Genomic DNA, 288,358 nt, shown 5'->3' with positions numbered 1-288,358 from the left:
GGTGATAACTGAAATGGAAAAAGTGTTTTTTTAATTCACCATTCAAAAACACATTTGACATTTTGTTGTAAACTATGTTTCTAGCAGCTGTTAGGGTGATTGTTTTGCCAGTGTTTAATTGCAGATGTTGGCAGCTGGAAATTAGGAGCAAGTAGTAGTTTCTTCAGGGGATAGAATGAAGTGTGTGAAAACATGAGATTACCTCATGCTTTTTCAACCTTCTGTGAAGAGCAGAGTTTTAAAATCTCTACTAATTATTATAAAGGTCTAATAACATAACCATTAGATAGCTTTAAGCCTCTACTACTTATAAAAAGCCTGTCATTTTTCATAAGTAAATTAGATGACAAAGAGGTCTCCATGGTCAGAGCAAAGAAAGAAAAATAAGAGTTTATTTGAATAATTAAATAAAGGAGGAGTTTATTGAATTATTCAGATAATTGCCTCAATTCTGCCACTTAGCCTTGCCTGTGAAGACCTGAAAAATGCCCTTTCTCCTACATTTAGTCTCCAGAGCAACCTAACAGGATGCTGACAAACATTAGTTTTGAATTAGAAAATAGTCTCAGGTAGTGACAGCAATTTCAAGATGAATGTGTTCCCTCCTGAGAACAGATTGCAGGAATGAAGAAGGCGTGCTTAGAACTTTTCCTTTAAGTCTTATAGAATGCTGGTCATTGTCTTGCAAAAGTGTTTTCCAGTCCGCTCTTCTAGCCACAGATTACTTCCTTCTGCAATTAGGAATAAAGAGTGTCCACTCCTGGGGCTACTGTTTATATTGTGTGGTGCACTCTGCTAGTCGCTTACACCGAGTCCCTGGGGTAACGGATGAAAGCAATAAAGAGGGGAATTTAAAACTTATCCAAACTTTTGCTCTGTGAAAGGCGTTGTTTTGAGAATGAGAAGACAAGCTACATGCTGGAAAAACATTTGCAAATTACCTATCTGCCAAAGAGCTTGTACCCAGAATATAAAGGACCCCACAAATTAAACAAAATAGAAAATAAATAACCCAACTCAAAAAATGGGCAAAAACTTGAACAGATGCTTCACCAAAGATATGAGTGGCAAATAAGAGCATGAAAAGATGTTCAACATCATTAGCCTTGAGGGAAATGCAATTTGAAAACATAATGAGATACCACTGTGCACCCTTGAGAACGGCTAAATTTTAAAATACCTGACAATGTACTGGCAAAAACGCAAAGCTGTTGTAAATCTCATACATTGCTAGCGGGTATGCAAAAAGGGGCCGCCACTCTGGGAAACAGGCAGCATTTTATATGTAAGTGTACGCTTAGCCATATGACTCAGCGATCTCACTCCTATGTATTTACCTAGAAAAATTTTAAAATGGCTTGTTCATGCAAAGCCCATATATGAGTGTTTTTATGGCAGCTCTGTTTATAATTTCCTAAAACGGAAGCAGCCATATGTCTTTCAGCAGGTGAGTGGATAAAAAGATTTTACTTCATTCATATAATGATTCCATACTCCTCCGCAATATAAAAGAATGAGCGATTGATACACACAAAACATGGATGAATCTCAAAAGCTTTATACTGAGTTTTAAAAGCCAGTTTCCCAAGGAAATATCCTGACTGAGTTTATTTATATGACATTCTAGAAAAAGGAAAAACCACAGGAATGGGAATAGATCAGTCTACTGGAGCAAGGAGGGGGGGGGTTGACAGCTCTGTGTCCTGATTGTGGTGGTGGCCACATCAATCTATGTGTTAAAATTAACATAGTCGTACACCAAAAATATTCATTTTAATGCATGTTAAATATTTTAAAAAATTTTAAATATTTGCTTTGAAAAGTACTCAAATTATGATATAATAATCTGCCTTTTTAAGTTTTACCTGTTCTTTCACTTTTTGCTGCAAATTATTCATTGATATTTTTAAATGAGTAACTATTCATTCTACAGAGAGCTTTAGGGGGGGATATTGATGTTTCTTATAATCAATCAAGGCTCCTTGTTCTTTACATATAAGTATTTGATATAATGCACCTTTTATAGAATCTCACCTCAGGATACTACCAGACCCTCGTCTGAGGAAAATCAGGAGGCAGGCTCTGAGACGTTACCAGTTCTGGGAAATGGAAACGGGTGAAAATCCTGGGGTCTACCATGCTATAGTTAGTAGGTGAAATTTGAGAGTGTGGGGCTTCTGCCTCCTAAGTTTTTCCATGATAAGTCCAGAGTAACTTCCACCTTAGAAACGGGAAAGGCCTGTCAATCAGGGCCCCATCTCTGAGAGGCACTGAGTAGTGATCCTGGACATTGAACAAAGCTCTAACTCCCTCTGTGGTGGCCACAGTGTCACCAGGAGGGACGATCCATCCTCCCACCAAGCCTGGGCTCTGTCCCACATTTACACAGTAATAACTGAAGGCTTGGGCATCCTTTGCTTTGATTTTCTGTGTATTGTCCAAAGCTACACTGCATACATTCTGCTGCTCCTATGCCATCCCTTTTATCTTCCTTCCCAATTGAAGTTCCAAGTTTCTGATGACTCTCAAAAGGGACAGGCATGAGTCTGAAACTGGGCGTCAGATTTGACCAGAAACCCCATTTATAGAATTCTAGTCCCTCTAGTTCAGTCCCCAGACCTCAGGTGTGGTGTGAGGGTAAAAAGTCACCATTAGCCACAACAAAGGCCACGGCTTCTTCCTTGGGGAGCAGCATCAAATTTGAAGGGGGACTCATCTCGTTAGTGTCCAGCAGCTGTCTGCAGGCTTGACCACTAATGAGAGTAGAAGTGAACAGCTCTTTATTTGGAAATGCAAGAGTATTCTGGAATGATTTCCCCAAGAGAACTGGTGCTCACTGCATAATGAGCTCTTAATATTTTTCACTTTTTGTATTTTCAACGTGTCTAGTTGTAAGAAGTTGAAAAGATTAATAAGAGGTTGTTTTTGAACACTCTCCAGAGGAAAGGTGAGATATTGGTAAATAGATAGACCACTTATAAATTACCCACCAAGATTTCTGCCTGAGAGATTATGAGATCAAACAGAAAGGAAGAGATGAGCAAGTTTAAACAAAATTATTCCAAGACCCAGGTGAGAGGTTAACACTGCACTTCTCTGCGTGGAGAGGCTACCTGTGTCCTGAAGCAGGTATGACTGAATGCTCAGCCTCTTACCCAGTGTCTCCCCTTGACTCTGGTCCTCAAAGTGCAGCCATGGGGCCACATATCATGCTAAGTGATTTCCTCTAGTTTATCCATAAGCTGGTCCTTTATATATTGTATATTTTACAATGTACCAGTGTCTATAGTTTTGGCATAAAATAACTTACTAGTTATGATATTTAATTTTAAATTGATAAAATAATGCCTTCTTTCAAAACCAAAACCAATTTTCTGATTAAATTTATGGGGAACTTGTCGATGAGTGACAGTTTAGATAGAGTGTTCCGTGGGTTATTTTGCTGCAACAAAAAAAAAAGTATAATTTAAAGAAAAAAATGCAAGCACCTTCACATACTCAAAAGCTTTCTCTTAAATTCTTCTTAAAATAGTCACTGATTGACATCAGAGTGAATGAGATTTCTTAATACACAGTCCTTTTATTCTATGTCCCTGTTTTCAAATGAGAAGGAAAAGGCCTATTTTTTTTTTTTTTAATTACATCCAGGGAGCTGCTCTAGAACCACTTGCTCGGAGACACAATATCACAACACTGGCTTTTTCAGACACCAAAGCCATGCCCTTCTGACAATCCATCTACTATTTCTTCTGTTCCATTGATTTTTGTTCTCACAAATTTAACGAACTGTTTGAATCACTGTAACTCTATAATGTGCTTTCAAACTAGTAATCAAAACTCACTTTATATTTTAAAAATAACTTCAGCTATTCTCACTATTCTTCCTGTTTTAATAGAATCGTTATATCTATACCTCCTTTCATCCCACCAACAAAACTATGAATTTACTTAGAACTATATTCGTCTATAATAAAGTTACACACTCTGCCTTCCCTGTGGACAGGGACCATAACTTGCCCTTGTACCTCTCACACTTAACACAAGGCTGAGAACAGAGTCAACAGCAGAACTTACTTGCTATGCATCTAGTAACGTTTGCTACCTGTTTGCTGAGTGAATATATAACTTATCACACTTCTCCTATATGCAAGAGAAAAAATGTAGTTTTAATCAGTCTTATGACTGTATCTGATGTCTACCTGTGGGTCTGGAAAGTTTCTTGTTCTCTGCTGCCTTTCGCACCTTACCAAGAGCTCTCCTCCAATGCTGGCCTCTGCTGGGAACTTTGTATCTAACCTCTTTCCTCTAGAGCAGCAATTTTCAACTGGGATGCCACAAAAAATTTTTAAATATGCAGTACCTGACTATTTTTCCCTTAGATTGTCAAATTTAAAAAAATGATAACAGCCAACACAACAATAGCTGTCCGGTGTAAATGAATCAAGATGATACCTGTTTTTTTGGTCAGATCGTCAAAAAACAATTTTTTTTGGTGTGCTGCAGAATTTTAGCAATTAGTTTATGTGTGCCATGAGATGGAAAAGGTTGAAAATCGTTGCTCTAGAGTGTTCCAGTTCAAGACGAGGCAACTTCTGAACTGCTTCCAGAACAATTTACTGGTTCATAAAACTTCACCTTCTCCACCTGCACCACACCATCAATCAGCCAGACACTTCTGTTTTATTTTTTTAAATTAATTCAAGTTTATATCAACTAATGGAAGCAATGCTTCCCTTAAAATGTAAAAAAAGAAATAAAATTAAGTTCAACGCGAAGATAGAACAATTGCCAAATAAAATAATTATGAAATGGAAAACACCTCTGGATTATTCAGTAAAAAATAACCATCCTTTACTGAGAACTTACTATGTGCCAGATTCTGTGCTAACCACTCTACTTAGAATATTTGGTTTAATCACCACAGCACTATGAGGTAGATGTCATTTTGATTCCTAAGTTCCAGATGAGGGCACTAAAGCTTGAAGAAATTAAATGAATCTGCAAAGAACAGCATCATAAACTGGCATATTTACCCAGGTGATTTTTGACTCCAAGAACAGAGCCCTTAAGCGTGATGCTATAACCTCCCTCCCCCCAAAATTTACGTGCACAAGTCAACATCTTACACCAAGACTGGGGATATCTTTAAAGTAGAGCCACAGTCACAGCTACAGTTCAGGGTACTTCATTCATACAATTTGCTCCTGGTATCTACAACGGAAACAATGGCTGATAGAAGCAAACTCAGGCTCCAGATGGAGTTAGCCCTAGATATTCTAGTGGTGATATTTAAGGATAATTTGACTAAATGCAGTTGGCAAAAGGTGAGAAAAATTGAGAATGTAAAATGAAAAAAATGCAGATATATCTCTAAGGCAACTAGCTTTATATAGAGTACATAATAAGGACTTGGGGGCATTAAGGAAAAAAATTGCCAGTTGTCACAAACCCAAACTAGCTGGCAAGCAGGGCGACCTCTGTGCGGGTGGGAGTGTAGCATGTCTTAGCTGCTGTATTTGCAAATGTGTCTTCATCCACCCCAGTGCATCCACAGGAGTTTCCCCTACTGCCCATTTATACTTAAATACCTAAAGTGCATTTTAAGGTCTTGTATCAGATTTGTCCTCTTGAAAAGCTATTAAGCCAGTTACCCTGCAGCCCAGAGGGCCCTTCTTCAAGTAAAACTGATTGTACCACACCATTGTCATTAGAACAGCCCTGCACGCTGCCTGCATAATTCCTGTGAAAGGTCACCCATACTTCAACTACAAAGGCCTTTTTTATTTTATTAGAAAAAGGAGGAAAATGGTAAATCAGCTATTTTCAATTTTTCCAGAACAAAAACTGACAAAAGCCCAGACACGTTTTTTCCCTTCTCTCCAATACTTGTAATAACTGCATTTGATTGCAACCTTGGAGTAAATGTTGTTTTGATATGTTATGACCTAAGCAGAAATCCATTTTAATTTCCATCCCTGTATCTAGATAGTGATGCCATTCTTCAGCTATCCCACCTGTAAGTGTGGAATTTTCTAGTCTTTAATGGCATAAAGCAGAATAGGGGTGCTATGTGAGGGCCAATTATTTTATGATAAGCCCATCCATGCTGCAGTGGAGTAGGAAGTAAACTCCCTTCAAGGTGTCACCGGGGAACCAGAGTGAGAAATATTTGATCTGTGCGGCGTAGCTCAAAGCAAGTGTCCTACAGCCAACCTTGAGGCTGCTGGTGATGGATTCACACAAGGCAGGATGTAACAGATCGCAAGCCGTATCAGAGGAGTACATTAACAGGTGACCAGATTATCAATTTTGTCTTCATAAAAACCTAGGTTCTCCCAACCCAGCTACCTGTAAGTATTCATCTTTTAAAATCACTCCCCACTCTCCCCTTGAGCTTACCCTCAATAAACAGTATATTCAGAGGACGAGCAAAGGCTCCTTTAAGAGGAAAAAAGTAAGAATTAAATGAAGTTTCCGTAAAACTGCCTTTTTTGTAAAAAAAAAAAAAAAAAAAGATTCTTCAAATAGTTCATGGATGAAATGCGATTTGATAAATACTATTTCTTCTGATTCCTTTTAAAAGACAACTTTTTCTAAGAGTTTCCTCAATTTTTCTATTGTTTCTGCATTAAAAACAGTTTTTTCAAAGAGGAGACGAAGGACTAGAAAGCTCCAGAATTGTGAGGAAAAAGACTTTGAAGGACACGATTCTTACTAATGCCTCTTTTAATTCAAAATAAATAAGAGCATAAAAATGTGTATTTCAGTATTTAAGCATCTTGTCCATTGTGGTTAAGATGAAACTGTTCTGTAAATAACTCAGGGGTAAAGTTACTGGAATCACAGATAATTTTACCCTCTTGAGGGGGGAATGGGTCAGCGAGCCGCAGGGCAACCTGGCCATTTGGTGGCTGAGAGTGGGGTGAAGGGGATGGGGGGTGAAAGAATCACACTAATCAGCCCTGAAAACTTAATTTAGTAGCTAAATATTGTTGGAATTTTACATCTGGATTCTTGAATTTAATTGGCCCTGCGATAAAGACCATTATAAAGATGCCAAAATCTGGGCACAAAAATATTCAATGACTTACCTAAGACCTAGTTCAAATCCCCACAGATCTTTCACCTCACTCACGGGGCCACTGTCCCACTATTCTCCTCTCATGTTCGTGTTTCTGAAAAAATCTGAAGTTTTCACACTTGGGTCACCTGAACCTTAGTGTACTCCTAGGTATTGCTCAGTATTTAAAAAGTAAGTTTTTCCATTCCTTCCATCATCACTTAAAAGGAGTTAGGCATTGTGCTAGACAAGAGAGGAAAAAGGGCAGCTTGCGGTGCCACCTGAGGGGGCAGGAGGCATGACCTGCAGAGCTGAAGCCTCAAGCACCTGATGGAGTATTGAGGGGGGAAGGGACATCGTCATCCACGAGACAGGGGTGACATCAAGCAGGGCATGTGTTCTTTAAAGACTGAATTACAGTTTTTTCCCCCCTAAACTATGATACTCTGCAAATGCTCATAAATATCAATACAATGGAGAAGCTTAAAATATTAGCTAGAATATGAAAATAAAAATAATGAATTCAGGCCCTGGCTGGTTTTGCTCAGTGGTTAGAGCACCAGTCCATGGACCAAAGGGCCCGGCCTGGGTTCAGTTCTGGCCAAGGGCACATTCCTCGGTTGCAGGCTTGGCCCCGGTGGGGACACAAACGGGAGGCAAGCACTCGATGTGTCTCTCTCACATTGATGTTTCTTTCTGCCTCTCTCTCCTTTCCACTCTCTCTGGAAAAGCAATGGAAAATATATATACACATATATCTCCTCAGGTGAGGATTAATAATAATAATAATAATGAATTCAGTAGGCATTCAATAAATATTAGAAGAATGAATGGATAAATAAGTGGTGTTTGGGAGAGGTTGAAATAGAAATAACATTTAAATAATAAAAGATAAATAATATCTAAATCTAAATATTCAACTGTTCTCTTACAAAAAAAAAAACAAAAAACGAGGTTGGCAATGGCCTGAACTTGCTCCTTCGTCCTCGTGGCCTTCCTGAGCCAGCCCATCTTGCTTCCTCAGCAGGTCAAGTGAACACTAAGGCTTGAAGGGAGCAACCCCAGCGCTTGCTTCGGGGACAGCCAGGAGTGCCCGGTGTGTTTTATTCAGGAGGTCAGCTACCAGCCACTCCTCTCGCACTGGCCCGGGGTGGGGCTCTGTGCCATGCCCCTTCTAACTTCCACCCCATCAATATCCTCAAGGGGGGATCCAAATTTTGTGATCCATCGAGCTTAGGTAATTTGCAGGGAAGTGATTTTTAACAAATTCAAAATTACAAATACAGCCTTAGCCACAGAGCCTTGGGAAGAGCCCGTGCCAGTGAAGAGCCAGGCATGCTTGAGGGACAGTCACTTTGTGGATGACCCCGTGTGTACTCTGCTTTTTGTGACTGGAGCCCTCTCTTCACCCTTCTGAAGCAGCCAACTCCTTCCCTGTCTTCACAGGCTACTGAAATGTTCAGATCTTGACACCTGCCACCCGACAAGCGGCACAGTCACTCCAGGGCTGATGCAGGTTTTGTAACTGAGGCCGTTTCTTTAGTTGCCCTGTAATGATTCGCGTATGTCTTTGAGGCCTCGCTAGGCTGTGGGCTCCGCCAAGGGAGAGCTCGGCCTTATTAGTCTTCATGTCCGCATCACAGGGCTCCCGATAAAAAGTTGATTGCATAATTGGATAAATTATGATTTGTTACACTAATTGCCCATGCTTAAATGACAAAGTACTGTTATATTTATATAAACTTACAATTTTTTTTACCTGATTGTTGCCATTGATTAAAGAGCAGAGCCTGAACAGCAGATTAATTTTCTCACATTTCTTTCATATTCCAAAAAGAGAGTTGATTTTAAGAAAGTCTGGAAAGTCTCAAAAACTGAGATATACCAGCAGGCAAAAATGCTGCATACCTCTCCCAGGAGCCCAGCAGAGGCACTTCTTTCAGGGTCCTGATTGTCATTTTCAAACGGAAAATTCTGGTTTGGAGTTTTGCAAGCAAAAGAATTACAGGTTAGATTTGGAAATATAACCAATAAAATCTTCAATTAACAAAATATATTGTGCAAGTAACAATGGAATGTTAAATATACCACTTAGTGAATGCACCATAATGAAGTTCATAAAAAAAAAAAAAAAAAAAAATCATTTTGATTTATTTGCTGTATTGTGACTTGGATTGACACTGAAGGAGAATAAAAAGAAATTGGAATAAACCTGAAGTTTTGTTTCTCTGATTTTTTTTTTGGTTTATTTGTTTGTTTTTGTAGCAAAGTCTCTAAGGGCAACTCAATGGAAAAAAAAAAAGCAAACACACTAGCTATTTGTTATTTTATAAATTCACAATAAAAAAACATAAACACAGACCTACATTAAAGCAATAAAATATATGAAAAGCCAGTTTTTTTAAAAAAAACATAATATTTTGTGTACCTTTTTTCCCCCATATCCTCCCCAAGAGATATTTTCTGTTTCTGAGATTCATGCCTTTATTTCAGTCATACATAGCTTATAAGGGTCATGTAAGATTTGTTTTTTACAATATCTAAATATTATGAGCTGTAGCTATTATAACAATAAGACAGATAAATAATACAGATTACTAAATTATAAACTAATTAAGAACTAAAGCATTATATTTAATAGATCTATGTAGATAGTGACTATTAAAATAATACAGATAATAAAACATGGTTTTTGTTTCTGACTTGGTTTCAATCAGAGCTTCATGTTAAAGGTCAAGTCTACCTTTTTCATGAATTCATCAGCAAATATTTGCACATGGACAAGTTATAGGACTGGTGACCTTGTCATGTTCCTTTTTTCTTTCCTCTTCTATGTACAATTCTCATATGACAAAGGGCAGAGAAGTCAAATAACTACCAACAGCAGGTAGGTTTATGACTATTATCTCATACACAGGACCTTTCCTAGGTTAAGAAGAACTTAAACTATTGAAATTCTGTATGAGCTGAAGTCACTTATCTCATGAACTTGTTTTCAAAGTGATATGGATTTCCAAAAATTAGTTTTCTTCAACTTTTGCTTCCCTATCCACTTCTATTTCCCTATCAGCAAACAAGATAAAAAGAAAGGGTACAGAGAATAGAAAAAGTTGATCCTTTCATTTGCATAAAATATATCCTCACACTGGGCTTGTTTGACAGAAAGAATGCTATTTTAAATTATAAAATAATTGCACAATGAAAAGGAAATAACTGTTGGCATTATTCTGGTTTCATTAAATAAGAGAATTAGGCAGTCATCAATGGAATGATCAGTTTCTCACAATATAATCACCATACCTGGAGGAAAAGCAAAATTCTAAAAACTATCATGTAATTACATTACATTTCACAAATGTTTTCTGTATTTATACTTTGAAAATTTTGTTTAAAATATATTCTTACTCCCCTGTCTGCATACGAAGATCTGCTGTCCTACATGCTTTGAACTGTAGAAGCTACAATGTTAACTATAAGTTCTAGCACCTTTGTTTATCCCTGTAGCCAAATTATAGTTAAAAAAGACAGCTCAAAATTTCATAGGTATGCTTATTTTGTTGACCTTTACTATATTTCAAGAAATTTGGATAATTTATCTTTATTTGCAAGCTAAATTCACTCTAAGGCTTTCATGGGGAAAAGATGAAATTAAAAATACAAAATTCCAAATTATCAAATAGGGATGTAGTGTGCTTTAGCCATGTAAATATTTTCTTTTGAGAAAAAAATTAAAGGAAGAGTAAGGGAAGGAAAAAGGAAGGGGGGAGAAAGGAAAAGGGGAGTGAGGAAATGGAGGGAAAAGGAAGGAGAAAGACGGCACTTTGTCAAGCCACTTTTAAGCTGGCTCACCTGGTTTGCTTCTTTTACACAAAAGAATTCTATATATTTTTAATTTGAAAATAAACTTTAATATGCAATAATTATCAAGATTGTATCGTGGAACTTTAGGAAGATAGTAGAACTTGTAAAGAAAAAAGAAATTGAGCTCCAATGGTTTCTTCATTCAATACTCAAATGAGCAAAAACTAAGTGCTGCTCGGCTGGGTGGATTTTCCACTCCCCATTAGTTTGCATCAACAGTAATGTCCTTAGAGTTCCAAATCTTGTTTCCATTTGTTTGTGCCTCCCAGGTGTGATGTTAATACACCCAGTAAACTTGGCACGTGCAAATCATAAGAAAAGCCACAGCTCACAGCCTCCTGAAGTCTCTATTACTGGGGTTTCAAGTGGCCAAGCAATAGAAAATAAATGAACCCCAGAGCCTAGGAGAGATTATTTAAATGATGAAGGAACTGCAAATGGTTGTCAGCTCTGATGATGAAAGAACGGATGTGGGCACAATTTCTAGATGTGTAAGAAAGGGGGGTGTGAACTAGAGTTGAGAATTATACTACTCAGTAGGAGGTCGATGCAATTACACTCAATGAGGAAACACAATGTCTATGTAGAAAATCATGATGAGCCAAAATGTGCACTGAACTCTGCAGGACAAGCTAAGCATATTAGTTCATTGTCATTCATTTCCTCATTTCTAGAGAAGGCATTGACTGTTCAGTGAAATAAAGATGGGGTGGGGAAGTAAGATAAAAAATAAAGACCAAGAAGGGATGGTGGGAAGGAGGAAGGGAAGAAAGGAAGAAACTCTGAGGTCAGTTTCTTAACTCAGTTGAATAAAGACTGAAAGCTCTTATTAGGATTTGTTAGGCAAAAAAATTACATTTTAAATAAAGAGTTTCTATATGAATTGCTGATATAATGAAATAAATTTGTATTTTGCATCAATGAAAAATTGTGTATTCATGTCACAACTTTATTTAAAAATCTATATACTTATAAGCATGTGTTGAATGAGTGTGCCCAAAGAACATACTGTAAGTCCTTGAATATATGCACTCCCTTTTTGTAAACTGAAAATTCTTTGTTTACAGGATAAGTACTTTGTGCAGAAGTAATGCTAAATAAAGTTTTAGTTTCAGTGAATAATTTTAATCTGATCATTTAAAAGTTTGGCTAAAGTCTTTAACTAGAGTACAAGATGAAAACTGACTCTAATTTATGGGATATGATGGATGCAACATTTCTTGAGCACAGAATTGTTATAACAGAACAGGGGATTATTTCTACTAAAATATTACTTGAATTCGTGCTAGAGTTGAATTTGGTTTTATGCCTAAAATGTACAGCTCCAACTATAAACTCAAATCAAATATCAGTTAAATACACAACAAAACTACAATTTATTCATTCAACATTTATTGATTGACTATACCGATGCTCTAAGCCCCTGAACCCCTGCCCTCATGGAATTCAAATGTATTCCAGTGAGAGGAGACAGATGACAAACGATCATTGTAATAAGTAAGGAAACTACCCAGGATGCTGGAGGTAAGAAGTACCATGGAAAAGTAATAGAGCAGGACAACCAAAATTGTAATTGTTAGGAATGAGGTAAGGGGGGAGAGATATTTAATTTACATTTTAAAAACAATAGTGGTAAGAAGTGGTCCAAGTACTGAACTATTTTGAAGGCCAAGCAAATAGGGTTTCCTGATAAATCGGGTGCCCATCTTCTAAAAGAGAGCCCTAAGTCAAGGATGGCCCCAAGGTCTCTGACTGAGCAACTGACAGGTAGAGTTGTTGTCAACTGGAGCAAGGAAGATGGCTAGTAACTCTCTAGGCACCAAATTTAATGAGTTTTTCCTAGTTGTGATCTGTTAAGTACCACAATTTTTCTTAAAATCTCCTCCACCTCCAGTTGTGGTGACACTAGTTTCCTGAGGCTCTTGCTTCTGTCCCTGGCTGCTCCATCTGTCTCCATCACAGACACTTCTTCCTCTACTGGTTCTTACAGATCCATGTACCTGCAAGTCTTTCTTCTGCCTGTTCTCCTATTCTACACTCTTTCCAGGAAAATCACATCAACCACCATCCTTCTACCATCAATCTTTGATATATGTCTCAGTCGTTTGTTCTATAAACACTTCTCTGACAAGGGCATCTCCGAATTGTTTCACAATCCCACCCAAAATATCTAATTGTAGTTCTAGCAACTTAGTGACTTAAATGATCAGACCCTCTCTTTCCCTTCTTTCTCAGTCTTTGGCATCAAAAATGTAGAAAGTATAAAGCACATCAAAATACTGTGATGAGTGAAATGAATAACAGAAGTCTCTATAAATGAAGGGGGAAGTAATTGTTGTCCCTGTGATAGTGGGCAAGTCAACCAAATCATATTAGTCAGCTACATGTCCTGTTAAACTAAATAAAAATCAATGAAGCTGGAAACTCTCCCATAACTTTCCAAGACCAATTAAAAGTTGGCACAAAGTGAATAATGCTGACAATTTGTATTTAGAGATAAATACTATTTAGGTTTATTTCCTGGCGTTAAAAAAATCCAGTGCAGGCCATACGGTTTTGCCCATCTTTGACCTTGCAATTCACTATTTACAAACTCCCTTAAGATATAAGAATGGCTTTTCATATGCCCTTGCCTACTGAACAAATCTTTTTCTCTCTAGGTAGAATTTATCACTTTCTTATCTGGACTGCAAAATGCACTTTAAATTGCCTGGGCCACAGAATGCATCATTGTATTAAAATCATTGGCCAGCCTGTTCTTTTCTGCTGGGGACCATGAGCTTCTCAGAAAGCAGAAAACGCTTGTGCTCCAGTGCTTCTAAAACATCAGACAGATTCTATGGACAAACATTTTAGGGCTAAACAAGTAAACTATTTTGAATCCTTCTACCTCTTCATGTATAGCATATCGTAATGCTTAAACACATAGGACAGTAAGTAGTCTATAAAATCAAAACAAAGATTTGGTTACCCTCTATTAGCCCAAAATATACGTGGAAAAACCAAAAGTAATTCATATGCACAGACTGGGCAAGTTCAGGAAATAGACACATCTAGGAAAATCTAGGGATGAAAATTAAAATGGGTAGCATATCTAAAATTATGCACTCATGTTTACATGAGTCAACCAAGATAATCTATGAACTGGTAAATCCATTGTATTGATCAAGTGTTCAGTACTATAAAGAATATTACTAAATCTCACAAACTCTCAGTGTGTATGTACATGTGTGTAATAATTAAGTGTGACAATAAAACTTTTAATTTTACTTTAAATTATACACTTTGTTAAAGAGGAATTATTGACATTTTTAATCTCTATTCTAGAAAATGCCTGAAAAATAAATTTCACTCAGTTATCCCAAGTAATAATGAGCATTCAATGAGTGAATCGACTGAATGAATATGCTTATGTAAAACATGATTTTATAGAGTGCTGGGTTTAATTTATTTTTATCAATTAGTAACTTGTGAAATTTGCCAAAACAGAGCTCTAAAATGCATTTTCATCAGGTAGGTTTATCTAAATATATCTTCCCTTAAAGATTTATCAGTACAAAAATTAAACCATATTGTTTATAATAGGATTACATAGGTGATGGAGTCGAAGGAAAAGTTAACAAACGATTATCCCTGGGGGAAAGGAGTGGGCTATGGGTAAGGAAGAGGTATAGAGAGCCTTTTGGATTGCAGCAATATCTCATTTACTGATAGTGGTCAGATGGATATTAATTTTATAATTATTTGTTGAATTGTACATACATTCCATGCATGATACATGTGTCTTATTTTATAATTTTTTTAAAAGGAAAAATAGCTGTTTGCAGTATCTATATTTATTCCCTAGGGCCGCTGTAACAAACTGCCACAAACTGGATGGCTTAAAACAATAGGAATTCATCTCTCACAACTCTGGAGGCTAGAAGTCTAAAATAAAGGTGTCAGTGAGGCCATGCTTCCTCTGAGGCCTCTAGGGAAAATCTGTTCCATGCCTTCCCTCAGTTTCTGTTGTTGACCACAGTACAAGACATTAATTACTTTCATAAATGCATCACCCCAATTTCTGCCTCATGGCATTCTCCCTGTACGACTTTTTGTGAGGTTCTTCTCTTCTTATAAGTACACCAGTCATATTGTATTAGAGCTCACCGCAATCCAGTGGCCTCATCTTAGTTTGATAACATCTGCAAAGACTCTGTTTCCCAATAAGGTCACATGCACAAGTCCCAGGCGCTAGGACACCAACATACCTTACATGGGGAGGCACGGACACAATTCAACCCATAGCATCTATCTCAGAAACTTAGTTAGTGACCATAAGAAAGAAGAGTTAGAATGATTATTATTATTTGACTTACATGCAGGCTATTTTTTATATATTCGTGTATTTATTCTTTCAGTAACTTGGACAGTGTGAATGGTAAAGAATGGATAGCATGCATGGGAATGTGTGTGAAAGAGAAAGACAGAGACAAAAATTAAACTATCAGAAATTAAGTCTATCATAAGTCAGACCTGAGATAAATTCGGCCACATCCATCTATGGCAGTAAAATGTGCCATAAATGAGTCACATAATGAACCGAGACAACGAGGGTTGTGGCAGAAGCCGGCCTCCTTGTTGTTTCAGCAGCTGCTTTTCCACTCTCTGGATTCTTAGCATGCTTGTCTTGCTTTTTGTTGCTTCCGCAATCATTGGTTCTCAAACTTCCAATTAAAAGTTAAGTATAAGTTTCTGTTTATTTTGCAGCATTATTCTTAAATATTTATGAAGAATCTTAAGTCTGACTCGCTTTGAGGAAATATAGAGAAATTAATAATTGATGTGGCTGCTTTGCAGAAAATTAAAGGTTGAAAGCACATGTTAAAAATTAAATCATCTATGGCTAAGACAGCAGATGTTATTTATTTAAAGTCTTGCAAAAAATGTACAATTAGGCCCTCTCTCCCATCCAAGTCAACTAAAAAACTAATGATTAATTTCAACTTCTCAGGTTCTAAGACCTGAGGCTCGTCAAAAACTAGACAATAAAGGAGAAAGAGAAATTTCAATTCCTATCCCATAATTTTTAAGAATGGTACTTATTTACACAGAAATGTAAAAATGTAGGAAGGTAAATTCTGTATGTTCTGTATGGCCCCGAGGCAAGACCCATTTATAGTTTTAGTATTCATTGATAATTATCAAAATCATATTGGTTATTAGCCATTTGGGCACAATATAACTTTAAAAAGTAATGGTATCTCTTAACATGGACATTCGTTTATGTATTTAAAGTAAATAATAATGAAAGACAAAGATGCAGAAAATGTTGGGTTAAAAATTCTTGTCCTCATTTGGGCACAGGCAATTCCAGCAGCTGGTAAAGGAGCAGCTCGCACTTGGGCACAAAATTTATAGAACTTGTAATCTTGGCTGGAAGTATTATTTAGAGGGCAACCTTTCTATAAAAGTTCAGCAATTTTATTTCTGCCTAGAGAATGAAAGTCTTACCCGAACACTCAGAGGTTTCTAGGGGCAGACGGGTGGAAAGCATAACCTCTACAGGTCCTTAGCAAAGCCTTACTTTCTTATCTCACACTGGAAAAAATAAATCACAGAGCAAGTTCAATGAGCAGAAAACTATACTACTGTTTTACCTTTAAGTTATGACTTTCTGTCTAGTCTTTTGGAAGGTATCATTTTTAAAGAACATTTATTCATCTAACCAGATTTAGAGTCTCTTTTATCTCTTTGCAATAAAATTCCCCATAACTTGATGGATTATTTTTTATAATTCTGGTTTTCCCATCTCTGCTACTGGAAGCCCCCCTTAAAGCACCTGCCCTTCTGAGGAATGGTTGGTGTCATCCATTTGCAATGCAGAGGGCAAAAATTTAGATATTAATTGAAAGTATAAATCAGGAAAAACTTTCCTGAGTTCCCTCAAAAGTGAAAATTCTAATATTTCTCATGTGGGCAGACTTTAAAGGTCATGTGTATCCCTAGTATATCTAAGGTGTTCTGAAATCTGAACTATTTTCCCCAATTTATTAGAATTAACTATTTTCCATTAAATTCAAGCTCTTATATATCCAGGCCCTATCAAAGTAGTCATGTAAAAAGAAAGCTATGTCTCCATCGCAGAATTAACTGGAAATCCTCGTTAGTGATTCCAACTGTGGTTCCAGGAAATGTTCTGGGTTGAAGTATTAACTTCCCAATAGTCTAATGATGGGAGGTGTCAATGACACACCCTTGCTTCATCTGGCTCCTAGGAAGTGTCCCTTGGCCACCTGACGGAGGGCACTGGACTGGTGCAGTCCCATGGATAACTGATGTACCTCTTACATTACCAAGTGATTTTCCTTATGCAATCCAAGTAAAATAAATTATTGTACTCTTCTCTAAACGCCTAGTACCTATCTCTTGAAATTAAATGTATAGCCTGGGATCCTACTTTATACTCCAAAATGTGCTTACACATGTTTTTGTGCACAGTCTGCTATAAAATTTAAAAATGTTGTGCTAGGGGAATAGCTGGCCTCCTCCAGGTCATTAAGTTATAACAGTGTCTTCCAAGCATTGTTATGTATTGTGTCCTACTGGCATAATCTCTGCAACAATGTTATACAAAATCAATAATTTTTTTCTACATTTTACCAATGTATTTACGGCAATACCAGAGAAATGCTTTCAAAGCTTAGAAAAGAATGGACTGGGGTTGTTCATCTGGCTTTCAGTTGTATTAGTGAACTCATTCTGCGTCATGATGGAAATATGTAGTCTGTATATTAAAAAGTAGCTGCTCAGTACTCCCATATTTAAACGTATAAACTATTTTAATAGGAGTAAATTAGGTTAGAACTTAAAATAATCGTCCTCATTTGAAAGCTGTAGTGGATGTTGTGATGAGCAGCTATCCCTCTTTAGGTCTTCAGGACTTACTGCCCCAGCTGCTGGGAGAGCTGTCCACGGCTGTCGGTCTTCTCCAGAAACTGCCCTTTAGAAAGCGCCCTGGACAAAGAGCTGGCAACCGCAAGCCTTCTTCCCGGGACAGCGGTATCGGGTGACTGGTGTAAATTATAAAGCACAATATATAGATGGCATAAAATAGATATAACTATATTTTATTACATATCATTATATTATATATATTAGTTTAGTGTATATTATATATAATGTATTATATATAGTAGTATAGCATATGGTATACATTAGTATAGTTTACACTATACTAATATATAATATGCAATATATATCAATATAATACATGGAATAAAACTGAGTACACAGTATATAGGATTAGTATGGGATATAGAATAGTATATAGGACATTAGTATAGTATATAGAATAGAAAGTATTATAGAGTACAATGTCTGGAATATGCAATATAGCATGTAGTTTATAGTATAAACTATTAGTAAAATACACAGAATAGCGTCAAGACCCAACACCTCGCTGAAGTATAAGATAACTCTTCTTGAGAAAGCATCGCAGCTCCAGCTTCTCTCTCTGCCCAAACCTGCTACCTTGGCCCCTCCCCCTTTTCTTCACCCTCACTCCCAACCCATTCTCTCTCCTTCCCACACCTTCCTCCTTCTCCGTTTCCTTTTCTTATTTCCCTCCCACGGCTGTCTGTCCGGAGAGCAATCCCCAAGGAAGTCCTGCGTGTAATCTCAGCCTGAGTCAGCTCCCAGGGGACACAACTGCGACCCATGTTTAAGAAAGATGAGAATTTAACCCAGATGATTTTGTGAGATTCCTTCTCTGGACAAATTTTTAAAAGAATAAAATAAGGCATAATCTTTCTGGAATCATTTAGATCTGAACCAACCTAAAATTTTATAGAGTACACGATGCTGATAATTTAATTGTGGAACATATTGAAATGCTAGTTTTAAAAAAAAATCAATTAGTGTACACATAAGACTCAACAGCAGAGAGTAAGTACAAATCCTACCAAAAATAAAAAGTGATGTCACCTATGATCCATATCTGTATATTTTCAACATTACTGTATTTTTCCCTTAACAGTTATTTGTCCTTGTTAATTTTTCTCACCTTGTAATGATACTTTCTCATCAAAAGAAATCAAATATTCTATCAGTCTATCTACTCTACAAATATTTGTATTATACTCAATTTTGAGAAATAAACTACAGTGATTTTAATAAAGGTCTAGGCTCGCATCATTTATATGCACCATTGTCAAAAGAACCGTGTATAATATCAAAAAGCATCAACAACCCAAAAACGTGAGTGCTCACATTAACGAGGGGCCCAGGTATTACAGTCGGCAAAGAAGCCAAGCACTGAGTCCCTCTGCATTACCTACAGCCTCTTATCGTCGTTTAAAATAGCAAAGCGTACCTCAGGAGACTCTGGGGTATTTTTTAAAAAGTTTTCAGACTTGTTTAATTTTCACATTATTCTAACTCACAAGCAACTGGCTTGCATGAAACAATTTGGCCGTCCCTTCAGAATGGCCCCCTTGTCTAAGATGACGGCATGTATCTGAGCTGAAAAGGCGGGCTCTCCTTTCCATTCTCGGATTCCTGTCTCATTGCCCAGTTAACGTACTGTTTCCTCATCTAATGTAACATAATATAGCAAGTAAGATTTGAGGAAAGAAATCATTTTTTATCCTAGATAGCTACTTTCTGTTTGAAAAGCTGGTATCTATCTTCACTTCCCTGAACACACCAAATAGCACCAGAGCTTAAGCCAACATCTGCTAGCAGGCACTGGTTCAGGAGTTGATGGCTGGCTTTTTAAAAAATGTATCTTGGCACATCCCATCCCACCCCCAAAATGCTGACATATGATGTTTTGTAGCTTCCAGTTTGCTTGAAAAGGCTGTGTTCTTCCTGTGGATCATCTTTCCCTGTCTTGTTTACATATTTTACCACCTACGTGGACTCACCCAAAAATATCGAGTTTCTTTTCATTTCCTTAATTAAGACAAACTACATAATTCCATAAATGCCAGTGAAGAAAAATATATTGCGAAGCTCTGTTCCTTCTAAGATAAAAGCACAGAAAAAGCTGGGCCAAGGCTGCCTTTGCTTCCCATATGCTCCAGCCCTGAAGAAAATGCACGTGCTGGCCCCGGATGAATGAACATGTGCGAACATATTCTCCCTCCACGGACACGTCCCTCAATCTCCAGATAAGGTTTTCAAGCAGTTTTACAACATTGAATGTTAAATATCTCTTATGAAACTTCTGGAATGACATCAACTACTACTATAACATTAAAGGGAAATTAAAGAAATCTCGTAGCACAGGATCCAGGTGTAAAGTATCAATATTGAATCCAGTCCTTGGATCATTCTTTCCGCCCCTTATTAGTGCTGTTTACATGGTCTCTGTGTTTATCTTCTGATTGGTAACTTACTGACTCTGAGCTAAAACAACAGAAATTTTCCTATGGGGAAAATTTCTCCAATTTTAGGCTGGGCATCCTTAAGATAGGACCTTAAATGGAAACTAGCAGTGGTGTTGTGGGAGGGAAAGTGACATTTAAATGTTTTAAAAGTCTGTCCTAACTTATTTAATTTTTATAAAACATTGATGGTATATCTGATTTAGGATAGAATTTTGAAATTCCAATTCCTTAATGAAAGATTAATCCAGCCTACCACCTGTTCTTGTACAGCCCGCAAGCTAAAAGTGCTTTTGTACATTTTTAATGGCTGCCTTTCAAATGGTCATATAAGGACCTACATAATAGCCTTGATTTTGCCTCTTGACCCGTGAAGCCTAAAATATTTACTATGTGTTCCTTTAAGAAAATATTTGCCAGCCCCTGACCTAGAGGAAAGGATCACTGTGCCTTTCGTATCAGCTTGTTGTTTTCTGTGAGGACTGTGGTCACTGGGGTCAGGAACTTCTACTCAGAAAACGTTTGTAAGCAGTGCAGGAAGGGCATTTTGGGGAAATGCTTAGGTTTTGTTTTTTTAATCTTTTAGTTGTTAATCCAGCACTCTCTTTTTCTCCATTTCTTCATTATGCTTTTTTTTTCTTCCAGACAGAAATATCATTTCTTGTAGCTATAAATACAACATGGATTCACCTATTTGAGGACAAGCGGGGACTGTGATGTTATCAGCCACCCACCTCATAAATGCTCACAATGTTGTTACTGACATTGAAATAATTGAATAATGAATATACATAAACTAAACTTAAAATAAATCAATAATATAAAAACAAAATAAATTTTTTTAAAAGTGAATTTTCCCTCTCACTAAGCATTGGATAGGGCCACAGGTAGAAACTTCATAGAAGCTGAAAATAGGCTAAGAGATTTCATGAAATATCAACTTAGACAATGTGCTCACCTGCTAGATACCAGTTTTGTTAGAGATTTTATGCTTTAGTCTTCGAGTATTTTAACATGAATATTTTACTTGACAATGTCAAAAAATTTGGTGGAGGGTCCTTAAATTGCAAGGTATAATCTTTATAAAAGAACAATTATTTTGTCTTTAAAAATGACCTTTTCCATGTTTCATTTGTATAATTCTAATCTAAATAAGCAATATTTTAGTACCTAGATAAGTAAATGCTTTGCTGGAGTATCAGGCATGATGCATTCTGTCTTTCTAAATTATTGCATAGCAATGAGTTTATATTATTTCAGGAGACTTGAACATCAAACAGATATTTCCTTTAAGATCCAGAACAAGTAACACATTCCATGTCAGTCAGATCTGGCTGTTCAGGGCCCTCAAAATGAAAATATATATCCTAAATTGTGATTCTTTGGGGAAGCAAACAAGAGGAATGACTTAAGAAAAATAACCTAACCCTTTCATTTTAGAGAAAAAAGAAACTGAGATTCAGGGGATAAAGGGAGTTCTGTGGGTCCTTCAAACACTTAGCTTCAGTGATTTTTATTTCTAAATGAGTATACATGAGCTTCTAAACTTTTTCACACTTGGAGAATAAAACAGTATCTAATGCAACTCAAAACAGCTTTAGTAAGTCTTCCAGCTAATATAATGTTTCTTTTTTTGGTACATGTTTCTTCCAAACTCAGTGTTCATTTAGCACCTAAAAAGGCTACATTGCAGCACTCAGAAAAGAAATAAAGGTTTATTTTTAAAGACTGTTAATTCTACAAGTGACTAAAGAACCTTTGATACCAAAAATACCCTAGGTAAAGGGGGAGGTCTTGCAGTTTAGACAGTGTGCAGTCATGAATGTGGCAGACTTTCGATTAGCCCAGACACGGGAAGAACAGTTGGAGAAGCTTCGGCTTTGCTGAGGAGCCCAGCAAGTTTCACGAGGAAAATGGATCCAGGACTCTCTTTCTTGCATTTGTACACACACCTGTACACTCAGTGTGCACACACACTTAGACATTCTCACACTCACAAATGTCACATACATACACATACTCAGAAACACATGCCCAAACCTATTTTCAGACCACACGCATACACACACACAAACCTTCTCATGCATACATACATAGACTCAGAAACACAAACCTATTCACATAGACATACATACATGTATATACACACACCCTTACACAAATTAACTATAAAAATGATAGCTGTAACTTGGAGTAAATTCCTGAAATCCATTATTCATTCCCTTTAACCTAATGAAATTACCTCTTATTACAAAAAGTCTTGCCCACCATATTGAAAAATAGCATCTTACACACATGACAGAAGCTTGGTGAACTCAAGAATGTGCCAACAGAATGACAATAACAAAAGGAATATATGAAAACCTAGACATGGTTCTTGGTCTGTTTCTGGGAAAATCTGTGACTCACCTCTGGCGGATCTCCCTGGTTCCTCATTTGGGAACTGGGGGTGGGGGTGAACTAGTGTTCCCCAAGGTTCCTTATAGCTGTCATACTCTAGGAACCTCTACTTAGACTATTTGCATATGAACTAGAGTGATGAACTCTTATTTTCTAACCCCAGATGGTCTGTCTAAGCACCTGATTAAAACATTTACTGCACAGCTGAATATTCAGCAGTAGAGAAATTATAAGGTTTTCCATGCAAAAAATTTAATTTGTTCCTAAAATAATTAGGGAAATGGTCAGTAGATTGACACATCTACCATTGACCTTGACCACCTTAGTGTTGAGAGAAACATATTCCCGTGGAGTTATCAACAGTAAACCATCTATGTCACCATAAAATAAATCACTTACTAGAGGCGTGACTGCCTTGGGTGCTGAATAGAAACTGTGCAAGCTGAGCAGACTTCAGATAATGCTGGTGAAAGCGATAAACTGTGTATTACAAGCAAACTTCCTTGTTTGAGCCTCTTCAGGAGTTATACCTGCTGCTAAATTCCACTCATTCGATATAGTTTTAATATTGGATATTCTTTTAAAGATTTTCAGATTTGGGAAAAACGAATGTATGACTTTAAGTAATATTGTATGCTCATCTCATCTCCCATCTAGAAATCAATGAACTACCAGGTTTATTATAAGCTATCAACTATTGAGTTCCTAATATGATCAGATGATTTGATAGTTACTTAACACTCCCTACAACAGGCCACAGTGGTTCAAATTACTATTTCCATCTAGTGATATAGTACTAAAGCTCAGAGATAAGGTAACCTGCCCAAGGCCACACAGCCAGTAAGTAGCAGGTCTAAGCTTGGGACCCAGTTCTGATAAAGTCTTGACGACTGCACAGCTCTGGCCTGGAGACATGCAGAAGTCTGTGTGAACTGAGACACTATCCTGGAGTCACTAAGAAGGTAGTAGTTCCATGGGACCCGATGCAAATCACAGAAAATGCAGAGGCTCATCTTCTAGCGGGTAGCTCCTGATCCAGATGGCATATTAGAATCATGAGGAAGTTTTCAAGGAAGTGACTGGGCCTCATTTTAAACTAAGTATCAGGAGATGGGGGTCTAGGCCTTTGGATTTTTAAAAAACTACTCAGAGATTTGGATGCATCTCCAGAGCTGAGAAGTACTGTTTTGACCAGTATCCTCAAAATATAGCCCCCAGGTCAGCATTAGCAACATCACCTGGGTGCTTGCAAATGTTCTGCCCTCACCCCAGGCTCTCACCTCTGAGGCTGAAGCCCAACAACCTGTGCTCTAACTCCCCTCCCCATGATTCTGATGCACATTAAAGTCTTAGGACCGCTGCTCTAAGTCAAGGATTTTAGAGATAAGCTTTTCAAACTTTAAACATGCATAAAATTTAAATAAAGATCATAATTCAGAAGGTCTGGGTAGAGACTGAAATTTTGTATTTCTAATAAACGTCTTCCAGGTGATGCTGACGCTGTCCACAGAGTTCACTCTGAGTAGAGACTGTCTCCAGTCTATTTTTCTTAATTTGCATCACCAATGCCCATTTCTAGCCAAGGCAATATCCTGGTGTTAAAAAAAAATGCCTTAGAAATATTTCTCCCAGTAGCAGTAGATCAGAGAATGTGAACTTGCCCCTTTAGCACATAAAATGCAACAAATAAAAGAGAACAACAGGAGAGTTCCAAATTCTAGATCTGCAGAACCCTGAACAAGTCCCACAACTTCTTTGTGTCCACTTTCCTTCCTTTTTAAAATAAAGATCTTAGATTACTTTAGTATTTTCAAGCTCAAAATTTTTTTGTGTCTGTAATTAACTTTGTATGACTCTCTCCTGAGCATTCACTGTATTTCCGTATTCTGCTTGGAACAAGCTGTTGAGTGCAGGGACTGTAACTTTTAAATCTTTAAGCCCCTACAGCACTGGGATGGTGCTCAGCACACAGTAGGTTCTTTCAACTGCCTGATGAAAGCACTAAAAGTAAAATTATAAACTATTTTTCTCAGAAGACTTTAATTTTTAATATCACAACTACACTTTCATTCTTTTCTTTGTAGAGATATTTCTTTGCACTAATGAGAAAGATGCATCCACTTTTAAATCTTGTTTTAAGTAACCACAAAAAAGGCTTGCACAGAGCATCTGACCTATCGTATCACTAATGGAGCAACCTCCTTACGCTTATGCATCCAGACACAGTGCGCACAAAATGCCAAAGGATTTTAAAGTACTGAAAAGGACTTTTCTCTTGGAATAATACCATTTTAATTTTAAGCTGCAATTTACTGATATTGAAGATTGTCCAATAGAAACAGACTCATAGACACAGAGAGCAGGCTGACGGCTGCCAGAGGGGAGGGGCTTGGGGGACCGGGTGAAAAGGTGAAGGAGTTAAGAAGTACAAGCTGGTGGTGACAAAATAGCCACAGGGGTGTAAGGTGCAGCACAGGGAATACAGTCAGTAAAGAAAAAAGAAAAAGATTGTCATTTTGTACCTTTTTCTTTTGTTGTGGTTGAAAAACAAAGTAGGCAAAATTTTTGGAAAGGCCACAGCAAAAGACCAAAGAAAATGCAATGTATGAACTCATGAGGCTCCGTATTTTTAGTGAAATTTCTTCAAACTCTGCCCTTTATTCCTAAAACGGTGGGGGTAGATAAAAACTTCTGTTATGGGCTGAAAACCAAAGACAAAGAGTGTCCATGAGACCTGGAGGGAGGTCAGCGGACTCGGGGAAATAGTGAAACCTGAGAGTCAGGGTTTAGCAAGAAGCTGTAATCATCAGAATTAGGCCAGAGGGTGAGACGAAATTGGTTGGGTTGACAATGAACAAAATACTCAGTAAGTTTTAACAGATGGAGTTGAGATCCTTAGAGAACATGGAGACCTGTCTTAAGAAGCAGATGGTTGATGACAAAGTACAGCCTTGAAAACCAGACGCAAAATGAACACAACCAGGGAACAAAGGCTACTGTAGCCTACTCATGAGTGTTGCGCTGGAAATCTGATCTGGGTGCAGACAGTGAAGCCCAAATGATAAAAATATTAATAAGCTCTTGTCCGTATAAAGAAAGTATCTCTCACTCATCAGGACCATCCATGGGTGTACACAAGTGCAGAAAGGCAGAGAGGGATGAAGGATGCTAAAGTTACAGCAGCAGAAAACCAGCGTCACCAGTGAAGACAGTCACTGGACTTGCGCATAAACAAGCAGAACTCGGAATCACCCCTGCAGCCAGCGAAGAGCTGTCCCTGTGCGGAGGGCTGGAGAGACGGCATTTAGCAAAAACAGACACAGTGCCTGCTCAGATAGAGCAGGATGATAATAATTTATGGACAAATTAAATTATTAGCCAAAGCAAATGTAAATATAAAACCTTCCTGGAAAAGGTAAGTGCAAGGGAGCTCTAGGAGTTTGGAAGAGGAGGATTCGACCTGAAAAAGATGGTGCAAGATGCCATCCTTGAGGAAGTCATGAGTTTGCTGAGACCTGAACGAAGAGCAGAGTGACCAGGACGCTGTGTGTGTGGCGAGGAGGGACGAGCGCGAAAAGCCCAAGGAAGGGCCCTGCGACAGAGGACCCTAGGGAGGGAGGTACGGGGGAGGCCGGGCAGAGCCGAGAGGCCGTGTTCAATATTTTGGTCTTTACTCTAAGATTAATGAGAAACCATTTAGTTGTTTAAACAGGAGTTTGCATGGGAAGTTACATTTTATTAAAAAAACACACAGCATCATTCCAGCAGTGACTTACTGCACAGTGTGGTGCAGCCCAGATTTTCAAGCAATAAAGTGAAAGGTTTTTGGAGGCTTTTACGGTTCTCCAGGTGAGAATGATGACAGCTTGAACTAGGGCGGTGGCAATGAAAACAGGCAGAAGTGGTTGGTTTGAGAGAGATTTAGAAAGTAAAATCAGCAGGACCGGGGATGGGTTGATTGGCCGTGGCACGTGAAAAAAAGCAAGCCTTCGACGATGACAGGTTTCCAGGCGGCCTGCCTTAGAAACAGCAAAGCTCGAAAGCGGTCTGGTTTTGTTTTGTTTGCAGAGAGAAGGTGATAGGTAACAAGTTCGGTTTGGGATGGGCAGAATTTAAAATGACTTCAAGATGCCCACATGGAGATGCCAAATAGGCAACTGAACACACCCCTCTGGAGCTTAGAGGGGAGCTCTGGGCCGAGATGGAAATAAAGGAGGCATGTAATGCATGGAGATGGTAATTGAAGCCATGGGCCTGGGTGAGCTCGCCTGGAAAGACCGAATGGAGTGAGAAACAAAATGCTAGGTGGGTTTGAATCAGTCTAACGGAGAGGGGTAAATCTGCCAGGCCTCCCCGCTCTGGCCGAGCATTACCCTAATCTAAAAGGATGCTATCAGCAAAAGAGAAAACAAGTAACAGACAGAGCAGAATACGCTAACGTCACAATTTCAAAGGTCAGGGAAACATATCCAGACCAAGGAAGCTTACAATGGTTTCTGGTTGAAGTAAATGATTTGTTTATTTAAATAGTTGGTTTTTATTTACCAACCAAAGTATGTGTCTCATGTCTATTGAAAACGTATTTCTCTTTAAGCATTTAAAATGAGATTTGCTTTGGCATTTCGGGGACCAAGTGCATTGTCCATACCCTCGTCTGGGGTTAACAGTGGTGCCGGATCTGAAGCTGCATCCACATAGCGCAGACATGAGGTTCAGACATCCAGCACACCCTGGGGAGAGGGGCAGCTCCAGGCTTTAGCAAGGTGTTTGGTTTTCAGGCAGGGGAGAGAATTCACAGTGAAATAGAGCAAGAGAATATTTCCTCTCTGAGCACAACATACAGTATATTCATGTACATATCCCATAACAAGCTCCTTCCTCCCTGACAATCAGGAAATATTGATTCTGAGGGAAAAGTCAGGATGCTGTTTGTGAATCACTAACCAAGAAGTTCAGGTTAACCTGGAAGTGCAAAGGTGAACTTAGTGAGGTATTTCTAGAGAGAGAGTAATGCATTTCCATCTTCCTTTCTGTATTTTATTTTTAATGGCTGATTCCGTTTTTACATAGCAAAAAAGGGGGGCACCTGTACGAGAAGTGCATAATCATGTTAAAAAATGAGTATCTGTAAACTCATTTTTCACATCTGAGTTTATACAAGCGTTAACATTTTTTCCACTTTTGAAACAATAGCTGTTAAGGGCGCCAAAGCGGTGACAATGTGGCAGATGAACATGCTGAAGAATTAGTGGAATATTCCTAGCTGGTAACTTCACCATGAGAAAGAAATATCCTCTCAAGCCTCTCGATGAGATTTTTAAATCTCGTGTGATTTTTAAAATATCTACCGTTTTAAATAGTCTTGGGAGATGCTCTCGTACTCTGGAGAAAATTAATGAAAACAGAACTGACAATACATGAGCCACCTTTTTCAATATCTTTGTAATCTTTTTAAAATTCTCTTTTTTTAAAAAATTTTTTTCTTCTGGCATTGTCATTCTATTATGAATTTTAATTTTCTTATTCTAGCTCTGTCTAACTTTACAGATTTAAATACTTCAACAAACTTAAAGTATAAAAATGGAAAAAAAACCCCACCCTGATGGGATGTCAATGTGCCAACTGAATGGTATTTATACTTGGTAGTCACAAATGTTACAGTGAAATTGTCTCTGCTGTGATCTCACATTATGGAGAGTTCCGAGGGTCTGACAACTCCTGACACTATGATATACTCCTGTTACATGGTTAAATCCGACAGTCAGAGCGGAGTTCTCAGCGGAGCATAAGGAAAGATTTATAGACATGGCAAAAGAACACTTTGCCTGTTCCCTTCTTTAAATAATTATGACTTTCCATGAATCTCTTTCTAAATCAACTGCAGAATGACAAATATCTGGGAGAAGAAAAGGCCACAAAAATATCACTTACAGTAAGCACTACTGAGGTTTTAGAAGCACGGTATTGAATTCTCTGCCATGCGTTCTGCATATGATTCATTATGTGGGATGCTCCCCATCTCTCCACACACCATATATTTCTCCCATTATCATTCAAAAAGGGCTTTTGAAACTCCTTCTTTCTGTCAAGTTCTTTCTTTTCTCAATACAAGAAGTCAAGAAGAAAAGATTTCAGTGTATTTTGAATTAAACAAATTGAGGGAATAGGCTAAAAATATTTGCCTACTTGATTACATGGCATGAGTACTCTGGAAGAACCTTCCAGGGTTTTGAGAAACATTTTTACAACTATACTTGGAATGTCCTTTTTATTTAATCATATAGGTTTATCTAAAGTAAAATTCTGAAAACACTGAATATTTTTAAATGTCCAGTCTACTCAGAAAGGGAAAGAAAAGTAATATTTATGGAGTGTCTGTTCTATAAGGGCTGTCCTGTATTATATCTGTCAATTTCTACAACAGCTCAGGGAGGAAAAGAATATCAGCCCCATTTACAGATAAGCACATTGAGTTTCAGAGGTTATGCACCCAAATCCACACAACTATTAACAGACCCAGAATTCAAAGTTTTCTCTGGCTCCCAGTGTTCTTTCTCAAGACCCAACTATCACCTACTGCTCAAAGGCACTGTATTCAAAAACAAATAAACCACCAAAATGAAAATAAAAATGTTCTAGTTCTTTTGCTTTGCTATTATAATCTAAATGTATAAGGGGGAGAAAGAGATGAGTGATGCCTGATTTCGTATTTTATGTAATTCCACATATTTGAATAGTTTAACAATAAAATGCTTGAGGGATATAACATTTATAAGTTTGCACATTTGCCACGCTCTGAGCTAAGCATATTTTTTGCATTATATCATGTAGAAAATGGTTTAATAAATAATTAAAATAATAGTTAAAATAAATTCTCACAATAACACAAGGTAAATACCATTACTATCTACACTTTAATGATGAAAAAACTAAGGGTAGAGGTTAAAAAGCTTATCTAGGATCATACAGCTTGTAAGTGACAGACCTGGACTTAAACCTGTGATTATATTATGCTAAAGAGTTGCTGCCCACTATGTTAAATTGCCTCCATTAATTATATAATTACTACAAAACTGAACTATAACAGGCCACTGATTACTTTTATATTTCTATATATTTTAAAGCAATATATTGCATGATATGAAAACTTTATGATTCTTATATTTATTTACCCACATTATATATATATAGTAAAAAATTCTGTGTAAAATCAATAAAGAGGTCAACTTTGAAAAATAACATATGTATCTAACCTGTTACAGTCCCATTAACCCTACTTCTTTCATAAAAATAACTACTGTGCTGTTAACAAATGTATGTCCTTCCAAAGGTTGTCAGTGTTTCTTATGCACGTGTGTATTATACAAATATAATTTTGTCATAGTATACCCTATTTTCTTAACATGTCTTGGGGCTCTTTCTATATTGGAACATTTGCCTGTAATGCTCACATCCTTTACACCTGAATAGTTTACCATGGTACAGATGTGCCACATTATAATTTTTCATTCCATAATTGATGGGCATCATGGTATTTTATGGGTTAACTTTTCTCTAAAGTGTCTATCATGTACTCTACCTATCCGATGTCACTGTTTGGCTATCCAGCAGGGTTTCAACTTCCCCATGTCCAAGTGAAATTTATCAGCATCTCCCACATGGCTAATCCCTGTATGTTCTCTAGCTTGGTGCTACTGAGAGCATGAGCTGTGAACCAGTGATAGTCTGGGATTATCTTAACTGGTCCATGAAGTAAGCACAGAAACTAAGAGTAAGCAGTTGAATACCTTCATAGCAATTTGACAATGCTGCAACATGTAATTGTACGAGCATGCTTCCAGTAAGTGCTTTTATTGTAGTTCACAAACCTATACAACAAATGAGAATTTTTTTGAAAGCTGATCCTTTGCCACAGATAGTCTGAGAAACATTATCTATTACAATTCAGTGAAAGGCACTTCTACTCAACCAGCCACTTAAAGCAGCAATGTGAGCATCACCCACCTTATCTCTTTGACCAGGAACACAGGGGCAGACAAGCAATGGGAAAACCAGGAGGAAGCTCCTAGAGCAAAGGAATTGCTATCAAACTTTTGTCTTTACTGACCCTTTTCCCATTAAAACCTGCTGATTTTCTCTAATCTCATACCCTCTCTCAATTCCACACGACCCTGCAACTATTCCCCTGTGTCTTTCTTCCCCTTCACAGTAATACTTTGGTTGAAACAGTTTTGGGGAACACCATGATCCCTTTCACGACCCCCATCTGTTTTGATAACCCACTTCAGTGTGATTTCCCCCATCTCCTCTGTTGAAGATCTTAACAGATTAACCAGTGATGGCTTTAATTTCTAAATCCACCGCTGAGATTTCATCTTCTTAGCCTCTGTGCAACACTGAACAACACTGACCAGCTTCTCCTTTCTGACGCTCAGGCTGGCCAATGGTTTCTATTTTAAATCTTGGAAAGTATATGTGACATCATCTGTCAGTAGGGATAGAAGATCCAAAATGGCTCTTACAGAGATGGAGAGAGGGCAGAGTTCATAACAAACAGAAAGACAGCCCGGCAGGGTTAGGGGCCTGGCCAGCCTGGAGGCCATCAGTGGGGAGCAGCAGCAACTGCCGCTTTCTCTTTTTCTCTCCAGTGGACACAACCCTGGTGTAGGCACAGAAAGTGGGTGGTTGAATTAGCCCACATCTGTCATTTTAAAGTTTTGGGAGGTGGCTGAGTATCACTAAAGTGGATAAGATGCTCTAAAGAAAACATATTGAAGGGGAAGCAAGGAGGACCACGGGTAAAAACCCAGACAATGTGAATGTCTAAGGAGTTGGCAGAAAAGGTGTTTCCCGGTGATGCTGAGGAAAAGTCGTAGCCAGATAAATGGATAAACATGAAAAAGTAGGGCCTGAGAACTAGAAAGAATTTTAAAAGGTGGATATCATCAAAAGTAGCAACTGTAAACCAATTTTTCAGGATGAGGCAAGAAAACACATGATTGGATGTGAAAATTAATGTCAAGGCTGATTTTATCAGGGGTAGTTTCAGAAGCACCCTGGGAAGTCCAAGCAGCTACCGCTTTGCTGAGTCAGACACCAAGCACTGCTCCCTCCGTGCAGCACCGGGACTCATTCTAGTGGCCATGGAATTCCCAAAGCCATAAAATACATGACCACAATTAGTGGGCAGAAGCAAATCTCCCTGGAAAAACCCTTCTACGCACATTGCCATCCCAAAGGCCTTGACCTAAGTGTGCTTATCTGTCATCATCTACTCCACTGTATAAACCAGCCAGGCCCCTCTGCGGGAGCCATTCAATCAAGACAGAGCTCCCCTTACTCTGATCAAGAGGAAAAGCAGCCCAAAGGATGACGATGACTCCTACTTAGTGCCATTCCCAAGCCCTGTCTGAATTGACCTCTCTGCTCTTGTGTTTGATTTTCCATAATGATTTCCTTCTCTTTCTCTTTTCCAAGGCCTCATTCTTGCTGCCTAACAAAAATAGAATGACACATGATACTAAAATCTCCTAAATCAACATGAAAGTTATTGTTAGTAAAATTAATCTTCTTTAGCTCTTTCTCTCGTTTTCCATTTATATTTCTCATCCCAAAGGATAACCTAAGAGCTCTTTGTGCTTCAACACACGTGTCATGTAAGTCCCAGTCAGTTCTTCCCACTAACAAAGCACTCAACGGAAGGGGCACAGATTTCTCACCATTAAACTTGAGGGGTAAGAGTTTGGGAATTTGGAACTTCCAGATGTGTTAGAAGTCCAAGAGAAGTGTATGAACCACCCCTCAATGTCAAGTGTCATTTGGTTAACGGGAAAATACTGTTTTTGCAGAAAGCACTGAGTGACAAACATGTTCTAAATGCCGTGATGTTCAAGATGGGACAGGAAGAGCTATTCCACCAGGGGCACTCCCTGCTCTGTTCTGATTTAGCACAATGGCAGAGACAATGCTGTGTCCCACAATGTCCATTTTATAGCTGTCTTTCAAGGAAGTAATAAAGACTACATATTTACCTAGCTACCTTTCAATTGGGTAAGACCATGATTCATGTTTTGGTCAATGAAATGTGATCAGAGCAATACGGCTTGAGATGGGCCCCTGACATGGTGAAGGTGGGGTTCCAGCTTGGTTTGCTGAGACACCACAGGCATCATTAGCTATCTCCCAACTTGCAATCAGGAGTTTCGTATGTGACACACAAACTTTTGTTATTTAAGCCACAAGATTTGGGGTTTAACCTGTTATCCCACAATATCATCATTCCTGTCTTCATTAATACAAATATACAATTATAGAACTATAAGGGATAATTTTCCCAATTTTTCTTTTTATCAATAAAACTGAATCCCAGTGAGTGTGAGATGTCCAGAATCATGAAATTTGGGTAGTACAGAGAAGCCTAGAATGTGGGTCTCCTGACATTTGTTCCACTGCTCTCCCATTTATAACAAAGATCATAATCTAAGATAGTGAAAAAATAATGACAAATATATTGTTTGCTTTGATTGCTATTTTAGAAAAATAGGCACATTTATATACATGTGCTCAATAAATAAATATTATGAAACATATGTGGGTAAATGCAGAAGTATACAAGTGACCAATACGGATATGAGGAGGCCAGCTCCTGCATGACTCTGTAGTGTCCTTACCTGGCATGTAGAAATTTGGTGCCACTCTTGATAAAGACATATGGAATCATATTGTTTTAACCAGCGTATGTCTTAAATATTATATATTATTTACCTTTCCCATTATTATTGATAAGTAAGGAAACTGAAGCCCAAAAAGTAAACAATATTCCAAGCTTGTGCTCAGTTGTTGACAGAGGCAGAGCAGGAATTGTTCCGCTCCGCATCCCACCAGATTCTCTGTGTTGTGTTTAAAATTCTCACCCTGCTTCTCAAGTTGAGGGAGTCTTTGGAAGCTGAAGTGATATGGTTAAGTATGAGGAGAAAAAGAACAAGTTTCTTCCATGACAGTGATAGGTCAAGGGAGTGTTTAGAGTTGAACAGGTGGAATAATAGGGGATAAAATAGGGAGATTAGCCTAATGAGAAATGAGTAGATAACTAGGTTGGTTAAGATCAATCAAATAAAATAGCCCTTTAGTATTCATGGGAGGGTCACTTTTGAGAGGAGAATAAGTTGGTCTCCTTTAGTAAGTCTTAATTACTAATATCTGCTAGGGTCTAGGAACAAAGCAAAATAATGGGAACAGAATTGCTGTCCGTTACATAAGACTTGGGTAGTTAGTCTCTTGAATTACTCTGGGGAAAAGTGTGATGAAAACAATGTCCTAACCCACATTTTCCCTTGTGGTTAAGTAAGTCACTGTGATGAATAATCTCCCACTTTTTCTGCCCATATGATGTCTCTGAACAAGGCTTTCCTTTCTGTAGTGTTTTAATCTCTTTCTTGTTACAAACTAATATCCTAGATTCAAATAACCCTCTGTTCTGAATTTCTACTTGAGTCCGTGAGGGCCTGAGGTCTTTGATAGAGATCTATTTGATTTGTAATGGTCAAAAAGCAATAAAATTCCTTCCGAAGCTCGGCTTGAGAATTATCATTGCAAATAACCTTATGTTTATAAAGTATAAAATTACTATTGCAAATAATTATGTTTATAAAGTATTCTTCATTAGAAAATTGAACATATATGTTTACATATATGTAAGTTCAACAACTGTCTTCCATGGTAGGGGCTGAACATAAAAGATGAAATATCTATTACCCACCCTTAATCACCCAACCCACAGAGCCCCCAATTTCTCTCTGTTAATTTGGTTTAACCTTACCTTCATGGGTCAACCAGTAGAGGCTTTTTAAAAAGTGTTATGTCCAGCTGAAAGCAAATGGGGATCTCAGGGACCATATAATCACTCAAACAGCAACTATTTACGGCCATCTGAGGAATTCCCTATTTGTCTAAGTGGAGAAAATGACCTTGGCATTAAAGTCTCACAAAAAGGTTAAAAAGAAGGCAACACTGGTAATCCCTCTCCTGAAAAAACTATTCATATATCATTGCCTTCTGCCAGTTAGCAATAATCATGTTCTCCTCTATGTCTTCATAGAACTTTGGACATATGTTCATTATACACTATTTGCCTTGATTTATTAGGATTCATTTGTATAAGTTCACCCTATGAAGCTATAAGGTGATTTAAAGTAAGGGATTGCTTTGTATGTATCTATATCCCAGCACTGACACTGACGTTAAAGTTTAAATTTTGTTTCTTTCAATAAATAAATAAATGAATTGCTATGGAAGCAATGATTTGACAGTAGAGGAACAGATGCCACAAATGCAAATGGTGATTCTGATTTTGCTAACCATGAGTTCTACATCTATCCATCTTTCAAGGGGATCAGATCAAGCAGCCTTCCCCCTCCCAGGAGAAATGCTTCTCTAGATGCATGGAAATACTCATTTTTTTTTCTTTTTTTCTTTTTTAAATATCTTTATTGATTTCAGAGAGAGAGGAAAGGAGAGGGAGAGAGAGAGAGAAACATCAATGATGAGAGAGTCATTGATGGAGCCCGCAACCCGGGCATGTGCCCTGACCGGGAATCAAACCCCGGTCGCCTGGATCCTAGGTCAACACTCCACCGCTGAGCCACGCCCGGCCAGGCTGGAAATGCCCATTCTTGACTTGGGGAATTAGAAGTAAACACTAGGCCCTGTGTAGAAATCATAAACCAGAGCGGGACCCAGAAGGTGGTCGCTGATAAACCCTGGCCTCTGGCGATGAAGGAGAAATGCCCTCTCTGACTAGCCCAGGCAGCCTTGGCTCACTGTGTTTGCAGTAGGTGGAAACATACCAAAGAGAGAGAGCAAGGAAAGGATCACTCTGTGTATAAGATTTACTTAAATCCTCAGCAGAGAGGAAACAGGAAGGCATTGGAAGCAAAAATCAGGAAGCCTGAAAGACCCTGACAACAGCATCCATCAGGACTCCCAATAGCCTGATTGCCGGTTAAGAAACCTTGGAGTCGCCGTATCCCCCAGGGACTGTGTGCACGGCTTTCGGGTCCAGCAAGGTTGCTCTGCCCTCCACACCCTCATCCTCAAGCTGAGTACCATCAGTGCACGCACTTACTCACAAGGACAGTTAACAGGGAATTTGTCATATGGTTAAAAACCCTCAAACGAAAGCAACTTCTAACCTCCTCATGCTCTCTGTAACTTGCAGGGTTCCTTAAAGCTCCATGCTCTGGGTTGACATTGTTTAGCTTTATTATGTTTTAGATAATCCCATTTATTAATAATTTACTCATTTCTCATTTACATTGCATTATGTTTGTTTTCTTAAGGAAGTAAGAGTATTGATTTTAATTCCTATATCATGAAGCAAATTATTTCTGACCTCTGTATGTACAGAGGATATGCACTTAAGCTGCAACTTTAGCCATAAAATGCCCTGCAGAATCATGAATATTAAAGCAAATAACTTTCCATCTTGGGGCCAAGAGTATATGCTTGCATGGAAAAAACTGAAGTCATTTAATTTTAAGTAAAAAAATAATAAAAGTTGAATCATCTAGGAGTTGAGGGAAAGTTTCAAGGGGAATATAAGAGATTAATATAAAGAAACCTAAATTTTACTGCCATAATTATAATGCTACATGAGAAAAGATATTCAGAGTTATATCATTCTATTCCAATTAAAAGAACTACATTTTCCTCAGAAAGTGAGTGGCTTCTTTAGGGATCACTACTTATGACCTCACTTTTCCAGAATATTAATTTTCCCTTTGTCTAGCTGTCCTATTGAGATATGTGAGAACATGGCCTTGGAATGACTCTTCACAGACACACACACATGCACACACACTAACAAATATCTCTGATATAATCAACATTTCTTAAAACAAGTTTCATTTCCAGCTTGCTATATAATTATTCTTTAAGACCATATATATATATGTAATATATATTACATGTGTATATATATATAATATATAATATTATATATATATATATATACACACATATATATACTCTTTACTTCCCAAATCAAAATTTTTCTGAATTTTGTGAAATGGATCCCCTCTAAAATGTTTCAGCTGATGTGCTAAGTGTGGAAGGAGGTATGGCTGCAGTGACTTTGGGAAGCAGGGAAAGAAGATATAGTCAGGGAGGTTTCTCTCTCCTAGGACTTCGGTGAAAGTAAAAGTTAAAGAAGGTATAGCGGGTGATAAATGGTGATGGAAAAAAAGAAAAGTTTTATTTTTCAAAAAAGAGGAATTAATAACAGGTTTGATTTGAAATAGAGTCCAAACTCTGCACTTCTTTGACTCTCTGTTCCTATTCTGATGACACAAGCCAAAGGATATTAAAAGTTGCAGCATTCAGACATTTGCTGATTCCGTAGGAAGAGTCTCCTCTTTAGAACTGTAGTCATAACCACCGTCACCACTGCTTCCTTGGATGTCACAGCACACATTGCCCTCTACTTTCTATGTTCACCTGTCCTTATAGTCTATTCCAGTTAATGTTCCAGGTTGCTTACATAGGATCATATTTCTAATTGTTTTCTTGTCTCCCTAATATCACTGTAAATTCCATGAGGAAGACTATGGTGTCTTCTTTTCATACACCAAAATATCCAGCACTGGGTGCCTCTTTATATTCTCAGTTTCTCCACAGTGCCAGGCACATAGCAAGTGTTGGATAAGTTTATACTTATATTAGCTATATTTATGTACTTAATATAAATATTAACTGTGAGTGTCCCAAAAATGTATACACACACTTTGAGTAATTATAAAGGCAATGTTTATTAAAATGCATTTCATTTTCAAAATTGAGCTATCAGCTGTTAAAGTGTGTATGCATTTTTTTGGGATACCCTGTATAAATAGTTAATCCAAAGTACACCTGAAGAGTGATTTATATTACTTGTCTGGACCCTAAAGATGGTATTTTCATTTCAATAAGTAGATAGTAAGAATACAGTTTTGCTCTTGATCTTCTTTAATGTTATTGCATTAGAGCTATAGTAGAAAAGCTAATATACTTCATGCAGTTTTACACTAAAGAAAAAAAACACAAGAGATCATCTACACCCCTGAGACAGGTGTGAATTTATGTGGCTTCCCTCCTGCTCCAATTAAAAAAAAGCACTACTCAGCAACTGTAAAGTGCAAATGAACATCAGAATATCAGGATTTGTGATTTCTTGGCATAATTCTCTAATGTACAGTTTTACACATTCATGCAGTTGGTTTTTAAGGTGATTTTTGTGGTAGCTAATTGTTCTTTATCATTATTTAGGTCTGAGTTAGTTGTGCCATATGGTCATTAAATTCTTGTATCCTAAAAACAATTGAGATAGAGCATCAGTGAATGTGCTTCTATATGTTATCACAGCTATTCTTATAAAAGAATCATTTCATAGGTACAGAAGAAAAATCAATATGTAGCTAAAATAAGGCATGCCATTAATACTTAGACGCAACAAATTGCATTTTCTCAATATCAAAACACTTGACAAAATAGCTCATTTTATATTATAAATATTATTTTTTTTATTTCCTAAAGATAAACTATACAGAGAATTATCAATCAAGTGAGATAACGAAAATATATTGCGTGTGGTCTATGAAGAAAAACTTGTATGTGCTTGTGATCCACCTCCATTTAGATTTATTGATATATAATAGATATCAAGGTACTCTAAATGGTTGTCTAGTGATAATAATTACCTTTTGGGGCCACACTTTATCAAGTTGATTCTATACATAAGAATTTTACTACCCAAACGACAATGTGTAATGGGCTCTTCTCTTTTAACTAATGACAGTCTATTAAATAACATGATCAAAGCCTCAGCACATCTTGAAATTAGGTTAAAGACATCTTAAAAATTCACATTTTACATGGAGTTAGAATTTCAGTGATATGGTTAGTTCTTGAGATAGAAAAAAATCAAGGAATAATTTTTAGTGGTGTTTTTGCTTTCAGTCCATCAAGTTTTCTAGATAAATATAACACTGACCTGAAGAAGTAAATTTCCCTGTGATTTCTGTTATCTCTAATATCTCATATCATATGTGCATTTATATAAGTTCTATCTCCCAGGCAGGGTCGGAGTTGATGTCCAGCAGCCCTTCTCCTGTTCTCTGCAGTAAATTCATAGCACATGCCCCCACCAGCTTTTATGCAATTAAATTTGCTATTCTTCACACTCAAGCAGAAACCATTGAAAATGTAATGGTAACTGTTGTGTGGATGAGAAAGGCCTATTTGTCACCATTCATTATGCCAATTCAGCCATGATAAATTAGCAGAAATGGAGTATTTTCCACATATGTAGTGTGAGTTCCCTAAGCCTCCTGGTCTGAATGCTGAGAGGGGTGCTCTGTAAGGAAAAGGCATGCATAATGCAGGACTCCTAACAGCACTTGGCAGTCTGGAGCCCGAATGGCCCGATCTGACTCATCTACATGTCGAACTTGTTTGACATTTGGCTAATGTGTAATTTTGTTTTGACATGAATCATTGAAACTTAAACATGTTAAACTAAATATTTGAACTCTACATAAAACCTTTATTAAAAATCTAAAGGGATATGTGAAGCCTTTGAAAAAGCACTGTAGCTAAACATAAAATAATTATACGTAATAGTTTCAAAATTCCCGACTTTTCTCTTTAGAAGGAGCAAACTAACCTGGGGATATTGATATTTTGCTTTCAATGAAAAGAAAATTATTTCAGTATGAACTTGTCTCCTCATGGTAAGGTGATGTGAAAGCTCAGCACTTATTGGGTAAGCTAGAAATTCGGTTCATCAGTGATAGAGGATTTGGGGTCTATACACACCAGAGTACAAATCTCTGCATTATCTGGGTAAATACTGCATTTCTTTTTAAGTTATTTAAAATGACACCGAGAAATAGAAAATTTAAAAAATACTATATATATATAGTATTTTCAGCATCTGAAACCGGTGACCAGGAGAAATTAGTTACTATATTAAACTCTAGATTCAATGATATAGCTGTCACTGGACAGTAGAGGACAGAAACCAACTCAAGAGTGGAGACTTTCTGGGTCTAGCAAAGAGACAGTCTTCCAATCTAGTCCAATAAATCCATCACCCAGAACAGCCATTTTAAAATTACCGAACATGATAAAAGACCACACCTTACTTCCTGCATTCCAGAAAAGCATATTGTGGATACCGTCGGAGCCTCACAGGACTGAGGTCAAAACTGTATTCCTTATAACCTGACCCCAACTTGCCTCTCCTTCTAATGGGTCTCCTGGAAGTCTCTTGACTCACACTTGGGAACAGCAAAAAGACATTTTTTTCATGACAAACTATGACAAAGTGTTGAAGAAAGCTCACCTTACCAAATAAAGTTAACTGAAATATAAAAGGTAATATTAGAATATTTATAAAGACAATAGAGCACAGTCCTAAATTACTACTTTAAGTTGTAACAAAATAAAATGCTCTGAGTCTTTAGTTGGGTAATGCATCAATATAGGAAACATAGAAATATTTGAATTTCTACTTTTGCACTGACAACAAAAGGAGATAAGAGTGGCCTGAATAATGTTACCAAGTGCAGTCAAGGCCCTCCTAGCTACGGTTAAAGCAAAGGGCTCAGCAAGCGGATGGTGTGAAAGGGGGAACCCCTTCTCCCCTGGCGGCTGCTCAGTTCCCTCCAACAGAGCTGATTTTTTTTAATGCCCTTTTGCACTAAATTGACCTTTTCCATGAACAGGTCAGCCAGGTGCAAGCTAGCAGATGTGACTTTCCATGGTTTCTAAGCCTCAGGAGGCCATTTATCTCCTCTATCACTAGGACTCAATGCTAACAAGAAGTATGGTGAAGCAGCATTTTTATTACGGTATGTGGATTTGACAAAACTGAATGTTTTCCAATAGGAAAAGCACACCAAATGTGTTCTTTTCATTATGTTATGATTACATCATAAAACAGACTGTTTTGGTAGTAGTATGGAGATGCTTATAAAGCCATTTCTGATAGTCTTATCTTATACCCCCATAAAATGCCCTTTTCACCCACTGCACTTTGAATATATTTTTAATGGTTTAAGAACATGTTGGATTTTACTGGAGGACCTCAAACCACTGAAAGAACTCCTCTCAGCACTTCCCTTGGTTGCCCTCCACACCCAAGCTCAGCCCCATCTCATGTTTTGTGGCTATTTTCTTAATAAAGAGCACATTCTGTCCCTCCTCCTCCAACAAGGGCTTGAGGGTGTCCAATCCCCATCTTTCCATGTCTCAGCCCCTGAGTCTCACTGGATCACTAACCTTGTCAGATAAACTAATCTCAGCTAACATTTTAAAGGCCTTGTTGGAGGAAACACGTATTTAACATTTCTTAACCTGACTTTTCTTATCTAACTCGGTAGTACCTAAATCTGGAGAGCTCCTTAAAAATGAAGATTCTTGTGCTTTAATCTAGATTTTTATTCGAGTCTACAGGGACTCAGGAATCCCCAAATAATTATATAGGGTAGCCAAATTTGGGAACCCTTTGGTCAATTCACTAATGCCTATTGTGGGAATTGTGAGACCACAGTAACTAACAGGACATTATTTCCTGCCAAGGAAAAATCCATGGGTTCACATCTCTAGTCCATCACTGATCAGTTGTGTGGCCTCTTTGAGCCCCAGTTTTCCACCGTAGAAAGCAAGGAGATAATCACATTTGCCCAGGTTGTTGTGTGAGTGAATGAAATAATTTTGCTGAAGATGTCAAAATGAAACAAGAAAAATAAAATTGAGAGAAGGGAAATAAAATGCATGTTAGTATTGAAATAATGGTTACATAATGCAGTCCTGAGAGAAATAGTCAATTATGCTGCTTTCCTGATAAGGAAGTCAAGTCATTACATCTTCTGGGCTGTGAATGGAATTATCCTGGGTGGATGTCGAAGTGGTCCTGGCCCAGACACAAGGAGAATCTTCCCTTGGGCAACCTGAGAATCCTCCATATACTCATTCAACATATATTTGTTGAGTGCTCACTGTCCGTGAAACACAAAGGATAGCACATGGAGATGTAAGAGAGACAGAGACAGGTTGGCCCTGCTCTATTGTAATTTATATTCTAGTGGGAGCAAGGCTGATAATTACAAATAGACAAATGAGCAGTAAATGAATAAATTTTAGAAATCAGATTGTGATAAACTCCATCCAGGACATGAAAAATGTTATGGGACTGACTGGGCAGATGCTTTGGATTGGATGGGAAAGGAGGGCATCTTCCAGAATGTGATGTTTAAGCTTAATTCCAAAAGTCAAGAAGGAGGCAACCATGGGAAGATTGGGGGGTAAGGGTATAGCTAGCAGAGGTCACAGTTAGTACAAAGGCCTTAAGCAAAAAGATAAGAGAGTTGTCAGAGTATAGAAAGCTTTGTATTCCAGGGTCAAGAGTTTAGATTGTATTCTAATGGCAATGAGAAGCCCCTGGAACGTTTAAAATAAGGGTAGTGTCATGATTAAATATATGTTTTACCAGAATCAATCTGGGATCTCAAGGGAGAATGGGTTTTAAGTAAGAATGATATGTTTAGAAGTGTGTCTCACCAGGAGTGAAAGCAAGCACACCATTCAGGAAGCTACTGCAATCGTCCAGGCAAGAGGACAGGTGGAGGTAGTTTGGAAGAGAAGGATGATCATGAAGAGAGACAGAAATGGATGGAGTCAAAGCATGTTTTAGAAGCAGTGTCTACAGCTCTTGTGATGCAGTGGATAAACCAAGGCTTTGGGGCTGGAACAGGTGGGTGATGGCTGGCAAGGAGCAGGTTGGTAGAAGGCAAATTCAAGAGCTCTCTTGGTGATATTTCACTGCCATAAAACTTAAACAACAAAAAAGAAATTAGCAGTCTAAATAAGTCCATGAAAGTCATCCAATGCTTACTTAAGTACCAGAAAAGCCACTTCTGAACTAAGATACTAACAATACAATAAGGAACTTTTAAAAAGCATTTTAACAATGCATTTATACAAAGGACAACTTTTTAAAAACCACCTCCCACATGGGATATTTTAATAATTTTACAATACACAAAACTATGAAATGATATGGCAAAGTATAAATACAGTTAAATTAATAATCTAACTTAGGACATGACTAACTTGCTGCCATGAGATTAAAGGCGGGTAAACTTTCTTTAGCACCAGGTCAGCTACAGTAATAATGGAACTGACTGAGAGTTCACTATGTATCAGGCTCTGTTTTAAATGTTATCTTTCTGAAGCTCTGTGAGATAAATTCTGTAATCAGCCTCATTTCACAAAGGATGGACCAGAAGGGACTTCCCAGCTGTGACAGAGCCTTCAAGGGGAAAACAGGCTTTGAACTTAGGGTGTCTGACTCCAGAGCCCCAGCTCTTAAATCATGCAAGGAAAAGGAAACCAGGACCTCCTGGGCAAAATATCACTGTGACCTGCTTCACTGGAAAGAGTTAACAACTTCATGCTCCTGGCATTCCCTTGGCAGAATTCTGTCCATATACAACTAAAAACAAACAAGACCAAAGCCCTAGGTGCTTGAAAGCTATGATATAAGAAAAGATAATTGGATTGTTTGCTGTATGGGTATATTGTTTTAACTTGCCTTATGCAATAAAACCCCATTAATTCACACTTCACTAATCTCATGTAGTTAACCAACTAAACTATATGTAATTAATATTAAGAAATACTACTTCTTCAAAGAATTCTTAGAGTCCTTCTTATTTGTAAGCTAGGAAAAATCCAGTTTATTTTTAAGAGTCTTTTATTTCTGATTCTAGTAAGTATCTATTATGTTCCCAAAGTATTTTATACTTACTATGTAGTATAAAGCAATCAGGGCTTTTGCGAAGTATAGTTTTTTTTATAAACTTAGCTTTATTACTTGTTAATATCCATTATATCTTAGCTTAAAATATTAACTTTCTTTGAGATTACTAAAATTCAATTTTTCTCAAATATTTTTTCAGGCAGATTTTTCACTTTTTTTTTCCCCTTTATTCCTAATGAATGAAGTTTAAACAGTGTTCACACTTATGGGATTACATACAAAAAATAATAGTGAACAACAACTTTCAAAACTATGTTCCTTTTAATTCTGTGGAGACTGTTTAGAGAAATAAAAAGTGCAAATGACACAGATTTGCATCTGTGATTCACGGAGCAACCCTTCCCAAGTTGATGGAAGGAGCCAGGAAATGCCCATAGCCACCTAAGACTTTTGATACAGGCATTTCAAACACCGCCAGCCATTTGTCACCATTTTTAGGAGGGAAATCTCTGTGTTGGACAATAGGAAATGATAAATAGCTGATTTTGATTGAGGCCTAGTTTTAATTTTTTAAAAAATGATAATTTAGGTCAGAGACCTCGCTAAAACTTGGCACAGGACAAATAGTGCTAATTTTTAAGGGGAAGAAAGATAGCTTGTCGTAAAAGCTAATGTTTATAGAGAAGTTACTATAAGCAGTCCTCATATTAAGTATTTTACACGAATTATTGCCTCTAACATTCACAATAACCTGTGATATGTGCCCTATAATTTTGTCCCAGCACAGAAGAAACTGGTACAGGAGGTCACACAGTAGGGAATGACACTGATATTGGAATCTAGCTCACTTTCTTGGTCACTGTGCTCTGTAGGTGAGCTGTTGCCTGAGAAGTATCTAGAGAACATGATCATCATCATTGGAACTTTCTCCACATCTCGACAGCAGCAGCAGGCCTGGGCGATATTTACAGTGAGTTGGTGGGGGGGGGGGGGGTGTTTAGCCAGTCAATGCTCAGATAACTCAAATACAGGCCCAAGATCACACAGCTACCAGCAGAAGACCTGTAACTTGCACCGGGACCTGTCATATGCCAAAGTCCATCATCTTCCTGCCGCATCACATTCACTTACTCTGACATTGAATGGGCTACCTACTTTTTGGTTTGAGATAAAGTTCATAGGCATTAACAATTTGTCTACCCAACAATCAGAGTCACCTGTTGTCACCTCTTTGGCTACCTGCCCTGGTACCTTGCTGTTCTGGTCTGCAAATCGGCTTAAAAAATACTAACCATGTTTGTTAGACTTGTTTAAAAATAAGAATAAAACAATCTCGGGAACAATGCAAGGAAAGGACAACAAATGATATTCAAGCTGCATGTTGACCCCAATGGACCAGCAGTAGCTGCCTGGAGTGGCTGGTTGAGGCAATATCCAGGCTCTGCAGGAATGAGGACCCGCAGGAAGCAGTGATGTCTGGCATAGTCAAGGGAAGGGAAAGTGGTGCCACACTTCTGGGGCCTGAGGAGTATTCAATGAGCAAATTACATAAAGGTTACTGTGTGGTTCTGGCATCATCTCTCTAGCCTTTCAGATATGTTTTTGTTTACTCCTTTGTTCTTAGCTAGAGTATACAGAGTTAAGAAGGCTAGATAAAATGACTTCTCAATAGCTAAAATGTTCATAAAGGTCTTTTTCTTTTTTCTTCCCCTTTAACTTTTTTTTTCTTGGCCTGTGTTCTATGATTTAAGTCTTAATTTTGGCAGCATCACCCACAGTACCCACCAGATTTATCTAAGTCATTGAGAGCAAACAAGGCTAAAAGAGTGCAAACTTCTGCTACAGGTTAGACAACCACAAGTGAAGAAGTAAGTTAACAAAGAAACAAACAACTTAGAGTCTGCATAAGATTTTTACAGAAACAGAGGGTGGGGCAAAACTAGGTTTACAGTTGTCCATATGGAAAAAAAATACAATAATTAATGAATAATAATATAAGAATAAACTCTGTTTCACACACTAACAACTGTACATCTACTTTTGTCCCACCCTGTACTATGTGTGAAGATTTAAGTACACATGACACCCCGGCACCCATTGGACTACTGATATCAACTCTGCATTTGACCCCTGCATCATTCGTTCCACTGTCCGCAGGAGCTGATGACATTTCTTGGCCTCCTTTGCTGCTACTTCTGTCTTTGTTGCCACCACTTCAGCTCCATGGACAATCTCCTTTGCCTGATTTCCCCTTCTCTCTGCCTTATTTCTTATCTCGTTGGACTCCTGTCTTGTCTTCTGAGCCTCTTGGCTTCTAGATCAAAAGACTGACCTTTTATTTATGTCACCATGAAGCCAGAAGATTCTCTCTTGTTGGAGAACTAATCAATCATAGCTCATTTGCTGTGGCAACTGATGGCAAAACAGTGGGTTTTGGTCCTGATATTAACATCTCCTGATAGGTAGGAGCTCAATTTGCTAGAGAAGTATCCTAAAAATATGATTGTTTCTGATTTATCATCACCCAGAGACCCAATATGTCAACTGGTATCCTGAAGGACATCATCCTGTCTTTATTCAAAGACCAGAGTTAACTGTTATTGAAAATTCAATTAAATAGAGTTATGAAGGAAAGAAAGTGAATAGAGAAATAGTTTCTGGGAAGTAAAAATGAGACAGGGTTTTATTGTTGTTATTTTATTGTTGCTGTTGTTGTGCAAGATACCGTTTCATCTATCTATGTTTACCTACTGAAGAGAAGCAAGAGTAGAGGGAGAGAGAACAAAAAATACATGGGTGAGTGGAGGTTATTCATAGAATAAAATTGTGGCTATTGAGTACTTGAAATGTGTTTATAAGTACAAAATGCACATGGAATTTTGAAGATTTTTTTCATAAAACAAAAATATATAAACTATCATATTAATATTTTTTCATATTGGTTATATATCAAAAAGATAACATTTTGGATACAGTGATCTAAATAATATATATTACTAAAGTTAACTTCATCTGTTTCTTTTTACTTTCTAAAAAGACTAATAGAAAATTTTAAATTGCATATATGACTTGCATTATAGCGTTTTTAGGCAGCATTGGTATAAGGTCTTATCTACTGGGATTAGGTTCAACCTCAAGAAAGCTCCAAAACAAACACAGGATTACTCAAGATGCCTGTGTATTGATTCCTCACACAATAGACCAAAAGTAGACAGGCTGATAAGGTTGACTCCAGAGTCATCAGAGACTCAGGCTCCTGTTATCTTTATGTTCTATCATGCTAAACATGCCGCCTCATGTTCCAAGATGACTGTTAAAGCTCTAACCAGATTGACCACATTCCAGCCAGCAGGAAGGAGAAAGGAACCTATTAAAGATACATTCCATGTGCAGCTTTCCAAAAATGATTTTCCACCGTCTTCCATGATAAGCAAGAATCTACATTGGTCAAGATACGGGCGCCCTTGTAAAATTTTGGGGGGAGAAAACTGGCCACTCTAATCTGGTACTATTTCAATCATAATGTCACCCATAAGTACAAGAGAGTCTGGACAATGCAGCCTTTATTCCAAATAGTCAAGTATACAGCTAAAAATCAGGAGTTATTTTTAGGTTGACCATTTGTCCCAGTTTGCTGGAAAGTCTATTTTCTCTGTGTTGTCCTGGCATAATTATTAATAGCTCCCCCTTTCTCTCTCCTGAGTGTCCTAGTTTGGATGATAAATTATATGGTCATCCTTGCTATTTTACCAAGAAAAAAGAGAGAAATAGATAATGGGGTAGACAATTCAGTATCTGCCAGAAATCCTTGAGGAATCACTTGAGAAATCCTTGGCAGGTGGGTGTTTCTTCAATCCACTTCACCATTATTCTGAAACTATGCTTTTGGAGACTACTTGAGACCTTCGCATTCACAAGTTAAAGGACTTTTCTCACTACTATTTGTTCACTTAACAAATATTTGTGTTGTGACTTCATGCACCAAGCACTGTGCATTTGGGGGATGTTGGGGTAAAATAGAGTCCAATGCTATTAAACCCATAATATTAAACCCATTTCTTATTACAGTAGAGTAATAAGAGTCTGAATTGTCTGAACAATCTGGGTTCTGGGATTGTTGTTTCTCCCCCTGGATATTTCTTTTGTCTTTTTCTGGTTCCAGAAAATTCTAGCCCATTGTTTCCCAAAATGTCCTCAATGCATCACTAGAACTTCAAGAAAGTTCCATAATCAAAAAACATTTGGAAGTGCAGCATAATTAGAGCTCCATAATGCAAATTAGCATATTAAAAGTTCTGAGAAGTCCTACAATAGAAATTCCTATTTAACTCTTTTAATCTAAACTGGTTTAGAGATTAGTACCTCCCTTTTGCACTGTTCCTTCAGCCCCAGAAATATGAGGATATTGTAAGATTCTCTGTCCATAGTTCCTCCTTCTACGTTCCACCTCCTGGTGCTCACATTCATTCCCTATTTTTACCTCTAAGGAGATGACACCTAAGCAACCTTCTCTAGCCTTTACCTCATCCTCCAAACTAACTAAATGGATGTCTCTGCTTGAGGTAAACATCATAATCTCAAACTTAATGATCTAAAATTTGAATTTGCTTTTTTGTCCAAAATCAAGTCTTTGATGTATGTCAATTGGGGAGTAACACTACCTGTGATAGACATTTTGTTTATTTTTTGTGTATGTGCATGTTTGGGGTTTTTTTGCGGGTGGTGGGGTTGATTTGGTTTTGGCAAGGGTGAGGGGAGAATTTGGGGCAGGCTGAGTGGCCTTGCAGCTTCATTCCTACTTTTGGAAAAAGTTCCTCTTTAGTGTGCAGTGTTTGGCGAGATGTTGTGCATTGCCAATGCTCCTGATAGCCTAGGCTTGAGTGTGTGGTCTGGGCTCAGCTAGTTAGCTTCCCATTGGAGACCTTGAATCTTGAGTTGTCAGAACAGAGAGGTAGAAATGGTTACAATTCCTCCATAGTGCGGCAGGTGTAATATTAGCCATGTTCCATAACTGTGGCCTTGTCCTAGTCACCCCAGGTGTTTCTGATGTGTTCTAAAGTTTGACAACCCCTGTATCAGGTCTTTCTTATATATCAGCTTTTCCAGTGATAGTGGAGAAAATAAAAAGGAATAAGCATTGCTAAGAGAGTTCCTGAAAATGGAGTCAGGAGGCCACTGAGGAAGTCAGGCCTATGCATGTCTTATGTCTCAACTCATGGAACTATTATTCAGTTGCTGACCTATTGCTAAACTCAGGTCAAGGTCAAACAGCAAACATCCTGGATCCATGATTGCTACATAAACATATATGGATTTTACTTCCCCCTCATCATTGAGACCAGACCATGTGCATTCCATGTGGTTCCTGAAAGGAGCCAAACCATTTCAAAAGCCAACATCTTCTATTTACATCATAGGCTGAACCAATCCCTACTGACCTAGCCAATGTCCTTCATTTACATGAAGAACAAAAATGAGAACAGCTCCTACTGTTTTGCCCTGTATAAACCCTGCCTTTTATCCCCACCGCACCCCCAATTCTTTGGAGCACAATTTAAGTTGCTCACTGAATCTGTGCCTGGATTGAAATCCCTCCTTTGCACAAATAAACACTTTTTATTCTTTATTATGGTCTAAACCTTTTTAAATCAACACCAGAAAGATTTAATTATTACCCCACCCAGGTAATAATTTTTGTGGACTCCTGTAACCCTTAATAGCTATACCAGTCATGCTGAACCTATTCTATGTTGGCTTGCTGTTATTTAAGTAGGTACCTTAGTTCTACAACAAGTTTCTAAGCTTTTAAAAGGCAGAATATGTTACTGCATCTTACATAAAGTAGTAAGTCACTTAATGAATAAATGAATATTCACTATTGACAAATTAATTGAACCTGATATATAAATTTCTCCATTTTCTATAAAATAAACTGTAAATTAGTTCACCTCTACTCCAGTTTCAAATGTGCAATATTTTAAAATTACCTAGAGGGCTATAACAAACACTCAGGTCACAACTTCAGAGATTCTTATTTAATTGATTTGGAGTGCAGGAGGCTGATCATTGCAAGTTTTATAAGTTTCTAAATGGTTCTATGTTACAGGCAAGGTGGTAAATCATTCTGATATTCAAAGTGAGCCCCAAGGACCATCAGCAACAGCTCACCTGGGAGTTTTTGAATGTGCATTTTAACAAGATTCCTAGTTGATTCATATATGCAGTAAAGTATGAGAAGCACTTGGTCTAGAGCAGTAATGGCCAATAGAACTATAATATAAGCCTGTGATATTGTGATTTATAAGAAATATATATTTGGTCATTCAGAAAACCGCAATATATTTCACATTTATATTTGGTCTTCGTACACAGTTCCTGGCTTACAGCACCCAGAACTCTTGGAATTTTCTGAGTGATAAGAGCAATGAGAGCTTCTTTTGCCATAGTGTTTGGTCTTTAGTCTTCAGGCCCTGAACTATCTTCAGAGTCATAAAGGTGAAATGGATGTCTTGTTATCTATAACCAGCTCCTTTCCACCACAACTGGGTTTATGTTAATGAGCAGCATTTGTACATCACCTGGGGATGGGGTTGGTTGCCGTGGGAACCAACCCTGAATAGAGCTTTGGAACTTTCAGTCCCACCTCCCAGGTTTCAGGGAAAGGAGAGGGCCTGGAGCTTAAATTAATCACCAATGGCCAATGATTTAATCAACAATGTCTATGTAATGAATCCTCCATAAAAACCCAAAGGGAAGGGTCTGGAAAGCATTCAGGTTGATGAACCAGAACCCTTCCATGTGCCACCGTGCTAGACTTCAAATTCCACAGAAAGAGAAGCTCCTTTGTTTGGGACCTCATCCGACGTATCTCTTCATCTGGCTATTGATTCTTATAGGCATATGAAAAGGTTATCAACATCACTAATCATCAATTATACAAATTAAAAGCACAATGAGAAATGACCTCACACCTATCAGGATGGCTCTCATCAATAAATCAAGAAACAAGTGTTGCCAGGGATGTTTAAAAAAGAGAACCTTTGTGCACTGTTGGTGGGATTGCAAATTGGTGCAGCCACAATGGAAAAAAGCATAGAGTTCCCTCAAAAAATTAAAACTAGAACTTCCCTATGACCCAACAATTCCACTTCTGGATATCTGTCCAAAGAAATCCCAAAACACTAATCCAAAAAGATATACACATCTCTATGTTCATTGCAGCATTATTTATAAGAGCCAAGAAATGGAATCAACCTAAATGCCCATCAGTAGATGATTGGATAAAGAAGATGTGGCACATACATACAAGGGAATATTACTCCGCCATAAAAAGAATGAAATCTTACCATTTATGACAACATGGATGGATCTAGAGGGTATTATGTTAAGTAAAGTAAGTCAGACAGAGAAAGACAAATACCATCAAATACATATGATTTCACTTATATGTGGATCCTTAAAAATCAATAAATAAACAAAACAGAAACAGGTATGATACAGAGAACAACTAATGGTTTCCAGATGGTAGTATAGTTGGGGGACTGAGTGAAAAGGTGAAGAGATTAAGAAGTACAAATTGGCAGTTACGAAATAGTCACAGGATGTAAAGTACAGCATTGGAAATATAGTCAATAATATTGAAATAACTATGTATGGTATCAGGTGTGTACTAGACTTATCAAGGAGATCACTTTGTGGGTTATGTAAATGTCTAACCACTATGTTGTACACCTGAAATTAATATAATATTAAATGTCAATTGTAATTGAAAAATTAAAAAATATATATGCTACTGTTAGGAATGACAAGAAAAAATATATCCTTCGCAATGAATAATCTAATGAATAAAATGAGTTTCTGTGAAACATAATTAATCAAATTAATTAATCAAACACAAGAAGGGGGTTGTGAAAACCTCTGATTTATATCTAGATGGTCAGAAGCACAGGTAACAATCTGGCCTTGAGATTGGCATCAGAAGAGGGGCACAGTCTGGTGAAACTGATACTGTGGAATCTAGTGCTATCTTTGGATAGAAAGTGTCAAAACTGAGCTGAATTGTAGGACACCTAGCTGATGTCTGAGGAATTGCTTATTGGTGTTGGGAAATCCCCCCTCCACACATGCACACACATACTATAAATTGGATTCAGAATCCTTTTAAAGCCATATATATTGATTTAAAATCTCCTAGTAGCCATGTTAAAAATGGTTTGAACAGGTAAAAATAATTTTAATAATATACTTCATATAACCCAATATATCTAAAATATTACCATTTCAACAATTAATATAAAAAATTTAATGAAATATTTTACAGAGGGCTTTTTTTGCACTAAGTCTTTGAAATCCAGTATGTATTTTATACTTACAGCACATCTCCAGTCAGACTAGCAACATTTCAAACAATTCATAGTGACATGTGGCTAGTGGCCACCATATTGAACAGTATCGATGTAGAGCTCATTAACTTTTCCATCTCTAACATCAACTATAGCTTGCCTTAGAAAAGTCTTTTGCTATAATCAAAAGAACTTTTTATCATCTCATAAAACCACCATTCACTTTGCTGTCTTTACACTGTCATGTTCCTTGCAGTTGGAAAGTCCTCTCTCTTCTCCCTAATGTCTAGGTTCCATTTTTCTTTAAATCCAGTCCAGGGCTACAACTGTTTGGTGAATTCTTATTAAAATGGTCCCAGATTACAGTGGTTGGCTCCTGCTCTAGATTTCATTCTTACATTCTTAATGCCAGAGCTTACATTCCTTCCTATTAGAGAAGATAGTAAAAGATGATTTTAGAAAACTAAACATGAAATGCAATTAAAATTGTAAAACATGCTGTCCCTCTTAGTAAAAATGAAATGTAGACCTCAGAAGGTTAATACTGAAAACCAATTTTCTGAATTAAAGAGAAAACCACATGCAAAAAATGGCATCACTTGTGCTGAAGCCCATGATACCAAACCTATATTTTAACACATGACCTAATTGTTGTTTCAACCTCTCCTAGAAATAAAATCTTAATCAGTTAGTCTGGAATTTTCTGGTCAACACCAATAAGGTCATTTGGGCCCTCTCTATCAACCCTACCCTCTAGAAGAAGCAATATGTATGATAAAAACGCTTGCATTCCCTTCCCCCCAAAAGATGTGCCCTGGTCTAAAAGTGATTCTTTTCTTTTGTTGATAGCTCCCTTGCCCCAGCCTTCTTTTTTATAAAAATCTTACATTTTGAACAACCCCTCGAAGTACCCTTCTAGTTGCTATATAGGATATTGTCCAACTCCTAAATCGCCTAATAAAGCCAATTAGATCTTCAAATTTACTCAGTTGAATTTGTAATTTAACACTGATAGGGAGGACCAGCCTTTCTATGAATGCTAAATCAATCCACAAATTCTTCTCCTGGAGACCTTTCATCATTACCTTTGCCTACTGTCCCCCACCCTATAATATGGGAACTAAATGACTGATGCTAAATTCAAGTGGAAGCAATAACTCTTCTCTTGGTTGCTCCAAAGCTTAACTGAGACAAAGATGAAATATTAAAAAAAAAACATTATTAATGCTCTCAATATGATAAAATCAAAGTTATCAGAGTCCATTGAACTTTGACAATCTGACTTGTAGGATTTAGACTGTTTTCTGTAAGGGGAAGACCATCCCATTCACATGGGGCAAGGATGGGGAATCAGGAGCCATCTCGCCAAGTTCCTCCCTTCTTCCATTCTCTTCTCTCTCCACACAGTGACATTATATTTAGCCTCAAACCTAGACTTCCTGGACATCTTGACTCCTCCTGGCCTAGACTTACACTGTCTAATACAGTACCCCATTCACCACGTGTGGCTGTGAATGCTTAAAATGTGGTCAGTCCAAATAGAGATGGGCTGTAAGAGTAAAATACACACCAGGTTTCACGATTTGGCACACGTATGAGTTTTCCATTGCTGCTGTAAAAAAATTACTATAAATTTAGTGTTTTAAAACACTCATTTATTATCTCAGTGTTCTGTAGTCCAGAAGTGTGGTTCACTGAGCCATTCACTTGGGGTCTCATAAGGCCCAAATCAAGGTGTCAGTAGGGCTGTGTTCTTCCCTGGAGGCCCTGGAGCAGTCAGGTTGTTATCTGAATTCAGTTCCAGTGGTTGTAGGGCAGCTCCTGTTCCCTTCCTGGATGTCAGGCATGAGCTTCTCTCAGCTCCTGAAGGCCACCTGCATTCCTTGTCATACTCGCCCCTCCATCTTTAAACCAGCCACACAGCATATAATCTTTCTCATGCCTCAGGTTTCTCTGATTTCTCTTTCTGCTTACAGGCTGAGTAAATATTCTGTTTTAAAGAACTCATGTGATTAGACTGGGGCCACTCAGACAAGCCAGGATCATCTCTCTATTTTTAACCTCAATTACATCTGCATAGTCCCTTTGGCCGTGTGATGTAACATATTCACAGGTTTCAGGGAGTACAGCATGAGAGTCATTCTGCCCATCAAAATACAAAAACAAAACAAAAGAAAAAGGAAAATATTTTATTAATACTTTTTCTATTTCTCATATGTTGAAATTATAATATTTTGGATATATTAGGTTAAGTAAAATATACTATTAAATTTAATTTCACCTCTTTATTTTTTTATGAACTGCAGCATTTTTAAAAATTGCATATGTGGCTTACATTTGTACCTTACATTACACTTCCATTGGCCAGCACTGATCTAGACCTAGAGAGGGGTTAAATTCTCTTTACTATGCTCTAGTTTGTGACATCTGATCAGTGTACCACCTCCTCTATAAGAAATGCTTCCCTTACAATAAGGTATGACCTTATACTTTTAAGGCTCCTTCACACAAGTGATATTTAAATACAGTGATGGAGCATGGAGAGGTGGGTACATACGCTCATTTCCATATAAGGGAAGGACCCCAGGTCAACCAGATAACCTGATAACCCTGCTGATTACAGAGCTTGCCCTATGAGGGCAGACGCTTCTTCAGTTCATCTTTTGGTTTCTGGTGGTTGGCACATAGATGGGTCCTTTCAATGAATATTTGCCAACCCAAGTGAATCTAGGTGTCAGTGATTGGTTGGTTAAAAGCAAAAGAGAAAAGATTTTGGAAAATAAGTCAGCTACCTCCATTATATCCTAAAAATGACAAACACTTCCATATTTAAGTGAGAGGACAGCCTCCATTTGAAACTGCAAGCTGAACAATATTTAATGGTTACACATCTTTATGAGACAAGAGAGTGTAATGATGCTCTGGGAAAAATTTTTTTTTGTCAAATGAACACTCTAATTAACCAAACATTTTCATCACTGTGCACTTTATTCGGCTTCGGTGACTAAACCAAACCAATGACTCTGTGATTGTTTTCAAAAGTGCATTTTGAAAAGACTTTTTGGATGTCACTTTGATGTTTACTTCCATGTATTTAATTTCGCACAACGTGAAAATGATTCTACTAAAGATCCTAGACCTCATCCACTCACCTTTGCACTTCACCTAACAGAAGACCAGGCCATCTGTGGGTTCAGAAGAACAGTACCCAAAAAAGTGCATATATCCTGATCTAATCTGCCACCCACAGGCAAGGTAGAAACCCTTCAGAGCTTTGCTTCAGTTTGGTCTGTACCTACTCTCAGCTCCAGGAGTGATCTTCACAAGCGAGGCAAAATCACTGTGACAATCTCCTCAGTCCATTGGCTACAGAGCTAACGATCCTCTGAGGAGAAGTTAGGATTGCTGAGAAATCTCAGGCTGCTGAATGTCCCTCTCCTGCCACACACAAATCTAAAGCAAGACAGAATTATGAGAAACCAGATTCATCTCACTCCATTGTCCTTAGTAATCTTCCTGACCCAAAGGAAGAAAAGAAAACCAATACGAAGATAATATAACTATTTTAAATACAGTTTACTAATTAAAAGGACTGATAGAGGGAATGAGGCATTCTTCAAAATCTATTAGTCATGCCTTTGTGGACTTTATTGCTTATCAGCATTTTTCCCCTAAAAAAAAAAAAAGAAACAAAACAGCAACATTTGTTCAGAAAAAGAGCAAATTGTGTTTTTTTCCTTTCTTATTACTTTGATTGTTTGAGGTTTCTTTTAGACTATAATGCAGCATTGTGATTTTGAGATGGGAAAGAAACAATTCCTTGTCTTTCAAACCTAAGAATGTGATTGTATGCTATTGTTGCCAACAATGAGCTAAAGAGGTTAATGGATCACATATCTGGCAAACAGCCATCTCTCCTCCAATTCAATATATTAAACAATATACATTTTGTTGCTGCTGCTGAGCTTATGATTTTGTCTGAGTAGTTGGTAAATAAGTTTACTTACATTTAAGTTATCTCTTTTTAGAACTCAACAGCTCTGTCCTTCAGGCTGTATTCTGAAATTTTAAAAGTGCAGTATGAAATCTGAGTCATGACCTTTGTCTGTAATGGTGAGAGCGGGCCTGGGGAAGGGGTGGGCTGGCTGGCTGTTGAATGAGAATCTAGAAATATTGTGTCTTGCCAATTGCCTCCGACCTTTCATTTTCAGATTGCCTAAATTAACAGAGTGAAATTACCATAATAAAAAGGAATGGATACCGGAGAAAGCACCACAATTCTTTCTAGGGTTCTTTCCAGGGATCATTCTAACAGACCTCTAATTAAATAGATCATCCCCTCCACCAGCCTTGGGGTGGGATGGGGTGGGGTTGACTCAACTTTTCATTCAAAGACTGTCATTTGAAAACAGACAAGCAGTCATAAGCAGTAACTGTGATTCCCTGCCTAAAGGACTTTCCTGTGTACTGCATTTTACTGTGAAATTAGCAAGAGGCCTAATACCTCACAGCAACAAAAAAAGCGGGGGGGAGAGGGGGGGATTTTTAGGAAACTCCACAGGGAAAAACTTTATCAATGAGAAAGATAATAGTTTTCCAGGAATCCTTGGTTGGGTGGGGATACACTCTGAAGGAGGGGACAGAGCTGGGAGAGAAGCAGCAACACCTCAGTCTCAGATCAGGCGGGATCCTTTCAACCAGGCAAAAAGTACAGCCACTAACTAGCTCCTCGAGTCCCCTGGCCCATCGTTTTTGCTGGGAGCAAGTGTCAGGAGGGGCATCGCCTGGACCGGGAAGGCGAGTTTGGGATCTGGACCTGGAAAAACACCCGGAGCGCCGGTCTCCGCCTGCCGGCCGGGCGGTGATCGCCCCTGCGACGCGGCGCACACGGCAGCCCGAAGCCGCCGCCCGGCTCTCCCGGCTCTCCCGGCGGGCTGGAGCCGCGGGCCCCCGACACCTGTGCGCCCCGGGCTCCGCGCCCAGGCCCCTCCCGCCCCAGGGACCAGTCTCAGCGACGCAGAGACCGAGTCCCTTCGCCTCCTCCTCAGCCGTGTTCTGCCACTCGGGTCACTGCGGCGGATTCCCCGGGCAGCCCCTCCATCCTCCGGGGGGGGGGGCAGCGCACCCAGCCCCCTCCCTCCGCGCAGCTGGCCCGCGGCCTGGCGCCTGGGTGGGACCCGCGCCGCTCCGCCCGAGGAACCTCCGCCTCCCCAAAGCTTCCCCTCCCCTTTCCCCGCCCCAGACCCGGCCCACCCCGCAGCCCCCGCTCGGTGGGCGCGCCGCGCGCCCCGCGGAGACACCTGCGCCGCCGGCCCCACCCTTCTCCGCCTCCGCGCTGCGGGCTCTCCTCCGCCTCCGGGAGCTGGGGAGCGGCGGCTGGAGGAGGAGCCCCGAAAGGAGGGAGAGGGCGAGGAGGGGGGGGCCGGAGGGTGTGGACTGGCAGCCACTCTGCAGCTGGTCGCGGGAGACCCGGTCCCTCCCGCGCGCCCGAGTGATGGAGAGGAAGAGATTCGCTTAGACACACACTCGCGCACAGCTGGGCACGTCTCTGCGAGGCAGCTGCCGGCTGGGGCGCGCCAGGGGCCGGGCGGGGCCGCGAGGAGCCGCGGGCCGCACGGCTCGGCACCGGTGGCTCCGACCCGGGAAGGGAAGAACCCGGCCGCGCCGACCGCTGATTTTCTGGGGCGGATCGGGAGGGAGCAGGCTGCCCAAGGAACTGTCACCGAGGACGCCAGAGGCTCGGCGCTCAGCTGTCAGGCGCGCCGGCGCCCGCGCGGGGCCGGAGGATGCGCCCCTCCTCCCGCAGGGCGGCTGCGGGCCCCCGCGCGGCGCCGACTCGCGCTCCGGCGGCCGCCCGCGTCGTGCCCGAGCCGCGGGAGCGCGCCCTGCCGCACCTGGCGCCGGCCTCCGCGGGAAGTGCAGGAGGCGCTCCCTAAACTCCGCCGGCACTTCTCGCCGCCGCCTCCCCGGCTCCCGCCCGGGACCTCGCCGCCGGCGCCCGCCCGCCCGCCCGCCTCGCACTCCCCGCGCTCCCGGGAGCCCCGCTCTCGGGTCCCCATTCCCGCCGCGCCGAAGCCCGGGCACCCGAAACTCCTGGACCCCCGCCGCCGGGACCGCAGGAGCCGCCGAGGCCCGAGCCCCGCGCTCCGCCGCGCGCCGCCGGACCGGGGTAAGCGTGCGGCCCGCCCGCCTCGCGCCGGGGGGCTCGGACACGGCGGCTGAGACCTCGCGGGCTTGGGGGGCAGTGGGGAGGGGGTGGCCGGCGCGGGGAGGCAGCCGTGCGATGCCAGCGGAGCGCTTCGCGGAGGCGCGGCACTGCCGCTCCCGCCGGGGAGGACTTTCAAGGCGTTCGCTGGGGTTGAACTAGTGCGAGGTGGGCGACGGCGGGCCTCCCGCGGCGAGTGTAGAGTCGTCCGCGCCGGCGGCCCGGCCTCGGCGCTCCGGGCTCCCCCGGGAGAGGCGGCGCGCGTCTGACGGCGCGGGAGAGTTCGGGGCTCCGCTGGGCCACCTCCCGGGCGGCGGCGGGGCTGTCCGGCCGCGGCCGCCGTGGGCGAGCGGCTCTGCGGGGCCCGAGCGGGGCGGCAGGCGGGGGCCGGGCCGCGGCTCAGCGAACTTGCGGGCGCGGTGCACGCCCTCCCCAGCCGGCCCCCACCCCTCGCAGCCCCGCCCGTTAGCCCCAGTGCCCGCAGCCTGTGCCCCCCCGACGCGCGCACGCACTCAGGAGCGGGTGCCGGGAGGGGTGGTCCTAGCGTTACCGCCGAGAGGTGCGCGGGGTCGCTGCGGCTGGGACCGGAGCGCCGAGGGTGCTGCGCCTGGGACCGGGGCGACAGCCCGGGCTGAGGGAGCGGGGCAGGCCCGGCCCCCTGCCGGTGCCCCTACCTGGGGCTCCAGGTGCGCGGCGAGCCAGCCCGGCCGGGACTCCAGAGACGTCCCCTCGGTGGCCTCCGCGCCCGGCTCCCTCCCCGGAGCGCGCGGGGCGCCCGCCCGGGGGAGCGGCTGCTGAGACCCCGGCTTCCCCAGCCCGCGCGGTAGGTCGGTTTCCCTCCCAACTTCCCCGCTCCCAGCACCAGCTTCCTCACGGAAAACATTGATCCCTTCAGGGGAAGTTTAATATTTGCAGAGTGCTTTATATCGTATTACTTCGTGGATACATTTAATTGCGCCGTAGCTCGCCCCTGATTTATGTGAACTGAGTCTGATAAATAGCGTGCGGGTCGGGGAGTGGGCGCGAGGGTGGGCGTCCTTTCTGCGACGGTGCTCCCTGAGCTGACCTGCTGGACGGCACAGAAAGCTGGTGCTTCTGAAAGCTTTCGCTCCGTGCTTGACATACTCCAGGGCTTTAGACAAATGTTTCCACAGGACGATTTATTTCAAATCTATTCAACTTCTATTCCAAGAAAAAAAGTTGAAGAGAAGATAAAGGGGTTACACATTTGGATACCAAAACTGTTTTTTTTTTTAATGTTTTTATTGGTATCGGTTATGTTGTACTTAGCAGATTATTTTTTTAAGTTACCTCAGTGGTTTTTCCTAGTGAAGCTCTTAAAAGGAGAAATGAAAACAATGCTACTTACCTTCCTCTCTGCATTTGTGTACAAATGGCTCCTGCTTGAAAGTGACTGAATGAGCGGCAGGGTAGGCTCCTTACTTTAGGAGTGTGAAGCCGCTCGCTCACCAGCGAATTGATGGGGACGCGCAAAGATGTTACAGGAAACAGTGCTGGGCAGGAAACTGTTGCTTACATTTAACTGCCTCTGGTGCTTGGGATTTTAACAGTGAAGAAATGAAAACTGCCCCGGCCCCTTCCAGATTAACTCTCTGCTGTTATTAAATAGCCTTTTCTCAATTAATAAACATATAGCTACATCATTAATAATGTAAAAGAACATATTCAAATAGATGCCTAAAGCAGGTTACCTGGGAAGCTCTAAGCATAGTACGCAGCGGAGTCCCACAGAGGTGGTAGGATCATGGTTTCTCGGTTGAGGCAGACCTCGCGTTTAGGTTGCAATATTGGAAGTTGCTTCCTCTGACATCTTTGTGAGAAGGTGCTGCCTACAGTGTGCTGATTATGCTCGATCATTGTCTACCGTTTTGCAGGCATACACAGATGTTTTTGAATGAATAACCTTCTTACTCACTGAATTTTCACTCATTCAAAAAGTATTTGTTGAACACATGAGCACACACAATATGCAAAGCTGAGCTGGGTGTTATTTTAACCAGAAAGGGTTTTCAGCAGCAGCAGGATGCTTACTCCTACACTGTGTGAAAAGGACTGCAGAGCAGGGGCTTACTTAAGGAAGCAGCATCTTGCCCAAAGTAGGTGGTCAACAAAGAGTCCTTGATTCAGAAAATCACACAAGATGTTAATCGGCCAACTTTGCTTTCCCCATAAATCCCATCATTATTCTTAACCCGCCACATCAATTAGATATGACTCAACTTCCGAGAATTGACACTGACTTTAATCTTCTTGTTCTTTGTCTGAATACTTTGGAGGAATGTAACTATCTGTGCATTGCTCTGGCTTTCTGTGTATGATTTCTATGGGAACAGTGCCAGATCTGCCTATGTCAGTAGTATTGAGTAAATGCAGATATTCCTGTTGCATTAAAAAGGCAAACTCGGATTAATAGAAAACAACAAATATTCGCTCCTTTCTTTTCTTATCTCTTTAAAATCTTGAAAACAATAACATCTCTGGAAAGAAATGAGATCCCTTGCAAGTTAACAAAAAATGGTTATTTAGGATTTTCTAGAAAAAGGCAACCATCTTACAGAAATTTTAGTTGAGAATTTTTCCTTGACTCTTGATATGTCTGGCAAGATGGTCTTTCATTTTAGAAACTTTTATTCATGAATGAAATAAGTCTTAAGGTAACTTCCTCGTTAAGGGAGCTGGCAGCAGAGGGAATGCCTGCTAAAAAATGATGCTGAAAACTCTGGGAATAGAGTATGAGCAGTAATACTAGGTTTGTGCAATTGAAATTATGTGGATACTTATATATTTTATTGGTCTTTATATGCATATGTTTTTGGATTTTTGTAAAAAACTTTTTCAAATATTTTCATATTCCAACATTATTACAATTACATGAGTAGTTATTGTTTGGTAATAGAATTATAGTTTGTCTTGCTTTAAGACAAGTCCTGTCTTTTTTTCCTCAAGGGGAAGAGAGACCTCAAAACAAAAATAACTAAACTTTCATTATGACTTAAATTATCACCATTTAGAAAAGGCCTACATTATAATTTTTCTTTGAATTTAATATGAATTTTTTTAAACCAGAAAAAGTGTAATTTTTTTTCCTGGAATTGAATTACTGAAAAATTTGATTCACTCTAGAATCATTGTTTGTTTCTAAGTCATGATGTTTTCCTTACCTTTACAGAAGTACAATTAAAGCAAGATATTAATAATTATATATAAAAATCACTGATCTAAGTGAAAAACATTTCAGAGCAGCTAACACTTATTGAAAGTAGAAGCAAAAGATACCTGATGATCCACAAAATATTTATGCAGGATAAATGAATATCTCTAAATCTCATATGCAAGTTCCATTATCACGTCTTAATGAACATTTGGTACAACAGAGTATTTTCCATCTTCTTGAAAATTTTTGTGAAAGAAACCTGTGTTAGTATTAAGAAATAGCTGACTAGTTGATTTGACTTTAGACTACTTTACCTGGATTGTACATATACAAATATGCTTGTGTACACCTATATACAGATACACATATGTATACATTTTGGAGATATATTTATGTATTTATTTATGTTTATATATATACATGTTTGCCTGATAACTTTGAACAATAGGAGGAGAATCTGCTTTGTAGCATATGTGGTTTGTGAAGTCGGCATCATCTTGAGAATAGTACTTATAAATGCTCAACTAGTTTGATATTAAAAACTGAGACTATACAAACTTTTGAACAACTTACTTAAGAAACACTTATGATAACCTTTAGTGTATGCCTGATACAGTCTAAAGAATTCTGTTAATATTAACTAATTTAATTCTGGTAGCCACCCTGCTTGCCCCCATTTCACGAGAGAAAATGAGTACATATTATTATGATCCCCATTTAGATGAGGAGAAGTGAGGCTCAGTGAGCCTAAATAAATGGCTCATGTGCCACAGCTAATAAACGACAGAGCTGGCATTTGAGCCCAGGCAGCCCACTATGCCATGCCACTGCTCTTGAACAGATATTTTTTCAGTTTATTTAAATAAGGGTCCAAGTGAGGAGTGAGTTAAGTTGTAAAGCAAATATATTCTAGCAACTGAGATTTGTGACAGTTTTTAACTCAGAGTGAATTCTTAGGGAATTCATTAGGAAGGCGATTGTCATGAAGCCCTGACATCACCCGAACTAGAGCGTTACTAGCACAGTGCTATAACTTAATGTAGTTAATGGACTCAATAATCTTCTGAGGTTCAGCTACTTTTAAATTACGTAACTTAAGAACCGATGCCATATTTAAGTAGTTTTAATAGCTCAGAGGATCTGATATGAATGTTTTATGCTTCCCATAATATCCTTATAATATGAACTTCTTGCACAGAGGTCAATGTTACATGTCCCTCTATGGTTCTTGCCAAAGGAGTCAGCAGAGTTTTATATGAAGGTGATAAATGAGGCAGATTCAGCTCTGACCCATGTGGCATACAGCAGGCATCCCATTAATGTCTACTGCATGCGCTGAAGGGAGGAGGTATTCTAGAAGTTGCTAGTCCAGAGGTAAAGAAACTTTAAATATCTTTACAACTGCATAGTTTTAAGATTGTGACTTAATAGTGAATAGATTTTTTTCTTTTTCATGAGGATCTTAGGACATTACTATCTATGAAACCCTGTGGAATACTAGTAATCTTTATGAGACTGAGGGGCCTGGCATAGAAAGGGGATAGCGTAAAGAGGGTGAAATAATCAACTGATTAAAATGTTTAAGTTTACAAGTTGGCAAAAGCAAAACTGCCTGAGATTGTACCTTTTATTGTAAAATGGCATATAAGACATAATTAACATTCGATAACAGAATCTTTACACTGCTAATGAGGTAGCACAACTGTGCTGTCATAAATATTAACAATCTACTATTTGAGTAGAGTTCGGGGAACTATTTTGGAACATATGAAAATGTCACTGTGATGCGCTTTGCCTTAGCTAACTAACTCAAGTCAATGAAAAACATCACAGGAATTCTTAACGGGCCTCAACATAAATAAGATCTATCTGTCTTTCTATCTATGAGCATTGGTTGTACTCCATTATAAAGCATATGTTCTGTGGGTTCTCTTACTATTAAGGGAAAGATATGAAGAGGAGAAATACGTGTTTCAGATTTAAGCTTGATTAGTGTTGCTGGATTTAAAGGCCTGTGTCAAGCACAGAAATTGAGAGGAGACTTTTGAGACAGCCACTTGACAGTTCTCTTGCAGGGCCCAGCTGAACCCGTTCACACACTCCTTTGGAAGATGTACCCTCTTCTACAGATGTAATGAATGGGGAAGAACAAAAAGTTTGCTAAGAGCGTTGACACCTTTATCTTTATGTCCAGTATGAGCTGAAGTTTTAGGATACGTAGAAATTTCTTTCTCTTTTATATTTTTTTACCATAGAGAGTTCATGGTTTAAAGTAAAAATCTATTTCCTAACTCTGGTCATTAAATTTTAGTAGCTTGATGTAAAAGGTTAAATTCAATTTTATTCTTAGGGTTTGTTTTTTTTTGGTAACATTTAATTCTGGTAGGCCACCCAGCTATCCCTACTTTACAGATTTAGAAACTAATGTTCCTGTGTTGTTTTGTCCTAGTGGATACACCTATTCTCTATCTTTGTCAAAATAATAAATGATAATAGCTAACATTTAATTAGTATTTACTACGTACCAACCATTGTACAGGTCTCAACATACTTTGTTTCCACAAAACATTCAATGGACATATATCATTCATTTTTCCATTTCACAAAGGAGAAAACTGAGGCCCAGAGAAGTCCTGTAGCTACAGGGGAGGAGCCAGGATCCAAACGCATGCCATCGAGCCCAGAGCCCACACTTCCCTACACCAATGGACTTCTGAGTGGCAATTAACCCCTGAGCACCATCCCTGATTTCAGGACCTTGAAACTCATGCCTCCCTATTTCCCTGTGACTTCCTTGCAGCAAAAGAAGGGTTTATTTTCAATAAAGGTTAATTTCTTGGCTTTGTTATCTCATACTATTTCCTGTGTACATGCATATGTCCAGACTCCCAAGAAAAGTGAGAAACCAAGAATACGTAGTTACAAGGATCATGGTAGGGACACAGGTACCTTGGGATCATCTTGTATCTCTCCTTCTCCTCTAGTTTGTCACCAAGACATGAAAATCCTGCCTCCTGAACACCTACTTTCCCACCAACCCCAACGTTACTGCTTTAGTTCAGGCCGTCAGAACTCACCCAAATTACACTAGCTTCCTTATTAGCTTCAGGCCTCCAATTTCTTCAATGCTTCTGAAATTTTTTCCGAATGCAAAGCTAATCGTGTAATCCCCCTGCTTAATAAATAACCTGCAGCATCCTTTGCCTTCAAGGTAAAGTTCAAACTAGCTCAACCTTCAAAGCCCTTACTGTCCAGCCTGGGACTCCTCTCCTGTCACTCCAACACAAAGTCCATGCGTTTAGGTGATGCCACGCGAGGACCAGAGCCTCCTATTTCACACTTCCATGCCTTTGCACCTGCCGGCCACTCGCCTAGAGTGTTCCCTGCTTGTCTAACATCTTATCTTCCTCTCCCACTTCTCTTTGTTTTCTTACCCTTCTCCTTTGCAGCCCACCCACCCTGATCCAAACAACTATCAGTATCCCCAATGCCTAGCATAGTGTCCGGAATATAGGAAATACTAAACACATTTCTATTAGAGAAATAATCATCTTTTAAAAAATGGTTATTGCTTTGAGATGGAGAGAGAAAGAGAGAGGGGGTGAGAGAGAGAGATTGATTTGTTATTCCACTTAATTCATTGGTTGATCCTTGTATGTGCCCTGACTGGGGATCGAACCCGCAGCGTTGGTGCATTGGGACGACACTAACCAACTGAGCTACCCGGCCAGGGCTAAATATCACCTTATTCTCCCTTTGCCTTACCAAGTTTTTTTGCCTTTCTCTTTCTCATTGACTTTTATTTCAGTAAACATTTATTGAGCAACTACTGAGTACCAGGAAGTGTTTCAGGCGCTGAGGATATAAATGGCTTTCTCCTTGCTCTCAAGAAGCTTGCAAGCCCAAGAGCAAACCCAACTGATAAAGAAACAGGTAGTGTCCGGTGTGCTGGATAATGGAGAGGACACAGGGTAAGGAACAGCACGAGGGAGGAGGTCCAGAACTGCCAGAGATCAGGGAGAACTTGCTCTCCAACGTTCATTCCCCATTTCCCCTCTTCTCCAGTTTTCTAAGTATCCATAAGTAAGCATTCATCTACAGACTATTAATTTTGAGATTCAAGCCTCCGTTTCTCTAATAATAGTCTATAGAGAACTAGGTAGTTTTTATTTTTAAGATAAGTCCATGAACTCATTTTGAGTTTCTCTTCTATTTAAATTCTTTTAAATATATCTTATAATCATATTACTTATTTAAGTTGATTTCTCCCCTATGAAGCAAGAGACATGTTTAACCAATTATGTGTACCTGCTTACAGTGATATAAAAATCAGTTTTCTCTTTTAAGATTTGAAATAAGAATGAATTTACGTTCTTTCACCATCACCACATTGGAAAATCCCACACAAAAAAATAGCTAACGACATGATAATCACATTAAGAACCTTATTATACAAAAGAAATATAAATGGCCTGTTGATTGATATATTTAATAACCAACTTTTTAAATATGGGTCGCCATTCTCTGAATTCACCATCCAAGGATAACTTTGAAGTGAAAGGGGATGTATTAAACCATACACACAAAAAAATTACCTTCAAAAATAAAAAATATATAATATTATCTTAAAAACATAATATATTAAATATAATACGCTATTCCTAAAATCATGGATACATGTAATGCAGTAGTTAACTATTTTAGCCAACTTCTTTTATTATAGTATTATTTCTGAAAAGGAAAACTTTTTTTTTTTTTTAGAGAGGAAAGGAGAGAGAGAGAAACATCAATGATGCGAGAGAAATGGAAAACTGTTAAACATCATATTTTCTTTACTTCCACTCCAAAGTACGTAAAAGCATTAACTAATATTCCCTGGTTGTACAGACGTTATATTCCCATTTTATTCCTTAAAGCTGAGAGGAAACCATGAGCAAAATAAAAGTAGAACCAAGCTAATCCTGTCTGCTTTCAGTTATAAATCTATTTTGAAATTCTCATATGGTATGAGAACTTAAATATATTCTTTTTAAAAAGACCATTATTTATATTATCCCTAGTTTGTTTATATGTTACATCATGTATAATTATGTAAATGTTAAATATTGTATACACATGAAAATTTTCTCTGCCGTTAGTAGCTTCACGGATACCAAACAATTCTGTTGCCTTAAGAAAGGGTATAGCTTTACTCTCTTACTGTCTTGTAGCATGAAGTTCTCTGTGACCTAATTCCATCGCAGTAACATTCAGCAGTTCTTCATCCACATACAGGAGGTTCCCACATACAGGAAATAGTCCAAAAGATGTTTGAAGGTAAACTGTCGGAAAGCTGAACAAAATTCTCATGTGTGTTAGAAGTGGGTGACCACAGAATTCACCATCCAAGGATACCTTTGAAGTGAAAGGGGATGTATTAAACATTATGCTGAGAGAAATAAATATTGTAATTCCTTACGCGTGGTTAATGCGGTGACCCTGCTGCGGGGAGACCGGTGCGAGGAGCCCAGGGCTGGGGCAGACATTCTAACTAGGCCCGAGGGTTACTTTTCCTGTTGCCCCAGAAGGGAGCCCAGGGGGCCTTAGTTCCCCGGGCTGGCAAAGGCAGCCTTCTGTAGGAAGGGTGCCGTGCAGAGATGGGAACTGGAGATCTTTGTGAGTGTGTAGCCCTGTGGATCCTGTGGATGCTCGTGTGAGGGAACACAGTCCATATTCTCCCCACCCTGACGATCACCGTCCCTTTGGCCCTGCTGTTAAACTCTTGCCACCAAATAACACTCGCCAGCTTTCACCAGCTGGAGTGGGCAGCGAGACACCCTATCGTGACAGTGGTTCAAAGTCATCACTCATGCATTCAGCAGTTACTCACTGAGCACCTACTGTCCTCCAGGAAAGTGACCAGCTGATTGAAAAGACTAGTTCTGCATATAACAGGCGATTGAGGGATGCACTGACATTGTGGTTGCAGGAACCCATAAAAGTTAAAAACTTCCACAACTCTCCATGTGTATATTATTGTTTTTTCCCTTTGAATAAACCCTATGTTTAAGGAGCTCAATGCCTACTCAATGTATTTTTCTTTGATTGAGATGTTCACCACTTACAATGTTTAACATTTTGGTTTTCTTTAGAAGTATCTGGAATAACCCCCATTTTCTGAGTAAAGGAGGTAAGAATTTATGTCATAGAAAAGGGAGAATTTATACCATTCCCACTGGATTATGCATCCCTTCCCCAAAGGAGGCTTACGGGGAAAAAGAATATGTTAGCATGTTTTGCTGACTATATTTGAAAAATACATTTAGGTAGGTGTTTTTTAATTATTTTCCATCTGGAAAGCTTTTTTTTTCCCTTCACCTGGGATGAACAACCAAATTATTAATTCTATTTAAATGTGCTGTATTCAGAAGAGTAGCTGCCAAATTTGTTGGGACCTATAACAAGATAATTAATTATCTAGTATCACAAGGACTATTGGAGTGTTGGATATAAACCAGATGGTGGGTGAAGAAAGATGAGGCAGTCAGGATGCTGTGAGCAGTGTGATAAGTCTTTTGGCCTGTGTGGGGTAAAGCCACTTGTGTGCCAAACCTCCCTCGGCCTCCCTGCTGTGCTTATTTTTTCTCCCATTGATCCTTCCACCACCCCATCACTTTACCCCTCGAGGCTCCAGTTTCAAACCCCCCTCCCCACTGGCACCACATTCATTTTAAAGGTCAGGGGAAGTAAGGGGAGGTGAGGGCAAAGGTCTGCTCCCCTTAGACCCTGGACTCTGCCGGCATCTGTGGCACCCCGGCACCTGTCCCATGGAGCGGGCCAGGCTGCCATCCTTACCCTTGTCCTGACATTGCTTTTAGTCACGCAGCTGTAGAGCTATTAAAGAGTTTGAGGTTCATTTCAGAGTCAGTTACGATAAATTAATATTACAAGCAAACATTGTGATTTTTTTTTTTTTTAATTTACGAATTTCAGAGACCTAAACTGAATGCTAAACATTTTCTCAGAAAAAACCTGGTGGAATATCAGTGAAAAATGGATACAAGAAACAGTTACTTAACCCCTCTCCCCATTTGTCAAAGTGATGTTCCGTGTCTAATCCAGTTTGTGAGCAATTAGAAGGTGCATTCATACTGAACTCGGTATCTGATGGTAGAGATGATAGCGACTTCACCATGATGCTTTTCCTACGGATCACCATCATGACGCACTACCTCTGTGAGAGTCACAGTCCTTGTTGGTATCACAAAGGCGGTGACATTTAGATTACAGATATTTTTAAAAAACTATTTAATTGCCAACTTTATCACTCAGGCATTAAAGAAATACAGAATAACCCAGGTAAGACATCTTCAAAATGAAGTTAGTCATTCATCATTAAAAAAAAATAAAGTGAGTTTCTGATCTGGGGAAGTAAGCGGTCACCTTGCCTGTCCCACCCTCTCAATATCTGGCCCATCTTTTATCATTTAAAGTAGAGCTCCCTAAAATAGATTACACTGACAAGTAGTAATTACTGACAGCTGCATTTAATTAGCACACAGATTCCTGCTCATGACAATAAAGTATTATTACATGTTTAGCATTAGCACTGACAGGGAAGGAGGTGACTTTGCTAAACAGAACTAGAAGACCTTTTTTCTTTATTTAAAAATACATACAGTTTGGCTGGAACTGAGCTGGTGCTTCGTGGGAGTGTCTATGGTTACAAAAAGAAAGAAAACAGTAACTATAAAAGTGTTTTTTAAAAAAGAAACAGGCATATTGTACAAGAAAAAAGAAGTAGTCCAGTGCCAACCATTGGCTCTCAGTCTTGAATTGTGTGTTCTTGTTTTTGTATCTGATTCTATGTGTGTATTTGGGGTGGGGGTGGGGTGGAGGTGTTTGGATACCAGAGATAGAAACACAATTAATCCATGTAAATTAGTGATTTATCATTATATTGAGAGACTATTGCCTCCCTCCCTCCCTCCCTCCCTCCCTCCCTCCCTCCCTCCCTCCCTCCCTCCCTTCCTTCCTTCCTTCCTTCCTTCCTTCCTTCCTTCCTTTACCCTACAAACAATTCTGAGTTATAAAGTCCTTAAAAAGTATATGTAATCAAATTTAGGATTTTATACACACTCTGAATTTTAAAGTTGATTCTAATTTCCATCCATTCTTTCTTACAATGGGCTTATCCTATCTCCTCCTGCCCATATTGTTCCATTTCCACTGTCCAGTCTTGTTCTCATGTGGCAAATCTTACTGAGCAGGAACTTAACAATGGTGGGATGACAAACATCACAATAGGTGGTCAATATTTTGAGCAAAACCATCTCTACAGCATCATCAACCCGTAGTGCATAGATAGCTGCTGTTAACTTTAAGAGGACTGTGAAGATAGCTAAAACTAGCAGTCCTTGACATAAATGACATCTGCTGCTTTCATTACTTAAATTTATCACTTGAGATATGTAAACAGATCCACTTATTGTGGCATTATCAGTAGAACCAGTCCTAGGACTTAATATGTTTTTTCACACTCATGGAATGCAATTCTAAAATATTTACTGGAGGTCTAAAATCTGAAGAAAAACATACGATGTTGCATGTCTGGAAGATGTTTTTACTGGGATACCCTAGTGTATTTTCACAATGCAGCTTTAAGTTATCTGGCTGGCATTTGTTTTTCAAGTTGTAAAAATAGACTCAGTATAATATATTGCCATCTTGTAACTTACCATTATAAATGCTGTATTTATAAAAATCAACTTATGTATCCATGGCAATGAGCAAGATGAACATGAATAAAGAAATCCTAAATTGATCCTCAAACTAATTTCCATCATGAACTGTTCAGCAGACTTGCTAAACTTCTTTTCTTTTCTTTTCTTTTCTTTTCTTTTCTTTTCTTTTCTTTTCTTTTCTTTTCTTTTCTTTTCTTTTCTTTTCTTCTTTTTTCTTTTCTTTTTTCTTCCTTTTCTTTTCTTTTCCTTTTTTCTTTTCTTTTCTTTTTTCTTTTCTTTTCTTTTCTTTTTTCTTTTCTTTCTCCCCTCCCCTCCCCTCCCCTCCCCTCCCCTCCCCTCCCCTCCCCTCCCCTCCCCTCCCCTCCCCTCCCCTCCCCTCCCCTCCTCTCTCCTCTTTTTTTAACCTCTCTCCCACCCACCCTCTAGGGGACATAAGCTAGAGCCCTAGGGGGATGCCCAAGACAGCCTGCCCGAGGCACACAGTGGGGAGTCCCCGAGGATGTGGCCACCCCGCCGCAGTCCTGGGCGTGCTGAGAAGCGCTCAGGAGGCGGCGCCGTCGTGGAACATGAGCATCGCAGCGCACACCTGCACAGACCTGGAGGGTGTCGCGACGCGCACCCCGGGGATGTGGTTGGTGTGGCTCCTGGGCTACAGGCCCGTGCGGCGGGTCGCTGTGCAGAGCAACACAAGAGCAAATCAAGCGCGAAGGAAAAGGGTGCCGTCAAGAGACATGGTACCTGCAAGACGTATGAGGCTGCCGGCATGCTGGCTTCCAGCAGACTCTAAGTAGGAAGAATACACTCCAAAACAATGACGGTTAGAGTGTAGCAAACGCAGACAGCAGCAGCATGGTCAGTGACCATCACCGTCCAGGTCCTGGACTGTGCGCAGTCAGGCGACAGGCAGCACAGGAGGTCTGCTTACCCAGCGTCTCCACAGACGGTGCTGGGCTGTGCTGTGAGGTCATGACGGCTGTGACATCACTGTAGGAAGTTTTTAGCTCCATTATAATCTTCCACAACCGTGTGTATGCTGTCTGTCATTGACAAACAGTGTTATGAGTCGCATGACTAGTTTGATATTTATTATCTACTAGGATATTATGACCACAGACACTGCGTTCAACAGCAGACCGGGCACTGTACCATCTCTGCTCTCAAACACTGATCGTTCTAGCAAGGATCTTTAGAGGAAAAAGTTTCAGGAGCATAACTGCATTCAAGGAGATTTTTACAAAAAGTAAGTTTTAAGAAACTGCATTTGCGTGGATACTAAATATAAATATCTAAATGAGCATTCAGGTAAGACCATTTAAGAATTATTTTTAATATTAAACCACAAATCTTCATTCACACTCTAAATCTAAAGCCCTATTGAGTCTCATAATTTATTGGTATTTAAATCCTATTGAGAATAGATAGGTTTATTTTTATTTTGTGCTTTAGAAACCAACCAAGAATAGAAGATTATTCATTGAAAACAGTTTATAGGATTCAAGGACATTGACTAAAAAGAAGTAATGTGATCATTGAAATTGGGTATGTTTGACAACTCAGTGTTTCAACTATAAAACTTTCCAAAATTAGGCCTATAAAATTGGAAACTCTACTATGCAGCTGCTCTAATTACTGTGCTGGTTCATAAATTAGTACTGAATGATAAACCCTCAAATATTCTCTTCTAAGAATGCCTTTGACTCTTAATATTGTCATTACTCAGAATTCCATATTCAGTCAGTAGGCAAATACTGCCATCACCCAGAATTTCACATTCTGTTACTGAAGGCCTACTGTGTGCTGTGGAGATGAACAAAACACAGTCCCCTAGCTTCTAGGAGTCAGGAGAAGAAAAAGTACACCATCCCCCAAAACTAACCCACCTTAACAAAGAAACACCACTTTTACCATGTTTCTATACCACTATATTATTGAACCAGTTACCTAACTTTTTATCAAAATTGGTCTAGAATACCTGTTTTTAAACTGGAGCAGCCTTTGCCATAAGGCCTAGGCTACTTTGTGATTTAAATAGGCTCTTACTTTAATCCTTGATCAATTGTGTCTAGATAACTAATCCCATCAAGTTGACTTGTAGACACCTCTTGGGTCTCTGCCCCAAGTCAAATTTCCTACTGCAGAGGATGCATAAATCACGGGCAGATGCCAGACTCAGCAATGCATCCATGCAGAAAGTGGAAAGTTAGGCTGATGCGTTCAAAGGTTTCTTAAATCTTTGTTTAAATATTCCTCTCTCCAGAACCAAGTGTAGACATCCCCTGCATGTATAACTATCATTTCCTAGTCTGACAGTACTTCATTGAGTAATTAATGACTAAATTTGCCTTATGCTATAACTTCCCTTAAGTTGGATGAGACATGTTAGCAGAAATTGGAATCACTAGAAAGCATAAGAATGGTGACGCCATAAACTGGTATGTGAAAGGAGGCTAAACAGGGGTTTGCTCAGGTCTACAGACCCATTCCTGGTCCATCTGGATACACCTCCGTATTTTGGCTGAAACACTTTCTTAAGGTCACTGTATAGAAAAGCTACTGATAGACTTAGTGCATACATTTGTCTCAAAAATTGGAATAGGCTTTGGAAGAGGCCAAGGACATAAAAACTCCGTAACTGACAAGTGACACCCAAAGTGCACATAGTTGTAGTTTCCCGTGAAATACCCTGTGTCTTTTTTAAAGGAAGTTTACTTTGATGAGCAGATATCTGCAAGAAACTCAGGAGAATAAATCCTAGCCTACATAATGATTATATAATTTGGGGGGAAGGGTGCTCATTTTTTAAAACTTGGAGTCAGAGCCATCAAACTAATGTTGCATCAAAATGTTTTAGGCCCAAGGATTTTTCTCTTTTGTACCGTGATTGGATGTCAAAAGCCATGTATAAATGATGAATAAAAGTGATGGGCTGAAACCAGAAACCTGCCCACGTCAGAAAACTACTTGCCCCTCCAGCGCAAGTTAGAAATGAGAGTTTTCAGAAAAAATACTCAAAGAAACACAGGTGTGATTCTCTTCACATGGTCCAGAATCTTAGATACTTCCCAGCTTTTCTCACCCAGGCATCATATTGGGTGCCAGGGAGACCTGGCAGCCCAAAAAGGGAACCAGATGGGTAAATATTTTTAGGTGTTTCCATTTTATGTGCAGTGATGACGAGAGCAGTGCACAGTAACTCCTCTGTTAGGTCGTGTTGATTCTGTACAAACTCCTTTCCTTCCTTCCCTCAAATGTCACACTCTCGGTGTTCCCAGTGCTCCTGCTGGAGTCTTCTCAGGATGTATTTGTTAACCCTCACCTCCTGACTCAGTGTCCCTCCCAAACTGCTTTCTAGATCTTTTTGGCCCAAACATTAAAACTTTTTTTTAAAGAAACTTTAAAAACATCTGTGTCCCAAATTAAGATCCAAAGCCTGAAACCAGCATTCCTTAACCCACCCTAGGCCACCACAGCTGTATTTGCTGGAAAACTTAGTATATTTTAACTTTCTGTTCGTCTATCTTTCTGACTCCATAAATTCATGACCTCTGCCACTAGTCATATTGCCCACGGAAGGCTACATCGAGAAATGCTTTGATTTCTGAGGACAAAACTTAAATATGCCGTACTGTTAGTGCTCATTCATAGATTAACAATTTTACCAGTATCCCCCTACACACACTTAATAGTCATCCAAACATTCGTCCTTAACGGCTAAATAATTTTACATGTCATGAAGTACATGAGAAGCAGCTTACATACATTATCTTTCTCTAACCCCAGTAACAGGAACAATCCTGCTACATGTTTTTCTTTCCCTCCTACCTTCTAGGTAAAAGAGTTCCCCTTTATTACGGTGTATGACTTCTTATCACATGTATTAGTCAGAAATAGACTAGGTTGTGCTGAGGTAACAAATGACCCAATCTCAAAGGTTCATTTCTCCCTCCCGCCCAAGGGGTCTGCAGCCTGGGACACAGCCTGTCGGAGCAGCATGCATCAAGAACATAGCCTAACTTGTGGCACAGGGAAAAGAGATCACTGAGGAAGACACGCTGGCGTTAAAAGCTTCCCCCTGGAAGTGATACAAGTCACTTGTATTTATTTTACTCGCCAAATCAATTCCTATGGCCAAGTCTGACATCAATGAGGCAAGGAAATATAGTTCTCCCCCAGGGAAGTACAGCAAATATTTGGGAAGTTTAATACAGTCTACGACATTAGATATGAATGGTTGCCGTGTCTCAAAACTATGGTCTAGCTAGTCTTTTTCTTGGGTAAGTCAGAGAAACTGGCAAGTGGCTGGGAGTTACAGATGGCAAGAGGAAGGGAACTCAGCTGCAAGGCAGGCTCTCAAGGGCTGCCTCAGCGGCTTCTACAGAAATGACCTCTGGGATCCTTGCCCTTTCACAAGCAGGTTTCTTCACATTCACTCCTCTTGCTAAAGTGGATTTTAGTTATTATCAACAGGGAGTTTGTATGCTGCACTGTTGCCATTTTTGTAGAATATATATTTAGATTTTGGAATCACTTTCTTTGATGTCAGTTCTGTAGCTTATTTTTTTTAAATGTGTTATGCGAGCAAATGTAGATTTTTAACTCTAAACACAGTGCAAGGGAAAGCAGGCCCATCTGTCTCTTTCAAACTTGATTAGTATGGTCTTAAAATTAAGGTTAAGGTGCTTTGATACCAGTTGACTACCATAGACTTATTCATTTTGAGGGTTGGGATAAAACAAATATATACACATTCAAACAAAGAAAATACATACACATTCCCAAGGACACATCACATTCTGTTGCTACTTTAAAACCACATTTATGTTTCAGTTGCACAAGAAATGCATTTGTAGGCATAGAGGGCTTTCCTCCTCTGAGTTTGGTGACAGAAATTGCAAAATTGCTAATAATTCTATTATCTTGTAGTTAATACTACTAACAAGAGTTGAACACGCTACCAGGGAAAAGTATATATACTATCAAGCACTGCATAAGTGATAAAAAGTTATATTACATTAATCTAAATGGCATAGAGAAAGTAAATTCAATAGCAACTAAGAAAAAAGTGGCTTCTTCATTTGTTCTAAGTCTGATTTTAATAATTAATCTGAAAGACTGTTCTATCAAGTCACCAAGTTATTAAATTATTAAGTAACCAAAAAAGTACCAGACTAGCCTTATTTTTCTCCAGTTCTCATTACCCTGGGAAATAGACAAATGCCAAGCAATCAGATAAATAGATGCCAGCTTGATTGAGAAGACTGTGGGAAAAGCCGTTAGTGGCTCTGATGAAGAAAAAAATTAAAGGGAAAGAAGACAGAAAATCCCAGATAGAGGTAGATTTATAAAACAGCAAGTAGTTTTTGATGTAGAGAGAGCAATAAAGCCAAAGGTTTGAATGTTTCAGGCACAGTACTAGGAACTCTACATGTTTAATATCCACAGTGCTACTAAGTACAAGGGGCTCATAGCACTTTGGTAACTTGCCCAAAGTTTCTGTTAGTACATCGATGGAGCCAAAATTAATTAAACCTATTCCTCTATTAATTCCTTCAAAAATACTTACTGAGTACTTTCTAGACACTATTCTAGGTGCTGAGGATACTTCAGTAAACAAGAGAGAGCTGGTATTTCCAAAATGTTAGTGGTTTGTTATTTTGTTTTTAGTTGTGGAAATGCTGTGAGTTTTTTCCCAAATAAAATATTATATGTCTCCCTCCCCTGTACATAAAGCAGATAAAAATAAAGCTGCTCTGTTCAAGGTGAGGGTAAAAGGCTGGGAGCTCTATCTGATCAGCACCTACCTCACCCTCCTTTCTTACTTCACATATTTCTACTTAGTCCCTACACTCTAAGATTGCTACCAAAACAGTGGAGATATCAATGAGGGACAAGAACAGTGGGTCCAGATGTTAAGGAAGCATGAATAGTTGTTTGAGAGAATAATCTTATGATGTAATTGAATTTGCATTGAGTGAGGTTATTGGAGAATGGTGAGCAGAAGAAATGTGCGGGAAACCATGGAAGGCAGGCTATGCAGTAGTTCACTTGAACCAGTGCAATAGTAGTGGGCACTGAGTAGATTCAGAGGGATTCGGAAGATGTAATAGCATATAAAGACTTACATCATGCATTAGAAAGATATTATGTATTTGAGGGTAGAGTATGGGTTTAGGAATTAGAGAATTCAGGTACATAAACTGGCCTTAGTACTTACTTTGTAAGTATAGTCAAATTCCTACCTTGACCCAAGACTCAGTCTCTTCATCCAAAAAAATGGGCCTAATTGTGAGAATTAAAGATAGCACATGTATAGTCCCAAGAACAATGCAGTTGCCTCCAGAAACACCCCCATCATCACCAATTTTTATAAGACTTTTTTAGGGAATATGTGTACTTGAGACAAGTTCTATTATTATTATTATTATCAACACCATATTTCTTCTTATCTAGTTAAAGATTGGAATCAAGAAAGAACTGATTCAACCTGGTGTGCTATCTACTATTATGAAGAAGGGTGAGAGAGATAAGAAAATTCTAAACCATTGGGATAATGGTGGAGCCATTAACAAAACATAAGAATCAGCTACTTGCAAACATAATTACACATGTGTGTAAAGGAACTACGTTACCTTTATTGCAATACTGTTTGTAGTTGCAAAAGACTGGGGAAAACCTGAATGTACATCAATAAGAACTGAAAATAAATTAAGGTATATTCATACAATGGAATACTATTCGACCAAATGAAAGAATGAGATAGAATTTTAAATAAAATATGAAATGATTTCCAACTTAATGTTTAAGCATCAAAGCAAGATATGGCATAGCGCTTTCCCACGTGATATTTATATTCAAAATAGAATGAAAAAATGAGAAAATGGTATTTTTTTTCAACTAAGCCTTCTGAAGTGGCTTTTACATAACATCTACATGGTCATAACCATGGATAGACTTTGAAAATAGCAGTGACAGCTGGTAACTAGAGTCTATATTACATATGAATCAAATTTACAAAAAAACTTGAAGGTACAGATCATTCTCTTAAGCTATATTTTGCCTGTGGAATCACTCTCAACAGTAACATCTTTGAATTCAAAGGACTAGTATTGATCTAAATCACAAGTGTTGCATAATGGTGCCTGCAAATTGAATTATCCAAAAGAAATGTATTAAGTTTAAGAAAAGTAAACAGACTGAGTTTTCACTTGCTCTGTGAGCTTGGAATATATAGCATTTCAGAGACATACAGGTATACGTGTATCACATTTAATAGAAGCCACATAAACATACAATTAGAGGCATATTTAAAATATATACTGTGGATGGTCACCGATTTAGGGTTTCTTTTTACAAACAAATATAATAAATCAAAACAAAAGACTGCCAAGATAATGGGAAAAACCTAAGCCTTGTTTCTGCTTGGGCTGATAGGAGCTGATAAAAGTGATGTTTTAGTCATTATTGGAAAAAGATTATGGAGCTATCAGAGCTAATAGGTATTGAGCACTTGCTGGGTCCAAACAGGATACTGAGTGATTTACATATTAGTTAATTCCTCATAACAACTTGATGAGGTAAGTGCTTCTGTTTTCCCAAATGGTTCATTTACTTGCCCAAGGTCCCTAGGTAATAAGAGGTCAAGCGGGCATTTGAACCCCAGTCTGCTGACACCGGAGCTCTTATCTGTAACCAAGACGCTGGATGCCGTAAATAAGCATCGGGTGCAACCTCCAAGAGGGAGAAGGGGTGGGATTCAGTTAATTATACAGAGCTAGCGGGGAAGCAGTTCAAAACGATGCATTTGGATATAGACACAGGATGTACGGATGTGCAGAGCCTGTTGTGTGCTATGTTTTGTTAGGTACTGGGTACTAAGTCACGTACTGTGCTTTCGGCTCGTGTGGACCTTGCAGCTTTTCCTAGCTGGTCGCCTTACCCATGGGCTGGCCGTGAAGCAGGCAGGGTGCAGCGTTCTGCCCAGGGTGGGGAGCCCTGAAGAGCGAAGTGTTAAATGGTGGAGATTAATGAGCCTTGGCGGGGAGGGCGGCGGAGCTGGGGTGGCATCTGCTCGCACTGCAGTGGCCTTAACTCTTGCCAGTTGTATGTGTAAGAGCTGAGAGTTAAGAATTTGAAGTGGAGAAAAAGTCGCCTCACCCAATAAAGTGTTCTAATTTGAGCATTTGCATTAGCAGTGATGTTAGTGAGGACATCTCATTTTTTGAAAATATCTTATTAGTGTGCGTGTTTTAATATGTTTTGATGATGTGGAAGTCAGATTACTAACCACTCCATCTAAAGTGAGCCACTTTTCCCCACCCTCCAGCCCACCCAGTGCCACCATCGTTACTCCACGGTTCCTTCCTAGCCCTTACGACAATTTGTGAATATTTTGGTTTACCTGTGTTGGTGTCACTCCCCAGTTAAAACAAGCTCTACAAGGTTAGGCACCATGTCACTTTTGTTCCCAGCTAGGTAGATGCCTAGTCTAGCACTGTAGGAACTCAGTATTTTTTAAATGAACAGTTGGATGCATGGCATGTCTTTCCCATTAAACTTGAAAAAAATCAAAACACCATAATATACTATTCAAGTACCATATTCATAGATATTGCCCAAAACCTAAAGAAAGAATATTTTTCCTATTGTAATTTTAAGACTATTAAAAAATTTCTTTGCATTTCAGTTAGCACTTTCCTTCTTAAGGGAGCTCAGTAACGAACTACGTACTTGGGTTTGCTCCAGGTGTGTTTAAGATTGCCCCTGTGAGTCAGAGGGAGAAGAGATTACTTGGGGAGGAAGTGGGCACTTCTGCAGAGAACATGACAAAGCCTAAGGGCATTTCCTCCAAGACTGACCTATATATTTTACCAAAATGAAATAAAATTATTTAGATTCTTACAATGCCTTAGCTTTTATAAAGGTATTGGACATAGATTCTCCCATTTGACATTTTTACATTTTAAAGAAACTGAGAATCAGGGAAATTAAATCAATTGCACAAAGTCACCTCACTAATAATTAGATAAGCAAAAATGTTAAATCAGATCTTTGAATTGAATGTCAGTGAGTTTCCCATTAAAACACATGGGATAACTTGGTAACTTCCTTTTACTAGGAAAATCTTATTTCCCCAACTAACTGTGTAACTGCTATGCAACAATTTTATTGCCCTAGAACTTTTTTAAAAAGCAACTTAATGAGCCACAGTAGCATCTCTTTCATATAAGAAAATCTAAAAAACATTAGCATATAAGATAATCTAAAACATTTTTATAGTATGTAAATATAGAAAAAAATATTGCCTTTAAAATCTTAGAAATAATTTGTGCTAATGATTCAATGAACTTGTTCATCTAGGAGAACTTTAATTTTTTTTTCTGGCAACATTAACTATAGAACACATAAGTAAATTTATAGTGAATTTCTGTTAGCCCAATAATATAAATATTTGGCATGTTTAATGTGGATTATTCGTCCTCTGAGATCATCTGCTTTCATCAATTTATTTTTGCTTTGTGAATCAAGTTGTCACTTGAATACTTTTGGATATATCTGGAATCATTTCTCTCCCCTGCTCTCCATTTCTTGTCCCCTTGGAATTAAAAAATCATCAACTCAATTTCAGTGCTCATCTGATATGTGACAGAATAAACAATACTGGAAGTGTTCCAGGTCTACATTATATTTAATGCCATCCCTCTTCCAACAGATGGCCAATGTGGTGTTCATTTTATGAGTGTCCTTAGATCAGGGCTGCTTCCTGCATCATTGGTTTATTGCAACTGGTAGTGATATGGTTGGAAGAGTTACTCCCAAAACCAGATGACATTATGGTATCATTTATACAAATAATTATCTGTACACAGGAAAACTACTAAAGTACAAGAAATACTTTCTATTTCCTTGAAGAAAGGTGGACTTATAGAAGATTCTTGTTCACTGATGACCTAATTTTCTTTATATAACAATATATTCAATAATTGTTAATAGAAAAAAAGTCGCATGCCTGCTTCCATTTCTCTTAATGGCACTGCAGGTTTAGATTGCAGCATGAATGAAAAGATGGTATGTTTTCAAAGCCTTGGCAGCCTGCAGTGACCTTCAGGAGAAATGAAATGCTCTGCTGACTAGAGAAACAATTGAGCTGAAACCAGTGAGGCGCAGAAAACTCAGAGATAGACTTCCCAAATTAAAAGCTGTTAGCAACAGCTCAGACAAGAAGAGGGAGAAAAGAATATCATTCTGTAAGGTGATTTTATGCAAAGATTAAAACATGTGGAGAAAACAAAGTTCAGATAAAAGCAAATTTGAGCTTAGTGTCCAAATGTTATCCAAACCATGAACATATATAAGTCTATGACCTGTTGAAAAACATGCAGAAAAAGAAATCAGCCCTTTTTATAAAACAGAGCATGAATGACTTAGGAGTGATCATAATATTTTACAATCGTATTGTTTTCTATTCACCTCTGAGTCACAAAACAGTCAGTGAACCACGGATATGTTATGAAATATGAATACTAAAGTGTTTACTGAATCTGTTGATGGTTAAGCTCTATGATTATTTGCATTTTTTTCTCTTTTATGAAAATAATTGAATGTAGCAAGATTTCTGGTAACTTGCTGAGACACTAATGTGACCACCTAAATGTGTGTGTCTAGGATACGAAGCAGAAGACTGAAAATATATTTCTTTTATGTTTGTAAAGAATAAAGAGAGTTGTAGTGGACAATGAGTGGAGCGATGCGCCGCTTTCTAATATTATGTGTGGCATTCCCAGTAAAATGCTTATAAATTACACTAAAATAGGTAGAAATAATTGTAACCATGATTGCATATTCTACACATGAAAATTTACATGCACAAATAAAAATGTTCTTTTAGCTACAAATGCTGTATTGTTCATTTTTGCCCAAGCCACATATCATAGTTATTAATTTTATATTAATATTTGTCGTTTTAATTACATTGGAACCAGAAATAGTAGGGAGAGGTTGAGGTATATAACATAAAATTAAGGATATCTTAATTTTAATCTTACTTGAAAAAAGTTACACTTCTAGAATGTCTTGCAACTCTCAGAAGACTCCTTTTCTCATTACTTTCAGCCGTGGACCCTGTCCATTCCCCCTCAGCTAGAGGCCTGCTGATATCTGCGCCAGGTCTTCCATCTAAAACTTCTGAATGCGCAGTGTAAATAACAGAAAGTAAAGCGCAGGCTTTCATTTCACCTACTGTTTATCTTTGACGAAAAAGCATGTACATGAAAATGAAAAACGGAAAGGGTACCACAGAGTTACGTAAGTGCCTCTTACTGATTTTAATCATGTTCACTTGAAATTTTGATGTAAAACTGGCCCTCTCTAGGGAAAAAAAAGAACACGCATACAGTCTATTTGTATTGAATTTCAGAGGATTCGCCAGCTCCCTCTATGAATTTCCAGGGACTGTATTAAAGCCAATAAAAGGCTCACTTTTATTTTTTCAGAAAATGACTCAAAACACTAAATTTCATTCCCATTAAATTAAGAGGCATGTGTATGAACTGTGGAATTGCTCTGTTTACTGACTGCAGCGAGGCTCTTGCTAAAATTGACCTATTCAGTGTCTCAGTTTAGGAATCATTTCTACCTCTAGGGTGGTATGTGGGCCTGCTATTTCAGTGTCACCTGAGAACTAGTTCGAAATGCAACTTCTTGGAGCACCACTCCTGACCTGCTGAATTGGAAACGTGGGGCAGGATCCAGCAATTTTTTTAAGAAGCCTTCCAGGTGGTTCTGGTGCAAGCTAACATCTTGGGAACCACTAGTCTAAGGAATTCCTTTATTTCTAATCTCCATAGCCAAGCATCTCTTTTAAATTACTTGATTGATACATAATTTACATACAATAAAATGCCCACGTCTTAAATGTACATTTGATGAATTTTGGTAAATCTGTGCACTCATTTAACCTCCACAAGAAGAAGTAAACATTTTTTCCATCTCCCCAGAAAGTTCCCCCATGTATTTTTGCAGGCAATCCCTGTCACCTTCTCCCTAGTAAACTGTGGATCTGGCTTTTATCACTATTGATTAGTGTTACCTATTCTAGAATTTAATATAAATAAAACTATACAACCTGTACTTGTTCTACATGATTTTTTAAAAATTCATCCAAGTTTTTGTGTGTATCATTCTTTCATTTTTCTTGTTGCTGAGTGGCATGTTATTGTGTGGATGTACCACACTTGTTTAGATAACACTCATCTGTTGTTGGATATTTGGATTGTTTCCAGTTTAGGGTTATTATGAATATTGTCATGAACATTCTTGTATGTCTTTTTGTGGACATGTTTTTATTTATCATGGGTAAATACCTAGGACTGGAATTGCTAGATCCCATGGGCAGTATATATTTAAATTTAAAAGATCGCCAATCTGTTTTCCAGCACCATTGCATTCCTACCAGAAACATGAGAATTTCAGTTGTCCCATCCACATTCTCACCAACAGAACTGCCAGCTTTTTGTTTTGTTTTGTTTTGTTTTTTAAATGTTTGCCCTGCTAATAACGGTAAAGTGGTCTCTCACTGTGGTTTAAAATTTCATTTCCCTGATGACTAATGTTGAACATCTTTTCATATGTGTATTGGCAATGAGTAAGTATGTCTTCTTTATTAAAGTAGATTTTTGACCATTTTCAAGTGGGTTGATTTCCTTCTTATTATTCAGCTTTAAGAACTTTTTTTTTTTTTTGCTTCTGGATACAGGTCATTTGTCATTGTAATTTTTTCCAGTCTGTGGCTTGCCTTTTTATTTTCATAATGATATCTTTTGAAAACCCAGAGTTCCAATTTTGATGAAGTGCAATTTGTCAATTTTATTTTTTTAAATTTTATATGTATTCTATCTACTCTAAGAGATCTTTGTCTCCTTCAAGTCTTTTCCTGTGTTTCACTATAGAAGTTTCATAATTTTAGCTTTTATATTTATAAATATAAATATTTTACATTTTTATTTTAAACCAAAATTCTAAATATATTTTGTGTATGGTGTGAGGTACAGATCAAGGTTAATTTTTTTTTGGCTATTTGTTTCAGCACATTCATTGAAACTTCAGATAAGCATGTTTTTTAACTTTAAAATGGTTTTTTAGGTTTTTTTTTAAGTTTATAACTCTTCATTATTTGAAATAATATTAGTTTGCAAACATTAACAAGAAATCCAACTATTCCTGAGGCATTTAGTATCAGTCTAACTATTGTTTAGGCCCAAGTTTAGCCAGAGGAAGGAAAAGACAAGATGCTCTGTGTAGAACTCGACCTCATTGGAAAGGTGAGTATAAAAGTAGCAGATCATGTGTTAATAGAGAACATTACTCATGTTGCAAAGTTAAAATACTACAGACTTTCAAAGCAGAATACTGAATTGAAAGTGAAATGACTTAAATAATGAAATACCTAATAAATTATTTATTCATTTAGTTGTGACCATAGAAAAATATTTGCTTGAGGTTTTCTTTCAAGTGGTAGCAATTTTTAAAATAGCTTTGCTTTTTAATATTATAATAGAAACATAAGCTTATTTATTAAAAATGAAATAGAAAACTTTATGAAGAGTAATTTAAGTAGTCATAATTTTTCTGCTCAGAAGTAACCACTCTTAACATATTGGTGTATGTTTTTCCAAATACACAATCACAGATCAAAATGGAAATATAGTCTAGATATTGTTTCCCTAAGATACTCTAGATCTCTTTGTGTCTTAGAAAATGAAGATTAGAGTTGTATGGGATTTTATTATTTGAAAGTTATACATCTTAGTTAACCTCTTCCTTAGTAATAAACATAAATGTTTTTGTTTTTAATTTTTGTTATTATAAACAGTGCTGTGATTAACAGCCTGGTTTGTATAATTTTGCATTTTTGTCTGATTGTTTTAAATGACAGTGTTTATTTTCAATGAATAAAATTGATAGTTCTGTTTCTTTGTTTATTTAACGCATTTATTCTTGAACCTGAACATTTAATCTTGATGACTTTGGCTATATCAGCATATTCAGCCTTCCAAAACATTCACAATCTGGAAGTAAACCAGAGTGTTATCTAACTGTATTTATTTTTCCAGGGGACTTTGAGGTCTTAGCTGAGTTTATATATGTGGAAGTAGATGGAAAAATTCATAAAACATTCTTATCATTGAAAATTGTGGGGAATATAATATCATTAAGTAAACATAGATTCAACAAATATTTCATGTGTACAAGGCCCTATCTAGTTGCAAGTGGGCTGAAAAATAAAAATATAAAAGATTTCCTGGGTGCCTCGGAGGAGAAAAAAAGAAGTTTGGTGAGTAAATAAATTACTCTTTCTCACAAAAAGCATTTTTTAAGTTTCTGCTTTTTATGATACAGTTGAATCTAAAAGCTTAAAATGCCATTTTAGGTGGTTTCCTTATTCCAGAAAATTATATAATTTCTTATCTTTCAGAAAAAAAATCTATAGTCATAAACTTTTACTTATATGGGGGCCTCCCCCGACCATTGGTATAAAGTAAAGGCAGACTCTTTACTCACTTATTGAGTAGCTATTATGTAATAGATCTTATACAGAGCACCCTTGAGGAGATTGCCACCTCCCTGGGAATTTAAAACTTGAAAGATATTGTAGTATAAGAATATTACTTTAGATTTAAATCTAAGTCTTCTATAGAGATTGTGACTGAATTTTCCCCCTCCATTCCATCATGGATTCACTGTTTCCTTGTCTGGTGTATTATATGAGATGGAACAAGTTCATTGCTGTCTTCCATTGACTTACAAGGTCTTGTTCTCTGCACATTACCCTTTAGACTTTGAAGAAAGGCATGCTCAAAAGTATACATAAATATAGAGAACTTTTTTCAGACATACTTTATATATGTGAAATAGAAATTGGAAAAGAGCCCTGGCAGGCAATATTTAGTGCGAACTTAATTCTCTGCTCAAAATGTGAAACGGTCTTGGCCCAAAGACAAATGTAGTCCCATATTTTTCAGTGTTTTAGTCCTTGTATATAGAAGAGAAAATGTTTAACATAAAAGGCTATTGTAATATTTTTGACCTGAGGTTACTATTTAATTTATTACACTGGATGGTATTTTAGAGGTAGATCAATGTGTTTTATTGACAATTCACTCAAATAGTAAGAGGTTTTCACTTATTACTATTTAAATCTATGTCCTGGACAACTCTATTTGTACTTTAAGATATTATAAGTTTCAGTTGTTTTAAGCATAGCATCCTTTTAGGTATTTCATGTTCCTGGTGGTTGTTTATACTCTGCGAAAGGGTTTCTTATAGTGTGGCAAAGAAACCATCTTAACAGCTTCCCCTGGGTTATTTGTAAAAAGCCAGCCACCTTGGCCATACCTTTTCTAAATCTGAGCCTTTAGAGGTGAGGCTCTGCATTCTGAAATACTAAGGACATCCTAGGCGAGTGTGATATTCACTGCAGTTTAAGACCATTGCTTTGTAGGGTCAGTTCTCATTTTCGCCTCCTACTTGCCTGTTAACATGAGTTCTGTGTCTGAAGAGATCATCCCTTTCTTGTTTCACTCCTGCCTAACTCTGAGGACAACTGGTTATCAAGGATAGGTGTGTGTCAGCTACTGGAAAGCAGGGATATCTCTATGTACAGTTCAAGGTTTTGTCAGTACCCAGGGAGATGTCAGGAAAATCACCTCACAATCCCTTTTTCACTCCTTACCTGAGCCTTGCCTCTTCCTAGGACTGTGTGCTGGGGCAGTTCAGAAGCTCTGAGGCATTGCGCAGAGCTACAGCTCAAGTCAACAGTGAAAGGACTATAATTTCCTGTACTTTTAAAGGTCATTGAGCCATCTAGTTAGTGTTAAACTGAACTATTTTCTGCTATGCAAGTGAATCAAACAGGGACAAGAATATTAAGTTTAGGAAACTCTTGCTCTAAAGAGAATTTTTTAAAAATTCAATGTGCTTTTAAGATATTTTTATGTTTATTGCTTTATAAATTTTCAACTTAAAAATTTTACTATGATCATTTTTCTGCATTAGTCTTAAAATAAACAGCATTGTTGACTTCATGAATCCTTTATTGCCCATAATCAATTGCCTACATGTATACAAAAATCTTTTCAAAGAAATAAACATACTACCAACAAGCAAGCATCTAAAAAAAAATTAAAACAGCATTCTGTTAATCACTTATTTCCTCACTATGAGCAATGTCTACATATAAAATGTTTTTTTCAAATTAAAAATTTTATCTACTTTCTAAAGCCATCATTTTTGAGCATTCATTATATGACTCATCTTATTAATTTTTTTACTACATCACTCTTAATATTAAACATTGAGTAATAGTTTATAAATTAGAGTCATATATACTGACATGGTCAAAACCCCATTTTAATCAAAACCAATTTGAAACTGGTAAGTAAGAATATCTTTGAAAATTAATTTGAATTCATCTCACATTGGTATTAAAATCATAGTATTCCAAAATTTCTTGCATATGTTGCCATCAATATTTGATTATCTATAAAAAGAAAGCAAATCACTTCTCACTAGTAAATGCCAATTCATCAACTTTTTAAATTTAAATGCAAATTATTTCCACCCCTTTCCTTTACATAGAGTTGAGTCAAAGTAGAAATTGCATATGCTATGCATTACTTTATACAGGTTTCAATACCAAACACTTTTATCACTATTCTTCAAAAACTTTTTAGACCAAACTCAGTGAATCCAATTTTTATCCTAGTTTCTATATTAGATTTTAATACACTAAAATTTTTAGACATGTATCAAAACAGAGTTTTATCACAGTTCTTAGAAATCTCTATATACTTTTCAACAAATTATGTGAAAAAAAAGTAAGGGGACTTGTGGTATACATACTTCAAACGTGGCATCTTATGTTAGTATCACAAGGGAAAGAGAAGCAGTTTTTAATATTCAACCACAAAGTCTCAAAACTGCAGTTTGACATAAGCCAACATAAGGCTTTGGCCCTTCTGTATGAGCAATAAAGGAAGACCAGTACACATTTTCTGCTCGTGACTTAGGAGTCCCTGTTTGACAGGAATACAGGAGGCGTTCATGCTGCTCTTCCACTGCAGCAATGCGGGCGTTGCTGTACCACCCACATCATGGAGGTCAGAACAGTTTCAAGAGCAAGAGTAGATGTTGAAATGCACCCAAAGAGGCGATCTTAGGTCCTAATGTGTGTCCCTTAAGTAGAGTATAGATATTTAGCATTCGGAGCTTCTCTTGGTGATCTCGACTTTTAACTAAATCAGGTAGGGTTTAGTAGATGTCTCACTCAGCTTACTAAACTGGATGGATTCCTGGATTATAAAACATTTAATACCTTTTCATTTAATTTGGGTACTCAAATAGCATCTCTCTAATAAAACTACTTTTATAGTGACTACAGCTGTGTCTAACATGTCTCCTTTTTTCCCTAACCTGTGAAATGTTGAGAATGTTTTCAGTCTATAATCAAATTGATGGATAGCAATTTGCACCTAGAATATAGAAACACAACAAACACTTTGCTGAAAAATTATTATAAACATAGTTTCAGGCACTAAAGCACCAATGCGTTTCAATAACGTTGTAATACAAAATTGGCCCTAAGATATATTCTAGGTCAAAATGATGCACTATTTATAATCACATGATAAAACCCTTTGCTTCTGGATACTCTATATAATGTTCATGAAAAGCTTTTCCTTAACCAGTCCCTGAATAAACCAAAAGAAAAAAGGCTAAAGTAAAATTTGGACCCTTAAAGAGCAAGGAGGGGTCTGTCGAACATCTTTTAATAGTCATAATTGTTTAAGAAACATATTCAGACTCAGAACCTCAAAATTTAAAGTACATTCTTTTAGGCAGAATGCAGTGGAAATTGCACAGGAATGGTGTGGACTTGAATCAGTCACTTAGAGTTTCTAAGCTTAAGTGTTTATATCTGTTAACTCAAGAAGCCAACCAGCTGACCTTTAGTCCCAATTTTATAGTCCAATCTATCATTAAATCCTGATTCTTAAAGTGTGATCTGTGGACTCCTGAGATCCTTGAGTCACTGGCAGGGAGCCTGAGGGCAAAACTATTTCCATAATAATATTAAGGCATTCTGTGTTCTTTTCATTGTGTTGATATTTGCATTGATGGTGCAGTAAAATTTCTGAAGTCTTATCACTTATCAAAGCAGTACCACCAAACCGATTGTATTCTTCATTGCCATACACTCACATTAGGAGGAGGCGGCAGATGGACTTAAGCGTGTCCTTGATGAAGTAGAAAAAAGTATGAATTATATAAAATTGTAACCCTTGAGTATGGTCTTTTTAATATTCTATGTGATGAAATGGAAGGCATGCATAAAGCACTTCTGTTACATATCAAAAGCATAAAGGTTGCCTTGAGGAAAAGCTCATGTGGATTGAGTTGCCAGCTAAATTAGCCACTGTTTTCGTGGGACATCCTGTTTACTTGAAAGAATGATTGGCAAGCTGTACTTGTTCATACTTGGGTATTTTGCAGACATTTCTCAAAAATAAACAAGGTGAGCCTGTCACTTCAAGGGGAACAACTGACAATATTTGTTACCAATAATAAAACACAAGCTTTCAAATAACAGTACTGGAAAACTTATATATGACACTACCAGCATCACAGTGTACCAATATGTAAAGACTTTTTCTTGATATATGGGTAATGATTTTTTGATAATGAGATGTGTCAATGTTTGGGAGATCTGCCGAACTCAGTGCAGTATTTTCCAAATGACTAATGCATGATGTTAAAATTTATTGCTAGTTGAGTGTAAGTCAGTCAGAAATACTTCTGACATCTTACATTTTTCCTAGAGACATTCATATCAGTTACAGGAAAATGACTGTGCATATGGAAGCAATGACTAAGTTATAAGTGATTTATTTTTTCTCTTCTCTGAGGTTCACATTGAATTGTACCATTACTAGAGCCAATCATTTCTGTGGTTTTATGAACTCTCCCTGAATGACATCCATTTTTTTATAATAAAATTTATTATCTTGGTCTTTCTGAAGCCTTGATATGGAGAACCACATCCCAGTTTTTAAAAGGTTGCAGGCTCAATAGTTAAAGCTGCTAGATTATTTTTTGTGGATAATTTAGAAGTAATTGGATGCATCATTATTTGTATTTCTTAAGTAACCTTAAGCAATCAGTGTTGCAGTAAAAGTAAAGCTAAGTACATCCAAATTTGCAACACCTATGTTATTTCAAATTCTTTAGGATGTTTGTCCCCCTGGCAAAATGAAATGTGCCCTGGTAAGGACAAAGAAGAGAAGTCCCCTGCAAGAAAAAAAAATATTTTTATGTTCTCTCAGACCAGTGGTTCTTAGCATAATGAAGTAAAAAAAGACAGGAAGGAAGAAAAAGAAAGGAAACTTTTAAAATCCAATGAAAGCCATGGTCCCTCTGCCCAGGAAAATATACAAGTACAATATGCTAATTTTTGCAAGCCCAGATTATTGTTACTTTGATTTTACTGTTTGAGGGTCATACTGATTGAAATGAGTGTCTGTTCCGTCTCTCTTATGACCTAGTTGAGCTGAATCTAAACCTTACTTTCCTCCGGGAATGGAGCTTCTCAAATTATATATGCCTTGCTCAGCATTGCAGGTGAGCTTAGACTACAGGTTTTTCAGAGTAAATTCATGCCTGAGAAAATAAGGACATCTTTTACCCAGGACAACACTTTAACTTCCCAGGGGATGTTAGTGTAGTTGTGTATGACCTTTAGAAATAAGTTAACTTTTCATGGAAAAATAACAAAGATCTCAAGATGGGTTATAATCACATAAATCTTGCTAAAAAATGAATTTGCCAACATAGAAAATTTTTTACAGAATCAACTTTTGAGGAAACCAGCTTATTATTTTTTAAAAAGCTTTTCTGAGATATAATTCCCATACCATAAAATTTGCCCATTTAAAATGTACAGCTCAGTGGGTTTTAGTATGTTCACAGAGCTCTGCAGCTGTTACCACAATCTAATAGAACATTTTCATTACTCCCCCACAAAAACTCTACCCATTAGAGTCACTCGCTGTCCTGCTCCTCAACCTCCTGGCCCTAGGCAACTACTAATCTCTTTTCTGCCTCTATAGATTTGTCTATTCTGGACATTTATACAAATAGAAGTATATAGTACGTAATCATTTGTGAGTGGCTTATTTATCTATTCATCAGTTTAAGGATATTAGGATTGTTTCTACTTCCTGGCTATTATGAATAATGCAGCTCTAAACATTCACATACAAGTTTGTGCAGGACATATGTTTTCATTTCTCTTGGATATATACCTAGGAGTAGAATTGCTAGGTCATATGGTAATTCTGTGTTTAATACATTGAAGAGTTGCCAGAATGCTTTCAAAGTATATATTCTGGTTGCAGGTCCCTTTCCAGATGTATGGTTTTCAAATATTTTTCCCTATTCTGTGAGTTGTCTTTTCACTTTCTTGATCATGTTCCTTGACACACAATAGTGCTTAATTCTGATGAAGTTCATTTTATACATATATACTTTTCTTTTTTCACTTGTGCTTTTGGTGCCATATCTAAGAAACCACTTCTAACGTTACTGGTAACATTTGTATATTAAGTCATTTTACATTTTAGACTTGCATTATTTTTCCTGTTGCATGGTTAGGCTATCTTTACCAGCAGGCAAGAACACCCCCTCCCCTTTTTTGGTGTGAGGCCATGGGAGAGGAAACAGTATTCAGGAAGTGTGCATTTTTTAGTGGTCAGTTACCTCCTAACAGTCACTAGTACTGAACTTGGGAAGGAGCAGGTAAAAGTACAAAACTTGCAATTTCTTTTCATCTTACTTAGAAATTTCAGTTATGTAGAATAGATTTCTTGTAATGCTTGATAGATTTTAACTAATACCTAATACCTTCAGTGCTCACAAAGGGCATTATTACCGAGAAGTCAGTCTTACTCCCTCCAAATACAGTTATTGGATACTGTTATTTAATAGAGAACTAGAGAGTGTGCTCTGGGGTCACACTCCTGGGTTGAATTCTGACTCTCACTTATTAGCTGTGTGCATTTGGGCAAATTATGTTATGTTTTTGTGTTGAATTCTATAAAATAGGAAAAAAATAGCATCTACCTTGTAGAGCTGTGGGGAATAAATGAGATATTTTAGGTAAACTAAGAGAACAGTGAGACACAATAATAGATGACGATAATGTTAAGAATTGGGGTATTTGTGCAAAATTGACCAAAACAAATTCTGATGAGTCTTCTTTATTGCTGTTTAATTATTTTAGACAAAAATGAGGTGTATCCTAAAATATGAACAGCACTATATAAGCATATCTGAAACAGGAAACATCTTCTGGGGGTTTTTGAAAGATTTTTTTCCTTTACAAGAATAAATTATATCTTCTAATAGTGAAGAAATTGCCTCTGTCGATCTTAGTTTAATTTGTTTGAATTCCAAGCATTAAAATAACACATTAATTAATAAAAATTTTCTCAGTTACATTCAAATGCTGAAAATATTTTATATATGGCAATCAAAGATCTTGCAACTACTTTTAGTGACTGCAAATATGCTAATACTTAATATATGACATCACAGCAGGGAGACAAGTATGATGACACTACCATCATATAGAAGAAAGCCTTTTAAAAACACTATGTTAACTTCTTTGTAGGAAAGATAACTCATAGAAAAGTTAACGCTGAGTTTCTTAAAAGCGCGTTCCAGTTACTGTTCACAAAATAATGTGTCAGATCCAATTGCATTCATTATCTGTATTACTCATCCTGGCAGTTTCAGTTATGCTATCACTATTTCATGAGACCAGCATACTATTTTCTAGTATAAACACTGGGTAGATGCTTCATTCTCCATTAGACTGTCACTCCTTGAAGGAAGGCACTAGCCAGGCTTGTTCTGTGTTCCCCACATGTAACATGGTGCTTTGCCCATAGATAGTACTCTGTAGATTCCTACAGGACCATGCAATTTTAAAGCTACCAGAGAAAGAACTTCATTAGAAATGGATAAACTCATAGAGTCTTAATATAATGTGTGAAAAAGAATGTGCTAACTCTATCCTGAAAGAACTGATAAAACTCTTGCAGGCCACTTTTCCCCATGAGCTCTGCTTCTTGCTCTTACTCTGCAGTTTCAATCTGGTGCCTTCTCCTCTCACAGATGCTATTCACAGACAGATGCCTGAGGACACCTCTGGGTTGGGTGCTCTTCCAGTGTGTCCCCACAGTGGGTTCAACTTCCTCATTCTAGCACATATTTTCTTAGTTTTGAAAGTGCTCGTTTAATTGTCTGTCTCCCCCTCTAAACTATAGCCCTAGTAGACCAGAAACCATTTTTGCCTTGATCATTGCATTGTGTTGATCACTGCATTCTTTTCATCTAATGTAGTGGTGCGTGGTGCAGAGTAATTCCTCATATATTTGTTGGATGATTGAAGTCATGTCTAGCTCTGCCACTAGCTAGTTATGTGGTCTTGGGGAAGTCAGTCACCACTTGAGGCCTCTGTCCATCTCCCTATAAAACGATGTTGTTGGACTTGATCAGGGTTTGAAATCAGATGATCCACTTGCTGATTCTGATCCAGAACAGTGTTTTGTTTGTTTGTTTCAGAGAAGCATGCACTCCCATTTGGCTACAGACCCCATCACTGCATTTGAACTTTCACCCTTGTGTCATGTTATCTGGCCAGCCCCTGGGACATTTGAAGTCGCCACTCCTGGCCTAGGGAGGATCTATATAACCCTTTTCAATTCTAAAATTTTGATTCTCTGGTGTTTAAAAAAATACACAATGTCATGCTTCAGCCTGCATATACTTATACCACGGAGTTTTTATTTACATTGGCTTGTTCTCCTGAGTGTCTTTCATTTTGGCTCTTTCTACCTGGTAATGCTTATGGATTCCAAAGCTTACAAATTCTTGCTGTTGGCTCTGCTCTTTACCTCCACAAGGAGTGGTTACATGTATTTGTATCTTCTCTCTAGATGTTTTTACTAGCACCATGCAAGGGGACTATTATTATGATAAAGCTAAAATGTTATGGTGAAAAAAAATTATCGTTAAGAATACATAAATGAATTTTCAAATTTCCCTGCTAGTCACTGTACATGTATTTATTTATTTCTCTTTCTATCTCTTATACTCATATTTCTGTGTTGGTTGTAGAGATGTATAAATACATTTTGATTCTGAACTTAACAGAAAATATGTATAAATGTATGTACATATGAACATATAGACATATTAATAACTTTATGTAATTAGTTATATACCAGGGCGTTTTTTATTGTGGGCAAAATCAACTATAAAAACTTTACATAATCCTCAAAAACACTTTATATTATCCTCAATGAATCTGTTTCAAGATGTTTGGCTACCTCCATAACGTGTCATTCTATAAACATCACTGCTTAGTAGAAAGAAGTCTCTTTGGTAGGATCCCATATTTACTAAAAGTTGAATGAAGCATAACAGGCCTCTGCTTAGTAAAAATGTTAATGTAGCAAAGTAGTTTATAAACAGTGAGTTGAATAACTTTTAGTTTTGTACTCAAAAAGCATAAGAAATCTAAATTTTGTATTTTTGCTGTACTGAGCAGAGCGGCAGCCATTACATTGAGAAATGTGTGACCGTTTGGAGCACAGTTGCTGCCTATTTTAGAACATTCTGCATGGTTAGCTACTTGGAGCATAAATTCACAATAGAAGCAACTTTCAAATCTAATAGAAACCCATGGGACATACACATGGAATTGTTCAAATAATTGAACTCTCTTCCACTTACGACTATCTTATTTGCCACTTGGTACAGGCCTGAAGCGTGTTCAAGCTGCGAAGAAGCCACTTGGATATGGTCTGGTGGTCCCTAAGCAATCATTTTAGCTTCTGTCACAGTAGACCTAGTTTATAGAGAACTAAGGGACACTGTCCTTAAGAATATTAAGGAAGTAATTGCTCATACATGAGTTCTGACGCTGTAACAATTTGATGTTGGAAGCAGCAGTAGCTGGATATGCCAGCTTCCTGTATGTGGCCTTGAATAAGCTTTTCTACTATGGAGGGAGCCCTAACTGCCGATGTGTTTGCAAACACAGCAAAGTTAAATATTAACAGTCAATGTAGTTATTATCCACATTTGGCCAAATTCCCCTTGTCCTAAATCAAGCACTTAATGTCTTATTAGAGAAGTTTTTAAGGATTTATTCTGTGCCTCTGTGCCTGCCATAGATGCCTACTCACTTAAGAACCATTTATTATTACTTTACAGATAAAATTTTATTGGTTAATAAAAATGTTATTATCAGATTTGAATAAGGGGCGTTAGCAAAGATAGTTGTGATTCAAACCCATTTTCCATTCCTGTACTTCCATTGCTTTTACCTTATCTTATTAAGAGTCTGTGTGTGTGTACGTGTGTGTGTTGCATGTGTGTAGGCAAGAAAGAGAATGAAAAATGAGTGAGTACACACTCAGAATAAAATCTTGTTCTTGGGTTAATTTAGTTCTGATGCCAGGCACTTGAGTTTGAATAAAAGGGTTTCTAACACTTATTAATTAGTATGTAAATAATTATCTGTGAGATTAAGCTTCTCCATCCCAAAAAGAGAACTGTAATCCTCAAATATACAGACATGCTCACCTTCAGGTATTAGTTCGATATTGAGAAAAGAATATAGATATATAGAAGAATTAGACATTTGACCTTTGTAAGAATTTCCAAAAGACTTTTTCACCTATTTCAGCCAACATTAGTGAAACATAATCAGTGACTTAATATTGCATAATATTAAAATTATTTCAGAGTCAGAAAGAAAGCTCTTTTCATATCAGAAACATATCTCTTTAAATAGGTTAGATATGGTGGAAAAGTTTATAATTTCAAACTTTGCAAGATTAATTTTGGGAGTTCAAAGGGACACGTCTCAAATCCAACTTTTTACTGACAGCTACAGTGCCTCCCGTGCCTCCTGGACAAACATGTAGCGAGGTTCTGCCAGAACACTTCAAAACCAAGTCCACATGCTGGTACAGAGTCAGCGTTGTGTTGTTGGCTAGCACTAATTCTGCAGCTTTTTCTACGTTGAACTAGGTTCACTTTTGTGTATCAGCTATCATTTCCCCAGCGCTGTCTCCTGGAGACATTTGTCTCAATCTCTCAAAACCTGAAACACTCCAAATGTCCTGCAGCTGCCTCTCCTTCAACTGTTTCTCCATGAAATACATGAGACTAACGCCAGCCTGGTCCCCTGCCTGGATGAAGATTCCCATCCAGCTCTTGCCGTCGTTGAAAAATCTCTTGACAAAATGATTTTTTGTCAAGCTTCTGATAAAAAATATGTCTTTCCTCACTGGTCGTGTTTCTCCACTTTTAATTCACTCCAGAAAGCACCACAGTTTGATTTCTCCTTCGGCCTAAATTCTACTGAAAAGTGCCTGCGTGGGGTTATTGATGATCTCCTGAGGACCAAATCCTGAATATATCAGTTAGTCCCCCTGCAACTTCTGATCCTGTTGATTCCTTTAGGCTCTTTCCCATTTTGAGGTCCTAAAATTTCCTTCTCCTTGTTTCTGGTTATACGGCTTCACCTCAGGCTCCTTCGTGAGTCCCCCGCTTAAAGGCCGGCCGCAGCTGTTTGCCAAGGTAGCACCCATCATCTTTGGGTACATTACACGTGCTTACTGCCCGGTGTTTATATGTCTTTTTGTCACTGCCCGTAACTGGGTGATTCACAGAAGGGTGTTCCCAGCCCAGATCTCTCCCCTGACTCACGATTCAGTGGCCCCGTGAACTGCCTTTGCTGAGGACTCCATCATTCCCTGTCTGTTTTACCACAGCAGCCTCCTGACTGGTCGTTATGTGCAATCCATGTCTTCACTGTGGCTAGGGTAAGATTTCTGAAACAAAAATCAATCATGATCTTGAGGAAAAGACTTCAGGGGCTCTCCTTTGTCTAGAGAATATTTTGCAAACTCCTTAGCTGCTTAGTGTATGAGGCTCTTCATGACTTATTGCTTCTCCAACCTCACCTAAAACCACTTTCCATTTTAAATTCTCAGCTATAGCTGCAGAGAATTCACTTCTCTTTCCCAAACACCTGGAGCTCTTTCTCACCTCTGAAACCTGTGCAGCTGCTGCTGCCTGAAACCTTTCTTCCCTCTCTGCCCTCTTCATCTGACTACCTCCTGCAGCTCAGAGGTTCCGCTCCGTCTACCCTGCGGCTCCTTGTTCCCCAGAACTCAGTTCAGTGCTTCTCGGGGTGCTCCTGGAGTCCCCGTACGCCTCACCTCTCTATCTTAGCATTGACCACATGGCGATTGTTCTTGTGCCTATCTCTGCCCAGCAGACCATGAGCCACTTAAAGAAGGACTATGTCTTCTCATGTGTGTAACCCAAGTAGTTTATAGAAATGACTTTTGCTATGGGTATATATCTGAAGGAAATTAAATCACTATGTCAAAGAAGTAGCTGCACCCCAGTATTTATTGCAGCATTATTTACAATAGACAAGACATGGAAGCAACCTAAGTATTCATTGACAGATGAATAAAGAAAATCTGGTATACACACACACAGTGGAATACTATTCAGCCTTAAAAAAGAAGGAAACCTTGTCATTGGCAACAAGATAGATGGGCCTGGAGGGCATTATGCTAAGTAAAATAAGTCAGACAGAGAAATACAAATACTCTATGAGCTCACTTATATGTGGAACCTAAAAGGCAAAAAATGCACAGAAAAAGAGATCATATTTATGGTTACCAGAGGTGATGGATGCGGGAATTGGAGGAAGGTGGTCAAAAGACACAAACTTCCAGTTAAAAGACAAATAAGTACTAGAGATGTGATATACAGCATGATGACCATAGTTAGCACTGTTATATGGTATATTTCAAAGTTGCTAAGGGAATAAACCCTAAAAGTTCTCATCATAAGGAAAACACTTTTTTCTTTTTTATGTACCTATATGAGATTAGGGATGTTAATTAAACACACTGCAGTAGTCATTTCACAATATATGTTAATCAAGTAATTATGATGCATACTTTAAACTTACACAGTGCTATATGTCTGTTATATCTCAATATAACTGAAAGAAAGAAATGACTTTTGCACCTTAATGTAGGTCTTAACATTCATTCATTCAGTGACTATTTTTTGAAACCTATTGTTTACCCAGCTTTATAATAGATGCTGGGAGTAGACTAATAAGCAAGATAGAAGTGGACCAGCCCTCACGAAACTTACAAACAACTAAACAACCTTGTTATTTCCTTTAAATGTTGTTTGTTCATCTCTTATCCTAAAATGCCAGGATCATTTAAAATATTGGTCTTGCTATAAACCCACATCAGTTAGCCTTCCTGTCTATATCCTGTGCAGGTTTGTTCCTTAGAATATTTCTTGGAGTTCTAGGCATGCGCTTAGTGCTAACATTTATATCTCCTTTCATTCTTGGAGTAATTCTATAACGTCAGTACTGTTATTCTCTTTTGACATGTGAGAAAACAGAAGCTTGCAGAATTTAAATCTTGGGCTTGGAAGTGTCAAAGCAGTTTCAAACCCAGAGCCCAAGAGCTTTACACTAAGCTGATCAAGAGACTCTTTGTGTCTTCATTTAAGGCATCGATAAGAAATGCTGAATAAAAAAGAGCTGAACACTGAGCCCCCAGGGCTGACATTACAGATCTCCTTCCAGGTGACACCAAACATTTATCAGCCATCCCTATCAATCTCCCTGGTGGGCAGCCTACCTTTCTTAGTCTGTCCACAAGAACATTACAAAGGGCTCACTAAATGCCTTGCAGAAATTAGTATCCACCTCATCCATGGCACTCTGTCTACAAATCCAGCACCCCCACGGCATGGGGAAACAGGCTGCGCAGCAGGCCTCATAAATATCTGTCAGATAAATGATTGACTTGACTTTCTCCCCTGTTCTTTCCACTACATCCGCTAATAACTTGCAGCTGCATAAGTGCTTGGTGCAATTACCCTTTCAAACCTTAGGTGTGCTACCTCAGGGACAGTGTGAACACAAAACAAAGGCTCTTCGGAGACGGGATGGCTCCCTTGCATGAAATGTAGAGAGTTATGCATGTTTTAACCAGCCTACTGCTTGCTCCAAAGAAAAGATCTTTGAAATTGTGTGTTCTTTTACCAGGACTTGTACTGAGGTGCTAAGTGGCAGGGCAGGTGGCACTGAACCGGCTGTGTTGAGACTTATTTCATCTCCAGAGAAAAGGGGTGTCAGTCGGCCCTGCCTTGGACAGTGGTCTGAGGAAGAGAACCCATTTGATAGGAATAGCTGCACCTAGAAGAGGCTGAGCGAGGCTGGCTCCCCAGAGTTGGGACTGCTGGGTTCCCAGCCCCAGTTTTTCACTTGCTGCTTGATGATGCAATCAGGACCAATGGGAAGAATTTATAAAATAATACATTACTTAAAACATATTCTTAACAGTTTTCCCCATGTAGGTTAGTGGCTTCTTGTTTTAAAAAATGAGTCACAAAACACTTGTACATAAAACTGTCTTTTTAAAAACTTTCTTAGGCGAATGTGACAGTACCAATACAAATGTCACCCAGTAATTGTTAAGTTGAATTTTAGAAATAAAAAATGTTTTCCCAATAAGCTTGTGTTTCAAATGAAAAATTTAGCACTTACTCTGATATACCATTTGGTATTCAAATCACTTTGCAAAATAAAAATGTTCATAGCAGTGTGAATTCTCTTAGGACAAGGCTAGTGAGGAACAGGAGACTGAACTGAATAACCTTGAAGAAAATAAAAACATTTTGGGATTGCCTCTTACTGTGTGATCTCCTCTGTTAGCAGTCCAATTTTAGTCTGATCTTGATCAGAAGGGCATAATTTATAGGAGAAATTTTAGAATAGGACTTCATTAATTAATATTTTTACCATGCTATCTTTAAAGAAAATCTGAATTCTCCCTTTAAACCTAACTGACTGCTGATTATCCTGAAACTTCAAAAGAGAACCATGGTTTGACTGACCCCTTTGTCTTTTTCAGCCTGTACTACTGAGAACTATGGCCATTGGGTTTGGTACATAGCACTTCTAAAAACTGATTCAGATTGTGTGTAGTGTGTCTTTCAAAAGACTGCTTTGGCATGTTAATTAGATTTTAAAATAGAATTACAATTGAAATTTTTTAAAAATGCAGCCTTGTATGTAGTTAAATCTCTATATTTATTTGATCATATTGAAATAGTGCACACTTACAAAACTTAAGAATAATGCCACCTATAATTGCACTGCTGACCAGTGACTATCGAGGACAGAGAATTCTTATATAAGTTGACGTAGACTTTTTGGCTCCCAGAGCTTATATAATCATTACTATAAAAGAAACATCACTTTTGTTTTGCCTTTGAGGTATAGTACTTACCACTGTATTACCCATTGGGCATTTTAATTAAGAACTGTGGTCAAGAGAGGTACTTGGATATAAAATGCTTAACTTTGATTTCAGAGTTCATAAAAAGCTTGGAAAATTCACAGCCTATCTTGTTGAACCTTTCTGATTTCACTTCTGTCCACCACTGAGTTAATGACAAAGTATAACATTTGTACTTGTAGAACATGTTTCTGTAGTTTGGGGAGCAGGTCCTGGAAAGCATTGCACTTCACAGTCTTCGTGAACAGGAGGAGATAACGTAACCAGTGCGAATGTCCTCAGCTGACAAACATAAAAGCTACAATGTTGTATCATGATACCTCCTACGAAATAGATTTTAAAATATGTATGTTTCAGACTGAGGTGTGTATATAACATTAAATAGAGAAACTCAATCAGTGGTTAAATATATTCATTCATTCATTCATTCATCCATTCAAATACTGCACCAACCAGCATTTACTGAGGGCCTACTGTGTGTCAGAAACTGTTCCAATAAGGATGTTTGGAACATCTCCTCTTTCCCAGGGACCACACCAGGCATTTGGAATACAAAGTTCATAAAGTGCAGTTTGCGTTCTTACGGAGTTAAGGATGTGTGCAGCTGTGGAGGGGGGTGATTAACTGGTAGCTGACGGGGTCAGGGCAAAGCCCTAGAGTTATGGAGCAGTGGTCCCCATCGCCGCTGGACTGGGTTACTTTTATTCACATCCTTGGGCACAGACTGCTTCTAACATCCTTCGTGTTTGGGGGATGGCAGCAAGACAGCGGGTGAGAGATTCGGGAAGAGGGTGGGGATGGAGTCAGCAGGAGTGCTATTAAAGCCTTGGTTCGGGTCATGGGCTTAGCACAAGTGTCTCCATTTGGGGCCTGTTTTGTTTGTTTGTTTGTTTGTTTTAACAGTTCAAACTCACAAAGCTCTTGGGTCTTGTGTTATATGTCTATGTATCTATATCTATACATTTTTATGTCTATCTGTTTCTCTGTCTCTGAATGGCAGCTCAGGACTCCAAGAGCAAATGTTCCAAGAGATAGGAAGTAGAAGATACCAGTCTCTCATGTCCTTTTTCATTCTGGAAATGTAATATTTCAGAGAATAATTTTTTTAAGCCCTCTTTAAAATGTTTCTGTCTGCCTGACTACCATGCCAATATACTTAGTGTAATTTTTTAAACCACAAGAAATCCCAAATATAGCATAGTTATCAGTGGTTCACAGGACTTTCAGTGTATACAAAACAAAATAAAACATACCATTGCATTGGTTTTCTGATTTGAACTGTGGAGAAACACACCCAATTAATTTTGCCATTCAGTAATTGCCCTTTGGTTACCTTTCCTAAAGAGTGTAGTTTACAATTCACTGTTAGTAGAGGAAAGGATTATTTTATCGAATGCTATTTAGCTGTTGCTTTCACTGATGCTGTATATTACCTAACATTTTTTTACAATTGTAATGGATTAATTATGCATGTGTAGTCTATGTATTATGTATTTAAAGAAGTAGCTATAATAACTCATGACTTTCTAAGCTACCCAGAAATAACTCTCATTTCTTCACATTTGTAGTGCATATGTGAGTGTATGTGTATTTTAAAATAGCATCTTCGCACATTACTAGTTCAGTAGGATAAAATTTCAAGGACTATTCCCTCTAAAGCTTTTAGGTGGGAGAAGATGAGAAACTGGGCAGAGGAGAAATTTCCATCTTACTACCGTGTATCACACAATTAGGTACTTTATGGGGGATTTTATGTTTTCTATTAAAATAGCCAGCATTGGACATTTTCAGAAATAGGATATTGGACTGTTCAGATCATTGATCAGTTCTGCTATGGTAATTTCTGTTTGCCTAAAGTGGATGATGTTTTCTTGATTTGAATACATGTCAGATAATAGAGAGCATTCTTTGTTTAGGCTTCTTGAATCACGCTAGGAACAGCCAGACTACAAGATGTCTTACTGGTCAAACCCCTTCTCCTTCAAGTGCTCTGATGGGGAATTACTTAATGATGTGAGAAGAGGTTCATAGTATGTTATATTGATAAAAAAACAGATTATAAAACGGTATGTACGTTAGTCTCCTTTTGTCTCAAACACACAGAGGAAAGCCTTGTGTTGTACAGTTGTGGTTACAATCACAGTCTCTGGCATAGTTCAGAGGCCCAATTTCAGATCAGCTTCTCCACATATAAATGTGTGACCTTTTACCCAGAGCAAGTTACTAAACATCTCTGTGCCTTAACTTCCTCATTTGCAAAATGGAGATTATGAGGGTTTGTACATCAGTGATTTTAAATATATATATATATAGAAAGTGCTTAATATTATTAAAATTATATTTTTATTATTATTAACACATAATATTAATAGTGCTTATCGCTGGATATTGGACTTAAAAGTTGTTTTTGTTTCCTTCCTTTTAACTGTTTGTGTTTTCTGAATTGTCTAAAATGCATGTGAATGAAGGTTAAATATGTTATTTAAATGAAAGAAAACAAGGCTAATACTCTAATTTGCATTGGAAATCCAGCACAACCCCAGGCATCTTTAACATCTTCTAAACAGAAACTACTCTGTATTACTTTAGTTTTCATTTCATTTTTATCTTTTTTCTTAATGCATTAAAATTGGAACGTTACTAAGTTACTAAGATCTTAACAGCTCCCCGAAAGTAAGCTTGGCAGACAGAAAAGTAAGTAGTTTTTCTTCTTAAAATGTTATTCATAATAATAAATATTAAGACAGACTCTTTATCATTTCTTGCAACCTTTTAAGGTTCTTTCTAAAGTTACTTTTTTTCTAATTGAAAGTGAATCACAAGAAAAATGAAAAAAGCAAAATTGTATGCTTGAGGGAAAAAGAGTTTTTAGCAAGTCACTGTCTGTTAATTCAAGGTTAGTTTTTAACAAGTAAGAATGAAAATTGACAAGTATTGTATGCATTTAATTGGGAAGAAAAACAAGCCTCTTCCCGGTAGAACATAAACATGCCTATTTTCTTTTTATTTTATTACACAAATTGATTGATACATAATATGATATACTTGGCTAATAACCATTCAAATTTTTGCTAGCTAATCTATCTTACTTAATAAAACTGGCATATGTATGAAAATTGTGTGCAAATTGAATATTCTAGCACTTTCGAGAATGAGTCATATAACAGTGTACTTGAGCTGCAGACCAATTCAGGTTTTAGTCTTATGGATATTTTCTCTGTTTTTTCTAATTTACTTTTACTAAACATAGTGATTTTCCCCCTCCAATTTACTGTTCTACTCTGAATATACATGTGTATGTATACTACATACACACACAAATATACATATTTACATGTATATGAACATATACATATACATGCACTTATATGTATGTGTGTCTGTGTATCTCAGAAAAACAAACTGAGGATTTCCTTTTTACCTCCACAAACTAAGTTTATTCTGGCTGTAAAGTCTTAGTTTGTAATTTTACTTTGCACAGTTTATTATGGAAAATGTTATAAAGACTTGTAACACTGGTATTAAAGGAGCTTTTAGCTCTTTTCCCTGGATCCTGTGGCGGTCGTATATTCAGGCTTTGGGGAGCTGGAAGATCCAGCGCCCCGTGGGGCTGGCTGAAGACATGCGCAGTGGAAAGTGATCAGAGTTTCTGTGCTACTTACGACTGAGACGAACCCCCTTGGCTCAGGCTAGCCTCTCAATTCACAGCACAATTCTTTGGGAACGAATGACTTTATAACTGGTTTCTCACCATAAAAAAGGACGCACTTAAAGGAAAAAAACAACTTTAAAAATATATGACTTGTAACAACTCTGCAGTTAGCACTGAAAATACTGCCTTTGTAAAATAATGGCTCTCCACAGTGCAAAGCCTCCAGGTCTGTGCGTTGCGAATGGGCTTGTCAATGGAGACTGCATTGTTAGTATGAAAAATGAAGCCAAGATAGATTTGGTATTAAACTTTAAAATCCTCTAATGAGTTTTAAGTTCTTTCGAGACAGTGGGCTGAGCATTTCCTAGTTAATGGTGTATGAGCACAGAATCATTTTGTTATCCTTTAAAGGGGGGCTTAAAGTTCCCTTTTGTTTTGTTTGTCTTGACATCGAATGTTAAAGACCAGATTCCTGGTCAATCACAAGACAGATATAGAATTAACATCCAACACTTAGACCTGCTCAGAGATGGAACTGGTAGGATTAGTCAAGCCCTTCATCAGCTTTTCCAGTTCCAGAGACACAAGCAGTGTTGTTTTAGTAAGTTCTTTTTATCTCTATTTTCTGCTTTAATAACCCTCCTGCTGCTGAAAAAAGATTTGGGATTCTTTTTGGAGGTATATCATGTTTTTCGATATCCTGAAACAGTTTTTAAGAGCGTTTCTCAGTGTAGGAAATAACTTTCGCAAATTCACTGGTTTACTAACTAGAGGACTTGTACTGTATTTAAACAATTTTCAGGGAATATGTTTTTCTTCCCTGTCTTTTCCTTTTCTCCTAAAACAACAGATTCAATGTGTAGGAGAGGAAGGGAATTCCACTATCTGTGTTATAAACTTAGTAGCTTCTCCTGTAAGCAAACAGACAGGAAAAACACTTCCAAAATATTATCTAACTGAATGAATTTGAGTAGAAACCAAAGATGGTGTTTCTTTTATGACATAAAAAATAATAGCAAAGACATCTTAATTTATGCATTACTTTATAATTTAGAGAAAAGTTTCCTGGATATAATTCTACCTGACGGTTGCAGGTTCCCAATAGTGTTTGTAGTCGTACGCCCATTGTATAGATGAGAAAACTAAGTTCCAAAGAGACCTTGCAGGTGGTGAATGACAAACCATGCCTATAAATCATGGTAACCCTTAATCCAAGGACACCACATACTGTCTTAATGCCGGCTTTAGTTATAAAGAAGTCACAATGACAACTCAAAACTAGAATAAAAATTAGAATAAATGAACATTAGAGTTGGTATTTTAAGCAAGGCCTAAAAAATGAATAAAATACTGAAATCTAGATTTAGGTATTAAAATAGCATTCATATATATTAACTCTTTGTAGCCTCAGCAAGAAAGATCAAGAATTCTCCTGTTGATTCCATTTTAGAAGTAAAACCAAATTAAACAGCTTGGATTTGGGAGAAATATATTTAAAAGTCTTTGAATTATGGTTACAGAGTATATAAATTATATTAGTTTTTGTAAAAAAAAAAAAAAAAGGTTTAGGGAATAAAGCTATAGTCAAGAAACTTTTAGTTAAGAGATTATTTTTTCTGTGACTTCACATGAATTATCTATAAGAGATGAACTATACCAAATTCTACGAGTCTCTTGGTACTAAATGTTCCTTGGTTCTTGCCTTTAATAATGGGAACAAAGGGGGAAAGAAAGGCTAGGGAAAGGTGGCAGGGGAAAGCAGAGAGAGAGGGAAAGAAAGAAATCAAATCTGAAAAGACAGCAGTTCCAGGCGCACCTTGGTGGGTCAAACAGAGCATTCAGCGCAGTGTGTTAGCACGGCCTTGAATAATTCAGACTCTCAGCCCACAGGAAGAGGCTTTCCAGTGGGAGGAGAAGTCACCGTAATTAAACCCTCCCTGGCACATGGCGGCAGCTGTACCCTGCGACAGACCAAGAAGACTGGACATGGCCTGATAGCCTGAGAGAGCAGGGATGCCGCGGAGCAGCATTGTTGGAGCGTTGGGCTCCTTTTGGTGTTCCCCAATTATCAAGTCAATTCTCTGGATACCAGCTCCTTTTACATATTAATGGCCTAACCCTTGGCATATGGTAAGAATTCAGTATTCAACTCTAAGACTTCTTGACAAAAGGAAAAGTGAGTTCAAAGGTGCCGGCAGCTGCATATTACGTTTTTGAAAGGTAACTTTCAAAATAAACAAGAAAATGAGATTTTTTTACATCAATATGCAATTCATTTTAGAAAGGATATTTCTTCACTTAATATCTCCACATAAGATGCTTAGGAGTTTCAAAATATTATATATGTACACACACACACACACACACAGTTTCTGAATATGTTGAATTTTAAAAATAGAGATTATTCCTGTATATACACATCCCTTTTCCGTAACAAACCTAAACACCTTCCTCAACTCACTCCTTTATAGTGTTCAAAATCCCACTTGATTTTAATTTATCCAAATGCCAAGATCCATCAGCACCTTTTTTTTTAGAAGGTCCTTATTTTTTCCCTTTGGTGCACTTCCTATTTGTAATTTCCTGCCATCTCCCAAGTGTCTTTCCCAACGAGGCTCATTGTCATGCTTGTGTTCTGGGTGTTGAATGTAGCAAAGGGCCTCTATGAAATGAACAATTCAGTGTATTCCTGGAGGCCTTGCCAGACTGAGAAAAGCTAAAACATATTGTGGTGTTCCCTTTGGGACTTCACACCATGCCTAGGCTAAAGAAGGCGGAAAAAAGAGGGAAGCATATCTTCTCGTTCCTCTTTCGCTTGCTGACAGCAGAGTGAAAGCGCCCCTCTCTCTTCACGTTTGATTTCCCACTCCCCCACTGTCCAGAACATCAGTGTGATGGTGAGCTGTTTTCCAGGTGGCCACAGGGGATTGGAAAGTAGAAACGGAAAGCAAGGAATCTGAAGTCTACTGCCTTGCTCCAGGGAGAAAAGACGTTTATTTTTATCAGGTTATTTAAAAGCTGGCCAGAAAGCTTCTGTGGCCTTTCAAAGGAACTCTTCATTACTTTCAGGACAACCTTTAAATCTTCCATGATAAAACTGCATTATACAGGACTATCATTCCAAGAATTAGATCCAACACTGTAGGATTACAGTGGTGTATTTTGTAAAATATAACTCATTTTAAATCTGGTTTTTTAATTAAGGGACATGTTACTCCCATTAGCACCCATATAACTTTCACTACTGACTAAAGGATGCAGTAAAATAAAGCAAGTGAAAACTATCTTAGAATACATTTCTTATTCTGAATTCCCTAATTAAATTATATCTGAACTCTCAGTTTCTAAGGCTATTGTCTTTAAGGGGCAGAAATGAGTGGCATCAATGGGTAACCGCAAACCCATTGACCTGAAACTCTCACATTTACAGAGTGCATTGCTACTCTGATGATGATTAGACATCTTACAATTTTATTACTTACTGGTTTTCATGATTCCTACAGGCTCAGTCTACAGCCCAAGGCGCTCTATTTTGGCTTTAATGCTGAATTGTGAATAAGCGGGTCCTATTATCTTCAAAGGCATGCAAATTGAAATCGGGTCTCTGAAGGCTCATCCAAAATGGAAGAGGTGGAGTGCAATATCTGCTGCCTTCGAAAATATACTCTTGAACTTTTTGAAAATAATTGTAATGAAATAAACTTTAAATACATCATTTACCATGTGGAAGACAAAAATGTAGTTGGAAATAATTGAGTAATTCAACATTCAGAAGACTCGGTAACCATCAACTCTGGGACTGGCACGAGTCTGATTCTGAGTCCATTTTACTAACTGCGTTTGGATAACATCCCCCGGCCATGACTTCCCCTCCCAGAATATGTCCTGGGCCCGCCTCCCTCTGTGTGGTGGGAGGGAGCCTACCTGCCAGATCTCATCTATAGCCAGAACTCTCATCTTAAGTGTTGCAAGGCTCTGTGATGCTGACCCAGAGGCTCCTTTCAGACTCAGCTCCCCATGTTAAATCTTTCTTAACTCCCCTAGCTGCCAAATGTTGACCCAGATCATCACTTACCTCCCTAACCTCGCTGAAAAGGCCCCTCCTAAGCTGGCTTCTGCTTGGGCTGCCTCAACTTTCCACGCCCCCTCCATGCTCCAGTCACTTGCAATGACTTCCCCCTTCCCACATTCTTCATGTTTGCTTTCGCTCTGCATGGGATCCCATGTTCCTCCATTCTCTTCTTCCTCTCGTTCACACACACACACACACACCCCTTTAGCCTGGAAAACTCCCACTCCCTTCAGGGCTCACGTAGACATCACTTCTCTAAGAAGCCTTCCTAGACTAGTTTGGCTGGCCTCCTAGTACCAGGGCCATGTTCTTCTGTTCGAGGCTTGTTTATCACTCGAATTCTAAGCCTGTCCTTTCCTGTTCTGTGTGGGAGGGAGACAGAACTCTCTCTCACTGCTCCCTAAGCTGTCGGAGGCAAGAGACCAGGGACTTACTCACCCAGGCATTCCTAACACCTGCCCTAAAGTCTGCTACATAGCAACTTCTCAGTAAATATTTGTTGAAGCAAACTGTTTAAAGCCGGCCTGTGCAAACCCTCTCCCCACTTCTGAAAGGTAGCCGTAGCCCTCCCACCGGGTCATGGCCCCACTGCAGGGGACATGCCTTATTTCTGTCTGGGTCACCTCCCCTGCCCCATCCCTTCCCTACTGGGCCCTGTCCTGACCACAGTAAGGAGGCTCTCATAACAAGATAAAATGAGGACAGTCTTCAGTGGCTAACAGAAATGTGGAGGCTGCCCGGAATGGAGAACACCCCTTTTCTGTGTTGTCATCATTTAAATCTCACTTCAACTGAACCAAAATCTGGGACAGCTTTGTTACACTCCATCACCACGTAGTCTACATTTAGAACCTTGTATAACACACGCAGCACAGATTCCACCTATTTCTCCCTAAATAGAAAGGACAGGTTATAGCGAAAGTTGAAATTACGCTTCCGTTGCAGAACCCACCGTGCAGTTTGCCGCTCCTTGGTCCGCTGGTACCATGTGAAGCGAGAATGACTTGCAGGGCATTTCCCGCAGCAGCCGCTTTGCATTTCAGCCCGTTCCGTGAACCCTCCTGCGTCGCACTCAGCGCCGGTAAACACGCCAGCACACGCATCTCACTGTGGGCTTAGGTGTTAATTTTCCTTCTGAGGAAATACGAACTTGGAATAATTCTGAAGTTTTAATGTACCCAAGGAGCTGTAGATTCCTTTGTCTAATTATTAACTAAAGAATAGATTCCTTCTTGTCATTAAAATTGGGTATGGATTAGCAATCCTATAGTGCACTGCATATTTATGTAAGTGGAATTGATGCCATAAAGTAGAAAGAATGAAAAAAGGTTATTCTTGTAGCATTTAATTCTTTGCTAAGCTTTGGAGATTTTCCTGAGTGGTGAATTATGGATAAACCGATCTCATTAACGATATCCTGTCATTTGGTGTGGAGAACACATTTCGATCCGGTTTTCGTGCATATGCGCATGATTTTTTTTTTTGCAAAGGAAAAAGTATGTTTTCCTAACCTTTGTCTTTTTTAATGTAAATTCACTCAGAGGTTCTTAGCTCTCCCTGTCCTGTCACCTCTTCCTAAGCCATGTGCTCTCTCAGCCCTCAGCTTTCTCGTGGAAATAGGTATTCAGAAATCTGGATACAGCTGATGAACAATTAAAATCTTGAAGATGTCTTACAGAGTTTATGGTCTCACACCTTGTTGAATTTTCAAAGAATACTGAAGTATCAGTATTTTTTAAATGAATATAAAAAGGCTTCACATCCCCTCCAAATTGCTAAATTAACCTCAATTTTCCTTTTACTTTGTTTTATTTTACTGAGTATTAGAGAGAAATTTTTCTGTTCATTTTGACTCAAATCTTGTAAGGCTGTGGAATTGGCAAGCAAAATAATACAGAAAATGCAACCCCCTAAGGCAGAGAAATTAGCAATAGTGACAAGAAAAAGAATGCTTTAGATTGCCTACATTCAAATTCAAGAAGTAGAAGAATTGAACAGCAAGGATCCCTATTGATTTTGACATATTTTGTATTACCACACAGTGTTCATTTATGGAGCTATATAAATCTCATAAGAATAACTGAGGAATACATGTAAACCTGTTCCCTTCTCCCTTTGGGTCTCCCCCCTCCCGATTTACCCCGAATGTCAGGAAGCAGCTGTCAGTCATGGGTGGCTGTGTTTAAGCATCTATTGTTTCTCACACTAACCTGCCCCCCTGGAAGCCTATTCCAGGTGCCCTTTACCAAAAGTAAGACATGAGAGCCACAATACATTCTCATCAGTAAAAATTAGGCTGACCTTTTCATGTTTGGGGAATTTTAAAATATATTTTAAAACATCAGAGTAAAAAAAAAAAGTCATCTTTTTTCTTTTGTAATTAAAACTGTTACCTAGAGAAGGCAACCTGTAATGAGAGCATTTTTGCTCAAGAAGGGATATAAGAATAAACCTCTGGAACTAATCCATTCAAAATATGCTTGAATCATACCTGCTTGTGGCTTTCCCCTAAGTCACTGAAATTTCCACGTGTGTACTCAAGCATGGAGCACTGTAGAATGAATTCCCTTACCAGGAACTGTTCCCTGTTTTCCTTCACCTATGAAACATTTTGTGCAACAAACATCATAACCCAGTTCATTTCACTAGATAGGAATGATAAAATCATAACACCAAATGGGAAAGGGAAAATGACTAAGATTTGCATTTATACAAACAGGGTTATATTATTGTTAAAATTACTATTACTGTTTATATAACTGCTGTTCTAAGCAGCCAGGTATTTCCTATTGTAAAAAAAAAAAAAAAGCAAAGGTAACATAATTCATTTTTCTTCTTTTTCCTAGTCCTGCTTATTACTTATTGGCAGTCAGTACCCGTTTGATACTGTAACCAAGGAGAGCCACCCTGGGTTATAAAATTTTAAAATAATTAAATCAAGATTTTTTAAAAAAAGCTTTAATAAGGTTATATCTTTATTGGGGATGGAAGGGATTCTGCAAATATTTGAAATTTCAACTTGACAAACTGTGACTCTTATCTTTCTGCTTGGTCTTAAAAGAAAACAAACAAAACACCAAAAAATTCAAACTGCAGACTTTCCCTCGATGTAAAGGGAAGTCAAGCTGGGAAAAGGTAAAACTAAAATAGGTTGCACTGATGTTTGTTCTTTCCCTTCATATGCTTTAACTGGAGATTTGTCCTAATGCAGTTAGAGATCATAATGTCTTTCAACAATATCTAAATGGACCCCATACTCAACACCATTCCATTTCATTATTTTCTTATATAAATAGAGGGCTATAGAAAGAGCAAGTATTTCTTCAAAGGTGAGCTAGGTAGATCGAGTAGGAAAGAGGGAACAAATGCATGTGCTTGGAAGACAGGCCTTTTGTGTCCATTAGACCCCAATCTTAGCTATAGGAATTGTCCTATAGTTTATGAAATTTAGGCTATAAAGAAGAAACTTTATATGCAGTACTGAGGTCATTTAATGTATTTCACTTGGAAATTTTCACCAATTTCTGAGTGATTTTTTCCCCCCTTCTCTCACAGCTTCTGGAGATTTAGCTATGGCACATCACGGGATAATTTACCTAAATGGAATTAGTACTAGTACAAAAAAGTGCTTTTTTCTTTTTTCTAGCTGGTTAGTAAAGTACCTTCATCTTGCATAAAAGCATGAGTTACCCATTAATTAAAATGGTACTAAATACTTATTCTCATCATGCCAATATTTAAAGGTTGGTTAATTCATTTAACTAATAAATACACACAGAGCATTCTGTGTGCCTGGCGTATGAAGTATTATAAGCACATTCAGAGCAAGGCATTAATTATAAGCATAACTTGCATAATATTACACCTACGGTGGATGGCCAAGGGACTAAGGACCCAGTAGGTCCACAGTTCTAATCCAAACTGTCAGTTTTCAGATGTGTCATCTTCAAAAAGTCACTTAATTTCTCTCATTTTTGGTTTTATAAAAGAACTAAAATAAGGCTGAGAGAGGGTCTCCAGGTTCCCAACCACGCCATCTGTAGTTGCCACTTCTTTCTTTTTGGTGATCTACCTCCCCAAACTTGTGAATTTTGACTAGCCAATAAACATTTCTCAGAAAATACTTGAGGAAAGCCATGACTCCAGAGCAAGGGGCATGAAAACAGGAACAATGGCCAACCTCAGTTTTCTTTAAAATGGAAAACTGATACTTAACCCTAAACTACAAGGACTGTTCTCTCTCCCAGAAGTCAGCAAACAATGGCCTTTGGGACAAAGACCTGCCACCTTTGTTCAACCCAGGACCACTTACTCTTTTAAATGGTTGAAAAAAATCAAAAGAATGGTATATCATTACATGTGAAAACTATATGAAGTTCAGATTTCAGTGTCCATAAATAAAGTTCTATTGGAACATAGCCACACTTGTTCGTTTACGTATTATCTGTGGCTACAAAGGCAGAGTTGACTAGTTGCTACAGAGGCCATATGTTAAAGTTAAGCCTCCTCAAGACCTGGATTCATTATATTTATAATTTATATGATCTGTTAATACAGGGCAGGGAGGTTATATTAAGAGGTATTTGATTTTCTATATAGCTCTGTACCAGTTTATCTGCTAATTTCTTCTCTATGTAAATAATCTCACTTATTTTTTTTCAAGAGCTCAAAAAATTATAGGAGACAGGGACCATGAAATGTCAGGCACTATGAGAAGAGGGAGAAGACTTCAGGGAGAAGGCATGGTGAGATGGCCACCATGGTCAATTGAGAATCAATACTCTACAAGCCAGAACTGAGTAGGGTAATTAAGTCAAAGCAACTAGAAGCCAGACTTTGGTGACCATAAAGAAGGACTTTCTAACAATTAGACCTGTCCAAGTCAACTTTCTTATACTATAACTTAAAAGAAATATTTAAGCAAAAGATAGACACCATGCCTTTGTGATGTCTTAGAGGAAATTTCTATCATGAATTATATTGAGTGGCAGCATCTAAGATCCCCTTCTGATTATAAGATTCTGTAATAAACTGTTATAATAAAGCTATTTGGAACTTTTTTTAAATGCAGAATCTCAACCAAAATATATTGATTTAATATTTCAATCCCCATTTTATTGTGAATTCTTAACAACCTATTCTTGGTAATCTAGCTTAAATGTCATTTATATGGCTTTTTTCCCCCTATAATGAGCATAAGTTTCTTGACTTCATATAAGGCATAAAAATGTTACGATAGACTTAAAATTTTAGAGCTGGAGAAAGCCTTACAAATAACACAGACTTCAACATTTTTCAGGAAAGAAAAATAAAGTGTAGAGGAGCCAAATGAGTTGCCCAAACTCACAGTGCATAGAACTTCCTTGGGCCCCATTCCAGAGCTGTCTCTACTGTACATGCAATCTCCTCCTGCCTATCAAAGTTAATTTAAATAAATCTTTCTGCAGTGTTTTCATTTCAAATATTTAATTTATTTCAGTACTGTAGGATCATACTGGATGACCAGAAACATGCATCAAATTGAACCAAAATGAAATTTTATAATACAGTCCAAAAATGCAATTTATTTTAGCAGTTTTTCCTAACACCAAGTATAAAGATTCTAAAATGGATATTTAAAAGTTTCTTCTTATATTTTCACTGAGATGGAAATCAATAAAATCATAATGCTTTCATAGAACGGTGCAGATAGAATATTTTCATTTGCAATAGACTAATTAAATTACTGATTTTATTATTATAATTTGGCTTATACTAGCAAAATTGGCCAAGTCTTCCTCATTAAGTTGCACTTGAGAAGTATGTTCTTCCTTTATCTGGTTTGCTAATTCGAATATAGGAATCCTCAGCCTCATATCAACTTTTCCTGACATTGTTCACAGACCACACTGGTGCCAGACTGCTATGGTGCCATCACAGAGAATTTGATTAGAACTCAAAAGCTAAATAGTATCCGGTTATGCTAGATCAATATTAGAACTGGAAGGGGCAATTTGAGCATGTGTCCAATGTTCAGATTGCCCTTGACTGACCATGGAGGCACAGATGATGGCCAAAAGTGACTGATCGCTGGGTAAATATTAAGCCCATTATCAAGGCGGTGAAAGGTTATATGAAAATGTGTGAGTCACTCTAGCCCTCTGGGCCTTGGTTTTGTCATCTGTAAACTGAGGGGTTTGGACTCTGTGATCCCCAAGAACATCTCATCTAAAATTATATTAATGAATCTATGATAGCCCCTGGGGTGTACTGATAACCAGAAATTATACGGGCAGCTGCCAAACAGCACATAAAGCTAAATGGACTCTCGTATATTTCATTATTATTTAATATTCTTCTTTCTAAGGTTTCCAGCCTTGTTCCAGTCACTGGAGAGAATGGAGTATGTTGGGAATAAGCTCAGGATGCCATATGGTAGAACTGAAAGGGACTATGGCTGTTAACTTTCTGAATACACTGAGTGCAGCGGTTCTTCTAATTTTATGGCTTAACGCTTTGAGAATTTGGTGAAAATTGTAAACTGTCCCTTCCAAGAAATTACACAACTGCCGAATTTTGCCTGAATTCTGAGAGCCATCTTTGTTGAAACATCCCTGTTTTGATGAATTGTATATATATGGTGGGCTTTCCATAGCATTATCATGATGTGATAGAAAGAGCATGAGCTTTGGAACTAGGCTTCCCAGCTTTGTTTCTTAGATTGTCAGATACTAGGTAAGATGATTAATCACTGTGAGTCTATTTTCACCTATAAAATAGGAATACAATGCCTTCTTCACAGGATTTGGATTATATGAAATAACAACACTGCCTAACATCATGCTTGATACATAGGCATTCAAAAAGAAATCTATTTTCTAGTTCCTTTCAAAAATGTGGCCAGTTTATAGTTTAAGGGAAAGTTTTGGATAGCGACTAATGAAAGTTTAGAATCATAAAGTGTTAAGTGCTGGAAGGTAGAGATCTAATAGCCCATAAAATTCTTAACCCTTAGGCCATATATATAGGTCTGCAACTTGAGATGCTGGGGAACCTGAATGAGGCGTGAGGGACATCTTCAGAGCCCCCCCCCCCTTTGGCATATTCAGTGACCTTCTATGGTCTGGTCTGTCTCCAATGTGGGGCTTCATCCAGACCAGTAACTGCCTCGAGCACCAACATCCTCTCTCTTACTCATCAAAGCCCATGTATTCTGCATTTACACCCTTAATGCCTTGCTCCATCCTCAACTAATTTGAGTGAAAGGGCTAACAGTGGATAATAAAATACTCCTTCCTGGCCGGGCGTGGCTCAGCGGTTGAGCGGCGACCTAGGATCCAGGCGATCAGGGCTCCATTCCCAGTCAGGGCACATGCCCGGTTGCGGGCTCGATCAATGACCCTCTCATCACTGATGTTTCTATCCCTCTCTCTCCCTCTCCTTTCCTCTCTCTGAAATCAATAAAGATATATTTAAAAAAAGTAAATAAATAAATAAATAAATAAATAAATAAATAAATAAATAAATAAAATACTCCTTATTATACCTCCAAATTTTAACTGCTGTCCTCAGTACTTACTACCCAAATAAATGACTACTTGCATGAAACGGCTCAGCCTCTCATTTCTGAATTGTTGCTTGACAAGCATCTACCTGTGGACATCCCTTAGTTTATACTTTGGGAAAGGAAAATGAGGATTGGTCAGAGCAGGGCTCATACTGTATCAGACATGCCAACAGTTTTAAAGTGCTGCTTATAGAAATATTAAGTGCTTAGGGATGTTAAGTTGCTTCCATCCTTGCTATTTATTTTCTGACCCTCCAAGTCATGATGAAAAGCAGCAATGGCAAAGAGAAACTGGGGCAGATCTGAGCAGGCTTCCCTCTTATTCTTTTCTCTATTAGTATTTCTCACTACAAGAACAAGAATACATTCTATATGAACCCCCCAGAATGCTGAGTGAGCCCACACACCTGACCCATTCAGTCCGGGTTGTGGAGGAATGGAAAGCTGCACATACGGTGGCACTGAAGGCTGCCCGAGAACTTGGAGTATGGTGTGGGAGCCTGAGTCACAGACAGCACACGAGGTCAAAGGTCAGAGGGCAGTTCCCTGCCCCAAACACAGTGGCTATGGTTGAGGAAAGCGGCTGTTCATGATTGATTATGTGGTGGAAAGCTCAGGACCTATAAGTGGTATAAAAACTTAATGCTATATACCTGTACATAGAGAGAGATGATAAAGTTTTATAGGTAGATATTTTCCCTATTTGTAAAATGTGGCTATAGAGACTTGTATTGAGAACTAGAAGAGGGAGTACTAACACAAGTTTTTCCAAGAAAGATGTCCAACATGTCCAAGAAAGCCACATTTTCTGGGACTTGTGAAAGAATACACTGACATGGATATTGTTCCTAAAAATTTCCTTATTTTTGCCAGGCTTCTTGTTCCCCTGGCCATGTCTTCCAGGCTCTCAGGGATTCTAGGGTCTAATGGTGTCTTGGTGTGATTGGCTGTTTGTTTGGTTCTGCGTGTTCCTTGGATTCATCGGGTTGTTCCTTGATCATACCCCTGCCTTATAAAAATAAATAAGTAAATACTTTGTTTCTCTGGACTTGCATGTGGTTCACCATTAGACCACATGTCCTGACTTGCAATTCTTTGTTGTTTCCAAATAAACCCGCTGGAAAAATATCTGGCCGTGTATTTGTTAAAGGTCAATACCTGCATAATGGTGGGAAAGGGTAAGTGGTAGATACATCTTATTTCTACCTGTACATTAGCCTTGGTTCTATGGTGCTTTTTTGTCATGGAGAGATATAAACAACCCCACCTAAATTCTTAACCTTCCTAACAAAGCTCCCAGCTCAATTGTAAATTGATCCCCTTTAAAAATAGTCAGTGTCAGTGCCCTTTCTTACTGAGATAAATAGCTGGCTTATTATTGCAAAAAATAAGTTCATCCTACTCATTTTTATCACATTCATTCTTATAATTATTAAGTTATCCATCAATAAATCTTTAGTTATTTGATTACTTTTACATGCTTCTTGATAGACCAATTCATTCTGTGTCACATTTTCCATTTCTGAGAACTGAGTATGGGCAGTGAGCTTAGTTTGGCCAATTACTTCAATAATTTCAAATACAGATGTTTTGTGTATCCTTATGATATCTTTTGAACATCAAAAATTGGAGCAAACATTTTCTTTGAGAAAAAAAAAAGCTGGTGTTGTCACCTGTCAAAAAGATCTTGGTGACATGTCGATGACACAGAGAAATACTGACGTGAACACTGGCAAATTATTGTTCTCAAACCTGCATGAGTATTAATGTTGTTTTCTATTCCTCATAATTTGATGCAATTTGAGAATATTTGGAAAAGAAACCCACACATTGGATTTTAAAATGAAAAATGACAATCAGTAATTGTTTTCCTTGCTCCTCTCATGAGCAGACTTGACTTATATATAGTTAGCTAATGCTTCTTCATTTAACTTAAGAAGTTAAAAATGAGAAAAGCAAAATATGAAATCATTTATTTTCAAAAACTAACTTTTAAACTTTTATAAGTGCAAACTCTTGCTAAATGCTCCTTAATTTTTAAACCTTATCTCTGGATTTAAGCATTTTTTCCTTTAGACAAATTTAGGGCGTCGACAAGTATAAGAGAAGGGATATTTCAGGCAAGTAAACTCAATGATGCCTGAGAAATTAAACTATTTGCTTTTCCAACATAGTGCTGATGCCACCTCTGATCTGGCTTTCTCCCTTTGAGACTGGCATCTTCAGCAATAAAGCAAAGCCCAAAGATGAGGTATAATTGTTCTCGTGTGTAACCCATCCTCAGGGTAAATATCAGGAAGTTTCCAATGAACCTTAGAAACTACAAGATGAGAATATTCATTTCTAATTTTCTCATTAATGTCAGGATAATATTATAAGTAGTCTTCCTACTCATTGGTCCCAGCTCATCAACATTGTCAGCCCTGTTATGTTTTCCCACACAGGTCTCTTTTCAGTTATCCATGACAATATTAAACCTCCACTCCTTTCCAGTCATCACATCCAACTCTATCTGAATAAAAAACCTTGCTTCTTTCTTCAGGAAGAAAATCAAATGTTCTTTCTCTTCAACCCTTTCCTCTATATTGATTCTTCAAATCAGTAATTAAATATGGTTAAGTCTTGCATATGAGTGGGGAGGGAGAGGAAGGAGTAGGGTATGACCAAGGTATCTAGATATGGTAGCTAGTAGTTGACAATGTTCTTGAGAAAACAGAAGCTAGAAAGCAAATCTTAAAGTAAAATGAGAGTGATGAGTTCACATTGGTATTCTTGAGTTTAGGTACCCATGGAACATGTAGGTGAAAGTAACTATCAAGCAACTGGATATTCAATCTATTTGCTGAGATTGGAACTAGATTGCAATGTAGGTGCCATTGACATATACATGATAGTTTATCCTTAAGACTAAAAGAGATAACCTAGGGAGTGCATCTAGAATAAGAAGAAAAATGAACCAGAGGTGGAATCCTTAAATGTATTTTGAATGGATATACAGGGAAGAGGTACCCCCAAAAGAGGTTAAAAGATACCCTTAAGAAGGACAGAAGAGAACAGGAGAGAAAGGTGTCATGAAAGACAGGAAGTGGAGGGAATAAGTGATCAGTTGTGTTAAATTTGTCTAGTATGATGAGAATTGAAAGCTGATCATTCAGATTTTAGTCTGAAGGATATTGGTTACCTTGGCCAAAGAGAATCAGAAAAGTCAATTCTTTTGCTAGAACGCACTGCATCTTGCTTTCTTGAAAAATTATCTCCTAAGGTTTTCCCATCATTCTCCTGCAATTTAGCTTCTCTCTTCTGGATTATTTCCATCAAATTGAGCTGATATCTCCAAATTTGACCCATACTCTCCCTCCGCAACTACCCCATCTCTCTGCCCCACTCTCACAGCTACCCTTGAAAGAAGCATTTATGCATGCTACCTCCGCCAGCTGGAAGCCACTGCGCTCTACCACACTCCAGGCTGGCTCGCACCGTTACCGCTCCCTCCTCCCCAGCATTTTACTAGAACTATTTTGATATTAAGGTTACCAGTGACCTTCCGGCAGCCAAACCCCACAGACTTTTTTTGTTTAAACCTCCCCCGAGGATATGTTTTCTTAATTGATTTTAGAGAGAGAGAGAAAGAGAGAGAGACTAGGTGAGAGAGAAACATCGATTGGTTGCCTCCTGCAGGCACCCCGACCAGGGATTGAACCCTCACCTGGGCATGTGCCCTGACCAGGAATTGAACCCTAGACCCGACCCTTCAGTGCAGAGGACGACGCTCCAACCAACTGAGCCACAAGGGCCAGGGCCCCACAGACATTTTTTGAGGCCTCCGCGGAATTACATACCATCGCCATGTTCTCCATTTTGATACATTCTCTTGTCTTGTTAGGACACCATAATCTTGCGGCATTCTTTCTACCTTATTAACAGCTCTTGCCTTCTTTCCTTTGCTGATTTCTCTTCCTCTGCCCAACTTTTCAATGTTACATTTTCCCCAGATTTTGTCCTGGACCCATTCCTCCTTGCCTTCTAAACTCTCCTCATAGGTGACCATATCTGTTACTGGACTTCAGTGGTACCCACAGGCTGCAACTCTCAGATTTCCATCACCACCCCACGGTTTTCACTGAACATCTGGAACAGGCATACCCACCAAGTGGGATAAACATGAAAACCTCTTACAGATCTGTAGTGAAACGAAGAAGAAAGAAATACCACCTTGGGAAACTGAGAGGACAGGAAATGGTGAAAATGGCCAATAAACACATGAAAATATGTTCGACCTCACTAGTAATAAAAATCAAATTAAAACAAAACTAAATCAAGTTAAAACTAAATTCCACAGGGCAAGATGAAGATGAATTATAGCACACATTATCATGAATAATGTTGAAGAAATGTACATTTTCATATTAACACTGGCAGGGAAATAATATGGAACATCCAGAGGTGCAGTTTGTAAATCTATATCCAAAGGCAGATTATACATGCCCTTCAATACACATCACTACTTCCAGAAATGCACACTGAAATAAGTCCATCAATGCATGATATGAGACAATGGTTTTCATCATAGAGTTTATAAGAGCAAAGGTCTGGAAGCAACTGAAATGTGAGAATCAATAAAGAATGAGTTGAATAAATCATGTTTTATCTATGCATGAGGTTACCATGTACATAATAGTGTGGCTCTATTTTTACTTTTAGAACAAGAACAATGATACGTTATGCCAAAAAAGCATTTTTTAAAATAGTATTCATATTTTGATCCTTTTAAGAAGTATTTGTTTAGACATGCATACAAAAGTCTGGAAGGAGACCCAATACAAGTTTGACAGTGAGTTTCTTGAGTTGTGTTATTATGAGAACTCTTTTTATTCTTCTTTAACTTTATGTATTTTATATTTTTTCACTATAACCATGTTATTAGCTTTTATCTTCTAATTATAAAAATCTATCTTCCTGCAAATTAATATAGGTGTTACTTTTTCATTCTTAATTACTTTTTAAAAATTTCAGCTTTATTGAGGTATAATTAACATATAAGATATTTAAAGTATATATTGGGGTGATTTGATATACATATTCACTGTGAAAGGATTCCCCCCATTTATTTAATTAACACATCCATCACCTCACATATTTCTTTTTTGTGTGTGTGGGAACATTTACATTATACTCTCTTAGCAAATTTTAATTACACAATACAGTGTTATTAGCTATAGTTACCATGTTTCACATTAGATCCTCAGACCTTATTTATTTCATAGAGGAAAGTTTGTACCCTGTCACCAACCTCTCCCTATTTCCCTCACCACCACCACCCCAAAACCTCAGCAGCCACTCTTTGTTTCTGAGTTTGACTTTTTATTTTTTTAGATTCTACATGTAAATGATACCATGCAGTATTTGTCTTTCTCTGCCTGGCTTGTTTCACTAAGTTAATTACTGTTGACAGTTGACAACTATGGTACTATGGGATGGGGAAAGAATCTCCCTCCATAATCCATTTTCTCATGACCAATTTTGAAAGGAGCTCATTTGCTGTGCCCCACACTCATTTAGTCTTTCCCTAGAGTGGTGAGGTTGCTGCTATATTGTGGCCATTACCACTCCTATGGAACTCCTAAACTCTACTTCATTTTCAGACTGATTATCAGCAAGCTTTTTGCTTTTCTTTTGCTGTTATAAACCAGTGATAAAAACTTTAAAAGAAATGAGGTTCCATCTAACACAAGGTTGACAGAAAGCTACCTGAAAACAACAGATTTCAAAGCTTTGAAGATTAGGAGATATGTTAGAAGTTCAAATAGCTTTTTTCTTATCAGGAAAATTGAATAATTTATTGTTTAACAAGCTAGGAAGAATTTTTTTTAATTTACTAGATTTAATGAGGAAAGATAATATATAAAGTAACACTTCAAAGCATAGTGAAAATGGGATTTTTATCTGGTTTTGAATATTAAGGTGGAGGTTATAATTGTCTGAATGAAAGTGGTTAATAAAGATCTTGAAGTATTTTACTAAAAAGTATGTCTAATATGTCCAGAATCCTAAAAGAAAAACATAATTCAAATAATTATTAAATGCTTATCTACTAGAAAAAAATCATTGTTTGAATATTTTGTAAAAATCTCAGTCACCCAGAGTCCAACAGAAATATCCATTCCTCCACCCCTTCTTTCAAGACCTACACTGATGATAATGTTTAAAAAGCAGCTTACATAGGAAATTTATTGGAAACAGTAGCAACCTGATACCACTATATGTTCATTTTTATCTCCTACACTGTCTTACATTTTCAAGAATATTGCTAAAAATATTCTGGCTATATTCATAGGCATAGAAAAATTCATTTATATTTAGTATATTTCCAAGGGAGAACAGTGTGCTTCATAGCATTTCTCCAACAAAAACTTATTCAACAAAAAGAGGTTCCTAAATCACAAATTGAAAATTCAACGGTACACAATCTCCTGTGCATTCCAAGTAACTGAGTTTTTTATTTTCACTTTCATCTTTATTGTTATGTAACATTGCTGTTTTGCTCTTTCAGTCATTTTTAAGGTATATATACAGGGTGGGGTAAAAATATATACAGGTTTACAGTTCATATGGAAAATAAGTAATTAATAAATAATACAAGAATAAACTCTGTTTCGTGTACTCACACTGTAAATCTACCTTTGCCCCACCCTGTATAATATTATTTAAAAATTAAATATATGTGAAATATTTTAAAACCTTCCTATTTCATTTTAAAAGTGAAAGGAAGTATGTTGGTACAAGTTAATCAAAAGTATGTTATGAAATATTTTTTTTAAATGTAACAATTGTCTTATTCAGATACAAGAGAGAATTATTGAGTCTTAGAAAAGAGTTTTACAGTCTGATTTGTAGATCACATTGAAAGATTCTTTGGGTGACCTGTGGCCTATTAATAGAAGTAGTCTGTAAAATACAGTGGTGCAAAATAGAGAAATTTTACTGCTTTGGCTTCTTATAGGAATCTGTAATGCATGTTACCTAGTGCATATAAAATACGGAATTTTACTTAAGGCAATACCATTTTCTGTTAATAGCAGAGAAATTGTGTAAAGAAAGGGCCTACTAAGAAGAGAATATCTAGTAACCAGGAAGATCCAAGAGGACAGAAATTTTCTCATTTCAGCGTCATGCCTATAACAAGGTCCTCTCCAAAGCTTCATCTCAGATGAATAAATATGGAGGCAGAAACACGCTCCTGCAGGGTTTTGACAAGGATAGGCACATGGCAGGGAGGCTTTGTCCTGCCGAGTGTTCCAGAAAGCAAAAATATTGGAGGACATTTCTAATGTAAGCACTTTAATCAATCCTAAGAATTTGCATTCATGATATAGCAATAGACTATACTGTAAATATATTTGGAAAAAATGTTCCTTGTTGGTAAGACACACATATACTTCCTCCATGCTCTGTTTATAGTGTAAAAATTATCAAACCCTACTTTTCTATTCTCTCTTTCTCTACAAATTATTATAAAGGTCAACTCAGTCCTGTTGATATTGACTGATTATTGCCACTCTCTTTAATACTCAGAGAAAATTAGAAACTCAACCAGCTTCCCTCTCAGCCATCTAAACTTACCTTTCTGCCTGCCCCTTCAGCAAGAGACGCTCACTCCTGCCCGTGGTTAATCCCTCTACTTGTGCAGTTGCCCTGGTCCTTCAGCTCCCTATGACAGCGTCCCATTAGTTAATCTTTCTTTGTCCGTGGTTGTCCCTTCTCAACAATAGTTGTTCTTTTTCAACAATCTCCTTTCTCCTACCCGGTAACTGAGCTTTACCCATCCTAAAAAATAATCTTCCCTCAGTCTTATTTTCAACTAACTACTATCCTATCTCCTTCATTCCATTGACTGCCCAAATTCTTGAATAAGTGTCTACACTGTTGCACACTTCTCTTTCCAGGCATATTCAAGCTGTTGAATTCTAGCTTCTGCCCCCACCACTCAACTGAGCTGCTCAGATAGCTAATATCGCTGTTGCTATGATTATCTTAACAGTGGCTACGCAGCCTCTGCCGCGCTCCTCAAACCCAGCTCACACAGGGCTTCCAGAGTGAGCATCTAAAACACTAATGCGATCGTGTCCCATGCCCTCAGAATAAATCCAGACCCCTCAACTCGCTTCAGGCTCAGGCTCGTCTTTCTTTTCTGTCTTCATCTTTTGCCATTCCCCATCCCAGCCAAAATGAACCACTTTTGGTTTCTTGAACAAATCATGCCCCCTCACCTCTGTCCCTTTGCATGTGCAGGATCTATTGCTCAGAGTATTCTTTTTTACTTTTAAAATTAAAATAATCTAGAGTATTGTCACTTAGATTACTCCAAACTCTGCAAATGACAGTGATGGCTATTGCTGCTGGGATCCTGTGATCTTTTCTCCATACTTGCCCCCAAAACCTACTAATTATAGTTATAATATCCTAAATTTTCTATTAAAAACCTGTTAGTAACTTTTTATATCTCATTATATATGTAGTGTCTGTAAGCCAATATCTTACTATTAAAATAACAACTTGAATTTTAAGAAAGAGCCTTAAAATTATAATTATTTTAGGCATATTTCTTATAAGTAAACACAACAGAAGAATTTTAGTGATTTCATAATTTACACAGTAATTCTCATAATGTTTATCTCTGGGGAAAATATGTGTTAGAAATTACTTTCAAAATATCTAAAACATTCCTAAAGTTTTTATTACTTTTGCTATCTTAATTGAAATTGCATAGCTTGATATGTTAAAATAGGAGATAAAGGTTTGTGGCCAAATAATACTCAACTTTGTAATTCCCTTTATTTCTTTAATGAAAAAAACATGTAATATCAAAGTTATGAAGGTTCCTAGTAAAAAAATACAATTCAACAAACACTAGTTATCTTTGTTACATGAACTGTCATAATTTTCTTATATGTGGCATTTTGTATTATTAATTAGGCAGTATTCTTAAATGTGTAATAAACAACTCAATTATTGATCTCAGTTTTGTATTTTTATCATGAAATATCACTAGCATAAGTAAAATCTAAATGAATTCCACTTTGAAAAAATAAAAACTATTAATAGAATTTTATTGCCATTGGTTGTTTTTTGTTAATTATGAATTTTAGCTTGCTTTTTGAGATGTTTCGAAAAGCCTGTGCATTGCAGAATGATGCTTTAAGTCATTCTTCAGAAATATATGTATGTCTGTTATCTCTATCTGTTCTGTATCTATATCCATATCTACATCAGTGTACTTAGAGATTCCAACAAAAAGTCTAAAAATCTTAGTTCCAATAAATAAAGATGATTACATTGAGACATCACATTGATTTTTTTACCTTGAGTGTTTAACAGCTTAACCACTGAAGTGTTATCTCTGTAGAAGAACCACTTAGTTTCAAAAGAGGACCCATTTCATGGTGTATGGTACACATGTCCTCTTCCTTAAGTCAGTCAACAGATTTTAATTGAATTCCTACCATGTACAAAACAGAATGATCTCTGGAGGCACAAAACTCTGAGAGAAACAGTCCTGTCTTGTGTAGTTACTGTTTGGTGTGTGTGTGTGGGGGGGGGGGTACACGATGCATATTCATAAAAAACCATTACCATGATGCTACATAAGTATTAAAATAGTATGTAAATAATAAGTTTAGTGTAGAGAGGTAGAGATTGATGGAAAGGCAATGATGTCATAAATTAAAACTCCTTCCCAAAAATCCTATGTACAATGATTATGTGCCCATGTTCTTACTGCCTATAAGAAATGATTTCCATGTTACCTAGAACTGATTGCTTATTGGTCAATAATATGTAATAGTTGATCTATGAAGGGTAATGAGGAGGATCTGGGAAAACTGAGGCTAATCTGAAGGCTCAGTTCAATAATAACAACAGCAGTAATATTAATGGCTAACATTAACCTAACTACTTGCCTACGCATGAATCATACAATAAGAAGAGCTTTTACTATCTCCAGATGAGAATCTGAGCCATAAAGGAGCCAAGTTCTTTGCCCAAATCCTCACTATAAGTATTTGTTTCCCACATCATCTCCACTTCCGCCCTCCTATCTTTATTAGCTTTATTGTCTTAATGATTTCTAATAACCAGGACCTAGCTATTCGGTTGGAGTGAAAAAGCCTTATCAAATACAAATCAACACGGATAGAATGGATCAGAGCTGGGAAGATCAAAACTAAGGACTCCAGGCAGTTAGAGGAGCGTAGCAAGAGGTCAGGACAGCCAACAGTTCTTAAATTGGGGGCAAATTGCCTGCCAGCAAGGATCTGGAGCCAGGGCATGAAGACTGAGTAAAAAGGGCTTTAATTGCTGCAGGCCTGGGAGTGCTGGGGAGGAGCGCCTGCAGCAGGCGCTTTGGTGCCCCAGCCTGAGGACTAGACCCCGCAGCCCAGCCCCCACATGGCCACCAAGCCTTCCTTGTGTCTTCCTTTCTTGCCCTGGACCTCCTTTGCCCCGAGGTGTGGAACTGCATTGGGCTTCCCAGCTGGTATTTATCACCTTGCTCTTGCTGGTATGTGGAGCTGGCAGTTTAAATGGAATCTTTTTCTTTTTTTAAAATCTAAATTCAAATTTCTATGAGAACTGGTTTGGATGCAGGATCCCAGCAAGGAATCCAGAGTCTCTAAGATCTGGGTCAGCAGAGGAAGCTTCATGCACTCCCCACAGGGTGACACCTCACAAAAGGAGGGCACAGGGGCCCTGGCCCGCTGGTCGGATGGTCGAACGTCACCAAAAAGGTTGCAGGTTTGGATTCCTGGTCGGGGCACATACCTAGGTTGTGGGTTTGATCCCTGGTCAGGGTGTGTACAGGAGGCAACCAATCGATGTGTCTCTTGCACAACAATGTTTCTCCCTCCGGCTCTGTCTCTCCCTCTCTTAAAAAAATAAAAATCAATAAACATGTCCTCAGGTGAGGATTAGAAAAAAAATAAAAGAAAGAAAGGAGGGCACAGTAGATGAAAGCATCACCCCAGACACCGTCTTTCATTGTAAGGAAATAAGAAAAGGTGGTCGGGGGCCTCAGCATTTCGTGGCTGCCTGGTCTCATCCATCTCCCTGCAGGACACAGTCATTTTCCTCCCGGGGTGTCGCCTCCTCTCCAGGCAGCCTTTCAAAGGGCCACGTTTTCCGTGAGGCGGAGCTCAGGGCCTCTGTTTTCACTCTGGATTGTTCTTTCCTCCCCTCCTTCTCTCACCTCTCTCCTCCTGGCCCCGAGGACTACCCTTCTAGCTTTGCACTTCCAGCCCAAACATTTTCCCTACACCGACACCCTCCTCAGGGCCTGCCTCACCAACTCTCTAGGTTGTCCTAAGGCAATTTTGGATCAGAAAAGCCAGAAAAACCTTTCTATTTTTCACCTGGCCATACTCCTTCCCCAAGGCAATGAGCTGAGAGTCTGCTGTCTGCTTAAATAGAGGAAGGTAAAAAGAATTACAGGGAGAAAAAATAGGTTAACATCTGAAATATTGTCTCACCACACGTTCAGTACACAGAAGCCAAGTCCAGCGGCTGCAAGACCTGAAACACTGATGGAATCACATCATTTCTTTTAAAGATTTCCAGTGGTTTCTAACTGTGTTGAATGTCACATCTACACTTCAGACCTGGTGTACAAGTTTGGACAGGTTAGCACAAGCCTCAGCCTTCGCCATGCTCCTTTCCCCTGCTTCCTCCCTCTTCGCCAATATTGGGCCACATTAAACCTCTATCCCTTGTGAGAAGAAATATGCTGGCCCCTGAGATTTAAATTACAGTGTTGGAAAGTATTTTCACTCAAGATTCCTCCACCCCACACAAAATGAAACAAAACAATACAAAAACCCAGGATGAAGCAACTATTCTCTAGATCTTTGTTGATCAATCCAGAGTACATGTCACTATTGAGCACTTGAAGTATAACTAGTGTGAGTTGAAATGTGCTATAATTTCAAATTTCCAAGGCTTAGTATCAAAAACATATAAAAATCTCATTAATAACATTTTTATATTGAGCACATGTTGAAATAATATTTTGGATATATCGGGTTAAATAAAATAGATGAGTAAAATATTTCTCACCTGTTTCATTTTACTTTTATTTTTTAATATATCTTTACTGATTTCCGAGAGTAAGGGAGAGGGTGAGAGAGAGACAGAAACATCAGTGATGAGAGAGTCATTGATCAGCTGCCTCCTGCACGCCCCCAACTGGGGATCGAGCCTGCAACCCGGGCATGTGCCCTGACCTGGAATCAGACTGCGATCTCCTGGGTCCTAGGTCAATGCTCAACCGCTGAGCCACACCCGGTCAGGATCATTTTATTTTTTCAAGTTGTATACTGGAAAATTTTTAATTTCATAAATGGCTTGCTTGCATTCTGTTTCTATTGAATCTGCTCTAGATTGTGACACTGATGAAGAACAACCTAAAACATGAAAGCTCAGAAGGAAATTATTGGGATTCTGCACCGATCCTATCCTTTGAAGACCCAAAGATGATGGTGCTTTCATGTATGCCTCCACAGGGTCAGCCTTAAGTTGGAGTAACTTTATAGGAAGATTATATGTTTTCCAAAAGAAAGCATTCCTTACCATTTCTAAACACATTCTGCTCACAGGCCCACAGCATTCTGAAATTTTGATTAAGAATTCTAGGTATCCCTGCAATTATCCTTCAGCAATACAATTTTCTCTTGCAGTCATCTAGAACTTCCACTCATCCCCCTCAGCAGATGTTCAAGAAACTCTTAATCAATTAGTGAGAACCCTGCTTTTGCTGCCATGAATTCTGCATTCCCAGTCCCCCAGTGTACAGCTTATCTTCTGTGGGTCACCATAATTTCACACTCAAGCAGTCCGCTGAGAAAGGAACAGGGCCACCTTAACCCATGGTTAATGAGAAATCCTCAGTGGGCTAAATTTGTACAGAACTGCATCGGTGCATTAACTCTCAAACCTCTGCACGTTGACTAAGAAGCAGACACTTGAGCAATAATCTGCACAGAGGCAGAGAGGGTCTCACAGTGTTAAAGCAGGAATGGGTTTTTGAGAACAGTCTAAGTAAGCAGCTCTCATTTTACAAATGACAGAAGTAAGATCTAGAGTAGTTAAGCGAATTATTAGACAGAAGTTAGAACCCATGACTCCTGACTCATTCAGTCAGCAAATGTTCGCAGAGCCACTCACATATGATAGGTACTCCTCAATTACGTGCTTGTCTGTTAGAGCAGGAAAAAAAATAAAAAAAATGAAAAGCTGGTTAAAGGACATTGATTGCTGCTAACTGAAATCTGTCTGGCTTCAGGCAACTATTGGCCAGTACTCATGAGTTCACTGGGATGACCCTCTCCAGTTCTCAGTACTACTTCAGTGTTGTCTTGGTTCTCACCAGCCTCCTCCATTATAATCACAATATAACAGTTCAGCAGCTCCTGGGGTTATGTGCTTTCAGGTGCAAATCTAGCACCAAAGAGAGTCCACTTTGCACTTAAGATAAAAACAATGAAAACACAAAGACACTTGGAATTAATTCTTGCAGCTGATTACCCAAGTTGAGTCAGGAATTCAACCCTGAATCAGGGTGGCCTACAGATAAGATAGATATGCTGAGGGTCTCAAGCCAATCAGGGCCACTTCTACAGTCAAGTTTATCCAAAATACATGCTGAGAATTTTAAAGTACTGTTAGGATGGGGAAATGGGAAAATAAATTCTGGGAAGCAACAAAATTGAAGCAATCTTTTCTTCAAGTTGAGCTTTCCAATGACGTAATTGTTTACACTCTGCTACATGGAGTCCTAGGAGTTCCCTAGCTGTACTTCAGGGTTTGAGGGTGTCTGCAACACTAGAGCTCTCAGCCCCTTACTTCTGATTTCAAACAGAGATAGTCCTCTTTTGTCTGTTTTACATATTGGGGTTCTGTGTTAAGATTTCATTCAAAGAAAGCGTTTCATTGCTGAGATGTGGTTATACAACCACTGTCCCATGCTAATGTTACTGCGGTGGTAAAGTTGTCTGTATCTTATGCTTTTTATACATCACTTATTCTTTGATTCAAGAATTTGTCCCTTTTGCCATAGTGCCTCTTCCTGGACTAATTGAATGGAATCAGAATGTCATAAAGTGTTTCTTGGAACTTAGGCCTTAGTGCTGAAAATTGCATTTCACAGGCTCTTTTCTCATACTTCTGATATTTTGCTGATAGTAGTCATTTCGTAGACATTCTTCCCATTCCCTGCTCCATTTACTCACTCAAAACACTTTGAAAAAGATTTCTACCTCTCTAACACTTCTAAACACTCAACTTTCAGGTCATGAGTATACAAGTGAAATTCCTAACAGATGAGTGAATCTGCTGATGAGTTCCACTAGGCAGGTAGACTATGATTCCTTCCAATCACCCACCTGCTTACCTGGAAGGAAGTTAGACCTTACAGTTTGAAAATTAACACTTAAAGTAACAAAAGGCCAAATTTTAACCCAAGAGAAGACAAAATGTTCCTTACTTCATGCCATAGTTGTCAATATTTTTGTTATGGTCATGTACTTGGTGAATTCTTCTCTTTCTCTGCTAAATTTTTATCTCCTTCATATTCTAGCCCATGAAATGTAAAATTTGAAAATATATCACATTCACTGTTAGCTCTGAAAGGATTTGACTCTTTTTTTTTTCTTTAGTTTTCACCTGAGGATATGTTTTATTGATTTTTAGAAAGAGAGGAGGGGATACAGAAAGAGAGAGAAAGAGAGAAGGGGAAACATCAATTGGTTGCCTCCCATACACACCCCAACTGGAGATCGAACCTGCAACCTAAGTATGTTCCCTGATGGGGAATCAAACCCACAGCCCTTTGGTGTACAAGACGACGCTCAAACCAGCTGTGCCACTGGTCCAGGGCAGGATTCAAATCTTTTTTTAAAAATATGTTTTTATTGCTTTTTAGAGAGAGAGGAAGGGAGAGGGATAGAGAGATAGAAACATCAATGAGAAAGAAACATCATTGATCGGCTGCCTCCTGCAGGCCCCCTACTGGGGATCGAGCCCGAAACCCGGGACTGTGCCCTGACCAGGAATCAAACTGGTGACCTCTAGGTTCCTGGGTCAACAGTCAACTGCTGAGCCACATCGGCCAGGCCAGGATTCAAATCTTAACAGTGCATTTATTTGTATTCAGCTTACTTCTGTCTCAGTTCATCATAATGATGTATTTGGCCCATTAAATTTTTTTATTCTGAAAAATATATTTTCTGAGAAGCATTTAGGGGATTCAAAATATTTCCTAAAATTCAGTCTTAAGCAGTGAGTAATGTTCATATATGTTTTTGTGGAAGGTGCTTTTATATAAATAATATTATTTCCTCACTTAAACATTGAATAAGAATCATGAAAATAGACAAGGGTATACAACTATTTTAGATTCATATTGTTTGATTTTTACATTATTTATCTTTGTTTTTGATTTGGTGCAATACCTTTCTTTGAGTTCTTTGGAAATATACTCCATGGGAAATCTTGTGCATGGAATTTGGAGAAGTGTTTAGAAACAATAACTATAAAGAAATGAGGGAGCAGGATTGGACAGAGGGGGAGGTTCATCCATGAGCTGTTACAACAGAGACCCCAGGTTATCATGGGAGCTCTTAACCTAGCTAAGTCTTCAGAGTTGTCTAAAACTGAGAAGGGCCCCGGCCTTTGTATGTCACATCGACCAATCACTGGACCCAGACTACCCCCGGGGAACATTCCTTGGGTGAGGCAGTTCCCTTCAGTCAAGGGCAGTGCCAGAAGAGGCGCAGGGCTGTGAGTTATTTGCAGCCAACACTCTTAGGGTGCTTCAGCCTGAAGGGGGGCATCCACTACACTACAATCCCTCCCCCTCCCCCTCACCACCAGCAAGGGGTAGAACAACAGGTATTTACTTGAGAAGTGCCAAGGATTTTTATTCTGTTTCATACCTTGTCTGTCACTCAAATTATTTCTTGAAACTTTGAGTGCATGAGTGAATAAAGTAAAAGACTTGTGTTGATACAATGAAAGTACAAGTAATAGATGGTTGATGAATAAGAAAAACATGTCAGAGGTTCCCCTGGGCCTAAAAGGTTAATTATTTATTACAAAGAATGTGCTAAAAGAAAATTACTTTTTAAAAAGCATAGACACAGGCAACGCATTTCTAGAAGTTGACTTATTTTGGTGTGTAATACATTTTTTAAACAGGGAGAAAGAAAGGGAATCACAAGGAAATTATTTCATGGATTAAATGAGCTGGTCTTGACAAGACTGAAAAGATGGGTAGCACTCTTGTTTCCAGCAGGGACCAACAAAAATATCCTCACACAGCGTATGCTGTATACAAGGAAAACATTAAAAAACAAATCCCGGTAGACACATGATGTAATCAACACCACCTCCAGTCTAAAGATTCTGCTTGATACACAGTTTTCACCACTAAAGAACAAGTAGAAACTAGTCTTATGTATCGGGGGCCACTGAGCAAACGCTCTCATCACCTGAGTGGCTGGTACCACCCATTCAAATGGACACCACTGCAAACTTAAGAGCACTCTCCCCGTGGTCCCCTGTGCTAAATTCGTAAAAGCCGAGGACTACTGTGCGCAACGAGGCTGATAACAGCAGAAGGTGGGCTAACCACAGAAAGGGACTTGCAAACATCAGAAGCAACAACCCAAAGTTGAGTGAATTACCAATTTCACGATGAAGGCAAAGGAAACAAAATTAAGAAAGATATATGAAAGTGCTCTCTTTTAGTTAGGAACACTTGTTAAAAAGAAAAGAAAATTTAAAAAGAAGAGTAGATTAAACAAACACCTGCTTATTCTCACTGATTTAATTCCCATTTCCACAGTGCATGAAACCAGTTCATGGTAGAAGAGAAAGGCTTACTTCTTAATTCAGAGTTGTTAGTGGCTTTTTTCATTTTTCTTTGGTTTGGGTTTTGTGTCTGTATGAGTAAAACAACAGTTTCTCTTTGAAGGTGCTCCTGTTACTCGAGTAGATCAGCACACAACCTACGATCTTTTCAGTGACTATGAATTGGGCAATAACGCCCAGCCCTACATTCAGGCGTGGTGTAAAGTCTAAAGAAACCAGCTGGGGTAAAACTTGTAACTGAGTGGGAAGATGGCTTTCCCAGGACCCTTAAGACAAGAGGAGGAAAGTGTATTCCTTTTCTCGTAATAGGAGCACCGCTGTATAAATGCTGTTCAAGCTCTCATGAAAGCCACTGTTAATGTCCCACCTTACGTGACTGCAGACTATTGTACTGTGTGCGAAAGCTGGCTGGCGTAGCAGAGCAGACTGGAGCGGGTCTGCCGTGAACAATGCTGTGGAAGCAGGCCTCTTGGTTATATGTCAGTGTTTGAACATGTGCACAGAGTGCTCGATGGATTACAAGTCACGGCTATGTCTATTCTCACCTGACATCCTCACAAAAAACACTGTGACTTAAGCGGAGATGAGATCCAACAAACTGCAGAACTTCTGTGGCTCAGGCCACACCCGCAAGTGCTCAGTAATTCCCCCTGGCAATTTAGTTCCCTTTACCAGGAACTGTGGAAATAATTCAGTGCTGGACAAGCACGCTTCCTACAAAGTTATATCAAGACATTTTATTAACAGAGACTGGAATGCAGCGCACATACCGAGCGTCACGTACACAGACCGCTGGACGCTGGTTATGGCCACTGAGGGTTCCCAGGCTGGGTCGCTGTGAAACTCTGCCTTCTGTTTGCCTCCATTCAAAGCCTGAAGGTGAAGGTGCTACATGACAGGGGCAGGCAAAAGTAGGTTTATAGTTGTTCATATGGATGACAAGACAATAATTAATAATAATACAAGAATAAACCCTGTGTTCCACGTGCCGACAACTATAAACCTACTCTTGCCCACCCCTGTATTTAAGCTGCAGCTTCTAGGGCCTTTTGAGAGTTGACAGAAATGTCTTTCCTGGGCCCTTTCCACAAAACTTCCACATTTATATCAGTACAAAGCACACAGTATTTTCCAGGTAGATCCGCCTCTAGCACACTTAACCTGGATTGCACATCACATATATGCGGTTTTCCTTTCCCATCCGTAGGTACTTAATGATTGTCCTGTTTGCGTGTGGCTCCCGCTGCTACGGGCAGAGCCTAGGATTCTGTGGGTCTGCTCTTCTTACTAGGTTTGCTTCTATTTTGCCTCGGAAACGAGGCCACTCTCCCTGATTGCTACCTGTCAGGGCAATCTATCAGGTGCTCTCGCTTCCCAGCAGCCCACTGCTCTCCGTGCTGTACCTTGAAACTGTGCTTCAGTGTCCTTGCAGGACCAAACCTGTTCTCGCAGCCTGTGGCTGTCCCCACACCAGCTCTCCAAACTGCATCTGCCCAGCTCTCCTATTATCTATTCTCCTCACCTGTGGAGCTCCGGAGTGGCGATCTGTGCCTGCCTGCAGGCTGGCTGCATACCAAGACGTTATTGTTGATGATGGTCCTGACTTGCCATTTAATGTGCATCATTATTCACAAGTACATGAGAAGAAGCAGGTGGATTTTTTAATCCACGGCTATTTCAAAGCTATGGGTTAGGTCACACCTTACTTCCTGTTCTTTCTAAACTCTCCTTTTACAAAGTCAGAAGCATGATGCTATCTTGGTGTTTTCTAATTTTTAGAAAAGCGTATTTATCTTCTTAATCTAATTTTATTCTTATATTCATTCCTTGCAACCTTGGGCAAGACGCTGCCGACATAGCATCAGCTATCAATTTTGTATTGTAATTTCAAACCATAGAGTCTCAGTGCCTTTTCTGTACAGCTTTCTACGGCTCTTTGAACACTGTCCAAAACCCACGTGCCACCTTGTGACTCACTGGTCCTATCGCTAGTGACAACTAGAATTCTGTCGGGCCATGGTCAGTTCCCATGCAGTGCCACCAGGTGTTTTCATATTTCACAACTGAAAATAATATGTGAGGTTATTTTGATCATGGTTATACCGCTGCTGTCTTCTCCTCAAAGTAACTTAGGAGAGTAATGGGACAGCATAGAAGGTGACCTTTCAAAGATTTAATTAAAAAGTCCCCATAAGTGGTTACTCCATTTGTTGAGTTTCTAGCATTGGACTGAGCTCCACCTTGATTCCAGCTTGTAAGAAGCACGGTTTCTTTGGCTTTCCACTAAAGTAACTAATTGCAAAGAAAACAAAGAGCTGTGTTTGTCAATTAGCAGCTGCTTAAGCAGTCAGCAGCTGCTACAGACTGGAGCACAGCTTGGGGGTGCAGGTCAACTTTTACAGGGACCATAGGCCAAACAGAATTTTCATGAAGAAAACACAGTGCTCCAACATTTCAGCTAACATTTATATCTAAACAATGTGCCAGACATTTTAATATTTATTGCCTTTTTAATCCTGAGAACAACCTCTGAATATATATTATTTTCTCCATGGTATAAATCAAATAAGTAAGTCTTGGGATGGTTTAGTAACTGTCTAATTATGCAGCTAGTAAGTGACATGGGGTGTGAATATCACTGTAGATCCTACGTGTTCTTCCACTCTATGACTCCATTCCATATTGAACATTTTGTGCAAGATCGTCACTGACAGAAGCTATGACCCACAGAAGCCAGTCTCAGAGAGGTTGTATTATTTTTTAAAAATTCATTTATTAACTCAGGTTCTCTACCTACATTTTTCAAATCATGTAAAGGGAACTTAAACAACAAAACCTGCAGGACTGTTTGTTAAGAACTTCTTTCCTTTTCTATTCATGGTTCCTTACAACCTCACTTTCTCTGAGCCCTCTTATTTAAAACAACACAGAAGGCTCCCCCATCTCGGACCTTGTACAGCTTTCCTGTCTTTTAAAAAGGACACTGTCCTCCTAATCTTACCCATAATTCCAGTTCTCTCTCATTCTCAACATTTTATTCAGCATCTAAAAAGCCCAAAGAACCCATAAAACAGTAGGAGGATCCTTCCAGGAGCATGTTGAGTGCAGAGTACGGGGTGACTTGAGTAGACAAAACCAGTACCATTTTCAGCAAGCAGTGGGATAAGACAAAGCTGGAAGTACTCATATATTAACAGCTTTTCACCACCAACAAAAAAACCCAGGAACATCCAATAGGAAGGACCTCTTTTGTAACAAATCCACCAGTTGCTTGGAAAAATAAGAATCATGCTGTGCTACTCAAATTCCATTTAACTTTCAGCATCCCTGCTGATGCTTGCCTTAAAACTCCTCACCATAATTAATGCTTTATACTTCCAGGATGAATTTGTCCAGCTCCTGATAGAATATCTTCTCTAGTTCGCATACTTGTCTTATGGCCAAATGTTTTTAACAAAGGTTAGAGAGGTGGGGGTTTTAAGTGTGGCTATGAGGACTCCAATGTGAATTGTCACATTAGAAAGTGAAAGCTCACTTCTGAAGATGATACTTCTATATCAGGTAGGAATTTCAGGAAAAGGCTGGATAACAAACAACCATAAAATCTCAGCAGCATACGATAATAATCGTAAATCCAGCTCCTGGGTCTGTGGGTCTTTGGGGTTGGCTGATCTAGGCTGCGGCGGGCTGGGCAGCTGTGATGATCTCAGGGTGTGCTCCTGTGGCTGGGGATCAGCTGGGGGTTAAGCTTGGCCGCACTGGGGCAGTTCGTTTCTGTCCTACACGTCCATCCCCCACCCTCTTCCCGTCCAGGTAAATTCCCATGACAAGGGCAGAAGCGGTGGAGAGCAAACTCAATGGCGCTATCATCGCTCAAGCCTTAGGTCACATTCTGCTCTCTGCTGTTTCATTGACCAAAACAAGTCACATGATGAAACCCAAAGAAACAAGTAGGGAAAGACGGCCCACCTCCTTATGAGGGCAAATTACAAAGGCACTTAAGGGTGGGCATGGAAGCTGGAAGAGGTAGAGCCACGGAGACACTGATAAAGTCTATTACTGTCTTTGTAGTATCATCTCATGAAAAATTAGAAATTGTTCATTCTGGTAGTGTCGCCTCCAGATGCAGGTACCTTTCATTCATGCATTCACTCATTTTTAACACAATCTAAAGAAAAAAGAAGAATTAATTTAAATAGTGTGCTCATTATATATCTTCCTAAGATATTCACATTTTAACTGCTTTTGGGGGAAGACTGTTGTGTTGACACAGTGGATCGCGGATCCTGTCACGACACTCCCTGTGCAGCAGCTCCTTTCCTGGTTCTAGGAGGCCTCTGTTGCACATCCCATGCAACCTCTCCAGCCCGGCTTAGTCGGCAGCATTTCAACATGCCTTTTCAAAATCTCTTACGGAGAGCTATCACTGAGCTCCGAGGTCTGGCAACAAAGATGTGGCTTTTGCAAAATCAATATAGTAAAGGAATATTACCTGCGATTGTATTACCAGGTGGAGAAAGGGTGTGTGTGTGGGGGAAACACTGACAGTGTTTATCTATTCTTGACCTGATTAAGGTTATAACTGCCTAAAAGAAAGTTTGGACTTTTACACACTAAACTGTCTAAATAAGGTTTATCAAAGAGGGTAATTTTTAGAAAATAATTATTATTTTCTTTGTAATCTAAAAAAAAAAATCTGATGTTTCTTTAAATATATAGGCATAGCTTAAAGAACTGAACGTGGTTTCTTTTAAATCACATGAATCACTCTGTGAGTCCTTTCTCTTTTTTAATACTGTTCTGGATATTGCATGCCTTTTCAGTGGTGATTCGGGGCTTTGATTGTGTGATCCATTGATATGAAACTACTTTGGACAAATGCCCTCGGGTTTCCTTGTTCCTCTGGTGACATGGCAGGTCCCAGTGGTGGCACTTGGAATAACACATTCAGGGAACCCAGAGCACCTCTGACTTTCATTGCTGGTGTAATCAATACTCTCCTCCAAGCAGCAGAGTTTATGTAGTTTGGGGTGATATCATACAGAAAACAGCATTCTCAGCTCTGAGATGCTGTTTTCACATATTACTGAAAACTAGAGTTATGCTCTGTGTTTTCATACTAGACACTTTAGGAAATGACTATAATTACATAGAGAAGAGAGTCCAGATTACATGGTGGGCTTTTTTACACTTTAAATTACAAAAGTATATTTGTGCTTCTACTCCAGTTTTTCACGAAGGATTTAAATCAGAACAGCAATATCAGTCTTGTGTTTAGTGACAAAGGATCATTTCAGTCATTCCAAATAATACTTTTCAGCACCAGTGGGCATCACCAGGTATCTTCTCTCCCCGCCCCCACATCTGACATTCTTGCTTTTAACAGTGAAATATTTTGGGTCATTTCCTTTCATTGAGATATTTTCAAATGGGGATTCAAAATAAATTGAAGGGAGTTAGTAAACTAGTGGCAAATTAAAAGGCAACTATAATAGGATGGACATCATGAGGTCAAAAACCTCCCCTCCCCAGGTCAGGCAGTGTGCAGGGCTTTCACCAAAGTGAAAGAACAGGAAGGTTGGCACCAGAAACACCATCATTAACTCAAGCACAGAAACACCATCATTAACTCAAGCACAGAAACACCATCATTAACTCAAGCACAGAGCATGGTCCTGTGAAAAAGAACAGGTTCCACTGAACAACTCATAAAATCATTTGGTAAAAAATTAAAAGTTGCTAGTGGAATGGAGAATAGTGTGTGTATGTGTGTGTGTGTGTGTGTGTGTGTGTGTGTGTGTGTGTAAAAGCTTAAGAATTGACTTAAAACAGTTTAAGATGAAGTCAATGAATAAGTTGCATGGTTGCAAATTATCTAAGAATCTCTATATGCCCATGGCCTAAAACAAAAAGGCACACCATAAATATTTATTGCATGAACAATGAATGAATGTCATCTAATTAAACACATTTTAGTGACTGTGGGTTTACCTTTTCCTGGATAGTAAGCCCCTTCAAACTAAAAAAGGATCTAGGAATTAGGCAGGCTTTCAGAAACAACCATTAGTACTCTCCCTACGGCCGTGTCTCAAAGATCAGAAGTCCCACCAACTGCAGAAACAGAGGCCAGAGCTAAATATAGACGGCAAAATAAGCCCACAGTTCTCATCTCCTAGTTTCAAACCCTAACTTCAACCTCTTACCTGTGGCCTGAACAGAGAAGTACCAAAGAGAGGAGATGGAGGTCTAATCTCAATATGCTTCTTACTTATGCTGTACATCCCTCCCTCCCAAAGAAACCCTATTCCAGTTTCAAGATTAGTGTCAGAGACACTCAGGACCTTCCTTTACCAAAGCAAAAGCCATTATCATTTTCCTAGGGAAGACCTTTCCCAACCATCAGAGAAACACAAGGTCTGCATTTAGGACGTGAGAGAATTTCACTCATTCAATAAATAATCATCAAATGTCTTTTTCACGGAAATAGACTAGTTTCCTTTGTAATTAGACCAGCCCTCAACATTTCTGTAGCAGTGAACTTTATTTCCACTGTCATGAATATAATTTTGCAGTTGCTAAAATATGTTGAAAATAGGGGAATTGTAAAAAAAAACAAAACTTAAAATTCTCAAATTCTATATGTAAATAAGCACCTAGTAACATTTTTATTAAATGTTGATGAGCAGATACAACATTGCCCTTTGAAAGCTTATATTCTGACAGTGCTTATATTCCACTTCTCTGCCTCTCTTCCCTCTTCCTATCCTCCCTGTGAATTAACAATTTACCTGATTTGCATGCAGGATGTCACTGTAATCATTTTAGTTGAAAATATGGACCTCACTAATGTAGAAAACTACCTTAAGACTAGAAATAAGAGTCCATATTAATAAACAAACATTGGTGTGTGTGTGTGAGAGAGAGAGAGAAAGAGAGAGAGAGAGAAAGAGAGAGGAAGAGACTGAGAGACAGAGACAAAGAGAGAAGGAGACACAGAGAGACAGAGAGAGACGGAGGAGGGAATAAAGGGGACTTTCCCTAGAAGTTCCAGAATCATAGACTCAGGCACAAAAGGTGCTTAGAGGGCATATAATCAGTGATTGTCAACTCAGGTTGCATATTACTATACCTGGGTAACTTCTGGGGCTCCGTTTTTCCACCCACACTAACCGAACCAGCATCTTTGACCGTGGGGCCTGGATATGGGCAGTTTTTTAAGCCCAGGTATACTCCAAAGTGCAGCCAAGGTTTAAAGACCCTTGATTTGTTCCAACCTCTCTTCATATGGATAGGCAAACTAAAAACCATTTGGGGGGAAATTACGTGTCTTAGGCCACTGAAAAGCCTGGATTAGAAGGCACTTTACCGAGCCCCGGTTCAGAGTGATTTCCGAGCAATTTCCATAACGGTCCAGTACAAATATATTTTGTTTCGTTTGGACTCCTTTGAACTTTTCCTTGGTAACATCAACAGAAGGAATCATGCTTCATAAATTTTTCTGTCATATAGACTTGAGAGAAGATAAACATGATGCTGTGCCATAGAATAAATTAACGCATGAGTTTCCTGTATTTCTCGGGATAGTTGACCTTGCCTTTCACAAAAAATAAGTTACTCTTTGATTGTTGTGAAGAGTGTCTGCAATATATTTGTAATTTGTCATTTTGTATGAGTCAAGAAGATATCTCAAATCATTTTGGCATAGCTAGACCCATTATTAAAGTCATCATATAAAGTATGTCTAACTCATTTCCTGAGAAAGCAGCGCTGATAACATAGGCCCACTGTTAACAGTGTGGAAGAAAGAGATGGTTAAACATTTTCCTCTTCTTTGACATCTATCTTTTCTGTATGTGTATGTCTGTTGAACCCATCAAAGTCTAAAATATTTCAATCCAGCATAAAATTGCAGTACCAATTGTTATATGGCATATATTTTATCTTGTGGAGAGATGGAAAAGCATATCTAAATGCATTGTGCCCGTGCTCAGAAGTAATGCAAATCTTCTGTCTCGCCAGTGCCAGAAATAAATGAAAACGATAGTAGATAAAGGCTAGAAACATTTTTCTCTTTCGCACTCACACAGAATTTTGTAGGTAGTGATCAGCATCATGCATTAAGCATCTGCTGCAAGCCAAGCATTCCACCTGGGCAGAGGAAGGCTGAAGGGGTAGTTCCCACTTCAACTCTTATTAATCAGAAGACAAGTAAATGCAGTTTAAAGTAGCTGGGAATAAATAATAAACATTTAACTAAGAAAAAACTCATAAGTACAAAGACATTCTATGAATTATAAATAGAACTATATTCATTTACACAATTTTCAACCTATGACAAGTCTCCAATAAGGACTTAGTTACCTAATTAGGTAGTTGAATTGGTGTCTATGTCTATTAGTGAGTGTTATCTTATGTAAATTGTGTATGATTTGTACTAATTATCACCACAGTGCAAAGAATAGAGAAATTAATGTTTTAATGATCAGTTTTTGTAAAGACCTGAAAACGCATGCCCATAGCCGAACCACAGATCAGAAGATCGGTGTGTTGGAAGGACCAGGCCAGATGGCCGTCCACAGTGAGCGCCATGGTGCCCCTTGGGGTTGACGCTGCTCAGGGCATGGATTGTCGCATCCTGTCTGAGTTTGCGTCTAGGAGGGGTCTCATTCTGGTCTGACTCACAGGGACTAAGCACCCCAACTACGCTGCCAGTTCATGAACGGGGACCACTCCACCCGCGTCTAAAATGTTGGCTCCTTTGTGACCTCTACCTGAGTGCTTCTTTCTGGCAGTCCCTGGGGCGCCGAACAGTGAGCATGGCTGGTGGTGAGGGACAGGGTGCTGCCAGACCAAAGGCAAGGCTGGGGGCTCTCCTGAATTCGTGACTCCTCCAGTTACCAGGAGGACATCAGAGCCTGGTCAACAGTGACAGCTTTTGGTTTCTTTCTTCTTCATTCTCAAAGCAAGTGGTGGTCAAACCATGTTCCACAGAACTCCAGGGCTCTGTGTGAGGATTATTTTGTGGGAAATGTGTCCTCTTAAAAATAAAAAACAAAATTTGAATTACTGCTCTCCCCTTGTTCCCCCACCCCCCACCCCTGTTATAATACAACTTTAGCTTCTCCAATCTCATTCCAGGCCTATCTCCTTTTAATGACTTCATTTCCAGGTTTTCTTAATGGAATACATATTGGAAGCCTCCAAACTCTTCAGCCACTCTTTATTTTATCTTTTTAATCTTTATTGCTGAAAATATTACAGATGTCCCCTTTTTACTCCCAATGATCCTCTCCACACTGCATCCACCCCACCCCCAGGCCTTCCCCAGACCAGTGTCTGTGTCCATGGGTTTTGCTTATAAACATATAAGTTCTTTGATTAATCTCTCCCCACCCACTCCTCCATCTTCACCTTCCCTCTGAGATCCCTCAGTCTGTTCCATGCTTCTATGTCCTGGATCTATTTTGTTCATCAGTTTATTACATTCCACATATAAGTGAGATCATGTGGTACTTGTCTTTCTCTGATGGGCTTATTTCACTTAGCATAATACTCTCCAGGTCCCTCCATGCTGTCCCAAACGATAAGAGATCCCTTTTCTCTACAGCTGCATAGTATCCCATGGTGTAAATGTGCCTCAGCTTTTTTATCCACTCATCTACTGATGGGCACTTGGGCTGTTTCCAGATCTTAGCTATTGTAAACTGTGCTGCTATGAACATAGGGGGGCATAAGTTCTTTCTGATTGGTGTTTCGGGTTTCTTAGGATATAATCCTAGAAGTGGGATCACTGGGTCAAATGGCAGGTCAATTTTTAATTTTTTGAGGATACTCCATATTGCGTTCAGTCATTCTTTTATTGAAAAAATCACGAAGGCTTATCATGTAGGGATAATCATGGATGTTTTATGTATAGCCTTTCCTTGTTTCATTCTCATCATATAATATTATTTCTCTTGTTTCTTTGTTTGAAAAATTATAAGGGAGAATTTTACTTTTTATTAATAGGTTCTATTGCAGGGTATTCTAAATCTTTGAGCTACAGGTAGATAAATAATACGTTTTACATTTTTATGCAATATTGAGAGGAAAGCCTACATAAAGTATACATAAATTGGAACTCTCACAGTCTTTTAACACTAATAACATCTTTATTCCATGGTGTTTTTTGTTTGTTTTTAATCTTCCCTGCTAGTATTCTAGAATGCCTATGACATCCATTAAAAATCAAATTTTAAATAAATACAAAAGTTCTGAACTATAATTACAGAACATGAATCAGTTTTCATCAAAAGGACAAACACAATCTTGTCAATAGACTCAAATATTAACAAATGAAATGAAAAAATTAGCAAGTAAAATATACACCTGAAAAACCATTTTCCCCCTTCTATAGAAAAGAAGAACCTGTCCATCATGCAGTTAAACTTATTTTTTTACTTGTATAAAGAGGAACGAAGTAAACAGTTCTACTTCAGCCTATCCTTTGGAGTTTAAGTAACAGGGGAAAAAAAGAAATAATGATTATCCCTGGTGGGATTTCTTATTTTGCTTGAAAAGCAGTTGAATATTAAATCACGAATCACTAGTTGCCTAAAATATCTTTTAAAACCCTAGTTATAAAATAGCCTACTCTCTGATTTTTAAGACAATTATTTAGAGTCATTCTTGAAAAGCATTTCTTGTAGTAGGGTTCCTTCTTTCCCATTTCTTTCCTTTCCTTTTCTTTACCTTTTTAAATTTTACAAACTTCCTAAAAAATTAAATACCCTGAGAAAACTAGGAGATATTTATAATGAAACAACAGGCCTATAGAAACCCAAATTCAATTACTTCTTGTATAAATATGCCTTAGGCAAACTTCAACTAGTTTTGAAGTAAAAGGTCAGGCCTGCTCAAGAATTTTGTTAGGCACAGGATTTGCATTGTCTGCTCTCACATTTCTTGGCCTCTCTTCCTTCTAGATTCTCTCAGTCATAATCCTCTCATTCTCCAACTTGGGAGACATCTGGCCACAGTAACAGTCAGAAGCTGCCGTGAAACGTACGCCTGCGTTTTCCTGTTTAGCGCAGTTACTCACAGCCCCGCTGTTGCATTGCTTTTAGGCACCCAGTGCATGCTATTATTTTAGGCTATTCTAAGAAATATTTCTTTTATTTTGGGTAATGTCAGTATATAGCATAGGCTAAAATTTCCTGCCTACCGTGGACTTTCTGAAGTTCTTTTTGCCCTTTTGAGGTAAACATCCAATAACTAGGAATTAGTTTGTACTTGGGGTAACTATTTTTCAAAATAATCAGTCTCAAAAAAACTTTAGCTGTTAATGACTTAAAATATTAAATTTTTGTTTATATGTTTTGAAGATAGATTTCTAAAGAGAAATATAAAATATTTGAAACTATGACAGTGAAATAGCAAACGTCATGTTTGTCCACATAACTCAAGGCTTATCTGAAGACTCTCCATGTCATGCAGAACAGCTCCTTTATAATTAAGTGCAAATTCTGTAGAATTGTGATCATAAATAAGGTTCCTATCTTTAACTCCCACTTTTTGACAGAATAATAATATATTCCTCTTATTTATTTAATCTTATGGGCAAGTGATAACTTACTATATTGTGAAAGAGAATGAACTTCCTCCTTTAAAAAGAAATCAAAGTAGAAATGTCAATATCAATACAATTGCGTACTTTCTGAACCCCTATTACATATATAGCATCCTGCTACAGGGTACAAAGAAATATGACATTTCTTTGCCTTCAAGGTACTTATAAGTAATTCAGAAAATAAAATATACAGGAAAAATAAAAATACAAAATGGTTTGTGTTCAAGAGTTATTGCAAGGGAATTACTTATTCAACAAATATGAGTGCCTACTATGTACTAAGCACTCTGATGAATTCTGGGTGTTTAAAAATGAGGGTATTTAAAAAGAGAAATGGTCACTTTAATCTAGGGAGATGAGGCTGGAAAGTTAGGTAGGGAGGAGGGCTGGATCATGAAAAAAAAAGTAGACAATAGATAAACAAGGAGCATTAGAAATGAATGCAATGGCAGGTACACGATAAAAATATAAATAAATTGCAAAGATTTTTTTTGGTTTCAAGTAACAGAGATACCAACCCAAACAGGACTACTCATGTGACTCCATTCTGGCCCATACACTATAAGAAGTAAGGAACCTTGGAGAGTGAACATTTGATTTCCTTTTCCTGATTAGTGAGACATATCAAAAAATAAGAAAGTTAAGATGTTTGGGGGGCAGCCAAGCAGCAGGGTCCTCCCTAAAAACCTCTTGTTCCACAGTGTACTGTGTGCTTGCATGTCTATAACATTTGCTGTTCTGTGCCTGACTTTGTATTTATCTGTATATGTTGCTTCCTCTACCATTCAGGAGAATATTTGTGTGATTGATTACCAATTTTAAAAACAGATGTTTTATTCTGTTTTCCATTAGCCACTGATAACGTCTATTTAACTTCTTCAGCAAAGGTGCTAGAATTTTGGTTCTTTGAGTAGGCAACACATATTGACTAGAAAGGATAGTATTTTCATTTATGTCTAATTACCTTGGCAAGCATTACCCATGTGAAAGAAAATATAGCAAAAGCAGCAGGTGATTCCGTGGGGATTTAGCAAAAGTATCTTGTTTTATCTTTTACGGGGTATGATGGAGTCTCCTGTAAGGATATATCTCCAAGAGACCTCATCCACCTTGATTCAGAAAGCAAATCAGCACCAAAATGTGGCACCTGCATAGCAAAAATAAAGTTAGTAATTATACCCCTTGATGCAATGTTTGGAAAAAATAGTCAATTAAAGCAATATGAATTCAACCCGAATCCTCTGCAGGCGCAGCATCATGCAACTCTGACTCCACAATGACATGAAATTTTAAATGACAACTGCTAAGTCAGGAAGCAGCAAACCCAGGCCAAGTTTAAATTTAGTAACACTACTCGTTTACTGAAAATAACCTTCTCTATAACAGATACTCAGAATTTCAGGTAACCGACTACTTGTTTTTCTATTCTCTTCAGAGATAATCAGTTACCCAGAGGCCTGGAATTGTCTTCTCTTCTTAATGGCGTTTCTGGTGGCCACCTAAGGAGTCCCCTTGTCCAGCCTTGAAACACTTGGAAATTAAACAGAGAATACACTTCATATATTCTTCTTGAAAATTTCCATCGTATATGTTCAGAATTTCTGAATAAGCATAAAGACTTGAAGGTAAGTGAAGTTTGGAAGTAACTCACATTCTTGTGTAACTCTGAATAACATCAAAAGGGAATAATATATTGTAATAAAATATACAAAAGTAAAAGCAGTTATCGACTATGAGAAAATAGCTGGCTATGTACAGTTCCACAATAAAAGAGGGAAATAAAAGACAAAGTTTAAAAGTTGTCATGTAAATGTATATATAAGCAAAGCACACTGGTGATCTTGATATCTGATCATTGGTTTTACAAAAAATAGTGTGACATACTATTTTTGTCCTCAAATGTAAATGTGCGTAAGAGTCACATGGAGGTAGGGAGAGGCCCTTAAAATGCTGGTTCCTGAGTGTGCTTCACAGAGAGATTCACCAGGTCTGGAATGTGGCCAGCAATCTGCATTTTAGTCACTCACCCCCAGGTGATCTGATAAAAGTGTGTCTTGAGCTTTTGAGAAGCAATGAATTACATTAAATGGGGTTTTATGTTGTTTCCTTCAGTAAATTAGAAAGGGGTGATTTTAGCACAGAGGCACTAAATTCGTGCTTTCTTTTTGACCCCCTCAAATTGAATTCTTAATTTTCTTTAATATTCCTTTTAAAGGTTCAATATGATGAGCTCATTCCCAGGTGTCCTTATTTCTCTCTCAGAGTGACAGTCCTGTCACTGCTCTCTTTAGCTGTTTCTGTTCTATGTAATGTAATTTATGCAGATGTTTATGGTTATTGATCTAATTCCAATAAATAACAAAACAATGAAAATAATGAGTTCTTACTAGGGTTGACTAAGCATTTCTACATTTTTGAGGGGGTTTTTTCTCTTCATTTTGAAAACTTGGCTTTAGGTTTCAAAAGAACACATTTAATTAATACATAGTTAGCTACTCTTTCCTTTGCAGATAAAAACGTATAAATCGTGATATATTTATAACAGGTTACAAGAACATTGAGTATCACTTTTTTGTATTTCTGTTTTCTGTATTTCATTTAACAACTTCATTTTATTATTTGCAATTTTAAGCTTATAAAATGTTTGCTTTTTTAACTCCAGTGAAAGAAGTGATTAGTAGTGACATATTAGGATCTTAAATTGTGATAATTCCTTATAAGTACAGTATGATATTATTTTTACAGTAAAAAGTGAAGTTTTTAATTAAACTCCTTTGAATGAATTTCTGACTTATAGACATTTTCTTCTCTCCCTGTCAGTCTCTGTGTGCACTTATTCATATTGTATAGAATTTTTTGTCCATAAAATATCAAAGGTAAAAATAAACCCTTAATCAGAAAGAAGCATATTCTTATAGTGCCAATTAACTACACGTATGAGCTATTAGTACTACACAAAGTAATGAATGTAGTCATATGCATAAAATAAGACAGCACTTTTTCAAGTAATCAAAATTAGAGATTCACATAATTGGATTAACTATAATAATAAATTTTCGCGTGCATTTGTTGTCAGAATTGTTCTTGATAGTAAGATTGCCATACATGATGATAAACCCTAAAATATGCAGTACCCAAGATCATAAAATCCTCAAGTATGTAGCACACAAGTTTATGAGTCCATAAAGTCTTCAAATTAGATTTAAATTAGTACAAATCTCTATTATTTCAATTTCAGAAAAACGTAACATAGAAACTACTGTTCTCTTTCTTTTTTGCTTTTCCTTTTTTTAGTCATCAGTAGACCATCTTCCATGTCACTAATTAAGAAATGAAAAAACAGAAAACTTAAGTGTATTTCAGGCTAGGTCAGCTTTATCTGGAAATCTGATATTGAGGGGGAAATAGAGCTAAAAGTAAGATACAGCTTTAGAACAGTAGACACATCTGGGACCATTCAGTAGGGAGAAGGGAGATTTAAATATGTAAGAACCTCTGGGGAGTATTAGTGTTATTATGAAAAGTACAATAATGATATTTGTGAGATATCCTAAAAGATTAAAATATGTTTATTATTCTCAATTTAAGAAGTTGGGAAGTCATTAAAATGTATGTAGTAAAAGTATAATTACTGACATGGGGAAATGCTCATAATATACCGTAAGTGAAAACAAGTTAGAAAACCATATTATGATGTGGCCCCATGTTTATTTAAAAAGCAACAGAAGCATAGGAAGAAAAACTGAAATAACATACACCAAAATATTATTAATGATTATGCTCAATTGATGAAATTATGGTTGATTATAATTACTGTGCAGGGTTTGTAAAACTTTTTGTAAAATATGTATTATTAATGTAATTTTAACATATTTGTAAGGGCTTGGAAAATATTTAGTTATCTGGTTTAATTCACTTTTATAGAACTATTAGGTAGTTCTGCTAACAGTTATTTAAAATAGCCTTCAAGCAAGGCCTTTTCATCTTATAGTATTAAACTGATTTGGATATGAGATGGTACTTCCTATTAGAAGAAAATGATTTTTAGATGTAATTCTTCTTTGTGGAATATTGCAACAGAATAAATTTCTCAAGTTTTGCTCTTTATTAAGCACTAATAATTTCAAATTATGATGACTAATTCCCTAGAAATAGGCTTCATGTCTTGCATCAGATAATACCAATGTGCTTTCAAGACTTTTCTAACTATAACAGTTTGCTCCATTTGGAGGCTAATTTTGTATGTTTGGTTACATTAGTGTTAATATGTCTTTGTTCTTTAAATCTCCAGTGCACATACGGTTAGTCTCACCATTATTACTACCAGCTGCGGCTGGCCTATGATTTTGTTCATTCTGTCTGAATCCAAAGTAATTAGCTCTTTAGTTTAATGACAATATTTGTTAATGGGTTTTTAGGGCCAAATTCTGCTGTTAGAGAGTGGGTGGTGTATTTGAAGATAGAATCTGGCCCTTATGTTTTAAGTATAAGCTGTGTAATTTGATTTCAAAATGGTTTAGGGAGTTTGGGGTAGGAAAACTAACTGTGTTTATCGAAGTTTCCCAGTTTCAAGAAATAGAAAATGAAAGTGACAATTTATGTAAATGAACAACAAATCCACTGAAAGTTCTCTGATACAGCTATCCTGCATGTGTCACTCCCTATAGTTGCAATAAGAAATGAAATGATAATTATCAAGCGGACATTTGGTGAATTCTCTATGTGACAGGGCATACATCGAATTCTTTCAGAGCAATGAAACATTTTTCATCATTGCATTTTTTCCAGCTTTAGTGATATATAATGGACATATAACTTTGTGTGCGTCTAATGTATACAATGTGATGATTTGATATATATATATATTACAAAATGATTACCTCGATAAGGTTAGTTAATACATTCATCACCTCACATAATTAAGAGAGTAGACCTTAAATGTTCTCACCACACATGCACACACACACACACCAATGGTCATTATATTTTTGCAGGATTCAGTGAAGTTAAAAGGATTCTTGCCTGGGGATCATTGGGGTTCAAGGTCAGACTCAGCTTTGTGTTTGTCAGTGGCATGACCTCGGCGAGATCCCTGCACCTCTCCCTGGGCCTCAGTATCGTCATCCTAAAGTGAGTCCTTTGCACCAGATGATCACAGTGGGCCCTTCCAGCTCTGATATAACTCTACCTGCCTTAAAAGAGTCTATGAGGAAGACAAAAGGAGGGCAAGGAACATGTAGTGACATGAGCTCACTGAAAAAACAAATCATTAAGTCTACTAAAAGTACTTTGCAGGTATTTTGACCTTAAGAGCTTTCCTTCAATGATTTGTTTCTTTTATCCTGGAGAAAAATATTTAGAGATTTATATAGAAGAGACTACAGGATCCTCCATTAGGAGACCAATTTTGGCAACACTTAAAAAAAAAAAAAAAAAGCCGCCTAGTAAAAGTTGAGATATTCAATGATGAATCAGGAGATTATGATTCATCATCATTACTGGAAAGAAAGTGGGTACCAAGGGTTTTATGACCAGCCAAACTTCCTTTCAAGGTATAAAAGCTCGAGGCAAATATTCTGAACATAGAGGAACTCAGGAAATGATGTTATCATGAACCCTTCTTGAGGCAACTATTCGGGGACAAACTCCATCAAACCAAGGGCTGACTGTAGAAACCACTGCAAAAGAACTAATTGTGAGCACTGAATTACAATTATTTAACTCTAAACTAAATCTAAAATAAAATGCAGATCAGGGTGACAGAATAGTGCATAAAAGCATAATATCCTGTAGCACTAAAGCAGCTACCAAAAAGGAGGCGGACACAAGAAAGAAGTTGGTGCATATACTAAATTAGCTGATTGCTTTATTCTCAATATCTAGGAGTCAGTGGGTATCACTCATAACTGCTAGATCAAGTCATAAAAGTATAAGTATATTTAAGAGTAGAAAACAAAGATACTAAGAAAGGTCACATTATTGCTTAACATTAGGTGGCAAAGAAGAGGGGAAGAAAGAAAATATCACTTATACCAAGGAAACAGTGTATACTCTAAAGATGTAAAAGTTCAAGGTTATTATATGAAGTTACAAACTTCATGTATAGGTTTTAATATAAACTTACAATTTATAAATTAGAAGAAAATGTGCACCCTGTTAAATATTCTTTAAAAGCTACATACAAATATTGAGCAAGGCAAACAGCCATATAATGACAGACTTTTCAAAACCTTTAACAGAAAACTTAAAATATTATGACAAAATGTCTCTCATGTTTTTCATAGCAATAAACATAAATAAATCCATTTCTTTCTTTAAGAAAATATTTTCAGGTTGGATCATAGTGCACAACCAAATTCTAAGCTGTATGCAAGGATGCAACCAAAACAAAGTTATTTGAAAACTTGAAAATAAAAGGTAGGCAAAGGTGTATTAAGCAAATTCAACCTAAAGAAATTAGGACTTAAGTAGTCGCCCCTCATCTGCAGGTGATATGTTGCAAAACACCCAATAGATGCCTGAAACCATGGGTAGTACTGAACCCCACATATAAAATGTTTTTTCCTATATATACTTACTTATGATTAAGTTTCATTTATAAATGAGGCAGAGTAAGATATTAACAGCAATAATTAATAAAATAGAAAAATAGTAATGCACTGTAATAAAAATTATGTGAATGTGGCCTCTGTCTTCCCCCCCCCCCCCCCCGATAACTGACCAAGGTTGACTGCAGGTAACTGAAACTGAAGAAAGCGAAATGTGGATAAAGGGGGGCTACTGTAGAACCTTAATATCATAAAAGATGGAAATTAGCACCAAAAATATTAACTAAGACAAAATAAACTTTAGAGTGAATGCTTGATGAGTATAATACATAACGAATGTGTACAATCATGAATAAATAATATTTTTAAGAGCTATCATAGGTGTTTGTTGACCAAGTAAACTTAATTTCTAAAAATATCTCAAGAAATACCAATAGTTCATATTTTAGGTGCTGAACTAAGTCTTTTTAAAAAGTCACCTTTGGGGTTATAAAACAAAATACTTACACTGAAATTTATTTTCAAAAGAAAAGTATGTCTATTTTAATGGTAATTAAAACTACCTATAACCAAATATTAAGTACTCGATTAATGACAATTTTTTTTAATCAACAAAAGAAAGGGTGATAAGTTCTTTCTCTTTTTGAAAAGGAAGCAGCTGCATTAGGACTGTAAACTTATGCATTAAACTTATTTGATTTGAAGTACAGTGGGATGTTCGGATTCCCCCAACCCCAGCAGGTATTCTACCCATAATCTGTATTAGAGAGTAGGATCTGAATACTTTCTTTTACATTTCCCATATCCACAAATTTAATGCAGAGTATGCACTGAGTAAAACACACTCTTAAAGACTATAAGCATGCCCGGCCAACATAGCTTAGGGGTTGAGCATCTACTTATGATCCAGGCGATCGGGGTTCTATTCCCGGGCAGGACACGTGCCCGGGTTGCGGGCTCGGTCCCCAGTCGGGGGCGTGCAGGAGGCAGCCGATCAATGACTCTCTCATCATTGATGTTTCTCTCTCTCTCTCCCCCTCTCCCTTCCTCTCTCTGAAATCAGTAAAGACAAAAACCCTATAAGCATCATCATTTTTTAACGTCCCCACAGATAACATTGTTCCTCTAAGCCAATGAAACACTAAAACTCAGCAACATCTGTGTATGTGTATATATATGTGTGTATATAAACTATCTTATTTAATTTTAGAATTAAAAGTTTCCAAACATCTTAAAGATCGCACATGTCATATGAGCCCATTTATATAAAACTGTATGCATATACCTCTGTGCCTATGACCTCAGAAAGCTATTTGGAAAGACGTTCAGATGACTTTTACCGTTTTTCTCTGAACTTTTATATATTGTATTAATTAGTGAGTATGTAATTTTTAAAAAAATAATGCTATTTAAGTTATTTCAGGAAATAACTCTTCTGAATCCTCAACAGTAATAGGATTGATTAATCATAATCCCTCCCACCTCACTCGAAAACGTACTGCATCACATCTCAACAGGTATTCTTAACAGCAGGATATAATTTCAGAGTTTTTGCACTCAAGAGGTTTCTGCTGAGCAAAAATTCTCGTTCAATTTAGAAACGCAGATTATAATCATTTTCCTATCCTCCTCGCAGCATGTTTCCTGCCTTCGTTTTGCAGAGTCCTAAGTTCAGTATGAAATAACCAGGTAACTTCAGTTCCAGGTTAGCACACCCTTCAAGCATATATAGTCCCATTAACTCGTGCAAAGCTGCTTAGCTTCCCTAGTGAAATGGAATAGACTGGAATTGCTTTTCTAATGTAACACCCATTTATAATACATGCAAAGTGGTTTATGATGGCAGACTTTGTAGAGCATGAAAAATTATGAGGGGTGGGGGGCCAATTTTTGCTGACCTAAAATTGTGAAGACGTGTCACTCTTATTAAAATAAAGGGATAAAAATATTCAGAAAAAATTTGATACATTGGCCTTTATGATATATTATTTTGGCAAAAACATTTAAATGAAGCTATTACACTTTATAGTAGCAATTTTTTCTAGATAGCACAGTTCTCCTGATTTACATAACTTTTCTCCATTTTGATTTCTTTCTCTGTACTAGGCCTCAACCATATGAGCCAAAATTTCCTGACTTTGTTTGAAAAAGTAAAGATTGCTCAAATATCACTTTTTGTCTGCTGATATTAGACTAATCATATCTATATAAATGCAAGTTAAATGATGTAAACCACACATTATTATAATGATCCTATCCTTTGAATAAGAAAATTCTAAATGGTAGTTTCATCAATTTGGTTAAATTTTAATAGCTAAGATCAGAGCCAATGCTTTACGACCACAAACTGTTCTGTCTTCACGCTCATACTCGGGTAATTCACTTCGCTCTTCCATTAGTTGCTCCTGTGTCATGAGTAAGGTACCAAGCACCACACCATGATGACCGTGTTTTCATTGTGCCAAACTGAATGATTGATTTTTATAATAGAGGAAGTAAATGTCCTGACAAGCCCAACAAGAACTTTATTAGCTATACTGGCTTGATGTTTGTTTTTTATGCAGATAATTGTGATTTCAGCTGAGAATAAGACCTACACCCAGAAAAATTATAACCCAATGCAAACATCATTTCTTTCTTTATTCAACAAGCATTTGCTTAGTAACTGCTAAGTGTGAGGCTGTTCAAGGACTTGGGATGAATCAGTGAACAAAACGTGGCATTCTTTTGGGACATGCAGACAATAAATTACAATCACAAGTGAATTATGTAGTATCATAGACTATGATAAAATATGAGAAAAAGAAAACATAGATTAAAGGTAAGACAAGGAGGGAATGATAGGATAGGATGCAGAGGGTAGGATCAGATCCGGTACTGCTTATATGAGCTCTTCTGGCAGATGTTTTGTTTTGTTTTTTTATGTTCAGCCTGGTTGTCTGAAAATCAGAATATGTGGATCAAACTTGGAGAGTAAGTCACTATTAAATGACTGTTGCACAGATTTTGTTTTTACTGATAAGCTTCCATACACTGACATTCATACGTGAGATACTGACCTTAGATTTTCCCCCAACTAAAGCATCCACTGCATATGCTTACTAACTTTTACCTTTAGAGTTCTTTGCCTGGCTTTATTACATATGGTCTAATTAACAACTGCTCTCCAAGTGATGTTTGGAATTTCCAAAGAGGTCAAACATTGAAGAATAAAAATTATATTAAATATAAAATTCTTGTCTGGGTGGCTTGGCTCAGTGGTTGAACATCGACCTGTAAACCAAGAGGTCATGGTTTGATTCTCCATCGGGGCACATGCCAGGGTTTCAGGCTCAATCCCAGTGAGGGCCCTGCAGGAGGCAGCCAGTCAATGACTCTCTCTCATCATTGATGTTTCTGTCTCTCTCTCCCTCTCCCTTCCTCTCTCTGAAATCCATAAAAATATCTATCTATCTATCATCTAGCTAGCTAGCTAGCTATCATCTATTTATATAAAGTTCTTTATGTTTTTCCTGATGGTTTACTCCTGGTGGAGTAATTTTAAATTATTATAGTATCACTATCACTATATTCTTGACAGTGATATTAAGCAATGTCAAATTAGTTCAAAAAGACCCGAACATCCAATAAGAATATATTAACTTTAGAATGAACCCGGATTTTTGAAAATACCTGGTTATGGACACTTTAGATAATATTCTTACATCATTCTCAGAAAAATGAGGACTGAACTCTAAATTTGAATATATATTCTTAAAAATAACCTATAGTCATTTCTAACTTAGTTCATTTTGTGATACCATTGTGAGTATAATTTTCATGGTAATAACCATGTATATCCCTAACCACCAACGATACAGAATCACAGCCTGTTTGAGCTGGAAGTGATCCCAGAAATTCTAATCCACCTGCCTTTATTTTACAGGTGTAAAAACTGAGTCCCAAAGAGGGTAATTTGTGCAGGTTAGATGATATGTGCAGGTCCAGGAAGCCAGTTAGTAGTCAAACTAGGACACAAACCCATTCTTTAAACTCCCAGTTCATGTTTTTTGGTACATCAAAAGATTTTCCCTTGCTCATAATTAAAATAATGTTTTGGTCTTTTTAATTAAGGAGAGCTGAACATACTTTTGTATTACACAAAGCAATCTGATTAATGAGTGTGCCTAAGCTCCCAGAATGGATCCCTTAACTTATAACTTCTTCAGCACTACCAGAAATGACTTAAAAAAAAAAATTAGAATGATCTTTTGAGATTTTTTTCTTTGAAAAATAAATGAAATTATTTATGAAGCCATGAAATACCTATTACTCAGTATATAGCAAAAATGAAATACACTTTGTTGTTTTTCAATGAACTGTGGAAGGAAAAAATTATAAATAGTAAAGTGCTGAGTTTAGAAAACAGCTTAAGGAACATCTGGCCCCTGGGTTCTTCAGCATCCTTAGGAAATGGTAGAGTCATGTGAGAGCTCTTCGAACCCTCACAAGGCAAAATTATGCAACTCACTGGAAAATAATTTCAGTAGATTTAATAGGGCAGAGAGGCAATATATTCCAAACACAAAGAAAAGTATAAAAGACTATCTGCCAAGCCTAGGGAGTTTTATATGCAAAAAAATTAAACAAAGCAATATCAATTAATTTTCTAAGATAGTTTTTAGTTTAAGCATTATAATCCATCTTAGAATATTGTACATTTGGTTCCTGTAAATGGATTCTAACTTTGCCTGAAATGAAAGATAGATCCATAGTTTTATATAATGATAAAATAGGGGTTTCTCGTTGCACAGAATAGAATTTTGATGTGTATTTTCAGGCATATCATTTATTAAACCAATATGATTTAAATTTTAAGTAAATTAAAAAGTATGTGTAACATTAGGTACATGGCTCTAAATGATTGATGAGGATTATTATGGAAAACACCTGTAAATACCCAGGGTCCAGAAGACTTAATGAGTACTTTGTGAACTTATCAAGGTTTTAATGATTTTGTCTGATAGTGAATGAAGTAAGAACATGAATAATTCAGGCAGTTTTTACTTCTGTTATTGTAAACGAGTAAATCCTGTAAGACTAAAAAGCTGAAAACTGTACCTTCTATCTGTTTCAATATTCATAACACAATTCAATTAAAATCTTCTATAATTAGTAAAGCTAATTGAAAATTATATTTTAGAACTATGTCTGGTTCTTATTAATATGATGGCTAATTATTACTATCCTAGCATTATGCACTTTGGGTTAATGTTTTGTTGTTTTTAACAATAACCAAAAAAGTCAGATGATTTAAAAAGTATATAGCTAATATTTTCAGATTACCAATGGGGAGAATGCTGAAAATAACTCATTTATGCTTCTTTTTGATTGATTGAATTCATTTTCTCTAAGCCCTTAGTGATATCCTTGGAAATTTCTAGCCCCTTTCTTTTCCTCTTCCCCCTACCATGAATATTTATGTGATTTATAAGGCAGCAACATATTTTTGCATATTCCTTTCCCAAAGGATATTTTTCCCCCATTTTTAATCGCTTCATAGATGAACTGTTCTCTGATAACCAAGGGAATTAATGGGCCCAACTTCCCTTCTCTGTAGACCTATGTGGAACAAGAGTGTTAGCTTGCCTCTTGGGCTGAGTAAAATGAACTGACCATTACCTTTCATTGTCTTTTCATACATTATGTAAATTGGTAAGAATGAAAGTAATGTGATTGGAAGTATGGTTTGACAGACAGTATCGTGTAATATAATACCCAAATACTTATAAGCTAGAAATAGTGCCTTGGGGCACCACATTTATTGTGACTGAGTATTTGCATTTACACATTGTTGTCTAGAGTTTAGAATTACATAATAAATCACTCAGTGTGAAAAGGAGAATTGTTTGGGAAACATTCTACTGACCCCTCTAAGGATAACAAAGAAATACTAAATGCAGTTTCCTTGGCAAAGGGCTTTCCGTCTCTTTGGGGAAGTGTAAAGCGCTGACCCCTAAGAAGTAAGATAACAGAAGAGTTCATAATGATAGAAGTCTCTATACGGATGAGCACAGCCATTATAAAATCTCTTTCTACATCACATATGTAACTAAGTTCAGTGCATGCTTATCAGTTCAGAAGCTCAAACAAAAAAAGTTGTATTCATGTTTTGACAGCAGAGTATGTTTCCTAGTGATTTGGACTCAATATAGGGAAGTTAGGTGCTTGAATCTTAATGGGGATCTAATAACAATACACGCCCACTCGAGGCCTAATCAAGGCACTGCTTTCCCCGTTTCTTCATAGCGAGCTGTCTAAATCCCAGCTTATCCTAGCTCATCAGGAAATGGCATCTTTCCTTCAAAACTTTATACCTATTGAGAGGCTTACTAGCCTTTCGACCAAGTCTTCCTCCTTTCCAAGAGAAACAGAATTTTCAGCACTGAGATTTTGGGTATTGTTTAGTTTCTGAAGAAAATTATTCCTACCAGTACATGCTTGGGTAAATGTTCAGGACATTTGTCACTGAAACTCAAACTGCTTAGTTCTTCAGGTAACAACATGGCAATATTCTTTTTTATTTTGTTTCGTACCTTGACATTGAGAGCCATCACTACAGGAAGCAAAATATTTTAAAATGTATGAAGCTTACCATGTATTAGAATTATACAGGAAGGTAACTTGGATGTCTAGACTAATCCTAAACGCATTTTAATGTGGGAGAAAAGGGAGTCTTATTTTTCCTGTGTTGGTGGCAGAGTCATCCATGCCTGGATTTCCTGATCACATACAAGGCAGCACAGAATAGCAACTGAGAAGGTGCGCTCTGGAATTAGATTGCTTAAATCCAAATCTCCGTTTCTGCTACTTCTCACCGGTGTGACCTTGGGCACCTTCAACTCACTGTCTTAATTTTTTTATATTTAAAATGCAAATTATAATATCACCAACATCCTAGGGCTATTGGAATTAAAGTAGATGATTCATGTAAAGTACACAGTACAGCTTAATAGATAGAGACTACTAGTGCTTCTCCTTTCCATGTGGCCTCTCTTGTTTTCTCAAAACTGAAACCTCGCCATGCATCACTTTGAACCCTAGTTGTTCCTTCATTTTCATTGTCTCCATAACATAAAAATGAAGAAACTATAAAAACGTAACTTAATATAATTATATAACTACATATAATACATACGTGAGCATGTAGGAATTGTGAAAATATTCAAGTAAGATTCTTTAACAGAATACATTCATCCTCGGAATAATGGTTGCTTTAAATCTGCAGCTTTGGAATAGAATTTAAATGGCAACCTAATGGCTTTGTCATCACAACCACATAAAAGGCCTGGCAAGATGTGTAAATTTGGGCATATGGGCACAGTTGGCAAGGCCTTGGAGTTGAAATGTAATCCACCCAACAAGTTGTTGCATCTGAACAGTGCCTGGAAATGTTTGCGTTTTATCGCACGCTGGTCGGCTCTCCAGCTAAACCCACTCCTGAGCAGCGGGCAGGGGCTGCGAGGGAGCGAGGGGCAGGAGGCGCCGGCCCCCCAGATTGCTCAGCAGCTGCAGGGAGCCAGGCTTAACTGACACTTGACAGCTGTCCATCAGCTTCATCACGAAAAGAGCTTCGCTGAAGCAGCAGCTGCCTTCAGCACAAACCAAACAGCCACCACTGCCTGGGTACCAAGCCTCTCCCCCCCTGCGCTGCTCTCAGCAGCCAGGAAATCCTGCTCCGGCTAAAGCCACGCAACCTTCTAAGGCCAGGAGAGGTTTCTTTAGGAACACCGCACTTTCATCTGTTTTAAATGGGAGGATGATCCTGTCCTCTGTTTCTGCACACTCCTGAAAGGTTTCTGGGTCAGTCTAAAAAGTTCATTAATAACCATGTGGGCTGAATAGACTACCTTGCCTGAAAACATCTGCTCACTCTCTGGTTCCCTTTTGTCAACTATCTGTGAGACAAAGGATATGAAATGAGGAGATATAACCGTGCCTATGTCGTGTGGACATGTTGATGAGTGGAATCTTCCTCCTAGAAGAGATTAAATGTATCATTGGAATGTCTTCTGATCAGTATCAATGAAGGTTTATTTACTATTGTGGCCCACAGAGTGTGAAAAAAAGTTGACAGTCTGTATCACAACTGAAGGCGTGTGCATTTATAATATGCTGGTTTTATTTGTGCACTGTTGCATTGGGCTTTGCCAGGCGTTTTGAAGAGACTGCTGCAAGTTAACAAATCGTTTGGCTGCATGCGTGATTTGATTCACTCCAGGGTCTAGCTGGTGCATTCAGCTTTATTTGTTATCCTAGCAGAACATTATTTATTAATGTGTTCTTCATGCTTTATTAAGCCTAATGTCAAAACACCTCTGTGGGACCTACTAGGCATGTTTTCTTCTTGTGGTGAGGCCTCCGAAAGAAAATGAAAAATTACTCAGCAGTGTTCCAGTTAAAACCCAAAAGACATCAGTTCAATTTCTCTTGAACCTGTGTCTTTGTGAAAAATACGCATGTGATACAGTGTGAAACTGAAATCAAAGAATGCCCTCCTTCAGCTGTCAGCAATGAGAGTCCCTTCAAAACAAAGCAAAGTTTTTGTGGCCCCAAAAGATGAGTGGACTCTTGAGCAGGCCAAGCTAATGGTTCAGCAAGAGGGGGAAAGCTCAGATTCAGTTTCTACAACAGTAGTGAGGAATTATAGACTTACGCAGATACCATAGTACTTTGAGGTTAGTAACAAAGTGAAATAGCAAGGAGAGTGGATGCAGTGGAGTTAGCAGTAGGGGCTGGTGGGAAAGGAGACTAAGGAAGACAACCAGTGAGTATAACAGTAAACTAAAGGCATGGACCTGTCAGCTGGGGATTCTCCTGGCTTCATGGAAAAGGAGTGGGACTCAGTAGGGCCAGACAGGTCATGGTAACAGGGAAATACAGGCAACTGGGGGTATCAGGGTAAGTGAGTGTTGGCATCATGGTTGGAGGCATCAGACACACTCATCAGTCACTTGTAAGGAGAAACAGAAGGGGACCAGCCAGGGTTCAGGATCCCAGGCAAGAAGACTGGAGCTCTCTGTGCTGAGTTTCTTATCAGAAAGTTACAGGATAGAAACCAAGGTATGAGAGCAGTAGGGAGAAATTATTATAGCTCAGCGGTCTATGCAAGTGTCTGGGACCCACCCCTGCCACAGGCCTGATGAGGTCTTTGGTAAGAAGATCCAACAAGTTGTGCTGGATGCTGCGTCTGCCCTTTCTGCTGGCCACCAGGTGCCATGGTGACCTCACAGGTTGGGAGATTCAGTCATTCCTGCTCTGGGGGCCTAGAGGAAATGGGCTCACATACAGCATCTGCAAAGTTTTCCATCTTATAATTTTGCAGACTTGGTGTCTAAGTTTTGTAACAACCTAAAGTCACTGTGGCACATAGCTCAGTGTTTAATTATATAGGTAATTGTTTCTGACTCATAGTTAAATAGTAATTATTGAGCTCCCATCATGTGCAAGACACAATTGGGAATAAAAACACCTGTGTAACAAATCTTTCAGGAAACTTACAGCAGGGTGAGTAAATATACATGTACAACTGTAAAGATATTGTAAGGCAAAAAAGTTTTCAAGGGCCTGAAAGATAGGAGAAACTGAGGAGGAGTCAGTTTGGAGGAGACAGAGGAGGCGTGGCGACTCTATGCAATGAGCTCCTGTATGGCACCACGGACTAGGAAAAGCACATTCCTGAAGAAACTGCTGAAATCCAAATAAACTCTCCAGTTTGGTTATAAGTATTATACCAATGCTAATTCCTTGATAATTATACTACGGTTATGTGAGATCAACACTGGGAGAACCTGATTAAAGGGTATAATGGGAACCCTCTGCAACTTTGCTGTACTCTTAAATTCATTTCAAACTAAAAGTTAAAACGGTCAGTCCTATAGGGAAGGTGCAGATGAATATATTCAAATGTCCTGAAAAAGAAAGACTTCGAGTTGATGAGATAAGGTAAAGCTTCAGAAAGGGGCAGCTGGACATCCAAGGATAAGATAAGGGACATTTCCAGGGAGAGAAAACGAGGTGAGTGAAAGCATTAAAATGGAAAACAGGAGGATACTTCTGAGAAGAAAAACAGTATAAGTAAACTGAAGAGCATGATAGCCTATGTGGAAGGACGTGGGATTTACTTTACAGACAAAAAAAGTGGCAGGAAATTGTACAGCACATGGAGAAAGATTAGCAAGTCATGTGATTTGCTTGAGCTCACCGTTTGTGAACTGAAGCTGTGAGCAGGCGACAAAGATGGGTTGAGAGGTCCTAGAGATAAAATTGTGAAAGATGTAGAATTCAAGGCAAGGACCCTTCCTATGCAGCAAGATAGCCTGGTGCATGGTTCAGTTTCTTCCCCAGGAGACTACAAGTGCTTTAAAACTGTAATTGTATCTTATATTGAGATATCAGGGGACAGGAATACAGGGAAAATATCCCACATTGGGACATTATGAAGAAAAGGGAGGGAGCTGCAGAAAAGCTTGAAATCTGCAGGTTAGAGAACAAATGCCTCCCAGAAAGGCTAAAGGACAGACCTATCAACTAGCACAAAGGCTCAACTGACCTACTGCCATGGGCAACTAGTTAAGAGTGTTCAATACACAAGGAAATATGTTTCGAGTTAGCTGCTGTTTAAATGTTTGGCTAAAGATAAAATCACGAGAGATTTCTTTGACAGAATTGAAAAATTAATGTCTAAGTTAATTAAAAGACTATCACATATGAAATAATATTGGAAATTCTCTGTGTGTAAAAGCTGTCACTGCCATTTTGCTTTTCCCATCAGGATTTATAGAACATGAATGTCAATGTCATGATTTTAGGGTTCAAAAGAAAGAATGATAAATTATGGGGGTGCTCATTACTCTAGAGCAGGAAGAGAGAAAAGAGCAGTAAAATATCAGCATCACATGTATCTCTGTATATACTAACACCATGGCAGGAGCTCCCTATAAGGAAAACATACCAGGAGTTTGCAATGTCCACATGACCATGACCATGGATTTGCAGAAGTCCAAGCCTACCCTCAGTGGAAGAAGCTCTTGTCTCCTGGAGGGGAGACTCCTACTAACTTCAAATCTAACTCTAACTCCCAATCTGATTCCTACTAACTCCTACTACTACCAGTTGATACCCACCAAGAAGCCTGGTTATAAGCGAACAGATCACCTGTTAGCAAGCAGGAACTCCATTAACACAAACCCCTCTGATCTGGGATTAGTAAGAGCAGTTACAAACCACAGCCATGCCTGAAATATCACATTCTGGTTGCCAGTTCTCACAAAATCACTCCAAAGTGTGACAATATGTCTTTCTATCATATTTCCCATAAGGCTGCACAGCGATGTGGAACACATAACATGTGCACATGTCACTCAAAGGTGTTTTTTTCCCCCATTCATTATGTTTTAGCCATGAGCAATCACCTTAAATGATCTTTCAACAATTCCAAAGCCTGTGAACATTCAGAGTCTATTTTGGGTTCTATTTGATTTTTCTAGCTTAGTCTATTATGCCAAGTGTTTTCTGTACCACTATAGTCTCATAAATGGAAACAATTTTCAGTCCTTTTGTGTAATCCAGGAATGAAAACTGGTTATTAACACATTTTCTACTGATATATATAAAGCTAAATACTTGCCTTAGTAAAAGACATCTTTATTTTAATGGAATATGGCATAATATTAGGAAATATATTCATGAGACTCATAAAAAATTCCTAGAGTTAATAGAAAGGAATATTTGTATAGGCATCATATAAAATGCTTTCATAATTTTATCTTCAATTTTATTATTGTCAAAGGGCTTCTAGAATGAGTCTTAAGAACCAATGGCATCCTTGAAATCATATTTGCAAATAGCATGAATAACTAGTACAATGGAAGCTAAATACTAGACCCAGGAAGACCTCTACCGGCTACAACACTGGGCCAAATCTGGGGAAATAAAATGAAATGGGAATAAATATCAAATCCTATCCTCTCACCCCCCCCCCCCCAAAAAAAAGGTGTATTGGGAGGAATTTGAAAGAAATACACATAAAAGATTCTAGGCATTCATTTAATTACTAGTTCAATATGAGTTAGAGGTTAGATGTAATTGTCCAAAAAAGCTGATAAGACCTTAGACTCGATTTGTAATAACAACATGTCCAGAGCAAAGAGAATGATGGCTTTTCTCACTCTGGGTTGAACACACCCACAACCAGGCCTACAATGTCACATTGTTTTGAGAGCTGCACTCTAGCTGGAACACAGGCAATGTGTGTTCAGAGTAGAGCACCTAGGACTATAAATGGGCTAAGGAGCACCCTAAAGAACATGAGAATATTTAGCCAGAAGGAGGTAAGATGTAGTGGAGCACTGAAAACTGTCTTCAGTGTTCGAAGGCTGCCGCGGAGAGATGGAGTGCAGGCCGAGGGCAGAGCAAGGAGAAAGGTGGAAGACACAGTATGTACATCTTGTCTCAATTTAAGTATGAATTTTATAATAACAATGGCTGAGCTGCCCAGCAGGCAGCAAGTTGTCCCTGAATTGGCAAAGGCTTGTGACGGCTATTGCAAGTACTTGGGGCGTCTACCTGAATGTAGCTGGTCTGAGTGATTATGGTGCCTGGTCTCCCGAAAGGCCACATTCTTGGTACCTCCTAAACCTAGACCGGAATCCATAGAAGCTGCCCAGACCTTGACAGAGTATAGTACATGTCCTTAAAAACACATCAGAGGTCCATTTGCTTTCTGGAAATGTAATGAAATATCAGTTTAACTTTTACAATAAACAATTAAAGCACTCCTAATAAGCCAGTTCTTGCCATATTAGTTTGTGTTCACATTGCCACCACTTACGCTGAAAAAGTGCTAATAGTTTTCTTGTCCATCATTTTCTCAGAAGCCAGAGCAGCTGCTACAACGGCTAAAATAAGCTACAATCCCTTAAGACATGAATTGTGATCACAGATTTTTAAGTGCACTTTTTGTGGTTGTTCATTTAATTGGGGCCCAAGACTACAACAGGCTTTTGCTTTCAAATTACACAGTGAAAATGTGTAATATACCTAGAGGGCCACACAGATGAATGGAGCTACAAAATCACTTCTGCTCCTATGAAACTTTTATTTCCTAATTTCGGTTTGTAATTACTACTAGTAATGAATATTTTATCTAAGCATTTGAGCAGCCTTTCCGTTTTATTCCATCTGGTCCATCCACAACACAATATTTACATTTTTATATCAATTTTTCCACCTTGGTCTTCAACAGAGAAATTAGAGGCCATGAACAATCTGGGCATGATGTCAAAATTGTATTCGAGTAATAGGTTGCATGGATTTTAAAGATATATTGCAAGTTCCCTTTATGTTATTGCCTGAGAATTACCCTGAAAGGATTTCTCTCCATTCTTCCCTTCTCTTCCTCCCCTTCCCTTTCTCCCTTCTCATTTCCAATCAACACATATTTGAACTTATATTCTTCTATGGGTATTTCTAATTTGCATGCCAATTTCTACTATAAAGGATTTCAAAATAAAAATTGGAACAGGAACAAGTAATTTTCTTCTGCTGCTTAACATCATTCTTTTTATTAAAATGAGTATCCAGAATCTGAATACCAAATTGTTTATTCCAGGCCTACTTAGCGAGTTGGTGAAAAGAAAGACAGTACTCAATAGGAAAGCTGAGAGAATACAGGAAAGAAAAATATGGGAAAAGGGAGCTTAAAAAAGTCAAAAATTGGGTCAGAGAAAAAAATCTTGGAAATTATGCATAGGGAAAGTGTTTTGCAAAAGAATGTTATAGGAGAGTTGATAGACTTTTAGCAATAAAAAAGCAAACTAGGAATACATGTTTTAAAAGATTTAACGCATATAATTAATCATTCACTAATCATTCACAAAACAAAAACAGTGCCAAAATTTAGCATATGTTTAATAAAACTTTGCTTAATTGAATTGAATTGTCTGCAGGGAGTATATTGTCTCATCAGAAATACAGAATGTACTAAGAACATTATACACAGTTCAGTTTGGCAATAATGAAGTGATTCTGAACATCTGTACAGTCCATATGACTCCTCTACCCACAATTCCAACTTACTATAACTGGATAAAGTCTGCCATTTATATTCTAATAACTGTTGCACTTGCTTGTGGATTTTAGCCCTGTTTGCCTTTAGCTAGATCCACTGCATTCATTGCCCTGCAAAACTCATTGAGCTTCTAGTGTAGCTCTGTAACCACCATATTTGAGAAGTGAACATTTAATCCAAGGCAATTTCTGATCTTTAAAACTAATAAAATTAATAGTATCTTTTTTCATCAAAATTTATAATTTATAAAAAAGCACTTTATATAAAATCATATAAAGCAGTTCAAACAGGTATTATTACCCCCTTTGCAAAACTGAAAACACTAAAGCTCAGAGAAGTTAAAAAAAAGATCTGGTGTCAAATAGGCACACGAAAAGATGCTCAACATCACTAATCATTAGGGAAATTAAAATCAACATCTCAGCTCACACCTGTCAGAATGACTATTATCAAAAAGACAGAAAATAAGTGCTGGCAAGAGTGTGGAGAAAAGCGAACCCTCATACACCACTGGTGGGGATGTGAAATGGTACAGCCACTATGGAAAATAGTACGAGGTTTCCTCAAAAAATTAAAATTAGAACCACCAAGTGATCCAGCAATTCTGCTTCTGGTATTTATCCAAAGAAAATGAAAACACTAATTTGAAGAGATATCTGTACTCCCATGTTCATTGCAACATTATTTACAATAGTCAAGATACAGAAACAACCTAAGTGTCCATCTATAGATGAATGGATAAGACAGTGTACATATATACCATGGAATATTAGCCATAAAAAAGAACGAACCATGCCATTTGCAATGGCATGGATGGACCTAGAGAGTATTATGCTAAGTGAAATAAGTTAGGCGAGAAATACCTCTTACATGTGGAATCTAAAAAACAAAACAAATACTCAAACAAAACAAGACAGAAATAGACTCACAGACATAGGAAACAAACTGGTGGTTACCAGAGAGGAGAGGGGGTGTGGGGACAGGTGAAATAGGTAAAGGACATTAAAAGGTACACACTTTCAGTTATAAAATAAATAAGTCACGGGGATGTAATGTACAGCAGAGTATATATAGTCAATAACATTGTAATAATATTGTATGGTGACAGATAGTAACTAGACTTATCTTGGGGATCTTTTCTAATGAATCACTGTGACATACACTGAAACTCATAGGATATTGTATGTCAATTATATATCAATTGTAAAAAACTCATCTGGGGTCCCTGAATAAGTAAAGGAGGCCATACTGTTTATTTCCTACAATGTAAATCTAAGAAACATATCCGTAGCTTGTCTTGGAGCACAGACTGGTCAGATTTAGAGTCACTGAAGTGATAGGAGAGGATGGGTTCTGGTAGGATGCAGACGGGTGTCTGTCCTGATCCCTCCTCAAGTCCTTGCAAGCAGTATAATTCTCAGCACCATCCTCCTCCCACTAGGAAGCTTTCACTTGGTCTTTTTGATGGTCTTAAAGATTGAATTATGCCACTGGCATTTAGTGCTGAGGAAGAAGGGATGGTAATTGTCTAGGAGTGTGACCAGCGCCCGCAATGAAGAGACCTCATATGGGCAATGCCCCTGTTATAAATCACTTTGGGGGGATACTTACTAATAGTCAGTTATTAATATGTTTAAAACTTATCACTCACAACCTAAAATTCATGATGGTCATAATTTATCAAGGAGTTGGCCAAGAACCTGACCGTTTGCAGCTCTCATAAGCCTCCTGCAAACACGCGTAGAACACTGGAGTTCCTCAGTTTTCAGAAAGAACAAATTATCGGTGCCTCAGTTGTGTAGTTTTGAGTTGGTCAGGGTTTTCAGTTGCTGTATTCCTTGTTATACATTACTATTAGTTTTAATTTATCATCATCTATTTCATTTATTATGGGCTATTTAGTTAACCCTGAAGTGGTTGGTGATCCCTACTTTTATTAACAGTATTTTTGGCTAGATATAGTGGTTTAAAAAATGGGTTATTCATGCAACTATTGCCACAGGAGATATATGCACAAACTCCCTTTCAGAAATTACCTAGTAGAGTATCGTACAGCATAGCGAAGTACAGCACAGCGTATATAGTATAGCTTAACATGTAGTATAATTTCCTATGCTAAGGTATACTGACAGTAGAGTAGCACTATAGAATAGTACATATGGTATAGTAATAATAGCATATAACACGGGATGGTCTAATATTGTTACCATCATATTTAGTCCATTGGAAAGTGAAACAGATGATACAGATAAATTGTGGTCATTTTTACTACAAAAGGGCTGCCTATCAAAGGCAGTAAAAAACAAAAGACAGAGACAGGGAGAGACAGAGAGAGAGAGAGAGAGAGAGAGAGACTGGTTACAGCGCAGCAGCCTGGCCTGAACGGATCTCCGGGGTTGGTCTTCCTACTCGGAATGCTTGGCATAGAGCAGGGGCAGGAGGCATCTTCACCATCCCCGCCCTTGGGGAGCCCACTAGGCTGCTCTAAAGCGGCTCTTTGTGCTGGTGCTTTGAGACCCTGTAGCAGAGATCCTATTATTTTTGTTTTAATATCAACTTTTGCCTTTTGTCTGCAAGGAAGAACGTTTCATCCATAGTATTTATCACCTTGTCTCTGGTTTTGTCTTGGAAAACTACCTGACTACTCTATTTTTTTTAAATGCTTTAATTGCCCTGGCCGGGGTGGCTCAGTTGGCTGGGCATCATAGCCTGCTCCCAAAGGTTGCCAGTTCGACTCCCGGTCAGGGCACAGGCCCAGGTTGCATGTTCGATCCCTGGTGCGGGAGGCAGCCAGGCAAGGTTTCTCTCTCACACCGATGTTTCTCTCTCTCTCCCTCTCCCTTCCTCTCTAAAATCAATAAAAACATACAACACACACTTTTTATTAATAAAATATTAGGAAGGAAACAATAACACTAAGTTGCAAAATTGTAAAAGGAAAGCTTGTACAGCTAAACTTTAATACACGCTGAGGGACAAAGAAATAAAGCCACCAGGGCTGGGTAAGAAACGCGTGTGGCAGTGGAGGCCGCAAGGCGATTTACCCGGCTGGCTACCATAGAGGAGGGAAAATTCTATAATCTTGCCAAAGCCTGAGGGAAATGCAGATTAAATAGCAATAAATAACCTTATTGGGAAGAGCTGAATGCGATATACTGTATCCTCCAGCCCCTATACAGAAAAATTTCCCATTGATTACAGCATCAGACCCAGAGCGGCCTGAAGACGAGGTAATTTTTCACACACTCAGGGTCCCTTCTGCTCCTCTGCGCGGCCTCTTAAACTACGAGGGGGAAGGTCAGGGTGAGCTTTGTGTGCAGCTGCGACTTCTTCAGCCTCCTTCAGGCTTAAATACACGCCACAGCTAGTCTTCTCTATGCATTTTCATTAACATTCCTTTGCTGCTCAGAAGTCACTGGTATATGTTTATTAATACTGAATGTTTAATAACATCTTAATTACTCTTATTTGACTAATTTTTTAAAATATGTCTTTATTGATCTCAGAGAGAGGAAGGGAGAGGGAGAGAGAGAGATGGAAGCATCAATGATGAGAGAGTCATTGATCGGCTGCCTCCTGCACGCCCCCTGCTGGGGATCGTGCCCTGATCAGGAATCGAACCTCAACCTCCTGGATCAGGGCAGATGCTCAATCCCTGAGCCATGCTGGCCGGGCTTCACTAATGATTTAAAGTTACAAGTACTTTAGTACATTATCTATTTAACCCTCACGAAATCACTTTGTAATGAGAAGGGGTATTATTTTTCCTCTGTGTTGCAGTTGAGAACGTTCGGACCTACAGCAGTTATGTGACTTGCCCAATCATATAGTAAGTAGGTGCCAATCTGGGGCTAAAATCAGGGTTTCTACATCTTAATATTTAGTTAATGAGAATTTTATCATATGAATTATTACCATTAACTATGATAGTTTCATTTCTGCTGAAATGTCTAGTTCTGTCATATTTTAATATTTGAGCAATATTATAGACTACTAAAATGGAATTTGCTTGTTTCATTCAGGCAATTACCCCTTTATTAAAAATGTCTGAGTATCTGATTTGTACACCAGGAGGAAAAAAGAAAAACAGACATAAGAAACTGCCCTCAAAGAGTACCTGGTCCAGAAGGGAAAGCAGTAAACACATATGCTCACTACAATACCATAATCATTTGTGATATAATAAAAAATGTTTGGCCTGTGTCTTTCCCTCCCCCTCATTCTAGCACAAAGCTCTTAAAACTGGGAATTTCCTAAGTGATAGGAGTGTCGCAACGTCTGCTAATGAGATGACTCACAGAGGATGGGGAGGTGGGGGAGCTAGAAAAACCAATCACGTGATTAAGGGGTTAGAATTTTCAGTCCCATGGTCCAATGTCCCAACAGGGGAAAGGGGCTGAGATTACGATGGGCAATGATTTAATCAATTATTGCTCTGTATAAAATTAAAAACTCTGAAACAATGAGATTAACAACGGGTTGGGAAACTCAGTGATATCCTAGGTGGCACGAATGGAGAGGGGTGGAAGCTCTGCACAGCCACCCCACCCCTCTTACCTTGCCCTATGCATCTCTTCTATGTGGTTGTTCCTAAGTTATGTCCTTTATAATAAACCAGTATTTCTTATAAATCATAAATACAGTGTTTTCCTCAGTTCTGTTAGTCATTTTAGCAAATATTGAACGTGTGCAGACCCAAGTCAGACAATGTGGGTAGCCTGGCAACCGAGGACTTGAAACTAGCATCTGAAGTGAGAACAGACTTGTGGGACTCAGCCCTTAACTTGGGGGGTCTGTGTTAACTCTGGGTAGATAGTGTTAAAATTGAATTGAATTGTAGGACTCCTAGTCGGTGTCAGAGAATTGGAGAATTGGTTATTATTTGCAAAAACCAAACACCAGTGCTCACCATGTCCTCCACAAAACTCCCTAAATGTGCCTCCAGGCTTTCAGAGTGTATAGGGTCAGTGTGTTGTGTATTTACCAATAACTGGTAGTGTTTGTCCCCAAAGTTTGTGCTAATACTATTCTATGTAGTTTTATATTTTTTCTTAAAAAATTATTTTTACTAAATTGATGTATTTCAATGTTGTTAACATGATAGCCCAATACTATATCAAAGTAGCAAAAGTGAAGATTTACTTTTTATTTGGGTATAGTTGGTATACAATCTTATATTGGTTATATTAATTTTAGGTATAAAATACAGTGATTTGACATTTTTATACCTTACATTGTGATCGCCCCGCTAATTCTAATAATCATCTGTCAACATGTAAATGTATCATAATATTATCAACTGTATTTACCTTCCTCTTTTCACCCATCTCACTACACTCTCTCTTCAGTAACCATCCTTTTGATTTCTGCTTCTATGAGCCTGTTTTTGTTTTGTTTTGAGATTCCACATATAAGTGAAACCATAAAGTTTTTCTTTCTCTACCTAACTTATTTACTTAGCATAATACCCTCTAGATCCATTCATGTTGTCACAAATGGGAATATTTTATTCTTTTTCACTGCTGTGTAATATTCCTGTGTATGTATGTGTGTGTGTGTGTGTATACATATGTGTGTGTATACATATGTGTGTGTGTATGTACCACATCTTCTTTATCCATTCATCTATCAATGGACACCTAGTTTGCTTCCATACCATGTAGTAATGTATTTTAATTAAATATTTAATAATCTTAGGAATATAAATATAAAATTCAAGAGTAGTTTGTATTAAAACTTAATTTAATTCATTGGAAAGATTGATGAAGTTAAATAATTTTTAAAAAGTCTATCAAAGTGGGCATGAACAAGACAACTCTAAAAGTCTGAAGAAAAAAAATTAAACCTTGAACGACTAAAACTAAAATATATCCATCCCTAGGGTATAAAAGTACCCTAGAAATTACTTCAGAATATATTTATAGAATCATTTTTAAAAACCAGTTGTGTAAATATGAGTTATAGGACAAAAAATTTTAATCTAAAAAATAAGTCAGAAGAAAGGAAACTGTAATTTGTAGATGATGAAATATGGGTTATGACTTAGCAAGAAAGAACATAAGGAACAGCAATCACCGGACAGATCCACACTCAGAAAACACCCCAGTTCTCCTTCAAAATGTGATTTTTATGTTTTGAGTGAAAATGAAACATATAAAGTGTTTTTAATTGTCAAATTCCCGCGTTAGCCAACTTTTCCAATTCACCAACCACCCATCAGTTCTAATTAAAAAATGAGAAAAAGGACCATACCTCAACTCTTTTTTCTGTTTTTGGTTAAGAAATTTAACTTATCACCTGTGAGCCTAGAAGGTAATATCAAAATTTAAATTATTTACAACACCATTTTGTTAGTAGGGATTTATTATATACAACAACTAATCCTCAAGTAAGAGGAGCTAATGGCACCATTTGGGACGCATAGTTTATCCTGACTACACCTGGTAACTGGGGTGACCATCTGGGTTAGTTTACTGGCTTTATTCACAGGAAAAACATACCTCATATCCTTATGACAGGAAGTAACGTGGCGAATTGGAGCAAGACACCCAAGGAAGTTAGGTTCCACCCACCCACAAAAGTGGGAGATAAGGGTGCTGTCTGCCTTGAAATTTGCTTTCAAAAAGACAGCTCCCAGGTCCAGGGTCAGAAAGCTGATTAAAGGCCTGTGTAATATTCAAAAGGATTTACATACATTTTAAAGAGAGGAGAAAGTATTTACAATTACAAGTTTTCCAAAGTAAATTCTCTAAGAAAAAGGAGAGGGGAGAAGTCTCTGCTCTAATTTTCAACAGGAAGAATTAAGACTCCCGTTTTTAATTTTTAATTGTCCTTATAATGGTGAGCTCTCGGTATCAAATACAGATAAGCATTTCTTTACTATGGAACTTCTCAGGGCTTTTAATTTGCTTGTGTGCATTATAAAATTCCAAGGGAGAAATATGTTTTGCAACATTTCTCAGATATATTAACCACAGACCTTTTTCTTCAATGGACTTTCTTGTAGGACCAACATTCTGCACGTTCATTCACACACTGGAAAATGCTATGCTGACGTATCAGAGACCTGACCCATTCCAGAAAGAGTGGTGCATTTATTTGGTTCTAATACCTTATCCTGTGCCTGCCTGCATCCTTTAGGGTGATAGTCACCAAAACTTGTCATTTTTGCATTTGAATTTTCAGTTTGTTGTGTTTGCCCCTACTTATTTTTGTATATGGTATGTTACTCTTTTCCCGTAAATTTTGGTGCTTGACATGCTATTTTTATGTTTTTACTTAATGCGTTCGGCTAAAATATAAACATTCTATATCCCTATTTCGTGCATGAATATTTTATGATTTTAATATTTTTGCCCCTACTGTTACTCCCTCTGTTCTGCTTCTGGACAGCTGTCCAATGTTTTGGAAGCACATAGGTATCTATTTTAAATCACATGATGTTCTAAGTCTGTAAAAATGTTTGTTGTTCTGAAAGCAATCGTTTATGGGCACTAAGTCTCTGGCTTCCTGCCCCAGGGACTGGAGGCATTGGTGTGTATGTCACAAACAGGTGTGAGGCTCTCCTCAGGCACAGGCCACCACAGAATGAAGACTACAACCCCTCATTATCTCAATAATGCATTGACTTTCTTTAAAACAAAAACTTGTCCTCAGTAGCAGATATTTTTATTACTCTCTAATTGCTACTCAGTTTCTAAATTCACATGACTTACAAAGCAGAGCCAAGTCCACAAGAAATAATCATCCACGTAGGCTCAGTAATTTCTTTAATTTACTTAGTTATGCACACAAGATGATGTACTTAGAGATCTGCCGCAAGATTTCTTCACACAACCTGACCAATCACTCCCTCTGTCAGGCCTGCTGGTGAGTAGGAAGAAAAGTGTTAAGTGCCCCTTACACACACCCCCTACCTGCCTCCATTAATTTTGATTGTTCTGCAGAATAGAGGTCACCTCTCACTTCAACCAAAAATGGCTGGTTCTTGGCCAGCTGGTTGGAGCCCTGGGGTTTCATGCTGTATCCATCCTGCTGCTAAAATTATCTTGTCTTTTTAAGGCAACAACCACAAAAAAAAGAACCTTATACCTTTACTTTTTTGCCCTTCAAAAGAACTTTTTCCTCATTTAGCTCTCTCTCCACCTCTTGTTTAATGATTGCGTGTTGTTTTTTTTTCATTTACAAATTTGTCACAAATTTAGTATCTCCTTCCTAATGATACCAAATCTCCTCCTTTAAAAAAAAAAAAAAAAAAAAGGCTTCCAAAACACAATTAAACAAATCAGTAACTTCAAAAACTATACATACAGCAGCTTATCACACATACAAAAAACCATATCCATTGACGGTCACTTTGTAGACTGCTACTCATCTCCATGACAACTGGGGTCTGTTTCTGTGGAGCCCCAGCCTGGCTAATAGGTGACTGGAAAGATGTGAGTAGTAGAGTTTTAGACCAGGAAGGGAGGAGATACTCACAAGGACCAATATCTGATTCTTTCTCTTTGTCGTTGGAATTTGGGCAATAAATTTTCTAGTGCCATTTTAAAGCAAAGAGTAAATTGAAAGAAATAAACTAAGTTATTTAAAAAATGTCTCATTCTCTCACAAAAGTCTCACTCATTGGAAGGACAGATTGGAAAAGATCTTTATACGCTTTGCTCACCCTACCTCTATCCCAATTCACAGGCAAAACATAGTAGATCCTAAGAACAAATTGGCCAAACTGGCGAATGTAGGCCCTAATACTCATTCCCCTCATTTAATATGGCTCTCACCAGGGAGACTTTACCTTCATCCTGCCTGAGGACATACAACTGAGATCCCTATCCCTTCACTTCTAACCAATTGCATGTTTATTTTAAAATGATACAACCAGTTCTACCCCACAGTGTGGTTTGTCCCTCTCAGCAGAGGCCAGAGGCCACCAACCCACAGGCTCATAAAACAGACAGAATCCTGGCCCTAGACACAGATGTCTTTTGTTTGACCTAAACAATGTTTTAAAGTTTTTAAGAACGTGCATGCCTTGATTGAGGCAGGCACTCTCCAAGCTGGACCCCACTACTCCCTGTTGGCTTACAGCAGCTGACTTGACACATTTTCCCTGCTTTGTGACAAGGTCATGGGGTCTAGGCTATCGGTAGCTCCTCAGTTTGACTCCTACTTCTATCCCATTTTACTCAGTAGTCAGGATTTCTTTGACTTTGGCTGCTACTTTCTTCCATCAAAATGATTCTTTCCGCCTTTCTCACATGGTCTGTTCTAGGAGACTAGAAAAGATTGCCTGACTGTGGAACTTGGTCTGCTCTTCTGATTTCTAGCTCTGGAGAAAGAGTTTTATCTAAACCTGTTAATGCCCTTCAAACAGCCATTCCTTAGAAGCTGTTTGGACTTAATAATGACTTAAACTCTCATATGGAAAGTGGTGGAATATGGAATCTTAATGTAAAGGTTGTGTGTCCTGCTAACTTACCTTGTATCCTTCAATGGTGTCTATTGAAGTAACCATAATTATTTAATACTATTCAGACAGTAGGAGCCAGCCTTTCGAAAATTAATGTCTTCAGGTCTCTCTGCCAATAAAATGCCCAAATTTAGGCAATGTAAGGGTAAGATGTGTAAGTCAAATTTAATTAAATTAGAGGGTGGATTCTGAATTATCTGGCTTAAATGATAACTTGTTCTCAATATAATTCACCTCCCCCCCAAAAGATAAACCTTATATGTCTTGAATAATACATTTGTCCTTCTAAAGTGTGTACATAAGGTATCTAGTGACAATATGAGTTTCTTGTGCTTACTTTTTTGTGCCCATTCATCAACTGGCTTCATAATTGAGGAAATCTGAATGCTTAGATGGGCTGCAAAACAGTTATTCAAACACCGCTCAGAATGTTTGAGTTGTGAAGATGTCTTCCAGGGACAGCTTTCTGACTTATAGAGGAGAGGACCTGTCCAAAGGGCTCTATAAGCATCATCTAATATTGCTACTGTTAGTGTGAAGACCATGGGGAGGGAATTTTGCCCTTCAAGTGGTATTAATTACTTAAGAATTAGTTGTCTCTTCGGGGTAATAATGATGATAGCTAACATTCATTGAGTGCTTATTATGTGCCAGGCACTATACTAAGGATTTTACAATACTATATCATTTAATCTTTAATAATCTTACTGTTTAGATACCATTATTTTCCCTATGATATAAATAAGGAAATTATGGCACTGAGAAGTTAATAAACTTGAGTTCAAGGTCAGCTCCAGGGTTCAAATCTGGCATAATGATGCCAGAGTTCATATTCTTAACCAGCATGGAACACTATCTCACACACATGCTAATATTACAGCCCTTGTATCCCCTCAGCACAACCAAGCTCTGCGTTCTGAGAGGTTTTCCCTTTACGAATAATATCTCTTTGCTTACCAGCTTTATCTTGTGATTTGCTATTTATCTTCAAAATATGATTCAGATATCACATCATTTATGAGGACTTTCCTAACTTTTCCAAGGAGAATTATAGTCTCCTTCTTTTAAGTTCCCACTACACACACACACACACACACACACACATATACCTTTACTATATTAATCCATCATCATCTTTATAGGTCTGTTCCTCCACCAAAGCTGATTAAATCAGTAAGCAGGTAGCTTTGGTCTCCAGTGTCCCACACATCAGTGATTAATTGGAGCTTGCTGATTTAATGTGTTCCATGAATGGGCAAACAGGGCATTAACTACTTATTCCTGGTTCCACAAAGACTCCCGTGATGTTAGCATGACAAAATGTTAAAAAAAGAAAAGAGAAGAAATAAAAACAGACACTTTTGTTGTGCTTTCAAGCTACATTTTTTAAAAAAGAGGAAGAAAAACCACCTACAGTATAATAACCTTTTATGAAAACTATGGAGAAAAGTAATAAAACCATATTATGTGGCCTAGAAGCTTTTGATAAAACTTCTTCAAGAGAGAATTGATAACATATATGTTTGTTGACATCGGAATGATTTATTTATCTTTATAATTCTGGTGTAAAAGCTATGACCTTAGGACCAATAGCCCCCAAATTATATAACTCTGAGGTCTCTAGCTGACAAATCTGTGGCCCTTCCTCTGGGAGTACAAGTAGTCTCCTAAGTTTTCAAAACTGAAATGTCACCCTTGATCCTGGGTGTTGCTCTTCCAATTGACACTTTAGAATTACAAGACAATGGGCTCTTGTCTTGGAGTTTAGTTTTAAATTTATCATTATTCAACTTCTTCAAAAAATTCTAGCTGAAAAAAGTGGTATAAAAACAAGTGGAATGTGCCTTAGATAGACAGGTTCTGGCTTTGCGTTCTTGCCATTTAGTGTGATGTTGGGCAAGATATTAACCTCTCTGTGAGATAGTTCCCTCACCTGTAAAGGGGATAATGGTAGATTTCTATCTCTTAAGTAATGAAGAGGCTTAAATGAGTTTATGTATGTAAACTGCTTAGAACAGTGCCTGGCACATAAGTACCTCAGGAGTATTTACGGTTATCATCATTTAGTTATTTAGAAATCTGTGTGCACACATCAGATCTCAACAAAAGTGCCTTCAAAATCGTTATAATACTTACAGAAGATAATACAAAAAGAACCTGTGAAAAACATTTCTCTATATTTTAAAACCCTTGCCCAAAATAATGCCTGTTATGTTATTTAAAATCCATGTTATTTTTTATATAAGGACTCTATGACAAATTCAATTGTGAATTTAGTACCAGAAAAATATTTTCTGTCTTGAAGAACAGATGACTGTTTCTATAAAGATACTGAAAATCATATACCACTTTTTGCTTTGGGGAAGAATTTGCCAACAGAGTTCAAGGTTACAGCCGTTTAAAGAACCTGAAATTTAAGTGCCTGTGTTGTCAAGATACAGATGCTTTTATAATCAACCAAACGAAACCAGAGTTAAATTTTGCTCACAGAAATTAAGGAAGCATGCCTCAGAAATGGTCACTAGAGCCTAAAGTGGAGTTGGGTCAGGGGGACCACAATGGGCACAGCCAAGATTTTGCTCATAAAATAGTCCCTTCCACACACACCTCAGAATAACTGTGAAGCCCCAGTTTTTGATGCTACAAGGTACGGAGTGGGTGGTCGTTTGATGGTGCTGGGATGTATGCTGAGGATTCTCCTCTCTTAACCTAGTGCTGCCATAAAAATGGAGACGAAGGCTCTTCCTTTAAGCCAGCATCTATCATTTTATTTTCAAAGCCTAGAAATTACCACCTTAAGACTGATTCTCATGAATTTGATTTTCATGTCATCTTTCTCTGCCCAGAAAACATTTATTTCAACATAAATAAATGCAGTTTAAAAGCTACCTGTTTAAATATCTCTCTAATAAAACCAGGGGCCTATTTTCATGTGTATAGCATTGTGTGTTAATAACCAAAAAGGTAGGATTGAGTGACAACAATGATAAATTTTAAGTATATTCTTATTTTATAATAATCATTAATTTGTGGTTGAAAATAACATTGGGAGAGGGAGCAGAAAACACACAAGTACATGAAATATACATTTCGAAAGACTTCATTTAAGAGGAAAAGAATGTCCAGATACAGTGGGATTCTTCTGTGAGTCCATGTTTTCCTTTGTCCCATATTTTCTATATTTAATGTTATTAGACCACCATTAAGTCTGGACCAGCAGCATTTGTCACAGTTGAAGTCATTTTCTCTTTGGCCACAGCTGCAGTTTGAGGTTATTCATGATGACCCCATACTCAAAGGGCAGCCATCAAGTGACCTTCACCATCCAAGAATCTATTCAAACAACTAATATACATGTTAAGTGGAAACCAGGACAGATGGCAATATCGCCACAGAGAAGTTCTTTGTCATTTTTGGAGACTGGTATTCAGCTCTAGTCTAGATGGGGCAATAGCTCCAACAATATCTTCACAATAGTGATGGTTTCAGAGACCAAAGCTCCACACATGGTTTTATGTTACGATGGAAAAGAATATTTAACAGCTTATAATATTTGGGGACATTTGCAATCTAGTGAATTTGTTCAGTTGGTAGATGAAAAGAGTTACACATGGTGATGATTCCTTCACTCTGATGGGGATGCCTTGATAAGCAGGGTAGTCATGTTGTATTAATGAACCTTTTGAACCCTTAATGATATAACAGAAAAAGGTCCTTTTAAAGGCACATACTTATGAGGAAAAGCATACATAAGAGACAACATCAGCAAATCATCTAAGCTGGAAACTGATTTGACAAACCCCAAATGCTGAATCCTAAAATCAGCAGTGGACAAAGACCAGAAGCAATGCAGTTTTCACCAAAGCACTTCCTTAGGGCTCAGGCAATGACCTCACCGGGGATCTCTGGAACTGGGGGGTAAACACGAGCTTAATAACAGGAAGATTAAGAGCAACTAGGAACCCTGCAGATCCTCTCACTCATCCATCAGCTACGAGACTGAAGTTCTTTCCCATGATTAGGGCAAAAGAGAGTCCGGTGGACTTGGGAACATCGAGGGAAGAGGAACACGAGTATCACACTGAAAATAATGGATGTAAGGTCAGTGTTTACATATGGAGTGTAGAGATCCACGGCCTTCTTCCTCGCTGGACTCAGAGAATCCAGGCAATCAGATTTCACCAGGAAGGCTATTTGACGAGACTTCGGGGAATTTGATCAGTTCAGAAATGAAAAACCGAAAGATACAAAAATCAGGGATTCCTTAAGGAAACAGCCTAGCCAGATCACCCTAGAGTCACAGGCACAAGTGACCCATTTCTTGCATGCTCACAAGCTCTTTACTCATCAATGTAAGTAGACAACAATGGATTAACACATGTTTAAGGAAAGCATATAATTTGACATACAGACTAAAAACAGTAATAGCTTTCAGGAAAACAGAAACTATATATGAAGAGGTAAGACAAGATTTTGCCTTAGTGGAATGAAAATACTGTGCTATAGAAGAGGTATATTCAGAGAACAAAAGAAGTCTAGAAATTCATATTATAATAGCAGAAATAAACTAAATAGAAGAGTTAGAAGGTAAAGTTGAGGAATTCTCCCAACAAATATAGCAAAAAGATAAAAAGATAGAAAATAGGACAGAGGATTTTTTTTTAATTAGAGTAAGGATCCTACTTCTGAATAATGAGAATTCTCCGGTATGAGAAATATTATTTTAAATGGGGGGGATGTCATTAAAGGAATATTCTCAAAATTAAAGAACATAAGTTTCCCAATCGAGGGGACCATGATGTACCCAACACAGTGTGTGTGTGTTGGGGGTTGGGGGGTAGACCACATTGATTAAGAAATTTTACAACACTGGGAACAACAACAACAAAAAATCCTAAGAAATTCTAAAGCAAAACTGTAGATCTCATAGATTGGATAGATCATCAAAATAGTATCAGGCTTCTCAACAGCAATACTGGATAACTATAATATAAATGCCTTCACATTTCAGAAGGAAAATTATTTCTAATCTAAAATCTATACTAGTTGCTCTATTATTTATGACGTTAGACATACCTCCAATATTATATTTTTAGATATACAAGAGTCAGAAAATTCTACCTTACATGTACCCTTTCTCAAGAAGCCTTTGGAGAAAGTACATCACCAAAGAAGAGGGAAACAAAGAAAGTAGATTACATAGGATTTATGAAATCAGGAAACAGAATACAATCCAAGAGAAAGCATTGGGAATCTCAGGATGGCATCTGTGCAGCAACTACTTTGGAATGGAACCAGGCAGAAGGCTCCAAGAAACTTCTCAAAAAGAGGAAAATTTACAGAATACCTAATGAATTCAAACAAATCAAGAGATCTGCACAGTAAGAAAAGGGGAAGGACTGAAAGAGCGATAAACTATTGAAAAACTAAACAAGTATTAACTTTTGCAGGTTCCTTGCTAAAAGGAACACAATTATATTATACGTGACTCAGCTGAGAATGGTGCTATGTAGTAACAATGTATTAATGATTGTTACACTCTCTGCTGATGTAACTGTACTGGGGGAGTGAGATGACAGGCAGTGTTGGTGTGTCGTGTTTGTGTGTCGAGGATAGTGGGGGAGTGGGAGAGACAAAAGCCGACTCTTTCAAGAGCGAAATCAAATTCAATGTCTGAAACTGAAAATTCAAGGAAAAGTGATATAATATTTACAAAGGTAGTCAAAAGTGGCAAAATATTCCACTAGAGGAATTAAAAGTTGCTGCATCTGGAGAGCTGCAAATGGTGGAGTGGCCGGGGTGCTGCTGTTTTCTCTATAAGCCCATGGCACTGTCTCTTTACGATGTGTTCATTTCTTTCCCTGAAAAAACAGAGCCCAAATTAAAAATTAAAAAACTAGCCAAGTATTAATTGTCTTAAAGACAGAGACGGACATGATACATAGGTATGTAACTGATGCATACATAGGTGTGTAACCAGCCACCGGTTGTGCTAAATGCTGTGGCAGGTGTTTGCTGTTGAAACCAGGTGAGAAGAGATGTGGCTTGGTGGAGCAGAGGGATCACGCAGATCGTTCCTGAGAGAGACACGCTGGCACCTTATGGGGTGGGTGTCCACCCCAGGAGCTGCCGAAAGACTGTTATGAGTAATGAACCTCAGAAAAGAGTAAGGAACCATCACATGTGGTTTCTGGTGGGCTGGAGTAACTAACTGTGGGCTGCCAGGAGCGTTCTGTTTAATAATGACAAGGTTGGCCACCGAGACCATGCGCAGGATAATATTCTCTGTTCCCCGAGAGTAATTCTGTTGCCTCTAGTAATGGGAATAACCACCGGGCATCACAGAGTGGGAGAACCTGTAAGGACGTCAGGGCTCATCCTCTCTTATCTTAGCCTCTTTTCTGCAGTCAGGAAAGCTCGGGAGGTTTCCTAGTCTGCCCAGTCTCGTGCTGTTTGTATCTCATGCCAGAGCTACAGCAAGAACTCAGATCTCCAGCTTTTTATCTAAAACTCTTCTCTACAAATATAGAGAGATATTGTTTGTTTTTAGAGAAACTGAAATTAAATTGATTATCACAGTGTTGCCCAGTGACGGAAAACTTTACTTTCTTTATTCAATGAAAGAAAATGTTGCAAAAAAAAATTTCCTACTTGAATTTTGCATTGTTGCCTAAATTTAGTACCTAATAGCAGCTTAAGGATGATCAATCTCTTTTTTATAAAATAAATGATTTATATTTTACACTCACAAGTAATTATGTGAAAATCCACTAGTGATAACTTGTTAAAATATTTCCAAGAAATGCATATAATACTGTGATGTATATGACTTACACACATTCTCATTCCGTTTTAAATAATAGCTTTGCTTTTGCTGAGGGGATATATATATGTGTGTGTGTGTGTATAGTTATTGATTTTAGAGAGGAAGGGAGAGGGAGAGAAACATCAGTGACGAGAGAGTCATTGATCGGCTGCCTCCATACACGCCCTACATGTGCCCTGACTGGGAACGGAACCGCGATCTCCTGGCTCATAGGTCGATGCTCAACCACTGAGCCACACTAGCCAGGCAGGGGGCGCTTATATTTAAATAATTTTAATCATATGTTGAAAAAACTCACTATCATATCTTAAAATGTAATTATGCTAAAGAAACATATGAAGAAATCTCTCTCTTCCAGAGGAGCATCCGTTACAACTTAAGGCAGCATGTGCCCGTCACACACATGCGCGCACATGCAGTCAGACTCCCTGGAGAAAGACCGTTCGTGGAGGTCTATTTTTGCCAAAACAGGAACGCTCTCTTTAAAATGTTCACACTGTTGTGCTGGGACCCTTTGACATTTTAGTCACGTCCACGGTGGTCAGATCTACAGCAGCACTTCGAACTGTTGGTGTGGGTCATGATGCCGTGCACTTGTGCCCGTCTGCCAGACCCACTGCCACCCCAATAGAAGCTTCGCACACGTTTAGGGAATAAGGCTACTGTTACGACTACAAAAGAGACGTGTAGGCTTCTTTTTTCCCCCTGTAGTAAGGAAGCTTTGTAATAACTAGGTCACAGCATGATTTCCGATTGTAAGATCCAATTGGAAAGTTCCAAGAACTCTTTCAGATATACCAACGAGTAATTTAAAGTTGTTCTGCCTCTGTGCTCACTGCCCATCAGAACGCGGATTCTGTCACATAGAGGAAAGTAGCACAAAGATGTGATGTCCGTTGGAAACCACATGATACTTATGATATGTCCCTTTGGAAATCAGGAGGCATCTATGATTTGGTAGATTTAATTTCAAAGTATGTATTTTGTGAATTTCACCATGTCCTTTAGGTCACACAGGTAGAAAGAAGATTAGCAGTCGGGTAGGTATATGACCGAGTCTGTGTTTTCCCTGGGGTTCTAGTCCAGTAGGATTGGTGGCCTTATAAGAAGAGAAGGAGAGAGAGATCGGACTCCGGGCTCACCCCCAGGAAAGGCCACGCGAGCACACAGCGAGAAGGCGGGCGCCTGCGAGCCAGGAAGGGAAGTCTCATCAGAAGCTGACTGTGCTGACACCGTGACCTTGGACTTCCAGCACCCAGAGCTGCGAGAAAATAAATTCCTGTTGTTTAAGCCAACAATCTACAGCTCTCTGTTATGGCAGCCCAAGCTGCCTAAGACAGTGCCACAGAGATGCTCTGGGCACATGAGTATTGAAGTGAAGCTTGCGTCAGGCAGAGGACAGGATCCCAAGACCAGAGTTAGAACAGTTTGGGTCGGACCAGGGTTCTGCCGAAAGACAGGGACGGGACTGCAGATGGGACAGGACCACACCAGGATGGAGATAGTAAAGTAAGAGCTGAAGCTGCGGACTTAAACCAGGTTAACTTTTTCTCTACTTTCTACAAGTAAGTTACTTCACCACCTCATTCTAATTCTCGTACTTCACTACTATTTCTAAAATGGAGGTAATACTTTTATCACATAGCCATTGCAAGGATTAAATGATTAGATGTTAAATGACCAGTGTTTGGCACAATGTCTGGCACATGCTAACATCTCAGTGAATTAGTAGCTACGTATAACAGCCCAAGTCAGCAAGGTTGGAGTCTGAACTGGTCTACACTCATTGGTTCATACCCCAATTATTTATTGCAAATTTACTCTCTGCCAGGCAAGATTATAGGTGTTAGAGATAGAGCAATGAGCAAAACAGAAAAAAAAAATTAATCTTCCTTCACTGAGCTTACATTCTAGAGACAGCTAATGGGTTTAACAACAAGAACCTAAAGTTGACAGGAGCGTGAGTCCCCAGCCATGTCCCATATCCAGAAAGTCTTGTTCTGGGCAACTCACACAGTACCTGGGAATGCCTAAACATACGCAAACAAACAAACAAAAACCACAAAGAAAATGTATGCTGTCAAATAGCTTGTCACATATATGGTAAATATCGCTCATTTCTTTCCAAGCGAAGGACTCTGGTTTGATGTGGCATTTTGTAAAGAGCTACTTATCACTCCCGTTCCCTAAAAGCCTCTCTCCCTCCTCTCTCCCCTCTGGAAAGACAGGCCTCATGTGAAGACAGCTTTCTTAGCCAGAACACACACCTCAGTCTATCCATTGTCCTGTAACGTTTAATTTGCTTTCCTGAACCTTGTCTCCGAAAATTTCCAGCCTGACAAAAAGGAAACCAGATTTTACAACAAGTTGGGAAATTAAAGCTTCACAGTGACAGGTTTCTGAAGGCCCCTTCCTGTTGCCGGCTCCCTCTCCTGACGTTTGTGGAAGTCTGGCGGGACAGTTGTGGGACCGTCCTAGCGCCGGGGACTTGCGTGTGCCTGTCCTTTCTTTTCGAGTCACCTGTTATCGTCCCCTCTTGACCCGGCAGGCCAGCTAAACTGTGTGGGCTCTTGCTGCATAAATAATGGCAAGGTAGCTGGATCTGGTTATAATTGATAACCCATTTCCACGTCTCAAACTATTCTCCAAGACAGCTCCGCAGCGATAGCGTAGTAAAACGGGTTGTTCTGCCGTTGCTTTGGAAATTTGCCTTATTTTCCTTAATTACTTTGAGGCAAACTGAGTTCATGCGTATACAATTCAAAATCCAGACAGCTAAGGGAAACTGTTTGGAATCAGCTGCCTATCACTGTATGTTTAAATATAAGACAGGAAAAAAGTAAGAGTAAGTGTTTTTGCAAAAGTTCAATGAATACACAATTGGCATAAAGAAATAACCACTAGAAACAATGCTGAAAGCAAATTCAACTTATTCCAAAATTTTTTTCATGTTTAAAAAAGTTCGATTTTCCCTTCGTCTTTCTATATAAATGCATAAATTCACTAGTTTTTCCCCTGTGTAATTTGAAATAAGAATACAAGAGAGTATTCTTATTTCAGTAAATAAGAGTATAAGAATACTCTCTTGTATTCTTATTTCAGTAAAACTTTCTTCTTTTTAATTTATAATATGGATCACGGAAAAGTCTGTTTTTACAGTTTGTTGCTTTTAATGCGCAATTATAAATTAAGAGTGCCAAGTAAATATAGGGTGGGGCAAAAGTAGGTTTACAGTTGTTCACATGGAAAATAATACAGTAATCAATAAATAATAACACTAGAATAAACTCTGTTTTGCATACTCACAACTGTAAACCTACTTTTGCATCTAAATAGCAAGCAAACTCTTACAAAGAGAACTTCTTCCTCTGGAACTAGAACACCTCTCACAGGACTAAGTCTTTTGTTAGTAAGATAAATCCTGGAAATAGATTTCAGAGTAAGGACCTCAGTGTTTGTTTTTATTCTTGTGAAACCAATAAAGTGCTGACAAAGAGCGCAATAATGCGCCACCGTGGTTTAGAAGGGAGGAACATTCCGAGCGTTGCATTGTCTTTGGAGGGCTGGACGTTGCTGCCCTTCGCCACGCAGCGCTACAAAACAGCGGTGGGAGCCCCACCTGAGTGTTACATACACTCTTTTAAAATGTCAAACCTTTAGGAATAGTGCTTATAATATCGGGTCATTACGTTCCCACAGGTTTAAGTCTGAAATACATGAAATTTAAAAGAATAGAAGGATATGTTTTTTCCACTGTCCTTCATACCTTATTTCCTATAAAATTGCAACCCCATGTCAAAAACTATTTCTGGTGTTATTCTTTGAGATAATAAACGCAAGCATTATTTTGATACATACTTGCTTCCTTGAATCTGGATGTTAAAATGTCTAATATTTTCCATGCAAATACAGTAGAATTGCATTACAGTTCTGAGGACAGAAGGGGGGATAGGATAGGAAAACACAACCTTCAGGTCCTGGTGAAAGGCTACTTGGTTGTGAGGGAAATGCAGATGTGCAGAGATGACAGAAGCGACAAATAGGAAGGGAGCTTGTCACTAAATCGCAGAGCAGAAGGCTTTAGAGCAGGATTCTCAGCTCGGGCTGCACAATAGAATTGTCTTGGAGCATTCCAATTTCGGAGAGTGACTAGCATGTAAGTTAAGACCACAGAAAAGAATTGCTATGTAGGACATAAAAACAGATTTGTAGCCGAGAACCTTCCTCTGTGCTTTTTAAAAAACCTGTGCGTGTTCAGCAGTCACACCTTTCTGTTTCGTGGGGAGGGGCGGCCTGGGGTGAGGGTGCAGATTATCATCATTTTCCCTGAGCTGGGTGTTCAGTAAACGCCTGGCTGCTAATCCCACTCCGTTTCCAGCCGCAGCCCCGCCGAGTTCGGCTGAATGGTGTCTATACCTGGGAGTGGGCGTGCATGTATATGTAATACTCTGTGTGAATGAAGAGCAAGACTCGTTCTTTCAGAAATGTTCTCTCCACTATGATTAAAGGTAAAAATAAAAACTGTAAATTTCCGCAAATGCTGCAAGTGACTTTTTCTTACAGCGTACCCTTTTACATTTTCAATAGCACTTGTCTTTTTTGAAAAAAGTCCTCCATTCAAGGACCGCATTGCAACCACAGATCATTTGTGTACAATCTGTAGATGACAGACATTTGAAATTACGGTGACAGGTGTTCTCACATTGTTTCTGCTGATCTGATAAAAAGCATATTGCCACAAGAGTGTGGGGAACCTTAATTCCCCAGAATAAATTTGAAGCACCCTTTTGAGGTGAGAATTGCTGCAAAGAAGCATTTTGGAAAGAGGTGGGGTAGGTTGAACAGTTTTCAAGTTGAACACGCAGTTCAGTGAAGCAAATGTGTTTCTTCAGTGGGGACGGTGTATACTGTACTTTAACTTATTAATCATTAGTACGGTCTTTGGAATTGTTTCCTGCCACCATCCACACGGTGGCCCCAGGAAGCCCAGAAGCGAGCCAGCGAAAACAACTACATGGGTGCTCCTGGTGACTTCTCCAATATAATTCAAAATTAGAAATAAGAGTTTATTAAAGAGACCAAAAAGAGGCTGAAGACTAAAAATACAGAGAATCTCTTTCCTAGATGATGGTCCACCTGTGCCAGGATTAATATGTAAAACCAGTCAGTGGCAGCTGTGTTAAGTAATTTATGTGGGAATAAAAATTGGTTTTATATTACTTTTGCTGTGGAAGATAACATTCCAGAAGCTCATCGTATTTTTAATCTTGACTTAAGAAAAGTACTGCTGTGGCAGTTTTTTAAATAAGAGTTACCCTTATCTCTTTGCAAGGAACTCCGTCTCTTCCTCCGGTGCCCTTCCTTCACATCCGCCCTCCCCTCCCCAGCTCCAGCCACCCTTGCCCTTAGCCAAAGGCATTGTGAAATATGGAAGCAGTTATGTCATGCTGTTATTTGGGGTATGCTTAATAAATGCCTCCCATATTTCAGAGGTGGTCTGAGGAGGTCAGCTAATGCAATTTCACTTTGATTACTTATTTGAATTTTGGATGCAAAGAACCCTGAACCAATTGCCTGAATTTGTCATAATCCTAATTGAGTTATCCACAGCTGCGTTATTAGATTTAAGGTACTTTCAAGAGTATATTGATTATTACAGCTCTTGATTATCTAATAACAGTATTCATAAGGTGCCCTCCTCTCCAGCTCCATTTCCCTGACTCACTGGATGGGACTGGTTTTTAATTTCCTCCCTTTCCAGGTGCAGCGTCCCTCTAAAAGTTCGCAGGTTACGATGACACAGCGATACAAAGCAAGGCGTAAGCTTCTTCAGCTGTTATGCATTTATCTCCACCCAGTCTCCCTGCTCCCTTTCAGTTCACCCTTGCTGTTCCCATGAGAAGTCTACGTTATAAACTCAAATACAAACATGACATTCCAGAGCCGAACGTCCATCAGTGGCTCCCACTGCACATTTTTACAGGGACAGGTACTAGGAGAAAGCTCTTGAACCCAAATGTGACACTTGTTCCAGCTAAATGAAATAATCAAATGGGAACGTGAACATTAACACATGCCAAGCCCACCCAATAAGTTAATATATTTTTTTAAATGGTTATATTTAACAGTTTGTATTGTCACCAAAAGGAAAAAAACGGGTCAAATATGAACTTCTCCCTCAAATGACTTATTAATCTCTTTAACAAAGTGTTTGAGAGCAGCCAGGATGTTTCAAGAGCCAGTCTAAGCAGTAGAGATTTAACAGTAAAAGCGAGAGACGTGGCCTTCGCCTCCGTGAAGGTCACGGTCCTCTGAGGATGCAGGCGAGTAGAGAGACAAGGACATCACTGTGACAGGGTCTTGGGTTGGAGAGAACAGGGCTCTGGAGAATCTAGAGAAAGGGCACCTAGAGAAAGGGTGATCAGCCAAATCCAAGCTGAGACCAAGAGCAAGAGCGGAAATTAGCCAGGCTGGTTGGGGTAGTGATCTAGGCAAGAGGAGCAAGAACCCGGCATACTCAAGGAGCGGGAGGAAAGCCCTGAGTGAACGCATGAGCAAGGGAGGGTGGAGTGGGGACACAGGAGGCTGGAAGGAATCCGGACCCTAGTCATGCGGGGTCACAGTCAGAGACGCAGGTGAGGGGCAGTTTGTTGACCTGAGGTGCCTGTGGTTGTCCAAGTGAGATTTCCAGTAGGCAGCAGGCTATGATCTAGAAAGGTAACATGTGAGTATAATTAAGAGGTAGCTGAATTTCTTGAGATTTCTGTTAGTTTCTAGAAACATTTTTGACTTTATCTCCTGTTACTTATTTATAATTCACTGAATGATATATCTGGAGCTATTTTCCTCAACACATTTCAGAATTATATGCTCAGAACATTATCGATGAAGTTTTCCTATTCTAATTACTTATCTTTCATTTCTCTGTACTTTTTTCCAACCAGAAATTTGATGTAATTAAAAATGTTGTGGCCTGCCATAAAGAAATACAGAATGGAAAATATAAGCCTATAGCATTATATCACAAGTCAGTTCTGTGGAAGTTTAATTCCCCATGCTTGTCAGAAGTTGTTAAAACATTGCTTGCCTTTTTTGAATATAAAATGCGGGCAGACATGTAGTAATATATCAAAAAATGACACTTTGTCAAAGACGGCTTTCATGGGAGAATGTTCTGAATAAAATGTTTTCTTTTAAAAGAACCCGACCTGTTTAACATTCCAAAGCAAACACAAAAGAACACAAAATGCCTGAACTGACTGCCAGTCACAACAGTCAGCTTCATTTACCCTTTAAGACACTTTTTTTATATTCCAAAAATTGTTCCCCCAAAAGAGTTATCAGTTGTATTCCATGATAACCCTGGTTTGAAGTAAAATAAAAGTAGCTCTGACCCTCCTCAGAATGGATTCTTTTCAGCCTTCCTAGCACTTCTAACAGTATGAAGATGATATGGATGGTATGTCTACCGGTACAGTCAGTGTAATTATATGTGAAGCAACAATCCCTTATCTATGAGGAACACTTGCTGTGGTTAACTGCATGCCAGTGTCTGGCAGATGAAATAAAGAATTAAAAGCTCAAACTAGTTTCTCAGAGTATTTTCCCCCCTAGTCATTTTTAAGTCTTTTAGCCTAGGGGAAACGGTAGCCAGAAAAGAGCAGAAAACAGATGGTATTTAAAGGCCTTAGCGAGATTAGCAAAGCAGATGCGCCTGTGTGCTCCCCGCCCTGGTTCCTCAGAGCACCTCTCCATTAGGATCTCTGCGCTGTTCCAATCCTCGGACCTTGTGAGGCCGTCCAGAGTTAAGACGACTGATACTTGAAACGTTAAACTTAAAATCAATAGATAATTGTGGCTTTGATCACAATCGAATGTCTAAATAGGAGGGATATCTGTATTTGTTACCTACATTCTTTGCAGAGAACATGCCTAAGTCTAGCCCTCGAGTGGGAGTATCTATCAATCATTGTTTAGGGAACCAGGGAGCAGGACTGAGAGAAACCGAAACAGATGGCAGTTGAAGGTAATTGAGATACTGGATAGCTCAAAGGCATCCTGGTATGCCACGTAGCAGCACTGGTGTGAAAAGAAGAGAAATAGTCACACAACTTCACTGGGTGTGTAAGCCGAGACTGACTTGATAGCCTCCTCAGAATTAAAATTTCTAAGGGGCGGGCTGGGGTACAGACGGTTGGAGCTAATGTCAGAGAATAGGGGCAACAGATTCGCCCCAACTATAAGGGCTCATCGTGGAGTAGAACGCCCAGGTTTTAATAAAATATTTGAAAATTCTGCATATATTGGTATGAGAGGACATTAATATTGGGGGCAACAGATTTTAGGTACTGATAGTTAAGCCACCTTTTAATAATAACCTCACACTATTATGAAAGGGAGGAATTTTTTTGTGTGTGGTAGTGGTGGTGGTTGTAAGCATCTCACAACTGAGAGTGCCTTAGGCCTCTGAGAGGGAGAGCTAGGGACAGTCAGGAGCAGATCTGCGGAGGGAGGCTTCACATCCTGCCTCCATCACTTGCTAATTATGTGACCCTGGCCAAGTGCCTTAGCCTGCCCCAGCCTCACTTTGTTCATCTGTAAAATGGGCCTAATAATACCCCCTCACTGGGCATTTAGTTCAGTGCCTAATACATATTCAGTACCTAACAAACGGTAGCAATATCATTAATAAACAAATGTGCGCAGCTGAGCAGTTTACACACCAAGCACATGGAGGGTTGTAGGACATTCATAGATGTAGCTTCTCACTGCACCAGGAACCCAACTCGGGATGCTTATGGTGTGTGTTTTACAAGATTCTCCTGTTCTATAGACCGGGAAAAACAGTGCTACATTACTAGCTAGTCTCTCTTGGTTCCTGTGTATATAGACCATGTTGTTTGATTAAATAGAAGTTAAATTCAGAACGTTTCCTTGAAAACACTTTCTGATTACATCATATCGGACTGATTCAAAGAAAGTGAGGTACAGATGCTTGTTACACATGTACGAATTATCTGCTAAAAACAGTGGTTCCTCTTGGATATATTAAGGGCAAAATTTACTTGTAAAATTTAGATTCCTTTAAAGCTTAAACAGTCATATCCTTGATTATAGACTATCATTGCCTAGTAGGTTAAAGGATCTCTCGTACGTATGGAGGAAACATCCATGACATGTATTTGATTCTACTACGTACAGCCACACCAGAGACCCTATCTCCTACAAACGGCTCACTGTGGGCTCACAACTGAAGCCAGAAAAGAACCAAACTGACTCTGATTTATTTTAATATTAAAATTTCACAGTACTTTTGAGCCATTTTATAAATTAATTTCAAAATGGATGAGGCAGTAACATCGAGGTTTAGCTAATTATGTTTAAATTAAATATAAGCATTTAAAATAACCATTTTAATTAAATACAAGACTCCAGCAACTAATCATTAAAAGTAGAATTGGTAACTTGAGATTTATCATTGTGAAATCACTTGTATCACTTTTCTAATGAGTTCTTTCCTCTGTAAATGAAAGACTAAATGTATCCCTCTGAACTAGTACGTAGTAAAAGGTCAGGGTTGTCAACTTGATATTGAATCAGTGCAAAAATATCTGCTTTACTACAGTCTCCTAGATACAAAACTGCAGTCACTATTTGCTAAATCATGTTCAATGTGACTTACATTTTAGTTCCTTAAACATCTTGGAATCGTTCTAATAATAACGGAGTATTTATTACTGCAAAGAAAATGGACATATTTTGTAAAACAAAAAAATACATACTTTTTATACAGGAGTCTCTGAGGAAGAAAACTTAAATAACTTTGTGATTTAATTTTTAAATTAAAATAATTTATTACAATTTTGAGAATAATGAGGAATAAATTTTGAATAGCTTCATTTTATAAATTGTAGATATTATACTTCAAACTTTATATTTGTAAGAATATACAAATATATTGATATACTCATTTTGTATGTTTAAAAACTGACCAGTTCTTATACTGTAATGTTACCATTTAACATAAACCCTGACACATGGCAGTTGCTTAATAAATGTTTGTAAATTAAATAAACAAACATATTAACAAACATTATGAAATATCTTTTAAAAGACTGTCTACTAAAACCATTATTGCTGTATCTTACCTTCTGCTTGAACCCACTGACTTTCTGTGCTCTGGAACTAGTACAAATGTTAAGAATCTAAAGTGAGCAGTGCCTTTCTGGGTGAAAGAGGATGATTTAAAGGCAAGTTTGCTTGTTTTGTTCCTTGTGTTAAACACCTGCAATTACGTTTTTCTTCTGTTGTGAAACTGAACTAATTGAAGGTACTGTCCTTAGGGGATGAATTCTACAGTATAATAAATGTTGAGTGCCCTCTCGAGTTTAGCATTTTAATTATTCGTAATTATAATGATTTCTGTTTATTTGAGAACTTTGGGAATAATTCTAGTTTATGAAACAAATTCAGAAGCAGAGTAGATGAGGCTTTGTTTTATTTTTATGTTGAGGTCAGCAGGGCTATGAATGTGCCAGAAATTCTCACAAGCAATGGAGCCTGTTTTCTGGCTAACAGGTGGGCACTACTGATGTGCGCCATGTCCTGAAATAACTGGATGCTCTTTTTTCTATTCATTCTCTGATTTCTCTAGAAGTATTTGGGCAATGCAATGTTGGGATTGTGAGGGGAAGGGCTGACAAGGATTCAAGTGGAAGAACTGGAAATAATGGAATACAGTGTGACTCAGAGAAGAGACACAATAGATTTGATAGCTGGCTGTCAACCAAGTGTATACATTTTTAAGGTCTTTTCTTGAAAGAGGTTTGTGTGTGTGTGTGTGTGTGTGTGTGTATTTGCTCTGCACCCTAAACATATTTGCATACAATGCACCCACGTAAAATATGGATGTTCAAAATGGATAGTCTGGCTATTTTAGTACTAGAATAATTTTTATGTCTACTATATTCAAATATATACTAGTGACAATGATATATTTGGACTGGGCTCCTACACTCTATTTAGATGTCATATACATTCTTAATAATAGCCTGAAACAATGAAATCCTACTTTAAAAAAAAAAGCTTGGCATTACAACTTTGTTTCATTGCGATCTGTTTTACTTTTCCCACCTCTTTCTCTTTTTTTCTATCCCTCTAATCCAACACTTTAGTTTTAGAGCCAGATTCTCTGCAGCTAGAGAATTACTCAGGTCTCCTGGTAATCTATTCAATTTAGGAAGCAGCAGCAACTTTTTAATACATTCAAGTAGCAGCAAAGGTAAGAATGATTGGTATGGATGATAGCATATGGCAATTTGAGCATTTTTGAGGACAGCACATTTAACCACTCTCACCTAAAAACCTCTGCAGAACCAAGGTTCTGCTGCAAGAACATTATCTGAAAGTAGATAGGAGTAGCCCCCAATTTAAAGTCCATCTCTGATGACAGGGAATTAACAACTACATAATCCAGGGTTAGGCTCAAATGCGAGCTCTGCTCTTCATCAGCAAGTTGTTTCATAAAGAGACTGGAAGTACCATTTAAAAAAAAGAAATGTTCTGATTGCCCACAATCTGTTTCTCCTTCCCAAAACAAATGTTTAACCACAGCTACTAAGGAGAAGAAGGGGGGAGGGGAAGGCTAATTGGAAAAATCACCTTGTCTCTGCCTCTACCCCCAGGTGCGGACAAGCAGGAAACAAGCCCAAAAGGCAGGCTGTGGGCGAGGAGAGGCCATGGCATATCCACCAACCAGATAATCGTCGCTGGAATACTGGGGAGGTGTCTGAATGTAGGTATGTGCATTGAAGACTTCTGTGTGCGTTTGCATATAACACACCTGCCACCCCATCAGTCCCTTGAAAGCACTACTTGGCGTCCCTGACACACGTGCGCACGTGCACCGGGCCACTCAGAGCCGGTGGCCCTCCAGCAGGAAGTCCTCCTTATTCTCTTGGGCTTTTAAAACATCCTCCAAAGTGACTCGAAACTGCCTCCTGCTCTCTAGTCGCAGTGTTCCCGAATGGAAACCTTCCTCCCTCCGCTCACCCAGCACAGAAAGCCTTTGTGCTCCCCGGCCCTCTGAAATAACTCCCAATTCCTCTCTGCTGGGTTTAGTTCTGGTTTCCCGCCAAGACCTAAGCCAAGTTCCACCTACACTTGCTGCTGTCTACATCCCCAATATTTGCTTTTTCCCAAACTTCTGCAGAACATGTAGTTACGCCCTTTCTCTGGCATTGGACCACCTGATCCATGTATTGCTTTTTCTCTCTTTATGCGTATGTCCTGTGTCCTCAGTGTAACTGTTTATTTCTGGAAAGGCAGGACCTGCCACATGTTTGTATACCAGATTCCGGGGCAGGGAGATGGGCGTGTAATGAGCTGCGGTGGTGAAGGCAGGTGACAAAGGACAGAGGTAAAGAACACAGGCCCTGGAGCCCCGCTACCTGAGTTTGAGTGCCCGCTCAGCCAATACTAGCTGGGTGCTCCTGGCAAGTTTTTTTGTCGTTTTTTAAAAGAAACTTTCTGTGCCTTAATTTTCACATCTCTAAAATAGGAATAGTAACTCTATCCATCCCCTTGAGTTGTAAAGTTTAAATGAGCCAATAAACTTTAAAAGGCTTAGAATAGTCTAATACATATAAAACACTCAAAAGTCATAACCCAGTTACTGCTGTATCCGAAGTAATATTCCATCTCAATTTTCTCAATAATGCTATCAAATACCATTATCACCATTCTAAAAACAGGAACCCTGTGGCCCTGAGAGGTGATGAATATTACTGGCAAGAGAATAAAACGTATTCAATTAACAGAAAAGAGTAAACTACAAAATTTATAATTTTTTTAAAAATCATTTTATTCTCCTTGAAATTATTTTGGAGAAGTTACCAAAAAGCTCTGTTAAACTTGGCAGGCTAGCCTTCTTGGAATCTCTTCATCTTCTAGGAAACCATCAAGCCTTGTTCTTGTCGCTGCCAAAATCCCTTGGCTGCCGCCACTTCATTGGTGCATCTGTAGCACTTAGCGCTGTGCTGGGATGTAGTAGATGATTGATAAATCCTTGGTTAAATTAAATGTTGTCACCCTGCTGATACAGTAAGTGTACTTTTCCCGCCTGGCCCACCACTGAATGACAGGGTAGCTTTAGAAATCCTATGTAGACTCAAGAAACTACTTCTAGGTAAAGTACTGCCAGGAGAGGGGCTTGGGAGAACTAACATTTTTGAATGCTTATCTTATTCTAGGTTTGGGGTGTGTTTTTGTGTGTGTTTTTTACTTTGCAAACATTATTTCATTTAATCTGCAAAACACCCTACGAAGTAGGTATTTTTACCCCCATTTACCAACAAAAAAAGCTAAAATTCAAATAGTTTGACCAACATATTTTTTAAAAATCACACAACTAGTGGGAAAGAATTTCCAATGTAAGTCTAATCCAAGGACCAAGAAATGATGAAGCAGTAACGGGGTAAAGTGAGGCTCACGTTCAGAGCCATGAGGCAGGTCCCCTTGACACTAGCTTCAGGTGACTCATGCACACGGTATAACCTCCTCGTCTCACATGATGTTATTATGAGTATGGAAATATTTCATTTGTAAATGGCTTTGAAATTATCACTGATGCTATAGACATAAACTGTAATTATGGGTCTGGTAAATATGGACACTGAAACAGTTACAGAGTCCCCCACAGGTTTGAATTCCCTAGCAGGTGATGGGAGGAAGGTGGAAGTGATGAAAGGAAGTGAAAACCAAAGACAAAGAGACACCATGCCTGTGGAGGAATTCTAGAAAAGTGCTGATCCAAGGCTGTTCAGTTATCAGTTACCCTTATAATATATTACATTATGTTTTAACATGTAGCTATAATGGTCACAATCACTAAATCAAGGACTGGATATATAGGGCAATACAGTAGAAATCAGGACTGTTGCATATGGAGCTATATATCTTGCATAAGGGATGGTTGTGTGGCAAGCTACTCATTTGAAGGATTAAGAGTAATATTATCGTAAAATATTTGGTTCTAAAACTACATGTGTACCTCCCAGAGTACCTGAAACCCCTACACGCCTCAGTGGGATCCAGGCTGCTGCTGCTTGAAACAAGCTCTTCAAAAGTTTTTCAGAGGAATTAATGGCACTTTAGTTGTTGCTGGTGTCTTGTTTTGACCTTGTAAATGTTGATGGGAAGTAGACGTATTTGATGAGTTAATAAACTATGGCACACATTTAGTTAAAAACTAACTAAGCACGTGTTTCACTTACTATGATAGTAAAACGGCTCAGTGTTATAGAACTGTAAGGTGTTTTCCATTTCTCAGCATTTAGTTGCATTTCTACTGAGTTTAGATAATAATTAATCTCAGCATATGACCTTATGCATGTATTTAGGTTTATGAAAGTTATTTAATCTAAGAATATACCTATATTCTTTTCTTTTCCTTTGTATACTTGGTAAGTTTTAGAAACTAATTTTTCTAGATTTTTTAAAATTGTATTTTAGCTTGACTGAGAACAGACTTCCGTATTCAAGAAGTCAAAGGGAAATTAAGGAACTGCTTTCATAAGTGTCTTTTGTCAAAGCTTGCCTAGGGAGGCCTCTACTTCCAAAGTCTACTGCTGAGATGGAGAATCTATGATCGATTGCTCAATTGCACCTGACCAATTTTAACTGTCACGTATTTTGAAAGGTATAGACTATGACAATAACACATTTAACCTATTCTAATAGCCTCTTTAATATTTGAAGCTCATCATTATTGTTAATTATTAAGTACCTCGATGGTAGAATGGGTTATAAGGATAATGATTGGTGTGATACAGCAACAAATGGCTAATTTAAGAAATACTTTTAAAGTGTATTCCTAAGCTATTAGGGTATCTTATAAACTTTTTTTTTTTTAAATATATCTTTATTGATTTCAGAGAGAGGAAAGGAGAGGGAGAGAGAGAGACAGAAACATCAATGATGAGAGAGTCATTGATCAGCCGCCTCCTGCTGGCCCCCAAATGGGGATGGAGCCCGCAACCCGGGCATGTGCCCTGACCGGGAATCGAACCCTGATCGCCTGGATCCTAGGTCGATGCTCAACCGCTGAGCCACGCCCGGCCGGGCAAAACTTTAAGTCACTATGCAAATATTTATAAGACTAATTTTATAATAACAAATTATGTTTTTCTGCAAAGTAGTGAAATATAACAGAAAAATTTTACTAATTCTATTACTTAAAAAGTATTTGTGAACATGGGTTCTTCAATATGTAGCAGGATGATACCTGTCTGGGAGAAGACTCATAAGAATTAGAATGTCTGCTATTCATAGAGTTCCTGCTCTATGCTAGACCCTTTAAAATAGATCATTGTTATTCCTCAGAGTGTCCCTGCACAGAGATTTTGGTTTCCTCATATGTCCTTCTGTACAATTAGGGCTCAGATAGGTTAAAAAATATTTCAGTAAACCAGTAAAATGGTAGTGGCACAATTCAAGCCCACATCTTGGAGACTCCTAGGCTCTGTTTTTGACCATCAGGGAAGCCAGTTGCCTCCATAAAGGATGGGTGGTAAAAAGTGAAATAAATAAAAAATTTAAATCCCCAAACAAAAACAATAATAATAGCTACAATTTATTAATGTGCCATGTACTGGGCTAGTTATCCTAAGGACTTTAAATTCTTTATCCTAATATACAGCTCAGAAGAGGTTTCTTCACCTCAGGTTTTTCAAATGGATTGAATATTAATATTCCCGTTTGCCCTGTGAGAAAGCTAAGGTTCAAAGGCATTGAATTGCTGACATAGATGGCACAGCTGATAAGTAGCAGAACTGAGTTTCTACCTCAGGTCTTGTCAAGTTCCAAAGTCCATGTCCTTTCTAAGAATATTAAAATCTAAAATATATGTCTGATTTATAAAATAAAGACTCTGGACTGCTGCATACTTATCTTTTCTCTGAATTTACTCTTAAAATGATTTCAGTTTTCTGTAGAAATTATCGAACTTTCTGTTAGTAAGGAACTTTCAGAAAATTAGAACTAATTCAATGAATGTGCACCAGTTTGTGCTTAATCTAATAGTGCTCGAGTTTACCACGAAGTCAGATTTTAACATTATAACTCTCATGCGCTCAGCTTATACTTTATGATCTAGAATTTTACTAAGAACTTAAAAGTTGAAACAGATTTATAAAACCCCGGAAAACCGCCTCACATACATAAATTGTTGTTCTGAATACCGCAAGTTACAAACACAACTGAATAGCTTTCATCCTAATCTCACAAGGAGCCTGGAGCGGCGTTTTGCATTCATTCATTAAACAAGCGTCCCTGATTGCCAGCTATTTTCATAACTGAGCTAGGGAGATTGGCAGAGAGTAAGAAAGCAACCCCGACCTCAAACAGCTTTGTAAATTAATTAGGGGGGAAAGACATGCAAACCATTAAGCAACAAAAAGTGAAGTAACATTGCGACAGTGAAATAAATCGTGTTTAATGAAAATTTTTTTAAAAGTCTGCTTACAATTTCGTGGCTGAAGGTGCTGACTGTGGGTTAAAGTAGTGAAAAAAGCCTCACAGTAAAAGGCCACTGACTGGGCGGAGAGGACGGGCTGCCCCGGGTGGAGGTGGCGGGCAGCAGGCGCATTTGTTACCGGGAGGGCTTGTGCGGGGAGCTGGGAAAGACAAGCCTGGGAAAGGAGGTGAGGCCGGGGGCCGAAGGCTCTGATTCCAGCTGAAGACTGGCCTTTGGCCTCCAGGTGATGGGGAGGCATTGAAAAATTTTGAGCAGGGGAATGACATAATTAAAACAGTGCTTTAAAAAAGATAAATTTGACAGGACTGGGCAAAATGAATTTGTGGAAAGAGTGCAGGAGCAAAGAAACTACTGCAGTAATTCAGTTCTAAGGTGATAAGGTTCTGGACAGAAGTGACAGTGGGACCAGAAGGAAGAAAATAAATGCAAGGGGTAGTGCAAAGGAAGAAAGAAGGAAGGTTATGACTAGATATGGGAGAGAAAGACACAAAATAAATTAACTTTAAATTCTGTTTGGGAACTTTTATAGTTTATTAATTTTGTAGAGTTCATTGGACATCATATATAATATCCCTGCTCTGAGATGCCACTGGATTCAAGGAAGATCTTGCTTTTATTCAATGTGGCATTTCTTTTAGCTAAATTTACAGTGAAGTCCTGCTTTCCAAGAGATAATAAATACTTTTACAAAAATGCCTGACAAAATATCTATAGCTTTATGTTGTAATAATAATAACTGCAGTTATAGGATGGCAGAATACTCAGATGAGTAATGAAAATTCAGCTAAACAATGATGTCTAATTTGTTTCCAAAATTCCAATTTATTGGTTTAATTGTTTTCATATTTTCTACCAAACTGACTTTTAAAATTGTTCATTGATTGTCTACAGTAGATCATTTTCACAAATATGTTGATATGATTCTCTAGTAGTTTGGGGTTTCTTTGGTGCTTCCTCCCAGGATAAATTCCATTGTCTTCAAAATGTCCTTGTATAATTATTTTACTTTACAGGTGGAAAAACTGAGCCATAAAGAAAGTGAATTAATGATTTATTCAAGGTAGTGTGAAGAATCTATCTTTCCTTTAGGTCCAGCGGACTTCACTGATAAAATAAGACTAGAAAGAAAGAAAGATTATTTTTGATTGTTTAGGTTTAGTGAAAATACCCAGTGCCAGGCAAATGCAACCTTGTTCTCTAGCGCGCACACCCACACACACACACACTCCACTGCATTACTGTGATATATGTATCAGTTACTTCAAAAAGCAAGTGTCATTTTAATATTATTTAGACACTGTTTTTAATGCATCAAGTAAAACATATTGTGGCTTCTAATATTAATTCCTTCTCTACTTAGCATTGTTAAAAATATTTATGATCTGGTATAGAGCAAAAATATCGTTATCCATTTCCCCCCACTTTGATGAAAAGCATTCTTCAGCTGTTTTCTAGGGACAAAAGTTGTCAAAGTTTGATGGTAATTTATGTTGTCAGTCCATTAAGTTGATTTTATGGCAGCCAACACAACTATTGTCTATTTATGAGAAACTGAGGATCACTCTAGGTCCCCACGAAGGCCGTTTGATATCTGCCCTCTCATTTGGCTGACCTTGAGGGGAGTTGAGTTTGGTAATTTATGGCAAACACCATCTACAAGACCTATTTGCAAGATTCTCTGTCATTTAGCGCTAAATGATCATTGCTGAGTCCAGAGACAATCTGAGCTTCTGACAGAGCAATCCCATAAAAAATATTGCCTACCCACCCAGGTGTCCTTTCCAATTATCTGAAGTAGGAATTAATACTTTTAAAAGCTGCTAGTTTTTGAAAGGTTATTACAATTTATTCCAGCGGTTTCTTTTGCACATTATGATGAATTAGTTTATTACGCCATTATTTTCCATGTCAGCTTTTTAGAAGATTGAACCATAATGTTGAAACATTAGTGTGAATGGCAAACACACTATTTTACAGCTGAGTAATATATTTCTTTGAGAAAAATGTGCTCAGTTTTTAATAACAGGTAATTTTATGTTTATGTTCCTTAATGCTGTTGTCAGGTATTATTTATTTCTGTTTGGTAAGAACTGGAGAATTTCCTTTTAAAATGTTAATGGTGGTCTAGACAGATTTTAGAGTCATAGTAAGAATATATTACTTAAAAGTAGAAAATATAAATTGTAAATGTTTTTCCTGAAAGCTAATATTTTGTAAGGTTTCCTTGACACCAATTTAATACATGATTACTTCCAAGGAGAGTTACGCTCTTGTCTCAATTTCTTCTCTAAATGTAGTGGCCCAGGTGGGGTAGGGTTGTTCATTTTTCTAAGGTTTTAATGACTTTCAAGTTTTTACTTAATAAATCTTCTTGATCTTAAATGATTTGTTGCTTCATAAATCATTTAGTGATATTCTATCATTTATAGATATTTCATAACTAATATTAATTAGCACTTTGATGGAGATTTATTTTTTCAGTCATTGTTCTTTACTATATGTCTATCCAAATAGTAAAGGAGTATAGGTAACTTCAGATTTACCAAGTATTAAAAAATACCTCCATGTGAAAAACATTAATTAGAAGTACTTACTCTAAAGAGTATTCAGTGTATTATATTTTTATTCAGATAGAAAATATTTTTGAATGCGTAACACATGCCAGGTACTATAAAACTGTGCGCAGTTGGAACATAGCCATAGCAACAGTTTAGAAATCCAATCTTTTTATTTCTGTTACAATTATTTGTGTCAATACAGTTTTTAAAAAATATCATTCCACAAAATCCTGAATCTTGAGTAAGTGAAGCATGTAAGCGAACACTCTGAAGGTTTTACATTTGCTACCTCCAATCCAACAAATGCTTGCCAAAGGAAATACTGTTTTTGTTTTCTCATCAAACACACTTGTTTCTTTAGTAAACGTTTTCAATACTGAACTTTTTATTTTTGTTGATGTGACTGAAACAAATGTTAGTTTTAGCAGAATTAAGATTTGCAGCATTCCATGCATTTTTCCATTGTGTCAGAGAATTTTTTGATAATGTATGAGGCTGATAATGAGAATGCTGAAGTTTCTTCTTTCGGGGGGAAGCACAACAGACATACAGAAAAATGCACACACAGTAAGTATACAGCTCAACGGACTGTCACAGAGTAACCAGCACTCAAATCAAGAGACAGAAATCACCAACATTCCAACGAACCCCCCTCCCCCTTCCAGTTAATCACGCCCCACCTTCTGCCCTTAGTAACCCTTCTTCTGATTTATGACATCATAGGTTATGTTAGGCTGTTTCCCAAGACTTATAAGATCATGATACAATTATTACTTCTTTTGCTCAGCATAATGTCTTTGAGATTCGTCCACATGGTTGGATTCTGCTGTACTTTGTTGTCATCGATGTGGTATATTCCATTGTTTAATGTACCATATTTTATTTGCCCAGTCTATTGATGATCACTGGATTGATTTCAGTTTGGGCTATAGCAAAAAAAAAATTTTTTATGAGCATTATATATATAGAGGGTAGGGCAAAAGTGGGTTTACAGTTGTGAGTACGCGAAACAGTTTATTCTTTTATTATTTATTAATTAGTATATTATTTTCCATATGAACAGCTGTAAACCTACTTTTTCCCACCCTGTGTATCATAAATATATATACACAGTATTGTACTATATATATATACACAATAAAAGCATATCTGTTGGAATATTCCCGGGCGTGGAATAGCTGGGTCTCAGGACAGGTGCGGTGTAGCTTTTGCAGATACTGCCAAAGCGTTTTCCTCAGTCCTGGTACGTTCGTATACTTATTAGTTATTTTCCTTTGGACCTCAAGCTAAAAAATAATTAGGGAGAACGGGAGTAAATAATTTCCAGGCTTATTTCCGGCCCAGAATTCTGTAATTCGGTACTTGTTTACAATGGAAAGCACTGGCACCGGTTTCGACAAAAGGCAGGTAATGAGAATCTGCGGCTTGCTTCCCACTCTGCTTCTCTGTTTGCGTTTGCATGTGGATGTGGCCGTTAATGAACCTGCACATTTGCAGGATTTGCTAGATAATGAAATGGCAGTATCTGATGTAGAAGAGCTGGAAAGTTCCCTGGTTTCCCCTATCATGTTCCATGAAATACAGAACGTCTTTTCCAGGCTGGTGGTAATAACTAGACAGACGCAAAACAGGCCCTCTCTTCAGCGTCGCTGGTTATTGTCACTGGAGCGGAGCCCGACTGCATGTACACATCCTTCGGGGCATTTTACACAAAACAACTATTCAATACTTTTTTGTTGAACACGTTTATCCATTTTGCTGAATGATTTGGAGGGGACGGAGCTGTGGAGGTTGCATAGAACCCCGGCTCTGCCAAGGGACTTGGGCCCAATTATTCGTCCCCCTCCGCCTGCCTTTCCTCCTGTGTATGTGGGGAAACAGCCCCCGCTTCACGATCGCTGAGAACAAAGTGACGTCCAGACGTGAAGCACTTCCCACGGGCCTGCGTGTGGCGCTAAGTGAGTGCCGGGCGGTACTGCTCTTGTCTTTTTAATTTTAAGATGGTATTTTTACAACATCTGTCTAAAGATAGTAACGATACTGCTGCTCATACTTCATGGAGAGACAGATATGCTATAAAGTCTGTTAGAAACTGACAGCTAGGTTTTATTCTTCCTTTTATTAATTTTTCCACAAATATTGATGGAGCAGACTACGGGCAGTGCGCTGCACAAGACGTGAGTGAATATTCCATCACAGAGAGTTTCAACACTGCCCTGGGCACACGCAGCCCACGCCGCTTTCAAGTCCTCTGGCAATTAACGTGCAGTGTGAGTAGGCATGAAGGGGAGGGCGAGGCACTCCAGGAAAACTTCCTGGAGGAAGTGGCAGCTCAACAACTGACAGCTGACAGATGTGCAGGACTCAGCCAGTAAGGGAGGGAGGGGAAAGGAATGTTCAGGGACAAGAGCATGCCAGGCAGAGGAAATAGCACTAGAGGCCTGGAACATTTTCAGAAAAATTGAAGCTTAGAAAGCAATGTATGGGGAAAGAAAAGAAAACGTGCCAGGAAGAAAGAGGTAAGGCTACAAAGGCAAGCAGGGACCATTTAATGAAGGCTTATGGGCTGGACTCTGAACTTTATCCCGGGGGTAATGAGAAGCTATTAAATTTTTTTTAAATTAGAGTATTTGATCAGATGTGTGTATTAGACGTTCTTGGAGCAGAGTGGGACTTGGACTGCGTGGGAACAGGAAGGAAGGAAGACAGTAAGTAGGGCAGAAGGTCACAGCAGTCTGAGTTCAGGCCTCAGCGGTGGGAACAGAGAAAAGAAGACGGATGGAAAGTGTCCCCCTTGGGAATCCAGGATGGTACCCATGGTCCTGCCTGGGACAGAGGATGGGCAGTGATGGGAATCGCTAAAGGAAAGAACACAGATGGCAGAGGTGGGGGTAGAAGACAAATGCATGGCCCTGGGGCAAGGTCAGACCGAAGCGCCTGAGTTATCTAAGGGCAGTAGATCAGCGAGTGTTGGATCAACAGCTTTGAGTTCAGGGGGGAAATCTTAGATGAAGACGCCAACACGGGAACTGCAGCGTCCACGGACACAGGACAGGGTGCCTAGCGGAGTGTGGCGTGAGGAGAGCAGCCGAGAAGGGAAAACTGCGAAAAGGCCATGTGTAAAATATAGGTGGAAGACGAGGAACCTGAAGGAGAAGCCAGCGGTGGCAGGAAAATGTGAAGAGTGTGGTTGTCATGACCAACGGAATGAAATGTTTCTAGAAGGGAATGAATGTCAGTAGCAGCAGCTGCTGCCAAGGTGTGAAACAACCTGGGTATTGAGAAGTGCCACCACCGGCTTTGGCAACAAGGAAATCCGTGGACACTTTGCTAAGAAGAGGCTGGCTTTGAGCAGGTCAAGGAACAAATAATAAATAAAAACACAACTACGAGTTCATGGGTTTCCAGGCAAATGTGGTTACTAAGTAACACATTACATAACTATATTTAAGATAGTCACTCTAAGATCTGTTAAATACATCCTTTAAAATTTAAATCCAACTACAAAATACATACCACTTTTGATCATATGTGTGTGTTTTTTATAGGTTTTCATCACTGGCTTGACATTTACCTCTGAATCATAAAAATATTCTATAGAAGAATATAAGTTTTATGCTCTAATCCAATTGTTAGAAACTTGCCTCTTGATGAAACTTAGCTGAGAATTCTGAAGAAACAAGAGTGGCGTGAGGGAAGAGGCTTCCTGTGGAGATGTGTTGTTGTTGTTAATGTTGAAAAGACTAGAAAGTGGAAGCACAGCACACAGGCGTTCCGAATGACAGGAGGTTCACGTTCTGCATGTACATATATGCAGAGTCAAACAGAGACAGAATAAACTCCCGGAGGGAAAGTCGGTGATTCATTACTGTGAGTTAAAAGGGGACATGTTATAAATCATAAGCAGGACAAGCAAGTTCTGTTTGCCCTGCTCTGTTCCACTGTTGAAAATTAATTTTCCTCGGGATTTTTTTCCTGGTGGCTGTTATTTACAGTACCGTCCACCCAGAGCAGCTCGCTCCTTCCCACAGGCAGTTCCTGCCGGCGCACCGGGGTAAACAGCAAATTAGTTTAGGGGGTTGGAACTCTACGCGAAAGCGCTGCTTCCAAATCCAATCTATAAATGCAACGTGTGTTTACCCTCGCATTTCACACCAGGCCCAAGCTCAGTTTAGGTATAATGACATTTGTGTTTGAAAGAGATGTGAAAGAAATCACGTTTGGGGAATTTTTCTTTGAAAAATATGCAAGGTCACTTAGGCATACGATATAATGGGTCATTTCATGGACACAACATCTCACAGTGGCTTTTTGACTTTGAGGGTAGAGCTAAGGAGCTGGTTGTTTTGCAGAGCAGTTGGCATGGGCTGTGGCAGAGCCAGGCAGGACACCCCACACCCCTGTCTTCCACCTCCCGAGTCAGTGCCCCACTCTGGGGACTAAGGACAGGGACCAGACACTGGACTGAGGGCTTCCATACACTCTGTCCTCATTTAATCTCTAGCAGAGCCATGAGGTCAACACTATAGTTATATCCATTTTACAGACAGTCGGGACCTCAGAAATTAAGTAATGTGCCCAAGTACACAAATAATAAGGAACAAGATCTGGATTTAAACACATTTTCCCACAGTGACCGAATAGAACCAGAGTAGTGTGTGTGTGTGTTTGTTTGGTGTAGCGTGTTTTTTTTTTGGGGGGGGGGGCTTGTTTTTCCCCAAGTTTTGAATCAAGTCCACTGGCTTGATTAACGAAAGACAACATTTTTTTATCGTCCTGTTCTACCACAGGTTTCACTTTACCACCCATTTTTGTTCCTTCCTCCCTGATATGTATTTATATCCTTTTATTTATATCTCTTCAGCCCACTTAAAACTGGGGGCAAGGATGAAGACAGAGATACTTTATTAAATCACAAGACAGGATAGTCATTATCAAAATTTAGTATCGTAATAAAATAAGACATATAATAGAGTCAAACTATATTAGTGTTAAGCATGAGAAATATTATTCCACATAATAATTAGCATAAACCTGTTCAACAAATAACTGTTTGAGCACCTCCTGCTCACTAGGGGCTCTCATGGACTGGGCCAGCGTCTGTAGGCAATGCCTGGAGCTGGCACTGCGGGTGAGGCGGGGTGGGGAGTGAGAGGCAGACAGTAAACACAGGTGACAAGGACAGGGTGGGGGAGAAGGCAGCAGGGAGAGGAGGAGTGCCGGGGGTGGGGGGTGGGAGAGAGGGGTTGTGTTCTTACGGAAAGCAGTTAAGGAAGACTTTTCAGGCGAGATGAGGTTTTGTTCTTGTTTAAATATATCTTTATTGATCTCAGAGAGAGCAAGGGAAAGGGAGAGAGAAACATCAATGATGAGAGAGTCATTGATCGGCTGCCTCCTGCACGCCCCGACTGGGGATGGAGCCCGCAGCCCGGGCCTGTGCCCTGACCGGGAATCGAACCCTGATCTCCTGGGTCCTAGGTCGATGCTCAACCGCTGAGCCACACCCTGCCGAGATGAATTTTACAGAGGCCACAGGGAGCAAACCCTGCCCACATCTGGGTGAAGGGCATCTCAGGCAAGGTAAGCCTGAGGAGCAAATGCCTAAGGCGGGAACTTGGTGAGTGCTCGTGTGTGCCTACCTCTGCCTTCCCCCAAGCAAGGACGGTGGTGTGGCCCGAGGAGGAAGTCAGGGGACGGGGGAATTGGCAGCTACTGACTCAGGCAGGGTGAGCCCATCTTGGTGGGCCCGCTAAGCCCCTGAGTCAAATATAAAATATAGAAAGCAAGTCACATTTACAGTTAATGTTGTTTTAATACAGCCAATGTAAGTTTTACCAGTTTGTTCCTTTTTTGGGCTTCTTTTTAGTTATAAATACTGCCACTTGGACGATTTGTCCTGAAACCAAGAAGAGCAGGATCAGGAAATAAGCAAGCTGCCACTTTCCCCTGCTCCCTGGGGCAGGCGGCATAACCGGTCACAGGTTCCTCTAGTCATAGTGCAAAAGGTCAGGGCTGGTCAGCCAACGAAGCACTCCAGACATAGCCTTTAATATGCAGATCTTTCTATCTCTGCCTCAGTCCCACCCCCAAGCATTAGTAGACTAAGGTCCAAGAGCCAGATCTCCAGAAGCTGGATATGCCCCTCTCCCCACTGAAAGCCCTCCTGACCCCTCGTGTACTCAGTCGCCTCGGGTCCCCAAGGTAATCCCTTCCCGTTCACTGTTGCCCACTTGAAGGGGCCTGAACAGCAAAGAGCTGAAAGCAAAATGATCTTGACCTTTCTGGTTCTTACCGTCCTTATGTGCAAAATGGGCCTGATCTTGCCCAGCCCACAGGACTATTGTGAGTACTGAGGTATCGGCTATTAATAAAGTGATTATGGATGATCTTCATTGAGTCTCTGATATGATAGAAGAAAACAGGAGGAGAAAAGAGGGTCCCAGGAACTCGAAATACAAGAAACAGAGGTGAAAACGGCTTAAATTTTGTACTGGCCCTATAGTTTTACCATACTGCTACTTCTATCCTATCTGGCTGAGCACAGAAGCGTTAACTAGAGTGAGATAAGACAGAATATCATAGCCCAGGAGCAAAGCTTGATCTCTCCGCCAGTACGGTGTGATGGTAGTCTGCCCAGCTGAGGACATGAATATGAAGAGGAGGGTCAGGCAACTCCTGCCATCAAGAGGGGGTAGAGTTTTTCAACAGATGGATGGGAAGGAAGAGTATATCATTGGAGATATAGAAAGAGACAACTTTTGGAAAATTAGGAAGTGTAACAGAATTCTAATGGGATATGTAAACATTCCAACCTAGTATCACTTAAAGGGGGACTGTTAAACAATATCAAGTTAGCTATACTGAAGCAGGGCAGACTCGGGGTCAGGGCCTGGCACTTCCCCACCAGCATGGGACATATAGGGGATACATATCAGCTGTAAGAACTCTGAGAAAGTCTAGACTAGGAGACAGAGACCAGTATCTGAATGACACCAATCACCATGTTACTACTACCATAGACATTAGGCAATAAAGGGATGTCTCAATGGACAAGTTAAATAGAGCAACTGGGACTATTCAAGCAAATGCACAGGGCCTCAGTCTTTGGCTGGAGGTCACAGGCAAGACTTCAACTCCTTGTGGAGTCCAGAGGGACAAGAAAGGTTGGGGGAGACTAGCACTAACATGGGGCAAACTAAAGAGAGTGGAAATTATTAGACAGGTTCCCAGGTAGATTCACTTAACACAACTGAGATCCAATAAATCAAGACAAGGCAGAAGCTTTAGAATCACAATTCAAAGCCCTTAGCAGCAAAGGCTGTTCCATAAGGCTGAGCTCCTCTGTCTCTCTCCTGGTTGAGATGGAAACTGACTGGTCAAGGAGCAGGCCACTCACTACTGCACCTGCATTTAGGAGGTTGGGTCACAGGAAGAAAGTGTGTCAAGGCAGAGAACTGAGCCAGTATTAACCCCTCTCCCCTGACAAACTCTCAGCAAAATCCACTGTAGCCTCTGGATTTCCTTGGATTGCAAGATGAAATTCTGAGATGAGAAAAGTAAATCTGTAAGACTTGTTTGGGGGTTTCAAACTCTTGCTTCTTTCTAAAGTCCAGTTCATGCTTAGCTCATGTAGTTATGGAATTATTCATCATTATCCAAAATTTCACCCCTAACTGGGTATCACTGAAGAATGGTATCCTCAAAAGCTTAAAATTCTGAAGTTAAAAGTAGAGAAAATGCCAATGGGCTAGTAATAGTTGACGTAGTCTTTCTTACTAGTGTGTGCTGTGCAGATGTGGGCACTGAGTGAAACAATTGTGCTCTTGCAGAAATATTTTTCTTTAAAAATAAGAAATTGCAGTATGCTGATATTGAGAATTGCGCCTGAAATTTTCTTTTGCATAACCTAAGGAACATAAACTTGAACTTTCCAGCTTACACTTAACTCAGCCACAGAGAATGGGATATACAAGTAGAGCCGAGTGTGTTGAATTGGGAAAGAACAATCCTATAAACACTGGCACAAGAACTTATGTTTTTCTATTTTAATTTACAGTTTGTGAAGTGTTGATATAATTTTCTACATTTTACATAATTTGACTATAAGTGTCTTCTTTCAAAGGGGCTTTGTGTATATTGGAATTTATTGGGCAAATGTGTATCCGGTAGCAAATGGTTATTCATAGTTATTGGCTTCCAGAAAGAGGTTGTGCTGGTTCATTCAGGCAACTGGAATTCTGTCCACCAGGAAGCTAATCAACAGGATGGCTGGTTACATTTATGAGTATTTCTTTTAGAGGCATTTCGTTTCAATCCCACAGATGGTAGCTGCAGTCCATTAGTTTCTGAGCCAAGCTTTTCCATGTCCTATTGTACTTAGCAAGATTGCTGTTGCACCAACACAATTATTCCAAATTCAGTGAGACTTGGCGGGGCTAAAACAAAGCTATGTCATAACAATTTAATCCCAGCTCACCTTCCCCTTTACTGGGTAAACAATCAAACACCTGCTCAGTTCTGCACCACATAATGAGAACATCTGAGCAACAAAGACCAAAGAACACTGACATTTGATCTTAAAGCCAATACAGGAGAACCCCCTTATAGGGAAGATTTTTATTACATGGTTTCAGATAACTATTCTTTGGGTCAAATCCTGCTGCCCACAATAAACAATACCAAGAAATTCCGACCGGACGTGGTTAATTTGTAAGGTCTATCCATCATCACCCTCATTTATAGGTGCTTCATTCTACCAGCATTAATCCTCATTCGAATGACATGGGAATGATCATTTAAGATTTACAGATGCCAGAGAATTGTTTTCTGTTTTTTATTCATGCTTTAAACAAGCAGTAAAACATTTGAGATGAAAGGATAGTAAGTATGTTTATCTTCTTAGTTACACTAGAATTCCCACTTTCAAGCACCAGCAACATAACTCTGTTTCAAAAATGTCCAAAACATAAGTTCTCTGGTATCATTTGCATCACACACCTTGAGTGTCCCTTCTGTGCATGGTTTTTCTTCATGCTTATACTAAATAAATAAATAGGACCACAATGACAGAGCATTCTTTCAGAGTTTTATTGTAATTACTGAGTACATTTCCTACACTCGGGTATTACCTTCTCTTGGCCTTTTTTGTAACACTGTGCACTACAGAATGCGTATCCCCTTGCCTTCCCCACCATACCCAGATGCCTTGTGAACCTCCCTTTCTTCACAGATCCTCTCCTGAGTGAAAGTGAAATCGGGCTCCCTCATCAAGGTCTAACTGCAAGAGAGTCCCAGGTTCTCCCCTCTTGTATAATGTCTTATATATGCAGTAAATACTTATCACTTGAGGCACTTTGTCAAAGGGCAGCTGGGTCTCTACATGTCTGTGTGTGAGATTGCCTGTCTTAGAAAACTTTAAGAAGGCAAATACTGAACAGCAGTCATCCTGCCCCGAGTGGGATCGGAGCCTGATGGGCTCCATGAAGTTTTTATGTTAATAGTTGTGTGGACACAGGCTCTGTGACATCTAGATCTGTGTGAATGCCGCAGTGTGTATGAATAAGAGCGCAGGTTGTAACAGACTCCGCAGGACATCCAAAGCTGTTCACTGTATTGGAAGTGTTGTTACATTAATTCTATTTAGGTGACAATATGGAGAAGACTAGTTTTCAACAACAGTACTCACGGCAGCCAAGAAAAACATAATTAGCTATTCCTACTCCCTATAGAAAAGAAAATCCTGTATTTGAAAGTAGCACTAAGACAGAAGTCCCCGAGCATCCTCTTGGCACGAATAGCCTCACTCCTCACTTAGCTCACATGTTCCTCTAACCAGCAAAGGGGAAGCGGATTTTAAGCCTGTCTCTTCTTGATACTGGAGGGTACAGAATTACCAGGACTTGGAGTTACCAGGAGCTTTACCTCATTTGGGACTATGTTTGAGGCTTGCCCTTTTTCACATGTAATTTCAGGATAGAGATATGCCCCAGTGGCATGCTGCCACTGGGAACGCTCAAGAGCGTTTGCACTGCCTGCCAAAATCTTGTATTGAAATAGCAATAGCACTATATACCTAATCACTTCCTATTCTGCCATGCTCATGAAAAAAATTCCTATGAGAAACACAAATCTAGGGAAGGAGTGAGGCAATGATGATACACAGTGATCTCCCCCTGAACACGACATACGCTTTGTTAACAATAACAGTCACTATTATTCCATCAGACATTTACGTACTGCTCATTATGTGCTGGGTATTATTTTATGCATTTTATGGGTATTAAGTTATTAACCTCTACAGCAGTCTTATGAACTAGCTACTATTATTATGGCAGCCTTAGAGATGAGGAACGAAGGCACAGACCACGAAAGCACTTTGCCCAAGGTCACACATATCTAGCAAAAAGCAACTACAAAAACTATGCTCCTTGTTGAAGGACCTGATGATGAGACAGATGTCATGAGTGAGTGGCCAGGACTTTGGAATTAATCAAGGGAGAAGAGAGAGCTCAGTAAACTCACCCGTATAACTTGCACTGTTTACATCACTGAACTACTCCTCGTGGCCAACACCTACCACTTATCTCTCCTCCTCCAAAACATGAAAGATTTCTCTGTGAATATGTTTAGGTGGGGAATCTCTGATAACGAGGCAGGAGGCGATGAGTGAGGTGAGAGGAGGACTTTTACCTAAAGACAGTCCGAAGGAAGTGACACCACTCTGCGCAGCACTCGCCCCTTCCCTTCCTTGCTCCATGCATGGGTAACATAGAGGAAAGCCCTGATACAGAATTATCCCTTGCTTACACTAGACCAATTAAATCTGTTATTTTAGCCCCTCTTCTGAGACTTTGAAATAGTTATGTTATAGGTATTTTGTAACTACATATAGTTATAACTATATAGTTATATTATTACTATATTATAACTATAAAAATTATATTTTGCTATTCTCAAAATACGCAGCCTGCTAACTGGTGCACCTAGATCTTTTTAATGCAGTGGGTTCCTTGTATAACTCACCCTGGCTGGGTGGCTCAGTTGGTTGAAGCGTCACCCCATACACTCCCAGGCTGCAGGTTCAGTTCCAGATCAGGGCACATACTTAGGTCGCGGGTTTGATCCATAGTTGGGGTGCATACGGGAAGCAACCAATCGATGTTTCTCTCTCACACTGAGATTTCCCACTCTCTCTCTCAAAATCAATTTTAAAAACACATCCTTTGGTGAGGATTGAAGAAAAAAAAAACACAGTTGTATAACTCAAATCCTGTTTGCCTGACAGTTTCATTTCTGAAAGCTTTTTCTCTCTTTCTTACTGGTCTTCAACCGACATTGAATCTTAATGCTGTAACTTTAAGTTGACCTTCCCACTCACTGCCCCCCAGTGTTTTTCCTGGCTCATCATTTGTAGATCAGCGACAGGAGAGGGATATACTTCTGAAGAGTCTTATTCTGAAGCCTGCAGAGTAATTTCAAATAAATGCTTTTTTTTATTGAGGCCAAAAAAAAAAAAAAAAGAAATAGTCATATTATACAGAACACTTCTCTGTAATGGCATTTACTCTAATGTGATTTTACCTGTAAGGTCAAAAAGATTCTCATGCTTATCGGTGAAATAATTATTCATCCTGACAAACAGTTTTCGAAAGTGGCCGCATTTCAATTCTATTGGGCGACAGGTTTGCATCGCCCTCAGCACTCTCAGTTACTGAGCCCTCCCCCTGACAGCCTGGCTCGTCTCCGATGACATGTGCCTGCCATGTGACCACATTCCAAGTTTCCACAGGGAACGAAGTTTTAATGAAAAAAACAAAGACGCCTGATGGCATTTCTTTCTGAGGTTACTAATTTCTAATTCCTTCCCCTGGTTTGCCAATCCCAAACTTCAGATCTTTTAAACCCTAATTACAGCTGCACTTCTGCAGGCAGCATGCTCCTCACCTCCCCTTCTGAGGGCGTCGCCCCTCAAATAACCGCACAGCGATGCTCCCGGCAAGAACGCTTTGAAGAAATAAGAAATGGTGGAGAAGGGAAGGCCGTGCACGGCCTGAAACACGAAAGGGCAGGGCGTAGATTTTGTAAGAGAGACAAGAAACCAAGAGATACCGTGACTATTACAGACAACTGGCTATGAGGAAATGAAGGGAAAAATAAGTGGGGTTAAAAATCACGCAGGGAAGTATTCGTTTTATTCCGATTACATGAGGGTAAGAAGCCAGCAGATAGCCTGGCAGTCATTCGCGTGGCAAGCTGCGTACAAAGAAACACAGGAACCGTCGTCTGACGGAGCGCCGAGGTGCTGAGGACGCTGGCGGTCCCACCTGACGGCTGCGGGCGGGAGCTAAGGGGCAGGGAGGCAACCTGCCCTGCTCAGCCTCACCCTCCATCCCCCCTGCTGCTCGTCGCATCCCAACCGAGTTTCGTGCATTCAGTGTTGTACGCATTGTTAAAACGAAAATTAAAACTGTCATCCTCGGGTGGCTGGCGCACATTTATAATTTATCACTTTCCTTTAGAGTTACAAAGAACAACCAGGGAGATGCGGCTTCTCTCCCCTCTCGGGCTCTCGGCTGCGTGAAGCAGGCTTGGGCCTCGCAGGACAGATATACTGCGCTCAGTTAGCATATTTATTTCTCCCCTTATGCAACTTTTTCTTGTCCCTGGTCTGCTTAGCTTTAAATATATTCAGAGGCTATAAATATTACATGGAGTTTTGAGATCTGAAAAACAACTTCTTCATCACTGATTTACTGATATGCTGCGGAACAAGTTTAGTATCTATATTTACATGATAAAAATTGCCTGTTAATACACTGGGCTGTTCTTAGCTATCCACGGTAGTGCTGTGATTGCATGTCGATCCTTGAGTGAAAAGGTGGGGGGAGGAAGCAATTCGGAATGGCCCCAGGGTTCTGCCCACGATCGCCCGGTAAAGGGAGGCTGGGCTGTGCGGGCAGGAAGAGATGCGGGTCTCGGGGGCACCGCTGATGAGTGCATTTTAATGAGGTGGTGCAGCCAGGTGCCCACTCCCTGTCCTTCTGATATTGGGATCATGTGTATCGTGTACGTTCGAAATCCCATGTTGTTCCCATATGGATAAAAATAATAGCTCCCGGTTATTACTTGATTTGTTGCAGGCACTGTTGTTGACTCTCTTGTTTTTCCTTATAACTACCTTGTGGGTATCTTTCTTCATTTTCTAGATGAGGAAATTGAAGCAGAGACATTACATGCTTGCTAAAAATCACACAACTAGCAAATGCAAAGAGCTGGCTTCCAAACCTGTGTCTTCACCTCTGCCTAGCCTGCTTCCCATTTGGAAAATAGCAAACTTGCCCTTTTTCACAGAGGAGCCCTCGTGGCTGGTCCCGGGGCAGCCCTCCGCGCTGCTCACTGTGCTCCTCTGTCCAAGCTGCTCTTCCACACGCCCTCGGAGCAGATCCGAATGTGGCGCGAGTGCCCTGCGCTGGGGTCTCAGCCAAGGGAAAGGTGGAATAGACTCAGCCACGCCCGATGCCTTCTAAATCTTCATTTGTTCTACCAGTGAATCTTAGAACATTATGACAAGCAAGGTGGGGCAGGCCTTAGAGATTTTCTAATTCATCTCAAACATCTAATGCATCTCGAATTCCAGCCAGTCACATACCACCTTGATGACTTCAGCCAGACATACCCACCACTTTTACAATTATTTATTACATCATTTAAATAAACTCTTTTATAGTGCATTTTTTATAAAAGGAATTTTTACATCAGTATTATAAATGGAAAACCAGTATCACTTTCCATAAACTGAAATTAAGCATAAAAAGATACCATATGATTTCACTCCTATGTGGAATATAAAACTAAAACAAAACAAACCAAAACTCAGAGGCAGACACCAATTTGGTGGTTAGCAGAGGGGAAGGGGGTGGAGGGAGAATGCAGCAGGTGAAAGGGCCAGTTGTATGGTGATGGATGGAAACCAGACTTTCGGTGGTGAGTGCAATGTGGGATATACAGATGTTGAAATTTTAATGTTGCACGCCTGAAACTCATGTTGTAAACCAAGATTAATTCAATAAATAAATAATAGAAATAAAATAAAATTACCTAAACAATAACAAAAATACAGACAAAACAAAGTAACACTCTTAAATTCTAATTTAATATTGCCCAACTCTTAGAAATTGATAACCAGGTTTTCCTTGTGGTACATGTTAGAAATTGTTTGAGAGATATTAATGACATCATAGCATCAAATGGAGGCTTTTCTCCTTAAATAAATAGGGGGATTAAAAAAGGAATTAGAAGGAAACAAATCCTTCCCCAGGAAGGATTTAATGCCATGTCTGTGCATTGCTTACAGTCATCTTTAGCATAACTGGTAGTTTGTATTCATCATTTGGAAAACTGGTCTTTTCTATTCCCCTATGTCTTACCTAAAAAGAAACTAAGATCCAGAAAAATGAAATCATTTTTCAGGCTCCCACAGCTGGTACCTGGCATTTAGTAGATGTACAATGAATGAATAAATGAGCTATTTGGACATTTTTGGGCTTGAGAATCAAATGTGGATTCTAATTCTGTCACTACCACTTACTGCCAGTATGAACTGCCAACCGAACCCAGTTGGTCTCTTGACCCCCAGCAGTGTTCTTGATAATCCTGCTTTCTGCCCCGTAAGTTCAAGATGACACACAACGGGTAGTTAAAAGAGCTGGATGCAGATTCTGCAATGGGTCAAAATTCTACAAGGCACTAGCATGGAGTTGGGAATCAAGATATAGTAAATAAGAGTGCATGAATAATCCTTAGGTGGATAGGAATCATACATTCTTCATTCTTAATTCAGCAGAATTCAATTCAATTCAACTTCAGTTTATTGAGCACCTTCTATACTTCCTCACATGAAGCAGATTGAAAGATAAATTCATGCGAGTCACCCAGATGTGGTTGACAGAAGCCTACTCTGCCTTCCTCACGCTTTGTTCCCCTTTGTCCCTCATGCCACTGGGAAGAGTTTTAAATTCTGTGCTCTTCACGGGCTTCATCTCCTCACCACACTTGCCCAAGAGTGGCTGCCATTAAGCTGTTATGTTAATTCATCCACAGTGGCCTAGCTGTTCAACATCAAAGCCCAAGGATAGTTGTAAACTAAAAGCAGACTCAGTCACTGCAGCAAAGAGAAAAGAAGTGCCCCTGAAAGAAGAGTGGGGAGAAGATCCAGGCAACAGGGCACAGACGTGATGCCCCTGGCAGAGGGCACCCTGCACTGCCATCTTCGGTGCTGTGCTCAGCCTGGCTCTGCATTCTAACCGGGGCATGAGGAAATGTTTCTATTCCTACTTTGCTTGTCAGCCAGAATCGCCTCATAGATGGATTAGGTTCAAAGGACTGTGAGGTATTTTCATTCAAAGGGGGTTAGGAGGAATGCTAAAAGAGATGTTAAAGTATTTATAAGATGTTCCTGAAATGGTTACCTGCTCATGCCAATCCAGTTTCTATCTCTGGCTTCTACTTATAAGTTTTACCTGACCTCTCCCAATGTCAAGATCTTTTGCCCTCCCCCAACACTCCATCATTTTAAGCAGCAACTACTCTAGCCTCAATTACAGACATGATCATATTAACCCAGATAGCTTTGCTTCCAATGTTGCTAAAACAGTACAAGTCACCTTTTTTGGAGAACAAAGGAAATCTAAAAAGTGAATTTATGAAAAGAGCAATTTTTGAAGTTCACTTCAATAGTTGAAGGCAGTATGACCCTCACTTTATGAAATCAGTGACTGTCCTATCCCCCCATTACTTAGACTCTGCTCTAAATTATAATAGACGCTCAATAAATACTTGTAAATGAGTGCCCGTGCTTTTGGACATATAATGGGTTTACAGATCAGATGTGGATGTTGACTCTGTTCCTGTCACTTACTATGGTGTGACTTTAGGCAAGAATCCAGCTCTCTGAGCCTCCGTTTTCTCATCTGTAAGATGCTAGTGCTATTTTTTAACATTAGGGATAAAGTACGTAGGGCATCTAGCACAGTACCCGGCCCATAGGAGGAATTTAATAAATGGTAGCTAAGTGCCTCTCTGCCCGATGCTTATTGTTTGGGCACATTGAGGAAGTCTAAAAATACCTTTTCCCTCATAGATCCAACTATTCCAACTATCTTTTAGTCATCAGTGCCACCAATAGGACATAGAGTTAGGTGCCAAAGGGGACATAAGCAGTGAGGAATGGGAAAAGTGGGAGAGATAAAACAGGAATAAAATAATTGAATAAAAAAGGCAGACAAAGAAGGGAAGTCCAGTGGAGGAAGAGTGACGCGCCAACAATGCCTCCCTCCTTCCAACAATACTTGCCTTGTTAGCACTTGGGACAGAGGTAATTACTCACCTGTCTCATTTCTCCTTTCCTAGAGCAGACTACAGAAGAGACAAAGTTGAGGATTTTGAATGGTCACATGGAAAAAGTCTTACTTCCTACCACTGTTCAGTGTTTCACTCTTCTGTTTGACCAAATTACTATTTGTTTACTATATCAATTTAGCAGATATTTATGGAGCAATATTAAGTCTAAAGCCCAGTAGTTGGCATGTCAGCAATGAGATACTAAGCATGTTTATTCTAGGGCGGCAGAGGACCTTGTCTGTGTGACATGCAGAGGTGTGTCTTCCTCATCACTTTAACAAAAGCATAGGTGGCTTCCTCATAAGCAGTGGTAACTTCCTAGCATCCAGGAGTTAAATCCAGCATACTGTTACTTCTGTGCTTGGAAACTGTAAGTGGAATATGTGAGAAAAAAAGGAGAACTTGGAATTGTGTTCATTAAGGGAGAAAATATCTTTCCCAGATAACCTATTCAAGAAGAGATCATTCTCAGGTTCCTACTTCGGGTATTGCCATTATCCAGAAAGTCACTGAAGTGAGATCGTGATGATGCATTACGTTGTCATATCCGCATATCCATTTAGGAAAAAAATACTTCGGTAATAGTTCCTCAGCAGAATACATTACATTCTCTGAATGAATAAAATTGAGAAGGCAAAATATTGAAGAATGATATGCTCTCCGAAAGTAATTCTTCATGGAAACACCAGGACTTTGGGCACTCCATAAGTATTATTTTTGTAACTATTATAATTAAAAGAACCAAAATGAGGCCAGAAAGACGGAGAGCCCAAGAGAGAGGAAAGTGCCCCCCGCCTCACTCCATGAAAATGTCCAGGGTGATTTTAAGTACTTGGATTACGCAAATGAAATGAGGAATTTTTACAGTGACCTCCTCTTGAACTAAACAAGGCTTTTAAATTGCCATAAATTCCTTGAATTGTATTCTCAAGTGAGCCAGTGCCAAAACCATACATAAAATAAGGGCAGCACATCACAGCGGCCAACAGCCAAGCAAACAAACTGGCTTCTTCAGGAGAAGCTGAAGGAGTTCAAGTTAATGCCAATTCAATTCAATACAACACGTAAGTGTGAATTGTTGTGCAAGAGATACCTGTCCTTAGAATTTTATTATCTAGTGTGCCAGACAGACAATCATAATCCAAGACATCATTCATTCATTCAATCAATCAATATGCTTTTTCTCAGTTTTATTGAGGAGCACCTGCTATGTGTCAGTCTCTATTCTAGATGCTGGAAATAAAGCAAAGTACAAATCTCTGCCTTCATGGTATGGAAGTCTAATGTGATACGTTAGGATAATGAGTGATATGGAGAGAAACACATCAGAGGATGGGGGTACAATATGGGGCTCTAGTGATACGTAGGTGTGCAGGGGGTCTTCACCGAGAAGGTGGCATTTCAATAAAGACATGAAGGAGACCGTTGGGATACCTGGGGAAGGTCACTCCAGCAGGGGAAGAGCAAGGTCCAAGTGAAGAGCATGAGAGGACGCGGCTGCCCAGGGCGCGGCCTGAGCGAGGGCCGAGGGGGAAGGCGAGAGCATCCGCCCCGTCTGTTCCGCTCGGGCTCCGTGGCTGACTGGTGCCTGTTGCCTCGTTGACGGCACCCTGCTGCTTCCTTCCGCTCTTAGCGTGCTTTCCGTGTCTTGGTTGCTCCCTGCCTGGGTGCTGTGGTCATCCATTCCTGTCCCTGACTCTACGGTACCATCCCTCCCCCCAGATCACCCATCTCTCATCACCTGGCTTAACTTTCCTGCCGCCTAAAAATAAAGAAATCAGATGAATGATAGGTTTTCTCTCAGGCGAGCACCTGAGTCCCACTCTGACGCAGACGCTGTGGCAGCTGTGAATGAGGGAGGCACACAGTAGGTGCGCAGGGGGTGTTTGCGGCCGCTCTGTAGGGGGGCAGCTGTGAACGGCAGCCACTGCGGCCCTCAAGCTCCACGGGGCTCCAGGAAAGAGCTCGTGGTGTTCTCTCTGCCTTCACCTCTTGGCCAGTTTAGGTTTTCATATCTCTCACACCCCTCCAGTCCTACTTCCCCAATTTAGCAGCCACTTGTACCGAAAACCAGTATGTCACCAAGTTCACACATGGACGTGACCCCCTCCCCAGGGGCGTCCTGTGCTTTTTCACCTGTGCAGACTGGATGGCTCACCTGGACTGTAAGCACAGCTGTCAGAGTGCTAACCTATGACAGTAATGTGAGCTGAAGGGACCTAAACACATGCAAAAATTCAGGATGCTGCAGGAAAAGAAAGACTGACAGAGGCCAGAGAAAAAGGGGAACGGATCCAGAGCATATTAGGGAGACCTACCCAGACCCCTGCCAGGCCCTGCGTAGAAGCTGTGGTTTTCAACAGCCTGGCTGCACATTACAAGCACTGGAGGAGCTTTCAAAAACCAGTGCTCAGTCCCCATTAACTGAGAATCTGAGGCAAGGCCCAGGCAGGTATTTCCTTAATGACTCCACAGTGCACTGGGGCTGAGAACCATGGAGCCAGAATTGGAGCTGCAGCAAAGGCCTTCTCTCTGCAGATTCTGCCTTCCAGGCAGCTGCATGCAAAAGACTGATTGCCTGTCTGGGACAGACTCCCTTCTGGGCCCCTCTCCAACTCCCAGGTCTCCCAAAGTGGGCTCTCACCAGATGTCCTGGAGAGGAAGAGAGATGGCTAAGTGAGACGGTGTCCCTGTAAGATCCTTGCTTCAGACCTTAGATCCAGGCCATCAGCACAACCTTGGGCAAGTTACTAACCTCTCCTGGCCTTAGTCCCTTCACTTGTAGACAGATGGTAATAATAATTCCCACATTATGGGTTGTGATGATTCCACGACATCCTAAGTGTAGAGCTCCTCACACGGTGCCTGACACACAGCTGATGGCTGCTATTCGCTGTCCACACTGCCTGTTTTGACCTGCCGTGTACATGTCTCTATCTACACAGCCTTCAGCCTCAAGGTTTGGTGACTTCTTGACTCACTGCATCTTCAAACTTGAATTTTTAATTTCTCTCTTCTTCCTTCCTCACTCTGTTTCACACACACACACACACACATGCACACGCACACACATACATACAAGCTCCCACATACACACCTCCATGGTATCTCTCACATCCCAGTCTTGTTCCTTCTGCCTGGCCTGGCCTCTCTCTGTCCTTCCTTCAGCCTGCATGGATCCCTGTGCATCCTCAAGACCCATCCCATGATCACCTCCCTGGAAACTCCCTGAACACCTCCCCACCCACCGTGCCTCACGGAGAGGCATCGCCCCTGTGCTGCTGAAACATCCTGTACAGTCTCCATCTCTGCGTTTATCACAGTCTGTTTTAACTATGTGTGTATCTCTTGCCCCCACTAGAACTGAGCTCCTCAAAGAGCTTTGTTTGTGTTTTTGGTGCTTAAAATAGTGTCCAGTACCCAATCAATATTGACTGACTACAGGAATGTTCTAAAATATTGTTTCCAGTGTCATGTTAAGTAAGATAGCCACTCCCCTGTTCCCAGTCTACAGTTTCTACCTCTGAAATCACTTCCTTGGGTTAAATAAGAAAAGCAGCACCCCACAGACAGAAATCTAGTTAAAATGCAACTGTGCTTTTACACACACCGGCACATGATAGCACGTGTGAGCAATGTCCATCCTTGGCAGACAGCCTCGTCTCCTCCCCTTGCCTCAGTGTCCACAGGAGAACAGCAGGGCCATGGGCTAGAGAAGCTCTTGGGCTCCCTCCAATTCTAGAACCCCAAGGGCTTAGGCTCAGGTCCTGGGGAGGTTCAAAGAAGCTGACTCTGAGGGAGCAAGATGGGGGAACGGACAGGGCAGTGAGGACCAGGCCCATGGTTGTGCCCTGATGGGCAGAGACGGGATGGAAATGATAGTACCTGTGTCAAAAAACAATCCAGGAAGGTCAGGTCTCGATGCAGGGCCTAGAGGAAACTGGATGGGGCGGTGAGAAATGGGGGTTAGACAAATGGGGTAAGTAGGGGGAGAATGAGGCCCTCTCAGAAGCAGACACAATGAAAGGGCTGGGAGGAGAATGATGGAATTTGAAGGTTGGTTGGAGATCAGGTGGACAAAGGCATAATATGGGTAAGAGTGAGGAAGGCAGAAGAGTGAACACGTAAAGTACAGTCTTCTTAGCCCTGAAAATCTCCCCGAAGAAAGTCAAAACCCAAGTCCTCCAAATTAAGAACGGCCTGAAGGGGAGCCTGGGCCTCAGGTGGCGAATGGGGCAGGAGCCCGAAGGAGCAGTTAGTCCGTCAGAACTACCAGACGTGGCCTTGTTCACAGCAGGTAACAGGCACACTCTGGTTCAGACCTTATTTAATATTTACTGAGCCTGGAACTGTTTACAAATCTGCTTTTGCGCCTCAGACCTGGCTGAAAATCTTGCTTAAATTGGGCCAGGCCACCTCCACTGCTTCAGGCCCTAGCACTACTCTGTTTCCTATTGCTCTTGTATCATAGTGGACAGCAATGGGAAATGCCTGCCCTGCTGGTATTTGGCTGAGTTTTGAACAGCTGTCTTTCTAACTACCTTGGCTAGCTGGCTGCTATGAGAACAAGAGGGTGATTTCTGCTCATTTCCAGTATTTATATGGCACAATAAGACATGACAAACTTAACAGTAAACATTATGTATAAATTGGTAACAAAAGCCATCGTGTTGAGTGCCTGAAAACAAAATCACATTTGCCGATAAATTTTAATTCATCCTAGGAGCAAGCAATAAGATGAAAGATATTTTTGCAAAGTTTTACCAAGAATTCATAAAATCATTTAAAATGTAGGGTACAAATAATATAAAGACTCAAAATATTTACAAAGTAAAATATAGAAAAGTTAAGCTGAGGGAAAAATACACTAAAGGGTAATGGGAGAGGAATTTCCCAATGGAAGCTGCACCAGGTCACTCCCTTGGCATCCGTGAAAGGGCACATTGGCATATTGAATGCCCACGGGACTACGGCCAAAGCTCATGGTGAGCACTGGTGTGGAATTTTACTAGTCAGAAAGAGAAAGAGAGGGGAAAATGGCAAAGAGTAATTCTGCTGAAGGGAAATTCATGGATTTTTATACATGAAAAAAAAACTGAGTTGAACAAAGATACGTGGTAGGTATCTGACATCTTAGGCTTTAGAGCAAACTTTAAAATAGAATATATAAGTCTTTCAAAAGTCAGCTTCTTGAATTTTAAAAAATTTTTAAATCTCAAATTCCCCTCCCCATTTATAATTATTATGTAAAAACTGTGTTCCCTAAGAAGTTTAGGGAACATTTTCTCTCCATATTACATACTCTTTTAAAAGCTGATATTTTATATATTTTTAAACTTGAAAAATTGTCAGAAGAGGGAGAATGCTTTATACTTCTTTACTTCCTAAATTTATAGAAAAAGTCACTAATGTTTTAAAAGTTTACTTTTCTTTTGGCAACACTTTAAAAATGAAACTCATATTTGCTACTGTTTCCCATTTTACGAATGTTCTCCTCAAGTATGATCTACTGACATTTCGTTTACCTCCTTCCTCTCTTTGATAATCTTTGTGGTAGATATTTGCATTAGATTGCTCCTGAAATGAATGACAATTGGAACACTCAAATGGTTTCCACCCCATTTCCAAAATTACACACCCAGCTCTGATGCATCTGTAAAGCTATGTAGTCTAGGATGGCACCTGCCCAATTTTTCCCGTGAAACATTTGTGTGCTGAGGTAGATTTTTCTATGCAAAGAAAATTTTACATTTGCAATTACATAGGTAATTTTAAAAGTACATTTGGAAAATTTGGTGATAATGTTAAATGAGCTCTTTATTCATTGTGAAATGCTTTTAATAGTGACTAAAGGTATTTTCTCTCTGACTGCATAAAACTAACATAGTGCTGTCCAATAGAACATTTTAGGCTGATGAAAACGCTCTATATCCGTGATATTTTAATATGAGGTACTAGTCACCCCGAGCACTTGAAATGTCATTAGTTCAACTGAGGAACTGAATTCTTCATTTTATTTCATCATAATTATTTGACATTCAAGTAGCCACACAGAACCGAACAGGTGTGGACTGTCACCTCTATCCTTCGCTCCACGGAGACCAGATCTGTGCTCGTTTCCATACACCCTGTGTGCACCTCAGTTTCCTCTTCAGTGGAATAAGAGTGATTTCAAATGTTCTTTGCAGCTCAAACTTGTCTGACCCTCCTCTCCATCTAAAAATATTATGCTCTTTACACCCAGCTTTAATTCTATCACAGCCTGTATATCAAATATAATATAAGCCTTTAATAGTATCAATGAGAATGACCCTATGCACTTGAGCCTCATGCAAAATCTTTGATAATTAATATTATCAGAACCACTTTTTACACAAATGGCAGAAAATATTTCCTTTCCTGAAACTGCCTTTGCACAATTGCAGTTACATTAAAAGTCAACACTGGCAAAACCTCCTCCCAGAAGGTGCACCTGACTCTCCCTGCTCCCTTCCCAGCCACTAGAGAAGTCCTTTCCAGTGACACCAGATCCCGACCAGAGAAACTAGAGCACATTGTCTGTGCGGCATCCCTCCTTCTGTTAGATGTTAAGATTCTTGTCGCAGAGGCACATGTCTATGGTCTTTGCATCCCAGACCCTGGAGGGGGTTCCTGGCCAATGATGCGACCAATAGGCTAACGATGATAGTTAATATTTACCAAGGGCTGACTATGTACCAGACATCGTGCTAAGGGATTTCTAGTTTTGTCTGACCTCACACAATCTGGGAGGTACATGCTATTACAATCTCTATTTACTAAGAGTATGATGAATGGACAAAGAACAAGCCAGAGACTTGCCTTTGCCTTTTCCTGGAGTTAGTCTTGCCCGTTACAGACAAAAGGAATTTATCAGAAGCCTTTTCTACAATGACAAGGCCTTAGAATCAATTTTTCTTCACTGCAAAACATACGTGACTACCTGTGACTACCTAATATTTGTAGCAACTAAGGGCTGAAAGAGCAAGGCTGGGAGCTGTAAGGAGCCCAGACGCACTCTGACAGTCACGCTGGACTGGCGCTAACTGCTTGCTCTGTGTTCCTGTAGTCCTGCTCTCAGCAGTGTCGCAATCACCCTGTGGTGCTGCTCACGTCTTGGTTCAGCACTCTCAGGTAAACTGTACGAGGAAAATACAAATTGTAAGATATACATGTTCGTTTTCTTTTTGTAGTTGTTTTTTAATCTGCTGAGCAGTTTTATTTTGTAGGCCTCCTTGGCCTCTCTGTAAGGTGCCCCCTGCTGGAACGAAGCTCTGTGAGGGCGGGAATTTGGTCCGGCTTGTCCATCTCCACATGTATCTGCAGTCTTTAGAACAGTGCCTAACATATTGTACGCACTTGCCCACCATTTATTAGATGAATCATGGCCAAAGTTCAGAGTGTTCCTAGAGTTGCACTGTGTTCCTCAACCCCATTTGGAGGGAGTGGGGGAGGGAGGGGCAATTTTGCCTCTTTTTAAAAATGGTTTTTTATTTATATAAAATATTCAGAAATATGTGATAAAAAGGGCATGGACACACAATTTGATGTGTTTAAAAATTCTTAAAATTTCATTATTTAGCTAGATTAAGATATGATTACAGAACATTTCTAATGCACTAGCAGGGTATGCATCAGAATGGCCTAGAAGAATCTTTTAAAACTACATAGGTTCTGGTCTTACTCTTAGAGATTCTAATTCAATAAGTTCATGGTGGAGGTTAAGAATCTTTATTTTCATAGAATCCTAGTTAATTTTTAAATTTTTTTCTTCACAAAGCAACTTTATGGGTGCATTAGTCAGGGTTCTCCAGAGAAATAGAACCAATAGGAGGTATATAGAGAGATATTTATAAGTAGCTGTATTTTAAGGGATTGCCTCATACAACTGCAAGAGCTGGCCAGTGCCAAATCTGTAGGGCAGGCTGGCAGGCTGGAAATTCCAGCAAGAGCTGATGTTGCAATTTTGAGTAAAAAGGCAGTCTGGAGGCAGAATCCCTTCCTCTTCAGGAGACATCAGTCTTTTCTCTTAAACCCTTCAAATGATTGCATAAGGCCCACCCACATTATAGGGTAGTCTGCTTTATTCAAAACCTACTGATTTAAATGCTAATTACATCTAAGAAAAAATAGTTTCACAGCAACATCTAGACGGGTGTTTAAACAAACTGGGTACCATAACCTACCCAATTTCACATATAAAATTAACCATCATAAAGTACAATTTACATCTAATAAAATGAACTCATATATATGTGTGTGTGTGTGTGTGTGTGTGTGTGTATTTAGATGAGTTTTGAAAATATATACTCCCTATATCTACCACCCCATTATTCGAGATACAGGACATTTCCTTTGCCCCAGAAAGTTATCTCTTGGACCCTTACAACCATTGATTCTTCTATCATTCATTATGGGCCAGATTTGTCTGTGCTTGAATTTTTCATAAACTGAGTCATATAATATGTTCTATTTGTGCCTGCCTTCTTTTTCTTTTTTACTGTGATAAAATATACATAGCATGAAATTACTATTTTCACTATTTTTTTAAAATATATCTTTGATTTCAGAGAGAGGAAAGGAGAGGGAGAGAGAGATACATCCATGATGAGAGAGTCATTGGTCGGCTGCCTCCTGCCCGCCCCTGACTGGGGACCGAGCCCGCAGCCCGGGCACGTGCCCTGCCAGGGAGCCGAACCCCGATCGCCTGGGTCCCAGGTCGACGCTCAGCCGCTGAGCACGCGCGGCCGGGCTCACTGTCTTTAAGCGCACAGTTCTGTGGCACTCAGTGCATTCCCACTGTTGTGTGGCCATCACCACCAGCATCTCTAGAGCTCCTTCATCTTCCCCAAGTGAAGCTCTGCCGCCTAAACTCGGCCTACCCGTTCTCCTCTGCCCCAGTCCCTGCCGACCCCCTTTCTACCTCTTGTCGCTGTGACTTTGACTCAGGTGCTTTGCATCAGAGGAATCATACAGTAGCCATCCTTTTGTGGCTGGCTTATTGCATCACGTCTTCAGGACTCATCCATGGTGCGGCATGGGTCTGAGCTTCCCTTGTTTTTAAGGCTGACTGATATTCCCTTGTCCGTGTATATCCTAGTGTACAACCCATTTATTCGCAGATGTGCACTGTGTGCCTGGCTTCTATCACTTAGCATAATGCTGTGAGACTCACCAGTTTAGTTGCCTGTATCTATAGTTGTTTCACCAGGTAATTTTGATGATTTTCAAACTATGCTAGCCAAATGAATGCTGGAATGTGTTTTGTTTAGTTTTGTTTTTTTCTTTCCTTCTTTCTCTGGCCTATTGTTAGACAGTCAGATTATTACCTGTTTGTCTGCGGTAAGGAATTTCAATCATTCATAGGGCAAGTTCCATGACAAGGACAAGAAGCAACCATGGTAACAATTTAGTTGTATGGCACTGACCACTGACAGCACTTATTTTTGTGCCTTGTGTCATGTAATCCTCTTAATCACCCTCCGATACATCATTATCCCCACCTTACCCAAGAGAAAGCCTAGGCCACAAGGATTAAGCAGTGATGTGCCCAAGGTCACACACTGGGCAAGGAGCAGAACTGTCACGTGAACCCAATTCTTCTGAGCCAGGTCCAGTGCTCCCAGCTGCCTCTGCATTTATTTGAAGGGCACGAGGAAGGCGACCATCGCAAAAAACAACTCCCCACCAGCCTGCCGGGTGCCTGAGGCTCCTGACATAAACTGACAGCTTTGAGACCCGAGAATTCAGCAGTCCTCCAGAAATCCCTTTAAAGCAGAATGCCCTCGGGATGAGCTGCAGTTACATCAAGTTCCTTCAGTAGGAGTCCGTTCATGATAATAAAACCACCGCCATTCATTGAGCCTCTGCCACCTCCCTGGCCCTCCGCTCGGCTCCTGCATTCCCCGGATACCTCCCTTCTCAGAATATCCTCAGAGGCTGGTTATTACCATTCCCATATTATGCAGGAATGAAGTGGGCCGGAGTGCGTAAGGGGCTTCCCTGAAGTTACAAGCAAGTAACTGGAGGGATCTGTTTTCCATCTGAAATCTGACTGGCTGTCCAGACAGGGTCTTCCATCTTTTCATCACTGTAGTGTACCGACTCTTACCAGGCCTTCTTTTAATAAGACACTGGGGGGGGGGGGGGGGGCAAGAACACTCCTGAGGCAAATAGCTGGGAAAAGGAGTCCAATTGAACTTTTTGTGTGTGAATTCGTCTGGGGCTGGCTTGAATTACTACTTATGAATGACTTGCTATGGAAAACTTATAAAGGCCCCTCTGTGTTATTTTCTTCTAACCAGTTTTTTAAACGTCTCCCTCTCCACTAAATTCTTTGCTTGTGCAGACTGTGTACTTGGCACTTTTCTCTGGGTGTATCCAGGGAGTGTTTTCGAAAGGCCGTTTCTTACCGAGTGTCCTAATGAACTGATGGTATTAATCGAGGCGAAGGAAGAACAAGAATATGAGATTCATGCTGCCCTTTGATTACAGCTTCTTGGAGTCTTACCTCAGAGCGCTGCTGTTTTAATGGCCTCCTATAGGTATTTTCCTGAGAGGTCTCTGAGGGCTCTATTTCCTCGTCCCTGCAGCAGTGCCTGTGGGCTCGCATGCTGCATGTGGTTTTCTTCAAAGGAGAGCCAGGGTCATTTGCCTATTTCTGCATTTTAGAGCAGAGCCGAACAATGCCAAGGACACTTTCCGTGTTGAGGAGGAGTGGGCAGGAAAGGCTAGTCAGGTAATCCTCAAGTTGATATATTTGAGACACCGTGGAGTCTTTTCAGCTAAGTACTCTCCCTGCACTCTGAGAATCGATTAATCAGGAGGAGTTCAATTTAGGGCCCCGCTTATGCCATTTATTGTGTTAGTGCCTTAAACAGGAATGTGTGATCTAAGGCTCCATTATTGGAATAAAAGTCTACCAAATTACCAATTTCTTAAGAATTGCCTTTGATGTGGATGATGCCAGAAATAGAGAGCCTTTGGTCTTGCTAAATATTGAACAATTTTCATGGAATGGTAGAAGGACGGTTTTCTAGAATTCAATGATTCTTTTTTTGCTGCACCATAATCGAGTTTTATATGTTTAAAATATTTTTGAAATACTGCCCTAAATTTTACAGCGAATTTTCTCAGAATACTCAAACATTCTGTCCTTTAGAATGTGCTTCTAAAATTGTATGTGTTGGTAAGGGCATTTCTACTGGAAAACATAAAGTTTCCAGACTGTATGTACTGTCCTCAGTTTAAAGAGACAGGTTAGGTTGTTCTTGATATGTGATGCTAAGAAAGCTAATACACTAATTTTTTCTAGAGATATTTCCACTTCGGCAGTTTCATACTTTATTTTATTTTTTTAAAGGGCGAGGACTTGGTTAGAAACTGACAGCTTCCCTAATTATTTTTTGAATCCTCACCTGAGGATATGTTCTTATTGATTTTAGTGAGAGAGGAAGGAAGAGGGGAAAGAGAGAAACATCAATGTGAGAGAGAAACACGTACCCCACGACCGGGATTGAATCTGCAACCTGAATATGTGCCCTGACCAGGAATCGAACCCTTGACCTTTAGGTTTACTGGACGAAGCTCCAACCAACTGAGCCACACCAGCCAAGGCAGCAGTTTCATATATTTAAAACGGAAAATAAAACATTTAATTCGTTGACCGTATTCCATTTTACATATTGCAGTCGAATATCACATCTTCCAGAGAAAAATCAATTATATTTTATTTACTTTCCCCAGACTGAGTTTAATGCCAACTGGAGATATATAAACTTATATCCTAGCTGCCTCTCTTCAGAAATTTCTAACAAAAGTAGCCGCCCCAGCAAATTGCTTTTATCACACAGCTAGAATCATTCCATGGACCAAGCTTTGAAATATTGCATCTTACTTGCTTGTTTTACAGAACATTTTCTTCACTACCATCAAGCAATTTGCTGGAAAGAAATATGCCAAATGACCCAAAACAATGTAAATCTGAAAATCAATAGTTGATTGTTAATAATATGGTCCCCTTTATCTCCTGAGAGGGGAGAGACATTTCAGTTACATTGCCTCAAATGTACCAAGAAAGGATAAATAAAGTTCAGTCCTTTGGGTTGTTTTTTCCCCCATCATCAGGATTTATTTTTCATCAGCAGGTAACATTAGATCTTTTTTAAAGGGGATGATCTTGGACACATTTGTGTATCAAATAACTGAGCTATAGCAGTGGAAACGTATAAGCCAGGACAATTCAAAACTCATTTACCCAAATCCAAATATCAGTATGGTGGAGGGGAAACTAACATCTTTTAGTGTCACATGTGGATGGACGCTGGAGGTGGACATGGCTGGTTGAAGTGCTTGTAGAACAAAGACTGCAGACTGAGAGAAAAGGTAGAAAGCGATAATCCAGCCCCAGGGCCTCAGTCTGGCCTGGTGCATCCCTGGCATAACCTGCATTGCTGGCTTTCTCACTGCTCCAGGCTGAAAGCCCTTCTGACCTGCCCTGGGCTCCGCAGCTGGAGCCCTAAGCGCTAGGCAGGCCTTGGAGTGGGGTGCACCACCAAGAGGGAGGGGAGCCTACATTATTAGGTCCACAGTGGCAAAGTTGATTGGAGCACGAGCTGGGTGAAAAAGCAGGAGCAGCAATTGGAAAGATCAAATCTGATTTCAGAAAGCCTCCCAGAGGTGACTTGCAGCCAGGGAAGGAAGCCCCCTCTTGGAGAGAGGGCACTGATAAACTCACTGCCTGTTATGACCTCCGCCTTAGAGAGTGGATGTGATGGTGACCGTGGTAAAGATAAGCAGCCAGGCAGATGGTATTCTTACGTATGCTTGAAAAAAGAAATCCAGAGAGTAGCAACAAATCGTCCCTGGGGTATCCTAGCAAGTTCACAGGGTTGTAAAATCTTGGGGGCAGGGGGGCAGATAAACTGTTTTTGGAGATACCAAATGTCAACATATGCAAAGAATTATTAAAATTCCAAAGTAATCTTTTGTACTTGCAAGTAAACGTATTCCTTAGAGAGTGCATGTGAACCAAGTATCCATAGCCAAGGAAAGACCCATCTGTCTGGAGAAAACAGCTGGATTTCTGAGCTAGGTGTGTGTGAAGGTCAAGGGTATGGGTTAGCAAGCTGAATGGTATAATGTATCTATATGCTTGTGGTAAAATGGTAACTGTTCAAAAATTGATTTGCCTGGAGAGAACTTGCTGTAGTTAGAAACAGGAAATGGACCTTGAATGTCAGGCTAAAGAATTTGGATTTGATTTCATTGGACGACAACTATTAATTAATTTTCATTTTTTGACATTATTTGAAGAAATTTTCATTTGCTCTCTTCACTTTTTTTAGACATATCTTTAATTGTTTGGAACATTCAAACTCTGAAATGGAAGAACCTCAAGCCATTTAACTTTGGCTCAGTTTCATTCCTACAAAGAAAGCCTTGGGCTAGGAGATTTCTGAGATCTCTTTCAGTTTACAGTGTGAGTCTGCACAGTGTTAAAAAAATAATAAATGCTGTACAAATACACTTGACACTGAAATAGAGACAAGTTGGGAGTTTGGTAGATCAGATGTTATAATCTTGTGTAAATGACGATAATACTATGAGCCATGACTCCTCCCTGTCTCTTTGCTTTTGTGCCCCACACTTTACTGTTCAACAAACACTCCTCCAAAGGTGGAGAATGTGTTGGTGGTGGAGGCCCAGTTGGTTGTATGTGTGGCAAATATTTGTAATATAAGTTAACATGAGTGTAGTTGAAATTTCCTAGGTGATTTGTTTTCTTCAAGCTTATGTTAACAAGGATTGTCATAAGTTTAAGAGAGAAAGCCATGGACATGAAGCACATGCTAAAGATATCAGATATACCTAATGCCACAATCATTCCAAACGAAACGTAATCTACCACCTACTGACAATGAGTTCGAGAGATCTTCCAACCGTATGCAATAAATGCTTGCTCATGCTCTGTCTCCCCCCCCAAAATTCCCTAGCACGTCTGAAACATAGGCCCATTCCATAAAGGTGGAGACTGTCATTCACAGCTGTATCCCCAGGCCTATACAACTTTCCAAAAAGTAGGGGCTCACTAATGTATGAGGGGTGAAAGAAAGAATGCTTATGTGAAGTGATGAAATGTTTAAGTACAGCCCCAAAGGTGAATGTCAGAGAGTGGCTTGGACCCTGCAGAGGTGGGTCCTGAGGGCTCCTGGCAGTCAAGGTAACAATGAAAGGGTTCTGCGGACATTCTAGAAACCGCAAGTAGCAGGGCTGGCCAAGCAGAGTGGCAGAAGGTCCCAGCTGGATCTTCCTTCCAGGAAGAACCCCAGTCTCATTAAGAAGCGAAGCAAGACAGAAAAGGCAGTGAGCCTTGGCACCTAGCCCCCAGGCTGGGCCTGGCACAGGACTGTCAGTGGGTAGAGAAGAAGCTATCAGAACTAAGATCTAATCATTTCTTAGTCATCACCCATACCTGTATTCCTACCTCCAAAAATAAACAGATATACAGATAAGTGCATACATAAATCACTTTTTAAAAATAAACATTCAATTTCTTTCCAAAGACCATGGCAAATATCTTTAAGGAATGATATTATAACAACAAAATATTGAAGACAACCTAAATATTCAAACAGTGGTGGTTTTTAAAATATATGTGATAACCATATACTAATACTGTACAGCTATGTAAAATGATTTGTAAATATTCTTTTAACATGTTATTAAGTGGAAAAAATAAGGTAATAACTATTATTACATTTTTTTATAAAAAAATTAATTTGCCTACCAAAAAAGGGGGGGTTAGAAAAATATAAGACAAGATATCACCAGTGTTTTTTATTTACCCAGTAATTGGATTACATGTTTCTTTTTTGCTTACCTGAAATTCTTGGTTTTTCTATAAAAAACTTGTATTCTAAAATTAGAATAAAGCAACAAAAATTTTTAAAAATCAACAAGCAATACATTTTTCTTTGATGCACCAGGTTACAGAAAGGCCTCTGAGTAGAATGTCATATATCTTTACAAATCCCAAGAAATGGGCTGACTCTCTGGGGTGTGTCTCTGTCCCCTGGAGAGAGTCCTACCACGGGAGCCTCCAGCATAGAGGTTTCCACTTCTGTTGTATCTGAAGAATTTAGAACATTGTTACGTGGATCGGAGTAGTAATACAAAAATAATAACGGTAGATTTGCTTCAAGAAACCCAACTTCATTTAAAGTGACTGAATTCCAATTTATATGCCTAAGGTACATTAGAGCTTGAATGCTTTTTGTTTCCTTTCAAATCTACATTAATATTTGGCTCAGTGTTCATAGGGAAGCAGTTCAGCACCAGAGGTGTGATTTTTCTTCCAGAATGCTAAAATCAATTTAGCTGTTTGGCTTGTAGTAAATGGTGAGTTGTAGTCTCAGATGCCAAATTTTCCTTCAATTATAGGTGTACATTACTGGGACTTATGGGGGGGGGGGGGAGCAAAGCCTCCCTTTTTAATTCTCAGAATCCAAGTCCTAAAGGGAAAAAACTAAAAGAAGAACTAAAAGAACCCTCAGTTAATGAGCTAGAAAAATCAGTTTGACCATTGCTTGTCTTTTTACAGAAGATTTTGTTATTTTATTGAGTGTACTTTTTTGTATTAAATATGTTTTCTGGACTATACTGAAAAGCAACTTAGTATTGCTGCATGTGACTTACTACAAGAGTCTTGAAATATGGCTTGTAAATCATTAATATCCCATGAGTTTCTAAAACCATTTTCCAGTTGAACTGAAAAAAATGACCAAAATGTAATCCCATAAAAAAGCATTTTTTTTCCTGAGGGATTAAATCCATTGTTTGTTTGGTTTTTTATTTTATTTTTTATTGATTTCAGAGAGAGGAAGGGAGAGAGAGAGAAACATCAATGATGAGAGAGTCATTGATCGGCTGCCTCCTGCACGCCCCCTGCTGGGGATCGAGCCCGCAACCCGGGCATGTGACCTGGCCGGGAATCGAACCCCAATCGCCTGGATCCTAGGTCGATGCTCAACCGCTGAGCCACACCGGTGGGCAAATCTATTGCTTGTTTAAAGCGCACATGGTTGCACACACGCGTGCACACACACACACATTAAATTAATATTTCAAAAATGTAAAATAGTAGTGCCGTGTAATCTTAGAACTAGATATGAAAGGCATCAAGGTATGTTTTAAAGAATGCAAACATTAAAATCACAGAAAATGGATTTTAAGTTTTAGTTTAGTCAATTATTATCTGAATGTAGGGCCAAATTGACTTGATCTCTCTGGGCTTCAGTGTCTCCTGTTTTAAAAAATGGTCAATAAACCCTTATACAGCAGGCTTGTAAAAATTAGGGGGGAGGGGGAAATATGTCAAGACCCTGTCATAATCACTAACATACTAAGTATTTAATCAGTGTTAGTTGGGGGCTTCTTTATCTCTTTGTTTCACTCTATTGTAAGCTTCTTGAGGGCAGGAATGATATCCTCTTTGGACCGCCAATGTTTTAGCACAATTTTTAACTCCTAGTAGTTGAAACATTTGTTGAATAAACTAATGGAGCCTTATAGTATCCTGCAAGGAATAAGTGTTCCTAATCAGGATTATTTCTGATCATATCATAATGTGATATAATAGATCTTGCCAGATTTCCAATTCCTTTTAAATGTCATCATTCCAGTATCATATATATCCTTTCTCTAAATCTTTTGTATTCACTTCTCTGAAATCTGGAATACATTTTTATGCCCAGTGTGCCCCACTTTTGTTGCTACTTAATCTCCCATGTTTTCCAGTGTTTCCTTAACATTAAGCAGCTCTTCCTTATTGAGCCCATGTAATTCCAATTTGCAGTTCCCATCATTGTCTCCCCAACTTTTGAAAAACCACAATGTTGCTTTTGAAAGGTCATTTTATTTTCTGGGTAAGTCAAGAATTTATCAGATGCTTCCATTTTATCAGGACAAAATTTCTGACATATCTCAAAAGGATAAAGTCTCTGACCACCAAACCCACCTTACCACCTGTGTTAGGAAAGCATTTGGCTGATAAAACCACATGAAGTCAGTTTACTTTCCCTCAGACACTTTGTATTCCACTTTCCCCTTAAGGTACACTCAATATGTACCTTTATATGCTTTTCTAATTCCTCATTCCCTTCAAGGTAGCTGTTTCTTTTGAGTAAGGTTAACTGTATCAGTTAGGACAGTATACAGGTTGGGGCAAAAGCAGGTTCCCAGTTGTTCATATGGAAACTAAAACAGTAATTAACAAATAATAATACAAGAATAAACTCTGTGTTTCGCATACTCACAGCTATAAACCGATTTTTGGCCCACCCTGTATATGCTTTGATTATAAACAACCCATAAATCAAAGTGGTTTAAATTTGTTTTTTCCCTCTCAGGCTTCATATGGACCATGGACTGGGTGCTCCTCTGTTCTGTTTGGCCTCAGTTTAGTACCAGGTACTAACTGGAACACACTATCTGGAACATAGTCAAACACCAGACACTATGACAGAGGGGGAAAGGCCTATGGTACGTCTCACACTAGCTCTTAAAGCTTTCACCTAGAAGTGAAGTGCATCATTTTTGCTCATATTTTGATGGCCAGAGCAAGCCCCGTGCCATGCCTCCCGTAAAAGGGGGTGAGGCAGTACCCACGTACAGCTGTATAGAAGAAAAAACAGAAATAACTGGTAAAGCAATCAATGCCTGAGACATATATCTTTCTAGCAGTTCATTCTGATCATGAGTCCTGTCCCACCTGAGGGTGCTATTATTTAATTCCATATTGTAAAATTTCAAGTTCACTTAATTTATTAACCATACACAAATAGAAAAATGGGAACCAGTAGTCAAGACAATGATAAATAATGGGAATGACCCTACAGTTAACTTCAATACTTAAATCAACTGTTTGGGAATCTGTAGTCTACTAGAAAGAGCAGCAAACTCTTACAGCAAAACTCATATTTGCCTCCTGTTTCTTCTTTTTATTTCCTGCCTAACAACGGATCAACCTCTTTCCATACATTTTTTTCCCACTGAAAGTTGCACCTACCTCCTAGGACAGACAAGTAGGAATGGCTAAGCCCGCAAGAATTTATACTTGCCCCCTCAGACCCTTAACAGCACTTCAAGGTACCTGCCTTAAAGACTTATAAGTCTAATCACGATACAGAAAACCCACAACTAGAGGAATAAGGGAATTCTCCTTGCCACGGAGAGAAGGCCCTGTGAATGTTAATATCATCATTAAATCCCACTATGACCTGAGGCAAATCACTTAAGTGCTAGCTGTCTTCCTTTTCTGGTCCAAGGATAATATTAACATACTTCTCTAGTCCTTGTGAGGCATAATATATAGAATTGATTGCAAAAGCATTTTCAGAATATGAGACACTGTGGAGACATTTGATGTGCTCTGAATTCCCATTGTTGCCTACAGTGCTCTCCTAGAGGTGAAAGTCTACCCAGAGAGGTGTCTGAGGCAAGGGGCTGTTCTATAGGGTAAAGAAGTCTCCTGCTGAATTCCCAATTAGGCAAAGTCGGGGATCTCTGTTGTGGATTATATCTGGGGTGCCTGAGGTACTGATCTTCCTTCTTTCTTTAGGCATTTTTTCTGGTTCCTATTCTAACCAGTTGGCAGAGAAGATAAAATTCAAATTGGTCCTTTTTTGCCTGGTATGGTATCTCTAGAAAAAGGTTAAATTGGGGAGCTGGTTATAAATAATACTAGTGCTTTGGCTTTAGAGTTAGCATAATGACTCATTTGCTTAGCATTCAACTGTTTGCAAAAAGCATTCACAGCATGTATAATCTCATTTGAGCTTTAGCATAACTGTAAAATGGGCATCATCAGAATTTACAGAGAGGAGACCTCAAGGTTCAAAAGATTCAGTATGTTGCCCAAAGTTGCCACACCTAAGAAATGACAAATTCAAACCCAGATTTTCTGATTGTGCATGGAGTAACCTTTTGTTCCGTCATTTCAGGCTGCCTCTATGTTTTCTGGCAGACATAGGTGACACCCCATGATCAGATAAAACCAAGGTAGGGCAGGAACGGGGGAATTGGTTGAAGAACTTATCAAAGCCAAATTCAAGATCTTTTGCTTAAGAAGTAAAAGGAACGAACTGTTCCTTCATGATTAATATGAGTATCCTAATGAATTAAAATAAATTTGGTTAATCAATCAGTTATTTTTCACCAGAGCAATCAGCCAGGATGGGGGCGGGGGAAGTATTTATAACTCCCAGTAAAAGCGATGACTTGATTTCTTAATGAAGGTATTAGCCAGTAACTCAACTCCTTCCCCCCCCCCAAGTATATAAGAATAGAGAGAGCTGATTTTCACTCACTCGTTATGCCTTCATTTACTACCATTGGTCTAGAGGTTCTAGCTGCTGGAGGGAGGGAGGGGAGAACAGATAAGTAAACAGATTAATAGAGTAAGTGCTGTAATATAACGAAGGACAGTACCAAGCCCAGAAGGAAGGGCTAAGAAAACTTTTAAGAAGAGGCAGCCATTAAGGTGAATTAAGCCACTGCTCAATCTCGTGAGGTTAGAGTTGGGTCAGTGGTGGGGGAAATGGAGTTCTGGCTACGAGAGCAGAAGCAGGAGCTCTGCTCGGTAAGAGGATTGGAAGGAGGGGGAGCAGAGGAAGAGGGTCTAGACAGGTAAGCAAGGTTCAGCCCTTGAAGGACCTGGCATGGCCTGCTAAGAAATTCTAACTTTATTCCTAATGTTGCTGGAGCCACTGATGAGTCGGACCCAAGTAGAAAGTCCGCCTGTGGGGCAGGGGAATTTCGGATCTTGGGAGGTCTGTCAGCTGACGCAGAAACCTTCAAGGAGGTTGTTAGCGAAATCCAAGCAGGAAACAACAAGGTGAGGAGAGGTCCTGCTCTTTGCTGCCTGTCATGTAGCTCAGACCTGAGCAAATCAGAAACTAGAACTCAGGTTTCCTAATTCCTAGGCTGGCGGGTTTTTTCCCCCATCCCACAGTGCCTTCCCGTCTCTTTGGCATTTTCTTTCATTGGAGAATACTGTTCCTTTTGTAATGTGTGCAAAGGTGCCAGAACATTTCTTAAGGTAGCCTCCTCCGTACTAGAACTGAGTATTTACCACGGTGGTGCCAGCGTTGGACACTTCTCGCCAGCAGCCCCATCCATGCAACGATATTTGATTTTCTTCTGAGAATGTGAAAGCTATTTTTACTTCTTTGAGTAAAAATCAAGATGCCCTAAATTTCTCTAGCTAAATACTTTAAACTTGAAGCTTTAACTTTTCTTTATATTACAGTTTGGAGACTAAAGCAAAGCAGTTGTTTTATTTCATTCTTTAGTATCAAAAGGTAGCTGCTCATTGTTAATGAGAATCGGAGGGCCAGTTCAACTGCAGTGATAAATTCAGAGCATAAAAGATCGTATATCAGCACGACCTCACTAACCTTCTCTGTACTAAATGACAAACTGCTAGAAATAGCCTTTGGATCAGGTCACGGACACACTAAAATACTCACCCTTCACCACAGAGCTCCACTGAACCCTATCTATCACTTACCACCTTCGTCGCAGACGCCTGTTTCAATGCTAAATAGAATTTCAAACAGAAAATGAAAAGAGAGGAAAACTCTTCAAATAGTTCAGCATCTGATTTTATTAGCATTTCTTTGAGCTTTTGAAATAGCGTGAGGAAAGACCACCGCTAGTCGCAGTAAGCGTTTTGCACTGGTAGAAGGACTGTGGTATAAGGAAAGACCAGGGTCTTAGAGCCAATGGTGTCAGCCTGGTGTCTCCCTCACTCTCTCCTTCCATAAGAGGTCAACATCATATCAATGCCATAACAACAGGACAGATATATGACATGACCCTTTTCTTAACAGCAGAAGGAGACCCAGCAAATAGCGATTGTTGCGCTTTTTAAGAGAACAGTGTGATTCAGCCAAGGGGTTCTAAGACTGCCATCTTCATGTTATATATACTTACTGCGCACACTCTGGCCCCATCTCCCAATAAATGCCATTCATTCTTGTTCTGAATTTGTCTATAAAATACTTTTCCAGTCTACTTAGGAAATCAGGGTTTTAAATAAATTATCTTCGGGGAAATGAATATGCTCAACTACCATCAACCACTCTAACGTTCATGTGTTATTTTCTCATGTTTTTCATGGGAGAGGAGAAATATCTGGGAAGGTATGAAAATTAAAATGTATTCTTGTATAGGTTGCTGAACTTCAGTTTGTCAATGGTAATTAGTGAGATCTTGTAGTGTGCAGAGCATAAACCCACTAGACTTGGGAAGGCAGTGTGGCTAAGTGGAGAAACACTGCTGAACTGTAGACACAGTCCCTGCCCTTACAAAGCTTACAGGGTAACAGCCAAGATGACTTGCCGGCTGAATGAATGACTTTTACCTTCGCAATAACCTTTTAACCAAAAGAGTGTGTTTTCCTGTGGCTGAGTCTAAATTACAGCAAAACAACAGGTCAATAGAATTTATTATTTTTTTAAAGCAACTGTCTATTGTAGCTTTAACTTCAGCTTTTCTTTCACGTTTCTTCGTCATCTCCTCAGTAATGTCACTTCATTTACTTTTATACTATGATTAATTTAGTCAAGAAAAAGAAAAATCAAAGCATGAATATCGTGCCAATCAGGAAAAAAATATATGAGTAATAACCAGATAGACTTATTACATTCACATTTTTAAAAGAGCAGTTTTCTGAGTCAGAAAATGTGTAATGGTCAGAGGGTAGGGGATTTAAAAATGGGATTTCAGAGGCTCGGGTTCTTGGAAATGGCAAAGTTTCTGAGTTTTAAAACTGAAGTACCCAAAGAAACTAATAAAAGGTCATTTTCCTCTAAAATAAGTCAGGTACCTAGTATTGACCCCCAAGAAGATAGGAAGATTCCAGATTGCTTAATTTAAAAAATGGTAATAGCTCTGGCTGGTTTTCTCAGTGGTTAGAGCATCGGCCTATGGACTGAAGAGTCCCAGGTTCAGCTCCAGCCAAGAGCACATACCTTGGCTTGGTCCCCAGCCGCGGTTGGGGCGAGTGCAGGAGGCAGCCAATCGCTGTGTCTCTCTCACACTGATGTTTCTCTCTCTCCCTTCCACTCTCTCTGAAAAGCAATGGGAAAAATATTCTTGGGTGAAGATTAAAAAATTTAAAAATAAATAATAATAGTAATAATAAATGCAGTTTATCCATCTTGAAAAGTAAGCCCAGTTTCAAACTCTGTCCCTGGCCCTTGGAGCTGTCAGGAGAAAGCCCCTCGTCCAGCCTCAGCTAGGTGGGGGTAGGGAGAGCAGTGCACAGAGAGGCATTTCTAGTGCCCAGGAAAGCAGAGGCCACAAGACTGATGCAGAAGACTGACGCTCTGTGGGACAAGGGAGCCATTCTATTTAGGGACAAGAAAATGGCTGAGAAAATTATGTATAACTGCTTCCACTACAGTGTGGCAGTTATTTGGGATGCCTTCCATGGTACCTAGGGAACATTTTGTATCCAATTTGCTAAGGATGTTTCTATTTTGAACTTAAAACTGTTCCATGCTTTATTTTGCAATACAAATATGGGTCATCTTATTGCAGTGCTCATTGAAAGATTTCTCTCTAGCGTACTATGCCCAGAAAGCATTGAATTAGTTCTGCTCTATGGAAACCAGTACAAAATTGTCTGAGAAGTGCATCGTTTCTATGTCACATTATTAAAATATCATTTTTTTCTTCCTAGTCCATGTATATAGTACTTTTTTCCAAAGCAATACAAAATGACAGCTTACTGAAAACAAGAGGCCAGATCTGTATGCTCTCTATAATTTAGGGGTGAATAGGAGTTGGGTGAGAAGTCTATTGAATAAAATTAGGGAATTAATGGAATTGTACATTATGTGTTCTGAGATTAGTAATTAATTAAATGTAATTATTGCAATATTATTAGAAGAGGATTTGCCTGTGCCTTTTGAAGAGAATTTAGAAATAAATGTTTCTTTTAACTAGTTGGAAACTGGTACAGTATACATGTTTTAAGCATGTTACTGAAACAATAGACACACTACAATACGGAATATGCATATATAAGTTGCAGCTTTTAAAAAATTCATGTGATTATTTCCATGACACTTCTAATAGCCTCGCATGTCTCATCCCACATCAGGCCCTTTGTTCACACTCTCATATATGTCTTTCCTTCTTTCTTTCAACTTTTTAATTTCCTAAGCCTCCTGTGAAGCCCAGCTTTTCCACAGAGACTTCTCTGACCATGAGATCCACACACTGCTCATCTCTAACTTCCTTTTGGCCTGGGGTTAGTACCACTGTTCCCAAGTCAAATGGTCTCTGTTGATTAGTTTTAACATTTAACAATATAATGTCTGTAAGGAAAAATTAAATCACATCCCTACAGAATCTGCCTGGTCTTGGGCATAGAGTCATGCTGAAAAAAACATGTTTTATTTATTGATTTAGTGAATAATTGATGTATGCCTCAACTCCCCACTCCACGGCAGCCCAGCCCAGCCACCCGCTTGAGTTTCATTTAGTGATGGCAGTGGTGACATTGGCAGGGAAATAAAACAATGTATAGACTCTAGGCCACAGTTATATATTTCATAAGCAATTTTAATTAAACAGATTAGTTTAAAGTAGACTACAGGCAAAACCGCCCCACTCTCCAATAAGCACTCATCTTGCAAGGGGTCATCTAAAAGGGTGAGTGTTCTATATGTATATGTGTGCATTTGTAAATGGTGTCCCTATGGTGCACCATTTCTGAGTCCCTGCCCTCAAGAAGCTTACAATAATTCTGGTTTGAGGAATAACAGCATGTTGAAAAGGATTTTTGCTTATGCTTTCTACAGTTCCTACTAAAATGTAAGCTCCATGAGGGCAAACACTATGTCTGTACTGTTCCTTGTTTATAGCCTTAATAACTAACCCCATACCTGAATATAGTAACCTCTAAATAAAATTAAATTAATGCAAAATTGCTCATTAACATACTGGAGACTAGCGGTGAGGGGAAGGGCAGTCAGTATTTTCCAAGACAACACTTGGCTGAGGAGGGAGGAGAGGCCTGCTGTGCCACAGCTGGACAGTCAGTGCCCATGAGAACCAAGTCTCAGTAAAGGCTGGCCATGGATTTTTGCAGGGGAGGACTGTTTAATCCAGGGCCCCACTAAAAGGCAGGTGGAGGTGAGCTTCCTCAATCAAAATTGGCTCCTGAACTGGAATCAGAGTGGACCTACAGGTAGAGCCTCTAGAGGATTTCACTCTGAAGAAAGCAAGGGGGCCTTAATGCTCAGCAGTTTCGTCTCTTGGTGTGAAAAAAATAATACATACATACATATAAACAATCACCTTCCACTAAACTTCTAATAGATGCAAGGGTTACTTCTGCTAGGAGAGAAGGAGAGGAATGCTGTACGCATTTTGAACAGCTTTACTGAGGTATAACTGGCACACAATAAACCTCACATATTTTAAGTGCACAATTTGGTAAGTTTCAACGCGTATGCACCTGGGAAAGCATCACCACCATCAAGGTAATGAGCATGTACATCCTCTGCCCCCCCCCAAAGTCCTCATGCTTCCTGGTAACACCTTCATTCCAGTTATTGATTTATGGCCTCTCAGCTCCAAAAAGCAGCTTTCCAAAAGCAGCTGCCCACATATATGTGGCTTTACATATAGCATCCTTTTGCCTGCTTTATGGAAACGGACCTGGGCCACTTCAATCTTTTTCCTTTGCAGCTGGCACCATGTTAAGCTTTGTCAGCAGAGGGCACTGGGGAGATGTGCCAGGAGGAAAGGGCTCTGCTTCTAGGTTCTGCTGCATTCACAGGGTGGGCCCCTGCAGCAGGTGCTGCTTCTCCAGGGCCAGGCTCCGGCAGCCAGTGCCCGGCAGTCGGCAACACCAAGCAGGCAGAGCCGCCCGCAGCGCTCCCTCAGCCACTTGCACCTCCGTGAAATGGGACACCTGCCAGGGACAGCACGCCCTGGCACACTAGAGGGTGGGATGGGCACCCTCTAGTTGCACCACCACTGCGCCTCAGCAACATGCTGTTACCCAGTGCGCCAAAGCCGGCCGTACCCTCTCCAGCAAGGTCCGTCTGTCAACCTCGGGAGGAGGGGAGGTGGCAGCGGGGCTTTCCCCCAGGTGCTTTATCTCAGCGTTCAGGGTGAGAGCTGCTCCTCACGTCTGCTATTCTTGTAGGCTTCTCCTTACATCTTAACAGATAGTCCCCGCTTACGCCAGTCTCCTGGGATAGTTAATAATTCTGTAGAGTCACCTTTCTCCCTTTGAATTACTGTATTGTTTCCCCTTCCCGGCTGGCCCCAGACTATATATATATCCTCCTACGTATCTGTATACGTAAGTACTATACACCCTCCTAACCACCCTTTTTTGCTACTCCTCCCTTCCCGCAAACACTGATCTGATTTCTGTCACTATACATTAGAATGCATTTTCTAGAATTTTATGTAGATGGAACTCAAGGATTTTCTTCTACGTTTTCTTCTATAAATTTTATAATTTTAGGTTTTACACTAGGTCTATGATCCATTTTGAATTAATATTTGTATATGGTGCAAGATATGGATACAAGTTTATATATATACATACACACACACACACACACACACACACATATATATATATATACAGTTGTTCCAGCACCGCTTATTGAAAAGATGACCAGTTGTCCACTAAACTGCTTTTGCATCTTTGTCAAAAAAAAGTTTTCCAAAAGCATTTGCCCATATATACGTGGGTTTATTTCTGACCTCTTTTGTTCCATTGATCTATTTGCCATCCTATACCAATGGCACACTGTATTGATTAATATAGCTTTATAATGTCTTGAAATCAGGTAGCATTAGTCCAAATTTGTTCTTATTTTTCAAATTTGCTTTGGTTATTGTAGATCCTTTAAATTTCTATATGAATTTTAGAATGCCGTTAGCAATTTCTACCCAAAAAAAAAAATGTACTAGAATCTCAATTGCGATTACATTTATAAATCAATTTAAGGAGCATTGGCAGCTTGACAACATTGGGTTTTCCAACCCACAAACAAGGTATATCCTTCCATTTATTATCATGTCTTCTTTGTCTCAGAAATGTTTTGTACTTTTTGGTGTACAGGTTTGCATATCTTTGGTCAAATTTATTTCCTAAGTACACCATATGCTTATTCTATTGGAATGTCACTGAATTTCATAACGGTCATTGCTAGTATATAGAAATACAGTAGGTTTTTATATGTCCAACTTGTATTCTGCAAACTCACTAACCTCACTTTTCTAGTAGCATTTTTATAAATTCCATCGGTCTTACTCTAGAGATAATCATGTCATCAGTCTTTCTCTAGAGATGATCATGTCATCTGCAGTTTCACCTCTACCGCTTCCATTTGCCTTTTCTTCTTCCTGCCTTATTGGAGCAGCTAGATCCTGCTGTACAGTGGTGAGCAGATGTGGTGGGAACAGACAACCTTGTCTTGCTCTTGATTTTAGGGGGAAAGCATTAACTCTCTCAGCATTAAGTTTGATGATGTAGGTTTTTTATCATGAAATTTATCAGGTTTAGAGGATTCCCTTCATGTCCTCATTTCTGATGTTTTCATCAGAAATGGATATTGGATTTTGTCATGTGCTTTTAGAGCATCTATTAAGATGACCGTATAGAGTTGTTTTTTATGTTAATTACTACAGTGAACTACATTATTTGATTTTCACATGTTAAACCAATTGTTCACTCTTAGGATAAAATCCAGTTGGTCATGATGTATTTTTTTTATGTTTTTCTATTTTTCTTCTCAAAAAGGCACAAATTAAAACCCATGAGAAGAAGAAAAAATCAGCCAGGAAAACATGGTGTTTCCTTCTTCATTTCTGACTCAGTTTTAGTCAATAATTTGGGCATTGGGGAAGACTATAAACTATGCTTGCTTCCAATTATTTCTCCATATAACTTGTACTAATAGTCTTTTTGCCATTTCTGAGATGTGTTTAATGGAGTTATGTTTAATATGCCATCTGCTGGTCTTATAATTTTAGCACCAGTAACAGAAACTAAAATTTGGTAAAATACGTAACAACCTTATAGAATGTATATCTTACTTGGTAGCTTTTCTCCAACAGAAACAATGTTCAAGTCTTTATTAATGATTTTCTAGGAAGAGATGATTGTATACTTTCTCAGAACCTTGTTTTCATGTTCAGCTTCTACATTGGCCCTGACATTTCATAATTACCATGAACAAGTGAAGTCACGGATAGGCTTCAACTGTTTTCAGGCATAAGCTTCAGCTCTAAACTAGCAAGGAACTTCTGTCAAAAATAAAGTTCCTATTCCATCCTAAATATTCTTCCATACAATTTGGACATGTCTTCTGGGGAGTCATTTTATCTGTAGCTGTCACAAATCAAGACATCACTTTTATGGACTGCATAAAAGAGGTATTTATAGATACTATGTTAAAAATGTGGGTATATGACCATTATATGTAGTTTTTACTATACTTTTATTTATAGAAAAAATACAAATGGGGCATATTCTGAGTAGGGAAGGGTGAGTACTTTTTAGTTTATTCTGTTCAGGGAAAGTTTATGGAGTGCCAACTTATACAGGGTTCTTTAGTTATTAGTAGCCCTTAATTTGTTATCTCTCTCCTAAATGATGGTATTTTATCATCTCCCTTGATAGGTCTATTTTAACAGAGAGATGGCTACTCTTAGATTAGTCATATGATGGATGATAATGTAATTTATTTAATTCAAGTAAGGGCAGTTCTTGCATTTCTGGGAATCCCATTATCCTTAAAACTTTGTCCTGTTTTCTTCTTCTTTTAATGAAACTACCTCCTTAGCTTAATTATAAGTGTAGTGTTTTCCCATAGGTAATATAATATCTACTTACCCTAAATACCCAAAGTCCAGAAACCTTACTGATAAGTTAAATTGATTTGTTAAGTTCATATGGAAACAACATTACAGCCACTGGTTAATCAATGTAAATTTTGCTATTGCCACCGAGCCAAGTCCAACTGTGACAGAATTCGTGTGTAACTATTTCATGAATCTGTATCCTCTACGTTAATTTGACCTCACTAAGTAGTTTTGTGAGACAAAAAGATCTATTTTCTCAAAATATTCTAATTGTATAACATGAGATGTGTCCATATAAGGAAGGAGATGTGTGCATTTGTGTATAGAAATATTTCTTGACATAGGAAACTACCTGAGCTGTTTATGAACTTAAGACCTGATCAGCTAGATATCACAGCAAATATAGTGTTCACCCTACAGCACATAGTGACAGTAGTGACTGAAAGAAAAAGAAGTCCGCACTTTTCATCAGATTTAATTCTTAAAAATTATTTCTAAGTTGACGGCAGTATTTCTCCACAGGGGGAAAATGTTATTGTGGCTATATTTCCTGATCAAATGAATATAAATACAAAATATAATCAATATTATATCACAATAGCAAAGATACAAGTGTAAACTTTGATCAGATAAAATAGTAAAAGCATGCTGCCCTTTGCACAGAACAGAACGAATGGACTGCTCACTGATCACTCAGGGAGGCCAGAGTCGTACTTCACAACACCAAACAATACCACTCTACTGGGTGGTAAGCTAACGTTAAAATCTGCTTTAGTTAAAATTTTACTGAAATGTCTTTGGCATAGAATTTAGGAGGGCTTTTGAGGGATCACATGGCTTTTTCAACTCTCCTAAAGCTAACCATAGACGCTTGAGCTGCTGCCTTCTTTTTCCTAATGTATTTTTCCCCGTACTAAGCAAAAGCTTTCATTCACAATTATTCCGTTGATCTTAAAATCGCCTCACCATAATGTAAGCCACTGTTGACAGCTATGAGAGTCATTCACACTTAACTAGGAGGCCATAAAAAAATCACCAGGTCATTAGCGCAAACTTTTTTTTCTTTTTCTATGGATTTCTGAGAGCTCTCTTAGACATTGCAAAGATGGGCAGGTATCCCAGAGCACACTTGTTGAAAATCAGTCAACGTTTGTTTGTTTGTTTGTTTGTTTGTTTGTTTGGTGTGTGTGTGTGTATGTGTGTTTTATTTTAAAGAGAGGAAGGGGAAGGGGAGAGAGAGAGACACCAAAGTGAGAGAGAAACATCAATCAGTTGCCTCCCCCACGTGCCCGGCCAGGGATCAAACTTGCAACCTGGGTGTGTGCCCTGACCAGGAATCGAACCCACCACCTTTTGGTGAGCAGGACAATGCTCCAACCAACTGAGCCACACTGGCCAGGGCTAAAATCTGTCAGTTTTAAGTGAATAGACAACGGGTGGCAAAAACTGAGGTTTTAATTAAGACTGAATTGAAGAGGGTGATATTCAAAGCCACAGAAATGGATCCTGTGACATACCCTTAATCTTGGGTAATTTGGAACAAAAGGTTTTTTGCGTGTTTTTGTTTATTTGTTTGGCGGTGTTATTTGTTGTTTTCTCTTTCTTTCTTTCTTTTTTTTTTTTTTTTTGCATTTGGTTCCACATCTTAGTTCTTCAAAACTTTCTAAAGAAGGGTAAAAAAGTCAGGTCAGCCTTTGGAGAAGCTGCATTAACTTTTCAAGACTAGTGCCCGCGTATTTCATGACTAACAGCTGAACAAAACCAAGAGAAGTGCTAGAATAAAACCAGCTCTAAGCAGCACCGAGAGTGGCTCTTGAGATGAGGTTAAGCATAGGATTCTTTGCGATTCAAGAGAGTCTAGGAAACTAGGACCAGTCCTAGAAAAGCTTAAAACATCCCATGTAGAAAAAAAATGCAAAGAGTAAAATGGCTGTGGGGAGCTGACTCGATGCCCCAAGCTCCACTGACTTGAACACTTACTGATGCTCAGAAAGGAGATGACGGGCATGGGTTTGTAACTTTAACTTCCACTTAGTCAACGGCAGTGAAAGAGAAGTAGTGTCTGTTTGTCTACAAATCTGAATGCACGTAGTTTTCTAGCTGTTAGTATATTTTTTCCCCCAAATACACCTCCCAGACTAAGCATCAGAGGAACTGAGTTAAGTTCCAAACTGTGTCACCTGCTCGTTATAGGATTTTTATAACATAAAAATCTCTATGGTTTTAATCATTTTTAAAATGGAGTCAAATGCTTCTCCCCTTTAAACGTCAGGATTGTTTTAAATATCAAAAGGGATACAACATGTAGGAGTACTTTGAAAATTACAGCACTAGATAGGACGTTAAGAACATATTTTGAAAAGAGAACATAGTTACTTTTCATAAAACGGTGTCCTTTGTGTTGACATATAATGGGTGTTTGGTTTTTCAAATAAATAAATATTTTAATGCTCTCACTTGTAACATGGCAAAGATCAATAAATATAACGCACATAAACAAAAAACTTTACAAAGAACATAGCAAAGCAACAGGTAGTGAACTGCCGACTGTTTTCGGAGTCTACTAAGTACTGTGTGCGGAGCTGTGCTTCTCAAGCGTGAGCCCCTTGCAGTCCATATCCTTCTACCACCTTCCATGGGCCACTCCACATCCTTCTACCCCCAAAACTTACTTAACATTTTTTCCACAGTTCAACTCACTTTTTTTTCTTTTGTGTCTACTTACCTCTCATCCTCAAAAGGCAATATTCATAAAATCAGAGGTTGGTGTGCTTCTTATATAGTTGCAATCCATATTAAAATAAACTCGCACCTTTAAAAAATTAGGAAGTTCTTTATGTCGTGCTTCAGTGAGCACTCCTCGAGAGTGAGGCCTGCAAGCAGGCGAGCGCCTGAGGCTGAACAGTGAGGAGTGGAAGCCATCCGAGGTGCGGGCCGTGGTTACGTGACCCTGCTTCAGGTACAGTGACTCCCCCCCAAAAACATGCAGCATTGGTGTTTAAGCTAAGGCGAATGGGAATTTTATTTTGAGAAGTCCTTACAATAACTAAAGTCACCTGGAAGTGTGCAGACCTAAGAATAGTTTTATTTGGGGTTTCACCTTGGCCCAGCAACTCGCGTTCACTGCAGGAAGGGCAGCCTGGCACACCCCGGAGCCCCGAAAGGCCGCCTCCTCGGAGCTGCACGTCTGCCGTCGGAAGAAGATTTTAACCTTCTTGCAGGGCCTCAGCTGTGGCTCTACATATTGCCATTATGGTGTGCTTTTAATGATAGAGTTTGAAATAAGGTTATATTGTGTGACTTTGGGGCACAGCATTCAGTACTCAATATCCAATAAACTGGTCATTCTCAAAGGGGACACGATGACCATGTAAACCCTTCAGGCCAGAGTGCCCAGCACCTGCTTCCTAGGCTATAATTATTGCCATCAAAGTTTATTTCCACCTTTGCAGTTACCCGGGTCTGCGCCCTTCTCCCTCGCTGCAAGGTTCTCCCTAGGCACCGAAGGCATAGGGGACCCATCATGGTCATGGTCAAAACATCTGGAACACCAGTCCTTGTGCTCTGGGGGTGGGCTGGGGGACAAACAACAGCAAGCCCCTCCAGATCTACAGATCTGCTCCCGTTTCAGCGCCGAATGTAGAAGTTCCAGAACCAGCTTCTGTTCCAAGAATGCCAAGGTCCTGAGGTAGAAGGGGCCATGTACACCTGTTTCCAAGCCAGGAGTGGACTAACATACACCAGAGTGGCTATAGAAATGCAGAGGGAGTGCTACAGGAGGGGAAATGCTACAGTAAATACAGCCTTCTTTACTGAAGAGATTTTTGGAGCCTTGGATATGCTCAGAGGCCCTATAAATCACCAAGATGGGGACTCTGTACGCATCATTCCTCAAACTGATTTTACCCCGTAGTCCTTTTTTAGGGAGTGTCTGAGGACACTAGAGTCCTAGGGGAGCACTGCTCTAAAAAGATATCATTGCTGTTTGGGGATAAGAGAAATATAATGCAACATAGGAGGTTGGTTACCTTTCCATAGTTTTGTGCTTTGGAATCGCCCTAGATAAATATGTTGCAGACCTTTGTGAGTCTCCGCTTATTCAGCTTAATAACCTCTTTGTGGCTTCTGAAGAATGTAAGCATGTGACCCATTATTTAGAAACCGAGTAGCGGCAGTAATGAAGTAGATCTTACAGGTAGGTAAGACTGCCAAGGCTGCAGAGGCGGCCAGTCTCACAAGGTGTCAGACCTCACCAAGAAAGAATTCACTCTCAAAAGTTAGAGAAACACCTGGCCCATTGCTAGTGACCCACGATGTGATTTCTAGTTTATAGAAAGGCACAGATTGTTTTCAATCCAAATGCTATGACTCTTAGCAATTTTAAAACAAATCTTACTCTCCATCTGGCCTGTGAGATCCTACCTATGAAGTGATGAGGCAACTACTTGTAATGACTGTCTGGCACGGTGTCAGCTTTAGAAACCATGCAGTCTGTATGTTTCAGAACTAAATATTTCTCCTTCCCATTGACTCTTGACCCCCTTAGAACAACTGTCGCCTCCTTCAAACGCTTTCACTAAGTAAAAAGTCAATTGGCTGTAAGTGGTGATGAAGAAAATGTCACGTGATTAATGCTACAGTTTAGGCTGTTGTGATTAGTCACAGGACAAAATGTTAAACTTCCTCCCCAAGAAACACGGCACGTTAACGTCAGATGGCCTGCCTGCAGCCCAACAGGAAGAGGTAGCTGGGCAGTGTTAAAAGCTGCCTATTGATTTGTGCCCTGACCGAAAGCCATGCGCTGATGTAAATGAAAATGTGTCAAGAGTTGATATTGATTTTTTTTTTTAATCAGACCATCTCTGGGGAAATATTGCTGGCCATACTGCTGCTCTTGTCTATGAGTGAAATAGGTTCCTTTCCACAAGACTACACATGTCCAGACATCAAATTTTCCTCTTTTAACTGAGGTATATAGTACTATGCTGCTCCATCAGAGAAAATGGCCCAGAGTTCCAATATCCAGAAATAAAGTGAAAGAGAGAATATAAAGTTTAAGAGAGATGTGTGTGTGGAAAAGGGTGTGGATCCATGCACACCTACCTACCCACTGGCTTGTCTGTGTGTGGCTCATAACACACACATATGCTTAAACTAGGAAATTTCACCCCATGTGTCTCCAAATAAATCATCTCAGAAGGATATGTTAACTTTAGAGAATTCTGTTCAAAGACAGTCATAATATAGGACAGAACAAGAAGTACATTAGGATATGAACCATGAAGTTGGAGTCTTTCCTCTTCAGCGTGTAGGAAAATGAGCCATATTTTTACCTCTTAGGGATAATTTCCTGAGCTGTGCTTTATTCATAGACTGCAGTGCTTGTAAATATTGATGAACAGTAGAAGAAAAGGCTAAGATCATAATAATCAGCAGCTTTGGGTCAGATCTGCGGGCTTTTGGCTGCCTAGGTAGGCCGTTCTTCATGCCTCAGCTGGGAGAAGCCATGGACTCTAATACTGAGCAATTAGAATGAAAAATCATATGGAAGAGGAGGGAGGTCATCCCCTGCCAATATATGTGGATTATCTGGAATCAACTGTTGAGATTAGAGAAAACCCTAATAAAGTGCTAAGGGAAAGGGTCATTCATGACCTCTCATAAACTATCCACGGTATGGTTTGTGGTTTAGACTTAGAGAGCTAAATCCACTTAGGTTGACTCATTCGCCTTAGGCACATGATAAAACCCTACATTGCAAATTGATTAACTTTTGTTGATTACTTCATGAGCCTTGAGATTTTCTAGATTTTATGGTCTGTGTACTTTGCCCTGTGGATTAAAAGAAAAGCAAGGATCTGAAATAAACCTCAAGGAAACGGAAACTATTATGATGGGATAATTCTATACTGCATTAAATGGAGGAATGTGTAGCAAAAACTTTCAGAAGACAGTTCATTACTTTGCTAGTAACAAATGAGGTGACAAATGACCTAAGTAGATGGAACTTTTCAATTTAGAGCTGCTGTCTTAGAACAGTTATAATTAATCCGTAGTTCTGAAAACAGGTGTAGCTGGCTGGACCTATACTTTGATAACAAATGATTGTCCAGCGCGTCCCTGAGGAGCCCACCAGAGCAGCCCTTCCTGCAGCCAGGAAAACCAGTACAGACCCAGAGGTCTTTGCCTTTGGTAGTCCTAGACCAGCTCTTGACCATGCTGCCTCCTGCCATCACTTGTATCCTTTTATTGTTATTTAACTTTGATATATGTTTAAGTATCTCCAACAAAATAGTAAGCTTAGCGAAGACAGAGATCATGCCTTAAAGTTCATTGTGCTGCAAACAATGCATAATTTCTTAACTGGTCAAGGGAAAAAATCTGCAAATATACATACATACATACAGGCCCTGTATACATACACACGTATGTGCATACATTTATTTAAATATATATTTAATGAAGATGAGCATGCGGTCCCTATGCCATTAAATTACTTAGCCACTTTTTACACTGAAATAAAAAAAAATACGTACCAATAGCCTTACGCAGTTATTCATTCTAAGATAAGCTCCAATCAACTCAGAAAATACTATTCAGAATGAAAAATGTTTTTCCTTTCCTCTGGTGCTTTATATAGCTGCTTAATATATGCATTCATTAAGTAATTCCTATTTGCCTTGCTCTCATGCTCAGGCACATAAATACCATTTTCAAATACATACACTTGAGACATGAGATAAAATGATTTGAGAATGGCCATAAAGTCTGGAAACATAGATAATATTAATGTATCATATATATGCAATAGAATATCAATAAATTATTCATTATATGTTGCTTGTGTTTCCGGATGCAGTGGCCATCCAATGTTTACAAATCCATTGTCTAAACACATACATTTAACAAACTAATTGATCTGATTTTAACTTCAGTTACCAAACTGAAGGTTTTTGCTTGGTTGGTTTTTGTGTGTGCGCGTGTGTGTGTGTGTGTTTTAAATGTTTGTTGGGTTTTTAATTGATTTTAGAGAGAAAGAAAAACATCAGTTGGCTGCCTCCTGCACGCCCCCTACTGGGAATCAAGCCCACAACATGGGCACGTGCCCTGACCAGGAATTGAACTGGTGACCTCTTGGTGCACAGGAGGACCCTCAGCCAACTGAGCCACACCAGCCAGGGCTGTTTGGTTGGTTCTAACGTTTTAAGTTTTCATGAAAAAATTTTTAGCAGAATTGTCACAGCCCAAAACTTTCAGGTTAAGCAAAAGATCATAATAATTTTATCATACTACCTTAAATGTTTTAGTATATTCTTTATTTGCTTAGTAAAAGTCTTAGAAAATATATGCTAATATTTAATTTCCATCCTTTCCTTTCAAAAGCTGTCTTTGCTTTTTCAAGTACTAGTACAAGGGGCAGACAAGTAAATGTCTGCACACAAGTCACACATTTGTCTTTTATTTACAGGAAGGAAATAGAAAGAAATGCACATATATAAACCTAAAAATAAGAATGAGTTCTTTGCTAGCCCACAAAATTTTGTCACTGCTCTTTTTATTTCTCCATTTAGGATAGAGTTAATTAAAACTCTACATTTAAAATTTTAGTGGGGGGCCCGGCCGGGCATGGCTCAGTGGTTAAGCATCGACCTAGGATCCAGGCGATCGGGGTTCGATTCCCGGTCGGGGCACATGCCTGGGTTGCGGGCTCGATCAATGACTCTCTCATCATTGATGTTTCTGTCTCTCTCTCTCCCTCGCCTCTCCTCTCTCTGATATCAATAAAGATATATTTAAAAAATAAATAAATAAATAAATAAATAAATAAAATTTTAGTGGGGGATTATAAGTATGAGATGGGACACACAAAAATGAGAATATATACTATACTCTGATAAAAAGAAAAAGGAAATAAAGCTAGGGAAAATTGCCTTCCCTTTCTCATCAAATACATTTCTGTGTGGAATTTTCAGATAGTCATGTCACAACATGTGACAAGAATATAAGCAAATAATATGTAATGCAGTACTCATAATCTGAACATATGTGAAAGTCTGTGGCACAAACATGAATCAATATACCATATAAAAAAAGAGGCTAAAGTCCAATATTTCCTTCCTACTAATGATGTTTTTGTCATAGATATGATTTAATATTACTGGGGAAAGTTTTAATATAAGTGTTGCATTTTACATGCCTTAGAACAATAAATCAAGTATTTCCTAATATAAAAGTTACCTTTCCTCTTTAGCACATCTACATGGGATCAAGCCTTTCATAGATTCCTTTAACTAGTAATATATTAGTATTTATAAATTAAATTTTTATTCTGAATATTCTGTTGACTATAGTTAAGTAATATACTATCCAATAGATAGATAGATAGATATTTCATATCAATAAATATGATAGAATAATTCAGGTAGTAATATTCTAATATTTTTGTTTTGTATTACTCAGGAAGAAAAGTAATCACAAAACTAAATGAAGTTGTTTGTTGTTTTTTTTTTCCTTTTATTACACCAAAGAAATTGAATTCAGTGAAGCACACTATGCCTTTCTCAATCGGGTGCATATTTACATTTGCATTGCTAAGTTATTTACCATAAATACATTTTTAACTCTAGCAAACTTTAAAATAATAAAGTTCCATTTCAGGCTTTATACAAACATGCAAATGTTAATGTTACTATGGAATATTCTTTAAATTACAGAGCCTTTTTTTTTTCTCATTATTCTATTACCCTTGCTACCGTAGTCAGGTCTCCCAACAATTGTAGAATATTAGGGAGCCCCCTAGTGGCACCTGCATTCCTAGTAAATTTCCAAAGTAAAGAATAAAGTTAGTTCTTTCTTTTCCTTACTATCTACTTGGACCAGTTTGGGTACCTAAATATATTTTGCTGACTTCCCTCCCACCACAAACCCCAGTTTTTAAACCCACTTGGACTTCCTTTCATGTCCCACACATGTTGTGTAAGTTTCTGGCATCAAAAATATAATCATCATAATAATAATCTCCAGTGATCCAAATGAGCAATTGTTAAAATCTCTTTGTCTTTCATTCTTTCTCATCTTGTGACATTCTCAATTATCTCAGAAACCACTGGGAGATACACTGTAAAAGACATTTTCATGGGAAATAAAATTAAATTGTAAAATAACACATCTTCCCAAGCAGATGTTAGTTTTAATATTATTGTTGTACACAGGCATATCTTTATTATTCTTTCATCTGGCCAAAGAAAAATATATACAAAATGACACCTAGACTACATTATCTTTGAGGCAGCCATACATGCTTAAAACCTACAAACATTACTGTTAGTTACGGTGAAGATCTGATAATGAGCTGAAGAGTGATGGCCCTTGGAAAAAGTAAGCAATTTCAAGTAGTTCTGATGCTTTGCCAACAGGGTTCCCCCAAAGCCTTTAAAGGGTGAGGTGAAGTCCGTCTAAGAAATGATGGAGGAGAGCATTCATCACAGTGAGAACAACTTCAATGTGGATATAAAGATGAAAATAGCATGAATTTGCCCTGAAAACTATATTAGAAACTACCAGTGTCACTGAAACTCAGAGTAAGAAGTGGGAGCATAACCGATGGACCCAGAGATGTGCCAGGGCCAGCCAGACTATGCAAGGCTTTGGGGGCGACACCTGGGGTTCGAATTTATCCTGAGCACCAATGGAAAAGCTGTGAGATAGTCAGCTTTGTGTTTTAAGAAATGAGTCTAGGCCTGGCCAAGCAGTAGAATTGCTTAGAGCACTGCCCCGATATGCCAAGGCTGTGGGTTCAGTCCCTGTCAGGGCACATGCAGGAATCAACCAGTGACGGCATGGGTAAGCGGAACAGCAGATCTCCCCGTCCCCTCCCCCCTTCTGGCTCTGAAAAAGGAAAAGAAAAGGAAAGCAGAGTCTGACAAGAGTATAGAGGGCAAATCTGAGGAGGAGTAAGACCCAGGTCAGAGGGAATCTCTGGTCCGGCAGGAAGCGCGCCTCTTCAGTGGCGGCGTTCCTGGGTCGCCGATGCCCTAGGCCGCAGAGAAATGACCTGCGGTCGAGCAAAGGCCCTGGCGCTCCCTGCCCGGCTCAGCACCCCAGCAGTGCTGCTGCGGGCCATTCCCCCGCCCTGGGCAGCGCTGCCTCCCCGAGAGCGAGCTCGCCGGAGCATCTCACAGCCCCGGCCCTGGGGGAGACGTGGGTGCTCGCGGGCGTGGGGCACGGACAGGAAGAACTGGGTGGGACGTAGGGTCCCAGGCTGTGCGGAATGGGTAGGTGCTGGGCACAAGGCGGGAAGAAGCCCAGAATGACTCTAGGCCTCGGGCACGGTGCCTGGGAGATGGAAGCACTAATCACTGGTCTACAGATCCGAGAAGCAAGGGGGAGCAAAAATGAATTGTACTCGTTTTCCAGGCTTCGTAACAAATTCCCAAACTTAGCAGCTTGAAACAACACGCATTTCTCATGTCGCCATCCCTTTGGATCCGAGCCTGGGCATGGCTTGGCCGGTTCTCGGCCTCAGTCTCCCAGCAGCAGTGGAGGCGGAGCCGGAGCTGGGCTCTCATCGGGAGGCCAGGAGGACGGGCCCGCTCCCCCTCATGTGGCTGCTGCCGGCCTGCATCTTCTTGCAGCTGCGGGGTCACGGCAGCTCCCTTCCTTAAAGCCAGCCCGGAGACTCTAGAGCAGCCTGCCAGCAGCACAGAGTTGTATGTAATGTCCTAAAATCACAAGAGTGATATTCCATTACCTTTGCCATAGGCTAGTGGCTAGAGGCCAGTCATAGGTCCCACCCACACTCAAGGGGAGAGATTATACAAGGGCATGAACAACAGGGCCAGGGACCATGGGAGCCACCCAACTGTCCACCGCATGAGCCTTTTTAATAGTGTTTTAAAATGTGAAAGTTCTGGGTGTCTTCGTCTCTGTCAATTCAGGGAAATTCCATTATACTATCGCTTGACCATCAATACTAGTTTAGTATTATTAGAGTATTTGTCCTGAAAATATCTACATGGAGAGAGGGGGTAGGGAGAAGTACCTTCATTCTCTCTGATCTTCAACATCCATTCAGGAAAGGTTATAGTGTTCATTCTCTTAATAAAAGTTTGTTCTTCAGAGTCTCATATGCCTCTGAGAAATCTCAGTTCACAGTTTGGGAACTATGAAAGAATGAAACCCAGTATACTTCATACTGAATGACATCATAATAACATTGTATTGTTGCTGGTTGCTTTCCTGTCCATGTGAGGTTTGACTTGATGTGCATATTTAATGAAGAATTGAAAATGACTTAAAATCCTTTTTTTGGGTAACTCTTCTTGACCTCCCCAAAGAAACCACAATTTTTGAAAACTACAGAAAATCCTCCTAAAATGTCATATATTATATCCACTCTTTTTCCAAACCCTAATGGCCCTTTCTTCAACACACCAGCTCTACTCGCCACTTTTTCTCCATTTTACAAGTTCTCTACCCTTGGGGAAGCTGCTATTGCCTCACGTCTGAATAAGTCAGGTTCAGCCTTCCACCTGGCGTTCTTACTATAGTATTTCTTCCCTCTCTGTTAGTGCTATTCAAAATTGAATTTTTCTTCTACATAAACAGTTTTTAACAAGCAGTTTCTTTTTTTCAACCACTTGTGCTGCTGCTCTGTCTCTTACACTACCATCTATATATACCCGTGTCTGGCTTTTTAGAAGGTCTATCATCTAAAATACCTTCCATTCAATCTAACTTCCATTTGTTAGTACAAATCATGTTTCCCCTCCAAATGGTCCCCTCATGGCCCCTACCCTAGATAATCTTATTTCTGTTCCCTTATCTGTTCACACTGTACCCTCAGCTTGGATGGCCCGTGCCCTGTCATCATGCGTGCCCTAAGTTACACTGAACAGACACTGCAGGCAGAGGAGCCCAGGTAATGAGTGAGAGGAAGCCAGATGCATATATCAGAAAAGGTTAAAGACAAGATATACCCATAACAGAATTCAGGAGATAAGGCACACGGCAAAGCCAGAAATGGAAAGAAAGTGGGCAAAATGAGCAATGATGTTATCACATCCTGGAAGTCAAAACCAATCCCCAGAGTCAACCCAGCTTGGTTAGCCCAAACAATTGTAAGTATCAAGGGCTGAGATAAGAGAAGAGGGGCAGCCAGAAAGCATCCAAGGAAACAAAATCCCAGATGGCAAAAGAGGCGCTAGGTTATGTATGAGGATGTCCCAGGGTCCTTAGAGATGGGCAAGCAGAGAGGGTAGGCAAGTGCATATTCACCAGGAACAGCTTGATAAGAGGCTGTATTCTGCTGGGGACCCAAGTTCTCCCATGACCCAGTATACCTCCTATCCAGCTAGTAGTGTGTTTGTGGGGGATCATGGTTTTTAAAACCAGTCAGTCCTGGGTTCAAGTTCCTCTTCCACCATTTGTTAGCTCTGTTATTAAACTAGTTAAACTTCTCCAAGTTCTCTTATCTGTAAAATGCAGATAAACATACCAATCTCATGGTAATATAACTATTAAATATGTTCATCTATATATGAAATACCTGATATCTAGCAAGTATATACACATTTATTATCACTTTATTACTTTCATTTTTCCATCTTCCAAAGCCAGAATAGCTATCAAATTGTATCTGAGATCTCATGACCTTCTTTAAACTTGTGTTGTGTAGGGTCTGCCCCATACATTGCATCACTCATCACAGAATGGTCTGTGGGTTTGCAAAGTGCCAGGTTATTTAAGCTAATTTCCCCAATGAGCTTCTTGAGTAGAGTTTTCCCCCTGCTGAACTCAACACAAAGACTCAGCCAGCACTTGCTATTATTATGTATTTCAAGGCCCTATTTCATTCATTCATTTGATCAATCAACAGGTATTTATTGAGCACCCATTATGTGTGGTGGACTGGGGATACAACAACAAAGAGCTAGGCATGAATTATACCACTATAGCAACAGCACTGTGAGTCTTAAAAATGGACGGGCCTAAGAGATTATCTAGCCCAGGTCTCTAATTTTACAAAGGCATGACTGAGGATCAAAGAGACGACACTTGGCTTTTCATTTCTCCTTCGCTATTCTTTTGCCTATTAAATCATTGTTATTTCAGAAAACAAAAAAGTCCAGGATCGTTTTTTTACTGAGTAAGAGTTAAGAGTTGAATTGTTTTGACATCTGCCATGTCACTATGAAACAGAGCCCACTCCTCTCAGAGAAAGTCGCCAACAACTGTGCGTGGCGTAAGCTCCTGCACGTCTTTACCAGAACATGAGCAGTTCTTTATGGCTGCTGTGCTCTGGGCTCATCGTGTCTTCCCCCGGGTGGAAAAAGAAGCCTGTCACAGACAGAAACAGAGGTAATTCAAAAAAAATGCGAAGACCTTTTCTACTTTCTTTGCTGGGAAAGGCCAAGATGGTGGCTTCCTCTGGTGGTCATTTCAGACCATTGCTTAGTACATTTGAAAAGACACATCTAAGCATTTATATATGGAAATGCATTTGAATCAATAATATGGGACTGGCATCTGAAGGCTCAGAGGCTTTAATCAAACTATTTGCTCAACATACTTCAATACTTGATCCACAAACTTATTTCAAGATTAGAAGGCCAAGGTGGAGATTAACACCTCCAGTCAAGTGGGGCTAATGAGACATGGCTTATTAATCCTACAAGAAGCCTTCACTACACACCGGAGCCCTGCTTGTTTCATTGTTAAATATTATTCAAGCCTTGAATAATTGGAAAATGGGTAAGAACTAAAATAGAAAGTGATGTTATAATTAGGCCCCCTGAAATGAAAGTGATCCTTATTTTTTCCCCTACATGGAAAGTACTTGTTAACTTTTCCTCCTAAATAACTCAGTATTGGCATTTGTCATAAAACCTTGATACAAACTCTAAATTTTGTTTTCATTAGTAGATAGGGCCAGAAAGGAAGAAAAGAGGGGAGAGAAGGAAGGAGGGAGAAGAGAATTTTTGGCACATGTCAGATTTAGAGTCTGTGTGGACCTATCATAAGAAATAAAGTGGAGCCCTGCAGGGCGTGGCTCAGCGGTTGAGCATCAACTTAGGATCCAGGCGATCGGGGTTTGATTCCCGGTCAGGGCACATGCCCGGGTTGCAGGCTCGATCAGTGACTCTCTCATCATTGATGTTTCTATCTCTCTCTCTCTCCCTCTCCTTTCCTCTCTCTGAAATCCACAAAGATATATTTAGAAAAAAAATAATAAAGTGGAAAGGAGATTGAGGAGAAACTGGGGGTTGGGGGCAGTCAATGCCTAGCCACATGCGTAGTGTCCCCTTTGCTGCAGAGCCCAAGAGCATCAGCAGGGAGAGGAGCCTCTTCCTGGGGCCCACAGGTGAGCACTGGGGCCTGTGGCTTTGGCTTAAGAAAAAGACACAGAGGGGCTGGTTCCTGCAAGAGCAATACTAAGACAGTAACATGCACATTATAACTCAGAGTACTGCCTTAGTGCCAGATATAATGATCTGCCTTTGCACTGAATTGACCTTTTCTTGCCAATAGCAACTAAATTGCATTACTGTCTCCGTTCAAAGTTTGAGCATAAGAGCGAGCTAGCATTGTTAGGGGTACAGTGTATTTCTTGAAGGTGAGCTTTTGCTGTTTCACACTCAGTATTCTGTGAGAAGAAAGCTTCAGGGGGAAAAATCATTACTGCTGCTTTTTTTCCCCTTAAAGCTATAGATGATGGAGAAATATGCCTGTATTCGTTTTCTAATGCTGCATAACAAATGACTACACACATAGCAACTTAAAAAGAATACTCATTGGGGTGGGGGCAGGGTGGAACGGGTCAATGAGGAGAAAAAGAGATATATGTAATATTCTGAATAAATAAAAAAAAGAACACCCCTTTATTAGCTCACAGATCTATAGGTCAGAGTCCAGCTGGGCTCAAATGGATTCTTTGCAGAGTCTCACAGGCTGCAATCAAACTGTCAGCTAGACTGGGCTCTTAGCTGGAGACTCTGGGGAAGACTCAGCTTCCAAGTTCATTTTTGTGGTTGACAGAGTCTAGTTCCTTGTGGTTGTAGGAATGAAGACCCGCGCTCTTTCTGGCTCTGGCCAAAGGTTGCTCTCAGTTCCTAGAAGTTGCTTTTCACACACACTAAGAAACTTGAACAAGCTCTAGCATGGCTTCTAGCAGCCTAAGGCCATCATCCTAGGATGATCCCAGCCCTCCTTAAAATGCCTGCCTCAGACAGCTCAGGGCTGCCAAAGGAATTTACTGCTCATTCCAACGCAAACCTGACTAAGTCCCTTAAACTCTCTCTTAAAGCAGTTACTTTAGAAAACTTACAATTACAAAGCTTTTCTCTACTCCTTTGAGATACGAATCTTCTACCACCTGGAACTGTCTCCTTGAGGACCTGAAAATGCCAATCCCCAGAGGAAACTATCCCTCTTTTGTCTCCCAGGCTCTAATTTAGTTGGGTGCCTTGCTCCAATTTGCAAAACTACCTCCTGTCCTGTTGACATAAGAAATTTGTTTTTCCTCTAGATAAATTCCAATTAACAAACCCAGATGGCTTATTCCCAGTGACCAACCCCCTTTCCACTTTTTGTAATTCCCTGACTCTGCTGGAGGCTCCACCCCTCCTTCTTCCTACTCCCTCAGTCACCTCTGCATCCTGAAGTCTTTCCCCTGCTGCAGTGGAATCACCCAATAAAATCTGTCTTTAGCACCTTTAACAACTGCCTGGCTTTGCTGTTCTTTAACACCACTCCATAAACAAGGGCTTTACTATGACATTTCTTGGTCCCACTGAATTTGTTTGCCTCCTGGGTGCAAACTCTACTGCTTTCTTTATGTTTTAGAAGTGAGTGCTGGCCTCAGAGGGCTTTGCTGAACACTGAACATCTTAAAATACATTTTTTTTAAGACTAATTTACAGAATATTTTAGTAATCTATTCTTTTAAATTAAGTTTCAACTCATTACTAGTCTCATCAGTTAACAAATCCGTCAGGAATTAGATCATCCTAACAGAAAATAACTGAAAGAAAGCAAGAGCGCAAGAAGTCCAACCTATTTTTTTCCTTTGGGAAGGAGAAGAAATTGAGAAAAATATTTCTGTATTTGGTTGGAAATGTCACAGCTTTTGTTTACTGAATGGGAGGAAATTCTACTGGCTGGCAAAAGAAAAATGGAAGAACTGAGATGCAAAGAGGAGTAGTGAGACAAAAAGGAGATTAGTGGGGTGCCCAGGGCTGGGGAGGGGGAGAAGGGGACATGCGGGTGGCTGCTAACAGGGACAGTGTTACTTTTGAGTGATGAAAATGTTCTAAAATGTGTTGTGATGACTGCACAATTCTGTGAGCATACTAAAATCCATTGAATTTTACAAGTTTAAATGAGAGAATTTAAATGGGAGAATGAGAGAATGGTATGTGAATAATATCTCAATAAAGCCAATACCAATAAAAAAGGAATAGTATTGATAAATATGGATAAATCTAAACAATGATTGTATAAAAAAGTAATAAAATAAAAAAAAACAGTGTCTAATTTAGGAGGGGCTAGGGAAACAGGCTAAAATGAAAATCCTGACCAAAAATATATATATTAGTTGGAAGGAGGTGATTGAAGTTAATGTTCTAAGTTCATAATCAGCATGATAATTTTTATTCTCAGAAATTATTAACTGGCTTTTCTTCTTTTTTACCTTGATGAATCTATTGTAATCCTTCCCATCCCACCAGGATATTTATCTGGGAGAAACTGATGATCCAACCAGAGAAAGAGAAAAAATATATTAACACTTGTTAATTCCAAATTACTTTATACTTCTTTCATTTCTTCAAAGTCCTATACTTTAGCAAAAATTACATTAGCACTCTTTCAAAACCTATAGCAAAAGGATCAGATTTGCACCGATAGTGAGCATCCAGTCCTGGTACTAAAATTAATGCCAAATCTTCATAGAAAGAAGATGAATTTTCCCACAAACACGGGAGGTCAGTACAGCTAGGTTCTATTTTGAGCTGCAGGCCATTAAGTAGGTGGACCTAGCCCGGTGCTTGGGCCAAGTGTTGTCTTCCTCATCTAGAGGATGGAGAATATCACAGGTGTTTGTTGTGAAAATAAAGTAAAATGATATTTAAACTAGAGCTTAAAAACCATAAAGTTCCACACAAATAGACAGCAGTGTTGTGAAAATTATGTTTTTATGACGATTAAGTGCATAAGAAAGTGTTCAGGAGGTTGTACCAATACATATTTACTTAAATATTATAGCAAAAGAGTTGAATTTTCTGAGTCTAACTTGGTCATTTGAATGTGGTACATTCCCATTTTTGTGTAATCAGTCTGCTAATTGTTTAATTATTCATTTTAAATGTTTAATGTTAAAATTAGCATCATCATCTTCAGTCATTATAAAAGAAATATATAGCTTAGTGTTATAGAGATTAAAGTGGAAGAAAAGTCACTGTGGAGAGAGGATGAGAAATGCAATCAAATCAAAATTAATGATAAAAGTCTTTCCATACTTTTAATCTCTTTTTGGAATTAAGAGAAATTGTTATATATTCTATTTCTTTGTTCCTCCCCAAAAATAAAAACAAAATTTTTGAGATAGGAAATAAGACTAAAAAGCTGACTTTCCATTGGGTGGTGAATACTACACTTGATTTTAAAATAAATACATTCAACTATTACTGGGTATAACAAGTAGAACTAATATTACTATACAATTGACTTCAACTTCTTAAGGCAGAGAGAAGAACTTATCCAGTTAACTTGACCTCTTTGATTATGTGAGACTAACTTATTGGAATGATCTCTTCAAACCATGTATATTAACTTAATTATCTGTATAATTGTTACCTCTCCAACTCACGCTTTTCTATATAAATGCAAGATTAGAGAGTGAAAGATTCTGCTGCTGAACTCACGAGCAGGACAAACTTACTGAACTCCCAACTATTTCATGAAGTGCAAAGAAACTTTAGGAGGGAAAAAACACACCGCTCTATTTCTATAAACATTAGTTACAGGTAGCAGGGAGATGCTGAGATGAAGAGTAATTGGGACTCTATGTCAAAATAAAATTCAGTTCCCATCTCTTTCCTTAAGACATCATTCTACTAAATGAGAGCCCGGAACAGAAGCGGAATTAACTAGCTCCTTTTAAGTTTGGTCATTAGAAATGCAAAATGAGTATCCTTCTGCAGACGGAGCCAGAGGACTACTCAGGCTAACGCAATAATGGTAGCTGTGATAAATTATGTATGCACAATATCAAAAGCTGAATGGGGGGAAGAAATGCAGAAGCCATTTGAAAATTTGGAATTTGCTCCAAGCTGCTTCTGCAGCGATTCCCAGGAGAATAAGCGCTAAGCACGGAGAAGCAATAAACTCTGCAGTTCTGTATAATTCATCAACTTTTTTCCTTTTCGTTTCTAACATTGACCCTTCACGGTTAACCGAAGAAACAAAGAGCTAAATAGCTTCCTTCGCCATTTGATAAAGCCATTACAAGCATCCTGACTGAGACATTTTCTACATTTTCTGCTTAATCTGCTAACGAATGGCATCCTCCCTCCTCTCGGTCGGCACCGTCCTCACCTTCGACTCAGCGCGCGGAGCACTGCCTCCCCGGCCTTGTCCTGCGCCCCTCTTCATCGGTTTCTTTCTCATTACAGCTTTCCTATGTGATCATGATATTAGAAGACATGAGGATTCTTTATGACAGTTTTCCTCAGCTGCCCTTGGTTAATTTTTTTCAAAATGTGATTCTGCTGGGTTCTCTTGACAACAGGGCACACTGAAAGCTAATCAGTAGACTCTTTCTTAAGTGTCGGTATCTTTTCAAAGAAATTTCATTTCTTAGAATGAGAGGGTTGTTTTTCACAGTAATAGGTCGTATAATGAGATGCAGCCATCTTGAGAGAGGTCAAGATACTTTAAAACTGAGGGATAACAAGAAATTAGAAATTGATATTTACCTTGGGCACTAATTTACCCCCACTGCAATTGTCTTTGGTTCCCTATACGTTACTCTCTCATATAAGAGCACTCATTCAGTGCTTATCTGATGGGAACCCTTAGAATAAGAGAATTTTAGACCCAGGAAGGATTGCTGAACTCATCCCTTCAAAGGCCTTTGTTTCTTAGGTGAAAAAAATCCTGGAAGATCAAGGAGGTTAAGTGACTTATCCAAGGTCACATAGCAGGTTACTCAGTTTGAGCTTCCTGGGTTTTTTGCCTTTAAGGGAGGAGGGGAAGGCGAGATAGTTTTCTACCCTATGATAGGAGAAGATGGCTACAGTCCTTGGGTCTCTGCATTGGCTCATCTGTATAATACGGGTGATGACACTGCCCTCTTCACCTCAAAGGATTTCCCCTTACTCATCTATTTTAATTAACCCCTCTGCTGGGTGTGTGTGTGTGTGGTCTGTGAACAGCATCCTTGTGTGGCATATGCTCTACTATGGATATGGCACTTAGGAGTGTAAGGCTCTGTAGGCAGCTTCCATGTTCCTGAAGTGTCGGGTTTTCAGGAAAGAGATGGGCGTCAGACAACCACAGAACTCAGGGAAATAAAAGGGAGCAGAATTCCCAGCTCTGTAAGAAGATGTGAAAGATTGTGCCTCTATGTGGTAGGCTTAAGACAATGTCTGTCACTTAAAGCCAAAGGTCTGGTAAAATAAGGAGACACCACTGTGAAGAGCCACAGCCTACACACAAGTAATCTAATCTCTGAAGGCTGGAAGGTCCGGCTGCAGGACTGTACACATAATTTGGGGGGCCCAGTGCTAAATGATATGGGGCTTCTTGTTTAGAAATTATCAGGAATTTCAAGACAGTGACAACAAAGCATTCAACCAAGCACGGGCCCTTCTGAGCACAGAGCCCCATGATAATGCACAGGCCAAAAGCCCTGTCTGGTCACAAGTACTTACTTTGACAAAGTCTAGTCCAAACACACCCAATGAAGTCTTTACTTAGCAGGGGTTCTTGAAGAGTCCTGTTTAAAGGAAGAATAGGGCCTTTTGGAGAGTTGTTTGACTATCACTACTTGGATAAGAGGCAGGGATCCTTCATGGAGGAGGGAGATCTTAGGGCCAGAAGATGAGACTCTGAGAGCCAGCAGATGCAGGCCCTGTGTTTGTGGGAATTCTTCCTTCACAGCCACCTAAGGTCCATCTGGGATCTGTGTTTAAAAGAAGATGCAATTTCCTTACATGTTTATCAAGAGCCGACCTTGAATACTAGAAGATCACAAGAGGCAGGATCTGTGTCTCCTACTGTCCACATTGTTTCTGGTATCTGCAGTGCCTGGCTCATGTTTGGTACTCAGTAAATATTTGTTGATGATGAAACACAGGTTGTTGTCTTACTGTAAGAATTTATCGGAGCCCCTGGCCCTGAAAGGAAGATCTGAGATTCAGAGTATAGAGGTATCTCTGGCAATAAAAAGAGGAAAGTTTTGAAACATGTTAATACTGCAAGTTAAGAAAATATTAGCCTGCCCAAGAATGGAGACTTTTAGTATTATGCTGCATACAAACTAATTATAAATTACTTTATATATTTGTGAAGTAATTACAAGATTTTCTAAGACATTTAGTTGTACTTTTCTTTTGCTATCAACATCACCTAAGAATAACAGCACTGCATCCTTTCTCTCTAAGGTCTGTTATTTAGAGAACATAGTCAGTGGCAGAGTGCAGGGAGAAACTGGAACAAGAGAGGGAGGAAGGGAAGAAGGAAGGATGTTACTGTGACATGTAAGAGGAACCTGTAAACCAGCCCTGAGTGATCAAGAAAAACTTACCCAAGGAACATAAGATCTAAAAGGCAGGAATTAAACCAAGGCCTGGGAGAAGGAAGCGTGAGTAGACTGGCTAACATTTATTGAGTATTACTATGTGGCAAGCAGTGTTCTAATTACTTTGCATGCTCATTTACTCCTCACAGCAGTGCTATGGGGCAGGCTATTAGTATCCTATTGGGATACCCTTTATTGGTGTCCCAGACCTGATAAATGAGGCACAGAGTTATTTTTTCAAGCTACAGAAGCCTTCTGCTTCTGGCCCTGAAGCAAAACTGACTGTGGCTATCCAAAAGAACCACACTTGTTTTGTGTGCTGGAGTTTGTGTATGTAGCCACTGCGGGTTGTATGGAGTTGCTTTGGAAAAGAGTAAAAGGGTCTTTTAAAAACGTGAATGTTGTTAGGGACCCATTAAAGCATATTAAGCCTGAAGGCAATGTGATCAAATTTTTGTTTGGAAAGACCACTCTGGCATCGGTATGGAGAATAAGTTGAGGCAGGAAGAAAACTAATAGTGGGGAGACCATAACACTCTCAAGAGAAAGAGTGTGACCTGAACCAAAGCCGTCACAGATGACAGTGCAGGTGGATTCTAATAGCATTTTGGAGGCAGAATTTTACTGGCTGATTGGATGTTAGGGGAGGGTTAGGGCCAAGGATGAAGGACTCCCAGGTTTCTGGGTTGGGTGACTGCAGTGGGCAGAAGGGGAGCCGTTCACAGAGCTAGTGAGGGGAAAGAGCTGGGGGGATACGAGAGGACAGGGATGGGGTGATGACGAGAGGTGATTAACAAATTCCACCAAGCTCTTACGGAGATCCGTGCATAAGAATGTGAATTAAGTGGCAGTCAAAACCTAATTTATTTTGATCACCTACTATAAAAGCTATCAAAAAGGAAGTCAATTCTTGAATTATGGGAGAACTGGTGAGGTTCCTTTTCAGAGTCTCCCAGGTGAGCATCCAAAGCTCTGTGAGTGGTACTGAATCAGGGCCACATTCTTTGGGGTCAGATCATTCTGAATTTAAATCCTTCTTCCACATTTTCCTTCCACATTCCCTTGGTTAAACGATCTGCTCATCTCTCTGCTCTTCAGTTTCCGTCAGAAAAAGAAAATAAAATGGATATTACACAGGTCTGTTGTATTACACGTAATAATAAATGTGACAGAAAGTATGAGAGCACCTAGTGCTCAACAACTATTAATTCCTGTCCACTTCAGAAGGCTGTTGCCTGGGATAAATGAGCTAATACTCAAAAGATGGTTATGGAATAATTCTGCTATATAAGTTCAGTCATTTTTAATGAACTTTGCTACTACTGTTCCTGTTATTGTTTTTATGGGTACCAGGGGCTTGCGGTAACCACATCTCCAAGCCTTTGAGCAGTTCTTAGACGTATCTTTATTATTATTATTTTTGAATTTCCTTATTTCTTTGTTTCAGCTTGGGAATCATTTCCTTCTTTGCTTAGTGCTGCTTTGGAGAAAACACCAGATGTCTTTACAATTTGTCGCTTCTGGCCACGTACTCTGTTATTTAGAAACTCTGCTTTGTTCTGCTAAGATGCCGTGTTTATTAAAGCTTTAGTAATCTGGAAAAACTATAATTGTGCTATTCTTGGCACAGAACATGAAAAACACTGAGATATTAAAAACTGGAGGTGAAGGAAGGCTTAAAAGTCACTATAGGTCTTTTACCTTTTTTTTAATAAAAAACTCTCACTTTATATAAATTGCCTATTACCAGTGTGATTGCTCTGATGAAAGATTAAGATATCCATTATAGATGGCATAGCTGAAGGGAAGGGACTTTGGTGTTGGGGGAGCAGCTAACCGTCTCCCAGTTTAACGAGGGGTCTTATGAGGACTGGATGGTTGTGTGGCTTCTCTTCAGTTCATATTCCTAGACCAAAGGCAACAACTCCCAGCTTTTAAAACTCCATCCTGGCAGAGGTTCAAGCACTTCATGATGCTGTAGAAAGCCAAAAAGGAATCTTGGCCCTGGCAGGGTAGCTCAGTTGGTTAGAGTGTCATCCTGATACACCAATGTTTCGGGTTCCATCCCCAGTCAGGGCACATACAAGAATCAACCAATGAATTCATCAAATGGAACAACAAAAAATTAATGTCTCTCTCCCTTCCTCGCTCTCTCTAAAATCAATCAATAATTTTTTTTTTTAAGTTTTAAAAAAAGGCACCTTGAATGTTAAATTAACCAAGTATCTTTGGTTTTCCCTGAACAAAGTTTATTCAAAGGCTGCTATATTGTCTCTTGGCACATAGTTGGAGACTGATTACAAAACAGAATGAGATTTCACTTCTGTGTCCTAGAGAAGCTCATTAGAAACTACATGTTTGGCTTTCTCATGTCTCTAAAATTCCAAGAGATTTTAGCCTAACGAGATAAGTTTTAACTTTTTGTTTTTGGTAATTGAGCTATCTTGCTTTGAACAGAAAATATAGCATTAGCATTCTAATACTTAACAAGAGTTTCCATTAAAAGTTATTTATATTAAAAACAGACATATTTTTCACAGTCCAATTATACTATTAATGAGAATGGTATTTATTTCATTCTTTTCCTCTTTAAAATGCATTGTAAGAATTAATTTATCAGCCTCCTAAAGGTAATTAATTGTGCTTTATTTTTATAAAGTGCCCAGATATTCATAAAGTTTTTTCCCATAATTATCTTCATTTTACAGATGAGAATACCAAAATTCAGAAAGCTTCAATTACAAAACTAAACCAAAATGTGACTCAGGGTCTTTGACTCCCAATGCAGCGGTCTTTGCACTTCACCATGGATGATGCATTCACATTAGTTGAGATCCCCCCCAAAACTGTAGTTCTCCTTGGTGTCACAGTGGACATGAGGGTGCTTTGGAGGTTGTAATTCACCACCATGTATAGAGGAGGCTGCGGTAAGCCAGTCCTACAAACAAAAGGCAGGTGAAATGAGGCCTCCCAAAGAGAAAACCCTCAGTGGTGTACTTAAGGCATCTCAGACATAAAGCAGCGGGTCTGGTAGTAGCAGCCGATCCCACAGAGCCAAATCTCCTTGGTGATAACTGGCCTAGTCATAAAGGTGAGTCCACAGGTTGAGTACTGGAGCCTCGGAGAAGGAAAGATCCTCAGTGGCAGTAGAATAAACGTTGACCTCGTCTTCAGTCAGGTTTAGCACTGAACCGTTTACCAGATGACAAGTGTGCTGCAGTGTTCTCCCAAGTCTTGGGCTTCTTCCTCGGCAGCCTTCACATCCTCAGTCAGTTTTCTTCTTCTTTCTCTCGCCTGCCGACCTTGAGCAGAGTTCAGCCATGAGGTACTTCATAGCTTCACTCACCCACTACATGCAATGTCTCCCAAGCGTTATCCCTAAGACAGCTATTACCCTTTGGTCCTATAATTCTTTCCCAAAATTCCACATCCACCAGGATCACCCTCCCCAGGAAGATGGTAGCAGGATCTGGAAGTCTTGAAGGAGGAGACATAAGGAAGACTGAAGGCCAGTCAGGAAGCTGACAAAAGCATAGAGATGAGAGTGAAGGGGTACAGGGAACAGTAAAGAGGCTGACCTGAAGGGTACAGAGGTTGATGGTGATGGGTAATAAGAGGGAAAGAAGCTAGCCACCTGAGCTGGGAACTCAGAAAGGCCTGGGCTTTCAAGAGAAAGAGAGTGATTTGATCCAGTGAACAACCAAAAAGATGAGGGACAAAGTCACTCGTGTTAGGAGGATTACAGGCCATAGAAAATGAACAGGGAAACACACTCATATGTGAAGAATGAAGGGAGGCATTAAGTGCCTTGATAGAACAGGGCAAGAAGAAATTAAGAAGAAACAGTTTACTGACCACAGTGACAAAAACAAAAAAGAGAGTAGAAAATGATTTTAAGTTTTGTGTATTATCCATTCCACTGTAAAAAAATACAGATGCGCAGTGAATGCAGAGCCATTGAATTGGAATTTCTGAGGGTGGTGGCAGGTGTGTGTTTTCTAAAGGCTCTGCAAGCTCGCCATAGAGAATCACTAGCCTACAGAGCAAAGCAGACCCACTCTGGGCTCATGGCCTTTCAGCCGCCCTTCTCGGACTTCTGAGTCAGTCAGTAGGTTTAGCACAGTGCTGAGACATGTCGTGAGACACACAGAAGAAGGCAGCAGCTAGCAGGAGCCCCAAACTTGTGAACCATGGAAGTCCTAACTGTGGTTCCAACTGCAAGAACAAAAATTCATTGGAGGAGGGAGATGACTGTGGGTAAGGGTATCAGCTGGACAGGACATCTAGAGGTACTGGGACATAGCCCAGACCTTCCAGGGTGAACTGCAGCCAAAGGCAGGTGGACCAAGGAGCTGGTGAAAGCAGACAAAGCATTGTGCAGAATAGCTCTGAGCAGTGGAGTGTGGGCACTGCGTTTAGAGAGCAGAGGCCAGGTGAGCCTCCCTGAGATGCTCCTCTGTACAAGGCTGGTGATCCTTGTTAAGGCCATGGGGCGAGCGCATTTTACCTTCACTTCTCCCCTCTCTCCCGTTTGTATCTGGCCCTCTTCAACCACGTAATAGCTTTTGTTTTCTCACACTGTTTGTGAATACACTTTAAGTCCATTAACACTAAGATACAAATGACACATAATCCCTTATGTTATTCTGGCATATTAATAAAACTTTGTGCAGTGAATTTACTTACAGAAACCTTATTTCATTCTCACTACAGCCCTATGGAGTGCGGAGGTCAGAAACTACCCCCATTTTATAGATAGGGAAAGAAAGGCCCAGAGAATCTAAGTGGCCACCTCAAGAGCCTCCTTTCTCAAACTAACCAAGCATTTCCCTCCTCAGTACTTGTGTAAACGTTGGTTCCTCTGACTGAAACCCACTCTACCCTCCTCGGGCCCCCTTGCTCTTCATGCACCAGGTGTGAGCCCAAGTGTCACTTCTTCAGGAAGGACTGAAGTGTGTTCCTCCTGTGATTCTTTCTCCCTGCATCCTGTCATTTTTTCATTGTTATTACAGTTTGTAAGTATATGTAAATTCTATGCTTATGGGGTTAATATCTGTTTTCTCCACTAGACTACAGATGCCCGTGTTGGCTGCTATCTCCATAGTACCCAGTACAGAATCTAGCACATAGGCATGTTCCATAAATATTTTTTGTCTGTGTGTTGGATAAATGATACTCTTGTCTCTCGCCTTTGGGATGTCCTCCTACAGCCTCCTTACCAAACAATGCACTACATTACACACACACACACACACACACACACACACATCCTATGGAGTCCATGCCCCTGACCATTTCCTTCATTTTCTTTCCCCAACATTTATTCATACATTATCATGAATTAGGTTGCATTCACTGCTTGTTTCACACTTCCCTAATCACATTATTAGTTTTTCAAGGACTAAAAGTCCTTCAAGATCTTTTTAGAATCCTCCATAAACCTAGTAGAATAGCCAGCAATGCTATTGGTATTAGTAATTCCTTGATGAATTAATGAATAGACCAATCCATCAGTCCTAGTATATCCCTTTTGCACAGAGAAAATCTTCACATAGCAAATATGGAGATATCATTGCAGCAAAACAATTTTTAACCACGACCCATTGCTGCAGTCCCTCTTCTTTGGTTCCTATTTTGAGTTTCAATAAGAGGAAAACAATCTTATCTTGAAAGGGGGATTAGATTTATTTTTAATAAGAAAGGCTAAATTGGAAGCTTCCATTTTTCCCCCCAAATTTAATAATAGCACTGGTAATGCCTTACCCTTCTCAGCTGGCCTTATTTCAGGTGTGAGTATGAAGCGCCCAGGTAAGCTTCTGCATGATGTAAGAGCAACACCCATATCACCAAATTCACCCAAAGGAGAGAGCACAGAGCAGGGGCATCGGTCTAGTCTGAGCATGTTCTCAGAATCAGTCAGTCCAATTCAGAACTGGGCAGGGAATCTGAAGGGAAACATCAGGTTACTTGGAACCACTGTCCCTAAACATCTGATAGTTACCACTGATGACCACTCAATAAATAAACAGCTTTTGATCTTGCCCCCATCCTTCATTCACAACTAGAACAAAACAAAAACATGTAAGTAAAATGTTATGTCCAAAATGATAACTTACTAAACCGGGGTTTCAGTTTCTACACCTGTCCTGTTATTCTGAGGCAGAAACTTCAGTTTACTGGGTTACCGGCAGGGCAACCTCTGGGTAAACCTCACCTTGCTTAGTTGCTGATGATTAACAACAACAACAAATATAAGTGTATGTGCACACATACATATTTGATATATGTTATAATATATGCATTTTAATTTACTTTGACAATTGCCTAACAGGTTCTGTCTAGTTAGTATCTTTCTCCCCCGGTTTAGTATTTGATCTTATAACACAGGCCAGGAAGGAAATCAAGTTTTGCTAAATACCAATTATACCACGAACATCATCAAGGTTGGTATGAGGTCTGTTCTTCATGTGGTATCACTTAACCACCTGTATTCCCACCTATAAAAACGAAGGATCCCTTACTCTTTGAGACCTGGAGAGTATTATGCTAAGCAAAATAAGCCAGTCAGAGAAAGATAAGTATCACATGATCTTACTCATATGTGGAATCTAATGAACAAAATAAACCAATGAACAAAATAGATCCAGAGACACAGAAGCATGGAACAGCCTGATGAATCTCAGAGGGAAGGCAGGGGTGGGTGGGTAGGTGGGCAATGATTAATTTAAGAACTTATATGCATATATACATAACCCACGGACACAGACAATAGTGTGGTGAAGGCCTGGAGGGGGGGTAGGGTAGAGGGGATCAATGAGGGGGAAATGGGGGACATTTGTAATACTTTCAACAATAAAGATAATTTTTTTTAAAAAAGAGCCTGTAAGAGATGACTGCTGATGAGTCCCCTTCTCTCTCCATCTCTAGGCTGCAGAAGTCCTGAAGGTTGATGGAGGGCCATGCTATTCAAACAGCAGGTGTGGCTGAGACAGAAGCTCCTGGTGCTGGGAAGCCTTGCTGTTGGGAGTCTCCTGTATCTAGTCGCCAGAGTTGGGAGCTTGGATAGGTAGGTGATTAAACACATACTTATGCCCATGTGACTTTAAGTGTTTCTTGATTTAAACTTCCTTAGGACATAATTTTAAATCTATCCCTTTGTTTTGCTCCTTCAAAATTCCCCCAAAACATGCTTTTCTGCAGTATTGATCTTGATTTATTGAGCCTTTAAAACAAAGAGATTCGAGATGCGCAAACCAAGGTGTTCGTCAGGATCCATTTGTATTCTGTGCGCGTTGACATTTATTTTCAGAGAAGGGATAAAGCCATGTAGAGTAGAAATGTCATTTTCTAGAGCTCACTGTGGTCTGTGTGCATCTGGCTGTTCACATCTAGCTATAGCAAAATAGTGATGATGTATTTAGCTATCTTCATTTTGAAATTTATGAGTGAGCCATTAATGTGCTACCAGGGAAGTTAAAATTATGTTTGAACCTGTAAAGGAGCTCATCAAGTTTGGAATCCATTGCCCTGGAAAGATGGCTGCAGGCTTGGGGAGTTTGAACTATGTTAATTAGCTCTGGTTTCTAGGACCTGAATGTACCAGACAAGGAGGTTGTCATTCAGGGTAATTGCCCAGAAGCCAATGGAAAATCCTTGGAGAGGAAATTTACAGAGCCAGGGGTTGGCTCTAAATAAGCAAACAGTTGAGAGGTGCTAGACCTGCAGAGGTCCCAGCAATATCATCTGGCTTCACATTGAATACCTCTGGGCTGTCCCACATCCAGTATGATTGTGAAGGACAGAGAATTGGATTTCTGAGATGTGAAGCTTCCTTCTTTACTCTTTAAAATTAATTATTGCACTGGAAACACTGGAGTATGTTCTCTGCGCATTCAATTCTCATTTTCTGTGAAAATGGAGCCACACTTTAAATGAAAATATCTTCCTTGCAGTTTTCCTTTTCTAATCTATAGATCTGATCATTTGGATATTTAACAAATAATATAGCAGTGGTCTTTATTTTCCTCCTCCCAGTGTCAATTTTTACTGGTAAAATGACCCCCCTTGATGTTTTTCAATTTGAAAATCAGAGTATACTTCCACTTACTAGTTGCTAACTATGAGAAATGGTATAATTCAGAGCTTATCACTGACTTCAACTAGTTCCCTAAAAGCAATGTTTAGCTATGAGTAAAAGTGTTACCATTGTCTTACGTCCATAAAGGAACTTTTATGTCAAGTTCTTCCCAATGGCCTTAGTTAGCTTCCAATCATTTGCTTTTTATTGAGTAATTGATCTAGTGATTATTAACACATTAGTTATTTAGTTGATTCTTTTCATTTTTCACCCGGTCTGTAGTCTCAAGTGGGATAGTTTTTATAAGGAATTGGATTGCTTGTTAGTCTTTCTTAAAAGTTCTCAATTGAGAGTTTGAGCAGATTGTATATGAACTAGACACATGCTGACTTGGGCTTATCTTTCAGTAACTCTGGGTGGGAAGCTGAGCTCAGTTACTTTTACTGTCCCTTCCAATCCTAAGAGTTCATATTTTTAGTCTGAGACCCAGGCTCAGAACGTACTCTTCAAGAAGTAGAAATAAGGTGGTATTTTCTCATGTCTTGAGTTAGGGAGACCATCAAGCAATTGTTCTGCAGGCTATGAGCTCCCAAGGTAGCAGGTAGAACAAGGAAGGAAGGAAAGAAGGAAAATGGCCCTTTGTAGAGGTAGGAAACTCCTTTCTAGCTCAAACAGGGCAGAGACTGTCTGTTTCAGCTTCTCTCAGCCAGAGTTCCTCAAGAGAATTAACTCCTACAGAAAGGGATTTGGCTATTTCCTCAGCTCTTTCAAGGATGATAGACACTAGCATCATCCTAGATGCAGAGAAGCCCACCCACTATATTCAGTGGATGCCTTAGGAAATTAGGGCGTATTTCTCACCCAAGAAGAGCCAAAAGATGAATTTCTGATATCCCAATCAATGTCACAATTAAAAACATCTTTGACTATAGATGTGTTGCTACTTTTACAGCTTTCATTTAGAACTCCATCATTAATTTTAACAAATTTATAAAAACAAAATTTATGTTTCTCTAAAATATTAACTGTGCTAAACCTTTCTTTATAGCGTTCCATATTTTCATGTTTTCCACAATGAGCATGAGTTGTGTTTAAAATCATAAAAAAAACAAGCACCACAAAAAAGTAAAATATGTTTATATTTTTCCGTAAGCATTAGGACAGACAGCTGTTTAAACAGAGCACAGGCCAAGCCCTTTCTCCTCCGTTCTGCAGAATGCTTTGGCATGACCTTGAGGTTTTAGTCTTCTCCCTTTCATTATAAACATTACAGAAGATAAGAAAGGTACAATAGAGTCTCTTGGGAAAAGCAAGAGAGAGCCTCATTGCCACAGAGAGGGGGACATAGACTCCAAATTATTAGCATAACTAGAAGCTTCAGTTGAAGGAATTGGCTTAACAGCCATTTTGACTAATATTCTCCCTTTACCAATATGGCTAAAATCCCTTTTCAAATAAACTTAGGGAAAGTATATAATGAATTTCAATTCAGTTCTAGACTATACCCAAAAGGAAACTCAATGTACTAACCATATATATATGTATTAACCGTTCCAAATTAATCAGCCACTCCAGTTTAACATCATTATGATTATCACCACACCTTTTTCTCTGAGAAAAGCAGTGGTGGTTGTTTATTATTTAAGGTAGTGTTGAAGTGGAAATCCTCCTTTCTGGCTCTGTCTATTGTATCCCTTCCTTCAGGAGCTTGAGTCCCTGATTTAAATGGACTTGGCAATGAGGACCTGAGGTTTCTGGCCCTGCCAAGGCCTTGTTGATTTCTGGTCCCAGGTGTGGTTAGTGATATACAGCAACTTGCTGATGGCATTGGGTTTGTTCCTACATTCAGCCAAGTAAAAACATAATCCTGACCTCTTTAGATAGGAAGAAAAAGAGAGGAAGAAGAAATATAGTACTCTTCTAGCTGTCCCCAAGGCCAGCGGCAGAAATTCTCATAGAATGAAAAGCTCAGCAAGTACCATTTTTGGAATTTTTCAGGTTGATGATGCAAATAGCCAAGGGCAGAGACTGGGACCTCTTTTCAAATTATATTGCAACGATTTTTAAGAGCCATGTGAGTGCTGCTGAGCTACAAGAAAGTAATACCACACAAAGCCCAAAAGACTGGCCTCCTAGCTGCCCTTCAGTCTCCTAGCTAACAATTATAATCTTCCACCTTTCACATTCTCTAAATAATGTTAACTGGTGAGCTGTTAAAAGGCTATTAGTATGGCTGGTGTCACTTGTCTGTCCTGTACTGTGTGAACATAAGTACACACCATAGTCAATTAAGTGCTTGGTGAATAAAAATTTTAAGGACCACTAATAAAAAATCCCATCAATTATGTGTGCTCCATTTAATACAGTGTTGCTTAAAATAAAATTTCTCAAACATATGTTCATCATGGATTGCATCAGGCTGGGAAACAGTGGTTTTATTTATACATTTAAAGTCTTACTCTGACTAGGGAACAAGAAAAATGAGAAGTTAGTTGCAATGAGCTTCTTAAAGTGTCTCTCTGTCGCTTGCAGGCTACAGCCCATCTGCCCCATTGAAGGCCGATTCGGAGCCCGTGGGCAGACTGAGTTCCCGCTCCGTGCCCTGCAGTTTAAGCGCGGCCTGCTGCACGAGTTCCGCAAGGGCAACGCGTCCAAGGAGCAGGTTCGCCTTCATGACCTGGTCCAGCAGCTCCCCAAGGCCATTATCATCGGGGTGAGAAAAGGAGGCACGAGGGCCCTGCTTGAAATGCTGAACCTCCACCCAGCTGTGGTCAAAGCCTCTCAAGAAATCCACTTTTTTGACAATGATGAGAATTATGCCAAGGGCATTGAGTGGTATAGAAAAAAGATGCCTTTTTCCTACCCTCAGCAAATCACAATCGAAAAGAGCCCGGCATATTTTATCACGGAGGAGGTTCCAGAAAGGATTTACAAAATGAACTCATCCATCAAGTTGCTGATCATTGTCAGGGAGCCAACCACAAGAGCTATTTCTGATTACACTCAGGTGCTAGAGGGGAAGGAGAGGAAGAATAAAACTTATTACAAGTTTGAGAAGCTGGCAATAGACCCTAATACCTGCGAAGTGAACACAAAATACAAGGCAGTGAGAACCAGCATCTACACCAAGCATTTGGAAAGGTGGTTGAAATACTTTCCGATTGAGCAGTTTCACATCGTGGATGGAGATCGCCTCATCACAGAACCTCTGCCAGAACTTCAGCTCGTGGAGAAGTTCCTAAATCTTCCCCCAAGAATAAGTCAATACAATTTGTATTTCAATGCTACCAGAGGGTTCTACTGCTTGCGATTTAACATTATCTTTAATAAGTGCCTGGCTGGCAGCAAGGGGCGCATTCATCCAGAGGTGGACCCCTCTGTCATTACCAAATTGCGCAAATTCTTTCACCCTTTCAATCAAAAATTTTACCAGATCACTGGGAGGACACTGAACTGGCCCTAAAATAGTATGTCATACAACACCATGTGTTGTGCCTGGAGACACACAATGTCTCCTCTAGATTAAAATATGCACTTTTCCTAGACACAATTATCCAAGTCATTTTTCCATCTATACTTGTACATACAGTGTGTGACCAAATATAAGACCAGTTCTTTTTCTACTGAAAAATGTACAAAAACAATTTGCTGTCTGCGTAGTTGCATCTTTTAAACTAGTTACTAAAAGAAGAAGTGGTGGTATTGGGGGAAAGTGATTTCATTTATTCTCAAAGAGTTAGTCTTCCTTTGAGTCAGAATTTGTCACCCGCCATTTTCATAAATTGAAGCCAAAAGATTAATGTGTGAAATGTACCAATGGCTGTGAAGCTGCAGGAAGTAGAGGATTCAGTTATGCATTATTTTCCAAGGGAAGCCTGGCTCTTTAATTCAGATGCTGAATTGGGGCCACGAAAACAGAAAATGCTATTTTCTTATGATTTAAAAGAATGTCTTTTCTCATAAAATTGACATTGTTCCAAAGTTCCTGTGGTGATTTTGCACTATTGTTTTCTCGTATGGACCATGGTGTCACTTGTAGCATGTCAATCATACATTGGAAAGTCGAGTCCTTTTACTTCCATGTTCTATGTCAACAAAGAGAAATGTCATGTACATAATGTATATTATTGTAAATACTGGTTTCACACTAAGTAATTCTATTTTGTAAACTGAATATGGCTATTTAATTTATTGTGAAAATTAAATTTATTGTGGTATTTAAAAATGGAATGGATTAAAATTACTCTATGTGCAACTTTTTTTAACTCATTTGTTTTTATGTGCCCCCTGTTGGGTCCCAAAATCAAAGCTGTTTATGTGCATATTGAGAGCACCTGGAAACATGCACTTCTCCGTTGGATTTCTGTACCCTTGTGAAAATGTATTTATGAAGTTGAGTATATTAAAAAAAAATCTCAACTATCTGGAAATCTAGTGTAATAGCCACCTCAAAGACCACTAGTGCTGCTCTGCTACAACTTTATAACAATTAATTTACTTACAGCTGTTGCTGTGCTAGGAGAAAGACAAGAAATACTTTAACATAATCAATGCATAGAAGAATCACAATTTTATTTGAACCTCTAATCAGAGTCAGGGCTGTCAAGAAATTGAGTAAAATAAGATTAGAAAACTTGTGTGGCCTCTGTACTAAAAGCTGTTAATGCTTCAAAAATGAATACAAACTCTCAGAACTTTCTCCTTGAGATGAAAATATTATCAGTACTCTCAGAGATGACCAAATTGTGTAGTGTTGTTATTACCAATGTAAACATATGGTTCATATTTCCATCGAGAGAAATTAATGCTAAATTGGGTGCTTGCTAACATCAAATAGACTATATATGCTTAAATATAATTCAGACAACCATGGAAAGGGGTTGGAAAGAGGTATCAAAAATAAATAAATTTTCCCATTCACAATTGCTTGCCCCGTGGAAGGCATTTGAGAGAGTTTAGTTCAACATCACATTGAGAGTGCCTAGAGAAATCAACAAATTACAATGGATTCCTTTTTTAATGTAGCAAGTGTTGGTTTTCTCCATGAGTTGTTTATCCTGTCCAGTGATTTGATGGTGACGTTTTACAAATAAATAGCCCTTTCCTTCCAGTATCAGGATGTACTGCTTCTCACTACAGCCTTGGTAATCTTCACTGTTTCAGTTAGCAGTGAGGCTGTTCTCTCAGCATGGAACAAGCCTGGTACCAGCACACAGGGACTGGTCAGCTTCTTGCTCACTGTGCAATGACTCTGGAGTGAGAGCCTTAGGTCTAAATGTCAATCACATCTCCCTTACCCCATGAATGGAATCAAATATAAGAAGTCGGTCATCAGATTTCCCTGTGCCTCAACTCTCAGTTAATCATCAGAGGAAATTCTTTCAGTACGACACTCAAGGACACAATCATACACTATTATCATTAATTTTATTATAACTATTCCTAGAGCACTATATGGCTAATAAGTTTTAAACCAGTGACTGTCAAATTATGCCCCACTGGAATACTGTTGTTTCAAAAACCCACCCTAGGTATTCCACCAGTAAAATTGAAGAATGGCAATCTTTTTCAAGACTCATAAAGAAATTTAAAAACAATGAATAGGCGTTTCTCAGTAATCATCTTTCATATTCCCAAAACTTTGCTACTGCTACCAACAGTGTATATCAGAGTTTATTCTAAGATTCTACTTGACTTACGCTGACTTTCATAATTTGTTATTTTTAGTTCAGTAAGCCAGCATTTCTTCAGCACATTCAGAAAAAAAGTGTTGGAATTTCCAGTTATTCCACTACCTAAATAAGTTTGAGAATTGTTTTAAAGCTTGGAGCCTTCCCACAGAGGTCTGGCCTGGGGTGGGGGTGGGGAGTGGGGAGTTCGGAGGCGAGTTTCATTTCACTGAAACAACAAACAAATAAACAAAAGCCATAGCCACTGCTGATCCAGCGAGGCAGAGAGAAATAAAAATCCTATGACTTAATAGCACACTTCCACTGGAGGCTTTAAACCTCCTTGTTTAGAAAAATGTTTCCTGTTGTCATCAAACAGGGACCAAGGACCTCTGGAGAAATCTTCAGCTCATTATAATAGCCACAGTAGGGTTCTCTTGAATTAGTCATTCCTTTTACATCATGAAAACTTTGTATTCCCTCCAGAGGCCTGGTGGCACCATATGGTTTTGTGAAACAGCTCTAGCTGCAAAGAGGAAAAGACTGTGTAAGGATGGTGAAATTTCTGCTAGACCATGAAGCTGAAACTACACCATTCCGCAAGCCAAGGAATTCCAATTATACAAACGGAACTAGATTCTCCAGGGAGTGAGAGAGATTAGGGAACAGAAAAAAAGAGACACACAAACCCACAGACAAAACATCCCAAATTCCAAGTCTATTACCTACTCACCTGAAATCACCTCACATCAACACTCAATTGATTAAATACTCAGAAACCTAAGCATATACGTTCTTTTTTACAGGCAAAAGGAAAGAAACCATTATTTGTACAGTTGATCCTGGAAAATATATGGAGTTTGTATGATGCTGTCTTTTAAATACCTTCTTTTAAAGGTTAAGGTGATGACTTTTCCTACTAATTACTTTGTAGTGCAGGAAAAATATAAGACATTAGGGTCCTTAGCTAATGTATGATAAAGCAAAGACATGTAAACCCCTCATAGCCACATCTGATCTTAGATTTGGTATCTTTTGTGCTGAGGGACCAGCAAGAACTGTCAACTGCCAGCCCAGACCCACTAGAGCTGATGGAGCCTAATGAGAGCACTACTTGGGGTGCTGCACCTGCTACAAGGGTCCTGCTGGAAGACAAGCTCAAGAACCTGTGGGAGCATTACCTGGAACACTGGAGAGGTAGTGCTGCTAAGGGAAGGTGGGAACTCAGGGCAGGTGCAGTCCAAATTCCAGTGCTGACAACAAGCTTTTGCTTTGTCCAAGCAGTTTGCTAAATAGGACTGCCTTCTTAAGCCTAATTTGAGAATTTTTCCTGGGATGGAAAATTTTAAATGACCATAAATAGTGTCTTCCTGCTGAAGTTTTTTGTACTCTTTCCACATATTCAGCAGCCATTTTCCACTTAGGAGAACAGTCTACAGTCTAAGCAAGAAAATAAAGCTGTGCTGAAAACATTCTCCCTAAAAATGACTAAATGCAGCAAAGTCTTAGCAATTTGGGCTAAAAAGGTGAACATATAGGATATTACAAAGCACATCCATTGCTGTTATTTCCTACTACACAAAGCACCAGACTATACTAACATGTTGAAAAACATCTAATTGCACCTGTTTTACTAAATAAAAATCTCTTAGTTGGTATTTTTTCCAAATTGGTGTTACTCATGTATTTGATTAACAGTCTATCCTCTTCAGTAGGTTATTCATGGCCCCGAGTATCTGTTTATTAATTTTTATAGCTAATGCGAGGATGAAATTTGGGCCGAAATATGATCATTTGGTAAGGTTCTAATAAATGGCACCTTACTACATATCTCACAAAAACAACTTCTTTACATTGTGCACATCTAAAGATTCATTTCCAGTTACATTTGATTGTAACTTTGAGAAATAAGAGTGCCATTTCATAATGATTAGAGATGAATTGATGAGTTGAAAAGGCAGACTAAACGTACAGCACTATGTATTTCTGTAGAAGGCACCTGATTGGTGTTCCAAGAACAGGCCTCTGGTATGCAGTGAGCTCTGTTGAAAGCACTACCCTTTCAGTCACGTCAAGCATGCCTGCCTGCTACCTTACCGGGCTACTTCCGTCCCTTCTGAATCTGTGAACCATAACAGTCTCCAGGTCTTAGGGAGCTGTTGGTAAAACGGTTTATTGTTTCTAAACATACATGTCATCCCTTTTAAAGAACAATCCACCATGGAGGTGAGTCTTGCTCCTAGTGGACTGGGAACCTCATTTCAAAGAGCTGGCTTGCCTCTGGCTCACCTGCAGCATTTCTAAATGCAAACGACTCCGCTTTGCATTTCCTTCCCTTTAATGACACCAGAGAAGAATCTTTAAGGCCAGCTGCAAACAGAATTATTGGTATAAATGGGTGGGTAAAAGTTCAGAAGGCAGAGGAGGGAACAATGAACTCAGCCTGGAGGAGTCAGGAGGACGTCCTTGATGTTTGAACTGAGCACAAGAAGGTCACTGCACCTCACAAGGCAGACAAGCAGGAAAAATGCACTCCAGGATGAGGGAAATAGAACAAAAGCATGAGGTGTGGAAGAGTCTAGGAAGTTCGCAAAGCTGGCCAGTAGAGCACACGTAAGAGAAGATGAAAGCTGAGTATGGAAACCCCGCCAGAGCTTCTCAGGCCTTCAGCTAGCCCTACCGGTTGGCATGCACCACCATTCGCCTACTTCCTTGGGTCTGCACCCAGCTGATCCTTTTAGAAGCTAAGAGTTTAAGAATGGAGATGAGATGATGAAATTATTATTCCAAAAGTTTTCTTTCAAACAATTGGTGCCCACAGAATTATAGTTTCCCCACCACCACCACCCTTGTTTACTCTTTGGTTCTCTCACTTCTCTTCCTGGCCAGCTGTTTTGCTGCAGCTGATGGAATCCTTCATATCTGGCTCATTTTTTTCCACCAGGACCAAGGCAAAGGTATCTTTTCAAAGCCAGCTCTCTGCATATGGAGACCGTGAAAGAGTTATATTGTCCTCCTGCCACCGAGCATCTCACTATAGGTCCACTCATTCTGAAACTGTATCAGGAGACATGGGAATGAGAAGAAATCAAACACAACAGTCTCCCACAAGTAAGGTAAAATAACAGTGTTTTCAAAAGTGTGCAGGAAATATATCTGTTTCATTGAAAACAAAAAATATGTGAGCTAAATTTTTTGGGTGGAATGGACAAGTCAATTAATCTCTCTGGGCTTGAGCTTCCTATTAAATAAAATGGGAGAACCAGAATAAAGGGTGTCTAAGATCTTTCAATATGATATTCCACCAATAGATGAAAGTATTATTGGAGCATTCCTTGTGACTGATCACCACAGAACCGGGAGTCTGAAGGTGGGGTAAGGAAGGGTCAGGCTCGCAGTCTGTTGTTCCTGGGCACAGGATACCTCCAACAAGCTTTGTGCCTATGCTTTTGTGTGTAGAAGATATTCTTTGTCACCCTTCCATTGCAACTAATCTGTTCTTCAGTTCAACCTTATTCTCAGCATTGGCTTCTAACTGTCCCCTTCTAAGTTAATTAACTTTTACTGTGTAATAAACCACTCACAAGCAACTTATTTAGCTGAGGACTCTGTTGCTCATGTGGGCAGTTCTGGTCTGGCCAGGCTTGGCTCCCCTCTGCTGGCCTCCCTCCGCACCTGTGGTTTCTGGCAGATCAGTTAGTGACCGGGTGATCTAAGGTGTCCTCTCTTAAATGTCAGGCGGCTCGGCTGCTCCTGGGTTGGTGCCACTTGCCGATGCTGGCTGTCAGCTGCATGACAACAATGCCTGCCGGGGCCACATGTGTTTCATCACTCAGTAGGCTCACCTGGGCTTCCTCAGATGGGAGAGATGGAAAGAGTAGCAAGAGAGGACAAATGCCAATGTGCAGGCACTTTTCTACTTGCATTGTGTCTGTGCTTTCTCACTGGCTAAAGTGTGTGACATGGCCAAGCCCATGGTCCATACGAGAGGGGAGTACATGCGAATGTGAATACAGACTTGGGAATTACTGTGGCCATCTTTGCAAACAATCTACCATACCTTTCAACCTCAATTCTATCATGATGAAAATTATAATTATAATAATAATTCACTAAACAACTTTATTTTCCTCAATTCCTAAAAAGACATAATGATAATTAAAGAAGGGTTGGTTGCCCTCCTCGAAGATATCTGCATCCTAATCTCAGGAACCTATGCATGTGTTACCTCCTATCGCAAAAGGGACTTTTCAAATGTTATGAAGTAAAGAACTCGAGATGGGAAAGTTTCCTGGATTGTCTGGATGGGCCCAATATAACCACAGTCAGAGGGATATTAATAATGAAAGAACGGGTTCAGATTGGGAACCTTCAGAGAGATGTTGCAGTGCTGGCTTTGAAGGTGGAAGGAGGGGGGACATGAGCGAAGGAATATGGGTAGCCTTTAGACACTGAAAAAGGCAAGGAAATAAAGTTCCCCTAGATCCTCCAGAAGGGAACATAGCCCTGCCAATGCCTTGATTTTAACCTAGAGAGACTTGTCTTGGACTTCTAAGCCTACAGAAGTGTGAGATAATAAGCTTGTGATGTTCTAAGCCACACAGTTTATGGTAAGTTGCTATGGCAGCAATAGCAAATGAATACAAGAAATAATGGGAAATAGAGTGCTCACAAAATGCTGTCAGGTTTAATCAGCTTATGCTCCTTTCATCAAAGGGTGATGGGGCAATAGCCATCGGTTACAAAGGGAATTTACAAACAAAGCAAGCAGAGTCCTGAAGGAAAGGTGGCCCCAGCAAGCTCCCCACAGCAGATGCAGGTAGAGAGACCCTCAAGGAGACAACTCCCTGGTGCCAGAAACGCAGAGCAAACCTCATCTCTGCTGGAACAACTCCACTGAAGCTCAAAGGGTGAAAAAAAAAACTGTTATAATGGTAAATTGCAGATAACTTTATGGTGAGATAGAGATATGACATTTTTTAATATCTTTAATATTATGGTTTTTACTCTGAAAAGAGAAAACATTTCCTATCTTCTTACAAGTTCATTGAATCTATCCTTGATCCAGGAAATCTGAAGTCCCCAAAGATGGGAGCCAGAAGCCTTGGTCTTATCCTAGACTGGTCCCAGGATCTCCTCCAAATGGCCTTAGAAACTGTGCTATGGGGAAAAACAAAGACCTGAGTTCTGTCTCTTGGGCTTAATGAAATCCAGAGGCATTTATTGATCACCTAGTATATTCCTAGCTTCTGAAAGATCTATCAAACAATTACTAAAGGTCACTAGGAAAGCCAGAATTAGAGGTGTGACTAGAATATAGCCCTCCAAAATTCCAGCCCAAGGCCACTTGTCAAGCAAAGTCTCTAAATGGTTCTATTTATTATTTATGTCTGCTTACTTCCTAAAAGGATTTCAGGTGGCAATTTTCTAATTAAAATTTGTTTCTAATCTCTTTCTAATCTTGTTTTATTGGCTACATTTCAGCCCTCTTGTACTTAATCAACCTTGAATAGCAATGTGTATTCAGTCTGTATAAAAATATGAATTAGCATTAAAATGAAAATGTACACATATTTAGTACACATGTAATATGTATGGACATATTTGTATTTGTAATCTTGTTGAAAGAACCTAATAATAATGGTTCATTATGGAACTAATCAAAACCATTCTTTTGTTAGTGATTACCTGTCAAATTTGCACAGCTGCCTTTTAAAAATTACATTCCAAAGGTGTCTCAGTCCAGTCAAAGTGAATACATAGAGAAAAGGAAAAACTCAGAAAATTAATATTTCTAAAGCACATCGACCAATCTAGAACAAATACTTTGATAAAAGGACACACTTAATTGAAGTGTCACTACATAAGTATAAGAAGTTTCGATAATCAAAGTTCATATGTCTTGCTAATTCCAGGATATCGAAGGTGCTTACATGGCAAGTATTAAATATGCCCCCATTGCGTGCACACGCACATGGACACGTGGGTTTGCGTGAGTGTGGTTCTCAGCAGTTCTGTGACTGTGTCTTACCCCCATGTGATGATCAAGTTACCTTTCAGCTTGACCATCACCACAAGCCTTTCACCTTGGAATTGTATCAGGTGTCTCTGAAAGCACAATTAAATGTAAAGATAAATTTAAAACAAAGAGTTTACTTGGCATGATTATCTATGTCTATTGCGTTTGAGACATTAATATAAAAATAGTGTGAAATTAATTAGTAGGCAAACCCAAGTCTAAAACTCTGAAAGCATGGAATTGATAACTCTCTCTGGGATCCTGAAATATCCTTGGGAGCTATGTGCTGAAGATCCAGACAGCACTGAAAACAAGAGCTGTCTGAGGTGAGGGGTCAGAATCATCATGACAGAATAGCCCCAACACTTGGCTTTACACCTGCAGCCAACTCCTGGGAAAGACTGCAATGGGAGCAGACGCCACTGAGCATTGTCTGTGTTTACACCCACACACTAAACAGCCGACTTTAGCCACACAAACTCTTCTTTTGGATGGAGTCTGTTGAAATTGGTCAAATTATTGGTTACTATGTGATCATCCTCAAAAAAGTTTCTTCAATCTTTCCAATTTTTCCTCCAAATGATTGCCTTTGAAATATTTGGAGAAAGAATTTAAAAATTCTTTGAGTGAAATTAATTATTTTTCAATCTCGTTGCCTGCCTTATGTTCCACATGGGTCCCAGCCCCTGCAATGTGCTCTCAAAGCATTCCCAGGAATCCTCAAGAGCTTCTTAGCTCTGCAGACACACAAGCCAGCACCACAGGGCACCTGGTAGGTGTGACTCTCCCGTACTACACCCAACTCCATTGGGCAGTGTGGCTTCCTCACCTGACATTTCCACCATTTCCACATCCCCAAAGACCCATGGCAGTGCCTGTATATGTGTGGCAGGGGGTGAGGGAGGAAGGTTTACTTTCTCTCCTTATGTTGTATTCCCTTTCAAAAAGTACCAAAACCATCCTATGGAAATATCAACAAAGCAGCTCCTTTTGCTCCTATGTTCAAAATGCACCCTTCCAATAGAGCCAGGCTGCAGCAGAAGACAAATCTGGGTATTAGACACCATGTTAAACTCAGAATCCCATGATAGGTATTCAGTAAACATCTGCGGATTGAATGAATGAATTACTCATTATGATGACGAAAATTTTACTGATGGATTAAAGTTGTCTACCTCTATCTTTCTTTCCTTAGAATGGGTTCTCCACCTGGAGATTCTAAGGCCCTTTTGCAAATAGACCTCTGGTGGCCAATCCACTAAACAGCCAGACATGTCCCCCAGCAGTGGACACAGTGCAGGCTTTTGCTGGGCTCCTGAATGCCCATTATACTTTCAGTGCATTGCAAGATACGAATGCTAAGAATAAAGAGCTAGCTTCAAATTCTGCTCTACAAAGATCTCCCCATGCCAGATACCAGGGTGACAGTTGAAATCACTTTGCTCCTTTATGCTTCATAATATATAACAGTGAGGCAGGAGATGTCAACTTCTATTTATATAAGAGTCCTGGCCTCTCAATAACTTGGATTTCTAAATTTTCTCTATTCCACTGTTAAATTTTACACTCAATTATACATGAATTAAAATTGTGAATTTAAAAAACAATAACCAAAACAACAAACTAATTGCCACTTTCATCATAGTAAACCGTGCTCTCAATATATTGTTTAGGGTTTTACAATATTAAAAGTAGTTCATTAACAGTATTGAAGTGGAGCTTATTGTTGTTGTTAATTACACTTGACTTCTATCTCTTTCGCATGTTAATGCATCTTAGCCTAGGAAAGTGCAGGCACAATACCCTGGACTCAAAGAGTAGTAGACTGTTCATAGGTCATACAGAATAAGTCCTCAGTCATTGATGAAGAGAAACGCCCATTTTTATTTGCCTTGACACGTTTAGGAAGTTATTATATTAATTAAAAATGATTAAAGCTAGATTAAGGCTCTGTATGTACAAATGAAATAACCAGACCGTGGATGATCCACTTCTTTCTACTCTGTAATGGTGGAAATACCTGCAAATCGAAATTGTCATTCAATGAGTCGAGTTGATTACTGCATCTCAGTTGACTGGTTACATCATATACAGACAAAGACAAATCTTTCAGGAACATACTATGATGCATGAATGATTCTGGAAAATTCACCAAATAAAGAGGCAGCAGTTGTGAAGAGATGAAAAATTCTGACCTGAAAATCGACCCAAGGCAATAGAGCCACACCTGTCAGGGCGCGATGGTTAATACGGTTAACATCTGCCCGCTGGACTGCTCGTTTCAGAATCTCACAGGAATTCTGGCCGAGACGCGAAATGTTTATGTCAGTTCCTGCCCCTCATAGTACAGATATGCAGACCAGGCCGAACTGCAGGTGTTGACTTTTTTGTCTTAGTAAATGCAGCATAATTAAAAGAACAGTGTCCTTGTTGGACATTTCTTCTGTATTAGAAGCAACTTTACGGCAAGTATTATGTCATATACCTTCCTATCCCAGGCAGGCCCTAAACTCACACTTTACACCATAATAAATAATTTTTTTAATTGTGAATGACAAATTTCAACTATTTGTTTATTTAAGGAATATCACAAATCTTTAATGTTCAATATCTGTTGAAAAAATAGCTTCTAATATACAATACCACGCAGAGACCACCAAATACAGATGATTTTAGACACATGTATTCAGTGTAAGGCCCATGACAGGGGACACAAGGAGAGCCATCTGCTCCAGGCCTCACACTGACAAAGAGGTCAAAGTTAGACTACTGACATTGCCTCCAATGAAATTAGACAGCCTTTCCTGAAAACTGACACATATCACATATTTTCACATATTTTGACATATCTCATTTTTTTTAATGCACCTAAAACCTCAGAAAATGATGGTAAGCTCTGACCTCTGAGAGACGAAAATCTCACACATCTGTACCTAAATGCATTCACAACAGCAATGGCAGGATGGAGGGGGTGTCCCTTTAACGTATTTACTTTATTTGTTCTCAATTTGGTTGAAAGACAACAGCATTCGGAATCCGCAGGCCTACCCCAGGTGCCCTTCTGAATAGAGCACGTGCTAATGGAGAAAAAGGGCTGGAATGCTAATCCACATTCCCAGGGAAATGCTCTGGTTTCAATATTCCCTTTGAAAACACAGCTTCTCTAGTAAGTTGCCATACTCCGAGAGGAATTAAGCTTGAAAGGTAACAAACTTCAAAAGCCAAATTGAAAAGACCAGACCTGAGGCTGTGCAGGGCATTCAGAACAGAGAAGGGTTTTAACTCACTTTCAAAGCATGTTCTCCCTCCTCTTTGAAAGTTTCTGACACTTCAGGAGCTGCTGAAGATTTTCCCACCTGTGGCATCTTTCATCAGAAAACCATGAAATAACAAAAATCTCTCTCTGGGTAGAATAGGGGGGCAAATGTGAAAGTAAGTTAAAGTAAGGCATCTCCAAGAAAGTTGCTTGCACCTTACTTATCTGACTTCAAATTAACAGCGTGCATATTCTACTGTGGGTATGACTGAGGCCCCACATATGTGGCCTCAACAGAAAGCAGAGGCCTTCACAGGCTGCCAGAAATGTGTCTCCATGACCCATCTGTCAGGGATGGCCAAAAAACCAGAAGGGGAAAAAACAGAAGTTAGGAACAAAAGATGTAAATACACGTCTCAGCACTTACATTTCTGCCTTTTTCAGGCTACTTTCTTTACCCAGAATCTCCTGATGTCCTGCATTTACATGGGTAACCTCTGCTGACCCTTCAAAGCTCAACTGAGAATCATTCCTTTCACTACAATATGTTAGGCTCAGTGCTAGACACAAGAACATGAACATGAATGATACAAGATGCCCACCCCCAAGAAGCTGAGAGCAGACTGAGTGCAGAGCTCAAGGACCGGACAGCGATGCTGCAAGGTGCCTGTCCACAAAACCTGAGTGCTAGGCTCAGTGCTGAACACAAGCAGCATGACAGTGCAGAATGCGATGCACTTACCTGGAGGAAAATGGAGTCCAGGCTCAGGGCGTATCACAAGGAACATAGCAGTGCACAAGCCAAGGCCCCTATTCATAGGAGACAGCCTCCAGGTTCAACACGAGCAAATGAACATAGTGATGCACAATGTAATGTGCCTACCTTCAAGGAACTGCCTTCCTTGAGCCCCCTGGCCTGGTAATTGCTTCTACACACAACCCCCCCACCCAATTATACCCTGAT

The 288,358-nt window shown here is 39.2% G+C and overlaps 1 protein-coding gene across 1 annotated transcript; it reads left to right on the top strand.

The window, feature by feature from the left end:
* The first annotated feature begins 57,689 nt into the window (after positions 1-57,689).
* On the top strand, positions 57,690-276,713 carry HS3ST5 (heparan sulfate-glucosamine 3-sulfotransferase 5). The gene is made up of 5 exons (XM_081140815.1): positions 57,690-57,997; positions 144,642-144,831; positions 191,844-191,957; positions 271,301-271,439; positions 274,983-276,713. The coding sequence occupies exons 4-5, from the start codon at positions 271,333-271,335 to the stop codon at positions 275,911-275,913; spliced, it is 1,038 nt and encodes a 345-aa protein (XP_080996941.1). The 5' UTR covers positions 57,690-57,997; positions 144,642-144,831; positions 191,844-191,957; positions 271,301-271,332; the 3' UTR covers positions 275,914-276,713.
* Positions 276,714-288,358: the final 11,645 nt, after the last annotated feature.

This window comes from Miniopterus schreibersii (assembly GCF_964146895.1).
Source record: "Miniopterus schreibersii genome assembly, chromosome: 6".
In the NCBI taxonomy this organism is placed as follows: Eukaryota; Metazoa; Chordata; class Mammalia; order Chiroptera; family Miniopteridae; genus Miniopterus; species Miniopterus schreibersii.
Note: the sequence above shows the minus strand (reverse complement) of the source record. Positions and strands in the feature narration are given on the sequence as shown.

Coding starts and splice junctions, on each gene's coding strand:
- HS3ST5 (XM_081140815.1), top strand. CDS start 271,333: ATGCTATTCAAACAGCAGGTGTGGCTGAGACAGAAGCTCCTGGTGCTG. Junction 271,440..274,982: donor AGAGTTGGGAGCTTGGATAG/GTAGGTGATTAA, acceptor TGTCGCTTGCAG/GCTACAGCCCATCTGCCCCA.